Source organism: Oenanthe melanoleuca, chromosome 22, assembly GCF_029582105.1.
Source record: "Oenanthe melanoleuca isolate GR-GAL-2019-014 chromosome 22, OMel1.0, whole genome shotgun sequence".
In the NCBI taxonomy this organism is placed as follows: domain Eukaryota; kingdom Metazoa; phylum Chordata; class Aves; order Passeriformes; family Muscicapidae; genus Oenanthe; species Oenanthe melanoleuca.
The window spans coordinates 1,456,674-1,745,031 of record NC_079355.1 but is presented as its reverse complement, the minus strand read 5'-3'; the positions used below and the strand labels follow the sequence as shown (position 1 = coordinate 1,745,031).

Below are 288,358 nucleotides of genomic sequence, written 5' to 3'. Positions count from 1 at the left end.
ATGGATCAGTTTGGATTGGAATTGTTTTTGGTCAGATCAGTTTGGATTGGAATGGTTTGTGATCCTGGAGATGGATCAGTTTGCAATGGAGTGGTTTGTGAAAATGGGATGGATCAGTCTATGCTGGAATGGTTTTTGATCCTGGGGATGGATCAGTTTCTATTGGAACGGTTTGTGATCAGAATAGTCTGTGCTGGAATGGTTTGTGATCCTGGGAATGGATGAGCTTGGATTGGAATGGTTTGAGATCAGATCAGTCTGTGCTGGAATGGTTTGTGGTGCTGGGAATGGATGGATGAGTGTGTACTGGAATGGTTTGTGGTGCTGGGAATGGAACATTTTGTGATAAGTACATTTAAGCAAGAGCTCTCAGTCTCACCTGCAGGACAGAGGGTGCTCCACCTTTTCCTGACTGGGCCTGGTGTGTCCCTGGTCATTCCCAGCCCAGCCCTCCCTGCCCCAGCTCACCTGCACAGGGAGTTCAGGGTGCCCAGGACAGGGGCTGTGTGCCTGCACTGATGTCCTGCCCAGAGGAAGGAAAACCTCTCTTTATTCTTACCTGCCTGAGTGTGGAGATCTGGGTTGGGAAAGGCTTTGAGCAGGGATTTTCCAGCAGAGGAAAGTTGTGGTTTGGAAATACCTGGAAGAAGGGCTGGAGGTTTCCTGCAGGTTTCCTGCTTTGTCCCTCCTTTTGGTGTTTGCTAGCCTTAAAGAGCTCAGCCAGGGCCCAGCTGGGGCAAAATATGGTGAATATTCCATGGTGACATGGTGAGAGGTGGGGCTGGGCAGCTTCAGCCAGGGCTGGTTTGGAAATGTTAACACCAGCCCTGGGAAAGGTGGGAAAAGTGAAAAGGGGCTGTTTGAGAGAGGCTTCTGCAGTAAAAACAGCAGCTCTTCTCTTATTTATTCATTAATATATTCATTTTTATTTATTTCTATTCATTCATTTATTTATTTTTACTTATTTTTATTTATTTTTATTTATTTTTAGTTATTTATTATTTAATTTTTATTTATTTTTATTTATTTATTATGTCCTATTTATTTCTCACCTTGGGTTTCTCCTATCTTTCTGTTTGTGTAACTGTGAAAATCCTGGTCAGCATTGCTGATTTCTAACGACTCTGGCCCTGAACTTTTATCTGGAGGATTTTAGAGTTGTGTGATTGTGGGGAAGCCTTTTTTAAATTTAAAATATGTCCTCAGTCCTGGTGGCTGCCAAGGAAGGCTCAGATTCTCAGTATGAGTTGTTTCCTGGAACAGAAGGCAACAACATTAATTAAATACTAATAATACTAATACTAATACTAATACTAATACTAATACTAATACTAATACTAATACTAATACTAATAAATACTAATAATAGTAGTAGTAGTAATAGTCTATTAACAGAGTATTAACAGAACTCTGGTGTGAAGCTCCAACCTGTGCTGGAGAATCCTATTGGAAATTAAAACTGGTGTGGTGAAAATGGATTTTTTTTGGCGTTTCCAGCCCTTTAACCTGGCTGGGGCGAGTCATTTTTGGCCACTCAAGGCCCAATTACTGCCTAAGAAAACAGTTTGATAACGATGGGAAAACGGCAGTGATGGAACACCCAAAAGGAAATAATTAGTGTTTGCCTTGGTACTTAAGTCATTTATTCCCTAATTAACTGTCCCAGAACCGCCTTTTCCCTGTGATGTATAAATTTACCCAAGGAGCTCAGGTATCAGAATTAATGCTGTTGATTAAGTTTGACAAGACTCGTGCAGCAGAGACTGGAAACGTGGCCCAGAAAGGTGGGAAAAGGCTGGGAAAAAAAAAAAAATGGAATACAAGGCAATGTTCTGGCTCTTTGGATTGTAAAATATGCACACATCATCTTTTTGTTGCTTTGCATTCTGCTAATTAAAACTATGCAATGCTGCAATGATTATTTTAAAGCCTGGTTAATTCTAAAAGTGCCCATCAACCCAAGGTAAATTAAAACCACAGAATGGGGAGCCTGGAGTGAATTTTTGCCTCTTTTTGGTCTTTAGGAGTGGAGAAATCATGGTCAGGATTAGATAAAAATTCAGTTTGGGGATGGATTTTAATGAGTAGGGACAACTCAGGCTGACATAAGAGTAAGTTTACCCAGATTTTGGGTTTGGGCCTGTTGGTGTTAATTTTAACAGATGTAGAGGACAAACCCTTTCCTGAGGCACCTCTCTGAAATCTCAGGTTTGATGTTTGTGTTAATTTCTGTGTATTAACATCAGACTCTGGCAAGCACAAATATTTCTCCCATAAAAAATTCAGCATTCCCTGTTAAATATTTCACAGCAACCCTAAACTTTTATCAGTCACTTTAATTGACAGGCTCCTTTAGGTCTGTTTTGTTCTGAATAATTAAATCTTTCTGTCTTCATCAAAAAAAAAACCCAAACCTGTGAATATTCTGTGTCTGTCCCTTGGCAGCAGCAGGTTCTGAGTTTTTTTATTTGTCTCATGGCCTCAAGAAAAAGTGTCACTGAGCACTTTGCTGAAGTTTTTAGGGCTGCCAAGGATCCCCCTGTGGTCCTGTTCCTGCAGGTATTTCCTACTCCAAACAAGGGATTCAGGAGTTGCAGTTTCAGTGGAGTTCCCCTGGTCCCAAGAAAGTCCAGACTTCCCAAATTACATTTTAGTGCCAATTCTCCAATCCATGCTTGCTTTGGAATAATGATAATATTATTCCAAATAATTCTGTTAATAAGAATAATAGTGGAGGAAGGCTTCTGCTGTTATAACAAAAAGAGTAACCTTGGCTTTGGATAAATAAAAAACAGCAGCACAGACAGACGCTGTAATGACAGATTTCTAGGGCAACAATAATACAATTTCTTTGGTTATTCTTGTTTCACTACACAAATAATATTATCCAGCTTATTTTTAGATCAATTTTTTTACTCTCAATGTACAGTTATTTCCTGTAGAGTCAGATTCACTCAAGCAATATTTCTGTCAGGCTTGGATTTCTTTCTTCCCTTCCTTCCTGCTCCAGCTCTCGTGTTGATTCTGTTCCTGTGCCCTCCGAGTGGAGCTTGGAGTAAAACCCTCACTCGAGGAGAGTTTTGACATTGAGTGAAGGGAAAAAAACCTGCAGAATTTAACACACAAGGATCATTAGAGCAGCAGACTGCATTCCTGGAGAGAAAAGAGCTCCTTCTCTCTGCTGGCTCTGATGCCAGCCCTTCCTTCCCCTCCCCAAAACCCATCAGCACCAAAACCAAGGGCACAAATACAGCAACTGGGGGATTTGGGAAATGAGTTTATCCTCCAGTGGATCTCAGTGTTTGTCTTCCCTTATCAGCCCCATAATGACAGTGCAGGGATGGCAGATAATGACAGCAGCCCCAATGACACCACTCTGCCAAAGAGGTGAAGATTGCACTATTTATTTTGGAAAATAATTATGCAGCTAATTACGGCTCTTGACTCTCGTCCTTCCCCTGCCCCTGTTCTTGGGGAGGCTGCTCTGCTCAGCTTGCACAAGACAGTGTCAGTTATTCTAAAGGTCAAAAGACTCTCTTGTTATGATCTGTAATTGCTGGTGATGGGGAATAAAATAAATACAGCATCATTTGGGGTCATTTAACTCATTGTTACCTTTGTTACTGACTCTGTTCTGTTCTGTTCCCACTGTCACACACTGAGCCCGCTATTAGGATGAGCTTATCTGACAATTTGGATGTAATTTATGTGGCTGAAGGAGGAGAAATAACCCAAAAGTGGAGCTCTGGACTCTTGTCAGAAATTTCAGCCCTGAATTCCAATGTGACCTAACAATGCAGAACAACTTGGTTTGGGACATTTTAACAAAAGTGAGCAACGGTGCTGAGCTGAATTTCATCTTGATCTTTGAGATCAAGTCCAACCTCTGATTTCAGGACAAAAGCAGCTGCAGTGGCAGTTCAAAAGCTCTGTGGTTGAAGGATCTGACTCTGTTTAACCTTAAGGTCTCACCTGGCTCACTATGAATTCAGTCATTGAAGGAAATTTCCATAGGAGGCAACGAGGCTGGTGAGGGGTTTGGAACACAAACCCTGTGAGGAGCAGCTGAGGGAGCTGGGAGTGTTTATCCTGGAGAAAAGGAGACTCAGGGGTGACCTGATCACTCCCCCAGCTCCTGAAAGGTGTCTGTGCTCAGTGGGGTTGGTCTCCTTCTCCAGGCAGCACTGACAGAAACACAGGACACAGCCTCAAGCTGTGCCAAGGGAAATTACCTTGGATATGAGGAAGAAGTGTTTTTATGGAAAGAATGATAAAATACTGGAATGGTCTGCCCAGGGAGGTGGTGGAGTCACCATCTCTGGGTGTGTTTAAATAAAGCCTGGATGTGGCACTGGATGCTGTGGGTTAGTTGAGGTGTTGGGGCTGGGTTGGACTCGATGGTCTTGAAGGTCTCTTCCAACCCAGTGATTCTGTGATTGTGTGAATTCTAAATCAATCAGAATTCATGTTTTTTGCAGATTTTGTCTTCTTCCCCTGCCCCTCCTCCACAACCCTGCATGGCAGCTGTGGAGATGAACCCTCTCCTCTTTCCTTGCACTGTTGCTTTTAGAGAACTCTGGAGCCAAACACCATTCCCATCCTTTTTGGGCCAGCACTCCCATCCATTTTGGGCCAGCACTCCCATCCTTTTTGGGCCAGCTCTCCCTTCCTTTTTGGGCCAGCTCTCCCTTCCTTTTTGGGCCAGCACTCCCATCCATTTTGGGCCAGCACTCCCATCCTTTTTGGGCCAGCTCTCCCATCCTTTTTGGGCCAGCACTCCCATCCTTTTTGGGCCAGCACTCCCATCCTTTTTGGGCCAGCTCTCCCATCCTTTTTGGGCCAGCACTCCCATCCATTTTGGGCCAGCACTCCCATCCTTTTTGGGCCAGCTCTCCCTTCCTTTTTGGGCCAGCTCTCCCTTCCTTTTTGGGCCAGCACTCCCATCCATTTTGGGCCAGCACTCCCATCCTTTTTGGGCCAGCTCTCCCTTCCTTTTTGGGCCAGCACTCCCATCCATTTTGGGCCAGCACTCCCATCCTTTTTGGGCCAGCTCTCCCATCCTTTTTGGGCCAGCACTCCCATCCTTTTTGGGCCAGCTCTCCCTTCCTTTTTGGGCCAGCTCTCCCTTCCTTTTTGGGCCAGCTCTCCCATCCCAGACCATACAATCCCCAGATCTCAGGGTCAGCTCAGAGCCCTGACTCAGCCCAGTTTATTTCTATTTCCATAATCTCTGTATTTCATTCTGACACCCCTGACTGGGTTTAGTTCCAGCCTCATGTCATTGATCATTTCCTTTAATCCCTTTGGTTCCCTTTAAAAGCTGATTTCTCAGCTGCTCCCTGCTTTGTTCCTCAGGGATCTTCAAACTTTTGTGTTTTCTATCTGCATCTTCCATGTTCTGATATTTATTTTGTACCTGGACAAACCTAAACCTCCTTCAGCTGGGACTTCAAGAAATTTAATTAAATTTTTCAAGCAGTGTCCAGGTCAGGACATTTGTGTGTGCAGGGACATTTGTGTGCTGCTGCTGGTTTTTTTCCAGCTGTTTTTCTGGGTATTTGCCATGCTAATGGTTCCATGTCTTGTGAATTTAATGTTTGGAATCCAGGATTTGTGCCTGACCCCATCATTGCATGACCACAGGGAAGTCAGATCACTTTTATTTTTGTCTCACTTTGGGGTTTTAAGGCATTTTCTTTTTGCATGTAACACAGATGTGGTGTTACAATGTACAAATGTACAAATTCTAGTTGTACATGGAATTTACAACACAGAGCAAAGTTATTTCCATTTCTCTGACATCCCAAAATGCTGGAACAAGCGAAGCATTTTTGCACAAGATATTTTTCTCCGTGTGTATTTTCTGCATCTGATTTTCTTTATTGCTTTATTGTCAAATATGACAAACTATCTTATTAATAATTGTCCTTTTAATGACTGTGTGGTGCTGATTTGTAAAGTCTTGTCCTAATAATATGAACCTTTTGTCCTTAGCTAGGCAAGATTTTCATTGTACTTTTTCAGCTTCTTAAAAAAATATTCCAGAACAAGAAGCACAATATTGTGAAGAGAGTAGTCCAAGTTAATTTCTCTATGAGAAATGGATTTTTCTGTACAGTTTTTTGATCTGAAACAAATATTATTCAAATAATATGTATAATATTATGATCATATAGATATATAATTTATTAATAAACTGTCCTCTACCTTGTACCTACAGCTTGAAGGGCATGACTGATGAGCTCATAAATAATTGTCCCACTCCTGACAGTGTCAAATCCTTGAGGTTACAGAAAAAAACCCAAAATTTTCAGCAAATACAGAGCAATGAAAGATCCCTCTCCTGAAATTCTCTTTAAAGAGCATTTAGACCCTTCCAGAGGTGAGGGAGCCATGGAGACAATCGTGGTTTTATTGCTGATGTTGGGAGTGAATGTGTCCTCCAGGAATTTGCCCAATCTCTTTTTAAAACCTTCTATTTATTTTAAAATTGCTGTTTAGTGATTTCTCTGCAAGGCTCAAATCTTTCCAAGGTTGCATTAAGAGTCATGGAAATTATCTCTTTTATGCTCTTTGGAGGTTTGTGATTCAAATCCCTAATTTTTTTGGTTTTTTGCAGTTTTGAGGACTGAGTGTGGCCTCTTTTCCACCTCCTAGTCAAAGAACTCTGGAGCTTGGGCTTTAATAATAAATTAACTCACATGGAGATGGAACCACAGGAGATTCAGGAACACTCAAAAAGAAGAAAGGAGGGGAAAATTGTTATAAAAGCATTTTAATATAATCCTCCTGTAAATCACAGCACCAAAAATGCCTCCCATGTTCTTCAAACTCTCCTCCCTGTGACAGCTCCAGCTCCTGCCACCTCTTGTGTGTCCATGGCAAATATTTGGATTTTAATCCAGGATTTCATGGCAGGAGAAGAATCCTGGGTGGTTTGGTGTGGGGAATTGAGGGTGGCTTGTTTAAATATTTTTGAAAAGTGGAAGGTTTTGAAGGTAAGGGAGGGAACAACCTCTTTTCCTATTTTCCATCCCTCTAAAAACAGTTTTTCCTCTTCTCCATCCCTCTAAGATCAGAACTGTTGGGTCTGAACTCCTCAAGGACACACAGTGATTGATCACACGAGGATTTCTTGGGATTTTCCCTGGAAATCTCCCTTGAGCCATAAAGGGAAGGAGGGGAATAACCAGGAGCCACAATCTGAGCCTCTCTGGAACGTGGGATGCCAACCCAGTGAATTCTCATTTTCCACTTGTGTCGAATGAACACAAGATCCTCATTAATTCTCAGCTCCCATGATGGTAAAATGAAATCAAACAGGTTATTTCTGATACTCCTGAAAAGAAAATAAAAATTCCCAGTGTTGCTCAGTCGCCCTCTTTTAATGGGGTAAAGCTGCTCTGAACAGCTCCAGCCTCTTTTGCATCCCAATTTTGTCCAGTTAGGACTTTATATTTTTTATTAAATTTACAATCATCTGGTGCAAGTCTGCACAAATATCCCATGTAGACTCTGTTTAATATGCACCAGAATTATTGTATTTGATATATATCAGTTTTAAATCTGTTTCCATACAACCTTGACTGCCTTTCTGGCTGTATATCACTTCATCAGGCCAGCTTAACTAGAGCTTCTTTTTCATTTTTTATTGCCCCCATAAAATCTAGGAATGGAACATTTCGATTTTTCTAGCAGTAATTTTTATTACTTTTTTGCCTTTTTTTTTAAGTACTTGTCAGTGAGATGCAGTACTTCGCACAGAGTATATTTTCCAGCTCTGCATTATATTTTTATTTCAATTTATTTTAGCCAGGACGTCCAGCATACATCTAAATAATACCTGTGATGGTTGAAATGAGTGGATTAGGAATGTAATTAGGGGGGATATAAAGTGAGTTCATCCCAGGATTGGTGTATTTTAGTTCCCTTCTCCAGCCCCAGATACTTTCAAGTAGGTCCTGCAAGGATAACTCATGTTTCAGTTTTAATGTTGCCCATAAAACCCTATTGCAACACAGGAGGGGAAAATGAATTTATTGCCATTTTTATAGTTTTACTTTAATTTTTAGGTTTTCTAGATCTTTCCCCCGAGGGTGTTATTGCACTGCATTTTATTTTTTTCCCTCTAAGAACACAGAAATTGCCATATTAGCCCAGACCACTGATCTGCCCAGCCAGAGAATCTTCCCAAGCAGGAATGGGAAGGCCTGAGACAGAATATGGACTTATTTCTCTATAAAAGGGTTCTTGCCATTTACATAAAAATTCTCTGCAAGTTCTATTCCATATAAACCACGGCTGCATTCTCAGCACAATTCAGATATTTCCTGCATTTTTGTGTTTCTATGACGTTCCTTGACTTGCTCTGGTGATGTCAGGCCATGTTTCCTACAGGATTTTTGGTTTTCATTGGTGGAAATTCTGATTTTCCAGAAGTGTGGGAGGGAGGAGCACAAATAGAAAAAAAAAAAAAAATTTGCTCTTCAGTTGGTTGAAATTTTATATGCAATGTTTATATGTTTAATATGTAATATGTAATATGTTTATATGTAATAAGTAATGTTCGTTTTAGAATATATTTGTGCTGTTTCCATTATTAACACTGAACACCAACCTCTGTAACACTGAGTTTAATGTTTCTCCAAGAAAATAAAGTGGGACCAGGCATGTCTGAGCACAGTTCCTCATCTCTACCTTGTTATCCTCATTCTGCTTAATTAATATGAATAATACATTTTAAAATAATGCCTCTGCTGATGGAAGGTGGGGGGGAGCAGAGCAGCACATCTTTAATTAGGGCTTGTGCATGACATTGGGAAAGGTTCTGGGTTCAATCACCTCCCCTTGCTGAGGGGTGAATTAGCAGAGATTTAATGCCAGGGATAATTTCATGCCGTGGGGAGATCAGTTTAATGCATCTGGCAGCCAGACAGGGCTTTTCTCCCTTCTGCCAGCCCAGAATAAACCCCTGGAATCCTTTTCCTGCAACTCTCCCATCCAGCTCAAGGAAAGGCTGAGGGGAGCAGGAGGTGCTGAGCCCCTCTGGCTCACACTGAGGCACATTTTGTGCTTCAATTCATTCAAAAGATGAATAAAACTGCCCTGGAGGGCCAAGTTTGCATTTCCACCACTGGAGAGCTGCAGGAGGCTCCAACACAGCACAGGGTATTTCTCCATTTATTTATTTCTCAGATCTTTCCCAGGCTGGGGATTTTTTCTCAGAGACAAAACAAGAGAAGGAAGAAAGAATAACACAGATTAACACCTGGTGTTGATCACAGAGCCTGTGAGTGTCTGGTGATGTTTGGCACAAAGCATGTTTTCAAAAAGGTGTTGCCCTCTTGGACCAATGAGCCTTTTCTCTTTTGTTTTGCACGATTTATCTTATATAACTGCAATGGCTTTTCAATAAATCACTTCTTCCTGCTGCTTTGAAGAAGTTGTGTGTGTGCTGCTGCATTATTCACTGCTCCTAATCAGACAGCAACAGGCCAGCACCCAGTTCATGACATTGGAGGGGAATCTCTGCTCAAGAATAAATTTACCCGGTGTTGGACCAGATTTAAACCAAAAGATGAGCAAGGACTCTCAGTCCTGTGGTGTTCAGTGCTCTGGGCGTGGCTTTGTCATAAACCAGTGCTCTCAGTTCTGCCAGCATTCCCAAAAATCCAGCATTGCCTCCCTTTACAAAGCTGAGCACGGACACCTGGCCACTTTTCCCCTTGGATTTTCATGAATTGTTTGGTTGGACCCAACTGCTTCCTGTGGTCAGGGCTCATCAGGAGCCTTGTGTTGTCCTGTCTGTAAAAAAGCCACTGTTTTGTCTAAATATTCTCAGATGAAGCAATGTCACAGTTTTTGATTTCTGTGATTGAAAAGAACATGATAAGCAAAGAAATTGGTGTAATTCTTTTCATGGAAGTTTGCAATTTTCTTAAAACAGTCAAAGTCATTAATTTGTGAGTTATTCAGAGCTACAAACAGAACTCACCTGTTTGACAATACACACCAGAACTCTCAAAGGTAATCCTCCTGTAGGTCCTTTGTCTTGGAAAAACTTCTTTTTTTGGTTGTAATTTTTACTATGTATACACGTGTTTTTACAGGAAATGTTTTCTGTTTCTGTTTCTCTCAAGGAAAACTTCCAGCAGCACTGCCCAGCCAGGCAAGATCTCTGTTTGATGCGGATTTTAGACTCCCCTGAGGAAGATTTGCTCCACAGGTCCAGTCTCAGTTGAATTATTAAACTAACAAAAAACCACCCCTAAATGCCATTTTCACACAATTGTCCAATATTTCCCCCCAAGAATTGTCACTGCTAATTGGATCCATTTCTTTTCTGGCCTTAAATCCTCATCCTCTGAAGATTCTCCTGACATCAGGTTTCTGGTTTATGGGAATAGATTACTTTTTATCTGAAAAGTTTAATAGAGATTTAATCTCACCCCATCATCTCCCAGCCTGAAATGAGAGTTTTTCCTCCACATTTAGCACTCAGATAACACCAAAACTCCACATTTGTTATGAGCTTTGGGACAGCAGCTCCTTTAAGAGTCGTGTCGGGGGGTTTTAGTCTCTTAAGAACTGTGCTTGTGTTTCTATAGAATATTTTAGACCTTTAACATCTGAGATTTTATGTTGGGACTTTCCATCTTTTACTTAACCTTGTTCAAAGCCACTCTCTTGACCTCAAATGTTAATTAATGTGATTTCTCTGTGTTTCTTATAAGAACCTTATGATAATGACCAAGCAAGAAGAAGGAGTATAAGAATGGTTTGGGTTTATTGAAGTTAATTCTAGAACAGGTTCTTGTTAATAAATAGTGAATTTGCATCACTCACATACAAAGTGCAGCAGGATCAAGACTTTAAAACACAATTAGCACCTAAGTCCATGAGATCAGAGCACAAAAATCCCAATTTTTGGATAGTGGAGGTTCAGTTTGCTGGTGATAATCTGTGAAGTAACAGTTAAACCTCAGCAGATTTAACTGATTTCAGCTCTTTTAATTGGAGTAAAAAGCAGGTGGAGGAAGGGGAACTCTCCAGAACTCACAGGCAAGTTGTGAATGAATTCCTTCATAGAGAGGGGTGGATAGGGATGTCTGCAGGCACAATAAAGCCTGTTCCCCCCAGGTTTTAATAAAATACTGTCTTTTAATAAAACATTGAAGAATGAAAGCCTGTGGGGAGGTGCCTGGGAGCTCCCAGTGCAGGAGCCACGCTTTGATTAAAACATCAGACTTGAGATGTTCCTCAGAGCTTGCTCAGCCTCGTTCCTGAGTATCAAAAGAGCCTGTTCACACAAGGGTTTGTTTGTTTACAGGGATAATTCTTGTTAACTGACAGTTTAAAAAGAATTACCGAGGCCTCCAACATTGATAGGCTGGTATTAAGGAGAGTATTAAATGCTGGCCTTGGATTCAGTTAAGAGAGTTCTTTTTCCCCTCCCTCCTACCCAGCAGGCTGGAGGAGGGATGGGGATTTAATAATCCAGGGCTGATAATCATTATACAATCAGGTGGAAATCAAATTCCCACTGGAGAGGAGTGGTTGAGGGGATGGTAGAGATTTCCTGTGGATGTTCCCAGCTCAGCAGTGCTGGCACCAATCTCTGCACTTTGCATTCAGCACCCAAAATCATTTACAGAAGATTTTCCATTCACCTTAAAAAAAAAAAAAAAAACAAAAAGTGGAATAAGGGACAATTTCAGCTGGAAAAATCTTTAATGTCCCTGGCACACCCTGGCAGTGCCCAAGGCCAGGTTGGATAAGGTTTGGAAAAGCCCTGGAAGGGGTGGCACTGGATGGGATTTAAGGTTTCTATCAACCCAAACCATTCCAGAATTCCCTGATTCTGGTTTTTGGTTTTTTTGTGGGTTTTTTTTTTGTTTTGTTTTTTTTTGTTTTTTTTTGTTTTTTTTTTTTTTGTTGTTGTTGTTGTTAATGATTTTAAATAGTCTTGACATTAAAAAAACCAACCTCCTGTGAAAGGAGGAGAAAGAGCTTTATTAACATGACTGAAGTCAGAAGGGAACAGAAACCAGCACAGGAGATGGGAAAGGGTGAAAAAAAATTCCCTAAGAGAAAGGAAAACAAAAGGAAAAACCTAATCTCCAACAGTAATGTAAGAAACAGTTAAAAATGGGCTGGTTCCTCTGGATCTGGTGGGTATTTTGGATTTCTTTTTTCATTGAATTTTTTCAGGAGGGTTTTTTGCTGCTGGATTACTCAGATCATGTTAATGCCATTTTTTCAACCTGAAAGCTACAGAATTTCTCAATTCTACAGAATTCCATTCTATTCTAGCTACTGAATTTTTGAATTTCTGAAAGCTACAGAATTCAAACCCTCCCATTTCAACTCTGATCCATATTTTAATACAACAGCATTTATCAATATAAAGAACCTGAAACATTCCCAGAGGATTTTTTGATGTGAGTTCTGAAAAACTTTTTTTTTTTTTCCCCAGCATTATTTTCAACTTCCAGCACTTTGTCCTTTGAAGAGGACAAAAATCCCTTTTGACATGCCTGGAAATGGAAATCAAGTCTGACCATTCCTCCCAAGGATTTGGCTGTGGCACCTCCCTGCTGCCATCCAGCTGCTTGAAAAGGTCACTTTGGAGACTTCATCTGTGATGGAACAAAATCCGAAGGAGAATTCCTCAGGGGAGCCCCTGACATTCATGGGAGATGGGAAATGCTGCATCAATAGCCTGGAGTTGGGGGGGTTCTTAATTGGCTTTATTTTAGGTTTATACCTTAAAAAAATAAATTAAAATATAATTTGTGATATATTTTAAATATTTATATGACTATTAATTATTACAAAATATAATGTATTATAGTCTTTATAAATTATTATTTATAAAATATAAATAATTATAAACTATAATTATATTATTATAAATATATTCTATTTATATTTAAAATGTATTATATATTTTGATATCTATTTATATATAAATATAAATATAAATATAAATATAAATATAAATATAAATATAAATATAAATATAAATATAAATATAAATATAAATAATATTTATTTATATAAATATAAATATTTATTTATATAAATTAATAAAGGACAGCAAAGTGCCCCTTAAAGCAACTTCTTCAGTAACTCTGGGCTTAGCCTACAAAAAATCAGAGTGGGGAGAATGTCTGCTGAGGATTAATAGGAAATTTTCACAGTTTTAATTAAAAATGAGTAAGAGATGTTTGCAAATCAGGGAATTCATCTGGAAATACCAAATTTTGCTCTGTGTTGCCTTTGGCTACCCAGGGCTGTCACAAATTCTAATATTTTCAGCTCAGACAGGCTCTGCCTGTGCAATTTTTGCTATTTGAGGAACATCTTTAAGAAATTCCAGATTTAATTTCATTTCCATGCAGTGAAAGGTCTCCTCCCCCCATACAGCCAGTCCAAAATCTGGATTTTTCAAGACAAACCATTTACAATAGATTTATTTTTATTTCTCTAATTTTATTTCTAATTTTAACAATTCCTTTCCACATCTCTATTAATTTTTTCCTATTCCTGTAATTTCTTTTTTAATTGCTCTCCTTGCTCCCACTGCAGCTGGGATTAGCAGGCTCTGGAATAGCCCTGAGGTGAACTCTGATGTTGAATCCTGTCTTTTAAGAGCTATTAAAATGTTAAAAAATTAATAATGGCCTCTTTTCCCTCCGGCATCCCTTGAACTTTGCCTCCTGCCTGTCAATCTTGCCTTGTCTGTCAAAGGATGGAAGGTGTTAATTAATCAGCCAAGGCCATTTAATCTGGGATTTTCCTGGTTTTATATAGAAAAAAAAAACTCTGAATATTCTTATTCTTTTAAAAATGATGCCTGATATTCTCTGGCTGAGCAAAGCAGAGCAGAGCAAGTAATGGTTAAAAAGTTGTTTGTTAGATAAGAAAAAATTAGGATTTTTAGAGGGCAGAATCCAGGGAATGCTGGCTAAAAAAACCCATGGATGCAGTTTGACAGCAGAAATCAAACCAATCTGGTTCTTCCCTATTTTTGAAGAGTTTTTTAAAGAATTGTATTTAAATTTTCACTGGAACAGATTTTTCCAAATAAAAAAAAAATTTTCATCACTTATAAATTTGTAAATGAAAGGTTTCAGCAATTTTAAACACTTGTTTTTTTAGGCAATACTTGTCTAAATTTTTTATCTGACAAGAATGAGAGATTTCAAACTTGGTGAAATGCAGTTTGGGCTAATTTTTTTTTTTTTTTTTTTAAAATCCCTCTAAATGATAACTTTCAAATTGATATGAGAGTTAATGGTGTTCCATTAATTAAATGCTGATGGGTTCTTTTGTCAAAACCTTGACTATTGCGAGTGGGCTGGGAATGGATATTTGGGCTTTAATGGTCTTGGAGGACTGGGAAAAGTGGATTTTTAATAGGGATCCTATTTATTTATAACCACCACAAACTCAACAACAAACCCATCACAGCTTTACTTGAGGAAGACCCAAAACCCAGCACACCTGAACCCAAGGCCAAACCCAGCACACCTGAGCCTGTCCCTTCTGCCACTCTCAGGATTTCCCCAGTTTTGCCACATTTGGAGTTTCCCCTGCTCCCACTGCCCTGAGCTGTGTTTTGTCTGACCTCTGTGACCTCCTGGGGCAGCTCTACCTTGAGTAGGTTCAGGCTTTAATTGAGTTTTTTGTGAAATACTGCACTGTTAACGGTGAGGAATAATTGGAATTTCTTCCTGTTGAAGCCCTGGAGTTCCTCCTTGTCAGATCTCAGCCTGGCTGGGGGAATCCAGAATATTCCCCTGGTTTCCCTGGATGCCTCCAGACCCAGGCAGGGGGCTCAGAGACCTTGGCACAGTGCCCAAGACCCCTGTGGGTTTGATTTCAGTCCCTGGGGAAAATTACCATCATTACGGGAAAAATTACAAGTTACAAAAAATAAGTAGAGCGTAAATTAGATTGTTAGAAAAGTGAATTTGTAAAATTGTTTATAATAAGGGGCCCAGAGCCAAGATGGAGGAATTTGGGCGTGGTATGTCTTTCTTTCTTCTTTGTGACATCCATCTTTTGGGTTGGGATGGCACCTCTGGATTGGTTTGGGAGAAAGCAGGACAGTGCAATGTAAGTGTCATGGATTGGAAAGTAACTGTAATTGTAATTTATAGTATAAAAGATCAGAGCTGCCCAGAGGGCAGGCAGTGTGCCTCCCACTGACCTGCCAGACAGATGTCTGCAGGTCAGGGAAAGAATTCCTTAGATAGGAAAGAATAAACAACCTTGGAAACCTCAGAAAACGGATTCTGACTCTTCCTTTGGAGAGCTGGAAAACAAGGAACTCTAAAACCACCAAAATCTGTGCAGTGAGTGATCTCAGACTCAAAGGGACATCACTGATCACAACCTGGCAGCTGGTTTGGGCACAGTCACACAACAAATTCACCCTTTGGGCCTTTCCCAGCAGTTTTGTGTCAGTTTTTCCACAATTTCCCCATGCTCCTCAAAGGTGAGGCTGGAGGAGTAGATCCCTTCTGGGGCCTGTGTGCTCTAAATCATCCAGGAGTCATCTCTGTGTGTGTGCTCTGATTTGCAGCTTGGCTTAAATTATGTGGAGTCCTTCAAAAGGGGAAAAGAAACAAAACAATTTGACTTTGGCAGGTGTCTCCACAATGGCTGCCAATCACCAGAGGATCTTGGCTATTTTTAAGTCTCCTGAAATCAGTCTGCATTAAGGCAATAGCTGGGCTTGGATTTAAGCCCAGGACTCTATCAATATAAAATGATTTGTTGTAAGTTTAAAGATGCTTCATCCCCATTCTCTCTCTTTTCATTTGCATTTTGAGCTTTCATCAAAACGTGGATCAACGATCCTGATGGAGCCTTTTTTTCCCCTCCATTCTAACATTTCTCCAAAGAACTCCTGAGACTGTGTTCTTAACCTCAGCCTGACACGAGGGAGTTTTTCCTTCTGTTCAAACAACAAGCCCCAGCTTGTTCACTGGGGGAGCCCAACCTGAGCCTTCCCTTGTACCACTGGAATCTTTTCCAGTGAAGTTCTGAGATTCAGAGATGTGTGATTGAGGGAGGGAGTGGCTGGAAGCAAAGGGGAGATGATCCTTCATCCAGCAGTTGGTGGAAATTATCAATAAAGAAGAGATTTTATTTTCCCAGATTAAAGACTGATGTTTGCCAAGTGTGTGAGACCAACCCTTCCTGGTCCTAGGGGGGATGGCCCTAAGATGAAAGAGGAAAAATTTGGATGTGATATTGGGAAAGAGGGTATGAGGGGCTGGGATGGAATCCCTGGAAGTGTCCAAGGTCAGGATGGAGCACCTGGGACAGTGGGAGGTGTCTCTGTCCATCCAGGGGTGGCACTGGGTGGGATTTAAGGTCCTTCCAACCCAACCCATTCCATGATTCCATTGCCAGAGCAGCCCTGAATGGGTTCAGGATACTCCCCTGCAGCTGGGGTGACATTTATAAGACATTTATACAACATTTATATGACATTTACAATCCATTGGTCTCCACAGCTTGTTTGGAATCCTGCTCACACAGGGAAGAGTTGGGATTTTTTCCCAACAATCAAAGTCTCATCCCTAATCTTGCCACTCATTTCAGTCATTCCAAACTTGCATGGGATCATTGTGTCCATGGCTTTGCTCAGAGAGATTCCCCCAAAGGAAACCAGGGGAGAACTGCAGCCAGTTCTGGACTGAAATCACTTTGTGATTGAGTAGAACTCTGTTAGATCCAAACTTGTTTTAATAACGATTTCAAAAATCAAGATAATGTTCATTGCTTCAGCTTCTCATTAGTAGGAGCATAATTTCCCTGTGTGGTTTTCCCAAATTTATAAGGATTTCTATGGCAGCCCCCATTTCACAAATGAAAAAAGGCATTTTTATTCCAGGCCTCGATTTTGGCCTTTTTCTGAAAATTTTCAAGACATGGGATCCTAAAAACCTTGCAAGACATAAATTTAAATTCTAAAAGAAATTTCAACTTGTTGCTTGGTCTGAAAAGACTGAACTGTTTTTTACAGCTTGGCTGTAAATATTTGTTAAAAGTAGCATAAAAATAACATCACTTGTTGCATTTGAGCTGACTCTGGTTCCTTACTCGTATTAAAGCAGAACTGTTTGATGTTCACTATGGCTGAGGGAGTGGCTGATAAAGAAATATCAATTTTCTTGCCTGTCCTGTTTCCAAATATGCACCAGATATTCTACAAATAAAACTGGCTGTTCTTTTTCAGCTCTTTTGTGCCCTCGGGGCATTTTGCAGCATTTAACACCTCGGGATAAAAAAAAGGAAAGTTCATTCTCATTCCTTATTTAATTCCCTAAAGTTTCATAATTTGTCTAATTTCTGGGCTTTTGGCATGGAAAGCTCTCTGGCTCTGTCATTGTTTCCACTCGTGGCTCAGCATTTGGAGCTCTTTGGTTTATCAGCAATGTAAGGAAAATATTCCTGGAGGTTTTCCATCAAACCCATTTGGTGATGAAGGAGGGAACATCTTTTCCAATGCTTTAAAACAGGAGCCATAAATTCTGCACTGAACTCCCAATGCCCTTATTAATAGAGAAGGAAATTTTTTCAGTATCCCCCTGACCTGGGGAGGGAAAAGGGATTTACTGGGAAAGGGAATGTTCTGAGTGGGGAGTTGGACATGATTTAACAGAGGAATTTTTGCTCCTTGATACCAAAAACTTTAATCCAGGGGCATAATCTCTGCTTCTGTCACACTCTGGGGCTGAGGGAAGGAAGTTTAGAAACTTTGGCTTCCACCAAAATGATGGTTAGCTCTGGAATAAATTCCATTAAATCTATTTTAAGGGGAAAATGATGGCAGTTTTCAAAGCTCCCTATGAATGTCCACAGTGCAAATGCTGCTCTTTGTCCCATTCTTACATGACCTTAAAAAAGCAGCCTGGAATTAATAAGATGCAAATCAAAGGGGGAGGGAAAAAAAGGCCCCAACCAATCACTGTCATTAAAATAGCCCCAAAAATCAGTGTGCTCATAAAAGTGTCCAATCTTGGTGCTGTGCAGAACCAATAAAATCAGTATAAACAGAATATAACCTTGAGAGGAAAGAAATCCATTCCAGCATCATGAAGGAGAAATAATCCCTTGGGCTTTGTGCCAGGCAATGCAATGTTGGCTTCTAATTGCCTGGAGAGAAGAAAAGAGCCAAATGCCCAAATCCAGCTGTTCCTGCAAGCCCAGGATGTTCCTGCTGACAGCCAGGGGCTGCCATCCCATTCATCAGGGAGTTATTCACTAGCAGCTCAGGCTGTCACCTGTCTGGGCTTTATATCTGAGGAAATCAGGAAAAAAAAGACATTTTGGGATCAAGGAGTTTTCCCCTTTTCAGCTGATTTGCCCCCTGGGATTCCAAGGGACACTTTCTGCTACATCAGGTTGCTCAGATAAAGTTTTATCTGTAATCAAACACGTCTTGCAGGGGATTGTTGGATTCTCAGAGATGCTCCAGGTGTCTCTGAGTGACCCTGGGATCAGATATTTTCTGGTAAGGTCTCAAAGCCATTGTGTCACCTGCTTAGAAAAGAAACCTTTGACTGCAAGGAAATTTAACTTCTGAAGATTACCTCAGTACTTAGTTTTTCTATAAATACAAATCTCAGTAGCCCACTTTATTCATCCACACTGAGCAGTGTAATTCCCATGAATTTGAAATGTATTAATAAAGCATGAAATAGAAATTTTTCCTCACCTCAAGGTGCTTAGAATTTCCCCCAAATATGGGAAATTAACACCGAGGAAAGGATGAGGATTAAAGCAGAGAGTGTCTGAGTTTTATTTTCAGATATTATTAGAGCATAAATACATTTAGATGGGTTCATATATTTTGTAATTCAGCTGAATCTGATAGGGGAATTTCCTGGGAAAGACAAGTAAGGAAGTTGGATTGGGGCAATGCAACTGAAAATAGCTGGAAAGCAGCAGAGGAGTCCCTGTATTGATTTTGGGATCATTTGAATTTCATCTCTGTAATGGGATAGATGATGTGAATGGGAAGGACAGGAAAAAGGGATCCAGAGGATGAGAATATTTAAATGCAGAGCAAGAACATCTTAAGGAGCAATTGAATCTCAATATCTGGCATTGCTTTTTGTTTGAGAGCCGAGTCTGTGCCTCACCTAAGAGCAACTCCTCCTGAAATTGAAATCCTTGGAACCCATTTCTGCTCCTGTGCAGCTTGGCCAGCGCTGAGGAGGAAAATTAGGAATCCCTCAGGTCAGCAAGGAACTCAGATTAAATAAAATAAGCAGCAAGGAAGAAGCAATTAAACAAGTCTGCAGTTTTCCAAGGCAGTGATTTTTCTGTTCTGGCGAGAGGGACGAACTGCAAGATGCAGAAAACCTTTGAATCAACCCTGCCCTGAATGCAGGAATTGCTGGAATTGTGTCTGGATGTATTTTGCTGCCTATTCCATTATTTCCCTGACGCTCCCCCATTTCCTGGCTGAGGCTGTGCTTGTGCAGATAACATTGTCCCTTCTGCTGGTACCCAGGTGCTCCTCACACACAGCCACGGGCACCACAGGCCCTGCACGTCCCTGCTTCCCTCCCAGCCCAGCTGGCACTCCATCCTGTGTGCCATCCCAGCAGTCCCAGTCCTGAGAGCCTGATGGGACTCACAGAATTCACACAATCACAGAATCACTGGGTTGGAAGAGACCTTCAAGACCATCGAGTCCAACCCAGCCCCAACTCCCCAACTAACCCACAGCACCCAGTGCCACATCCAGGCTTTATTTAAACACATCCAGGGATGGTGACTCCACCACCTCCCTGGGCAGACAATTCCAGTATTTTATCATTCTTTCTGTGAAAAACTTTATCCTAATATCCAACCTGTATCTTTGAGGCTGTGTCCTCTGGTTCTCTGAGTGCTGCCTGGAGAAGGAGACCAACCCCACTGAGCACAGCCACCTTTCAGGAGCTGTGAGAGTGATCAGGTCACCCCTGAGTCTCCTTTTCTCCAGGATAAACACCCCCAGCTCCCTCAGCTGCTCCTCACAGGTTTGTGTTCCAAACCCCTCACCAGCCTCGTTGCCTCCTCTGGTCAAGCATCTCAACATCCTTCCTGAACTGAGGGGCCACACAGCACTGATGGGGAGATGCAGATTCGAAGGACTGCCAGCTAAACTTCAAAACTGTGCAAAATAGAAAAGGTAGAGAAGTCTCAGAAAGCTGTGTGAGAGCAAGTCTCAGGATGGAGAAATGCAGGAATGCTGAAGATGCAAGGACAAAAACAATAGGGCTGGGAGCTGTGTAGAGATGGGCTCAGGAAAATAATTTAAGCAAGACAGAAATATGTAAGTTTAATAATGAAGCTTTATTCATTGTTTTAAATCATTGCAAGCAAGCATTGTTCAAAGCAAGTTTTATTAATTGGTCTGAACAAATGCTTGTCAGATTTTAATATTCTGCTCTTGGCTAGAAAGTTGTTAAAAGACTTTGTAAAAAAGAGAACTTGGTCTGCTGAGCTGGCAGCTGAAGCTGCTCCATCTCCTCTGCTTGGTTCTGTAAAATCAGACTGATGGTTGTGGTGGGATAAAGCCTCGAGACAGCTGCTCCAGCATTCCTGTCCTGTTTGTGTGCACAAATACACTGTGTACATTTATATTTACAGAGAGATATGTAAATATCAATTAGGAGAAAAAATACCCCGGGAAAGCCTGACACAAAATCATCATCCTGGCCGTGTATTTTGTATTTTGGACTGGTGCAGCTCCCAGGGTGAGCAGGTGTGGGGTTTATTGTCAGGTGGACAGACTCAGGAGCTCTCTATTCTGGTCTTAAAGTTTGTATTTTATTATTAGGGCGTGGATGTAAGAGAGAATAAGAGAATAGAGAGAATAGAGCATAGAGAGAATGAGAGAATAGAGGAATAGAGAGCGATTTCCCGTTTGCAATACAATAAATATTCTTCTATGTTGAATATTCTAATTCCCATTAACCAATCTACTACAACATACTAATTTCCTAATATTTGCATGCAACCTATAGGAATCACTAAATTACCATGTTTTATGGTTTTCTTATCTATAAACCTTATCTCTAAACCTTTCCTGCCATACTTGGGACAGGATGTCTGCTGGCTCTTTGGTATTTGTGGCATTTGGCATTGCCTAAACAAAGGAAGAGACCCCAAACCTTCACATGGCTGTTCTCAGCCTCACAGTCGAAAATTCCTATCATTTCTATTTCACTTATGGTTTCAAAATTTTCCACTCATATTTATAAGGTTTTTTTATTTCCTCCCCAACACCCAGGGACGTGCCCTGGACTGGTGATCCCCTGCAGGTCTGGGTCCTCCCCAGAGCTTTGTCTTAATTAGTGCTGGCTTAACGAGCTTCTCCTCATTCCAGCAGCGCTTTTTGTCTTACCACATTACAACATGATCATTACCTGGCCAATTAAGGGCTGCTCCAGGTTTTTATGGGAGTTCCCAGCAGTTCCCACTGCAGAGCTTTGCTCTGATTTAAGCCCTGAGCTGCAGGTGACACAAACATTTAACAGCAGGGCTGAAAGGACAGAGCAGAGAAGAGCACGAGGGGAACAGTTGGAGTAGGAGGTCAGGGAGGAGACCAAAGGGTTGGAGCTCTCAATTTAAAACACTCTTTCTGACTTTAAAACCTAATGGAGCCTGCCAGGGTCACCAAAGGGTTTTTATTACTAATTAAACACCAAACTGTGCAGGGCAGCTCGGGTTTGGACGTGCCTAAAACTCAATTTTTTTCCTTTTCCAGCATTCCCAGCAAAATTCCCTCAGTGTGATCTGCTGGGCTTGAGTCTCTGTTTATGTTTCTCTGTTTATGTTTCTCTGTTTATGTTTCTCTGGTTTTTTTACAGTCTCTTTTTATGTTTCCAGTCTCTTTTTTATGTTTCCACTGGCAAGAGGTGATGTTTTTCCCTTTGATGGCAGCACCAGGTTGCAGCTCCAGCCCTTGTTTACAGATCCATGAAAACCAGAGGGGATCACCAGGACCCAGAGATGCTTTTCAGGAATCAAACATCCATGAACCAGGAATTACTCACTGCTGGAAAAAATATCTGGAATTTGAAAAGTTCGACTTTTCAAGCCTTTGAATATTTCCACCTGTGCCTTCACTGTCTTTTTGTTCAGCTGTACCTGGAGTTAATTTTAATCTTCTGTAAATTATTCCCAAAAATGCAATTTTAGGGGCAGGAAAATGTTCATCACCTGCAGGAATGATCACTAAAGAGTCTCAGACTAAACTGAGTGGAACTGTCTGGTCAGGGTTGGACTTGGTGACCTTGGATGTCTTTTCCAACCTTACCAATTCCAGGATTCTGTGCACTGGATTTTGGTGGTTGGAATATGTATTTTTAAAAACAGAAAATGAATGGAAAAGGAGTCTAGAATTCCAGAAAAAACAGTGATAAAACAAGAAAACCAATATTACTTTCCCCTCACATTTCCCATTCTGATTTTGTTTTCCAAACAAGAGATTTTGTTTGCAAAGAAAATTTTTCAGAATATTAAAAAAACTTTCCTTGTTTTTCAGAGTTTGGCTATTCCTTATTAGTTCTGTTTTTGCTGTGTGTGTTTCTCACTGACACTGGAAGCTCTTTGGGGTGATCTGACCTTGCCTGCTGCAGTTTGGCTTCCAGTCCCTCACCAAACCCTTTTAGACATTTTCAAAAGTAAGATTTAAAAGAAATTATTCAAGTAACAAGCCCAAGAGTATCAAAAATCAATTTTATATATATATATATATATATATATTTTTTTTTTTTTTTTTTTTTTTTTTTTTTTTTTTTTTTCCTATGAAAACCTGGAAAGTTTGGTGCCTTAAAATATCCACAGCTTTTCACGTTTAGAATTCATCCTTTGGGGACCATTAAACCTCATCTGGGAAAAATGAAATAAACCTTGATAAGTGCTTAAAAATAAGATAAATTTATAATATAAATCTGAAGAGTAATGCTGGAGTTTAGGATTTTATTGGAGGCCTTTTCTGAGGGATATTGGTGGTTAAACAACAGCAAAGATCCTTTTAAGAGCTCATTTCAGGCTCCCAGTTCCTTTCCAAGGCCACTGGGATGTTCCTGCTCCCATTCTGCCACTCTGGGGCTCTCAGCCTCATTAGGATTTAAATCCCAAGTATTTGGGCTTAAATAAGCTTTATTTTTGATTAATGTAATGCCATGATTTCAAGTCTTTAGCTTAAAGTAGGTGAGCTTATGATAAATTCTACAGATGTGGGGGAAGTTGATTAAATTAGTCCTGGAAATGGATGGTGGGGAACAGGAGGGAAAGTGCCCAGAAGAGCAAATTCAGGAGTTTTCTGCTCTCACTCTTTGTTCATGGGTTCAGGCTGCTCTTGAAAAAATAAATAATAGAAACATTCAAAGACTTTTTTTTTTTTTTAACTGAGTATTAGCAAGGAGAAAAAAATAGGTTTTCACTGCTTGGAAGAAGTGAGTGCTCTGTGAGCAATTCCCCATCTCTTCTAATATAATAAATTTTTTATGTTAATTAGAGGGGAAAAAAAGTAGAGGAGAAAAATTAAAATTTCTCCCCATGTCCCCCCAAAGAATAAAAAAATAAAATGAAAACCCCCAAACCCAAAAGCCTTTAAGACCCTTTCTTAATAAGATTATTTAAAACTCATTTCAGCAATGGGTGAGATGAAATGATGATCAATTACTTCACTTTAAATACTTCAACCTTGCCCAAAATGGGTTTTGGAGGTTCAAAATGAATTTAGTTGCCCATCTGCTTCCCAATCCCCAGGTTTCCTGAGAGTGCTGAGAGCAGGAAATCCAAATACCTGCTTAGAGCCAACCTCCTCTTCAAAATTCGAAAGTTTTTTTGCAAAATGTCTGATTTGTGGTCACATTTCAGGAGTGAAAGATGACCTTGAGGGAGGGCAGGATGCAGAACTCTCTGCCCTAAGAATTTGAACTTGGAAACGCCACTGAATGTGTCACCTGGAGGGAGAGGAAATGATCATCCAGGCAGATTTACAATAAACAAGTGCCCAGCAATTAAATATTATGGGTGTGCATTATTCCATTTATTGGCTTTAAATAACCAGGTGAGGGTTTTGGGGAAGAGGGCAGATGTTAGAGCATCATCTAATTATTTGTATCTGAGACACTCTGGGACAAATTCTGCTCTCCTCTAGCAAATAAATCCAGGCAAGCTCTCTAAATATAGCAGATCCAATCAATCTGGGAATTTGAACCAGCCCTGGCCTTCTCCTGTCCCTGGGCTGAATGCTTTACCTGGGAAAGCCTTTCCTGGGAGAAAAGGATTCTGTCTTTCAATTATCCCTCTGTGGAAATCCAGCCTTGTGCCCACACTCATCACCCTGAAATACCTGGGTTTGGTGTCAGATGCTCCCCTGGACTGAAATAAACTGAATTTAACTGAAATTAACTGAAATAAACTGATATAAACTGAAATAAATTGTTATAAGCTGAAATAAACTGACAGAAACTGAATTTAACTGAAATAAGCTGAAATCAACTAAATAAACTGAAATTAACTGAAATAAACTAATATAAAATGATATAAAATGAAATAAACTGATACAAAATGAATTTAACTGAAATAAACTGATATAAATTGAATTTAACTGAAATAAACTGATATAAACTGAAATAAATTGATATAAACTGAAACAAACTGAATTTAAATGAAACAAACTGAATAAACTGAATTTAACTGAAATAATCTGAATTTAACTGAAATAAACTAAGTAAACTGAATTTAACTGAAATAAACTGATATAAATTAATATAAACAGAAATAAACTCATACAAAATGAATTTAACTGAAATAAACTGATATAAACAGAAATAAACTGAAATAAGTTGATATAACCAAATATAAACTGGATTTAGCTGAAATAAACAGATATAAATGGAAATAAACTGAAATAAGTTGATATAACCGAATATAAACTGGATTTAACTGAAATAAGCTGATATGAGCTGAAATAAACAGAAATAAATTGAAATAAACTGATATAAATTGAAATAATTCCATCATCCTGTGAGCATCTATGGGACAGGGACTGAGGATCACAGAGACAGCACCAATATTGACAGAATTTCGGCTTTCCACAGGCTCTTAAGCCAGGCTTAAATCGAATTTTAATTGAGTGAGTCAGGTTTATAATGAGGGTCTGCTCTTGTACTGATTTGCAAGAGCTCTGGGAATGAATGAGACCAAGGGAATATAAATAAATGTTTATTAATAAATATTAATAATAAAGGGCTCGTTGAGGCTGTGGTGTAGAACCTCTCAAGAGACCATAAATTCCAGTTGGAAAAGAAAAAGGGAAAAAACAGAGAGAGGAAAAGAGAAAGTGAAAGGGAAAAGAAAAGGAAATTCTTCCACATGAAGCTCATGAGAGTGAATTCTGGAGTGAGATATTTATTTATATATCTGGAGTTAGATATATTTATTTATATTCCCAGAGTCAGATATTTATTTATATACCTAGAGTTAGATATTTATTAATATATCTGGAGTTAGATATTTATTTATATATCTGGAGTGAGATATTTATTTATATTCCCAGAGTCAGATATTTATTTATATATCTAGAGTTATATATTTATTAATATATCTGGAGTTAGATATGTATTTATATATCTGGAGTTAGATATTTATTTATTTATCTGGAGTGAGATATTTATTTATATTCCTGGGGTTAGATATATTTATTTATATGTATGGAGTTATTTGTTTATGTCCCTGCAGTCAGGTATTTATTTAGAAGACTCATAAGGTCAGAATCAGATCTGGAATAATTTACATACATCATATTTATCAATATTTACTGAATCATGTTTATCAATATCTGCTGAGTCATGTTCAATAACATTCAATAATATTCAATAATATCCAATAATATTCAATTATATCCAATAATATTCAATAATATTCAATTCTATGGAGAAAACATCTTTTCCCCTTGGAAAATTGCTTAGAAACAGTCCAAGACTGCAACAGGGAATTGGCAAGACTGTTTTTAATGCTGGAAAAACAACAGGAAAAACCAAGTTGGAGCTGTTTGCTCATCAGCTAATTGTGATTTTTAAACTTTTGTTTCAATGCCTGTTTACACTAAAATCGTAGGAGGAGAAAGAGCTCCTTAAACACAGGTTGCTATGGAATTTTTGTGCCAGGAACAAGCAAATTGAAGTGATTGAGGAGGCAGAAAATATGTGTGAGACACGGGAGCAAACAAGCAACAAACCGAGTTTGTTGTGTTCCTGCACGGGGCACAAATAACAGAGACAGGAATAAAAATAGTCTGAGCTGCTCTTTGTACCAACCCCATCCCAGCCTAAAGAAAAATCACAGATCTGGGAGGGGGAAGTGGCACTTCTCGTGTCTGGAACAACTTCATTGTGGCTGAATTAGAAAAACCAAGAGCTGGCAGGGATAAGGGGAGGGAAAAGAACATTTCCGAGGGGTCTTGTTCCCAAATCGAGTAATTTCATCTCTTGGGAAGAGGTTTGTGTTGGGAAAGATGAAACAGGAAATTCTTACAAATATGAATGCTCAGATTCTGGGAATATAGAAACCAGGAACGAAATTGAAATGAAAGCCACGTTTGAGATGCCAAGCCTTAGTTACTGAATTACCATGAAACAATAGGATGGCCCCTGAAGGTAATCCCCTCTTGATTAAACAATGCCCTCGGCCAGAGAGCAACTCCAAAGGTCCAAAGAGCAGTTTTTAGAGTTTAAAGTGTTACACACTATGGTAATATAAGGATTCCTATAGGCTGTATGTAAATGCTATAGAATTTGGATTTGTATTACATTGGTTAGTGGAAATTAGAATATTCATCATGGAAGAAGATTTATTGTGTTGTAAACGGGAAATCGCTCTCTTCTTTTTCTCTCTCCCTCTCTCTTACCTCTGTCTCTCTTATCTCTTTACTCTCCTTTTACTTCTCTTGCTTTTACCTTCAATACCTCTTCTTTCTCTTCTCTCCCTCTCTCCCTCACCCTTTTATCCCATTGCTCTTTCTCTTCCCCCTGTTATCTCTTTGTCCTACTCTGGGCTGCACTGGCAGCTCTTAGCAGGGCTCTTTACAATAAACTGCAACTGGAACTTTTAGCTTATACAGAGCCCATGAGTTTTGTCCCGTAAGACCCTCAATCCCAACACAAAGACTCCCGCAGGTTTGCACGTGGGCTGGATTATTAAATAATTTGGGGCTGGTTCTGGAGCGTTCTCATGGAATAGTTTCGGGGTTTTATCCACAGGAATTGCTCAGCTGCTCGATCTAAGACTCGTCAGACACAAGCAGTGCTTCAGAGATTGTTGTATTAATTATTATTAATTAGTTTATAAATCTGTCTGCAGGAGCTGGGGATGAACATTTATTATCCAGCCTTGCAAGGACAGGGTGGTTTCCCTCTGTTATGAGGCAATATTCCAGAATTAACCAGAGATGGGAGCAATTAAAATCCTTTCAAAACAGGACAGATGTTCCAGATGTTCCATAGCCTCAACCAGACTGTGGCTGGGACACCCAGGGGCTGAATAAAGGTCTTGATGAACTTTACAATTAAGTCGTATTGATAACTAAAATTTAATAATTATCTCCCTCAACCCCATCCCCTAACCAGGATAAAAAATGTGTCATAATTGCATTTACTATTGCATTTTTTCTCCATCCCTCCATAATATCCTCATGCTTTGCATGGAAGCAAAGAATTTTTTCTTATTTTGTTTTTGAGCTGGATTTGAAAACTTGAAGCTGGAATGATTTTTTTTCCTCCAGAAGTGCTTCAGTTGGGAGGACTACCCATGGGCAGGCTGGCTCCTCAGTGACTTTTATTTATTTTTTTGGTGCTTGTTTATTAAACTGAACATATAAACACAATAATTCTTGCTGCTCCTCCCAAGGAAAGCTCATCCTTTGTCTGGGAGGCCACGCCAGGCCTATAAATAGAATAAAATCCTGTTCCTGCAGCTGTGAGCAGCACAAGCAGCACATCCCACAGGTGATAACAGCTCCACACGGATCCAGGGAGAGCATTCCCTGGCAGCCAAGGTGCCTGGGGTTAATTAAGCTTTGGGGGCAGCCAGGATTGATCCTGAGCTGCTGTAAATTGGCTCAGTCAGCTTGAAAGGGCTCAGCTTTACTTACACCATGGGAGGATTAATCCTCTCCGTGCTCAGATCTGGATATCTTCAATTAACATAGACAAGTTCTTTATCAAAGGAGGGCTATTAATTATTCAGTGGCTAACAGGGTGTGTTTGTTTCCAAGTGGAGATGCTCAATAAAGTGGGAGCTGGAGCAACCACACAGGTTTAATTTTTTCCCTAATTTCCTCTTGGCCTGTCCCTATTTCCACACCCCATGGATACAGAGTGTGGCCCATGTCACAACAAAGGTGACACCTCTGATTATGATGGCAAATAATCTCTTGTTCTCTTCAGGAAAAATGTTTCTTCCCCATGATGAACAAAAATTAAATTATTCCACTCCAGTCCTGCTGTAAACAAAGAGAAATTTATTTCAGGAAAGCTGAGACCAGGGGGTTGCCAGGATTCCCAACCCATTCTTGAAACCTAAAGTTGGGCAAATAATGTGAAAAATTGACAGCAGCAGAGTTTAGAGCCTGATTTCTTTATGGTCTGGAAAGTATGAGAGAATTCTGGGTTGGTTTGGGTTGGAAAGGACCAGACACCTCCCACTGTCCCTGGGTGCTCCCAGCCCCATCCAACCCCGCCTTGGACACCTCCAGGGATGTGGAATCCACAACTCTCCAAACAAGGACTTGTTGTTATAAACATTCTCTCTCACATTTCCCCCAGAATTTGTCAGGTGCGAACAAATTTTTGTGACAAGTGTTCCTTGAAGTGGAGACATCCCTGTGAAAAGCTGCAGCTCCAAAAATCGATATATTTTGAACAGCAACAACAACAACAACAACAACAGAAAAAGACCAGAAAATTCACACTTAGTGCTGCTCCTGGGTCTTGTTCCTGCCTGAGACATTCCCCTGTGGGATCGTGGGTTTGCCTGGCAGCAAAATGAACATAAAGGATTTAAGGAATTTTTGGGGTTTTTTTTGTTGTTTTTAGGTACCAAGCAGTTTTTTGGTTTGCCTTGTGCCTCAGGCTCAGTGTATCCTTTTCTGCCCTGTTTTAACATCAGATTTCCATGAGTTCTGCCTAAAACCTGTTTGCCCCCAAACATCTTCCAGGGTGGTGAATTTGGGGGTTTTGTGCCTCTCAACACAGAGATTTTTGTTGCACACATACAAACAGGAATATCCATGAATACACCTACAACTAACGTTTCTCTGAGGTTTTTTCCCATTTATTTCTTAAATCCTCCCAGGATTTTTATTTTTCCCAAAGGTACTTTTGGTGAAACTTCCTTCTCACATCCAAATAATTCCTTTTATTTTCAAGCAAATGCTTTATTTTCCAAGCAGGATCTACTGAGGGATTCAGACTATTGATTCCTTTCAAACAGCCTCAGTCTGCAGCAGCTTTATCCTCTTTGTTCATTTTTTATGGGTAATGAAAAACACTTTAATATCATTATGCTCATCAGATAAGGCTGAAAAACTCACCGAGGTTCAAAAGGAAGTCCTAAATAGGTTGGGAGGCTCAGCTCTGGATGCTGTCTCAGGGGAGCTGTGGATTTTCCAGGCTCCTGCATCCTGACACATCCAGCCCTGCCCAGTGTTTATTTAATAATCCCAGGGAGTGCTTTTGTGGTGCCACGGGGAATTGGGTTGGAGGAGGAACATTCCAGGGTGAGTTGCCCTGTTCTGGTTCCCCCTCCTGCAGATTCTGACAGAATTAAGGGAATAAAAAGCAGTTCTGTTTATTGAAGGTCTTTCAGGTACATTTAGGGGCTACACCCAAAAATGGACAATGGGTCACAGGGTTTTCACACTTTTATTAATTTGGTCCATTTGCATATTGGGGGTTAATCTCCCAATTAAAATTAATGAAATAATGAAGTCATTTACCCCAAGTTTGCTGCCCCCAACTCACTTTTGTTTCCATCTCTGGGCCCTGAGGCAGTGAGGTGTCCTTGACTCCCAGCCTGGAGAGGAATTGTCGTGTCTGCTCAAAATGGGAGAGCAGCAGCTCCCACTGGGTGTGGAGTTTGGAGTCACACACTGAAGAATTGCAGAATTACAAATATGTGAAAAATAGAAAAGCTGAAATGCAAAAGGATCAAGGGAATGTGTGTGTGTGGAGGTACAACTGCAGGTGGTATTCCAGGAGAATTTCTGGTTGGAGAAGAGAGAATGGATCCTGGGGAAATGCTGTGTTCCTCTGAAGGGACATTCAATCCTCTGCTTTTTTCAGCCCCTGACTCATCCAGCTGGGTTAACAAACCTCAGGCATTGCTGGAGTTTCACCTGTCTGGTCTGGGGAAAAGTCCAGTCAATAATAATTGTATTTTTCCAGCTTTGCTTTGGATACCCTGGAACCTGGAGGAAGCCACTGGATTTTCTTGCACATAAATTCCCCCCTGAAGAAGCTCAGAAAGGCTTTTGCCTCTTTTTGTGCTTTCTGGTGCCACATTTATTGAGTTTGTGATGGGCAGGTGTGTTCTGCTAGAAAAGAAAATTCACAGTTGATCAATTGATCACATTGTCATGTTAATAATTTATTTTGGGGAATTCATTCAAGCATTTGGCAGCGTTTGTTAGTACAGATGGGAAGTTCCTCACAGTCAGTTGAAAGAAGTTAGGTGAAATATTGTGGAATAAATCCTGGATTATCTGTAGGCTCTAATATTTAAAATTAGCTGTATCTATACTGTGGGAAGGTGTTGAGCCTTTCCCAAAGCAAATGGAAATGTCAGCATTCCAGTGACCCACAGGGGTTCAACATTTAGAGAACAAAGAGTGCAGAGACCCCAAACCTTCCCCTAAAGCCACTCTGATGTCATTTTCTCAATGTACCACATGTCTGGCAGCTCAGTATCATTCCACAGTCATGGAATGTGTAGGGACAAATTCAGGATTGACTTCCTTAGCTCAGGTTATTAATGAAGCTTAGGAAAGACTCCAAGGGCAGCAGGAACCAAAATCTTCTCTCAACAAAATCCTTCCTTGAGCTGCTCCCTTCCCTGCTCATGGTGCCCATCCACCTCCCTCACCCCAAGGGCAATTTCCCATGGAAAGCAACCCCTGGATGGAAACTGTGCAGATCCTGTTGGAAAACCATGGAGAACAGAGGTGCTGGGATGTGGGAAATTACTCAGCCAGGCCCTGATCCTGCCATCAGTGGTGTCCATGTGCCATTCCTGAAATTTCTCATGGATCTGTGTGCTCATTGTCTCCCCTGCATTTCATCCAGGGGCTATTTCAGTGCCAGTGTCAGAGCAATTAAAAGTTTTTTTCCCAGTGACTCATTTACATCTCCATTAATTCAATATAAACTTGTGCTAGGGAATAAATTCTCTTTCTCCTTGCAGAAATCTTTTTCATATTTAAAGGTGATTATCATGTCTTGCTTCAGTCATTTTCCCTCTAAATTAATCAGCACCAATAATCTCAATGCTTCCTTGTGGTCAGGGTTCACGCTTCTCCTCTGCATTCCTTTCTCCTGCTGGAACGTGGTGCTGATAATGGAATTCTTTATTTCATATCACTTAATGAGATGGGCTTTTAGAGCTCTGATCTGGGTACATGCAAATTTGTGAGGATTTTCTGGGACACACCAGGCTTGGCACGCAAGGAAGGAAACAAAACTGCAAATTTGATTTTTTTAGGAAAATATCTGAAGTGGGTGCTGCCACTGGGGTTCCTCTCTGGGGAGAAGAAAGAGAATTTTGCTGGATTTACTCCATATCCCAGATTAGTGCAAAGCTAACAAGCTCCTGCTCTTGTTTTGATAATGGATTTCATCCTGGATTTTTTTAAATCTGCCCCAACCCTTTATCAAGTTGGAGTTGCTCCATCCTCAGTTCTGAATGAGGAATTTTACCTCGAAGCTGAGTGAATTGTCAGCAGTGAGTGATTGTTTTGGGGAGTGATTTCCATAGGGTTATCCATGGAATCCATGGGGAAAGGCAGGCTGGGAATCACCTGGGAGCTGCAGAAGTGCTGCTTCTTTTTCTTCCCCTTCAAGCACCAGTGGTGACCTGCTGGTGACAATTAACCTGGGCACCCCTAACCAAGGGGGAAGATATGGCAGGAATTAGATGATGACGATGATGATGATGATGATGATGATGATGATGATGATGATTATTATTATTATTATTATTATTATTGTTATTGGGAATGCAGGGGCTGATTTCCCAGGATGACCTGGGGATGCCTTCAGTGATTTGCTCGTTAATGGAGTCAGTGACAAACCCCCTGTCTCTGGTTCAGCTGGAGCAGTGCTCCTGTAGAAGGTGAAGTTTTCCTCTGAAGCTCCAGGGATGATGTGGAAAGGTCTGGCTTTCCTCTGGAATCCAGAGGAAAAGGCTGCTATGGTGTTCCAAATCTCAGTTTTTATCTGGGTAGGAAATGTTTGGCTCCTCCCCCTGGGTGGAGCATCTCCCAGTGGGATGATGGAATTTTATCAGTCATGCCCTGGGACTGGATGGCCATTAACAGGAGATATCTCCTGGAGGGAGGATGGGCTGTGGAAAGATAAAGATGATTGCCCAGCTGGTTTAAAGATGGCCCATTAGCAGGAGATATCTCCCACAGAGATAAGGGTCACTGCCCCAGCTGGTTTAACAGCTGGTGATAGAATCCAGACTTTTGGTCACATCCTGCATTGCAACCCAAAATATCCATGCCCTGTCCTGATTTTCTCCTTATTCCAGGGGTTTTCCTTGCTGGCAGGAGCAGGATGAGGGAAGGTGTGAGCTGCAGTGAGCTGTTCTCTTTCCAGCCTTACTAATTCTCATTTTCAGGAGGTGGCAGGAAGTTATTTCAGAGTAAGCTGGGCAAAAACTGATGGGGAGGTCAGTCCTTGGGATTTGTTATTTATTTAAAAACTAAAAAAAAAAAAAAAAGCAGCTGTAGAGCTTAGTAAGGAATGCATAAAACTTGCTGAATTATTGCCTTTCTACGTCCGAACCTGCAATATTTTATTCAGATTAACTGAATGAAATGGACTCAGATTGCTGAGTCAGATATTGCTTCTCATGGATATTATAATGTTTCTGTGGAAAGTCCAGCAATAAAACAACATTTGCAGTTTTGGGGGGAAAAGGAACTTTTGGGAAGCCGAGGAACCTCGGGCAGAGCAATTTGTTCTTCCCTGTTTTTTCTTCCCTGTTCCCTTCCCTCACAGGTTTTGGATTAAATTCCCTCATTCAGGGTCCAGAAATTGGAGTAAAAATTAACTTTATTTCAACTTTCAACTTTATTGCACTGGGGGTTATGGAATATGGAAATTTCCAACATTCTGACATTGCTGTAAGGACAAGGTTCCACCAGGGAAACAATCAGGGGGCAAATCTCCCATTGGAAGGGGGTTTGCAGATCAGGGTAGACAATAACAAATAAATGCAGGCAGGAAAATATTTTTTTCTGATTTAATGGCAAGTATTGAATGTTAACATCCATTTGCATTTATTTTAAAGTGTGGAGACTCCCAGGATGGATTTAAAACACCTTGCTGGCTCTTTCCCCCTGTTTTTAATTCAGAGAGGTGAAATTTCTGCTTCTGCAGGATGTTTTTTGGCCATCAGAGTTGCCCCCAGGAGGAACATTTGTGTGTGTGTCCATCTGTGAGTGCTTGGACGGGCTTTTGGAATTTTCAGCCAGTCCTGGGATGAAATTCAGGGGCTCCCAAGGGCCATTTGTCTTTAGCACCTGCAACCCCTGCAGTAAATATCCTGACCTGGGCATAGTCCTGTGGCATATGGACACCACTTATTTATTGTGCAGCATTTGGAGCTGCAGGACTATAGTTTTTTGTTTTTTGTTTTTTGTTTTTTTTCCATTCTAATTCTCTCAGTGCTGCATTTTCTGTCCATTTAACACGGTTTTCGTTTTAAAATTGAAATTCTCAGCGGTAAACTTCAAGGAAAATATGAACAAAGGGACTTTTCAAAAGCACATCTCTGGCGAGACGGGTTCTGCTGCCTCACCAATGTGTTCTGCAGGAGATGAGGGGGAGGAAATGATCCCAGTTCCAATATCATGAATAAACTCATGGAATTGTGGCACGGTTTGGGTGGGAAGGGACCTTAAAGATCATTTCTTTCCAACCCTGCCATGGCAGGGACACCTCCCACTGTCCCAGGGTACTCCTTGAACCCTTCCAAAAATCCAGGGGCAGCCACAGCTGCTCTGGGAATTCCATCCCAGCCCCTCCCACCCTCCCAGAGAGGAATTCCTTCCCAAAATCCCATCCAGCACTTCCCTCTGGCAGTGGAAAGCCATTCTCTGTGTCCTGGAACTATCACTGTATAAATTATTTATCTGGGCATTAATTTATTCTCTATTTGGGTTTCCTGTTGTGCTTTATCTCACCCTGGACCTTGTTTATGCTCAATTTTCAGCAAAATCTCAGATAACCGAGTTAAATTGAGATTTAATGGCAGCTGGGTGCCCAAATCCCCTGGGCACTATTAAAGCTGCCAGTTTGGATTTCTGATGATCTGTAATGACTCAACCCAAAGGAGAAGGGATGAGCTCCAGGACTCCACTGAACTTTGGGAAAGACCTTGAATTCACAGCTCCTGAAATTTTTAAAGCAATGTGCAAGCCCAGGTTTAACTGGGAGCAGCTTTTGATTTTTTATCACTATCAAATCCATCCAGCTAAATAGAAATATTCCATAGTCTGGCACACACAAGTGTAGGAGGCAGGGTGAGGGTTTTTCATGTTTTGGTGGGGCTTTTATTTCTTTTTCTATATTTTTGATGAGTTAAGTTGGTCTCAGGAGCAACTGTATGTGGGAGCTGAGATGCAGCACTTTCCATTCCAATGATAAATCTTAGGAGCCATCTGGGATTTTTTTTTTTTTATTTCTTTTTTTGATTAAACAGTACTTGAGCAGCAGAGGTTGATTGATGAAAATCAAGGAGGGTGTGAATCAAAAATGATTTTTTTTTTAATACCGTGAAGATTGAAATTCATTTTTAGAGAGTTCAATTGAGATTAATATGAGAGTTAAACAGGCAAAAAAAAAAAAAAAAAAAAAAAAAAAAAAAAAAAAAAAAAAAAAAAAAAAAAAAGTTTTTCCAGAAATGAGCATACATTAAGAGAGAACAATGAAAAGAGTGCCTGAAGCTCAAACTCCTCATGTGCTCTGCCATTCAGCACCACCCTGAGAGAGGCAGCTGGAAATGGGAAAAATAACAAAAATAACAAAAATAACAAAAATAACAGCTTCATCTTGCTGTTGGACAATGTTCTCCTCCAGTGGCACTTGGCAGAAAAAAGGCATCAAATTTCAAGAGCTCTCCCTCCCAGGCAGCTGAGTCAGAGGAATTTGAGAGCTGGATGCTGAGTCATAGCTTGGAGATGGGAATTTTGGATCAGAGGGGGCCAAAAGGCAAAGCTTCTCCCCCCACCAGACACTGAATTTCTCCCATTCCCTTTATTCCAGAGCTTACCAGTCCCCACTATTCCTTATTCTCACAGCAAACACTGCAGATCACTCAGCAGATTTCTTTTGTTTTCTTAGTTTTTTTAGGATTTAAGGCACTACAAGGACTTTTAAACCAGTAAAAGTGGAGAAAGCAAACAGCCAGTCTTGGAGTCTCACAGTTTGAAGGCAGCACATGAGGAATTCTGATGGATACAAATGGATTTGAATTTCCCAGGAGAAAGAAAAAAGTAGATTATAAGAGCTAGTCCCATGTGAGACAGGAGGCCTGTGAAAATGGAGTTGTGTCTCAGTCTCCTCCCCACCAATTCCATTCATCTCAGCCAGGAGTGTCAGTAACCTTGGCAACTCCATGTTTGTTTTTTTGTTTTCTTCTCTGCTCCTGTGACAACTAAAATTCCCTTTTTTTGTTATTCTATTTTGTGGTGATGTAAAACCAGAGCCCAAACCACATCATGTTAAAGGAGGCAGAGGTAGGAAAAGGCTTGGGATGCTTTTTTAATGTAAATTTTATGTATCTAGAAACTGAGGGGTAGCTGAGATGTGATTGCAATGTTTTCAACAGGTTTATTTTGTCAATAGATATCTGAAAGTGGGGATATTTAATTGTGCCTAAAATGCCAGAGAAATAAAGATAAAGGGACAGAGATCTGGGGGAGGTTCCTGCCATCAAAAGCCATCCTGGAGGAGAAGTGACCAGTGAAGTGGGTGAAGTTGAACCTCCTTTAATGTGGATAAACCACTCTATATATAAAAAAAACTACTTCTCTCCCACCTGGGCTACAAAGTCTTCCCAGGCCAGCCAGGCAAAGTTCAGGTGTCAACTTTATTCTTCAAAACACAGAGAAGGCTCCAGAGGTCAAAAGTTGCCTCAGAAATGGAAAATTTGCTGAGAATGTCTCAGAAATGAGTTCTGGGCAGTTTCTGTCTCAGGACAGAGCTTTTCCACACTTACCTGAGGGTCTGCAGTGGCAGCTCCTGCTGCTGCACATCACAGCCCTGACTCACTCCTTGGCTACTCCAGGGTGAGAGGAACGAGCTCTGAACCTCAGAACCCCCAGAAAATCACCCTCAGCATGTTCAGGCACAGCAAACAGCTGATTTCTGACGGCTTGGGATGAATGGCAGAGGAAAAATCTTATTTTTAGCTCTGCTATTTCTGGCCGCAGGTTATCGAGAAGTGTAAATGAAGCTCTTTGATTTGAGTGTGAGGGGGTTTGTAGGACCAGCTCAACCCCAGCCCTAAACCCAGCTCAAATTTCCACACCAAGCACTTATTCCACAGGCTGTTAATTAACTCCATTAAGGCCATGCTTTAACCTTGGCTTCAACCACCTGATAAATATTTTTCCTTCCTGAGAGCTGCAGATTCCGAGGAGGAATCACATCCATGAATTTTTAGCTGACTGGCAAAGATGGGAATTTCTTCTGGACACCCCAGAATTTTGAAGTCTCACACAAAGACTGAATAAACACAAGGAATTCTCTATATATCCATCAATTTTCCAGGATTTTGGTGCTCCACAGCATGTACCATGCTCAGCTTTTCCCCTGGTTACTCCAGCTGCATTTCAAGCACTTGATCTTTGTATTTTTTAACCAAGATGCTGCACTGGGAAGCTGCAGATCCTCTGCTGTGTTTGTCCTATCACTGATCTATGATTTAACTTCCAAAGTTCTGCACTGCCAAAGGACTTTGATAGAAGGTCAAGCTTGTTGATTATGAAAAAGTAATTGAAATTTGTTTTATTGGGGCAGGGCAGAGAAGGGAAGATGATTTGTATGTATCTGATAATAGAAAACATTATGGTCATTTATTTCAGTTTCTGTAATTGAATTTCAAACCTTTCAAGTTGAGGCGTGTGCACTGTGGATACATCCAGCCCAGAAACTTCCTGTCATTCCCTCATCCACTCTTGATCAATTTTAGTGATTGTATGGATTTGTCTTTCCAGAAGTTGATTCCCAGCCTGTAGTTAAAGAGCAGCAGCTGAAGGAGCTGCATTATTTGCATTATTGGCAAACAGCTAACATGGGTCAGGCTGCTAATTGCTGCTGCCAGAGCTGCCTGTGCCACAGGGAAGTCATTCCCTGCTCCTAAAATGGGCTGGGCAGGGAAACAGGGGGTCCTGGGACTGGTAATGCATCCTTTCCCTTGTAATTCGTGCATATTAATTAATTAATTGTGTGTATTAATGTGTACGTTAATATAATAATGTGTATATATTAATCACTGTGTGTTCACTGAAACTCAGCACGCTTCGATCAGCAGGGTTAACTTTGGAAAGTGGAGATTGCTCATTTTGGGGTTTGGGATCCAGAGGGGTCTGCAGGGTTTTATTTTACATTTCCCAGCCTTGAGGGAAGGCAGGGAAAGTAGGGCAGGAAGAGCTTTTGGTTATCCAAAAATTCACCTGAGCGTGCTCTAAAACTCTGTGTGTGTCCCACAGGAAGGGTGGGGAGAGGATGGCAGGAAATGGATGAGGGAATTCCTTGCTTTCCTGAAAATCCAGCTGGTCCCAGAAATTCAGGAATTCAGGGAAATTCAGGGCACCTCTCCCAAATGTCCCTTGCTTTGGCAGAGCTGCTGTTGCCCTGCTCATCTCCAGGCAGCTCGAAATGTTGAAGTTGGCAATGCCTGGTTTTCCCTCCCTTAAAACAAACCAATTATCCAGGCCTGACAAGAATAGAAACAGAAGGTGGTAATTTCTTGCACTCTTTAATTGCCTCCCAAAGTGGATAAAGCAGTTACTTAAAAAGACTCAGTCTTCATCTTCACTGTTGAAATAAAGCCTTTTGAGGATAACTTGAAAGGACAGATGAAGAGCCTTGGTTTGTTAAGGGGAGCCAGGCCTAAACGAGCTGCTGCCTTCAACAAACCTTGCCTTTCATTAGGAATTCTCTCTGTGCTAGGAAACTGTGCAAATAGCAGGGGAATTAATGTGGGGCCTCCAAAAAATGGAACAAGATTTGGGTAGATGGGGTTTCAGAAGTGTGTTGGGTTGATGTGGCCAGAAATGTGAATTCTGTCCCCATCTGCTGCAGTCGGGTGGGGCAGTGACCCTTATCTCCTGGCACATATTATCTGCTCATGGGCCATCCTTAAACCAGCTGGGCAATCATCTTTATCTTCCCACAGCCCATCCTCCCTCCAGGAGATATCTCCTGTTAATGGCCATTGAGTCCCAGGGCATGACTGATAAAATTCCATCATCCCACTGGGAGATGCTCCACCCAGGGGAGGAGCCAAACATTTCCTACCCAGATAAAAACTGAGATTTGGAACACCAGAGCAGCCTTTTCCACTGGATTCCAGAGGAAAACCAGACCCTTCCACATCATCCCTGGAGCTTCAGAGGAAACTGCACCTTCTCCAGGAGCACTGCTCCAGCTGAACCACATCTGCCACTGCAGGAGGATGCAGCCACCATTGAATGGGACTGTGCCAACACCCTGACTGACTGACGGGTGTCAGCTTGGATTCTGACTCTGGCAGGGTTTGGGATTGTTCTTTGTAATACTGCATTTCTATTTTAATTTTCCTAGTAAAGAATTGTTATTCCTATTTTCATATCTTTGCCTGAGAGCCCCTTAATTTCAAAATTAAAATAATAATTTGGAGGAGGGGGTTTACATTCTCCATTTCAAGAGAAGCTTCTGCATTTATTGGCAGACACCTGTCCTTCAAACCAGGACAAGAAGCCATCAGGAGTTCTTGCAGTAGAAAACAGTTCAGTGGGTAGGGAGCAGGTGTGAGGTGTGGATCATCCCACGGGAACCCTGCAATTTTCTGTGGGATCTCAGCTTGAGAGTTTTGGGTGTTAAAGAATTTAGTCCTCACATCTTTGCATGTGAAATTTTGCCATTGTGCAGGATTTACACTGGGGACTGATTTCTTTATGTGTTCTCCGTGGTCAGGAATATCCCTGTGCCTCTCTCCAGCCCCTTGTGCTTGGGCAGGTTCATCATTACAGGGCTCAGGGCATGCTCCAGTTTGGGGTTTTTGGAGATAAAACCTCCCTGATCTGCCTTGTGGGAAGCAAATGAGTGGCTGTGGCCAAAATCTGTTTCATGAATTCTCAGAACATTGCTTTGCCCACGGAAAACAGCACAGGGACAGCTGAGGTAAGAAAGTGATATCTCAGGTAATGGAAATCCTGGTGCTCAGAGCCAGGCTGCAACTGCTGCATTTTTATGCTTATGAAAAATCTGGATGTGAGTTTCCCACCTGTCCACCCCGCCCTGGGCCAGCCTGAATCCCCTGAAGCTCCTCGTGTTGTTCCCCACGGGAGCTCAGTGCCTGAAAACAGGTTAAAAAATGAGCTGTGCTTGTTTTCTGCCAGAGCTCGGGGTGAGGCAGGGAAATATCTGCACTTAACAAAGTCCCTACTTGGAAATTTCAGCCGTGCAGGTGGGATGTCTTCAAAATACACAGCAGCAAAATGCTCTTTATTTTGCCCCACCTGTGGCCCTCATTCCTGGCTGAAGGGATGGAGATCCTGGTTTTGTGTGAATAAATCTGATCCTCTGCCTCCTTCTGGCCATTTGACATGATTAAATTTGTTAATCCTGGTTTCTCTGTGTGTTTTTTGCTTTCTTTGTCCCATCTCTCCTTTGTCTTTCTCTTTGTGTCCATGAAAAACAGGGAGCTCTGGATGCTTCCAGGTTCTGTTTGATCCATTGAACAGGTGCTTTTTAACTGGAAAAAACACTCCCAACCAACATGAAAATAAAAGTTGGAGCCAGCTCTAATGAGAGCATGCAGAGAATATTCCCTTGGGGCTGTTCTTGAGGATGTTTGGTAATTCCTCCTTTTATAAAGTGTAACATGAGCTGGAAAAATAATGTTGGAAATGTTTCTGCTGCTGCCAGAACACACAGGAGCAAACGAGAGCAGGGATGGGGTGCAAAGAAAACCAGGGAAAACTTGTTTTGCTGAATAATTACATACCTGCAAGGAGTTTTTCCAGCATAAAAATGCCAAAAAAAAAGGAATGAGGGCGTTCTTGTGGAGCTGGCAGTCAGAGGGATTGGATTTCTCCAGGAGTGGGATGTGCCACACTCAGAATTGTGGAGCTCAGTCAGGGCTGGGAATTTGTCCTCCTCATTAAGAAGAACCCCACACAATTTCTTGTACATGACTTTTGGCTGCTGTAGGTTTTTGGTTTTAGGTCTGGTTTCCTCTGGGCAGCTGAAGGACAATTCTCCTCCAAGAATTTAGGGAAAGATTTCTTAAACTGAAGGAAGAAAAGAGAGGAAAAGTTCCTGCTAAGGAAGAAAGGAGCCACCACTATTTATGGGGAGTTCTGTGAGTGAGAGAAGCCTTTTAATAAATAAACAAATAACCAAATAAATAAACAAATAAACAAACAAATAAGTGAACAAATAAACAAGCAAATAAACACATAGATAAAAATAGATAAATAAATAAAATTAAATAAATAAAAACTAACAAAAAAATATGTATGTGTATATATATATGTATGTGTATATATATATATGTATGTATGTACGTATGTAGTAAATACTTGCACTGGAATGTGGGCAGGACAAAAGTCCCCAAGATTTTTCTTCTTTTTTCCTCTATGAGCCAACTTCTTAATTTATCTCTGTCTGAATTGAGGAGATCTGTTCCACTGGAAACTGGTATTTTGAAACAGTTCCTGTCCCAGATGATAGTGAATAATCAGAATTTCCTGTGAAGTAGCATGAAGAGGAGGAAAAGGAGCAGAACTGAACAGTTTCACATAAAAATCTTTCACAATCATTCATAGAACTGATGGAAAAATCCATCTATTGCAGCAAGAGGGTTTTGTTTTGTTCTTGGTTTAGCCTGGTGTGGCAGATTCCAGAGTAACTGGGATTTTTTTGCCGATGGAAATACCACAAAAATCATTAAACAGTGTTTCAGTATAAGGGCTGAGACGCCAGGCTCTGTCTCAGGGAGCAGAGGGAATATCTGCAGATATCCAAGGACTGTGCCCAGGAGCAGGACAGGAGGGGCAGATCCCTCAGTGCTTTGAGATGAGGAAGGAAAATCAGTTTCCAGCCCGTCCTTGAGATTGCCCAAAGCCACCCATGCCCTGGATTTGAACCAGTCCCCAAAGGGTGAAAGGCTCCATCTCTCCCTGCCAATCCCCAGAGGATTCAGCTGCTCCCAGCATTGATTTATAACAAATCCTGCCCCAGGGCAGCAGCCTCTGCTTTCCCTCCTCTGATCATCGATGGCAATTTAGAGATTTCCCTTTCTTTCCACTCCTCCCGTGCCCATTGCCCCCTTCTGCCTTCTGCCATCCAAATCCAACTCAATCTTCTGAAAGGAGATTAAGAGCTGGTAGATTTTAAACAGCATAAACCAAGGTGGGTGCTCACATTCCAAGGGCTTTTTCCCCCCACAGTTCCTTGACAGATAAAGAAGTCCTGAGCTTAATCTGCTTCTTCAAAGGAAGATTCAAAACACATCTGACCAAAAATGCAAAGACCCTTGAGCAGGGCATTTTCTTGTTGATTCTAACCGTGACCAACCTCTGCTGTTGGATCACCATCCCCTGCTCTGCTCTTCCTCCCATCCCTTTTCTTGTTGCAAAATCCTTATTGACTTCAGGAGGATTTGTATCAGAGCAGCATCTGCTGAGCTTTTCCACCTTTTCCTGAGTTCTGCTGCAGTTCACAGCCACCCTGCACTGCAGGAGTAAAGCTGTGTAATGTGTGTTTCTGGTGAATGCCATGTTCTGTTATTGCCCAAGTTAATGGTTTGGGCCAAATTGTGTCCTCCCACCCAGCTTGTCAATCTATTCTGAACTCCCTGTCAATCCTATTTTGTGCCCTGCTTGGAATTCCCCTTTGGAAATCCCCTAAAATTGAATGTCCCATTAATCCACCTGACCCAATTTCCCCCCTACCTTCCTCACTGGACAACACCTTTGTGAACCTTCCCTTTACCTCTCCCCAGAATTTCTCCAGTTTTATAATAATTTGTGCCCTCCCCTTGAACCTCCCTAGTATTTCAACTCTTGCTCCCCAAATTCCCCAGAACAAAAATCCTTTTTATCCTATGCAAGACTCCCCTCCTCCTTGCCTCCTTCCAACACAATCTGACACCCAAAAGGCCATGGAACAATAGTTTTAGCCACTTTATCCTCCTGTTCCTGGGCTGTGACCCACTCTAGGCACAGGACTGTAGTGGCAAAGTGAGCACAGCTCTGGCTGTTGCATCATAAAGCAGCTCCAAGATGCCCCTGTGGAATTTGGAATTCCTGGATGTGTGCAGCAGGGATGTGCTCTTTGCTCAGAGCTTCCATGGACACGAGGAGAACGTGAAGAACGTGCTGAGGTGTTTAAAAATTAGAGGCAAGGTGATCACCAGCTGATTTAATTAATGCAAATGCACGTGTCTGCCGTGGGTTCATCCTCCAAGATCCCTCCAGCTCCTTGTGTAACTCTCCTCTTGTTTGTTTTCCGAATTTTACCACCTCGTAAGAGCCAGTATTCTTTAAAACAGGATTTAAATCACAATGTTTCATTTTCTAAATGTTCTTGTGAAAGAGCCAGCAAAAATCACGGTGGTATTAGGCAGCTCCCAGGATTTCTTTTGGAGTGTTTGGACAATGTGTGCAAAGACTCTCTGTCATTGTCCTATTGATTTTAGGTTCCCTAAAATGCTCAGTGCAGCTGAGGAGTGGGGGGTGACACTTCCAGAAGGGGCTGCTGATCTCAGGGCTTTATTTTGGGTTTGGCAGCCCAGGCTGGAATAATTTACAGGAGTGAGGTTTGAACTTGGGGCTGTCCTCACTCTTCTGTCCACGGTGTTTATTTGTGGGTGGCTGAAACCAGGTAAGGACAAATCTCGATCTCTGCTCAAGATCCCTGCAGATAATTTAGATATTAATCAAGCTCTGAGCCCTCTCCTTCCCTTCCTGAGCATTCCTGAGCTGGGACCGGCCTGAGGAAGCGAGTAAGGACAAGTGGGAATTTTTCAAGACATCCTCACTATGCCAAGCTGATTTATCCCTCTCCTGCCCATCCCTCTGCTGAAAGCTCATTTTTGGAGACAACAGAAACTTGGGAGATTTTCCTTCAAAGCCTTGTCTGAGCAGGGCAGGAACACCTTCCCTTGCTCTCCCCTGTCTCAGATCAATATAATGACCTTCACCAGAGCTGTAATTGCATTGAGCAGGGATGCATCAAACCTCAGAATATTTGATTTGTCCTCAACCTGAGGTGAGGACTCTCAGTGTATTTTTTTTTCCTCCCCAGCCCTCTGCAAGTGTAATTCTGTTTAAATCTGCGGGGATCTCTCTGAGATTGCTCTCATAAAGGAGGTGGATTAATATCCCTCCTGTCCTTGGCTTTACTGCAGACAGTGGCAACGAGGGGCCTAATTAGTGTGATTGGGTTGGTGCTTCTGGAGGCAGCTCCAAGAGAAACTGGACTGACACCATGAAACTCATTAAACTCAGCTCTTCCAACAGCGTGGCTTTATGTGGAAGAGAAAAGAAATCCAGCAAGAGGGAAGTCAAAGTAGAATCCTCATTAGAGTAATTAGTGCAAGTCATTATTTCCTAGAAGCCTCAAAGGGGCAGATTTATTGTGAGGAGATGCCAGGGGCATGCTGGATGGAGCTGCCTTGGGAGGGGAGGAAGGAGAAGGGTTTGCCCCCATTCCCTGGGAGGGGCTGATCCCATTAACTCAGCACAGCTAATCCCCTTCCATGATGCTCATTCCCTGCCATCAGCTTCCCTTGGCTGCTCACTCCCCTCATGGAATTCTTCTGCTGTTCCACATTTAGTGAGTAGGAATTGAGAAAGGGGAAGATCCTGCCTGGACTGGGGCAGTGCTCCTGGAAGGAAAAGGAGCTGCTGAGAGTGTCTCCAATAAAACCTTCTGCTGCTGGTGGATCTCCTCAGAGTATCCATGTTCCCATTCCTGGATTCCATCATGTTCTTGCTGAAGCTGGAATGTGCTGCCTCAGTCAATATTAACAAACAGCTCTGCCAGCAAACTTCTGCACTTGGAATGACTGAAGGAGAAAAGGAGATCATGGAATAGAGCAGGGAAGTGATTTGCCAAAGTCCTGGAATGCATTCCTGGGCCCCCAAATGCAATTCCGGTGTTGGGGGCATGTGAGGTCACCCCTTGGGTCACTTCTGACCTTCCAAATTGTGAGCACACCCTTCAGAACCTGCTGCTCTGGCCTCTGGCCAGAATTCCTCATGGATGGGCCTTTTATGGGCCAAATTTTCAGCTGCCCAGCACAGCAGTGGATGCCCCTGGATCCCTGGACGTGTCCAGTGCCAGGCTGGATGGGTTTGCAGCCCCTGGGATTGTGGGTGATGTCCCTGCCCACAGCAGGGGTGGAATTACAGGAAATTTAAGGTCCCTCACCACCCAAACCATTCCATGAAATCTCATTTCCATGATATTTCCAGAAACGAGATGGGAGTTGGGATACTGGGGAGGGAGGGGTTGGTTTGGAGGTTTGGGTGTGATTCATCCCAGGGTTTTTTTAATAATAAAATATATTTATTGCATTGCTCTGTACTGCCCTGCTTTATCAATACAACAAAAAGGGCAAGGGTTTCACTGTGGAAAGATGATTATTTTTATTTTTGGATTTATTTCCCCTCCTTTTGGACCCTCCCCATCCCCAGCAGCACAGTGCAAGCAATTGATGCCAAAGTGAGAGAAACAAATAACTCAGTGATGCCAGGGGGATGATGCCTGGTTTAAAGCTCATTTGTCAGGCAGTGTCTGCCTCTTGAAACCTTCCTTTGTCATGGAGAGCAGAGATCCTGCAAATGCAACCTGATTGCAGCTGGAAAAGATGGAAGGGCTGAGTTCTGACCTGAGGACAAAATGTGTCAAACCAGACCTTTCAGCATGGGGAGGCTCTGAGCTTGTAATGGAATCTGTCAGGTGCAGATGAATGCTTAACCTGCCTTTCATTCTCCCAGCTTATTAGAATCATTAAAAGCCAGCAATAATTATCATCTTTTCTGGCTGCTGTGTTTATGTCAACCCCAAGGGTCTCGTGCCTGCAGAGGGTTCTGCTGGGATGGGAATCATTGCAGAAAGTCACTGGATGGGAAACTGGAGATTTTTATCTTTGCTGTCCTTCTCAAGGGCAGGATCTGACCTGTAGAACACAAACAGGTGATTTTTGATGAATTTTTTTTTTTTTTTCATTTATCAATTAGGAATTGAAAATTAAATCAGCTTGTATTCCAAACTGAGCAGGTCCTGATCTTCTGCCATGTGAGGCAACCCAGGGATCTGCCCAGGGCTGAGGGAAGGTGATGATCTGCAGCAACACCTGAGGGAAAACCTCATCTTTTAAACCACTGCACCCACATGGTGACATGATGTTATTTATTTTTTATTTTTTGGCCTCTGGGTATCTCCTCATGTCTTTTCTCCACTTTTTTTTTTTTTTTTTTTTTTTTTTTTTTAACAAATGGCATCTCTGAGAATTCCTGATGCTCCTCTCCCTTTTCACACAGGTTGGGTGTGTTCACACAGGTGTTTCTGGAATTGCTGTGGTTGTGGCTGTGAATTTTGAGGGCTTTGCTGAGTTTCATTGATTTTTACCAACAGTGGTTCCAGAGGTCTCAAGTTTAAGGTCTGAGCCAGGTTGGTAGTGAAGGAAATTTCTTCAGTGGCAAAAGGATTTTTTATACTCAGCACTTGAAACATTTTTTTTACTCATGTAGCTCATAGAACTGAGCATGATGGAGCTAATTTCTCAAAACTGAAAATACAGACTGACATGGAAATCCATAGCAAGAAATCCATAGAAGAAATCCATAGAAAGATTCCTGCTTGTTTTGTATTAAATCCAAAAATTGCTTTTATTCCTGAGTTGCTGCTTGAGCTCATCCTAGGCAGCCAGGGGGGTCTGGAATAAAAGAATTTAATATCAGATCTGGGATTTGACAGATTTTGGAGGGGAAAGGGGAAGGTGGTTCCCATGAAAGTCCCTGTCTGGTTCCATATCAGGCATTGACAAAGCAATCAGTGGAATTCTTCTTCAGCACAGATTATGCCGTAAAAGCAAAAAAAAAAAAAAACCAAAAAAAAACCAGCATTGATTTGGGTTTGTAATAAGATGACAAGTCTGTAATGATCAGCAGCTTCAGAGATTACAGAAATGTACTTTTCATTTCTCTGACACCATGTCAATACCTTTTCCAGCTGCTCTGAACACCCTGAGAGGTTTTATCTTAAAATCTGAGAAAGGCAAGCGAGAGAAAAGGTTGATCTGCCATTGAAACGGTGTCACTTCTGAATTCTTTTGTGCTGGATAAAATATTTTTTATAAAGTGTTACAAAGCACAAATGGGGTCAGGGAAGCACCTTTTGCTCCACTTCAGGCTGACCTAAGCCCTGTGTTTGGGTGATTTTCAGAACACAATATTCATGAGGTTTTGGGCTCTGAGGTGAGCTTTCCTCATATTGTGCCTTGCCAGAATTTTTGCCATATTTTTTTTTTAAAAATTCATTGTTTTTAATGATCTTTTCCAACCTGAAGAAATCATGGTGAGGCTGATGTGGCCAAATCCATCCCATGTGGGTAAACCAGGCTGAAGGAAAGGCAGTGGGGCCGTGGAATGCTTTATATTACTTTGATCCCATCAATTATTGATCAGGGTTTTAGCAATGATCATCTGTGAGTGGTGTTTTACACCCCAGCACGTGCCAGAGGGATCTGCAGTAACCCAGCTGGAATTTTTAAACAGATTAAGCACATAAATGCTGGCAACACTCACAGAATTTGATTATTTTTAGCCATTTTGGGGGCTAAAATAGGGATTTGCATGATTTGTTCCCATCTCTGTGAGTGTAATACAGACTGGCCAGTTTGTTCCTGTGGATCTGCTGCTGGTTGGACACTCCCAATTCCCCTGGCAGTGGATTTACTCTGGATTCACCTTGGTGGCACTGAGCTCTGGGCTGGATTCCCCAGCAGAATTGCTGCTCTGCCAGCTCCTCTCTCCTGCCCCTGGGGCACACAAACCCTTCCTGCCCCTCTCTCTGCTGAAGTCCCGTGGATTTGGGGGATCCAGCTGAAATCCAGGCATTTGTTTTGTGTTCCTGTCACACGTTGTTTCTGCCACAGTTGCTCTCCTTCCCCCCTCGGCCAGCAGCTCGCAGAATAAAAGGAGCCTGTGTGAGATTTGGCTCAGCAGCCTCAGCTCTGCCTCTGTGCCAAACCCCTGAAAGCTGCAGCAGCGCCCTGAGCTCAGAGATGCTTTTCTTCCTCTCTTTTAACCATTTCTGAGCCTCTGGCAGGGGAGGCTCCAGGCAGAGTCACCCAGTGCTCCCAGTAAGAGATCAGCACTGGGAGAGACCCAGCAGCAGCCAAGGGTGGTGGGATTTCTCAAAGTGAAAATGAAAGAGGGGAAATTTAGGTGGGATTTTGGGAAGGAATCCTTCCCTGTGAGGGTGGGAGGGGCTGGGATGGAATTCCCAGAGGAGCTGATTTTTGGAAGTGCCCAAGGCCAGGCTGGATCACCTGGGGCAGTGGGAGGTGTCCCTGCCACGGCAGGGGTGGCACTGATGGGATTTGAGTCCTTTCCCACCCAAACAAATCCAGGATTCCAGGATTCCACGAAGAGAAAACTCTGGGCTGATTAAACTGACCTGGGGGGATTTTTTCTGTGCTTGCACCTTGTGCCAATCCCTTTTTCTCTGTACCTTTACCAATCCCTTTTTCTCTACACTTTGTACCAATCCCCTTTTTTCTGTACATTGTACCAATCCCTTGTTCTCTGCACCTTGTACCAATCCCTTTTTTTCTCTACCTTGTACCAATCCCTTTTTTTCTCTACCTTGTGCCAATCCCTTTTTCTCTGCACCTTGTACCAATCCCTTTTTTCTCTACCTTGTACCAATCCCTTTTTTTCTACCAATCTTTACCAATCCCTGTCCCTGTGTCTCCTTCTCACAGAAACCTCCACCACAGGCAGGTTTATCTTTGCATGGCTCAAGTGCCTTGTTGGAACATGATAATAATGGTCAGCTGCTCATAAATTATCTCTGCTGGGGTTTAGGGCCTGAATTTAACTGAAACTCACTCCCAGAACTCCTGAGATTGCAGTTTCTCAGTCAGGTCCCCCCAAGGGAACGGGCACAGCCCTGGGGCTGCCAGGGCTCCAGGAGAGTTTGGACACCAGGGATGCCCAGGGTGGGATTTTGGGGTGTCTGTGCAGGGCAGGGGTGGCTCAGAGATCCCTGTGGGTGCCTCCCAGCTCAAGATATTCCATCATTTTATGATTCTGTGAGGTTATTGTACCCCTGCTTCCTTTCCTTTCCCTCCTGGATGTCAGAGGAGGCTTCACCCAGCACAGGCTCAGCTCCTGCCTGGTGGCTCCTGTCACTCCAAGGAGCACCTGAACCCCTGCCAGCATCTCCTGCTGGAAGGAATTCCCTTTTCTGTTCCCTAAGGTAAATAAAACTAAACTCATACCAGCATTTTCCAGGACACCAAAAGCTGCTCTCTCTTTATAGGACACCAGCATCCATGGAAAGTTTTTCCTGCACAAGAACTTTCAAATCTATCCTGCAGTTCCCCTGAAGTGAGGACTCTGGTCTTTTTTTTTCCTTAAGAACTGTGTTTGGCTTTGAAGGAGAGGCCTTGTGGCAATGGCAGAGCTGCAGAGGGCTGGCAGCAAGTCCTGGCTTTCCTACAGGATTTGTAGCCTTGGGCCACTCACTTGGTGCTTGTGCCTTTTTAATGTGTATATTTTAATATATAAACACAACCAGCCTTCCCAGGGGCTGCTCCTGGCTCTGCCTTTCCAGGGCACAGATTTCCTGGAACCCAGCAGAGGAGTTAGAACTTGGCAGAAGGAAGAGGCAAAAACTTGTGAGCGTTGGAACCAAACCTGGGACATTTCATGGAATGGTTTTGGGTGGGAAGGGACCTTAAATCCCATCAGTGCCACCCCTGCCATGGCAGGGACACCTCCCACTGTCCCAGGTGCTCCAGCCTGGCCTTGGGACACTGCCAGGGATCCAGGGGCAGCCACAGCTCCTCTGGGAGTTCCATCCCAGCCCTCACAACTCATTTCCAGCACTTTGCCTTGTCTGTGGCTTAGTGGAAGCAGTGGCTTTTGTTATCACCTGGGGTTGGAGATTAAATATTTTCATTGATTCTGGAGCATTTTCCACTCCTAAAAGCATTTCTGTAGCACTGTTTACTAAGCACAATCATTTGGCTGTTGATGTTTTTATAAAAAAAGAAAATATCTGCCTTTTCTAATGCTGTGAACACTCATTGCCTTTTCCTTCCTGCAATGACAACAGGAGAATTGCCCTTCATAAAATAATGCAAAGCAGCGAGAATTCTTGGGAAAAAAATATTAATGTTGGGGGAGGAGAAATGGTAAGGGATGAAACTGATTTTTTGCATGAGCTGTAATGAAATACTTGGGACCAGGCCTGTTGACAGCAGCCTTTCCTTTCCTTTCCTTTCCTTTCCTTTCCTTTCCTTTCCTTTCCTTTCCTTTCCTTTCCTTTCCTTTCCTTTCCTTTCCTTTCCTTTCCTTTCCTTTCCTTTCCTTTCCTTTCCTTTCCTTTCCTTTCTTTCCCTTTCCCTTTCCCTTTCCCTTTCCCTTTCCCTTTCCTTTCCCTTTTTTTTTTTTTTTTTTTTTTTTTTTTCTTCTTTTTTTTTTTGAGATATAGACAGAGAATGTAAAATCCCTGGGAAAATGCTCGCCTGGTTTCTTTTTTTCCCCTTAAAAAGTCCATAGCATTGAGCTCCCTTTAATTAATTTTACAAGATGATAAATTGACAGCATTAGGACATCAGAAAGCCCATCCAGCAGAACTTTTATGGGAATAATTTGTAAATCTGCTGCTCATAAAATATTAAAGAGAAGCTGTGGTTAAAAGTTGAGTTTGCTGCATATCGACAAGGACTGGCCTTAAAATGGGAAAACACGGAATGTGAGTCTGGTGGAACCTGGGTTTGGGGGTTTTGGAGGAGCTGAAGGGGTGCTCTGGGTGGGAAGAAAAGGAGTAGAAAGATTTTCATGGATTTCACGGAATTCTGGAATGGTTTGAGTTGTAAGAACCTTAAATCCCATCAGTGCCACCCCTGGATGGGCAGGGACACCTCCCACTGTCCCAGGTGCTGCAAACTGATTTTGGACACTTCCAGGGATCCAGGGGCAGCCACAGCTCCTCTGGGAATTCCATCCCAGCCCCTCTCACCTTCCCAGCCAGGAATTCCTTCCCAAAATCCCATCCAGCTCAGCCCTCTGGCCATGGGAAGCCATTCCCCCTCTTTGCTTTTGGGTTGTGCCTTCTTGGGATTCTTCTTACTCCAACAAATTTTATAATAAATTATATTTTTATTCATTTTTTCCTTACAGAGCATGCAAATGTTCTGAAACAATAAATATATATATATAAATATTTTTTTAATTATTATTTTTAAACAGCGCTGCGCATAAACTTTTCATTTGGTTCATTTGGGGAAAAATATGGCTGACCTAAATAGCAAAAACTACCTTTGATCTTGCAGAGATTGAACTGTTAGCAGAAATTAATGACTGAAAAATGAACACGTGTGGCATCCCTCCAGAGAATAAAATAGCTCTGAATCAAAGAATCCCAGTGCAGGAGAAGCCAACTCCCCACAAAGCTCGTGCTTTTAAACAAAATGATTGGAATTTTAAAGAGGGCTCCACAGGAGGGGAATGACCAGGCTGTGACAGTTTTACAGATTTTAACAGAATTTACAGAAAATTCTCCATCGTGTGTTGTTTGTTCCTCATTTTGGTGAATTTGGAGTGGGGCAGCCCTTGCTGGCTCCATCTGAGCAGCTCCAGAGTGTTGGAAAATCTGGAATAAAAGGCATCAAATCCAACTTTGGAGGCTGAGTCTGAGGCAAGAGAGGTGGGGGATCCCCAAACCTTCCCCACAGATTCAGAGCTGGTGTTGGGGTGAGGGAAATGGAAAAATAAAAACTTCCACAGGAAGACTGGAGTGCATGGCCTCATTTTCCAGGACTGACGAGACCTTGGTGTTGATGGAATTTGGTGTTTGCTCAGCACACTTGGAATTCTGAGTTGTTACAATCCTAAATGCTGAGTTAGAAACTCAAATTTCTGCTCTTTGCATGAAAATTTGTGGGTTTTTTACCAGAATCCTGACATCTTTTCCCCTCTAGGACCAGGAGAAATGGCCTCAGGTTATACCAAGGCAAGTTCAGGTTGGATTTTAGGGAAAATTTCTTCCCAGAAGCAGAGGTGGAGTCCCAGATCCTGGAGATGTTCCAAAATGAGTGGATGTGGCACTTGGTGATGATGATTTAGTTTAGGTGGGATCTGGTCAGAGGATGCTCTTGGAGGTCTTTTCCAACCCTGTTGATTCCATGATTTTTTAATATCAGTTCTCCATCTCTAGGAAATGGCAATATTGGGGAGGGAGGTTCTCTTTCTTTCTCTTTATTTACATTTAAATTCCAGGTTCTTCAAGGTCTGTCACTTATTGCCCTGTGCACAGCCCAGAGCACCCTTGGACTTCAGAGAGGTCCTCTAGAGGTTCTTTAATGTAATTAGCAATGGTCAATCTGATTGAAGTCATAAATGTGTGTAATACTCTGCCCATGGAAGGTTTAATTAATTAAAATTCATTGAATGTGTCACAGAGCTTGCTCACTGAGGAGCATGCTGGAAACACCAAATATTATTTATTACTTCTGTTGTGAAAACGGAGATAATAACTTGAATTTGTGATTCCAATTTACAGGATTTGTCTATAAAAACTCAAATTCCCTGTGAGATAACTTGACCTCAATTTCCACTCATTGACAGCGTGTCTGGCTGCCTCACCCTCCTCTCAGGCACTGTGGTGTGAAATGGGAAATTCAATTAAAGAACCAAAATTAATGTTTCTTTCTGCACCCTCTTCCTGGCTGATGGCAAAACTGGAAGGATATTTTCTATCAGAACGTGGATTATCCAAAGGAAGTTCCTCTTCCAGCTCCATTTTGCTTCCTTTTAGTGGTTTTAGTGGCACATGAAGTTCAGATTTAATTCTCCTAAATTTCTAACTGGAGTTTTCCAGCTGGAACTCCAGGATGCTGCTGCAGCAACACCAGGCTGGAACTGCTGGGCCACATCCTCCACGGGAAGGCAATTCCAGCAGCATCTGGACAGCTCAGAATATATTTGGGATAGACTGGTTTTGGAAATGAGAGTGGAGAGCTGGTGTAGCCTTACACTACCCCTGTGGACACTGCTGAAGACTCCTGGAAAAATCCAATTTGTTTGCTTTCTCAGCTCCAGCCTGGACCTTTCCCAGGCTGAGGACTTTTCTTAGAGACAAAACAAGAGAAGGAAGAAAGAATAACACAGTTTAACACCTGGTGTTGATCCCAGAGCCGTGTGAGTGTCTGGTGATATTTGGCACAAAGCATGTTTTCAAAGAGGTGTTGCCCTCTTGGACCAATGAGCCTTTTCTCTTTTGTTTTGCACAATCTATCCTATATAAGTGTGGTGGCTTTTCAATAAATTGCTTCTTCTTGCTGCTTGGAAGAGGTGGCATGTGTTGGTGTGTTATTCACCATTCCTAATCAGACAACAACATCCCCCATCACCATTGATGAGCTATTAATGAGCTGAAGCCATTCCAGACTCCTTGAACAGGGAATTTGCCCCGTGGGTTCTTGTTCTGGTGTTCTTGAGTTCTTGTTCTTGACGAGAAGAGATGGAGTCTGACCTTTGTGTGGGACACTTGTGGGGCTCAGGGTCACCTTCCTATGCCAGCAGTGCCAGGATTTCTGGTGCCAGAAAAATTGGGGCAAAGCTCTTGGTGCCTCTGGAGCTGCTCTGGAATCAGTTCCTGCCACATTTCCTGAAGAAAGCCCCATGTCAGCCCTTCAGTCAGACAGCACAGGCCAGTGTCAGGTAATTAAATGGTGATTAAATCAGTGGCAGAGGAGTGGGGGTTTGTGGGGGGAGAGCTGGGCAGGTCTCCACTCTGTGGCTGTGCAGGAGGTGAAAACGATCTCTGAAACTTGTGATTTCTGTCCTTTGTTGATGACTTAAGTTTTAAGTTTTTTCTGTTCTGCTTGGGTGTGCAGCTTTTAGTTTTATATTAAGGGTGCCTAGGATCTTTTCAGTGAGCGGTGAAGACAAAACAGCTCTATTGCAGCTGGGGACTCAAGGATTCTCTTCAAACTTCAGGCCCTAAGCATGAACAACGTGAAAAGAGGAGGGTGGATCAGCAAGCAAGGAGGATGGAACTTCATTATTTGAGGCTGTTAATTGGACAGTTGACTCCTGCATGCAAATGGACTAAAAGCTATAAAAATGTGAGCTCTCATGACCAAGCTCTCTTCTGCTTCCATCCTGGAGCCATCCTGGCAGGGTCACAACTGTGGCACTGGTACTGCCAGGGTGTGGCTTTGAAGTCCCCTCAATAAATTCCATTTTATTCCTCTTAACTCTGTCTGGCCCCTGTTCCAGCTCCTCCAGGCACCATTGTGACTGTAGTTTCCTGGGAGCTCTGCTGGTGGAACAGGTGGGTTTTGGGGAGCAGGCTGCAGCAGGTTGGTTAAACCTGCCCTAATGGAAATGTCTGCAGGTCTGAGCAGCCTGCAGGGCTATCATCATCCCCAGCGACAGGCCAAAAATAGTCTCACAATATGCTTCCTTTCCCAGAAAAAGCAGCATTTCTTAGGGAAGATTTCAGTCCTGTGCCATTGTCATGGGACAATGCCTGCAGCTGCTTTGTCCCACGTTTCTGAGATGTGCTGAGAGCAGGTTGGGCACTGGGAATGGAGAGATGCTTTGTGCTGCAGGTAACTGCAGGCATCATTCACCTGCTTGGGAGCAGCTCTGGGGCTGGGAGAGAGGCACCAGGAATTGCTTTGCATCTGTTCTTGCTGCTAATCCTATTACCAGCAACAGGATTAGTTCATAAACAAAGAGCTCTGCTCGTCTGCTCCCTGTGCCCTGCTCAGAAAATCAAACGGGGTTTGTTTTACACTCAGCACCTCATCCAGCTCTTCCAACTGCTGGGATTCCCTGCACTGATACACAGATTTGCGTGGTTTCTGGGGGAAAAATTAAATAAAAAAAATAAAAAATAAATAAATAAATAAATAAATAAATAAAAAGAGGAAGAATGTAGCAATCATCCCATCTTGGTCATGAGGGTTATGTATTATTATATAATATAAATATATATTATATACATATTATATAATATTATAATAATATAATTATAATAAATATATAATAATTACATGATATATTAATATTATATATATTTGCATATATATATTTCAAAATATAATTATTCCAATGGACTTGTGGGATGGGAAGAGGCAATAATAACTTGGGGTATCATTAATGAGGGGAGTGCCCCTGCCTTGCTCTGAGGACAAGGAACCAGATTTCCTCAATTTACTCACCTGGAAAGGGTCTTAATGATGCTCAGCTACTGCTGGAGACTGGGAGTGCCTGAGGTTCCCTGGGCATGGCTGCTAAATCCCATTTGCTCCCAGTAACTGGCTGGAAACACCAAACTTCCCTCAGCTGTTCCTCATCCCTTTGCCTCGCTGCAGGGCTGTGCTGGGGGAAGGAGCAGGGAGAACATATGTGAGCTCTCCCCAGCAGGAGCTGAAGGGTAGCAGAGCCTTGTCTTTGCTTTTATAATTATTTCTGCAAAGCCTTGCTGGCAGCTCCTCCCTGTAGAACCTCAGCATATGCCAGCAAAACTTTCTGTGCTGGCACTGCTCCCCGAGCTGCTCAGATGATGTGAGCTAAGTTGACAAAAGCAGTATTTTGTCAGTGCTGCTACATCTCCTGGATTCAATATTTCAGGTCCAGACAGTGCCATTCTTCCCTCCCTCACCTCCTTCCTTGCTGCTCTTCCCATCTTTCCTCATCAGAGGAAACAAACCCCAAACCCAAATCCTCCTGCAAGGCTGCCAGCATCACCCAGATCCCCACAGACCCTTCATTTCTACTGCACAGGAATATTTTATGGGTTTATGCAGCTTACCTGACCCACACCTGCCACAGGTGTTTCCCAGCTGGGATTTTTCTGTCCAGGGACAGCAGATGATGTCACTTGACCTTTGTGGCCAGCCCAGGCTGGGGAAGGGGACAGAGGAGCAGATGGGTTTGTGGCAGGAGCTGGGTGGCAGATGGTGCCTGCAGACAGCTCCTGCCTGCCCTCACTGTGGGTTTCCCCTTTTAGCAGCACTGATAAGGCTTTGAAAGTGTTTGGGCAGTGTAGGGATGTGCTGATAAGGGGCAGCAGCAGCAGCAGCAGGATGAGCTGATGTCCAGTCTGAGGGTTTAAGAGTTCATCTTTACTCCTGGTAAAGCAGAAACCTTTCCAGACCACAGGATCAAATCTGTAAATTCTTGAATTGCTTTTTTTCTGGCATCTTCCTCTTCCCTGATGAGATTTATTCCATCTGATATTAATTGTCACATTTGTTTGTCTGGTATTATTTGTCTTGCTTCAGAATAAACCCAGAGCCTTCTGGCCATGCCTATACAATTGGAAGAAAATTTCTGCATTTTTCTAAATGTTCATTAGTTCCATCATTTTTTGAAGAGATCTTTGGGCAGGCTTAACCAAAACCCAAAGCATTCTTAGCCTTGAGCAGGCTTAGAGGGCTCAGCTTGGAGCTGATTTAGAGCACTTCTCTTCCTCAGGAGAGCATCCTCAGGGGGGCTGGCAGAGACTGGCATGATCAGCTTGATTTGTTCCCTTCAGTGCATCCACCTCAGCAATTCCCAGCTTTTCCCTGCACCTGCAGCTCAAGCTGCCCCAGCCCCCTCCCAGGAGCTGCAAAATCTTATCTGAAATCTCTCTCCAGTGATTTATACTCACCCAGCTTAGCATTTGTAGACCTGGTGACATCCTCAATCCTGGACTAAACCCTGGCTTTGCCAAATTGTTCTTTACTGGGCTGATCTCAATCTCCCCTTTCTACATCTCCTGAATTTTTCATGGCCTGTAAAGAAGGATTGTCTTCTGGAGTCAAAGGAGAAAGATGAATTTAAAATGAGGAGTGAGTGGAGTTGGGTTATAATAGGTCTAGTTGTTGCTTTGGGGGGTTTTATTTGTGTAGAAATGTGAAATACAGCAAAGAAATTTGTCTGAGACAGCCTGGAGGAACCTGGATGTAAAGATCTCTAAACCCAAGTGTTGCACAGAGATGAGGAAACCCCTCCCTGTGTGAAACATCGAGGGTAAAATGTGGTTTTAACTGAAAATCAGGGCAGAATGTGGCTCAGGATGAAATTCTCGTTCCCAAACTAAACCAAAAAGAGGTTAAATATTTATATTTTACCTCTTGGCACATCTCAGTTACTGTCAATGTGTGGCACCATCCAGATTGTGACACCCTGTGCCACAGGGATGCTCCTCCTGTTGCAAGATTTTATTTTTTTCCTAATGTCAAAACATCCTTAGTTTGAGAAATCCCAATAGATGAAGTGATTGGGAGATCCATATTTTGGGGGAATGTGGTGTGGAATGCAGTGGAAAACTTTGTGTGCTTGGTATCCTCTCAAAGAAGATGGGGACGAGCAGAGAGTTAACTCTGAGGCAAAAAGTATTAAAAGCTGCAGTTCCAACGTTCCTGAAATGTGAATGGTGTTAAATCCAACTGCCTTTGATGTAACACACCAGTGGAATTGGGAATTGAGGCCACTGGAGTTGCATGAAAAATCAGTGGCCAAGGCAGAGCTGTGGAGGGAGGGAGGATGGGGATTTTTAAATCTGCACCACTTAATTAGTGCCTTGTCTTCGTTTTCTTCTGTCTTCACTCAGAGTCAGGAGTAAAAACACAAAGGAGATGAATTTTCTCGTGGTTTGGGCTTGGTTGTTTATTAAATCTCATCTAAAGAGAGTTTAGTAACACTTCCAGCTACCAGCTAAAAGTGAGTAAAATGGAGATGAATCCAGCTGAATCCAGGTCTTTCAAAGCTAAACAGTCCAATAAAGAACTAATACTTGTATTATTTATACTTTTGACCCAATAACCAAACTCCTGTGACCTGCAGTGCAGCACTGACTGTCCAACCAGAAACTACAGCCTGAAATCAGGAACAAGAAGGAAGAAGAAGACAGAAAGAGACAACACCCAAAATCTCCAGCTTGTCCCATACCCATTATTAGATTACAAAACCTCAAATTCAAAACCCTTCACCATGTGAAATCACACACTTTTATTTAACTACACACCAGTGATTTTAACTCTATCACTCAAATTTTGGAAGCTTTCTCCAAGTCCTCAGGTTAAAAGCAGTGTTCTCCTGGGGGTCAGTGTCAGAAAGCACAGAAAGATCAAAAATTCCAGGTTTCTGGGATCCAACAGGGACTCCCAGACCTGGATTTTGCTGGTTCTGCCAGGTGTCCAGGGAATTTTGGGGCACTCACATCCCTGAATCTCAGGGCAATCACCTGGACAGGGAAAGGTCCCTCTGTGATTCACAGCCTCTGGGAAAAAACTGAATTTTGGGTCACTCTCTGTGGATTTAAGCTCCTCATCTCTCCTCCTCTCCTATGACCCCCCCTTCACTGATGCTTCCATTTTTGTGTTGGATGATGGAGATAATGATGCTGGGCTTGTTGATGAAGAGAGATTCACAATTTGGAATGTTTCTATCTCTGAACGAGACATAATTAATTTCTTTCTGTCATTGCATGCAAAATTCTGCAACAGATGGACCAGTATCATTTGGCAAATAATTCACCTGACATTTCCCTCATCAATCATTAAACAATTGGTCCAGTTCTTCATTGTGGAGCCAGCTTTAAATCCATATTTTGTGCCATGTTTCACAGCGTGCTGGTGGGATTGGGATCCATGGGGATCAGGGAGGGACTTGGGGGATCTGGGAGCAAAGATCTCTGTCAACAGAGAATTCCAGACTGGGATGGGTTGGAAGGGACCACAAAACCCCTTTTCCATCTTTCCACCATTCCAGGGGAATCCAACCTGGCCTTGGGCATTTCCAGGGATGGGGCAGCCACAGCTCCTCTGGGAATTCCATCCCAGCCCCTCCCCACCCTCCCAGCCAGGAATTCCTTCCCAAAATCCCCTCCAAACCCTGCTCTCAGTCAGTTTGAAGCCATCCCCTGTGTCCTGGCACTCCAGACCCTTTTCCAAAATCTCTCTCCATTCTTCCTGTCTCCCTGGAAGGCACAGTTTGGTCACCTTGAAGCTTTTCTTCTCCAGGCTGAGCTGATGCCTTTTGGGATTACCTAAAAACAGAGCCAGACAGAATTGAGGGAATAAAAGCAGTTCTATTTATTGAAGGGCTTTCAGGTACATTTAGGGGCTGCACTCAAAAATGGACAATGGGTCACAGGGTTTTCACACTTTTATTAATTTGGTCCATTTGCATACTGGGGGTTAATCTCCCAATTCCAGCTCCAGGTAATGAAGTCATTTACCCCAAGTTTGCTGCCCCAACTCACTTTTGTTTCCATCTCTGGGCCCTGAGGCAGTGAGGTGCCCTTGACTCCCAGCCTGGAGAGGAATTGTTGTGTCTGCCCAAAATGGGAGAGCAGCAGCTCCCACTGGGTGTGGAGTTTGGAGTCACACACTGAAGAACTGCAGGGTTACAAATAGATGGAAAATAGAAAAGCTGAAATCCTAAGGGATCAATTTCCCAGCCACTTCTCCCAGCAGAGCTGCTCCATCCCTGGGACCATCCTGGAGCCTCCTCCTGGCTCTCTCCAGCTCTGCAGGTGAGGTCTCACCTGAGCAGGGCACAGGGGCACAATCCCCTCCCTGACTTTGTGGAGAAGTTTCCTGTTATTCCATCACTTTCTGGATACCCAAACTCCCTGCTGTCATTAAAGCCCTGCCCCAGGACAGTGATTTGGTTCCATGTGGCTGCAGGACCAGGGTTTGTCACAGCTGACCTGGCTGAATCCTGCCACCTCATTAAACAGCAGCAGCCAATAAATCCTTTTTTTTAATCGTCTCTTGAATTTTTAAATCTTGGAATTGCTAATGCCCAGGCTGGGGATGTATGGAAATGGATATTTCAAAACTGGGCCCTAACTTTAAGCAGGGTGATTTGGATAAATGATTTCCCTTTTCTTCCACCTTTTAATTAAAAGCACTATGGCGTGGGCTGTGTGCTCCAGCACCTTCCTTTAATAAATGGCATTGGGTGTCATTAACTTCCAGGGGATTACTCCAGATTAACTCTCTCCTTTCTGGGAGCTCCTCAGCTCTTTCCCATGTGAGAACAGCAGATTTTTTGCCTTTTTCCCCTCTCTGCCTTGCATCAGTATGCACTGCAAACCCGGGGGCTTCTCCATCCTAAGCACAGATAATGAGCCCAATATTAATTCCACTCCAGCTGCTCCAGGCATGTAAATGAAGCTTTCATGTGTCCAGCCAAGCAGCTCTGAGCCTCACCCAGCAGCAGGAGCAGGCAGGAGGTGAGGGGGAAAGGAGAGGAGAGGCTGCAGCCGGCTGGAATTCCAACATCTGGAATTACAATTCCCTACCAGGGTCAACGCTGCTGTTATCTGCGCTATTAATTGTTTTGGGGCCACTCCTCCTCTTCCCCCACCCGCTGGGATTTGCCATCATTGACCTTTTAACACCAAGCCAGACCCGTGAGTCCCTCCCAAATATTTCACCGTGTTGGCTTCAGTCTCCTGGAGCTGTGTCCACATCGTGGCTAATTAGTTCTGTCTCAGCAAACCTAATTAATCCAGACCCACTCCTGGGCTGGGGTGACCCTGTGAGTCCTGGCAGGAACCAGTTCATGGCTGATGTGACCCCAGTGTCTCCTGCTGGTGTTTTCACAGCCATGCCCTAAGAAATCCCGTGCTGTGTGGGATGGGAGGGAAATGTTGACTCTCTGTATGGCCTCTTGCAATCCATTTCTGTTTTACCAACTTGCAGAGGCTTCACAGAGCTCCAGGAAGGAAATAATTGTTTTTTAGATCAGGTTTGGTCCGTGTTACAGTGCAGTGAGGAATTGTCTGTGGTTGTAACAGCCGCATGGATAACTCTGCACTGCTTTGGGAAGCAAAAGCCATTCCCCACATCCCTGCCACTCCCACTGCTCCAACAGCCAGGAGCACCCTCCTGGGGCAGCACCCTGTGGGAATAATGGGGATGGGAATGGGGAATGGGAATGGGAATGGGAATGGGAATGGGAATGGGAATGGGAATGGGAATGGGGATGGGAATGGGGAATGGGGAATGGGAGTGGGAGTGGGGAGTGGGGAGTGGGAGTGGGAGTGGGAACGGGAATGGGGAATGGGAATGGGAATGGGAATGGGAATGGGAAAGGGAATAGGGATGGGGATGGGGATGGGAATGGGAATGGGAATGGGAATGGGAATGGGAATGGGAATGGGAAAGGGAATAGGGATGGGGATGGGGATGGGAATTGGAATGGGAAATGGCAATGGGAAATGGCAATGGCAATGGGGAATGGCAATGGCAATGGCAATGGGGAATGGCAATGGCAATGGAAATGCGAATGCGAATGGCAATGGCAATGGGAAATGGCAATGGGAAATGGCAAATGGCAATGGGGAATGGCAATGGGAAATGGCAATGGCAATGGGAAATGGCAATGGCAATGGCAATGGGGAATGGCAATGGGAAATGGCAATGGCAATGGGGAATGGCAATGGCAATGGGAAATGGCAATGGCAATGGGGAATGGCAATGGGAAATGGCAATGGCAATGGCAATGGCAATGGGAAATGGCAATGGGGAATGGCAATGGGAAATGGCAATGGCAATGGGTTGGCTTCAGTCTAACCAGAGGGGAAGGCAAGCAGAGTTTAATTTGCTGAGTGGGGCCCAAAGGAAAGCAGGACCTCTCTGTGAGCTCAAGACATCCCTGACTGCAGGTTTGGGATCTCCAGGGAGGCAGCTGGGGAGGAAATGGAGCTCAAGCTGCTGCTTTGGTTCTCTGGGAGTTTAGGTGCAGGACAGCACCTAAACCAAGGTTTATGTTGGTGCAGCCCCAAGGAGCTGAACATCAGCAGGTTCTTATCAGGCTCTTCTCCAATAAAAGCAGGTTTGAAATCCATAAATCCCTGTTCCATTGAGTTAAGGCAGAAATAAGCAAGGAATCCAGAGGAGCTGTGGCTGCCCCTGGATCCCAAAGTTGGAGCTGGGACAGTGGGAGGGGTCCCTGCCATGGTGGGGTGGCACTGGATGGGATTTAACATCCTTCCAACCCAAACCATTCCATGATTCCATGATTTTTCCTAATCTTTGACAATACTGGAAATCAGGTGTCCATTTTCTTCAGATCTCCCTTCCTCAGTTATTAGGGTGATGGAGCCCTTCAAATTTATTGGAAGGGTTGTGTGGAGGGATGCAAGGAATCACCTCAGAGTTCTGGGGGATTGATCTGGGACTGTATCTGAAAGCTCAAAAGAGATTCTTCAGCATTATTGTCAGAAAATAAAAGAGCTGAAGCAAATTTTGCCAAAGTAGTTGTGGGACAATTAGGAGATAACACAGAGAAAAAAGTGAGTCTCTGAAAAAATTTGTGTAGGAGAGACCAAAGCAGGTCCTGAGGAGCTGTTTCAGTGTGTGCAGAGATGATGGAGATAAAGAGAAGGTTCTACATTTGATTTTATGAAAAATCCATCAAACAAATTGCAGTTGTGATGGGCACATCCAACCTCCCATGTAAATAAATGTGGTAACAGGAAATATTTCCTTATTACAGGCTCTGGAACACCTGTAATTACACTTCAATAACAGACTAAAGCAGTCTTCTGAACAGAATAAATAGAAATTTTATAAATGTGAGAAAACATTATTTACTTACAGGATTTTGTTCACTGTCAAAGAGCTTTCTCCTAGATTTCTGTCTGCAGTGGTGCTGGATTTAGTTCCATGTGAGGAGAAGATATTTCTCACTATAATTCTTTGTATGCTTTGATTAAATTCAAGGATTTCACTGATAAACCAGAATTTCAAGGGCAAGAATGGTCATGGGGCCACTTCCTCCTGCTGGGAAACATCTCCCAAGGTTCCCACCCTGCCAGAACCCAAATCCAGGCGTGACAAGGGAAAATCTTGGTGCCAGCAGGAGGCAAGGAGGGAACAGACAGGGGAGGGGATTTGTCAGAACACAGCCAGAAATAGAATCCAAATTTCCAGGTTCATCCCACGCTGTCTGCTGAGGGATTTGATTTTTCACTCTGTGTTTTCCCATCCATTATTTCCTGATTATTTTTCTCCATATAAGTGTAGATCAGCATTTTTAGGGTGTTCATCATCACAGCTGAATATCAATATCCAGTATTTATGGATAATTTCCTATAGTGGATCCTTGTGCTTTTTTTTCACTTAAAGCCTTTCTTGCTGAGAATAATCTTGATCATTCTCATTCCATGGGAGAATTTAATCCCAAATGATGAGCTGAACAAAAATCTGCTAGAATCTATATCTGTCCTGGAATCTATAGAATGGAGGAGTTCTGCAGAAAAATTAAAAAATATTTTCATTTATCAAGTTAGAATTAATAATAGGTACTGCCTGGTAGACTTTCCAGTCTGATGAGTTTTTTACATGTTAAAATTCCCTTTACACATTTTATGCACACCACTGAAAGGGCCTCAGTCAAGATAACCCCTCACAACTTGCCCAGGTCTTACAAAGCAGAAACCAGGATTTTTAAAAAAATGACTGAAAATGAGTAATTGGCCTCTTGAGTATAAATACAGTCTGTTTCTAGAGGACATTTGCTTGTGTTAAAATCAACCTTTCTCCTCAGCTGAAAAATAGATATTTTTGCGGCCCTAAAGAAGTAATTGCCAGAGTTGTTTGTGTCACAATAATTTATTAATCTGGAAAGATGAAGACACTGCCCAGAGGTCATGGCTGACCCGGTAATGAGACCATCAAGCATCCCCATCAATAATTAACCCAAGACACATTAGTGGGGAACTTTTATCAGCTCCCCCTCCTCGGGCATCTCCAGCTCCTTAATTATCTGGATATTTGTATGATGGGAGATTCCCAAAATAAGAGCTGCCCCTGGAATTCCATGGGAATGTCTGGGGCTGATTCCCAACACTGCCCCTGGAATTCCATGGGAATGTCTGGGGCTGATTCCCAGCACTCTGTCCCTGGAATTCCATGGGAATGTCTGGGGCTGATTCCCAACACTCTGCCCCCAAAATTCCATGGGAATGTCTGGGGCTGATTCCAACATTCTGCCCCCAGAATTCCATGGGAATGTCTGGGGCTGATTCCCAACACTCTGCCCCTGAAATTCCATGGGAATGTCTGGGGCTGATTCCCAACACTCTGCACCTGAAATTCCATGGGATTTTCTGGATTTGGAGCTTCCACTGCCTGATCCAGGCAGGGGCAGGAGCCCAGGGCATTCCTGACTCCTGAATATTTAACAAATGAATTCTCCACAGCCTCTTTGGTTGAGCTTCCTCACAATAAAAACCTTTTATTTCAATTTTAAAGCCATTTTCAGGTTTTCAGTGTGTGCCCATCACCTCCTGACCTGGCTCTGGGCAGCTCAGGGGCTCTGACTTGGCCATCTCTGCTCCTTCTGAGCAGTTGCTTGGATCAAATTCCCCTGATCCTTCTCTTCCTGAGGCTAAATCATCCCACCTCTCCTTGCCTGATGTGCTCCTGATTCGATCTCATTCTCTATCCACACTTCTAGTTTCAAGCAGAGAGGAAAAATTGAAGTTTACCTGGTCTGTAGCTAAAACTTGAACAAGGATGGACTTGTTTTCCCTTGCCCACCCCTCCCTGGGAATGCAGAGCTCTTGGGAAAAATCTGTGAAACCCTCAGCACAGGACAGGAATTGGGAATTGTGTATCCTGGCAGTGGGGAAAAGGAAATTATTTGGGATTTCATCATCAGTGCCTCCTGTTAGCAAAGATGATGATCACCATGTTTACCTGAAAGGCATAATTAATCTGAAGTTAATTGAGTAATTCTGTATTTAATCTGTTATAACAGAGAAATTCGATTGACTTCCTGAACCAATCAATTTTTCTCTCTCTCTCAGGTTGTTTTGGGTCTTTGCTGGTGGTTTTTAAGTCTGACAGTCTGACATCACCTGCAGCAGATCCAGCAGCTCCCTGCATCCCCCCTGGGAGAGGAGAGATGTACATTTCCTAACGGATTTGTCATCTATCCTGTACCCATCACCAGGATTAAAAAAACCATGTTGGAAAAGTCCAGCAAATACCTTTTCACCCCCATTGAACACACCCTGTACCTAAACAATTGCAATTGATTTTGTTTGCTCTGGCAAACACGAATTATCCCATAATCATCCCAGCTCCCAGCATGCCCTGAGCTCCCTGCCTTGGGTTTCCAAGTGGGAAAACGCTGATATTGTCATGCAAACGAGAGAATTTGGAGGTGAAGGAAAGGTGGGGCTCTCCCTGCTTGTCAGGAAGTGCAGCCACTGCAATCAATTGTTGCCCTTCGAGCTTATTTAGCACCATGCAAGCTCAAAATTAAATAAATTACTTTTATTTTTTTGCTCTTGCTTGTGGTTTTTGCTAAATGGCTGTTTCAGAGGTCAGCAGTGCCAGGCCCTCAGACTGTGGCGTTGTTTGATTTTATCCAAAACAGGCACACGCAGCAGAATCTTGAATTTTCAGCTTAAATCCATTTCTGTATGAGCCAGGATGGGTGACTGAGTGCTGGAGATGCAATTGTACAGTCAATTATCCAATTTGGGATGCCAGGGATTTCCTCCATGGAGAGGACAGGGATGGGCATCACTAGGAGCCCCTTTTCTGGATAAGGTGATTTATTTTCTTTATCCTCCTTTTCCTGTTCTCTTATTTTTTTAATATGGCTTGGATTTCCTTTATTTAGTACTTTAACAGCTACTTTGGGTAATTTCCCTTTCTTTACACTTTTGCCCTACAATGTCTCTCTCTGCAGACCCTTTTTATATTTAATCCTAAAAGAATCATATGGAATACAACAGCCTGGAACTGCATTGTCCAATCCATTTATCCTGCCAGAAACACAAGGCTCGTTCCTGGAAGGGGGATGAACTTCATGGAGAGGGATAAGGAATAGGATCTGGAGTGAAAAATCTCAACCCCAGGGTGTTTCACCTGGGTCCTGAGCTGAAAAGAAGCTGCCCCAGCATCTCCCCCACACAATACCCATTCCATTGTTATTTTCAAGTGCAATCCTTCTCCTACAAAAGGCTCCTTGGGTAACTCCGAGGAAGCAAAGCCTGATTTGGAGGAGCTGAGTGCCCTTGATGTCGATGTGTGTGAAGGATGCTCAGCCTCTGGAAGGAGCTGGGATAATGAGAATTGGCAGGGCAGGATTTCCTGATGTGTCAGGTCTCCTGTGCAAACCTTCTCAGCTTTTTTCATGTGGAGTTTCTGGTCAGTCCAGGGGCTTGCAGGAGGTCTCTCCCCTCCTGGGTTCTGAATTGAGGGGAATTGGAAGATTCCTGTGAGCAGCAGCAGAAGGGGTGGGGTGACAAGGGGGGAAATTAAAGAAAGCCTTTCTGAGCTCCTGAACAAATGGAAACCACAGGAAAGATTCAGCATATGGGATTCCAGGCTGTGCAGAGAAAATCATTCCATCACACAGGGCTCTTCACTCGATTTTTCGCCGACTTACACAGTCAAAGCCCAGAGAAGTTCATTGGTTCAATCTCCATCAGTCCCAAGTTACACAGATTGGTTTCCTATTGGTGATTGATCCCTCCATCTTCAGTGGTCATCAGGTCCTCACTCTTCATTCTCTGATTGATCTTTTCCCAGACCAGGTGTCTCTGACCCATCAGGAAGGATTTTGGGACACTGATGCTCGTGAATGGTCGCTTATCCCTTGTGCATCCTTGGGCAGCTCCCAGTCCACTGGGAGCTGAATCTCCTCAGGCCTGCCCAGGGAACAGAACCTCATCAAAAGAAATTCCATTCCTTTCCCCCTGAGTGAAGACAGAAAAAACCCCTGATAAAGTTTGTTAAAAAAATGAGAAGTTGTCTCATTTCCAACAGCTGGGCTACAAGAGAGGTGAGCTGTGGGTGGAGAGTGAAAAGGCACAGGCTCAGCTCAGCAGATTTGTTGTGACACTCTGGGCACATCAATCCCTTGAGGTTCCAGTTCCTTGTCCATAACATGGGAAACTTCTGCTGCCTCTGCATCCCTTTAGCCCCCAAATTCTCTGTGGCTCTGGCAGGCAGAGGAACAGCCCTGCTGATGGCACGTCTTGGATCCAGAACAAAACATTGACAGGGCATGAACACAGCACATCCTGCATCCAGAACAAAACCCCGTGTCTTAGCTCAGTGTAACATATAACCAAAAGAATGTTTCTATCACCATCTGTTAAACCAGCTGGGCAATCATCTTTATCTTCCCACAGCCCATCCTCCCTCCAGGAGATATCTCCTGTTAATGGCCTGTGAGTCCCAGGGCATGACTGATAAAATTCCATCATCCCACTGGGAGATGCTCCACCCAGGGGGAGGAGCCAAACATTTCCTACCCAGATAAAAACTGAGATTTGGAACACCAGAGCAGCCTTTTCCACTGGATTCCAGAGGAAAACCAGAGCCTTCCACATCATCCCTGGAGCTTCAGAGGAAACTGCACCTTCTCCAGGAGCACTGCTCCAGCTGAACCACATCTGCCACTGCAGGAGGATGCAGCCACCATTGAATGGGACTGTGCCAACACCCTGACTGACTGACGGGTGTCAGCTTGGATTCTGACTCTGGCAGTGTTTCTGTATTATTGCATTTATTTAAATTTTCCTACTAAGTTGTATTTCTGATTTGGCATCTCCCACTGGTTTGCTTTCAAACCTGCACAGACCAACAGGGCACAAACACACCAGGAGCCCAGAGGGGTTTGCTGCACTCGGTTTCAATGCACCAGCCCAAGGCAGTGGTCATGAATTGTTGACAATTAAACACTTAGCACATGAAGAGCTGGAGATAAGAACTTGGATGTGAGCGCTTCCATCAATAATTCACAGGACATTAGAGCCTCAATGTCAGGAGTTGTACCAAGCACGGTCCTGACAGGGTATTAATGAAGCTGCTCCAGCCATTACACGCAAATTGCTAATTTATTCATCATTTACCAGCGGTGAGGAGAGGGGGGAAAGGAAATCCCAAGGTGTGAGTTCTGCAGCCCTTGGAACAAAGCTGCACAGGGGCTGCACTTGCAGCAGCTGGTTCCTGGGCTGTGGATCTGTTTCATCCTTGGAGAATGAGCACAAATTAAAAGGGAACAAGTGAACACAGCCCAGATAAATTGACTCCAAGCAAGCCTTATCACCAAATCATCCACTGGAGCTGAATGCTAACAGAGTGAGGCACTCCTGTGCTTAGGAGGATGGGGAAAAACACATTCTCACTGTTCCAAAAATCCACACCAAGCTGCTGGTGTTAAATCCTGGTTCATGTGTCTCATACTAAAGGCAGTAGTGAGAGGGAAGATGGGCTGGTGTCTTTACAGACAATTTCATGGGTGTGAATGTCTTTGACATGGGTCTTAATGTCCCCGTTAACTTTGGGCAGCAGGTACTGGCTCCTGAGAGAGTCAAGAGTCTGCACCAGCCTGAGTTTGTGAACTTTGGGGTACAGCAGGAGGCTCAGGGGGGATATGGGGCAGGTTTGGGAAGGCTGCACCCTCCCAGTACCTCAGTGGGGAAAGGAAGAGGGCAACATGAGGCCAAGAGTTTGGGATAAAAGGGAGGCTGGGCCCTCCAAAACCCTGAGAGAGAGAGAAAACTCTGCCCTGGCCAACTCTCTGCCGTTATTCTCATAAAGTTGAAGGACTCCTCTGTCTCCTTTTTGGACATAAATCACTGGATTTTCCTGACACCTATAAAAACGTTCATGAGGAGTTAAAAAGCACTGATGAGGCACAGATATTCCCAAACCCTCTGTGAGCAGGGAAGCAGGGTGGGAGCATTTTTTCAAGACAGGTTCTGCTGGAAAAATATTCTCATTTATGGAGAGAAAATAGTTGGATGACCTGAGAGTGGGCAGGAAGAGGAACTTGGCCAAAGAGCAGCAGCTCTGATCCTGCGAGGAGAAGTTACTCAGGGTTGTAAATCCCCAGTAAATCCTCTTCCCCACACAGGAAACACAAATATGTTCTTCTCTCCCTTGCTTGGGAGGGGTGTTGGTACCTGTGGCAAAGCTGGTGGAGCATGAAAATATCAGTTACTGTTATTTTTAAAGTATTTTTGCATGGGAAAAAATGGGTAGGATGAGAATTCCAAGCATATTTTATACTCTGTGTGTATCTGTGTGTATATATTTATATGTATATATGCATATGTAAAATATTACAAAGATAAAATATGTGCTTTTTAAAATATATAAATAAATATACAAGTCTAGATCTAGTAAATATATAACTAAAATTTATAGATATGACAGATTTATAAATATTTATTTAATTTATAAATATATGACAGATAAACATATAATATAATATATGGAACATAATATATAAAATACAAATGTATAAAAATGCATATAATATTTGTGCACATATATAAGATTTGTGGGGAAAATATATAAATAAATGAATAAATAATGCAAATAAATAAATAAATAAATAAATTTACACACACATTCATGTATAAAATAATCACAACTCAAAATTAAATGCTTGGCTGTGCCCAGACCTGTTTTCCTGGAAGAGAATCCTGCTCCAAGGAAATGGAACCAAACCACAAAAAGCTTTTGCAACCTCCTCCTTCCTGTGTGTTTTTTAGCTCAGAGTCCCTTATTTAGGCTGATTAAAACTTCCCCATTTCTTCTCCTTTGGCAAATGTTCAAGTGGGTTTGTTTTCTATTTCATCAGAAAATTAAAAAAAATAAAAAAAATAAGGAGGGGGTGGCATTTGTTCTGCAGAGTGAAATCTCCCTTGGTTCAGCTCAGCTCCTCAAGTTTTCTGCCTTGGAATTTATGAAATTTTCCATTAGAGCATCACAGGATTTTTAAGGCAGCAAAACCACGTCCATGTTTTGGTAGGAATGGGGGGATTTTGGGGCAGAAGGAGAACTCGCGGCTGGGCTGCTTCAGCTCCTGTGGGATCCAAGGATGTGGGAAAAGCCATCCCTGGAAATGGGTGCAGTCCCTGTGGACATTGCTCTGCTCACTCCCAGACCTGGCAGAGTTTCAAATGGAGCCATCCTGGAGAATTATCAATGCAAGATGGAATAAATAACTGCACACTTCAGCTTTTACATTTATTGGGAATAATAAATATGAATTCCTGCTCCAGTGCTCCTGGCTGTGATGCAGATGGGGTTAACTGAGATATGGGAAAGGTATTTTCAACATCACTTATGATAATTAAGTTCTGAATCTTGTTTGAGGGAGTTGTGTGTGCTGCTGTCCAATCCAGAATAAAAATAGTGATTAATGATGATATTTTTCATATGCAAATGAATATCTGATCTATAGGTAGCGACAAATTGTCATAACAGAACAAACCAAGCAAGGGTTTTTATTCAGAAGTGAATATTTATGCAGTGTGGGTGCAGACACAGTCTGGATGCAGATATAGGGGAGGACAGGTTGGTTTCTGTGGATTGTTTTGTGGATTATTATTTATTTTTCAGAATGGAGTTCAACTCCTGACCCATCCTGTGTCCCAATCTTTTTCCTGCTCCTTCAGAGGGCTGGATCCTGGGGCTGGCCAGGGTGACTCCATCTGGGATGGATTGCAGGGGCAAGCACTGAGCCAGGAACAAGGAATTAGGATGGAAGAGCTGGATCCTGACCTTGAAATCTGTGCAATTTTCATTTTTGGTAGAGAGTGGAGTCATCAGTGGCACACAGAGACCCCCGGAGATCCAGGCTGAGCAGGGAGCTCCTGGGCCACAGTGGGAAATATTATAAATATTTAAAAATTAAATAACACACGATGGATGGCTCATGACTGACTTTATAAAGCACTGCCACCATTTTGGCAGCTGAAGTGGGATTTGGGCAGGGAGTTGTTCCCCAAATAACTGATGGGGGTGTTTAGCACAGGGAGGGATGGAAATGGAACAAATATCCAAATTTTAGGAGCTGTTCAAGTTGTTCAGAACACTCCAGGGCTGCACTCTGAGCAACCTGGCATGCCTGAGCCAGAAATGGTCCCTGTGGGATCCTGGACCTGCCCTGAGCGTTCAATTCCTGGCAGCTCCTGGGTAAAGAGGCTCCCGGAACCAGCTCAGGGAGCTCCTGCTGCCCCTGTCCCTGTTCCACATCCCTCTGACACCTTCCTGGTGAGCTGGGAATTAACCCAAGCCTGGTAAACTGGGAATTAACCCAGCCTTGGTGAGCTGGGAACTAAGCCAAACCTGGTGATCTGGGAATTAACCCAGCCTTGGTGAACTGGGAATTATCCCAGCCCTGGTGAGCTGGGAATTAACCCAGTCCTGATAAACTGGGAATTAACCCAGCACTGGTGAACTGGGAATTAACCCAAACCTGGGGAACTGGGAATTAAGCTAAATCTGGTGAACTGGGAATTAACCCAGCCTTGGTGAACTGGGAATTAACCCAGTCCTGGTGAGCTGGGAATTAACCCAGTCCTGATAAACTGGGAATTAACCCAACCGTGGTGAGCTGGGATTTAACCCAGTCCAGGTGAACTGGGAATTAACCCAACCTTGGTAAACTGGGAATTAACCCAGTCCTGGTAATCTGGGCATTAACCCAGGCACAGCCGGGTGGGTCCCTGCCGAGGTGTCCCACCCTGGTCCCACCCTGGTTCCTGCAGGATCCCGGCTCCGGCACTGGAGAGCCACGGGAGAGGAGCTCCGGAGGAAAAAGAGGTGTCACTGATTCTGCAGCTTCAGTTCTGCCTTGTTTATCAAAATCAGTGTTTTTCTGACTAAAAGGCACTTAGATTTAAAAAGAAAAAAAAATTACAGGCTACGAGGCAAGGGAATTAACCCTGTCCCAGCCAGAGCAGGACACGAAGTGTTTACATTTGGAGTTGCTGCCTACAGTCAAAACAAATGCCTTTTGTGGGGATGATCGGTGTGATCACAGCCCCTGTGCCGAGACTCTCACTTTTAACCTGCAAACATTCCCCTCCTCCCCCGGGAATACAGGAGGGGGAAAAAAAAAAAAAAAAAAAAAAAAAAAAGAACAGTTTAGAATTTGCCCAAGCCAAATGCACAGGTCAGGTGGATTAGAGCGAGCTCAGGCTGGCAAATCCCACGGGGGGCAGGTGTTTTGTTTGGCGTCTCTGCCCGAAAATCCCCCACCACAAACATTCCATAATCCAGGGCAGCCGCAGGGGTCTGGGCACGGCAATGCTGTGTCTTTAATTTTCTTTTGCGAGGGAAGCGGAGTCTGCAGAGCCATGACAGCCTCGCTTGTTCAGCCCTCGATGCGCGTTGGGTTTTCTCCAGTGGAGGGCACTCGGTGTTGCACAAACTCCAGCCTCGGCACCCACCAGCTCCGGAGCATCATCGCTCTCTGGAAAGCCTCGGAATTAGACGAGAGCTGCCTCTCAGCACAGCTACAAAACACTTTAAACCCGACCAGCTAAATGGATAAACCGAGCCTGCGGGGCTGCTAAGCCGGGCTCTGGCACAGCAGGGGAGGCGCCGAGAGCTGCGGGAGCCGCAGGAGGATGGATCGCTGTGCCCGGCGATGGCAAAGGGCGGCAGAATGAGGGATGCCAGGCGCCGGCAGAGCTTTGGTCCTTCCTCCCGGAGAAGTTGGTTCGCCTCCATCGCCCGCTCCGGCTTTTCTCGCCGATTGCCACTTCACGCCGCCGGCTCTCTGATGACTTCCACAATGGCTCTCAGAGCTTAGAGTCCCTCCCTACCCCCCCACACTCCCCCCATCCTCCGTCCTGCCTTCCCCACCCCCAACCCCTTCCCTATCCTTTCCCTTCCTCATCCCCAAAATTCTCGCTGGTCCTCTCCGGGGAACTTTGTGGGGTTCCTGGATGGCGGCGGGGCGAGTGCCAGCCGGGCTGTGACATGAAGATGCTGCTGGTTTAAAGCGAAGGAACCGGTTTGGGAAAAGAGACAGAGGGAGAGGAGAAGGGAAATCAAAAATAAAAGGGGAGAGAGAGGAGAGAACAGCTGGAGGAAGGCGAAGGAGGACGTTATTGATGACAAAAGGATGGGTGAGTGAACTTTTGTGGTTTGTTCGCTGGCACAGCTGCAGCTGTGGGGTGGATTTTGCAGCTGGATTATTCGGCGGCGGCGGGGGGGCAGCGGGAGGCAGCAGCAGCAGCAGCGCGTTCCGCTGCCAGGTGACTCAGACTCTCTGTACTTGCCTTTGTATTTTTAGCCCTTGTCCCCCTCTCCAGGCGCGCACACACACACACACACACCTTTCCCAGGGGTTAATTCATTCCTGCCCCGAGTGAGGCGAAGGGATTCCTGTCCCCGGAGCAAAGCACCTGCACGGGCACCAGGAGCTGCGGCTGTGCCCGGCTCCCCAAATCCCTGCGGATGTGCCCGGCTCCCTAAAATCCCTGGTGCCCGGCTCCCTAAAATCCCTGGTGCCCGGCTCCCCAAATCCCTGCGGCTGTGCCCGGCTCCCCAGATCCCTGGTGCCCATCTCCCCAAATCCCTGGTGCCTGGCTCCCCAAATCCCTGCTGCCCGGCTCCCCAGATCCCTGCGGCTGTGCCCGGCTCCCCAAATCCCTGGTGCCCATCTCCCCAAATCCCTGGTGCCCATCTCCCCAAATCCCTGGTACCCGGCTCCCCACATCCCTGGTGCCCGGCTCCCCACATCCCTGGTGCCCGGCCCCCCAAATCCCTGCGGCTGTGCCCGGCTCCCCACATCCCTGGTGCCCATCTCCCCAAATCCCTGGTGCCCGGCTCCCCACATCCCTGGTGCTCAGCTCCCCACATCCCTGGTGCCCGGCCCCCCAAATCCCTGCGGCTGTGCCCGGCTCCCCAGATCCCTGGTGCCCATCTCCCCAAATCCCTGGTGCCCGGCTCCCCACATCCCTGGTGCTCAGCTCCCCACATCCCTGGTGCCCGGCCCCCCAAATCCCTGTGGCTCTGTCCAGCTCCCCACATCCCTGGTGCCCGGCTCCCCACATCCCTGCCGCCGTCACCTCCCGATCCCCCGGCACAATTCGGGCTGGCGTTAACACTTTGCAGGATGTGGGAAGCCAAGGGGAGCGAGGGGGGAGTTGTTTCTTGCTTAGGTGGTTTTGAAGAGGCTGAAAAGATGCCCCTGGTACCTCTGCTACATTTCCAGCAGTCATTTGCCAGTCGGGTTTTTTGGTTTGTATTTTTTTTTTTTCTGAGTGTGACAGGTTTATTCCCCTCCTTCCTTCCCCAGCCCCCGAGTCTGTAACAGCCAGAACATATATCTAGAGCTGGCTGCTGCTGGCAAAGAGAACGGAGCAAAAAAAAAAAGAGGATTTAAATTACAAAATCTGCCCATGAAAGTGGAAGGCAGGGGCATTCTAGATCAGGAATTATTTTTTGCAGATTGCCCCTTGGTTAAAAATTGGATTAAAGACCTGCAGCACTGGGTTGGTTTTGTGTGTGCGTGGCAAATAATAAGGTGATTATTTATCAAGGAGATATGAGCCCTTGAAATATTTCCTGTTGGAGGAATGCATTTTCATTCTCAGCAAGGCTGCAACTCTGGACAGAGGCAGCAGCCCTAAAATTATTCCAGGCATGCAGATGGGTGTTGGGGGTTCTGACACCCCCTCCACGCCCTCTCATAATTATTCAGGATTCTATATATTCAATTATTACATATGTCCTCACATCCAGCACTGCTGCTGCATGACAAACATGACATCTTAAAGGCAAACCCTTAAAATCAATCAGGAGAGAGGAACTGAAAGAGAAGAATCCCCCTTTAAACTTTCTGGGTTTGCTGATATCTGGTTGGGGTGGGTATTTTCATCATCTACTGGATTAATTCTAATTAATAATGGTTTAGGTATTCACAGCCATATGTGGATAAGTTTAAATGAAATGGGTTAGGGCAGTGGTTCATTTGAAAGGAAGACATCTCCTATTTTTACCTGGCATTGGGGTCCCATGCCAGCATTCCTGATACACTTCTCTATAAGGATAAACTTTGTTTCTCTGCATCTATTTCTGTATTTTAGGTACATAAAACCCATGAGTTTTACTTAAAGCTACTCTTAAACCCGAATCACTCAGAGCAAGAAGTAAAACCTTTACTTAGTGCCCCATTTTACAATAAATACACACTACAAAGATGAATCAAACTTCAGGAGAAGTAGATTTCACTCTTCCTGGGGTAATCTTGGGGGGGACTGCACTTGCAGTTGCTCTCCTTGAGGAACACGTTGAGCAGCACGTAGGAGCAGAAGCTCTGGCTCATTTCCTCCCCAGCACTATGGAGCATCCAGCACAGTGACTTGACAAATATGTTTATTGTTCAAACCTCGGCACGGAGCGCTGAGGACACCCCAGCTCCTCGGGGGCAGGAGCACAGCCGGGAGGGAACAGGCTCCCTGTGCTCCTGGGGGAGCCTGGTGGTGATGGGGGCAGCAGAGATGGCCAGGCAGGCACTCCAAGGATTTGCACCACAAAGGGTCGAGGCAGGAGGAGAACAGGTTGTCTCCCAAATCCCCCCCGGAACCCCCAGCAAGGCACAATCTGCTAATTGATCTGCAAGGCTTTCCAACGGCCCTTTTTCCCTCTGGATGTTGCAGGTTTCCACGTAAGCAAGCAGCGGGGAGGCTGCAGGGCGCTGCTGGGGCTGCTGCCCCTGGCGCTGCTGCTGGGGCTGGCGGCTGCCCAGCGTGCCTGCCCCAGGAGCTGCCGCTGCGACGGCAAGATCGTGTACTGCGAGTCGCACGCCTTCCGCGACATCCCCCACAACATCTCCGGCGGCTCCCAGGGCTTGTCCCTGCGCTACAACAGCATCCAGAGGCTCAAATCCCACCAGTTCGCCGGCCTCAACCAGCTCATATGGCTCTACCTGGACCACAACTACATCAGCTCCGTGGATGAGGACGCCTTCCAGGGGATCCGCCGGCTGAAGGAGCTGATCCTGAGCTCCAACAAAATCACCCACCTGCACAACAAGACCTTCCACCCCGTGCCCAACCTCCGCAACCTGGACCTGTCCTACAACAAGCTGCAGGTGCTGCAGGCGGAGCAGTTCAAGGGCCTGCGCAAGCTCCTGATCCTGCACCTGAGGTCCAACTCGCTGAAAACCGTCCCCATCCGCGTCTTCCAGGACTGCCGCAACCTCGACTTCCTGGATCTGGGCTACAACCGCCTGCGCAGCCTGTCCCGCAACGCCTTCGCCGGCCTGTTGAAGCTGACAGAGCTCCACTTGGAGCACAACCAGTTTTCTAAGATCAATTTTGCCCACTTCCCGCGGCTCTTCAACCTCCGCTCCATTTACTTGCAGTGGAATAGGATCCGCTCCATCAGCCAGGGCTTGACGTGGACCTGGAGTTCCTTGCACAACTTGGATTTATCGGGCAACGACATCGCAGGGGTAGAGCCCGGTACCTTCCAGTGCCTGCCCAACCTGCAGAAGCTGAACCTGGATTCCAACAAACTCACCAACATCTCCCAGGAGACCATCAACACGTGGATCTCGCTCATCTCCATCACCCTGTCGGGGAACATGTGGGAATGTACTCGAAGCATTTGCCCCCTGTTTAACTGGCTTAAGAACTTCAAGGGGAATAAGGAGAGCACCATGATCTGCGCGGGCCCCAAACACATCCAGGGCGAGAAGGTGAGCGACGCCGTGGAAACCTATAACATCTGCGCCGAAATCCAGGTGGTGGCTACCGAAAGGTCCTACCAGGCTCCCCAAACCCCCCAGAGACCCGTGTTCATCCCCAAACCCACCGTTTCCAAACTGGAGAGCCACCAGCCCACGCCCGCCGTGCCAAGCCCTTCCGCCGACATCCCCACGCCCGCGGTGGAGCCGGAATACGAGCACGTGTCCTTCCACAAGATCATTGCGGGGAGTGTGGCCCTCTTCCTCTCCGTGGCCATGATCCTGCTGGTCATCTACGTGTCCTGGAAGCGTTATCCCGCCAGCATGAAGCAGCTCCAGCAGCACACGCTCATGAAGAGGCGCAGGAAAAAGGCCCGGGAGTCGGAGAGGCAAATGAACTCCCCTTTGCAGGAATATTACGTGGACTACAAGCCAACAAACTCTGAGACCATGGATGTATCTGTTAATGGATCTGGGCCCTGCACCTACACCATCTCTGGCTCCAGGGAATGCGAGGTATGAACCATGATCCTCCTAAAACCATTTCAGCTGCTGGGAAGGAGAGGTAAATGTTCGAAGCTCTTGAGGTATCTCTAAATATTAGAAAGATTAATGAGATTTTTGTTCTTTTTTTTTTTTATGTTTCCTGCTTTGGGGTTTGCTCTGTGGAAGGTTCTCTCGCGTTGAATGACAACAGGCAGGGAAGGGATGGTGATTATTTTGAATAATTAAGACTTATTAAAAAAGCGATTAAGTTGGAGTCAACAACTGTGATAAAGGCATCTGGAGTGTTGTTCTCCTCCTGTTTGCACCCATTTGATGAGCTGTGGCTACAAGAGAATCCTATTTCTAATGGATTGGTAGATACAGAGGAGCTTAAGAGCCTTTTCTGGTTTAAAACTAAATATGGAAACCTCTTTTCTCCAGACCCCACATCAAATCTTGAGGGGGTTGTGGCCCATTTAATGATAATGCCAAAGATTTCCTGCATTTCTGATCTGGTTCAGGAGCAAACCAGGGGACAACAGGACTGCAGCAGGATCTTGGAGTTGTTTTCCTGGAGCAGCAGCAGCACAGAGGCTCTTCTGGACGTGAGCCCTTGTCAAACTGCACATTTGCAAATGTCTGGGCTGGGAGAAGAGGATTCTTGGAGGGTTTAATCTAATTTCAGTGATCAGTGGAGGCTTAGACAGCCCTGCTGGAGTTGATTTCCACAATCTTCAGGCTGTGTCAGGATCTGATCCAGCAACACAGCCAGGAAAAGCTCTCTGTGCTTCTCTTCTGCTGTCCAGCTGTGCAAGGAAATTCCAAATTGTTTTGCTGCTCTCCTGCCCATGACTCCACTGCTGTGGGTGCAGGGGATGGGTTTGCCTGGAGTGCTGCTGCTTGTTTAGAGCTGGCAAAGGAGGATTTGCACAATTCCACTGCAGTCCTGGTCACTTAATCCTGCTTGTGATGTGGCACCAGGCGGACTTTGCTTCCTTGGTTGTGGATGTTCTGCCTGAGAGTGTTTCCTGTGCCTGTTGGAGTTTATTCCCACCCTTTTGTGCAGTTTGTGGGAATTCTGAGCCCTGGCTTTGGCACCAGGTGCTGTGGGAGGTGTGAGAGTGGGATCTGCACTTCTGGCATCTGGATTTTTCCAAACCAAATGTTTTCACCCTCTGACAATGGGGAGCCTTTGAGAGGTTTCATATCTGGCATCTGACATCCCCAGATGGTTTTGGACTGTGGAGTTAAGGGCAAGGAAGAAAGATGCAGTGGTTTGGGGCTGCTTTCTCTGGAGCAGAGTTGTGTTCAGAACAGAAATCCACCTGCCCTGTCCCTGCCATCACTCCAGGAAAATGCAGGATGAAGGTTTGGTTTATTCACTGCTACCAGCACAGGTAGAAAATGAGTGATGTTCAAGCTCTTCTGAATCCCCCTGGCTCTCACAATGAGCATTAATCTGACCCAGAAGGCTCTGTCCCATTCATACTCAGGTTTAACAGCACTGAGATTTCATTTCCTTAAAATGAACATTAAAATGAACATTTCATTAAAATGTCGCTTAATTTACTCCATGGTGGTAAACAGCTGAATGTGCTCATCATAACTGAGCATCCAGGTAATGACACCATCATCCCTGATGCATCTTGGATCACAGAAGGTAGGGATGATGTTTGGGAGACTGGAATTTGGGTAATTTGGATTACAGCAGGTAATTACAAGGTCCAGTGTGGTGTAATTCCCCCAGGTGGCCGTGGTTGTTACACACAGCACTAAACACCAGGGGACTCCAGCTCACCTGGGCTCCAGGTGCTGTGGCAGCACCAGGATGGTTTAATTTGGGTTAAATTAAACTGATGACAGCTCTGTAGGACTGAAGGGGGGGTTTGTTGTCCCTCTGGGTGTAAACCAGCCTGTGCAGGATGCCCCAGAGCTGTGTCTGACAGGTCACTCTGTGCTCCTGTTATTGAACATCCAGTGACTCTTTGCATGCTGTTAGACACTAATAAATAACAGAGAATAATAAAGACTTCAGGAGATGGAAAGCAGATCATTGAAGGCACATGTAGCAACCCAAAGCCCCCACTGAAATCCTGTCTTCAGCTTGGATTTGACATTCTGCGTCTCCATAGCTACAAGGTTCCACTTGTAAAAGGAGAGATATTCACTGTACAGCACTTAAAAATGGTAAAAAAACCCATGTAGAGTCTTCAGCAGTGGAAAGGGTTTGTGTTTGGTCAAAAAAAAAAAATAGGAAATGGAGCCTTCTTTATTTCCCAATTTACCTGTACTTGTGGAAAACTATTTTTTTATGCAGGTGTGATGCAGCTCAGGCCCATCCTCCACCAGGGCTGCCTGGCTCATTCCCTGTGCTCACCCTGAGGTTCCTCCCAAAAAAGAAGCTCTCAGAGGGGAGAGGGGTGTCTGGATGTCTGTGTGAGGGCAGGCAGGCTCCAGGACTCATTGCTCAGCTGTTGATGGATTTTACTTCTCTCAGCAATATTTCCCAAAGCATTGTGCTCACCCCCCACCTGGGGGCAGCTGAAGGGCCACAAATGGTGTGGTTTTGGGGAAGGCTGATGGATCAGCTCCATTTGGAATGGGAGATGCCTGATCAGACACTGCTGTGGGTGGTGGGGTGGTTTTGGAGGTCAGGGGAGCAGAGCTGGGACCTTCCCAAGCATCATTAGGGGCTCATCTCATCCCTAAACCACTCATTCTCCATGGCAGAACTGGGAACAACATGCTGAGCTATTTCCACGGGTTCTTTCCTCCACAGCAGCTCCAGGGATGGTGCTGTTTTAAATCCCATGAGCATCCAGCAGAGCCCCACAGGTGAGAGCTGCCCTGGAGCAGGGCAGTGCAGCTGTGCTTTGTGGGGCTGCTTCTCCCAGTCCTGCTTCAGGAATTATTCCTTGTGCAGGGCAGGGAGAGCCAAAGGCAGGCTGGCTGCAAACAGGAGCGACTTTGGCAGCAGTGGGATTATAATCACTGACACCTGGCCTGTGCTCCTCTCTTTAGTCTCTTGGCAAGGCTTGCTAAAATAACTGGATGCTCCTGATTTTGGCTCTGGCCATCCAGTTAGCAGAGTGCTGCTCCCTCAGCCTGGGATTTGCTTTGTGCATCTCCCTCCCCCTCAGTTTCCCATTTATTTGCACATTTGCTGGAGATCTGGAAGCTGTAAAAAGGGATTTCATTGAGCCAGCTCTGGTGTTGCGTGTTTCATGCATATCACACTCACAGAATATCTGGGAATGGCTGGCTGGGAAGGTGGTGTGGGCAGAAGGAAAATGTTTCTGTCTCCTGGAAGGTCATTGCTGTCCCCTTTCCCAGGCTGGCAGGGACAAAACAAACACCAGGCAGACAGGTGAACAGCTTTTTTGTGTGAACTGAGCACTGTGAGGTCGCTTTTTACACCTCTCCTCCATGTCTGGCTGTACCCCGTGGATAAACAGCCACCTGTTCACACACAGGGGCACAGGAGTGAAAACAGGGCTGGTTGTCACTTGTGTTCACACCTTTTAAACCAGGCACACAATCACCTTCAGCTGGAGTTCTGCTCCTTCCCCTCTTTCCATGGATAAAGGGATGAAACATATGCAGGCTTGGTGGGCTGCTGCAGACCTTCTTCTGGGCCTAACTTAAAGGGAAATGTTGGCTGGTTTTATTTATTTATTTATTTATTTATTTATTTATTTATTTAGGGCCTAACTTAAAGAGAAATGTTGGCTAGTTTTATTTATTTATTTATTTATTCTGGGCCTAACTTAAAGGGAAACGTTGGCTGGTTTTATTTATTTATTTATTTATTTATTTATTCTGGGCCTAACTTAATGGGAAACTTTGGCTGTTTTCATTTATTAATTAATAATTTTATTTATTTATTTATTTGTTTATTTATTTATTTATTCTGGGCCTAACTTAAAGGGAAACGTTGGCTGTATTTATTTATTTATTTATTTATTTATTTATTTATTTATTTATTTATTTATTTATTAAACGCCATGGTGCTGCTTGGAACAAGAAGCAAAGAGGATAAACCAGAACAGTTTCCATCTCCAGAGAGAGCTTAGGGTGAGGTTCCAGTTCTGTAACTCAGCATTGAAAGGGGTGCCCTGGGGGCTCAGGGGGTGTTGTGACCTCATGGGAGAAGTCACTGCCTGAATTTTACATTTTTTAAATTCTTTTAGGAGCAGTGGTTGCATTTTCTTTGGTCATCAGCCTGAGGGGTTTGTGAGAAATGCTGAGCAGGGACCCCATGGCTGTGAGTCCATCAGAGCTCGGGGGAATGGGAAGGGAGATCCCACAGGTGGGACATTGCAAAGAGCAGGACCTGGGGGTGAGGAGGGAGGAGAATGGGAGCAGAAACTCCTGATTAACCCTTTGTGCTCCCTGCAGGGCCAGAGCACTGGGGGTTCCTTCCCAGTGACCCCTCTGGGACACTGTTAACTGAACTTTTCTGTTCCTTCTGTGCTGGGGCTGCTTCTCTCCTCTCTTCTTCCAGCCCTCTGTGACTCTGGAACCCAAATTCGTGTTGGGCTGTGACCTGAGGGTGAATCAGCCCCAGGCAAGTGTCCCAAGCCTGGGTTTGTGTGGAGAGGGTCAGGAAAGGGGAAGGCGAGAGTGCAGCTCCTCAGAGCTCTGCCCGTGGGAGGAGCAGCTCAGAGGGGGCACCTTTTAGAAATCATTGAATCACAGAATGGTTTGGATGAAGGAACCTTTCAGCTCACCCTGTGCCATGGGCAGGGACCTTCCACAGCCCTGTGCTGCTGCAAGACCCAACCTGGCCTTGGACATTGCAGGGATGGGGCAGATTTTACCTCTCTGAGCCTTTAATTGCCCTTGGCATTGCAAATACAACCCCAGTCTAAGGGGAGCTGTGCTGGAGAGGCACCAAGAAATGCACAGGGGCAACATTTCCCTGGGCTCAGCACTTGGAAAGTGTGAGAGTTCCCAAAGATGTTCCCAAAATTGACTGGCCGTGTTTCCGGCGGAGCTGAGCCAGCTGTGCCTTCTGCAGCAATTGAGGGCTGCAGATTTGGAAAGGAAATGCAGGAGGATGTGGAACACTTGTGAAACTCTTACTCGGTGCTTCCTCTGGCGCCTGGCTGAGAGAGGAGCTCGTCAGGAATTTGGGATTGGGGTACAGGTGCTGCTGAGACCTTGGACGTGATGCAGAGCTCAGAGGCAAAGGGAGGAGCTGAACCCACCTCTCCCAAATTCCCCTGGGAGAATTCCCTGAGCAGATTCCAGGCACTGCATTTGCTCCATTAGGTCGTGTCCTGAGGCTGACAGCTCATTAACAGAGCTCTGTAATCACGCTGTGGATTCCCAGCCTCAGGGACAATGTCCAGCTGGGATCATCCTCCCTCTGCTTCCTCTTCACCTTTTTTACTTCTTCCCAAAACCTTTGTGGTTTAAGCTGTGCCCCATGAGGATGCTCAGATGGAGAGGCTGCTGTACTGCAGAGTTTTGTACAAGAGAGGAGGAATAACACTTGTTATTCTTGTTACATTCCTGGAATTGTGACAGATGCCCTTTTCCCTCTCCACCTCCCTTTTCCTCACTCTTCCCCCTTCCCCTGGCTTTGCTTGCACTCTGTGATGTGCTGCCAGTGTTTTAAGGAGAAAGGAATAGATTTTGGTGGAGCTCATGCCAGCAGGGACAACACTCATGGAATTGGGGAAGGAATCTGTTCAGTTGTGGGTTTGAATTTTGGACACACACAAAATACAAGGCACAGGCTGGGAGGGGCAAACAATTTTATTAGGAAATGTCCTGCTGCTGGAAATGGAGAGACTCTCCTCCTGGATAACAGAGCTGACCTGAGTCTGGATTTTGGGAATTTTCCCTGAAATCCAGTGGCTGCAGAGCAGGCTGGCAATAACCAGGGCTGTGCTCATGGTTTGCTCTGCTCCTGGACATTCCTTTGGACATCTGCCCCTGGCAGAAAACATCTCCAGGTTCCAGATCCCTTGGGATTGTGGTTCAGGCCCTGGAGGAGCTCCTGGTACCACTGGAATTGTGTCTGTCCCAGCAGGAGCTGCCAGCACTGGAGGTGTGCATCCCTCTACCCTGTTACAAACGCTGAGACATGAGGAATGTGTGTGAGGAATCCGTGTTTACATCACTCCCAGCACCCTGGGACTGCCCTTCCCAGGCAGGAATTCCAGTCTGACGCTGCTCAGCTTTTATCACCTTTGCCCCCTGTGCAGCCAGATGAGCTCAGATCACCTCTGGATTTTCCCACCTCCACTAAAATCTGAGTGGATCAGTGCTGAGGGTTCCCAGGCAGTTGTCAGCTCTGTCCCAAGCTGCAGAATTCTGCTTTGCTGGAGCTGCAGGACACAGGGAAGGGATGACATGAGAGGCTCTTTTGCCTTTGCCTTTTTAATTTACAAGGAAATACAAGGAATTTAATTTACAATGGATCAGATGGATCAGTCCTGGTATTCTCATGGGCAATGGATTGGGAATTCCAAGAAGGAGAAGGAAGGGAAGGCCAGAAATTGCTGATTATCTCTGATTTCTCACCTTCTGTGCATGTCCAGCTACAGCAAAACTCCCCCTTGTTTCTTAGCTCAAATACAGATTTCTTTTGGGGTTCTTTAGATATATTTGGATAAAATTGGCTGGAACAAGGACAGTTCTGGGGTGTTGGCAAGGCAGAGTCTCCATCCATGGGCAACTTCCTTCAACAAGGTTTTGTGGGGATGCTGGATCTTCTCTGCTCTGTTTTCTATCCTTTGTGGGACTTTCTTCCCATTTGTACTTTCAGTTCTCAAAACTCATGAGATAAGGAACATTCTCCTGATTTCTCCCCCATCACATACTTGGTGATCTTAAGCAAAATCTCTTTGCTCTGAAAGTTCATTTTTTCCCCTGTTCTTTCACCAACACAATTTTATTCCGTTTCCTCTGAAATGCACAATAACAAAAAGAAAAAAAAATATTATTTGTGTGTTTAGGCTGTGGTGAAAACCAACATGATCAATTTAGCTGTGACCCAAGGGGCCCTTTGATGCTGTGTCCTTGTGTAGGTGTGTGTTTTGTTCATGGGGAAGACTGATCTTATCCTTGATTTTATCCTGAGATTTGCAAGTCCTTTAGCCAAATAAAACCACTGAACATTTCCTTCCTGAGCATTTCAGCTGCAGGAGAGAAATGAGCTGGCTGTGGGGTGTGAAAGGTGGAGGGGATGTGGCACATCCTTGGTGGCAGAGCTCAGGAATTGCAGTGGGGCACAAAGCTTGGCCAGGGCTTCAACTGCTCCTGGAGTGGGAAAAGCAACCACCAGCTCCCAGATTTGACAGGCAGGGAATGAAAGAGAGACTCACAGAGCAGGAGGTTCTTTGTAATTTTTATTTCCCTCCATCTAAACCCTGGTCAAGATTTTTGTTCTCCTGTGGAAGGAGTGGGATTTCCTTTATGTTATTTGGGTGTTGATCCAATCAAGAGGCAATTGATGGTGAAAAATGGAAAAAGCAGGATTTTCCTTTATGTTATTTGGAAGTTAATCCAACGAAAGAACAATAGCTGGTGAAAGAAGGTAAGAATTATTTGTGTTTGGGCACAGCTGGCAACTTCCAGGTTTTTTCACTGCATGGAGACACCAAAGGAGTCACTTTTGTGACACAGCAAATAATGTGAGCCAGAAAGAGGGAATGAGCCCTGAAGTGTGACTTCCTGGGAGGAGCTGGCCAGGGAGTGGGGCAGCCCAGGGTTTGGGGATCCTGTGGCGATATCCTGGTTTTGGGAGCTCCAGCTCTCAGCCCAGGGGTGGAAGAGTCCAGCCCAAGCTTAGACCTGAGGTTAGACCTCCCTGCAGGGCTCCAGTGCAAGCTCCAGGTGTCCATGGGCTCCCTCTCCATCTCTTGCACTCCCATCCACCCAAACCCCATTTTTCCAGCCTTTTCCAACGAGCTTTGATGAATAGAACTTGAGTTGTGTGGTTTTGCTCGTTTTCAGTCCGTGCTCATTAAAAACCAGCTTCTCCCTCTGTGTGATGGAACACTGCTGGTTCCTCCCTGCTCCCATCCCTCACTGCCACAGCCTTTTGGATTATCCTTGGGCTGTGATGGATGCTTTAAAAGGAACCAACAAGGCCATCAAATTCTTGCCCCGGTTCAACCAGCATTTGTTAATGTTCTAAATCATCTTGGGCCAGAAATGTGCTGCTTCTTAAATTTAGAACGATGTGATTGCCTAAAGCCTCTCCATGTGTTAATTAAATCATCATAATTGTGGTTTCTGGAGACTGACAGGTTATAAATAGTTTTCCTTCTCCCCCTCCTGCAATAATTGGTGGGAATGACAGGAGAACCAGCCATTGTTTAAGTGTGCCTCTGACATTGCTCTTCCCATTCCAACCCCATTTCTCTGCCGTGACTAGATTGTCCTGAAATAATCAGCAGTGTCATCCTCAAAGGCTGCTTAATTGCCAGGCACTTCTCACATTACTGGACAAGGGGAGAAGTGCTTTTCATCATTATCCCTTTAATTTAGCGGGATGGGAGGTCAGGAGCTCCCGAGGTCAGGGCAGAGGTTCTGTGCTCACACTCATGACAGGACACTGAATAAACACTGACATATTTTAGTAATCATTTTACCTCCATCTATGCGAGATTTTGTGGAAATAGAAGCCTTGATGTTCTGAACATGTGTTTTTTGTTGTTTGTTTTGGTTTTTTTTTTTCCTCTGTTGCTGCCATGCAATGGTTTGGGTTGGAAAGGACCTCAAATCCCACCCAGTGCCACCCCTGCCATGGCAGGGACACCTCCCACTGTCTCAGGGGATCCAACCTGGCCTTGGACATTCCAGGGATCCAGGGGCAGCCACAGCTCCTTTGGGAATCCCATCCCACCCCTGCCCACCCTCCCAGGAAGGAATTTCTTTCTAACATACCATCCAACCCTTCAGTTCAAAGCCATTAAAGGCACTTTAAACACCTGGGCAGGTTCAGCTTTGCTATGCAGTCACTGGAAAAAAAGGCAGAACAACCTGGTGGGATCACACCTGGTCTGGCAACAAATCCCAGTTAGAGTTGGATGGAAAAGAAAACGCTACAAACACTGAGGCTGATCAAGACTTTGCTCCCATCTCTCTGCTCCACTCCTGATCTTTGCCAGCTTCAGAGCAGCTCAGCCTGGAGAGTGTGGAATGAGGCAGGGATGGGAATGGGAACACCTTCCTCCTGGCATTATGCACCACCCCACTGGGCAATTAGGCTCTGCTCCCCTTTCATGTGGGTCTGCAGCTGCTTGCAGCTCTAATTTGCAGAAGAAGCTCAGGCTAGAGCTCGGTCTGCTGCTCTGGATCCTCCTTCCTCTTCCAATTATCCAAGGAAGCCACGCCAGTTCCTTGAGCTCTGGAGGGCTGGGATGTGTCCTGCTGATTGGCACGACCCAGGGCTCTGCAAGACTCGAGGATGTGCACATTGCAGAGTCCAAAATTGGAAATTGAAATGGAATTGCTTAGATTGGAAAATCTCTGAAATCATCGAGTCCACTGCCAAGGCCACCACTGATCACGTCAAGTGCCACATCCACACGGATTTTAAATCCCACTGGGGATGCAGACTCCAGCTCTGCCCTAGTTCAATGCCGGAAAACCCTTTTGGGGTGGGAATTCCCCCCAATATCCAACCTCACCTTCCCTTGGTGCAGCCCCGTGATAGAGGAAGTTCCTCCACTCAAACTCAGCCCTTCTCTCCAAGACTGGAGGATGTCCCTCCTTGCTGTGGATCTGGCGAGCAGGAGGATCCAGGGTGAGGCTGCAGGATCTGGGAGCTGTGGTAAACTCTGCTGTAATTTATTGTGAGCAGGCAAAGATCTCTTCATCACAAACTCTTGCGCTTCAAAGGAAGAAAGCGAAGCAAGGTCGCGTTGACTTTCATTAGAACCTGAGCGCTGAAACCAGTCCCTGAACCTTTGAAAATCCCTCCTGTCTTGCTGTCCCTGCCCTCCCCTCCACTTACTGGGGTGCCCTGCCTTTCACTGCTGCCTCTGTGGGGGCTCTGGAGCAGGGTTGGGGCTTGGCTGCTGCTGCAGCATGAAAGGGAAGAGCTTTGTCTGAGCCTCCAGCCGCGCCTGTTTTGTTCCTGCCTTAAAAGCCAGTCTGGAGAGCTCTGCTTTGTCTTGGCCAGGCATCAGCACAAGGCTGTTTAGTGATTTTAAAACTCTATCCTATATTCAGATGCAACAGAGACTGACTTACAGCCACCCAGGTGCTGCCTCGTCCCCGGAGTGAGATCGAACTATTTCAATGGAAATTTCTTCCCCCAGAGTTATAATTTTCTTTCTCAGAGCCTCTAAATCACACGTTAGGCTGCTGGCTTTAAAAGCCACATCAATGTCACTTGTGAAGGCAAATGAAGGCAGAGTGTGGTTCCTCTGCAATGGGAACACAAATTGTACAAATCAGGAGAGGAAGGAGCCCACTGGCGATTTTGAATTACGAGAAATTTTTATTTGAAAACAAAATCTATGAGCATTTCCTTCGGTGCTGTTGCTTAGTTGAATATATTAAAGGTCCCAGTGTGTATAAATTCCTCAGCAATCTGAGGAATTGATTAACCTCTCTCTATTTATGATTAGCTCCCAAATTTATTCTATTAATTTTCGAGAGCGAGGTCTGGGCGCTGTTGTTTTGCTGTAAAAGGTGAGGGACTGAAATTAACATTGCCTCAATGAGTTTTCCATGGGGGTTATGAGGAAGAAGTAGGGAAAAGTTTTGTATTTTTCTGGTATTTTGCCCTGAGTCTCAAAAATTTATCAGTGTAGTGGCAGGGCAATTTCACTGGATGGGCTTTAAATCCTTCCCAAACCCAACCATTCCAGGATTTTCTGATTCTACAGAAAAATGAAGTGGGGCAGAGGCACTTCTCCACCTGCTTTGCCACCTTGCCTGTCAAGGGCCACCCAATTCGACAAATTTTGCTGTTTCCACCACCAGCAATTTCTCTGCACACAGAGGTGCCTCCAGAGAGTCACCTGAGGACTCACAGAGCAAACTCCACTTCCCTGATAATTCATTCCAAAGGTTAATAACCTCCACAGCACGAAATAACTTGTCCAGCTGCTAAAATCATTCCTTTTTCCAGCGTGGCATTAAGCTCGTCTGGGAGGAGGATGAATCTGGGGTTGAATTTATGGCTCAGGAGAGCTGTGTGTGTTCCCCACGGCCACAAACCCATGTGGAGATTTGCACGTGGGATCAGCCCCATTCCTGCCCTCAAAAAATCCCATTTCAGTGGAATCACTCCAGGAAAAATGATATTTATCCCTGCTGCTGATAAGGAATTCCCAGCTTGGATCTACTTCTCCTGCTCCTTTCATTCTGTTTTGACTCGGTCTGTGACTGGATCTTGCCTCCTCCTTGTGGGAGCAAAAAAAGAAATTTCAAATTAGCAAACAAAATCCACTACAGAGCTGTTCCCAGGTTTTACCATCATGGCCTTGCTCTTCCAGCTCTCTTAGACCAAAATAAGGAATTTTTTGGTGAGCTCATGACATCTCCAGACTTCTCTCCACGGAACACTGACCGTAATCTTGAGGGGGTAGCATTAAAAATATGGAATTTTTCCATGCTATGAAATACCATTGAAGGTCAAATACCATTTAAATGCCATTTAAAGTGTGCAATCCACGTTCCCATTGAGTTGGAAGTCACCAAGAGCCCTGTGCTTGCATAAATCCCTGTAAACCAAGCTCAGGATCCTGTTATTACATTCTCAGACTGGTGGAAATTCTGGAAGTTGTTTCCTTCCTTATTCAGAGCAATTTAACCAAATATTAAGTAAATGTTAGCTAAATATTTAATAATTTAATTATAAGGTTAAATATAAGATGTCCAAAAACAGCCTGAAGAAAAGACTTTGTCACTACCCAGACCCCAAATTCTGGGGAGGTTTCGGTCTTGCCCACATGGAATTTTTCAGTTTTGCTTTTAGTTTCCTGCTCCGGTGGGGATGTAATGATGATTATTTAACATCATATCTGTAAAAAACCAGGCTCTGGAAGGATCAGGTTTATTCTGGAATAAGTAAATTCAAGAGCTTCTGTAAATTTAGGATTTTGGCATTTGAGTGAGGGGAGAATGAAGGTGTTTGACAAAGACCCCAAGCCTGTCCTGTTCCACATAATTAACAAATTCCTGGTTATGGGAGTTCACTAAAGATCCTTGAGAAATCCAGGGATTGCTCCAGTTTTATTTCTCTCTTTAATTTGGGATGAGAAACAGCTGAAATTGAAGACTGAGGGGATTTATTGTCACTGCAGGCCAACAGGTTTTGTGAGCATCTTGTTTTTAGAATATCTCTTTTTCCAGAAACATCCTGGGCTTTTGACACCCCCATTAAAACTCAAACCTGCAAATTAGGAGGAGTTTGCTCCCAGGAAAACCCAACCAGCCACATCCCTGGAGTGTTCCCATGGCTGATGTTTCCTGTGGATCATTTCTGACTAGGAAATGCTTTTTTCACTTTAAACAAATCCACACCAGTTTTAGCCAGGGCTGCTAAAGAGGGAGCTGAATATTCTGAGTTCTCTCTGCCTCCCTCCTTGCAGCAGTGGATGAAATTCCTTCTCCTGCTGCCACTTGGGGATGGATCCTTCAGAGACAGAACATTCCTATAAAATAAATCCTGACCTGAAATCTACCTTTTAATTTGAGCTAGAACAGCAGGTTAAATCACCACTAAGGAGAAAAACCAAGATCCAAAAGGGGAAAAAAAATATTACTCCCTTTGAAAAAATGTCAGGTTAAAAAATTGGAACAGATTTGTCTTCATTCCCAGCAAGTGTTAAATCCCTCCTTCACTGGGGGTGGGATGGTGGGGTGGGTTTAATCTTTAATATTCAAATAAATATTCAAATAAATTAATATTCAAAAAGAGGAAAAGCCTTTGAGTGATTTAACTATTCCATGTTTTAAGTAATTATCAGTATTAACTGAAATTAGCAGCATCCAGCTGAATTCGAGTCAAAGGAAATAAAATTAATGATAAACAAAACCCATACAAATCCCATCACCTTTCCCCTAGCCCTTTTTTTGTAATTTTATAGTTTTTACAGTCCACCTCTGGCTGTTATTTTTCATCCTGACCTGGTGGCCAGGTGAGACAAAGTAGGGGCTGGCCTCAATTCAAACTTACAGCAGCAATTAATTAGTGGCTGTGTGTACATTTTGTAAGTGGTTTAAGAAGCACTGGTTAAACATTGATGAATTTTAAAGCAGGATAAGCACATAAATAAGAGGTCACATGTGATTTCTGATCATTTCTTACAGCGTGTATTAATTTTTTATTAATTCTGGAGAGCTGTTTATGAACTGCCTGGCACCAGCTGCAGTCAGAAAGTAAATAAAGCCCTTGGAATAGGAGGGAGAATTCCACAGAAACACTTCCCTCCTCCAGGGGCACCAGGATGAGCCATTCAGGGGACAAAGCACTGGTGGAGCTGTTCCCAGGGGATGCTGAGGTTGAAAGTGAGGATTGTCAGATCTCTGGGCCAACAACACCTGGGAGCTGCTGTTCAAAAATCTCTCATTTGGGATGTTTTATGTTATTCCAGATTTTTTTTAAGCACAGGAGTGGTTTTAGCTACCTCGAGGTCAGAACAGCCACAAGGGGATCCCTGTAGATGAACACTGGCTTGTCTTACTAGGAGTTGTAAAGTTACTCTTTGGAGCATGTTAGGATACTGCTGGGAGCCAAGGAAGCAGCGTTTTCTCATGCTCAAGGACAAGAAATTATAACAATGATTAAACACCTGCAGGGTGCTGATTTACCAAAATAAGAGTATTGGTCTAGTACTGATAATCAACTGTGATGGACAAATGACTCTGTAACAATTTAAAGTTAGAAAGTGTGTGTTTATTGTGAGGTAATCCTCTAATGCACACTGCAAAATCACAGGTGATCACAAAATCTCTTTATTGACAAAGTATTCAAACAAATACATACTTAAAATAGCAGCTCCTCCCATCCTTCCTATGGTAATTAGCTTGAATAACTATTAAGCATTGATTGACTTCTTAAATTAAGTCTGGGGTTGTTTTCGTGGGGAGGGGTCTTAAAAGGAGGAAGTAAGGTGAGTTTTCCTCACCCTAAACTCTTGACCTTTTCTATCAATGACAAGACAAATGATTTCTGGGGATAGTCCAATTTCCCAAAGAATGGGTTTCTGGTTGCATTTTCCATGTTCCTTTGGGTCTGGTCACTAGTTTTGTCTTTTCCCATTGTAAGCGCAGCTGAGCAAACATAAAATGACAGGCAATCAATTATTTAAGTTTCAGATAACTACTCCCTTCTAACTTCTATCTTCTAATTATTTTTCAGCAAGAAAATAATTATTTTCTAAGATTAGTGTTTCAGTGCGTGAGCTACGTGACCGGGGCCATCACCTCTCTTGTAGGGCTGTCACCTCTCTTGTTGGGTTGTCACCTCTTTGGCACCAACTGGATCATGTCTTTGCTTGCTGCCACGATCTACTCTACACAAGTGTGGTGTTTCTTTCAATAAATGCTCTCTCTTTTTGCTTCTCTGTTGCACGGAAGGAACTTTGTTGCGCTATCTTTTTCGCCACTCTCGTAGCACAGGAGCACTTTGGAGATTTCCTTGATCCCGGAGAAGGGAGGTGGGAGTGACAACTTGGGCTGTGAGATCCTCGTGCTGGTGCAAACCACACTGAAATCCGTGGGTACCTCGTTGTTTTTTGCACAAAACTGTGCAGACTTCGTGAGGAGGCGAGAGTAGGAACCTGGATTTCCGTGGGGGAAGAGCTGGGAATTCTAAAACCTGGAGCCACTGCACGTTGGGTCCCAAAAACTTGGTTTTTTTCTCTGCTTTCTGACCCTCAGGAGAACATTGCTTTTGACCTGAGGCCTTGGAGAAAGCTTCCAAATTTGAGTTGATGGAGTTAAAATCACGGGTGTGTGGATAAATAAAAGTGTGTGATTTCACATGGTGGAAAAAGTTTGAGGTTTTTCTAATATAGAAAATATAATATATATATAAATATAATATATTTTTATAATAGGAACGGGACAAGATGGAGGATTTGAAGTGAAAAATGCTCATCTTCCTTCTTCTTAGTGGTTTCAGGCAGTAATTTCTGGTTGGACAGTCAGTGCTGCACTGTGGGTCACAGGAGTTTGATTATTGGGTCAAGAGTATAAATAATAGAGGTGTTAATTCTCTATTGGATTGTTTAACTTTAAGAGACCCTGTGACTAGCTGGGTTCACCTCCATTTGTTCACTTTTAGCTGGTGGCTGGAAGTGTTGCTGAACTTTCTGCACTTTAGATAAGATTTAATAAACAATCAAGCCCGAATACGAGAAAATCCATTTCATTCATGTTTTTTTTAATCCTGGCTCTGAGTGAAGACAGAAGGGACTCCAAACAAACCATTCATTAAGTAATAAAAAACACCCCCAGTGTTAGAACTGCAAACCCACCACTGCTGTCCCAGGTGGAACAAACCCTCTGGGGTGTTTCCCTCAGCAGCACAAACGATGCAGGGGAAGGAGTTATCCCAAAATTCCCAGCTGTGAGTGGCTGAGTTCCAAGGGAGCCCTGGGGGCTGTGTCAGGATGTGCTGGTCCCAGATAACGTGCACCACTTGTCCTGTGAATTCCAGAGTCTTTACAAACCTTCCAAAAATAGGAATAGCAAAAAAAAATCCTATTTTCTCTGTGTTTTCCTTGCCTGGATGACTGTTAATGCACTGGGATCCCAGGGGAGCCCTGCTCATGGCCAGGTGTCCCTGGGCATCAGCTCTGCCTTTGTTCCAGAGCTCTGCAATATTCCCTTCTTTCAGGTGGGCATTTTCTCTCTCCTCTCCTTGTGCAGATTGCTGATTTTGGGGATGTAAGGATTGCTTTGTTTCCTTTGGAAAGCCTCAGCTTGGGAGCAGACAGCAGCAGGAACATCAAACAGAGCTCTCCGTGCCACCTGTCCCCCTGCCAACAGGCAACTCTCATCTTTTCATTAATGTATTTCCATCCCTTCATCCATTTGATGCTTTATCTGAAGCTTTTCTATCCTCTCTCCCCCGTGTTCCATTGGCAGGAGTTTTTTCCCCACCTCTGAGCCTCAGCTGGTTTCTTCAGGGAAGGTCCTTGAGCTTGCCAGGTTTCTCTGCAGGAAGGATCCTTACAAAGGCTGCTCTGTAAGGATCTCTGGTGCTGTCCAATTTTATCTTTTCCAAAGGCACTTTGAAGTCCCTTCCCTTCCCTTCCCTTCCCTTCCCTTCCCTTCCCTTCCCTTCCCTTCCCTTCCCTTCCCTTCCCTTCCCTTCCCTTCCCTTCCCTTCCCTTCCCTTCCCTTCCCTTCCCTTCCCTTCCCTTCCCTTCCCTTCCCTTCCCTTCCCTTCCCTTCCCTTCCCTTCCCTTCCCTTCCCTTCCCTTCCCTTCCCTTCCCGTCCCTTCCCTTCCCTGAAACTTCCCTGAAACTTCCCTGAAACTTCCCTTCCCTGAAACTTCCCTGAAACTTCCCTGAAACTTCCCTGAAACTTCCCTGAAACTTCCCTTCCCTGAAACTTCCCTGAAACTTCCCTGAAACTTCCCTGAAACTTCCCTGAAACTTCCCTGAAACTTCCCTTCCCTGAAACTTCCCTTCCATTACCTTCCCGAAACTTCCCTTACCTTCCCTTCCCTGAAACTTCCCTTCCCTGAAACTTCCCTTCCCTGAAACTTCCCTGAAACTTCTCTTCCCTGAAACTTCCCTGAAACTTCCCTTCCCTGAAACTTCCCTGAAACTTCCCTGAAACTTCCCTGAAACTTCCCTGAAACTTCCCTGAAACTTCCCTGAAACTTCCCTTCCCTGAAACTTCCCTGAAACTTCCCTTCCCTTCCCTTCCCTTCCCTGAACCTTCCCTGAAACTTCCCTGAAACTTCCCTGAAACTTCCCTGAAACTTCCCTTCCCTGAAACTTCCCTGAAACTTCCCTTCCCTTCCCTGAAACTTCCCTGAAACTTCCCTTCCCTGAAACTTCCCTGAAACTTCCCTGAAACTTCCCTGAAACTTCCCTGAAACTTCCCTTCCCTGAAACTTCCCTTTCCTTCCCTGAAAATTCCCTGAAACTTCCCTGAAACTTCCCTGAAACTTCCCTTCCCTGAAACTTCCTTGAAACTTCCCTGAAACTTCCCTTTCCTGAAACTTCCCTTCCCTGAAAGTTCCCTTCCCTGAAACTTCCCTGAAACTTCCCTTCCCTTCCCATTTTAATTAACCAAATCTCATTTTCCTTAGTGCTTCATTAAACGATTTCAAGACAATCTCAAAATAAACCCAGTGTTTATACAGATTATTAAAAAAATAAAAATTAACATGACTGTTCCCATGAGTGTTTTAGGAGTTTCAGCAGGAAGTTGAATTTGGTTTTTAGGATGCTTTGAGATTTGCTTGAAAACTGGGAACAGGGCTTTTGGGGTTTTGGTAAGGTTGGATTATGGAATCATGGATGATTTGGCTTGGAAGGGCTTTAGGATCACCCCACCCTCCCTGCTGAGGAAAACCAGCAAAAACTCAGGGTGCCACTTGTACTTTGGGTTCCTGTGGGTTGTTTTTTCCCTTTGAACACAGAAATAAACACATTTCCCCTCTGGCTGGGTCAGTGGTTGAGCCAGAATTTGAAATGAGCTGCATTTCCTGCAAGGGGAACGCAAACATGGAATTCTGAGCATGGAATTCATCTCCAAACTCCCCCCTGCCTCTTCCTGGTGCTACTGGTGGGTCTCTTGTTGCACAAGAGGAATTAAGCAAAGAGAATATTTTGGTCAATAGAAAAAAAAAAAAAAACTCCTTCTGTTTATTCTGCCTGTTATTATTTTGTTGTTGTTGTTGTAAAATGCTGAAGCAGATTGCAGCTGGAATAAAGCATCTGCTGCCTGTCACAGCTCCTGGATATCCCACACATGGGGGAAATTGCTTATTGATCCAGCCAAGTGTGAACAAGCAGGGAAATCATGGAAATATTTGTGTGTCCAATGGACACTCTCAGGGCTGATGTGCTGCATTTGAATCCTGCCTGGAGGGCATCAGCTTCTGGGGAAAAAAAAAAAATCAGTTTAAAATAAAAAAAAAAATCACTTATTTGTATAGGAAACAAAAATGAAATTAAAAATTAAATTTTAAAATTAATTAATGAAAAAATTTAATGAAAAAGTTATTGGGAAAGGGGGGCAGTGTGGTTAAAAACAGGAATATGGGCATTGTAGGGACTTTCTGCACAAAGTGGAAATTATTTCCATCAGCTGAATCACCCAGAGAGCCTCACTGTTCTGTGCTCTGTACATTTATTTAACCAGTCATTTGCACACCCTGCATGTTAATTTTAGCCAGTTTGACACCTGAAACCACTGCTCAGACAGGGTCCAGGACAGCCTGAAAATTGGTGTTTTCCTGCAGGGATTCCTGTGGCAGTGAGAGCTGGGGAGTTCCAGAAATTGGGGGAGGAAGGAGTGGATTGGAGGAGATGGGTTGGGAGAGCATTTCCATAAAATAAATTTAAAGAAAATAAAAAAGTTGAAGAGTTGTAAAAGTCACAGGTAGCAGAGAAGTTGTGGGGAATTCCTGAGGAATTCCCAGCTTGGGCTGGGACTTCCTTTGGGAATGTTTGGGCTGGACACTTGGAGCTGGTTCTACATTTAGACCAGGATTGTCACTGATATTTATGCTGCATTCTCCAATATTTGTTATTTTACAAACTCTCTCCTCTCCTTGAGGAGAGGGACAAGGAAGGAATTCTCCCTTTCCACACACACAGCAATGGAATTTTGTTCTGGATTTCAAATGCTGTGAATCACTGCTGCTGGAATTGCTCATATATCAATATATTTCTACATTTAAACCAAGTTTGCAAATAAAAAAAAAGCCAAATGAGGATCAGGATCATCATTTCTTTGGCTGAGGCAGACTCAGAGATTCTCCCACCTCTGCTAAATCCTAATTTTTTTTAAATTTTCCCTTATTTATGAGCTTATTTTGCATTATTCCTTCATTATCCCCCTTTTCCTACAGATTTCCCCTGTCACTGTCACTGCCTGGGGAATATTTTCCTGATTTAATTTTGGGCTGGGTGATGTTCCAGTGGGAGAAACCTCCTTGGAGGTGCTCTGGATTTATTCCTGGTTAATTCTGGAAGCAGCTGTGGCTCGGGGGTGTGGCTGAGCCAGCTCTGAAATCTGAGTGTTTGTGTGGGACTCTGCAGCGATTTCACTCCTAAAATGATAAGTAATTAAACAGCTAATTAATTTTGTGTTATAGTCTCTGGTAAGGATTACTGAGCCTTGCTGGATGTGTGTGGAGAAGGAGGGGAAGGAGGTTTTTAGTGAAATAATTCAGGATTTTGGGGGTGTGCTCAGTTCAGCTCTGCCCTCACCATCCCCATTCCCAGCTGGGGTGGGAGCTCTGATTTTCCTCCAAATTTTGGGGTATTTTTTTAATAAATAACAGAGTGCAAGGCTGTGTGCTTCCCCTGCCAAATGGGGCACCTTGATGAGAGGGATTACAGCAATGAGTGGATTTATAAATTTATTTATAAATTGATTTCTGTGCCATGCTCTCCAGATCCCTGATTTTTACAACCTGGGATCTGCTCACAAATGGAACTGGCCAAGGGAAAGGAGCAGGTTTGACTCTGAAGTTCATCCTGCTGCTTAAAATGAATGGGATATAAATTAATTGTTAAATTAATTATTTAATTAATGAATTTATCCCTACATGGAGTGGCCTGGATTGCAAAGGACTTCAGAGCTCCCACCAGACAAGGATGCACAGCCTGCCCCTCCCTTCTCTCACTTTCACTTAAAAAATCCCACCCTGGGAGAAGTTTGTGGAGTCCCAGGAGACTCCAGATTACCAGCAATGACTCAATGCAGTGTAAAATATTTGATTTTCATTTCCACTCTGCACTGGATGTTCGTTCTGGCATCTGCCAGGAGCCAGGGATGGACACAAACAAACTGCCAGGGCTGCTTCAGAAACAGGGTGAAACCCTGCAAAATCCACTCTGGCTGCTTTTACCAAACCATTGTGCGTGAAATAAATAAAATGTGCCTTTATTAAACATTTCCTTGATGCACAGAGAGCCCCCAGGTTTGCCCTTTGTAGAGGAGCCTCACCAGGATTTTATGTGGATTTTGTACAAAAAAAGAACGTGCTCCACATCCTCTTTCATGGATCATTTACCTGCAGCCCAGAACTATTAAAAAATGCAAATGTTGGAAGTTTTAAAAGCAATTCAGACAGGCTGTGATGAATCTCCTCATGTAAAATAATCCTCCTTTCTTTGAGAATAAAAGTGCAGATGGGTTTGGGGGGCATTGATGTCCTTTGGGCTGGTGGCAGCTCCAAGTCCCAACACTCTGCCTTCCACAGAATCACAAAATCAGAGAATCACAAAATCACAGAATCACTAGGTTGGAAGAGGATAGGAAGGAGTATGTTGGGAGAGACCTTTAAGATCATCCAGTCCAACCCAAAATAAATAAAATACACTCAGTCAGGAGATAAATGTCAACTAAACCACTCAGTTCCACCAGTGCTAAAGCTGGCTCACAGTATAACTCTAGTTAGAAAACATTGGAAAATGCACTTTAAAATTAAAACTCTGCTCTTCTTTAAAACAACCTTCACTGCAGATAGGGCTTGCTGAGGTTTAATTATTTTATTTTTGCTCCAAATGAGGGTGAGCTGCTCTGACAGGGGAAATTCCCACCATTTTTCCAGCTTTTTTCCATTCCCACTGAATTCTCAGCATCATCCCCTCCTGCCTTCCCAGCTGAGACAGAGCAGGGTGAGCAGAGCTGCTTCACCTCTGCTGTGGACAAGGTACCTTTAATTAAAAGCCCTTCATGGTTCTCAGAATCATTTCTTTCTGAGCCTCACAAGCAGATACTGAAGCTTTGAATATCAATTTTTGGAGGGTTTGGAGTTTTTTTCCTTTCTGCAGTAGTGAAGAACTAAGTTGATCAGGTTTGGGCAAGCACAGATGTACCCAGTGGCTTTTGGCTCTTCTGGGCTAATTAATATTAATAAGGCACCTTCAGGACTTTATTATCTGGTGTTCAGAGGTGCTGAGCAAAGCTCTGAAGCCCAGAGAAGCTTCTGATTTTCTGTCAAATCAAGAACCTGACTGATCTTACCTGGCAAACTTCAGCTGCTGCCACCTGAGTGTGTCAGCCCTGCCTCCCTTTCAAAGCTGGATCTTCCAAACTGGAATAAATCCTCTCCTTTTAATCTGCTCAGCAGCCAGGAGCTCTCAGTGCCCCCTCCCAGGCCCTAATTTGTGAATTTTGCTCCCTGAGGAGATCAGTGGGTACCACATTTAACTGATCTGAAAGGGTGTGGGTGATCCTGCTCTGAGTTATGGTAAAAAGGAATTTAAACCTGAATGCTGTGCCTGGTTAATGATAATGCTTGAGCACATTACATCTTCCAGGAGCTGTACAAACATTAACTAATTAGTACCCCCAACTAATGCATAATAGGCCAGCATGGGCTGTAATTATGCATTGCTATCAGAGCTGGAGGAATTATTCATTGAGAAGAATTTATACAACACATTTTGCTTTTTTTCCCCCCTCCCTTTCCTGACATGAATCTGTTTGCAAAATATTCCCAGGTGTGGCTGTAGCTGCCCCCACCTCACCCCAGTGGGAGTCAAAGGTGTCCTTGGGATTCTGGGCCATCAGTTCCTCCTTTTTCTGATCCCAGAATCCCAGAATGGAATGGGAGGGACCTTGCAGATCATCCAGATCCAGCCCCAGTGCTGCTTTGGGGCTGCTGTTTGTTTTGGGACTATTATTTATTTTGGGATTATTATTTATTTTGGGACTTATCTCATTATCTCCTGGCTCAGGTGAGTAAGGCCCCCAAAGCATCCCCTCTACACCCCCTCTGCCCTGAGTGTGAGTTCATGGTTGAATTCTCTTTTCCAGCTTTAATAATTATATGAAATTTTTATCAAGGGAAGGGGTAAAGTGGTGGGAAGGGAAATGGATGCAGGAGAAAGGAATAAAAAAAGCCAAATCCCATGAAGAAGTGAATCCATTCTGGGTGGTTGTATTGGAATTTAATTTAATGAAAACCTGTCTTTATCTCTCTGTATAACATAGATATCTATCTATATATAGAGATATCTATCTATAAATATATTTATATCAGGAGGATGCACTCTGTCACTGCTTCTTTGGCAAATGTCTCTGTATTCAGATTTGCTGTTTAATTGTTGCTGCTTTCCCAGCACTTTTGGGAGCATGAGGGAGACTGGAAGTGTTTAATCTTGGAGAGGAGATGACTGAGATGATGCATGATTAAAGAATTCTCAATAATGGCTGATTTCAACAAGAGTTATTTGGAGCTTCTCCTCTGTCTCGCTGCTCAGAAATTAGTGAAACAGAAAGGTGGGAAGCAGAAAAAAAAAATAATGAAAAATGTTTTTCTTCATTGGGAGAAATAAATCTGGGGGAGTCACGAGATGTCCACAGGCTGAGATTTCCTGGCTTCAAAGAGAACTGGGCAGGAACAACTAAAAATGGATTGGGTGATGCTTTCAAGATATGTGAAGATATTTCAGAAAACATGTACAGATATTTTCTGGAACATGTGCAGATATTTTATGAAATGTCTGTACGTATTTTAAGAACTATTTCCAGGTTGCGGTGGCAGGGGTTGGAACAAGAGGGTCTTTAAAGTCCTTTCCAACAAAAAACAACTCCATGAAATGATGATTTGTGATTGAGTTTAAGCCAGCCTCAGATCATAGATTTTCTCATCTGATAAATTATTTTTACTCTTCTTGCTGTCTGTTTTGGCTGCTCTGCCCACACTGGTCTGAGGCAGCTGAAAGTCCCCGGATCTGAAATGTTCCTTTGGGTGAAACGAGGCTCTCCCTTCTCAGAAAACACCCCTACAAGTACCTTCCTTATGGAACTCCTCTCCTGTCTGCCATATTCACACTTGGTGCTAACAGTTGCTCGGATTTTGCTCTGCTGCTCAAAGCCACACTCTAAAAATTCCCCCCCTCGTCATCTCCTGGGGCAGATGGAGCAGGAGGCAGAGGGGAAGAGCTGCAGGGGAGTCTCTCCTTCCCTCTCTGGCATTTCTCTTTTAAAGAAGAGGAGGTGGAAATACAAATATGGGCTAAATGCAGCCTGTTAGTCTGGGAAAGCTCTGGGATCACTGTGGTGGGCACAGCATCCTCCAGGTAACCACAGCAACAAGGGGGGGTCGTGTTCTTGGCAGGGAGGATTCAGAAAATGCCACTTTTTGTCAAAAGTGGGGGGTTTATAAATACCTGCCTGGAATGTGCTTCCCAGAACTGGTCCTTGTAGTGGTTTTAGTGGTGTTCCAGTAAAAAAAAAAAGAGCTGGTAGAGGTTTTACTGAGGGAATAAAAGGAAGAGCACTCATGTCTCAGATGAGAATTTGTCTGATCCGACTGCAGGATCTGTGCTCAGCCCATCCAGGTGTGCTGGGCTGCCTGATCCTCCAAGAATTTCCAAGAAAAAAGGCATCAAAAGGATCAAATAAAACCCTGAAATAAAATCCTTTTGTGCATGAAGGAAGCAGGTCTGGTGAGTGATGCTGGGGCAGTGCCTGGGTAGTTTCCTTCCCCCAGCCCAAGGAATGACATCTGGAATCTCCCTGCCCATGGCAAGGGCTGGAACTGGATCAGCTTTAAGGTCCCTTCCAACCCCAAAAATTTTTTAATTTTATGATTCTTTGATTTTATGATTCTTTGATTTATGATTCTTTGATTCAGAGCCAGGGCATCTTTTGGCCAGTTTCTCCGAGGGTTGGGGGTGGAAAATTTGCTGTTTGGTGGCCCACAGAATGAGATTTGGCAACAAAAACCAAACATTGAGACAGAGAAATCAGCCCATGGGGCTTTGGGGACACGAGGTGATGTCAGGGGAGCCGTGGGTGGGAATGGGGTGTCCTGGTGTGGGGGGACTGGGGGTCACTGAGGGAGATTTCCTGGGGGCTCTGGGTGGCCTGGGGTTGGTCCTGCCCTGGTTGATCCCTTGGGATTTCACTTTTAATATTTTATATTTATTTGCAACCCTGCAATTCTTCAGTGTGTGACTCCAAACTCCACACCCAGTGTGAGCTGCTGCTCTCCCATTTTGGGCAGACACAACAATTCCTCTCCAGGCTGGGAGTCAAGGACACCTCACTGCCTCAGGGCCCAGAGATGGAAACAAAAGTGAGTTGGGGCAGCAAATTTGGGGTAAATGACTTCATTACCTGGAGCTGTAATTGGGAGATTAACCCCCAATATGCAAATGGACCAAACTTATAAAAATGTGAAAACCCTGTGACCCATTGTCCATTTTTGGGGGCAGCCCCTAAATGCACCTGAAATCCCTTCAATAAATAGAACTGCTTTTATTCCCTCAATTCTGTCTGGCTCTGTTTTTAGGTATCCCAAAAAGGCATCACTCTCCTGCATCCCAGTCCCAGCTGCTCTGGCTCCGTGTCCCTGGAGATGATGTTCCTAAATGCCTGTTTCCCTGACAACCAGAGCCTAACAAATGATTGGTCAATTGATAAATATTTTTAGGATTGAGCACAGTTTATAACCTGCTGCCAAATTTCCTGGGGAATGGGATACTGGAGATCTGAGCCCCGGCTTTGGCACAGACTCCCCAGCCCTGTCTAAACCCAAATTTGCTTTGTGGTGGTTTTGTGCTCCTTGGAGCCATCAAACCCAAGTGGCTGCTAATTAATCACAAATAAAAACCAGCCTGGATTCCACGTACACAGGGATGCACAGGCACACCTGGCTGCTCTCTCCCACTTTCCAAAATCCATCCCAGGGATGTCACACAAGGCTGCTCCTGACAAAGCTAAATTAAAGGAATGGATGCAGCTTCATTTCCCTGGCAGGGAGATGAGAGGGATGGTGCTCGTTCCTCTTTGTAGATATGGAAATTCCCCATTATACACATCTGGCATGGGCACTAATGAGAGCTCCTGAAAAAAGCTGGGCTTTTGAAGAAAATTCGTGGCAGAGCCCTGAATAATGGAGAAAAAAGGAGAACATCATATCCAGGCTTTTTTTTTTTTTTTTTTTTTTCCTATCCTGTCTTACTGAAATATTAAGTTAATGTCTCTAAATAGCTGGAATTTGGGATGTCTAAATCCTGGGTTTGGGGATTCATTTCAGTCTGGTTCTCTTTGAATTGTTGAACCCTTGCATTAAAAACATCAAGTCAGCAGTAGCAAAACTCATTTTTCTCTCCTTATTTCCTTCCCCTGCCCAGTTTTGATTATTGAGCATGTAAATTACTTGGGAGCAGTAATTTCCCAAGAAATTACTCCACAGATAAATTTTCACTGTGGGAGTGGCACAAAGGGGGTGATCTTGCTCAGTGATTCACGACTGCTTGCATAAACTTGTTTTGAATAATCTTTAATTTTTTTTGTGTGTATTTTTTTATTTGTTGGTTTGTTTGTGAGACTCTGATGAACTGAAGTACAGGAAAAAACAAGGGATGAAGCAGAGTGGTGGCTCAGGATCCAAGTCCTGGTTGCTTTTGATGGGATGAGAGCCAGAAAAATGAGATTTGTTGGCCCAAAATTACAGCAGTTTTAGGACAGATCAGGGGATTAAGGTCATGCTTTTTATAAACTACATGGATGTCAGGTTAGGGTTTTATTAGTTAATGGTGTGTGATGATGGTTTGTGTTTTTCTTTGGTTTTTAATTGGGTACTTCTTGTTCCATCAAGTATTTGCTTCCTTCGGTTTGGATCAATTGCAAATGCAACAAAATTTTTTTAATTCTCTGCACAGACAAAATTCTGCTTTTCAGTCGGCCATAATTACAATAGATTTTAATTTTAGACCATGCTTCAGGGGTGGAGCTTGGAGTTTTACTGGAATAAGTGGAATTTGTTGTGAGAGAGACAGAAAGCAAAGCAGGAGTTTCATTCTGTTCAGAACTGAGGAGGATGAACATTGCTCTACCTGGGGAGAGAGATCCCTCTTGAATTTCAGGACCTGAAACCTGATTTATTCATTTTTTTAATGTGTTTATATAAATCCCTCTCTTCTGTAAATATTGTGAAAGGAAATTGAGATAAGTTTAAAGTAAGTATCCTCTTTACTAAACCACACAAATATTTACATGGATATGAGAATATCCTGGAGCTTGATGCACCTTCTTAGAGCTGTGGCTTTTCCCAGTACTTGTGAGCTTGACCTGGAAATTTTCTGAGCTTCTGCCTGTCCTTGGCTCATCCCTGTGTCCACTCTGTCCTTTTCTTTTGGCTCATTCCCAAGTATTTATTAAAGAAACAACTCACACTTATATAGAGTAGATCGTGCAACGAACTCCTATAGAGTAGATCGTGGAATTGAGGGTAGAAGTGATTCCATTGGTGCAAGAAAAGTGACACCCCTGGTAAACTTGCTTTTACCAAAATATCATGTAGCTCACATGTCCAGCAGGTGCTTAATCATTGTTATAATTCTTTCTCTTATGTTTTCCCTGAGCAGCCTGAGAAAAACCGAGCTGCTTTCACCAGTATCCCACATGCCCTGGCTGCTCCCTTGTTTTGGGAGTCTGGTGCTGCAAAAGGTGCTTTTTGTGTTTCCTCAGCACTTTGGGGTCAATCTGCTTTTGTGTTTGGCTGATCCACCCTTGGATTTGGTGACCTGGGAGGTTTTTGCCAACATTAATGATTTTGTGGATAGTTTTGCCAGTACATTTGAGGCAGGGATTTATGTGGATTGATGTCTCCAGTAATCCCAACAACAGGTTAAGCTGACACCAAGGCTGTACCTGGATCCCTGCTGTGTCTCCTCAGGCTGCAGCTCAGATTTCACTTTTCCAGCGCTCCTGTTGCTCCTGGATGAGGTTGTTTACCTCTCTCACCCACCTCTCTCCCTCCTTTCATGTCACATTCTGAGCAGGAGCTCCTTTCCCTTTGAAAGCTTTACCTGGGTGTGTTTCCTGGGGATGGGGGAGCCAGGGGTGAATCAAAATCAGACACCCAAGAAGTTTTGCTGTTGGCTTGAAGGGAACCAGGATTCCATTTGAAGTGAGCAGAGGAACAGTAATAGTCCAGCAGGGAATTCCGTGAAGGGAATTTATGTGGAAGGGAATCGATTTCCTGCCTGTCCTCGACTCAGAGAGAATTCTTGCAGGTTTTGAAGCAGCAGCCAATACCTGTGGGGGGAGTTCAGCTGTATTTACCTCTTTTAGATTAAGAGACACAAAAGTTTCTTTTATTTCCCTGAAATCTGCTCTGAAAGTGGCACTGGAGCCATGGCTGGGGATATAAATCATCATTTGCATGGAGAGTCCTGCAGTGCCAACACCAAAACTCTGGAGCTGCTCCGATGATAAACGAGGAACATTTGGGGAGCTGGAGGAGCAAGGTAACATGTTTACCTCCCAAAATGTGTCCTGGATACAATTCCTCATTGCTGACTGGACCTATTGGCCAGAGCATCATTCCTGCATGCTCCCGTGCCTGCTGGAGCTCACATCCCATTGATTTCATTGCAGATTCTGTTTTATTCCATCGTTCTGTTATCAGGCAAACATCACTAAAAAGATGAACATTTACAAACTCAGAGCACAAACCAGCACAAAAGCATCTGTCTTAAGTGGGAGAGAGTCGAATAATGTGCGTGACAACAACAAAAGAGATTTGTCTTGCTGGGAGCTGGGCTGACTCTCATTTGCTGTGTGGGAAATTATGGCAGATATTGTATTAACATCGCAGGGCTCTGCCTCAGATCAAATCACAGAAAGCAAAAATAACCCTGGAGTTGTTACCAGCAGCAGAACTCAGGAGACTTGGGCACACAGAGCAGGACAGGGGGAATGGCTTTGGTCTGGAAGAGAGAGATGGAATATTGGAGAGGAATTCTCCCCTGGGGGGTGGTAGGGTGGGATTCCCAGAGAAGCTGTGGCTGCTCCATCCCTGGAAGTGTCCAAGGATAAGGGGCAGGTCTTGGAGCAACCTGGGACTGTGGAAAGTGTCCAGGGCTTGGAACTGCTCCTTTCCAACCCAAACCATTCCCTGATTCTCGGGTTTGCACGTGACACCAAGCTGGAGCAAGTGTGGATCTGCTGGAGCGTTGGAGGGTCTGCAGAAGGATCTGGGCAGGTGAATCTGTGGGCAGAGTCCAGCAGTGGGAGGGTCTGAAAGTCCAAGTGCCCAATCCTGCATGTTGGCCACAGTGACCCCTGCAATGCTCCAGGCTGGGGATGGTGTGACTGGACACTGCCCAGGCAGGGAGGGACCTGATGGACAGCAGCTGGACATGAGCCAGCAGTGTGCCCTGGTGGCCAAAGGCCACTGGAACCTGGCCTGGATCAGGGATGGTGTGGCCAGCAGGAGCAGGGAGGTCATTCTTGCCCTGTACCGGGCACAGGTGAAGCCACACCTCGAGTGCTGTGTCCAGTTCTGGGATTAAAAGAGAAAATCACCCCACACTGGCCCCCACAAAAATATAACCTATTATAATTTTATTATTTATTATAGATGCAATTGATTATAATTTATTGTAGACACAATTGATATGGTTATTATTTTATGTTCTGGTTTATCAGCATTGCAAGACTCCCAGCTGGTGGACAGCACAGAAGTCCAGGGTCTTTGCCAGCAGGAAGGTGGAATGGAATTCCACGAGGGAAGAGGCAGAAGGTGTTGGGAAGATGGTTTTGTGCCAGTGCAGGCTCTGGATTTAGTTCCTTCTCCCAGCCTGGGGGAGGAGAGCTGTTAGAAGAACATGAATTGTAAATTCCTGCACTTAGAATTCCTTTTCTCTTTAAGAAACAGGAGCAGGGAGAACCCAGAAAGGCCCCTCTGTAAATCTGAGCTAATGGGGAAGCTGCATTCCAGGAGCTGCAGATGTGCAGCTCCAGCCTGGGGATGGCACTGGGAACCATCATCATCATTCCTGCCAGAGCTGCTCTGGTGGTGATGGGGAAAAGAAACCCTCAGCCAGGTTTGGGAGAAATCTGTCAGCACCATCCTCCAGCTCCATGGGCTGAGCTTCCCATATGTTCTGACTCAGGCAGGCTCTGGAGATGGGAGAGGCTTTTGAGAGAGGATTTATCACAGTTAATTGGGAATATCCAAACTTGCAAAACACTGAAAATTTTGGGGTTTTACTCCTGAATCTTCTTTAAGCCAGATATAATTTGGTTTTTTACACCAAACTTCCTCTTTTGTGTCACTGAGTATTCAGGAGGAGGCATTGCTGCCCTAGAAGTGATTTCTTTAATGCCATTTAACAGGTTGCAAAGGAATTATTTTTTTTCCATGGGGTCTTGAGGTCCTTTTGAAGACTGAAGTGAATTAAATCACTCAGAATTACCTTTCCCTCTTCACCCCCAGAGAAACCCATCTGAGCAGGTTTCTATTCTGGCTTCTGCCTCCCAGGAAGAAAAAGATCTGATGTTGGGGAAGATCTGCAGAACGGGTGTCCCACAGTGCCAGCATCAAAGGAATCTTCCACATGGATCAAAGCACGAGGAAGTCTTGGCCACACAGTGCAGATTTTAGGCTTTCAGCCCTCCTTAATTAATGATGGAGATAAAAGATGGGGTGGGAGATGCAGTTAAGCAAGAGGAAGTTAATTAGTCAGAGAAATCAGGGGGTGTCCTGAGTGGGAAGGGACCCACAGGGATCACCAAGGTCAAGTCCTGGCTCCAATTAAACCAAAGGCTCTGATGAAAAGGTGGAATTCTGGTTTAGGGAGGAGCCTTCTCTTTCTGGAGCAGTTGAGAAAGAAGTTGGGGAAATTTGGAATTCTGCTGGCATTCAGAATGAAATGTGGTGATTCAGGGAATGGTCTTCCACCACCTGGAGATACCCAGTGGGAGAGGAGAAATCTGTGTATTTTGGGACTGACAATGCCCTGTGGCTGTCTGACCTTCTTCGAAAGGGCTAAAAATGTTGAAATTCGTTGAAAAATTTGCTGAGCTCCCTGAGCTGGCAGCTTGCAGTGCTGATGTTCTCCCCAAGGTGTTGGGAAGCAGTGGTGGGGAATTCTGGGCTCATCCCCAGCCCTGCAAGTCCCTGTGAGCTGGGAAAGCAGGGATTTTCCAGAAAACACAAGTGCAAACTCTGAGGGGCAGTGACTGTAGATGGAATTTTAAGCTGCTGCCAAGTGAGGACAAAAGTGCAGTAGGAGGCTCCTGGAAATGCAGGAGGTCACCAGGAGCCCTTCCAAAATTCACCTTTACCAGGACACAAGTTCTGCTCTGTTCTACTCCTCCCACAACTTTTTTTTTTTTTTTTCCTGCTTTCTCACTCTCTGGTGACTCCCAGCCAAACTGGACCAGTCCCCTCTCAGTTTTTGCTGACTTTTCTCCTGGAGGAATAATCCCTCTCCACCCTCAACAGCATTGAACTTTCTAGAACAAACTGAGCCAAAGTTTTGGTGGGCAAGCCAGAGACTGGACAAAAACTGCATTTGGCTTGGACTGGGCACAATCTTCCTCTTCTCTGCCAGAAAATCAAAGAGCTTTTGTCAATAATTGTGCAGCATTGTGGAATAAAATAAGTGCCTTTTTGCAGTTTTAGTTGTTTATGACAATGCTGGGGTAAAGAAAAGGCTTAATTTGGGTCCCAGATACAGAATGGGAGAAGTGAACACGTTGTTTTCACTGTGGGCTGCAGGATTGGAAGTGTCCAGCTGGGAATGTGGCTTCCCTCTGGTCTTTGTCCCCCTGCCTTGCTCTGCAGAGCTGCCTGCAGCCCACTTGGACAAGGGACAGCTTGGGAGGAAACACCCTCAGTTGTGCCAGAAGTGTAGAGAAGATTTTAGGGAAAGGTTTGTCACAGAAAGGATTGTAAAGCTTTGGAAGTGTGGAGTCCCCATGCCAGGAATTGTTAAAAAACCGCCTGGATGTGGGATTTGGGAACATGGGTTAGTGGTGACCGTGTGTCCTGGTTGGAAAGACAGGTGTCTGCTAAGAAAGGAGGAGCCTCTCTTGAAATGGAAAATGTAAACTCCTCCCTCCAAATTATTATTATAATTTTGAAATTAAGGGGCTCTCAGGCAAAGATATGGGAATTAGGAATAACAGTTCTTCACCAGGAAAATTAAAATAGAAATGCAGTATTACACAGAACAATCCCAAACCCTGCCAGAGTCAGAATCCAAGCTGACACCCGTCAGTCAGTCAGAGTGTTGGCAGCAGTCCCATTCAATGGTGGCTGCATCCTCCTGCAGGGGCAGATGTGGTTCAGCTGGAGCAGTGCTCCTGGAGAAGGTGCAGTTTCCTCTGAAGCTCCAGGGATGATGTGGAAGGGTCTGGTTTTCCTCTGGAATCCAGTGGAAAAGGCTGCTCTGCTGTTCCAAATCTCAGTTTTTATCTGGGTAGGAAATGTTTGGCTCCTCCCCTGGGTGGAGCATCTGCCAGTGGGATGATGGAATTTTATCAGTCATGCACTGGGACTCACTGGCCATTAACAGGAGATATCTCCTGGAGGGAGGATGGGCTGTGGGAAGATAAAGATGATTGCCCAGCTGGTTTTAACAAATGGCCCATTAACAGGAGATATCTCCCATGGAGATAAGGGTCACTGCCCAAGCTGGTTTAACAGCTGGTGATAGAATCCAGACTTTTGGTCACATCCTGCATTGCAACCCAAGACACCATGGTGATGCTGATGTGATGATCTCAGAGGGATTTTACAGCTTCAGTTCCATCATCATGTGCTGGGATTGCTGCTCCTCAGGGAACCCTGGGGCAGCTGGAGCTGGGATTTCATCGGGTCCCAACCTGGCACCTCAATTTTTTATATTATTTTGTTCCCAGTCCTGCTGTGAACCCATGAACACCCCAGCACTGCAGTCCCCAGCACCACGGGGCTGCCAAAGCTGTCACACAGCTCACACTGCTGCATCTGCAGATTCCAAACATTTAATGGAAATAATTATTGCTGCTGGTGAGGCCTGGAGCACTTTGTAGGGAAGGGCTTGATAATTTTCTTTCTGAAGAAGAGTCCAAGACACAGACAGGAAATGGCCCAAATTCAATTGCTGTCCACTTACAACCAGAAACACCTCCCAGAATTTTTAAAGAGTTGGCTTGAGCTCCTTGCACTTAAGGAAATGACTGGATCTGTCTGGGACAAACCCTGACCAGTTTCCTGAATGGCCAATTTCATTATCCAGCAAAGTGCTTAATTTTATATTGTGGGGTTTGGCTGATCAGGTCAGTTCTGTCCTTGGGATAAGATGTGAAGAGAAATCATGGAAACAACAACAACAACAACAACAACAACAACAACAACAATAATAATAATAATAATAATAATAATAATAATAACAACAACAACAACAACAACAACACCAGGAATCTGGGTTTGCTGTGTTTATATCGTGGCTGGGTTTGTCCTCTTGCACCTTTGTACACCTGTAGCATCACAAATTCTTCATGAGCGTCAGCAGCAATGTGCCTGGTGTGGAAGGAGAAGGAGAATTGCCAAGTTCATCCCAAAGAACTGGGGAAAATTGTTGTAATTTGAAAATTTTTGTATTTTATATTGGAAAATTTATTGTGGATTCTCAGAAGGTCAGGGAGGAGATACAAGTGGTCCAACACTGGTTGGGAATGTTGACTCCCTTATTAATGATACCTGTGCTTTAGGATTCACACCTGCACTGCTCCAGAGTTCCTGTGCTCCTCTCTGGTGTTCAGAGCTCGTTTTCTCAGCTCTGATCCCAGACCTTGAAGTCACACTCCAAGGGCTCAAAGCCAGTCCTCTCCTGGATTTTTTTTTGGGCAAGAGTTCATTGCAGGGAATGCCAGGAAGTTTATGTCACACTAAATATCACTGCCAGAAGAGGAACCCACACATGCCCTGGAAATTACAGATTTTTATCAATCACTCAGCTGGGGATGGAAAGCCTGGAGTTCCTCCTGATGGCTGTGCCTGGAGTTCTTCAAAATGTGCAACTGGGATGCACAGAATGGAGTGGTATAGGATGGAAACACAGAATTCGAGAGGGGTTTGGGTTGGAGGGATCTTAAATCCCATCCAGTCCCACCACCTCTCACTGGAGAAACCTTCCAGTGCACCCAGACTCCAGAGATGTTGATTTTATTCATTAAATAAATGTTTGCAGGGCTCTGAGTCAGGACTCCTCGATGGATATGGGATAACACAACAATAACTTGCACTCACTGTGAAATAATAAAATAAAATAAACTAAAACACCTGAACAAAGCCAAGTTTGGAGCTCCAAAGGAATAACTGGTTTTGGGTTCTCAAAAATAACATTCCAACATACTCTGAGGGCAGGCACTGAGCTGCTCACTTATTATAGAGCATTAGTCACTCCAGCATACCTCCAACCTTGCTTTTTGTTCTTTTCATTTCTTCTGCACAGGCTTATTTTTAGAGGGCTGCACTCGGATTCATCTGCAGCAACACAGCCTAAAATATCAGCTTTTAAATTAATTCTATTTCCCCCCAGCCCCTCTTCCCCAGCAAAACAACTAAAATTACACTGCCTGGCAGATCCCAGGCTCTGCCTGTGCCCACCCTCTGCTTTTCACAGAGGAAAAATCTCTGCAGTCCGAGTCAATTCCACCTAAAGGTGTTGGAAGAGTCTCTGTGGCTCTTATTTCTACTGAGCTCCCAAGTTTAGAAATAATTCCTCTGGATGAAAGGCTGGAAACGTGAGAAGGATCTGAAGGAGTTTAAGGCTGGCTGGGATCTCTTCTGGTGGCCCCAACTGGGAATTTTGGGCATCTTTTCCAATATTCTCCAGGTTCTTGGAGATCTCTGGGTGTTCTCTGCTGGTGCAGCTCTTTGGAAACTCTCCTGAGTTCCCTGCAGTTGAAATCTGTGATTAAATGTGGTGTTAATCAGTCGCCAATCAGGCTAATTTTGGATAAATTCTAACCTGGGAAATGGCAGGATAAGGCAGCACACTTCACTAGAACTCACACTGCTACTCTGGCATTTGAAACCTTTCACTTACTAAAAGCATTAGAACTCAGTCTGAAATTACTGACTTACTTCTACTTAAATGTTCACTTTATGTGTGAGAGGCTTAATGGACTTCAATCCATCCAAAGGCTTTAATTCAATCCAATCCCTGCACTCTGATTTCTCTCTGGAGAATTCAGAGACCCCTGACTCACTAACTGCAACATGTGGGAGTGCTGGGATGAGATCCCTGGGGCATTCCAAGCTCTGATCCCATGGACAGCTCTGACCAGACCCTCAGGTTGGGAAGAAGTCACCTGGTGCTCATTTCAAGAAGGAACCAGCACCTGGCTCATTCCCCTTGGGTTCAGGGGACAGCCCTGATGAACTTCCCTCTGCCATTCCTTGCTCCATGTTCCATCCCCTCCATAAATCCAGCATTGATGGCTTGCTGTGAACCCATTCTCAAGGAATTAATCCCTTTAAAAAAATCCCTTTAAAAATCAGCACAGTTAATTCCTTCCCTTTCCCAGCTTGGTTCACTGGGGGTCAAGGCAGAATTCCCCACTTTAAGTTTTTCCCATTGTGGAGCTAAGAGTGGATGCTACACAAATTATTTCTGTGTCTGATACATCTCCAGTGAATCAGGATGTTTTTAGGTTTTCCTACAGAATAACTCTGGTATTACATGGTGTCACTGCATGAGCTTACTTGAAATAAATTGATTTTTATTTTTATTTATCAATTTATCCTCATTTAGCATCATTTACCCAGGTGCTGAGAGTGCAATCCAGCACAGGAGATGCTCTGGATGGGGCTGGAGCTGCTTGAATTCCTTCCTGAGGTGTCTGGGGCTGGTGTGAACGTGGGAGGCTGTGCCAGACTCTGTGCCCTGTTTGCAATAATTAAGTAGGTCACACTCAGAGAAGGCAAAGAGGATTTGGAAAGTTTTTTTTGGGTGCTGAGAGGATGTAAAGTGGAGGAGGAAGCAGCTATTTGTGCTCCTCTCTGGCACAAGCGAGGCAGGATCCAGGCAGCTCCATCCCATCTCATGTCAGGGAAAAAAAATTGGGAAATTTTGGGTGGTTTTGGGGAAAAATTGGGGAATTTTGAGGAAAAAAGCGGAAAAAATTAGGGAATTCTGGGGAAAAAAATAGGGAATTCTGGGAAAAAATGGGGAATTCTGGGGGAAATGGGGAATTCTGGGGAAAATGGGGAATTCTGGGAAAAAATGGGGAATTCTGGGGGAAATGGGGAATTCTGGGAAAAATGGGGAATTCTGGGGAAGAAATGGGGAATTCTGGGAAAATGGGGAATTCTGGGGAAGAAATGGGGAATTCTGGGAAAAATGGGGAATTGTGGGGAAAAAATGGGGAATTCTGGGAAAATGGGGAGTTCTGGGGAAAATTTAGGGAATTCTGGGAAAATTTAAAAATTCTGGGAAAGTTTTGGAAAAAGCTGGACGGCGAATTGGGAAGTTCTGGGAAAAATTGGGGAAATTTTGGGAAAAATAAAAAATTTGGGAGAAAATTTTGGAAGAAGCTGGGAGGGGAATTGGGGAATTCTGGGAAAATGAGGAAAAATTTGTGGAAACATTTGGGGGGAATGGGGGAAATTTGGGGAAATTTGGGGAATTTGGGAAAAATGGGGAATTCTGGAAAAATTGGGAAAAATTGGAATTCTACAAAAAAAATGGGAATTTGGGTAAAATTGGGAAAAATTGGGGAATTCTGGGAAAAACTGGGAAATTTCAGGGATGAGGAAAAATCAGAGAATTCTGGTGGAAATTCGGGAAAAACAGGAAAAATTTGGAAAAAAAATTGGAGAATTCTAGGAAAAAATTGGGGAATTTTGTGACAAAATGGGGGAAAGGGGGAATTCTGGGTAAAAGAGGAAAAATTGGGGAATTTGAGGGGAAAATGGGGAGTTCTGGGGGTAAGTTGGGGAATGCTGGGAAAAAGAGGGGGAAAATGGGGAATTTGGGGAAAAAATGGGGAATTCTGGGAAAAACAGGAAGATTTTTGGAAACATTTGGGGGGAAATCGGGATTCTCCATTAAAACATGGGATGTCAAACCCTGCTGGTGCTCCCCAGGAATATCAGATGCTGTTGGGTTCCAGCATGTGTTCTTTCTTTTTTTATTTTATTTTATTTTTTCTTTTCTTTGCTTTTTTTCCCCTCTCCCAAAGCCTGCTGCCTGGTAACTGCAGTATTTTTGGGACTGATTCTTTTGCTAATTGCTCACCAGAAATAGCACCTAAGTTTGGCAGAGCTTTCAGGAGAAGAATGAAAGCTTTTCAGGGTGGGGGAGAAAACTCAGATATGCACAAAACTCACACAAAAACCTGGTTTGTTCATCTTGCTGAAAATTCCCTGCTCAGACAGGGAATGTGCAGGGAGAATGTGATGCTGACAAGTGGGAAAGGGCCCAGAAAAGCTTTAAGGAGGGTCAAGTTCCTCTTTTCAGCCTTAAAAAGGAATTGGAGCTGCAGGTGGATGTGTCTCACCTGGAAAATCCCAGGGATGTTTGTGCTCCTGCTGGGATGTTGAGGGATGGAGAGTGAGAGAAGAAAGGGATGGGAGGTTTGGAATCTCTCCCTTTTTACAAAGTGCCCTGGGCTGGGCAGTGGGTCTGGTTCCTTCCAGAGAATGCAACAGGGGACTCAGGAGAGGAGAAATTTGGGATTTCTGGATTTTCTGTGTTTTCTGAACATGCTGAGTGCCAGCAGCTCCTGCTGGAATTGGGGAATCCTCACTTCTGACAGCCTGTCCTGGCTTGGGAGGAGATGCTGGGAGCTCCTGTAAGGGAAGGGTAGAAGAATTCCTGGCTGGGATGGAATTCCCAGAGGAGCTGTGGCTGCCCCTGGATCCCTGGCAGTGCCCAAGGCTAGGTTGGGATAATCTGGGACAGTGGGAGGTGTCACCCATGGCAGGGGTGACACTGGATGGGATTTAAGATCCCTCCCCACCCAAACAGCTCCAGGATCCCAGAATTCTACAAATTATAAACCTGCACCTATTGTTTTTTTTTTTTTTTTGTTTTTTATTTTTTTTTAATCTGAGTTTCTGTGAAAAAACAATCATTATTCAGGGACCAAATTCCAGATGTTTTCCTGGTGCTGGGGACCATTTTTCCTGCTTTTCCTCCCTGACTCCTGTAGTTAAATGAGCTGCATCATCACAATTTTGATGCTTTCACCTCTCCCTGATCACCCCTAGCTCTTCCAGGCCCTGGGAAGTGACACCAGTGCAGGAACTCCTGGAATTCTGGAGCTGGACACAGCAGCACCTGGAAATAGATGGGATTAAACCTCCAGGCTTTTGTGTGAGCCCATCACTCAGCAGGGGATGCTATAATTATTTTGTACTGGAGGCTGATATAAAATATCGCCATTTTTATTTTTTCTGACTCACATATTTTTTATGGCAACCACAAAAAAAAAAGGAAGCAGATCATGCCCGGAGAGGGGAAGCTGGAAATGAACCAGCTCAAAGCTGGAGCAGCTGAAAATGAACATTTAAAGTAAAAATCAGGAAGAAAAGGAATAACTGGAGTTCTTTTTTGTGCCTGAGAACAAATTAAAAGACCACAGAACTTGTCCAAGGGTCCCCTAATTAACGTGGCATCGAGTGGAACAATTCAGTCCTGAAGCCTTTTCTCATGTTAATTTTATTATTTTTTTTTTTCCTTAAAGTATTTTTTTCATCTCTGGATGGTTTTTTCCAAGGAAACTGGGATTATCCTGAGTGCCTCTCTCAGCAGCCACGTTCCTGTTGGCAGCTGTTTGGATGGTGTTAATCCACCTCAGAAGCTGCTTTGTTATTCCAGGCTGCTTTGAGGGTTAAATTCCCTCATTCATCTGCTTTTGTTGTTATTTGTTGGACAATTAAAACCTCCAGAGAACAAGAACTCCTGAAATTGTATCCTGGACATGACTGGAGAGGATTTGGAATTGCAGCCAGCCAGGAAACTCAAACTATGAGAACAGCAGGAGAGGTTTGTACCGAGCAGGTGCAACCCCAGGGAAGGTGAAGTGCAGGATTTTGGGGAGATAAACAGAACAAAGCCACTTCCCCCAGCGAGGATTTAATCTCCCTTGATTGATTGGATGGACACCCTAAAAACACCTGCACAGCCCCTCCCTTTAATTCACACTCTCCCAAATTTCCAACACCTTCTCAAGGTGACTCCGTGGAATTATGATTTTATTTTTTCCCTTTCCCTCTTCACACATGAGAAGCAGAGGAGTGATGGGAGCAAGTGCTAAACAGATTGGGATTTCTTTTTTTTTTTTTTTTTTTTTTTTTTTTAAGCCAGAATGGGGAAATGATATTAGTGAGAAAATGAAAGTCTTGACGTTGGCACTTTCTGGCAGAGAAGCTTTGGGAGGGGGGAAGATTCTCTGCGAGGTATTAATGTCACTAATCAGCTCCTGCAAGGAGACAGGGATGGCAGAAATCCTCCCAGCACCTTCAGCTGGGGAGCTCAAAGTTCTTTTCACACAGAAAACTTTGGGGAAGTCTTTTGAAAAGTGAGTTTTTAGGGAGCAGCTGAGGGAAGTTGTTCCTCTTCAGGATTTAGGGTTGTGTTGGATTTTAGGGATGTTCTGAGGTCCTGAGCGAGCCCAGTGGGTTTGGGGTGATGGGATTTTCAGGAAAAGGAATAAAGGAATCCTGTCCTGGGGGTTATTTTAAGAAATTGGGGGGAAATGGATGTTCCAGACCTGCTGAGTGATGGGATGTGTCTGCCTGGGTCACACTGGGAATTCAGGAAAAACTCCCATCCTTACCCCTGGCACACAGAAATGGCACAAGAGCCTTCAGGATGGAGCTGCAGGAAGGATTTGGGCAGGAAAGTCAGAATTTGGGCAGGATTTGGGTCTGACAGCTCAGCTGGAAGAGTTGCCCTGATCGACACGCAGAGATAATAGAGAAACAACATCCATAAAAAATGGTAAAAATACTCATTTCAGACTGATAGTTGATTATAATTAATACTATTTGAATGCTAAAAATAGGAATCTGGGGAGAAAAATGAAGCAAATTAAGAAAAATGAGCAAAATTAATTTGGGGAGCTGTGCTTGAGTGAGGATGGTGAATGAAATAAATAAACAGACCTTGAACACGGTTTTAGTGCAAGCCAAGGCCCTTTTAGGGCTTTAGCAGCACAAACCACAACAGAAAAATCCAATTTTCTGAGGCCACCCTGTGATCCTGTCACAGACCTGGGACAAGGGAGGTGTCCTGTCAGGGACTGGAAAAGAGGGAGGTTTTTGAATTTGTAGGACTTTCCCATCCTCAGGCAACTCCTTTTTGCTCCTGCCTGGAATTATTGGAGCCTGGGGAGTCATTTCCATGATCTCCTGAGCAATGTTTCCATGGGAGACAGATCCTGCACAGGTGAGGCAGGGGGGAAATCACAGCCAGATGGGATTGGAATGGAATGCAAATATCTCCATAACATCAAAAACTGGAGTGTTTGAGCACCTGGGAGATGATGGAAAAATAATAACCCATTTTCCTGGGGAAAACAACTTGATTTGCTTGGAGGATGTGTCCGACTGGCGCAGGAATTGGAAAACCTAGCCTTGGGAAACTCAGTTCTATCTCCAGCCCATCAGTTCTGCTCAGCTCATTGCAATTCCCCTTTTCCTGTTCAGAAATGGTGCTGCAGCCCCCACGTTCCTTCATGTGGCACCTGAAGTGTAAAATTGTCATAATTTCTGTTTATTTTCCGAGTCACAGGTCACTGCCTGCCCCCCTTTCCCTGAAAACCCTCATGGAAAGATGTTAAAGTTCTGACTCCAATAAAATTCCTGCTGTAAATATCACCAGGTCTGAAAGATTTGCCTCTCCTTCCTAGAGGAGCAGGATAAATGCAGATTTTACATAGAATAGGGAACATTTTCTTCGCTGTCTCAGGAGGATTGATGTGTTATGCTGCAGAGAGATGATTTCCCATGGGATGCTGGCCCAGAGCATTCCTGGGAAGCTCTGGATCACCAGGTGCTTCTGGTGCCAGAAGGATTCCTTCCTTTTCCTTTTCCCTTTTCCCTTTTCCCTTTTCCTTTTCCTTTTCCTTTTCCTTTTCCTTTTCCTTTTCCTTTTCCTTTTCCTTTTCCTTTTCCTTTTCCTTTTCCTTTTCCTTTTCCTTCCCATTTTTCCCATTTTTTCTCTCCCCTGGTTCTCTTCTCTGAGCACTCTGAACCTTTGCAGCCAGACAGAGCCACAGGGTCTGCCATGAACAGGAAAATAATTTGGGAGCGTTTTAGATTTTTACCTTCCTGCATGTCCTGAGAATCTGTTCCTGAATTGTCCCACCAGAGCCTCTTTCAGTTTTAAAAACTCCCCATTTTTCCTCTTTTTGTGTTTGTTTCATGAGTTGCAGAGCAGGAGCAGGTGCTGGGCATGAACTGGTGCTGCTGAAATGGGTTTGGGCTGTGGGGCTGCAGTTAGGCTGGAAATGGGGCCAGGAGAGAGCAAAGGGACACAGGGTCACTGGAGCCAGATGTGCTGCGTCATCCTAAGGCCAGATGTGCTGTGTCAGCCCTTAGCCAGATGTGTTCTGTCAGCCTGAGCCAGAGGTGCTGTGTCATTCTTGAATCCAAATGTGCTGGGTTGCCCCCAGCCAGATGTGCCACGTCATCCCTAAGCCAGATGAGCTGTCTCAGCCCTGCTCCAGATGTGCTGAGTCAGCCCTGATCCAGCTGTGCTGCATCACTCTTGACTGAAGATGTGCTGAGTCAGCCCTGGGGCAGACATGCTGTGTCACTCTTGAATCCAGATGTGCTGAGTCAGCCCTACCCCAGATGTGCTGAGTCATCCCTAGTCCAGCTGAGCTGTGCAATTCTTGAATTCAGATGTGCCAGGTCAGCCTTGATCCAGATGTGCCACATCTACCCTGATCCAGCTGTGCTGTGTCACTCTTGAACCCAGAATCTAAAACAAAGATTAATTCCAAATTCTGAGGAATTCTAATGGATGGTGGAACAAATGGGAATTTCCCACCCAGCTCTGCTGATCTCTCACACGAACCCAAAAAGCTCCTCCCAAATGGGCTCCTCTGATTCTTTTTTGATTAAAACTCCCTGGGGGAAAAAAAAATAAAAAATCTCCTTTATTAAAAAAGTGCCCAGCAGTTCTCACTTTTGCTTTTTAGAGATCCGTGTTATTTATAAAAAATACATGGAAATTTCATTTCCTACCGCTTCCTTTTTGAATTTTCCTTTTCCTCCTTGGATTCCAGGAGCAATAAATGGGAATCTCAGATTTATTTGTGCACTGGCACGTCCTCAGTTGTTGGAGAGCCTGAATATCCCAATATTCCAATGGATAATTCCAGGCTTTATTTATTATTCCTTAAAAACAGGGCTGATTTCCAAAATTAACTTTTAGGATCAGATCCCTTTGCTGATTTTTCCATGGAAGTTTTCACGGTGTGGAGATCTCTGGCAGCCTCGTGAAACTCAGTGGGAAGCAGGGAAATGGAATCCTGAGTGTGGTGCAGGAAATTGTGGGAATAACAGGAAATGTGTGGAACAGGAATCTTGAGAATCCTCCACAGCTCTGAGACCAGAACACTCCAATTTTTATCTCAAATCCCCATAAAGTCACTGCCAAAACCCAAATATTTTGATCAGAGAATAAAACAGGGATTTAATGTGGTTTTAGTTCTGAGAGGTTGCTCTGAGTAGCAGGAATTTAATAAATTTAATTATTTCAGTGAAAAAATCCCATATTTAAGTGGTCTCACCTCACACAAAACATTTTCTTTCCTGGAGCTGTTCCCTTTTCCCTCCTGATTCTCATCCCAGGAAGATGCACAAGAATTGAGTGGCTCAGGAACAGATGGAAAATGCAAAGCAAGCCAAAAATTCCCATTATTTAGAGGCTGTGCAATCCCTGAGTGGTGAAAGACAGAGAATTCAAGGCTGATTTTGAATGGTTTGATCCAAAATTCTAAATTATTTGAAGTGTAAGATTGGTTTGGGATGTGATTTGGAGGCTGTGCAAACCCTGAGTGGTGAAAAACAAAAGATTCAAGGCTGAATTTGAGCAGTTTGATCCAAAATTCTGAATTATTTGAAATTGAGGTTTGGGATTTAATTTGAAATGAAGATTGGTTTGGGGTGTGGAATTAATGGAATATTCCAGTGGTGCTGGAGTTTGGAATTAGGGCAGGTCTGGAGCTTTTATAATTCCCTCTTTTTCATTTCCTTTTGATTTCCTTTTTCTGAAGTTCCTCCTTTTATTGGAAGGCATGGGGAAAAAAATGGGAAATAGGGGAAAAATGGGAGGGAAAATGGGAAAAAAATGGGAAATAGGGAAAAAGTAGGAAATAGGAAATTTCCAGCTCACTGAAGCTTTTCTTTGAGAATTTACAAATTCCATCCACGGGGTTTTGCCACTGGGAGAATCCTGGAGACACTCTGAGGAAATGGGGAGTGAGGAAGAGGAATTAATTCAGGCTGAGATTTCATTTCTGAGCTGGTACTGGAGGAAAACCAGCAGGTGGAGCTTGGAATAGCAGAGCTGGGAGGAACTCCTCGACTCTGAGACTTCCTGAAGCACAGTTTAGGTAGAAAAAAATAATACAATAAGTATAAATATTATTAATTACAATATTATAAATTTAGAGGATATAATTTGTCTGAGCAGCATCTTTATTGGTTTAACTGAACCCAGCACAGTTTAGATAGAAATAAATAATAGAATAAGTATAAATATTATTAATTGTAATATTATAAATTTTGCTGATATCAGGTTGATAAACCCAAGCTGTTGTTCCCATGGAATAAATACAATAGAGAATAAATACAATTTTATACAAAGACATGGGAGCTTGGATTATTCCAGCTTTATCTCCTGTCCAGCATTTCCAGCAGTGACCAGTGCTCTGCTTTGCTTTGATTTTATGATTTTAACACTCCAACTTTGCTTTGATTTTATGATTTTAACTCTCCAAATGTTGCTTCCTGATATTACCCTGATTGTCCTTCCCTTCTCCCTGAGGAATTCCCACAGACCCCAGCCCAAGGACTTTGAAGATTGTGCAGATCCTCTTCTCTTTGCTTCTTAATTCCATTTAATATTTTCTCCAAGCTAAATCCAACGAATCCAGGTATTTTCTGGCTTCTGATGAGAGCTGTGGATCCTGCAGAATTTCTGTTTAAAACAAAACCGAAGCAGCTCCAAGCTCCAGGACCTCCAAACCCAAATCCTTCCCTCCTTTTCCCGTGGTTTGATCCTTTTTTCATCCTCTGGGAGCCACAAAGGTGCTCCCCCATTTCCCTCCTTATTTAATCACTTTTTGCTTGAGTGGCCAGTGAATTCTGCTGGGTTCAACACTTTACAGAGAGGAATTGTGTGATCCAAAGTCATTTCCTGGATGAAATTCGCTCTGTGAGTTTTTTGGGATGGGATTTGACCCCTGTGGCTGCTTGAAGGACCTCACCCCTTTCCTGGGTGTCCCTCCCAAGGGAGTTCATTTAATTATTCATTACAAGTTAATGAGAGACTTTTTTTTTTTTTTTTTTTTTTTTCAGGCTGTAATCCAAATTTTTCAGCTTAAGCCATGTCAAAAACTCCCAGTGGGAATTTGTCTTGTTTCTGTTTATTTTGGACCCAGTTCAGGAGGTTCATGCTCAGCTCCCCATGGTTGGATCTGGACTGGGTAGATTAATCCAAAGGATAAAAAAATGAGCTGTTCCTTTTAGGAATAATGAGAAAATATGGGAAATACCAGCTCCTTTTTATGGACACAAAATTCCATCTATGTTCTGATGTAGGAACTGAAAGATTCAGGGGAGAATAATCCAAAATAGATGGAATTTTTCAGGGAGCAGGCAGAGAGATTGAAAGAGCTGAGCATTAAAGAGCCAAACATCAGCAAGGGGAGATAATTTTGAGTCATTATGCACCAGATTTTCCAAAAAGAAAAGTATCTACTGGATAACAACCACTGAAAGCAAAGGGGACTTGCGTATTTTAAATCTTATAATTCCACCCTGGATTTTCAAAAGAGTTCAGCATGTGGAATGCTGATGATTTAGTGGAATGCTGATGAGAGCCTAGCAGAAAACAAAATGAGGTGGGGGAAAAAGGAAATTATTTTTCCTCTGCTGAAAGTTTTGATGGGTGTGAAAAGAATTTTGCGTACAGATTTCGATTTGCTTAAATTCAGGGAAGCACGGGAAGGAGAAGGAGTTTCTAGGAAGAGGAATAATTCTGTCTGAAAAGGTTCAGAAGAGCAGGTAAAATCAATCAGATCCAGGAGCCAACTTTTCCCTTGGGAGCTCAGGATGAGTTTGTTTGGCTCTGGAGCATGAGGACATTTCCAAATGGGGCTCTTCAGTTAGAAAAATCCCTGGAACAGGTCACAGCTGGTATTTCTAGGTCTGGGATCAAGTTTCACACATGGTGTGATATCTGTGGTTTGGTTTTTCTTCAGGAGTCAGGATAAAAAAGTGAAAGCCAGGCTTTAAAACTTGGGTTATGTCACATTTTAGCGCCTTGGGTTGCTGTGGTGTCTCCCAGCCTGTGGCCAATGGCAGCGCAGGGCTGTGGGACAGAACTTCCATGGGCTGCACAATTCCCAGATCCAGGGTGAGGGACTGGGACATGGGATGGAGGGACAGGACACAGTTAATAGTTGTTAAACCAGCTGGGCAATCATCTTTATCTTTCCACAGCCCATCCTCCCTCCAGGAGATATCTCCTGTTAATGGGCCAGTGCATGACTGATAAAATTACATCATCCCACTGGGAGATGGGTTCCCCTGGTCCCCTGGCTGTGGTGTATTTTGTGGCTCTTTGCTCTTTGTGTTTTGGTGGCTCTTTGCTCTCTGCTCCCATTCCCATCACAGCCCTCAGAGGAGGGAGAGGAAATCCAGCTCGTCCTCTTTGCCCTCTGCTCAGCCTGCAGCTCCAGAGCAGAACATTCAGCCAGTAAATACCAGTGCAAAGGATCCTTTTCATTTGCAGTTCTATTAGTGGAAGGCACGGTTAACAATTCCAATCCAGGGAGAAGGATAATTGCAGGAGCTGATTGCCAGCCATCCTCCGATGTTGACTCACAGGGCAAAACGAGGGAGAGTGAGAAAGAGAAGCTAAAATTACAGCCCAAGTCTCTGAGGAATATTAATGTAATAGTTTTAACATGATCCTGCCCACATTTTAGCAAGGAATGATAATAACAAGGAGGGCAAAGCTCTGATAATTTTTGCAGTATTCCTCTTTCTTTGGAATAATTGGGACACAATGCTTGCTTTGCAAACTTGTACAGGTGGGGATGTCCTTATAATTTTTTTGTTATTCAGGTGCAGATTGTGCTTCTGAGGATGTGCATTGTGGAATGTTAATCCTGTTTGCAGAAATATTGAGCCCTGCAGACGCTGCACAGCGAGGGATCCTGCCCTGAGGGAACACATTGTTATAAATCCCTGGGAGCAGCTCCTCAGCAACGCTGAGTGGGGTCGTTTGGGGTTAATTCAAAGATAAAATTTTCATGGTGGCCCCAGTCAAGGCTCTGGCACCAAGCACAAACCCCTGATGTCTTGCAGTGGCTCCCCAGAACAGAGGCTAGACAAGATTAAGAGAATAAAGTGGGGATTTATTAAAGAACAAAGTGGGGATTTATTAAAGAACAAAGTGGGGATTTATTAAAGGCCTTCAATAGATACACTTTGGGCAGTCAAAGCTCTGAGAGGCTACACCCAAAAATGGACAACGGTCAGCAGATTTTCCACATTTTTATAAGTTTGTTCCATTTGCATATTGGGGTTCATCTCCCAATTACAGCTCCAGAAACCTCTGTATAAATAACTGAATTCATGCTGACTCCTCCTTTTTGCCACTCTGGGATTTCATGCCTGGCTGCTGTTCCTTCAGATATTTTAAACTTTTTTTAAATTTGGATTTTTAAAACTCTCTTTGGTACTATTTGCTTCCTCAGGAGTTATGTACACAGGATAAGCTGCTCACTCTTTTGGCATAAATAGACTGAGGATTTAAAATCTCCTGCTGGAGGAGGGTTTTTCATTTTTGGCTGTCTTGCTGTATTCATCCCAATTTTCCAAACCCCTCTGCAGACTGCAGCACAAAGCTGGACATCCCAGCTGTGTAATTCTGAGTGTCCAAACAGGTGTAAGGGTTGAGGAGGAGCTCAGGGTTTATATTTCACACACCCTTCTCCTCAGATAAACCCATTCCCCATTTCTGTCTGTGCCACTGCAATTTCTCCTTGCTTTTTCTGGAAGCTGCTGTGTGAAATCCTGACAACCCAATATTGGCTTTTCTTGTCCAGTGCTTTGACCATTCTGAAGGGAAATCCCTCTGCAGGACCTGCAGGGTCTCAGGGATTTGTTTTATTTATGGAGCAATTTGTCTCTAATGAAGGTTCTGCCTTCCAGTTCAGGAAGGAGCCAGACGAGCCCAAGGACCTGGATATCTGCAGTGAGTCAAGAATTGATTTCAAATATTCTTTCAACATCCAAGAATGTTTATTTTTGCTGGAGGATGAGTCAATAGCATCAGCTGATGTGCAGGGAAGGGGAAAAAAAAGAAAAAAAAAAGAAGAGTAGGCCCAAATGGCTGAATGGATAATGGACTTTTTGCCTGAGTGATAATGACTTTAAACCTGCTCTGATCCCAGTGGCCAGAATTTACTCCCAGCAGCAGCACAAGGACTGGATTTTAGGGAAGTTAAACAACATTCATCCCAAACTCCAGCTCTGTCAGCACCACACAAGTCCTTGGTTGGGTTTTTATTCTCATTATCCAATCTCCATTATCACTGAGGGAAACAAAAAAAAGAAAAAAAAAGAAAAGTTTTGGGCTCTAATCTCACCTTTTCACACCTGCAGACACAACAAACCCTCCAAACCTGCCCTGCCCTCCTCTCCTCTGTTCCTTGGTGAAATTCAGCCTCCCCACTAAAATCACAGATTTAATCTGTTTGGAAAGGAGAGTTCTGGTGTGGGCAGAGCCCTGGTCACTGAGCCAGCTCCTCACCATGCACAAACATCCCCCAGGGCTCAGTTTGAAGTGATGCTTGAACACCTGGCAGACTGAGGCAGCCAGGTCAAGCAGATGCTGCAGTCAGGACTTTTGGGACTCCTGGTGCTCACCCAGGTGAAAGGAAACGTTTTGCAGGGCAAGTGCTGAAAGCCCCAGGGTCCTGTCAGGGCTCAGCAGGTTCATCTGGGCTGTTTTAGCAAAGGGCACTGCTTCCACTGCTCATTGCTCTAATCCACAGTTTTCCAGCCAAAAAAATGGAGGTGGGGGCAGGGTGGATCTGGGGAGATCTGCTGTCCTTAGGGATTCAGGGGAAAAGTCAGCCAAGTGTTGCTTGGTGGTGTTGAATTCAGCATTTCCCAATCCTCCCAAACACAGGAGCTGCTGCTGCCTGCTCTTTGTGGGTTCCCCTCCCTCTGTCCTGCCATGGGAACAGAAACCAGGGACACTCAGCACCGTGTCAGGGTGTCACTTTTACCTTGGGAAGGTGGGGTGCTTCTAAAACACACCCTCCTGACTGCAGAAAAATTGAATTTTTGTGCAGAAACCAAAAGAGATAAAATCCTTCCCAGGTGATCCCAGAGTTTTGGAGGCTGGATTTCAGCTCTGCCTGCTTTTGTCCTGACATCCAGGTGGAGCTATCAGTGATGAGCTGGCACTTTGGGCACTTTGCATTTAACCCACTGAATTCATTTCAGACACCTCCTAATTTCAAAGGGATCGTTTTGCAGAGAATTTCAATGATTGTGGCAATTTGGTGAAAGGAATGAGGAATCCTGCCCAAAATTCAACAACCTGAGCACCTCCTTGTTCAGTTGGGTTTCCAGCACTGAGTGAGGACTTTGCAAGCAGGAAAAGAAAGGAAGAATAATCTCTAAATATGAGAAAAAAAGGGGGAAAAGGGATTTATGGGAGGGAAATCACAGAAGATACTTTGGAAATAAGCAGCTCAGCTGAAATTAAAATTAAAAGTGAGGGGCAGGGCTGGAATCCCCTGCACAGTGAAGCAGAGGCAGAGCCTTCGTGCTCAAGAGCTTCATCAAAGTCAATGGCCAATTCTAAGGCTGGAACAAATGAGGATAAAATAGTGGATCTTGAAATGGCTCCAAAGGCAGACAGAGGAGCCTGGTGTTTTCCATAATTGATTTCAAGGCTCGGATGGGGAATTCTGTGAATTAGAGGAACATCAATTGCGTTCTCTCCATCGTTTAGAGGAGCTGCTCCTTTGATAACGACTGTGGCAACAACTCTGAGGGCAAGCACAGGCTGGGGGAGAGGCAGGAGGGAAAAGCTGCACTTTTTGCAAGGCTGTTGGTGTGGGAGCCCAGAGTATTCCTCTGGTTCCCTGGGAGGTTTGAGACCACCCTGGCGGGGTCCCCAAAGACCCTCGAATGAGACCCAGGTGTCTCAGGGGCTGGATTTAGCTCCTTGGAACAATTTACCAACATTGAGAAAAGAAATGCAAGCTGCAAAAATAGACAGAGTGTAAATTAGACTGTTAGAATGTAGAATAAGTAGATTTTTAGAATGTTTGTGATAAGGGACACGTGGCCAAGATGGAGAATTTGGGGTGTGGATATTTCTTCCTCCTTCTTCTCCGTGTTGTCCATGTTGGGTGACATGCTGGCACTCTCAGATTGGATGGGGCAAAGCTGGACAGTTTAACAAAGTTGTATTGTATTGGAAAATAATTGTAAATACCTAGTAGGTAATTTAGAGTATAAAAGATAAGTCCTGCCTTTCTCAGGCAGATTCTGCCCTGGAGGTCTGGCGAGCAGAGCGCTGTTCACTGGACAAAGCATTCCTGAGATAAGGAAGAATAAACAACCATGAAAACCTCTAAGAACAGCTCCTGCAGTCTCTCATGAGCGGGTATCAGAAAGAGCTGGGCTCCAAACCACGTGCATGTCCTCCAGAGGTGATCCCAGGTCTAAGGAGACACCTCAGGTTGTGACATTTGGGAGTAAATCAAAGAAAATCCAAGGATCTGGACCCATTGTTTGGTCATCTGTATGCAGATGGGTCCCTCAATTATCTTATGGCTTCCAGGAGCTGCAGGAGGCACACACAGGGATTCAGGATGCAGCTGGATGTTGTCAATAATATTCAGCTTTTCCTGGTGGAGCACTAAAGTGTTTCACAGCAAAAGCTGTGCTGTATTCCTTGTTTAAAAAAAAATAAATCTAATCTAATCTAATCTAATCTAATCTAATCTAATCTAATCTAACCTAATCTAACCTAATCCAATCCAATCCAATAAATAAATAAATAAATAAATAAATATTGAGGCATGGATTGATTTGATTTTAGCCACGAACATCAAATGTCCCTCTTTGGCCATGTAACACTTACTCCTAATTTGTGGAGTTGTTTTAATTTGTCTCTCAAAGTAGCACAAAAATGACTGTTTTCCCCACAAAGTGATAAATTCAGATGGGAACACCCTAAGAATACCTGAGCAGGGATACCAAGGAGGTGGTTAATTGAAACATTGGTGCCAGTGGGTGAATATTTCAAATATTTAGCCCCAAAATCGGCTTTTTCAGAGCTGCATTTACTAAAGGCACAGCTTTAAGGTCTAAACCTTTATCCCCCTCTTTGCTGTGACTCAGGAGCAGCTGACACACAAGGTGACAAAAATGATCTCAAAAGAATAAACAGAGACATCCCCAAATTCCAAATGTTATGGAATCAGGTGTCTCATTTCTGGAAGAGCTGGAAACTTCATGGCCAATTGTGAAATCACAGATTTTCAGAAATCTCGCTGAAGAAAAGTCCAGGATTTGAAGTTTGGAGGGAGTCAGTTGGCGTTCTTATTTTCATTTTTTTTTTCTTTGTTTCTCTGAGAAAAAAAGCTAAAAAAAATGAGTTTTTACCAGACAACATTGCAGAATATGAAACCCATCCATACTGAATAAATACAATTATAATTGTCCCAGATTTTCCAATAAATTATTTCATGAGTTAACAAAAAATAAAACCCCAAAATCCTTTGGATATCACCCCCTGCAACCCAGCTCAATATCAAGCTGCTCGTTGCCATAGCTGCAGCTCAGGAAAATGTATTTTTTTCTCCTAGATTTACAAAGAGAGATTGCAGTGGTGGAGCTCTGGGGAGCACCACACAAAATCCAGTGGCCCCAGGCTGGTGACAAATGGCCCTGGGGATGTTCTGGCCACCTCAGAGCCCTCTGCTTGTCCCTGGAGGCACCTTGGGGAGCAATTTCATCCCCTGGAAGCTCAGGAATGCCATTGCTTTGCTGGAGGAGCAGCCAGCACACATAAACCTGAATTTCTAGTGGGGTTTTTTGGTGGTTTCTGGTGGGTTTTAAACTTTTTCTCCTCACTTTTTGTGCTGGCCTCAATTTTAGTCATCCCAGAAACACTGGAGGAGGTCATGGACAGTGACTTGGATCAGCAAGGCCATTGCCAGGCTCAGAGGACACAGTTTTAGAGCACATTATTTCAATTTTTTGTTTAAACAGGGCTCCTCCCTTCCCTGTGAACAAAAGATTGGGTTGGACAATAACACAAAAAGCAGCAACAACTCACCAGGATCAGCTCCAGGCTGTCCCAGGGGGATGAATCCTGGAAAATCTGATCTGCCAGGAGTGCAGAGCAGCTCCAGTGCCCCCACTCATTGCAGAAGCTTTGGGAATTCTGGATGTTCAGGATGGAATTTCCAGAAACCCTCTGCTGCTCCAGCAGGTTTGTTCCTATGGAAGCAAATGGGTAAATAGCAGAAAAACCCCAAATGGTAAAATTTAGTTGATGAAAGAGAATTAAATGGATGAGACCTGTTTAAAACCTTTCCAAAGTGGGTTTTGTTTTTTTTTTTTTTCTCTCTGGAGTTTTCTCAGGAGAACTGAGACAGGGATTTTAAAGGTGCAAGTGTTCACAAATTGGAGGTAGAATTTTCTCACTAATTCACCTGCAGATTCCCTTCCTCACACCATTTTTAATGTCCTTGGTCCTTTGCTTCACCACAGAACTCCCAGAGAAGTTTGTTTTTCACAGGAATCCAGCTCAGCCATAGGATCAGAATTTATTTCTGGTGTTTTCCTTTCCCCAAGCTGAGGTTGGAGAAGGAAGGACAAGCAGGAGGCACAGGCAGAAGGAACCATCACTCCCTTTAATCCTCATCAGGCCCCACTGATCCCTCTTGTTTTCTCTAATTCTTCCCCCACCCCCCTTTTAAAAAAAATTAATGAGCCATAAGGACAAGGCTGATAATGAGCTGTTTATTGGCAGGATCATGGGTTGAGGGTGGAATCTGTTGGTGTTGTTAGAGAAAAACATTTCTATTCTGGGGCATCATAAAATGTTGGGCTTCAACACCTTTTGTGTGGTCAGGGATGGATTTATTAACAGGCTGTGCTCCTGGACCTTGTCTGAATCTTCTTAAGGTTAATTTATTTAGGCTCAGGCTTGGTTCAATTTCAGCCCTGCCTTGTGCTTTATTTTTGGGGAAGCTCAGAAAAAAACAGAGTGTGTTGTTCCCAGGAGCTGGTGATTTTTGATTTAACTCTTTACCAACTCCTGGCTTTTGCTGGGGATTAATTTCTGTTTATAATTAACACATCATCACTTAAGTCAATGAAAGAGTTAGTGCTGGCACTAAGCTCCAGTGGTTGAGGGTGAGGGGGAGAATAACCTCAACTGAGCTCAGAAATTAAGAGCCAGTATTAGCAAAGAGAACTCTTAACGTGTTTGGCAGCTCTTACTGAAATTGTGATGCAAATCTGGAGGTAGAACTCAGCATAATGTTATTTATGTAAAGAAACAGAGCTCACTTTCATCTGCACAGGAGGGGTGGGATTGTTTTCCCTGATTGTTCCTCCGTGCCCAGCTCGTGGTGATGCTGCAGTTTGCAGGGGGACCACTCGAGTTTGCTCACCTGTCACACCCCTGAGGTGAGATTTACACCCCTGCTGCCTGTCAGCCCTCACTGGCAGAACAAACAACTGAAAAAAAAAAAAAACAACCCAGGGAAGTTACAGAATAAAGAAATTTCCTTCCAGCAGGGTGAAATGCTGATTTAAAGGATGGAACATTTCAGACTCGGTGACAGATGTCCAGGGGAGCTGCTCCTCTAGCCCAGGCAATGCTGGTTTGTGCCACATCCTCAGAGTTCCAGGAGGATGTTTCAGAAGCATATTTGAACAAAATAATAGTGAGCCTTGCAGTGTGTTAATTCAATGTCAGCCTTGTCATTTCTGCTGAGAGTGGAAGCTGTTGGTGTTATCTGCTGGGTACTTGCCTGGCTCTGGAGGAAGGAGAGCAGAATCTTCAAATATCTCTCAGCTCCACTCTCCCGAACTCCAAACGTGCTGGAACTGCTGCAGTGACACAGAAAGGAGCTGCTTTCATTAGCCTCTCATATTTTCATAACCAAGTGCTGCTGATTCACGAGCATAATTGCATTGTTCTTTCAGCCTTTTGTGTGGGAGGGAGAGAACAGAGAGCAGAGCTGCTCCTGGAATAACCTCCCTGCCGGCTCGGGGCTCCAGGGCTGCTCTGAGTTGTCTGCCTGTCTCCTGGGGACAAGGTGGCACCTCCCAGAGCACACAGCACTGCTGATCCCATCTCCCCCTGAATAAAAACTTCCTCCCTGTTTGGGAACAATTTTATACTAAAGACTAAAAAAAGCCTTAAGCCTGAGATCAGTCCTCTCTACCTTGTGGCTTCTTTATTTCCTAAATGATCAGGTGACAAGTGTTATCCTCCATCACTCAGGATTCAGGCTTGAGCTACTTGCAAAGGATGTAAAAGCAACTGTTACAGGCACCTGTCAGCAGAGTGCAACAGCAAAATCAATTTAATCAATTTAATTCAAAATCAATCAATCAAACAGTGCCTCAGTTTAGGGTGCTGCTGCCACTCCCATTTAAATTCCACAGAAACTGTGGCAGACTCACACTGTTGAAATTGGGCATTTCCATCATTGTCCAAAGAGGAATTTGAGACTAAAGACTGAAAACAGAACAGGGAAGAAGCACCAACCTCAGCTCTCCCATTCCAGAGGGAGCAGAGCATGGGCTGGTCCATGCTGGGAGCAGCTTGGTGCCTTTTCCAAGCCAGAGCTGACAAGGTCACTCAACACCAGCAGATTTAGGGGACAACAAGTGCAAATCTTGCATTTGTTTAAACTCTGCAAGTCTGCAAGTTACCTCCAGCTGCATTCACACCCTGGGAGTGACAGAGAGGGGAGGGAGGTGACTCAAAGACAGCTGATCAGAATAATTCTGGAGCTGTTTGCTCTCCTCTGTGGATGTCCCAGGAAAGGGGATGCAAGGAATCCATGAGAACTGCTGGAGGTGAACACAGAAAAGAGATAAAGAAAAAAAAGTGTAATTTTTTAAAGGATTTACCTGATGGAGGGAATGCCAAGACCCCACACTCTTGACTCTCTGATACAGAGCTCTCCATATTTACCTTCGAATGAGCAGCTTTTCTTCTTCCAGTTCCATGTGGGATGGATTGGTCCAGCACCTACAGCTGGATCTGCTGTGGGGTCCCTGGAGATCAGAGCTGTTAGAAGAAGAGATAAATGTTTGTGTGCTTGGCTCCCCAAACAACGAGGACATCAGTGGTAGTTCCAGGTGATCATGGAATCAGAAAATCCTGGAATGGTTTGGGTTGGAAGAGACCTCAAATCCCATCCAGAGCCATCAGCAGGGACACCTCCCACTGTCCCAGGTGCTCCAGCCTGGCCTTGGGCATTCCAGGGATCCAGGGGCAGCCACAGTTCCTCTGGGAATTCCATTCCAGCCAGGAATTCCTTCCCAAAATCCCACCTAACCCTGCTCTCAGTCAGTTTGAAGCCATCCCCTGTGTGTGTGACACTGGTGCCTGGTGGTCAAGCACCAACCCCTGGCTTTGCCCTGGCTGTGTCACCTCCTCCTCCCCAATCTCACTGAAATCCTTGGATTTCTGGGTGTGCAGTGACAGCTGAGAGCCACAGCCAGGCCTCTTGCTAACTAAAAATGTTTGCAGGGTGTTTAACTCACTGTGGAGGCATTCTGGGAAGAAAATATTAAATAAGTGGGATCTTTGGGAAGTGGTCGAGTGTTTTCCATCTGGTATTTGCATTCTGGTGACAAGCACTGGTCAGATGGTTTGGAGTGTAAATAAATTCCCATTATGGCTTTTATGAGATGCATGCACTGGGATATTTGCATTTGGAAAGGGAAGCCAAAATCTCTGATGGAGCAGCAGAAATGAGTTTGCCAACAGAGCTCACTGAGGGAAGAAAATCTCACTGAGTCTCTTCATACAAGACAAGAATCAGGTGGTTTAGGAAGTACCAACCTCAAGTTGGAGAAGAAGGCAGGGAATGAAACCCCAAATGGTGTAAACTTGAATTCCGTTAAAATCTAAGACGTCTAAAGAATGTTTGAAAAAATAGTTAGAAATAAAGTAACAACATCCCAATATCTGATCATGGGTAAAATAAGAGAAAGTGTTTTTATGAGTGTGGCAGGGGATAAATTCAGGTTTCCAGTGCACTGCTCCATCGATGCTCTGGTTGTTTGTTCATCACTTCTGACAGCTCAGCCTCCATAGAAACCCAGAAGGCAAACCCAAAATATTCCATCCCCAAAAACCCATTCTGAAACTCCTGAGCTGAAAAGGTCCTGTTGAAACTGTCAAAATACAAGGTTATCTTTTAAAAAAAAAAGTTGCATCCAGTCTTGCTGCTGAAACTTTTATTTGAGTTATAGGTGGCTTCAAAGGAGCCTCAAGGTTTTAAAATCCACCTGCCCAGGTATTTAATGTGTTTACATACCCAGAAATCCCGCTCAGGGGTACATGTTCTCATCTATAAGATCTGGATTTAATTCCATGGATAAGACAAGCCCTGTTGGGTTTTTAAAATTTTTTTCTGGCTGTTCATCCTGTCTGCAATTCTTCTCCTGCAGGTGGGTTGACTTCCATCCTATGATAGCAGTTATTTTCCCTTTTATCCTTAACTACTGGTTTTTAGTGGGATATCTGCATTTTCTCCCCCTTTTTTCCCATTAAGCCACTAAAATGTTTCACTTTAACCTGTCTGAAATTAATGTTGCATTGAGAATAAATTGTCCTGTGCTGGGGTTGATTAAGGTGACAGATCCTGCAGGATAATTGCCACAGCTGTGGAGCTGTTCCCAGCAGGGACAACCAAAATTTCCCAGCAGCAAGAGGGAAGTTTGGGAATCAGAAAATCATGGGAATAGTTTGGAAGGGACCTTCAAGAGCAACCAGTCCCACCCCTCTGGAGCACCCTGGGATGGTGGGAGGTGGAACTGGATGGGTTGGAGGCTCCTGCCCAGGCAAACCATGCCATGATTCTGTGATTTTAGAGTGACTCTGCAGCCATCTGTCCTGGTTGGAAAGACAGGTGTCTGCTAAGAAAGGTAGATGGAAAATATTATTACAATTTTGAAATTAAGGGGCTCTCAGGCAAAGATATGGGAATTAGGAATAACAGTTCTTTACTAGGAAAATTAAAATAGAAATGCAGTATTACAAAGAACAATCCCAAAACCCTGCCAGAGTCAGAATCCAAGCTGACACCCGTCAGTCAGTCAGGGTGTTGGCACAGTCCCATTCAATGGTGGCTGCATCCTCCTGCAGTGGCAGATGTGGTTCAGCTGGAGCAGTGCTCCTGGAGAAGGTGCAGTTTCCTCTGAAGCTCCAGGGATGATGTGGAAGGGTCTGGTTTTCCTCTGGAATCCAGTGGCAAAGGCTGCTCTGGTGTTCCAAATCTCAGTTTTTATCTGGGTAGGAAATGTTTGGCTCCTCCCCTGGGTGGAGCATCTCCCAGTGGGATGATGGAATTTTATCAGTCATGCACTGGGACTCAATGGCCATTAACAGGAGATATCTCCTGGAGGGAGGATGGGCTGTGGAAAGATAAAGATGATTGCCCAGCTGGTTTAAAGATGGCCCATTAACAGAAGATATCTCCCAGGGAGATCAGGGTCACTGCCCCAGCTGGTTTAACAGCTGATGATCGAATAAAAACTTTTGGTCACAACCCAAGACACCATCCCACACCCAGACGGCTCCTGTTCCTCATCCCCTGTTCCCCCACACTCCTCTCCTGCCATCTCCTCTCTCCAGATGGCAAGAGCACATTCCATTATTGCAGAAGCAGATTTTCCCTGAATTTTCCAGGAGCTGTGGATGGAAGGAACTGCCCATGATTTGAACCCTGTTCTCCAGCAGCTCAGAGACTTTCCTTGCTCTACACCCCTTTTAGGATGAGCAGCAGTGGAAAGGAGAGTCACAGCAATATCCAAGATGATTTAAATCCAAATGTCAATGTATTTTAATGATATGCTGAGGAATAGTCATGAAATTTTGTGGTTTATATAACACAGATAATCACTTTTCTGTCAAAACTATTAACACATGTTCATTCTGACTGATAAGCATTGTGTCAAAACTCCTGATGGGGTTTTTGAATCCCAAGCTTTGAACCTCCTGGAAAACAGCAAATCACTCAGCACCAAACCTGAGATTTTGGGCTCATTTGGCAGCATTTCCCTGCCATGCCCAGCGGGTTTTTGATGTGCAGACACGCAGAATTTGGTCGAGCACTGGAATAGCTCAAAGGAAATCTCCAGGGTCAGTGTTGTGTTTTCTGTTTGGTTTTGCATCCGGTGAGCAGAGGGATGGCAGTTTCTGGGCAAACAGAGCTGTTTGCCATCCCTCCCTGCTCAGTAACTCTCAGTGTCTGCTGCTCTCAGAAACCTTTCAAGTCCAGGCTGCACTGAGGGGAATGAGAGGTTTGAGTTGATCCCTACAAGTGCTCAAACAAAGGCTGATTTTGGAGTGAAATTACGATCCCTCAAAAGTGCAGCTGGGAGTTCAGCAGCTCTTTGCCTCTGAACAGCCCCCTTGAATTTTTAAATTTATTGGATTTTTTTTCCTGGTGCACAAAGAGAGGAAGCCAAGTTCATATGAAAGTCGAGGTTAATGCTAGGCCTTTCCTAAGCAGTCACAACTGATCAGGGGTAGAGGATGCCTAAACTGGGGCAGCAGGGATTGTGCAGCTTTAAGGACAACCTGAAGTGCAAAAAAAAATAGTATTTTCATGTTGCTTGGTGCCTTTTCAGAAAGTTTAACCTTCTCCCAGTCACAAGGGGTGAACAGAGCCAGGCCTGCTGGGGCCTCCCTGTTAGGCCTTGCTGAGAATAAGAATAAAATCTTTAAACTTAAAAATAGTGGATTTTCCTCTTCTCTGCCTCTTCTGTTACCACAGAAAGATGCTTTGATGGCTCTTCATTGCCTTCCTGACAGAGCAGTGATGTTCAGGTGGGTCTAATATAATATTTTCCCCTCTTCCATCATCAAGTGAGGGGATGATTTGCATCTTTTGATTGTTTGTGTGCTGGACCCTGGAGGAAAACTCAGACCTGGTGCTGCTCAGTGAATTGAAGGGTGAGATTTTTTTTTTTCCCACTCGTACTCGTTCGGATTCCATCAGGAAATTTCAGAAAATAATTGCATTTTTGTTGCTAGGTTTTCAGAAGAGAACAAAATATCCTCATCCAAAGATTCAGAAAATGAGCTTCCAGAAGAAACTGAGCCTATCTGGACTGGCAGCATTTCTAATGCTGGTCAAACACTTTTCTCCCTTACAGTGATATAAATGACTCTTTATATCGACTATTTGATATTTTTGTGTCTTCTTTTAGTTTCAGAAAGTGACTTAACTTTCAGATATGTTCAGTAGCAATGGGGACCACTGGGATCACACTGGGAGTCACTGGGATCACACTGGAGGTCACTGGTATCACACACCCTCATTAACAGCAGCTGCTGGTGCCAAAGGCCAGGGCACGAGGCCTCTCTTGGAAATGCTGGGTCCTGATATTGGCAATCACATCAATAATTCAACTGTTGGCACAGCTGGACCTCAGCTAAATGTTAACAGCAGAGTTCAGCCCTGGAACTGAGACACACAGCACTGGAACTGAGACACACAGCACTGGAACTGAGACACACAGCACTGGAATTGAGTATTTCAGCCCTGGAACTGAATATTTCAACCCCAGCATTGGGCCCCTCAGCCCTGGAATTATTTCAACCCCAGCACTGAGCCCCTCTTTAACCCACAGGCCACCCCAGTTCTGTGTTCTGCAGAGATATCATCCAAATTCAGACTCCTGGCCTTTTTACACACACGTTGCACAGGCCATATTTGCCCCTAAAGCCTTGAAAAGCTGCAGAAATCCCATATGCAAATCAGATTTTTTCTTCCTGCTTTGCCACTCCTGGTGGCACCAGGGGCCTGGTGGGGGAAGGATATTGGATATTTATCACCCAGCACACAGGGCTGTGCCTGTGATAAGCAAAGATTCATGTTATCATCTTCAAGATTCCAAATAATTTCCCAGGTTGCAGCAAATTTCTCACAGCTCAGGGATGAGGTTGAGCTGAACATGCAAATATTTTGCAGCTCTGCCTGTGCTGGGGTTACCTTTTGGGATTTGTCTGTCCAAACAGTGGTTCTGCATTTTAAAGGTGCTTTTGCTCCATGGTGTTTAAGTCTCTGAGGTAAAAGGGATAAAAATCCAACTGCTTATCCCTGCAGAGCCTTGTCAAAGCAGAAGTTGTGCATCAGGCTGATTACAAGCTTTTTTTCACTTGCTCTAAAAAAAAAACAAACCTGCAGTGCTCTCCCTCAAGTTTTCATGCAGCAGTGGTTGATATTCTTCAGCATCTTTCAGCTTCAACTCCTGTTTGTTCAGTGGAGGCCAAAATCTGTGCCTGCAGCTGCTGGGAAATGTCCTTTCCTGTAGTGTCCATCCCTAATTCTGATTTCTGTGTGTGTCAGGGTGAGAAATGCAGCTTCCCTGTGGAGTCAGGGGTTTGCAGCTTCCCCCCTCCTGCTTGTTTTTCCCTCCAGGGTGGCAGTGATGCTTCTAAAACCACCTGAGTGAAAATCTGTGGTGATTCAGCAACTGCTGCACGTGGAGTTGAGGTGAACTCCAGGTTGGGAATTACTTCATCCCTCCTACTCCTGAACCTGAGCTGCAGGTAGTTTAGAGAATAACCATTAGTGCTCATATCCATCTATAGATGCATTTATCTCCAATAAAACCCTTTCATGAGGGGCCAAGTGCTTTTTTCCCCAAGACTTTGTTCTCCAGAACCTGCTTGTGCAAATCAACATAATGCCCCAAACATGCTGCAAACACAAATGAGATTGATATGAAAGAGTTCAGTGAGCAGCACTTTGAATGGGGTCCATAATGGGCTTTTTAATTAAATGAATATAGTCATTTCATCGAGGCAGTTCTCATTAGTGGGCCAATATTGAGCTGACCATTTCCTTCTAATTGCATTGTGTTGTTCTATAAGAGTCTCTGGTTTGGGGTTGATTTGAATAGATTGATATGTGATTGTGCCTTGACATCTGGTGCCCACAGAAAAGGTGAAGCAGCTCTGCTTTCTAAATGAAGCTGTTAAATATTCCGTGGAACATGGCAGAGCTGTTTGCTGGAGCCTGGCTTGGCCAGGCATGTCCACACTGCCCTGCTGCAGTGTTTATGTAACTCCAGACATTTGCATTTCTCTGCCCAGCAGAGTGAATTTATCAAATCCATTGTGTTCCCACTCAAGAGAGGAGACCTGTTCTCTGGTGCATGTGGGAGACTTCAAGGGGCTGTGGATTTCCTACCAGAACTCAGAAAAAATTTTCCTTCTGTCCCCACCTTTTCACATATTTTATATACATGTTGTATCTTTTATTTTACTGATTTTACAGAATCATAATTCTGTCCTCATAAAATTGTATTTCCTTCTTTTCCAGAGTCTTTCTGTCCTATTTTTTAATACTCAAAGAGAAATACTGATTGCCCTTGGATCAAACCTGTGAAACAGCCAAGGAGTGACCTGGAAAAGAGGGAAAACTCTTGGGACATTGGGAATGTTCCAGGAACTCTGAATCCAGCACCCCAAAGTCAAATAAAATTCTGAGTTTCCCTCTGCAGGCCCTGCCCTTTCAGTAAAGTAAATAATTCTGTCCCATTCCATCTTCTTTGCTGCTCCTGTTTCAATGGGGAAGCTGACTCTGGAAATTCAGTGGGAGCAGTGAACAAAGTGTTCTTGCAGAAGCTTGAATTTCTTATTTTTTTCACCCAAAGATATGCGTGTTATCAACTCACCAGGGTCAAGCTTAGTGTAATCCTCTGCTCCAAGATCCCATTTGAGCAAAACTCTTTTACCAAAGTTAATGGAACACTTTGTGAGGGATTAAATCCTGTTTGAGGGGGAGGGCTCTGATCCCAGGCACAGAATCACTCCAGGAGCTCAGAGCAGTTCTTTGAGTGCTGGCTACATCTGGATTTTGGCATTTTTTGCTGTCAGAAGTCAAACACAATCAGCCTCCAGTGGATGAGTGGTTCAAACAGTTAAAGCTCTGTTGTAACCACACAGCTGCACAAGTGCTTTTACAGGCAGAGCTAAAAATGTCAAAGCACAATTTAAAAATGTTAATTAAGTTTCAATCTTTGTGGACAACATTGTTAATCACAGTAAGCGAGTAAAGCAGCAACCCTTGGGTGTTCTCACTGTCACTTCCCATTGAACAACAGCTCACTCCCACTCCTGTCACTCCAGCTCAGCCCAAGCTGTCCATTAAAAATCACTTCATGTTGGTTGGCTGGTCAGAAACTTCTGTTAAACCTTCAGCACCAGTTGGGAAGTTTAATCCTCATCATTTTTTCCCTTTCCTTTTCCAAGTTTTAATTATTCCTGTGGCTCTGGGGATGTCCCAAAGGCTCTGTGCTCTGCAAGAGTGAAGGGCCAGAGTTTTAAACAAGGAGCTGGTCTGGAGGAGGGGTCACTGGAGAGATCTGGGGGTGTCTGAGCTGCTGGGGCGTGGGAATGGCTGGGGAGCTGCTTCAATTTTGGGGGGCAGGGGGGAATTGATTTTACTCAGGTTGGGTGGGTGGGAATTGATTTCACTCAGGTTTAGCAGGTGGGAATTGATTTCACTCAAGTTGGGTGGGTGGGTTTCACTCAGACTGTGCTGTGGGCATTGATTTCACTCAGGCTGTGTTTTGGGCACTGATTTCACTCTGTGCAATGAACACTGATTTCACTTTGTGCATTGGGAACTGATTTCACTCAGATTGTGCAATGGGCACTGAATTTTTGACCCAGACTGATCCATCCACTCAATTTACTCACAGTAATTTTCCCTTCTGCCTCTCCCCCTTTAATTATTCCCATTTCTCCAAGGCTGCATTCTTCCTCTCAGCTGTCAAGCCCTTGCAGAGGGTTTTATCCCACTAACTGTAATAACATTTCTTTTTCTGCCTTTAGTGAAGTTGCTGCTTGAATCATGCTTGCTTTGTTCTCCCCAAATAAAGGAGGATGCTAACAAGGCTTTCCAGGGTGCAGACATGTCCTAAATGCATGTTGGAGATGTGCTTTTAAGCTGTCTGAAGGAGAAGAAGAAATTCTAGAGGGGAACACTGTATTTTAAAAATAAAACCGAAACAAACCAACAGCCCCCCCCCAAAAAATCATAAAAAACAAAAAAACAAAAAAACAAAACAAGCCCCCCCCAAAAAAAAACCAAAAAACAAACCAAAACCAAACAAAAAAAACAACAACCAAAAAAAAAAATCAGAAAAACCCACACAAAAACCCCACAAAAACCTCGTGACCTTGGATTGTCCTTTAGTACATCGGGTTTTGGTTTCTTCGTGTATTAAAAGGGGAGTTGGAAGAATTCCTGTCAGGAATTTCCAGCCCCCAGGGGAACCAGAATTGCCTTTGCACAGTTCTGCCTCCCCAGAGCAGGGTTTGCTCCTCTCTGAAACTGAGAGAGGGTTTGGATCCAGATTTAGATCCAGATTTAGATTCAGATTTAGATTCAGATTTAGATTCAGATTTGGATCCAGATTTAGATCCAGATTTAGATCCAGTGTGACCAAAGCTGCAGTGAACCTGCTGCTCCCCTGGTATGCCCAGAGAATTAATCATAAAAATGCTTTATTGTGACTTTTTTGTTTGTTTTCCTCTTCTGAGGCCAAATTGATGAAAGCTGTCTGGACAGGGGGCCTTTAATAATTAACAATTTTCACCTTGATCTCCTGCCTTCCACATCTGGGAGCTCTGAGGTGAATCAGCTTTAATTAAATATTCTCCACACCTCCAGAAGGTTCCAAAGCACCCTGGTGCAGATATTGAATATGGGATTTCCAAAATCCCACTTGGCTGATCTCCTCTGCCTGGAGTTGACAATTCTCAGTGGTCTGAATGTTGTTTGTCAGTCTTGCTCTAAATTAAATTGTTGCTCAGGCAATGGGCAGGGAGGGAGCTCAAAAATCCCAATTCTGATCTTTCTCAACCACTTTTTTCTTCTCTTTATACAACCATTATTCAGTGAATTGAAAGAAAAGAAAACACAGACTCTGGAAGAACAAACAGGGAATTCCTCTCAGCTTCTGAAAGTGCAGAATTAAGAAAAAAATTGCAAAATGCAGAGCCAGGAAATTCTGAGCCAGAAGTCAAAGGCTTCATGCAGATGCTACAACAAAGTTAAAGGATCTTTTATAGGAATCAAATGGAACAATTCCTTTGTGATGTTCCTGTTCACCAGGGAGGGTGGGAAGAGGGTTCCCTTCAGGCCATGGCCTTTCCTATCTCTCTGTAAAGGTCCCTGGGTGGGAAATAAATGAGATTTTGGTCCTAAGTAGAATTTTTAATCACAGTAGGTGCTTAAGAAAGTGGTTTCATTCATTTGGAGCTTCCAGTGCTTGGAATTACCCTGTAGCAGGCAGTGGGTGTCACAGGAAAATAAAACAGTTTGCTTGGTACTTGTGATGGGGTGGAAATATAAATAATGTGGTGCTGAGAACACTTCAAATTGCATTGAAACCAAGTTATTGGGAATGAAATACCGAAATTAGGGAGAATGAAACCTTAAATGTTTTGTTATGTACTTAAAAGGCATGAAGGAAATGGGGTGAGGAATTAAAATCAGGAGGTGATGTGGGACTGGGGCTGCGGGGATGTTCTGAAACAGAGAAAACACAACAAAAACAGCACTGGGGGCAAGCTGAGCTCCTTTAGGGAGTGAAACCCACGGGGATGCAGTGGAGGAGCCAAAGCTGTGTCTGGGAGCTCAAAGCAGCCCCTGGGATGGAGGGATGCTCATCCCTGTCCTGCTCTGTGTCCTGCCCTCCAGCATCCAGGGGAGGAGATGTGAAAACCAGGTTCACTGTCCTGGGAAATTGTAAAATAAAATAAAAAATTGTAAAATAAAATAAAATAATAAAAGACAATAAGAGACAAACAATAAAGCAGAAAGTTACACAGCTGGGTGCTTTAGCCAAAAGCATACACTAACTCAGAAAACACTTCTTTAAGTGCATCAACCTGTTGAATATTCATAGACCTTCATGTATTATTCAAAATCATCCCCCCAACCTGTAAATCAACACAGAAGATCAATAAATTCTTTCCCTGTGGTGCTGTGTGTCACCAATAATCCAAGAATGTGAAGAATTTCCTGATTATCTTTTTTTTTTACCATTGTCTGAGTTATTTACATGAACAGAAACTTTTTACACCACCATGTTATAGTCCAAGAATAAAAATATGTTTGTCACACTACTATTTCTAAGTTTTGTTAATAGCAGAACTAAAGAAACTCTATTTACACAGCAAAGTTTTCCAACACTATACACACAGCATTCATTTTAATATTTGTGAAAAGCCAATAATATCATGTGTAATTATAACAGCAGAGCAGGAGAGGAGAGCTGAGTGAAATGAGGACCGAGTTTCCCCCAACCTAATTTTTTTTTTGTTAGTTTGTTTGTTTTTGGTTTTTTTTGAGGTATAGTCACAGAATCCTGAATGGTTTTGGTTGGAAGGACTTTTAGGGTCACCAAATTCCACCCCTTCCACTATCCCAGAAAAAGCTCCAAAGCCTGTCCAGCCTGGCCTTGGACACTTTCACAGCTGCTCTGGGCAAAATGATGAGAAAGAATTAGTGGGAATGTTAAAAATAAAAATAATAAAAATAATAAAAATAATAAAAATAATTAATAAAAATAATTAATAAAAATAATTAATAAAAATAATTAATAAAAATAATTAATAAAAATAATTAATAAAAATAATTAGTGGGACTGATGCTTTGTTGCAGCTCCTGGCAGCCTGGTTTTATTTAGGATGGGATAATCTGCAGGATTATCAGGATCTAGATCTAAGACAAACATCACCCTTTTTTTGTCCCCTACAGCACAGAGCTCCCTAAATTGTGGTCACGAGTGGCTCATGGAGAATCCTGTGGCTGTTCCCACAAGATCAGCTCCTGCTCCTCCTCATTTTCCCAACACCACCACATCCACGGGGTTGTGTTTATCTCAGATGTTTTCTGTGTGTGGCTCTGTCACCTGATCCTACAGGAGAAAAGGAACAGAATTGTTCCTAATGAAACAACAGCCAGGTCCAGGAGGGGAAAATTCCCACTAAAAGCATCCACTGTGCTTAGCCAAATTACTAAAAATCTTCTTCTAATCCTCTTCAAAGATCAATCTATTAATCTTTCTGACAGTGGAACTGACTAATCACCTGAATAGGATTTAAAGCCACTGAGACACTGACAAGATTTTAAGCTGGGAATAATTTCCAGGGTTTTTGTTTGGTTTGGCTGTTCTTAATTGTCCAGCAAAGCTTCCCTTTCTCCAGTTCTTGATTTATCATTTATTCCCCTGGAAGTAGAAATGAGAAAGGCAAAAAGCTGTTCTGGTGTTAATTACAAATGCAACAGCTGGAAAACTGTTTAGGAGATAAAAAACACTCCAGACTTTGTAATCATGTGGATTTTTGTGGACTGTTTTTAGTTAGTTTTAGTTAGTTTTGCATAACAAATACAAGTCTGGAACCTCAGGCACTGCGCTTGAGTCTCCATCCCCACTTGGGAAAAGAGTTTCCTGCTCATAACACATTAAATCTCTTCCTTAGGAGATGATGAATTTTGAATTGTCATTATGTTGGGTTTTTTTCTGGGTTTGGTTTTTCCCTTTTCTCAGCACCAGAGCTGCTCGACCTGGGTGCCCTCAATAGAAAACCTGCTGGAGTTCTGCACACCTGGACTTGTCTGAGACCCTCAGCCAGTAAAGGAATCACTGATTCCATCCTTGGGAACGTTTCTGAAATACCCCTGGATCCAAGGAATTTGTGCAGAGTTTGTTTCCTACCCACACTTCAGGTGTCCTGAGCACAGCCCTGCTTGCAGGGAGGCAGCTTTGAAAGGTCATTAAAGCAACTGGTTAACGGCAGAAAGGATAATGCAACAAAGTCCTTTGTGTAATGGAGGAGAAAAAGGGATTTTAATTAAAGAAACACCAAACTTATATAGGGCAGATCGTGCAAAACAGAACAGAAAAGGCTCATTGGCCCAAGGAGGCAACACCTCTTTGAAATCATGCTTTGTGCCAAACAACACATCTCCAGGTTGTTATAATTTCTTGCCCTTGAGCAGCCTGAGAAAGAGCTGCTCTCTTTTCTCCCAGTAGTATCCCAATGACAGAGCTCCACAAAAATGTGTTTGCAAAGGGGGATCTCTGGCTCTAGGGCAAAGAAGAAATTGCAGAACTGATGTGGTGAGTCCCCTTTACAACAGGAAAGAGTGGAAACAGGTTCCAAAAAATGCACACAGGCACCTAATGAAGCTTTTAAAAGACTTTTTAAATGATCCCAGGTAATTTCAGATCTACTGAAAAGCATGTGGGAGCTGGACAATCCCACCCTTGGAAATGGCATCAAAATATGAAATTACAGACACAGAACACCTCTGTGAACTTGGCTGGGTGTCTCCCACATTACTCCTGAGGTGGTTTATTTAATTTTGTATCACTCCTTCCTTGCCTGAGTAAATAACTCCCCAGGATTTTGGAAGGAGGCTGAAAATACCTCGAGTTGAGTCTCTCTTGTGTGCTTGGTGAATTTTCTCCACCTTCCCTTCAATACCTGGCCCTTTTTCCTTCCCTGCAGCGCCCAGGCTCTTTCTGCAGCTCCTGTCAGCATTCCCAGCTGAACAGAATAATTTCCCCTCCTTGGCTGACAGCAGCTGTCATTAGGAAAATTGCAGGGCCAGCTCTGACAGGATTCACACAATGGGGGAACTTCAGCTCCTCGCAGGCTCTGAGAGAGCCCAGGCTCTTCAGCACATCTTGTCAGTCGGAACATGAGCTCATCTCCTCCCCGGGAGAAGTTGGCAGATGAGAAGATTATTTCTGACAGATCTGAAACAGCCCCGATGACATCCTCCAACAATAAAATCTCTGCCAGGGGCTGGGGGGGAGAGGGGGAAATGGTCTAGTGGAAAAATTGTAAAAAAAACCCACAGGTGAGCGTTTCAATTGAAGGATCCTCAGAGTTTGTGGCTCCTTGTTTAGAATTCATTCCTCTTCCCTGGGTTAAATATTCCCAGCTGTTCATGATCCAGGGGTTTACAGCCCTCTTCCTGCAGGATGCTCCTCAGGTTTAAGGATCCTTGGAGCTGTAGTTGGGTCCTTCCGTGCCCAGCAGCAGCAGGTGTTTGGATATTCGGGTTTCATGGCAGCAGCAGGGATGTGTGGCATTGTCCTGGGATTGCCTGGCACTCTGGAATTCTCTGGAATTGTCCTGGGATTGCCTGGCACTCTGGAATTCTCTGGGATTGTCCTGGGATTGCCTGGCATTGTCCTGGGATTGCCTGGCACTCTGGAATTCTCTGGAATTGTCCTGGGATTGCCTGGCATTGTCCTGGGATTGCTTGGCATTGTCCTGGGATTGCCTGGCACTCTGGAATTCTCTGGCATTGTCCTGGGATTGCCTGGCACTCTGGAATTCTCTGGCACTATCCTGGGATTCTCTGGCATTATCCTGGGATTGCCTGGCATTCCAGAATTCTCTGGCATTATCCTGGGATTTTCTGGCACTCTGGAATTCTCTGGAATTGTCCTGGGATTGCCTGACATTATCCTGGGATTGCCTGGCATTGTCCTGTGATTCTCGGGCACTCTGGAATTCTCTGGTATTGTCCTGGGATTGCCTGGAATCCTGGAATTCTCTGGCATTATCCTGGAATTCTCTGGTGTTATCTTGGAATTTTCTGGTATAACCCTGGGATTGCCTGGGGCTGTGACCATCCCTGGGGAAGGGGAGCCTTTCCTCTGGCAGAGCTGAGTGTGGCTGCAGGGCTTGGCTACAGCTCAGGAGTTTCGCCCCTTTGGGGGAGCTGAGTGTCACAAATCTTTCCTTCCCGTGTTCATTAATTGGGGTACCCACGATTAGGGGGTTTGTTTACCTCTGGCAGGAGGGGGAGCGAGAAGAACCAAACCCCACAGATTTCTGCCCTCCCAAATCTCAGATTTCCCAGCCTCAGGTGCAAACAGGGCCTGAATCAGTGACAGCAAGAGGAACAAAAGGATGTAATGTCCTTGTCAGTATTTAAAGTTTATCCTTTCTGTGGCACCAGATCTCCTTCAGCCCATCCTGAGCCCTGCTTCCCTTTCAGAGCTGGTTTTTCTCACTGTTCACTCTTTAAGAGCACACTGGGGATAAAATCCCATTTTTCCTGACTGTGCTCCTGCTGGGGAAGGAGGAACCTTCTGGAAACGTGGCAGGGATTTGTGCTTTGTCTGGAGTGTGGCAATTCCCTTTGCAGGAATCCAGAACTCCCTTTCCTTGTTTTACTGCCTTGCCTGGATCACCCTCCTCAAAGTCAACCACGACACAAGAAATCATTAAAGGATGTGAAAACTGAGTGTGCTGCATCTTGGATTCTGCTTTTGTTATTTCAGAGCTTCCAGGAAAAAAAAACAGACTTTAAAGGTTCCAATTTGTGTAAATCCAGAGTGTCCATTCAGTGTCCTTTGGGCTCCAGAGCTCATTTTGAGATCCCCAAATACTGAATGGGAAAAGTGAAATGCAAAATAGTTGGGACAAGGGATGGAGGGACAGGACACAGGGAATGGCTTCCAGGTTATGGAGACTGGGATTTGATGGGATTTTGGGAAGGAATTCCTGGCTGGGAATGAATTCCCAGAGGAGCTGTGGCTGTCCCTGGATCCCCTGGGACATTGGGAGGTGTCCCTGCCCACGGTGGCACTGATGGGATTTCAGGTCCTTCCCACCCAAACCATTCCAGGATTCCATATTTAGATGGGATTTGGGGAAGAAATATTGGGAAAGGGGCTGGGATGGAATTCCCAGAGGAGCTGTGGCTGTCCCTGGATCCCCTGGGACATTGGGAGGTGTCCCTGCCCACGGTGGCACTGGATGGGATTTCAGGTCCTTCCCATCCAAACCATTCCACATTTCTACAATTCTGTTTCTCATCCTCCAAAAATGTTCTTAATGTATCCATTCTTTTTCTCCACCTTATTCAGGTTTGGTTTGTTTTATTTTTTAAAGAATAATTCATATTCAGTGCAGAATGGTTATAAAGTGCAAAATTCATCAATTATTCAGGTTATTTATGCAGATTTTAAAGTCAGAGACATTATGTAGTTTTCTCTCTTTTTAAGAGAAATTGAAAAGAGATTTAAGAGGAGAGGAACATTTTCCTGAGCTGAGGTTGGAGTTCACTCTTTGGAATTGTTCTCTATGTGTGAGTTGTTTGGGTTTGCTGTGTGTTTTCCAACCCCCTTTGGAGAAGTCAATAATGAGGTGACTCAAACAATCAGACAGAGCTGGAAAAGCACCAAAACCCAGAGGATTTGGATAATTCCTGGTGTCTGACCCAGTGGGCTGAGCACAAAACAGGGACACAGCAGCCACCAGTTGAATTCCCAGCTTGGATTTTTTCTGAAATTATTTTATCACCTCTTATTTATTTCCTTGCAAACTGCTACAATAATAATAATAATAATAATAATAATAATAATAATAATAATAATAATAATAATAATAATAATAATAATAATATTACTATTATCATTATATAATCATTATATATTATTTATTACAATATAACAATATATCAATATAATCTAATATAATAATATAGTAATATAATATGATAATATAATAATATAAAATACAGTATTGTTATTGTTATTATTACTAATAATAATAATTATAATTTCCCATTGTAAAGGTGTTAATTGAGTTAATTTTGCCAGCATTCACCAGTTGCTGCTGATATTTGGAGCCAATATTTCCCTTGTCCTGTGTCCAAACCCCTGGGCAGAGATCAGCCCTGTCTGGGGCCCTGCTGGATAAATTTTGTATTTCAGGTGAGAAACCCCAGGTAAGAGAGGCACAGGTCCCTGTTTTGGTGGTTTTTAGGTGCCCATCATGGGACAGAGGCTGGCTGGGGGCAGGTGAAGCAGAGAATAAATCCATGAGCACGGTGACACAGACAGGAAACCCTTCCCTCCTCCCAGAGTGATAAATTGGCAGCTGAAGGAACAATTCCTGTGGCTGTGAGGGCTGAGGGGGACTGTTCATTATCCAGCTGCTCTGGCCTTGGAGTGATTAAGATCCCATTCTGCATCGAGCAACTGGAATTGCTCTGCCTGGGATAATTGTGTTTGTTTCTCCCTGTTAAATTTACAGCCTCTTTTATGCCTTCTCCCCATGTGCTTGTGGATTTTCCAGGGCAATTTGCAAAATAACCCTGATTGCTCTTTCAAGCCTCTTTTACACATGCTGTCTGCAAAAAAAAAAAAACAAAAAAAAAAACAAAAAAAAACCAAAAAAACCCAGATAAAAACCAACTCCAAAATGGCATTTGGAGCTGGCAGCTCATGGTCCCACATCCATGTGGTTCCTGTCCTCTGCAGTCAGATCATTAGCTTGGAAAAATCTCCTTATCCTGAACATTTGTGTTTGTGCATGACCAAAAGGTGCTTGGATCACTTTATAGAGTGGGAATTTGCTAAATAATGCAAAACCACTCACATTTATTTGTAAATAATACACATTACCTGCCTAATCTGTCTGTGCCTGCACATTCCAGCATCCCTGCCCATCCCAAGGGAGAATTCCCAGAGGGAAAAGCTGCTCAGGATTCCTGCAGTGCTGCTGTGCACTCTGGCCCTGGGGATGATGGACAGAGCTACTGAGGCTGGGTTGGGTTTAATTTCTGTGCACAGCTGTAATTTATTCTGGGCTCTGCAGCACCCAAGGGATCCCAAGTTTCATTCTGGGAATTCCTGTCTGGATGGTCCAAGGAGGTCTGAGGACAGAAAGAAGGCAGGGGATGAAATCAGGAAATGCAAATGTGGCAGGAGAATCAAACAGAGACAGAGTTTTGTATAATTGTATAATTATTGTATGTATAATAATTTGTATAATTTAGAGCTTTGGTGAGGGCAGAAAGGAGCCTCAAGGAGCTGCACCACCCTTCACAGCCAGGGCTGAGCACTGGGTTCTCTAAAATCAGCCTCCAGTGCTTCCCTGGAGGGGCTTTGCCATCCCTGGAAGTGTCCAAGGCCAGGCTGGAGAACTGGATGATTTTCAGATCCCATCCAACCCAACCCATTCCATTATTCTATGCCTTAATTATAATATTATAATATATTATAATATAGATTTCTTTGGGTGTTTGGGGTTTTTTGTTTTGTTTATTTTTTGTTATTTTTTGGCTTTGGTTTGGTTATTTTTGTTGTTTGTTTGTTTTTGGGGTTTTTTTTGTGTGTGTATATTGTAGATATTTTGTTGATTTTAAACCAGATCACATTTGGTGACCCACAGATGTCACTTTCCCCCTTCTGCCATCTTCCTTCTATCCTTCCCCTTTCCAGCCCAAACCTCCCTTTTGGTTTATTTTTTCCCCTTTTTTTAGCAGACTGACTCTGGATATTCCCATTTTTGCTTCTGCTGGGCTGGCAGGACAAGCCCAGCTCTGCAGCAACGTGAACACAGTGACAAAAAATCAATCTTGCTAATAAAATTAGCTGAGTTTCACTTACTCTTTCACACAACTGGAGATCAACTCATCCCATGAAAGCAGTTTTATAGCCTGGATTTTTAATGGAGTGCAAACCAGCATTAATTGTGTGGGGAGAGGCAGAGATTGGGAACATAAATCCCCTAAACCTTCTCCAGGTCCCTGTGCATCAACCACGTGGGGATTTGGGAAGAAAAAGGAATTTTATCCTGCACTTGTCAGCTCAGAGAGCACTTGGTGTAGTTGATTTAAGATTTCAGCCTTTTATTTTTCAAATCCTGTGCTGCATTAGTCTATAACTCTAAACTCCATATGAAGTGTTAGCTACTCTAGTCTTTAGTCAGTAGGTTAATTTATCTTACTTTAATTAGCTGCTTAGTTAGTCTACACTGGGATTTTGGTCACACAAAACAATCCCTGAATCTCAAGGACACCCTATAGCCTCAGGCCCCAAAAATTATAAATAAAAGTGAGTTATAGGGGAGCAAACTGGGGATGTGTGACTTCATTACCCAGAGCTGTAATTGGAGAATTAACCCCTGATACATAAATTAAACTTAAAATTGTCTGAAAAACTCGTGATCATCGTCCATTTTGGGGTGTAGCCCCTTGGAGAGGCTTTGTCTGTCCTGAAGGCCCTTCAATAAATAAATATCAGTTTTATTCTTTTAACTTTGTCTGGCCCCTCTTTCTAGGTACAAACAGAGGCACTACAGTCAGTAAAAATATTCTGAATATCAAATCTGAAACTCTGCTGCCTCAGCAATGTTGGTGTGATTGCACTTGATGTCCAGAGATGTTTTTTCCAGCCCTGATGATCCCGTGGCATTTTGGGGCCCTTGTGTTAATTGTACCTCCTGGAATCCTTGATCTGCTGGGAGATTTTGTTCATTATTTATTTATTGGGTTTTAGCACACTGGCCTGGTTTGAATATCCAAATAAAGTTATTTATTCATGATTTTCATGGAGTTGAGGGTTGGAGAGGTTTCAGAGGTTGGCAGAGGAGCTGTGGCTGGAAATGCCCAAGGCCAGGCTGGGCCTGGAGGGAGTGAAGGGGCAGAACAAGGAGGAATGGCTTCAAACTGACTGAGAGCAGGGTTAGGTGGGATTTTGGGAAGAAATTCCCAGCTGGGATGGAATTCCCAGAGCAGCTCTGGCTGCCCCTGGATCCCTGGAATGACCCAGGCCAGGCTGGAGCACCTGGAACAGTAGGAGGTGTGGGACCCATGGTGGGACCAAATGAACTTTGGGATCCCCTCCAACCCAAACCATTCCAGGATTCCATGTGCTGGTTTAAATGGGATATTGGGAAGAATTATGGGATGTCTCTGGATCCCTGTTCCAGGCTCAGATGGAACAACCTGGGGTGGTGGGAGGTGTCCCTGTCCATGGTGGGATTGGATGGACTTTGGGATCCATTCCAACCCAAATGAATCCAAGATTCCCTGTGCAGGTTTGGATGGGATATTGGGAATGAATTCCTGGTTGGGATGGTGTGAGGGGCTGGGATGGAATTCCCAGAGGAGCTGTGGCTGCCCCTGGATCCCTGGGAGTGCCCAAAGCCAGGTTGGAACTACCTGGGACAGTGGGAGGTGTCCCTGCCATGGCAGGGCTGGCCCTGGATCATCTTTAAGATCTTTTCCACCCCAAACCCTTCAGGAATTCCAGGACTGCAATGCCAGCAGGGAATGGGATTTTGGGTGAGAACTCCCTGTGCTGGGAGTCAGGCTCGTGCAGGTGAGGAAGGAGAGGTGATTTCTGCCTGGTTGTTGAAAAGATCTGCATTTAAAATCTGTCTAAAAGAGATCTGTAAAATCTGATTGAAAAGATCTGTTTTAAAAGAACAGGAGCATCACTGGGCTCCTTTTCACCCTTTACCTGGAGGGGTGTAAAGCTGGAGGATTTATTGCTCCTGGTGTGATTTATGGGATACAGGAGCAGGGTGACGGCCCCACTTTACTGCTGACATTGAAAAATCCTCCTGGGCACTCAAACCAGCACTGACAACTCTTCCCCCCTCCAGAGTCATCCTGAGACAGCACTGCTGGGTTTATATGGCCAAGAAGGCAGAAAAAAGAGATATTTTTGTGAGTTTTCCATCATTTCTGATCTCAGAACTGGCCTGTTTCTGTGGCTGGTGTGTGTTTGTCCAATCCTGCTCCTCACACCTTCTCCTCTCTGCACTTCCCAGTTTTCCCAGTTGCTGTCACGTCTCAGTGTGGGGGCTGATGGTTGAACAATTCTTTTCATTCTCCCTCTCCCATCCTTGGAGATTTTGTTTGAGTTTGATGTGCTTTTTGTTTGTTTTCTCTCTCCCAGAGCACGTGGCTCTAGCTTTGTTTAGGCCTTGTTTCCCTTCTGGGGAGGGGGTAAAAAATACTGAGTTCCAAAATAAATCCAAGATTTTTGACCCATTAAAACCCATTTTTCTCATTAAAAAAAAAGTTTTATTTCAGGAGTTTTGCCTCATCTCCTGTCTGCACACTCTGCTTTTGACTGGTCAGTGCTTTGCATTAAACTGGGCTCCCTTTTCCTTACTGGACTCAAGGGAATAACGTGGGAGGAAGCAAATCCTGATTTTCTTCTTTTTTATATTTTAGCTGCCAGGGCTGACAGCATCCCTCCAAGCCAGGCATGGAGTGGGTGTGTTTTAGGGCCAGCCAGGCATTTTCCACATAATCTTTTTGTTATTTTGGATATTTTTGTTAAATTTTGATGCTTTTTGAGGCGTCTTGATGTCCCAGAAAGCTCAGGTTGCAAATCGCTGCTCTGAGGCAATAAAATGATGACTTAAACAAGTCCTGGGCAAATATTTGAAGGGTTTAGGGTGAGGAAAATTTGGCTAAAACCCCAATTAAATGACAGGAGGATAAAGCAGCTGTTTAGAATATGCAGTTTTGCCTCTGGCTGTGTGAGGAGTTGCTGTCACTTGCTGGCCAATGTGAGATTGGGATGGTTAAATGGTTAAATGCTGCTTTTGTCCGTGGGGACAGGAACGAGCTCCTTAAATCAAGAGGGTAATTAATTCTCCTGACAAGCCCTGCGAGCTCTCAATTGAGATTTTAACCCTGGCAGAGATGGGATTTGACACTTTGCATTTGCCTTTTCCCCACCACCCCCTGTAAAGCCAGGACTTGCTGAGTGGGACTGAACAAATTTGAACTTTGAACAAATCCCCAAAATGAGATTGGGCTTTAATGTGCAATAAAATCTTTGTTGATTCCTTCAAACACTTTCCAGAGGTTGGAAATGCATCTATAAATACCCACTTAATGCATAAAGTTCCCAAATATTATTGGGAAAGGTCATTTATTCCTGAGCCAAGGAATTTGCAGGATGGTTTAATGTGGGAAAGTTTGCAGCTGGAAGCAGAGAGAGAGATGGAAGCTGCATTTTGGGAACTCTGCTCCCTGCAAGCCTTTGGAATTCCATGTTTATCCTTTTTTCCCTGTAAAAAATCCTAAAACAGTGTTGGTGGTGGGTCCTTTGCAGATTTATCCCTCTGGGAATCCACCCACCCAATAAACCCACAGCCCTCAGGTGTGTCCAGGGGCTGAATATTCCTGATTTCTCTGATTTTTTTATGTATAGTTCCCCTTGAGCCAAATTAATTCACTGATGACTAAATTTGTGTGAAAATTGAGATGGAGAGATCTGAAAGTTTTGCTTCTAGTTCTGTTCCAACTTCTAGGAATATGAATTGTAACATGAGGAATTCCTGATATTCTGTGTGCCCAGGGAAAGATGAGATTTAAATGGGATTTGGGGTGGAATTCCCAGAGGAGCTGTGGCTGCCCCTGGATCCCTGGAATTTCCAGGTCAGGCTGCACCACCCAGGGACAGTGGCTTTTGGAATCTGCCGGGTGAGTTTTAACTTTCAGCACAGAAAATGTCAGTACCAGAGAGCAAACCATGGTTTGGTGAAGTAAATATGGACAAGAAATGTGACTTCTCCCCTCCAGTGCCTCTGACAGCTCAGATTTGTTGGTGCCTTTATTGTCACTTTTCACTGCCTTGCTGCCTCCCCCACACCCTGCTCAGTCACTCTGCACTCATCACAGCAAAGTGACTCAGGTTCAGTTAATATTAATTTTAATATTAATATTGCCATTTTACTGCCTGGCACACTTTCCATAAGGAGACAACAATCCTTTATTCCTCTTCTGTCCCTTTTTATCCTACACTTGTGGCTCTTTAATTTTTATTTTAAAGGAAATAAATTGCATGTGGCAATCCATGTGTGGTGAATTGGGAAGGAAGGAGCTCTGTCTTCAGTGGGGGACTCTGAAATTTATAATCCCAGAATCCCAGAGCAGTTTGAGTTGGAAGAAACCTTAAAACCCATCTCATTCCCCTCATGCCATGGGCAGGGACACCTTCCACCAGAGCCCCACCCAAAAAGTTTAATTTTGATGAAATGGGATTATTTTGAAAGAGGCTGGAGGTTCAGTTTCAGTCAGATCCTGTTGTGGTTCCTCTCTCAGGTCATCCAGGATGATTCCTGGAAAAGCAGGGACTGAGATGAGGTGCAGGGTGTGATTTTTCTTGTCCTGCAGATGAATTCTTACCAAGTGAACCAAATGGTGAATAAATCTTTATATGAATTCCAGACCCCAGCCCATGTCACAGCGACACTTTGCCACTTATTCAGGGGGTAAAATATAATTTATAATTAACCAACCTGCTGGAATTCCATGTCCTTTAGGAGAAAAGTTCTGTCTGTATTTTGCTCTTGTTCAGGCTGCAGATAAATCAGGATAAATTGCCCAGATTTACATGGGATTTGTGGATATCAGGGTGTTATGTACATAAAATTGGAATCTGTGCTGGTGTTCTCAGTTTCTGTGCCCTGTGTTCCTGGAAACATTAAAATTATTTTGTCTACAAGGTCTGAAACAAGTTTTTTGCTGGAAGGAGCAGGTGTTGTCTTGGTCTCCTGTTAGAAGCAAATTAAATTTGAAACAGCAAAGTTTTCCTGGGAGAGAAATTCCATTTTCTGGGGGCAGCTCTCCCACTGGGATGCTGGGATGTATTTCCATGCATTCCCTGCTCTGGTTTCTGCCTCTTGGCTCACATTTGTGTTGGGAATGTCTGCTCTGGGTCCAGGAATCAGCTCTGGGCTGTGTCCATGTCCATCCACAGATCCTGGGGGCAAAGGGAGGGTGAGAAACACAGAAAGGAGCAGGGCAGGGGCTGTGCTGGAAGTGCTGAGCTGGATTCCTGGCCATGACTGATGGAAATACATTTCACCTGCAGGAAGGCTTCACTGCCACACTGCTGACTCAAAGTGCTGGCTTACAAAGTGAGGCCAACAACAATCAGCTTATTCATAAGTTAAATATTCCCTGGAGCCATAAATCTCTGCAGGTTAAAGCACCTGAGCTCCTCACACCAGACAGGTCTGAAATTCCCCCTGGCACCAGAGGATGGAGTTTGATGGAAAGGTCACTTGTCAGGACTGGGATTGTTCTGAAGTGAGCAGGTGTTTTATCACAGAGATTTGCTGTGTGCTCCTGATTTACAAGTGGGAATGGCAGGCAGGGAAGGGAGGCAGCTGGGGAGGAGCAGGGAAAACAGAGTGTTGGGGGAATTGGGCAGGAAAGGATGGTGCAGAGTTAAGGAAGCTGTGCCAGCTGTGTTAAATTCCCAGATAAACCAGGGCTGTTCCCTCTGCCAGCTCAGGGAGCCAGAGGAAAATCCAGCAGTGACACTGAGGTCCTGCCCTGTCCTGTCCCCAGCCTCCAGCACCTCTGTCCATCAGGGCTGGCTCTGGATCTCCACCATCCTCTGGAGCTGCAGAAAATTCTTTGTTTTCTCAGCTAACAGCAGAACCAGGATTTGTGGGGTGTTATTGACACACTGCAGGTCCCATTGATCCCTTGGGATTTCAGCTTTTCTATTTTATATTGTAGTTGTAACCCTGCAATTCTTCAGTGTGTGACTCCAAACTCCACACCCAGTGGAGCTGCTGCTCTCCCATTTTGGGCAGACACAACAATTCCTCTCCAGGCTGGGAGTCAAGGACACCTCACTGCCTCAGGGCCCAGAGATGGAAACAAAAGTGAGTTGGGGCAGCAAATTTGGGGTAAATGACTTCATTACCTGGAGCTGTAAATGGGAGATTCACCCCAATATACAAATGGACCAAACTTATAAAAGTGTGAAACCCATTGTCCATTTTTGGGTGCAGCCCCTGGGAGGATTTTTCTGCCCTAAATGTACCTGAAAGCCCCTCAATAAATAGAACTGCTTGAAAATCAAGTTCCCTTGTTTTTGCCTGGCTCTGTTTTTAGGTAATCCCAAAAGGCATCAGGACAAGCCCTGCTGTTCCCACAGCTCCCATTCCCCTCCTGAGCTTTTCCCCAGAGCTCAGCAGCAGCAGAACTTTTTTCCCCACTGATATTTCCAGTTCCTCTCCATAAGAATCGTCCAAAACTATTCCCACCTCTGTGGATTGTTTCTGTTCCCCAGTGGCAGGTTCCCTCCACAGAGTTTTTAATGTAAAGAATCAGATGATTAAATATTTGACAAGTGCATTCAGCACTGAAATACTAATAAATTGCATTATCTCTGGGGGCAGAGGGTTATTTTTTTGTCATTTTAACAGCAGAATAATGATGCTTTTGGAAGGTTACAGTTTCACTGCTGTGAGAGCAAGTGAATTTTCCTTTCTTTTCAATAAGGTTTTAATATAATTTGCAACCATTGTTAACTTGTCATATCCCTCCCTTCCCCCCCTAAAAAAACTCAATCCTTTAAAAACTCAGTGTCTGCACATGAGCTTTTAAAACTTGATTTTCTGTCATTGAGCAGAGGTGAATTCCAGATTCATCATGGCAAGAAAAAGAAATCTTTCAATGGGTGCTGAAGGAATCTCTGGTCCCAGTCTTTAACTTCTGGTAGAAATCAGTTTATTTTGAATTCAAAACATGAATTTCCTTTCTGTGACAGGTGCAGGTTGGTGTAGGGGTTTCCTGGTCAGAGTTTTGGTGCTCAAAAATTCCCCCTGCTGATTATTCCAGTTCCCCAGACTGAGGGATATTCCCAGGAGCAGGAAACCTTTGGATGATTTAGGAACTTTATCCCTCCTGCAAGTGTCTCCACCCTGTATTTTTTCCCTTGGCTAATCAGTTTGGGATGGGGAGGCAATATTTAAACGAGCAGAAAATCATTAAATGATTTACAAAACACTGGAACCCCAGGACAGGACCGTGAGGCTTCTTTTGGAGTAGAAAATGATTTAATTATTGCTCGCCCTTCCAAACATTCGTCTTGGTAAAAATGAAAATGATTTTGCCAGGCAGAAAATTGGGCCCCGTGTTAATATTTGCTGTAAATGAACAAATGGCAGAGCATCAGTGGGTTCCTCTGCTGGGCTGAAAAAAAATGAAATATATTCTGGGGTCTCTCTAATGCACAGCAGTTTTCCAAGGCTAATCAGGACATTCTCTAAGCCTGCTTGGGCTTTATATTTTAATTTGCATTAAACTGTGTCTGTGTCTGGTAGAATTATTCTCCCTTTCCTTCCACTTTTGGCAGTGAATTTGTTGTATTATTTGCATCAGAGCAGGGAGGTGTTGCCATGGTGGGTGGTGTCACCAGAGGGGTGACACTTTGTGCTGTCCCCTGCTTTCCACAGGACCTGGGGTGGCTTTTCCTGGGTGTTTTCCTGGGATTTGGTGCTACTTGGGTGTGAAATTTCTGCTCCTTTACCAGAATTTTGTATTCAGGAACAACAAAGAGCAAAACCAAACCCCCCAGCTCCCTAAAAACCAAACACCAGGTGGTTGAGCATGAAGGATTGATGGGGTTTGGTGGATTTCTTAACCATAAATTGCCTAAAATTCAGTGATCAGAATCTGATGGGTGATTTTTCCTCTGAACCTGGGTGACTTCACTTTGCTGCCAGCCATGGATAGGCAGCGAGCAGGAATGTGCAGCACTCCCTAAGGACAGAATTTATCTGCCAGGGGCAGATAAACAATAAATAAATAAATAAATAAATAAATAAATAAATAAATAAATAAATAAATAAATAAATAAAAATAAACAAATAAGAAAAAAAATAAATAAATAAGAAATAAATAAGAAATAATTAAGAAATAGATAATTAAGAAATAAATAATTAGAAACCTTCTGCACCACGTTTGATTTCTGTTTTTCCCTTGCCCAAGCTGGGGGTGTGGGATTGTCCCCTGGGTGGCCCCGAGTTCAGGCTGAGGACACTGGATAATCAGCTGGCTCAGATTCCTTTTTGTGTGTTTTAAAAGCCAGAAGGAACCTCCAGATAATCCACTTTAGGCTCCTCTCTCCCTCCAATCTTTCCCTTGTTAACCCTGGAGGGAGCACTGAGCTCTTTCCCAAGCCAGTTTTGACTTCTCACACCCCAGGATCCAATCAGTTATCCCTTGTTTTTTCCAAAAAAGAGAAAAAAACACAGGCTAGAGGTTGAATTAGGGACACTTCATAAAAATAACATGGTCATGGGGTATTTCCATTGTATTTTTCCCCTCCCAGCCAGGAGGGGGATGGGGTTTCCAGCTGCCTGCACTGCTATAATCCCCCCATTCTGGGTAATCCCAGGGAATGTGCAGTGAGGGAACAGCTCTGGAACGTGACAGACCCAGGGCACCCAGAGGGAAAGCAAAAAAAAAAAAAAAAGATTAAAGTGTGTGGTGGTCCCATATGGCCTTGGGCTGGAATCCCCTTAAGGAGATCCCACGGCTTCCAGGGAGGAACATTAAAATGGTTTCTGCTCCTTCTGACCCTGCTACTACTGAAAATTTTATCATATAAATAAATATATTTGTGCTGTAGTGCTGTGCTCAAAGGGCAAGATGGACACAGACCCCATGGGAAAGTGTCCTGGTGTGAAGGACAGGTGTCTGCCAATAAAGGCAGGAGCTTCTCTTTCAAATGGAGAATGTAAACCCCCTTCCCCCAGATTATTATTATAATTTTAAAATTAAGGGACTCTCAGGCAAAGATAGGAGAATTAGGAATAACAGTTCTGTACTAGGAAAATTAAAATAGAAATGCAGTATTACACAGAACAATCCCAAACCCTGCCAGAGTCAGAATCCAAGCTGACACCCGTCAGTCAGTCAGGGTGTTGGCACAGTCCCATTCAATGGTGGCTGCATCCTCCTGCAGGGGCAGATGTGGTTCAGCTGGAGCAGTGCTCCTGGAGAAGGTGCAGTTTCCTCTGAAGCTCCAGGGATGATGTGGAAGGGTCTGGTTTTCCTCTGGGATCCAGTGGAAAAGGCTGCTCTGGTGTTCCAAATCTCAGTTTTTATCTGGGTAGGAAATGTTTGGCTCCTCCCCCTGGCTGGAGCATCTCCCAGTGGGATGATGGAATTTTATCAGTCATGCCCTGGGACTCACTGGCCATTAACAGGAGATATCTCCTGGAGGGAGGATGGGCTGTGGGAAGATAAAGATGATTGCCCAGCTGGTTTAAAGATGGCCCATGAGCAGATAATGTGTGCCAGGAGATCAGGGTCACTGCCCCACCCGGCTGCAGCAGATGGGGACAGAATTCACATTTCTGGCCACATCCTGTATTGCAACCCAAGGCAGAAAGGGAGGGAAATTTTAATCTTTGCAAGGCATCCAGTTTCAAACCAGGAATTTAAACTGCAACACTAACCCAGCTGCAATTTAGATTTCTGATTGAATCCCATCCCTGGAAGGAACCTGGGGTGGTGGGAGGTGTCCCTGCCTGTTAGAAACTTAAATTCTGGGAGTTTTGAACTTTCTGTGCTTTCTGACACAGATCCCCAAAAGACTTGAGGCCTTGGAGAAGGCTTCCAAATTTGAGTGATGGTGTGTAATTTGAATAAAAATATGTAATATCACATGGTGAAGAGTTTGGAATTTTGGGTTTCAAAATATAGTGATAGATATGGGACTCTTCTTCCTTCTTGTTCCTTCTTCTGGATTTTAAGTAATGGTTTTTGGTTGGATAGGAAATCCTGCAATGAGGGTCACAGGTGTTTTGTCATTGGGTCAAAAGTATAAATAATATAAATGTTAGCTTTTAATTGGATAGTTAAAAGACCTTGTAACAAGATAAATACAGCTCCATTTTGTTGCTTTTACCTTGTTAGCTAAAAGTACTACAAAACTCATAGTACTTTAGATAAGAATTAAAAAACAACCCAGTCCAAACATGAAAATCCTGTCTCTGGTGCTTTAAAAAGCCAAAAAAAAACCAACAAAACAAAACAAAACAAAACAAAACAAAAAAAAAAAAAAAAAAAAAAAAAAAAAAAAAAAAAAACAAAAAACAAAAAACAAACAAACAAAAAAAACAAACAAACAAACAAAAAAAAAACAGTAATATGTGGTACCACTAATACTTGCCCATGGCAGGGGTGGCACTGAGTGGGATTTAAGGTCCCTTTCCACCCAAAACATTCCAGGATTTTGGGATTCCAAATCTTCACCTGGGGGAAGAACCACCTGCACACTGCTGTCAGCTCCAGTGCTCCTTGTTCCCAGCCTTTAATTGCCATCACTTCGGTTTTTAATCAGGAATTAAAAATCAGGGATTTAATTAGGCATTTGCCTAATTACTGCTCTGATGTATAACAATGGCATTAATTAAACTTACCCACCACAGGGATTTAATGAGAATGCCACACCTGTCCTTCTCCATTCATCTCACTGGACAATGCACAGGTTTGCCTCCTTTTCCCAAATCTTCATTTTCCCAAATCCTCATTTTCCCAAACCCCTCCTTTTCCCAAATCCTTCCTTTTCATAAATCCCACACCTGTGGTTTTTGGTGGCTCACACCTGTGGATTTGAGTGGGTAATAACTGTGAGCTTGTGGCCCACACCTCTGAGATTTGGGTGGCTCACACCTGTGGATCCTTCAAGTGTCCAGAAGGGAAGTGGCACAGCCCCTGCTCTGAGCTCTGTGTGGAATTTGTGGATCCCCAGGAGCAGAGAGCCTGTGCTCTGAGCTGTGTGTGGAATTTGGGGATCCCAGGGACTCCCCCAGCAGCACAGAATCCCTGCTCTGAGCTCTGTGTGGAATCTGGGGATCCCCAGGAGCACAGAGCCCCTGCTCTGAGCTGTGTGTGGAATTTGGGGATCCCCAGGAGCACAGAGCCCCTGCTCTGAGCTGTGTGTGGAATTTGGGGATCCCAGGGACTCCCCCAGCAGCACAGAATCCCTGCTCTGAGCTCTGTGTGGAATTTGGGGATCCCCAGAGATTGCCCAGCAGCGGAGAGCCCCTGCTCTGAGCTGTGTGTGGAATTTGGGGATCCCCAGGAGCACAGAGCCCCTGCTCTGAGCTGTGTGTGGAATTTGGGGAGAGCAGCTCACGGCCGGCAGGAGCAGCTCTGTCTCCCTCTGTTTTTTCTCTTTCCACACAGAACAATATTATTTGTTGTCCCGAAGACCTGGGGTGTGTGAATTGCTGCTTTCGTGATGCAGACAGGTCCAGGGTGACACTTGGAGCTGACACCCTCGTCCACGAGCCTGGAAATCAGGGAGCTGAGCTAAATCAGATTTGGCAGATTCGAGATTGAGGACGGGAAGTGTCCTGACCCTGCAGGATTAAGCTCAGTGTGTTGGGCTCAGAGGTGGAGCCGTTTCTGAGCTGCTTCTCTTATTTGAGAGTTTTATTTGGTGCTTTTGTGGTTTCTGTGGTGATCAGAGATCACCAGGCCTGGCTGCTCGGAGTATTTACCTGTGCTCTCCACTCCTATTATTTCCCGGCACCTTGCCCCGAGCCTGACTGTTCTGACCTCCAGCAGGTGATTATGTGCCAGCAGCCAAGGACCTGGGGAAGCAGAAAACACAAATCTGAACCAGAAATGACTCCAAGGCCAGGCTGGACAGGGCTTGGAGCAACCTGGTGCAAAGTGTCCCTTCCCATGGCAGGGGGTGGGATTTAAATTTGGGTCGCTTCCAACCCAGAGCATTCCATGATTCAGCGGCAGAGCAGCTGAGCGTTGGTGATTTTCCCTTTTTCTCCACCTCTCCGGCTCTGAGCTCTGGAGTAGCCATCCCGTGGGGATGAATTCCACGTGTGCATGTCCTTCCCGAAGTTCCTGGGCTGTTGATTTTGTTGCCTTGTCAGAACGATCACAGCAGCGCCTGTGCCGGGGCTCTGACAGCGACCGCAGCTCTGATAACAGACTATTTTCAGCTGCTCCTAACAAGAGCCTGTGAAACTGCAAGGTTGTGTGAAAGAGAGCGAGGGAGCCTCATGGAGCTGTGCAGTGAATTATTAACTGCTGCTTCTGGCCCGACGTGACAAATAAAATTCTGTTGCACAAAGATGCTCCGTTGTGTCAGGCATTGATTCGCAGAGATGTCGAACAAATGGCTCCTGGATAAACTCACAATCTTTCTTAATTTGTCTGCCTGATCAGTGAACTTGAATGGAGGAAGAGCCACCAAACAAAATTAGCATTTGCCTTCTGTCATTAGCTGTGCTTTCTTAATAAAAGATCCAGACGCCCTGCTGATATAAATGGATGGAATAGACACATACAAATTTCAGATATATTTATTTCAGTTCCCTGAGAATATCACCAAAGCACCGTGAATGAGCTCCAGGCGTGCAGAGCAGATCCTCATCTCTGTGCTGCTGGGGTTTGGCTGCTCGGGGCTTTGTTTGGGTTGAAATTGAGATCTCTCTCCCTGGCACTGCTGGGATTCCCTCGTTGTTTGCCTGGCAAACGCTCCCTGTTTTTGTCCACTCACAGCAATTAGCCAGGATGATCTGGGACAGCAGAGGGAGAGCAATTGGAAGCTGCAGGAGCTGGGTTTTAATTCTGCAAGGTTTGAGCGCTGGCTGGGGATCAGAACCCAGACAGAGGGAAGAGAAGGGACCAGCTCAGCCAAAAATCATCCTGGGGCAGACAGTGATTCCCAAGGATCTGCAGGAATCTGTTCTGGCCGTGGGCAGGATGAGCAGTGAATGCTCATTCCTGCTGTAGCTCGGCTCCTGGAGTCCTGGGATTCTTGGCAGCAGCAAAGTGGCAGCACCTTTAATACGGCTGCAATATTTATAGTTCCAGTGTTTATCCTGAGTTTGTTTATTTATTTACAATCCCCGAAGGGTTGGGGTTGGAAGGGACCTTAAATCCCATCAGTGCCACCTCTGCCATGGGCAGGGACACCTCCCACTGTCCCAGGCTGCTCCAAACCATGTCCAGCCTGGTCTGGGGAAATTTGGCTGCCCTTGGCAGATTTTAACCCTTTACTGTGACAAAACACCTTTATGAATGGGGTGTAATCCCACTTTTCCTTGGACACAGCTCTGTCACCTTGTGCTGCTCATGGTGCCACAGACTGTCTGGAGCAGCCACACCAAGAAAATCTTCATTTTATCCCCCAGAGTTTCTTGCTGCAGACACGGGGATTTTTCATGTTTGTTCGGTAGATGAGAGGCTGGCAGGGGAAGAAGATGAATCACCTCGGGGCAGCAGCGCAGTGCTGGGCTCGCAGTGAGGATCAGCTGAGAGGGCTGGCGCTCCATCACCGCCACATCCCATTGTTCCCCCGCTCCCGGGGACACAACGCAATTCCCACCTCGGGAGCACCGGCATTGTTTGTGAGGAGAGGAATGGATTAAAAGCAGAGCGTGCCTTTGGCTTTTCATCTTCAGACTGTCGCAGATTTCTTAATTATGGGGATTTGAGGTCTGTTTTAAACTTTATTCTCCTCCGTGTTAGAGTTTCAAAGTAAAACTAAAGGGTTTTAGGTACTGGCTTGGCACTGACATTTTTTATATTCACTATATGGATATTTTTTATATTCGTAATCCTGAATTTCTGCTGTGATCTAACAGGCAGTCAGGCATTTGAGAGGGGGAAGGATAAAAGGTAATATTTTCAGTTGTGATTTATGGCCAAATCTGATCTGAAGGATGTTGTGCTGAACACTAAAAGTGATCAATCAATAATAAAAATAAAATTGATTTCTAATGCAGACCCACTGCTCAGAGACCTGAGGGTGGAAACTCAGCCTGGATGCAGTGCCAAGGGACAGGACCTGGCTGCAGAAATTCCAGTGGCAGCTCCCTGGGGGCGATGGAATCCCCACGGTGTCGCCAGGAGCTCCTGGGCCTTGGGGACATTTGGGACCAGGGGAGATTTGGGGGACACGAAGTGATGGGAAATGAGCCTGGAGGGAGGTTCCAGGCAGAGCTGAAACAGGGGAGGCCCTCCAGCAGCTCTGAGCCACCACTCAGGGGAGTGCTGTGCACATCCTGCACGAGCCGGCTCAGCTTTAGACCTGACTCAGCTTTAGATAGGCCCCAGCTTTAGACCTGGCTCAGCTTTAGACCTGACTCAGCTTTAGATAGGCCCCAGCTTTAGACCTGACTCAGCTTTAGATGAGTTCCAGCTTTATTCAGGTCCCAGCCTTAGACCTGACTCAGCTTTAGACAGGCCTCAGATTTATTCAGGCCTCAGTTTTAGACAGGTCCCAGCCTTAGTCAGGTCCCAGCCTTAGACAGGTCCCAGCCTTAGACCTGACTCATTTTTATTCAAGTCTCAGCCTTAGACCTGACTCAGTTTTAGATAGGTGTCAGCTTTAGACATTACTCAGCTTTAGACAGACATCAGCTTTAGACAGGTCCCAGCTTTAGACCTGACTCAGCTTTAGAGAGATCCCAGCTTTAGACCAGATTCAGCTTTAGACAGGTCCCAGCTTCGCTCCAATGCTAAAAATGTGAAATTGTTGTGGTTAAACTGAGGCCTGACTGCCCAAAAGCTGCTCCAGCTCCCAAAATCCCAGCTTTAGCCCAGCCTAAAGGAGCTGCTGCAGCCCTGCCCAAAGGGGGAATTCCTGCTGCAGGGGTTGGTGCCTCCCAAAATCCCTCCAGTCTGGCTGCTCCCCGTCCATCCACCCTGTATTTATATCCACTGCTATTCCTGGCTGATTTTACATAATCTCAGAGTTTTTGATTTCCCTGTGAAAGGAGATTACTCTGGGTAGCAACAACTGACGCCAGCACAGATCAAATGCCTGAAAATAGTTCCCAGAAATGGGAATGGTGCTTGGAGGGAGCACGGGGCAAGTTCTGCATTTACCACCCACCCTTAGCTCTGGCTGGGCTCCCCCAAAGGAGTTTTGGGTTCAGACTCTGGGATTTGGGGTTATTTTTCCACATTTCCCCATTGTTTTCAAGCACTCACCTTGTGGAAGGGCTCTGAGAAATAATTTGGGTGTCACACGCCTGTGTAAGAGAATTTCACTGAGATGGGAACAAGAAAGGATGGCTGGAAAGTGGAATTTTTACATGAAACCAGAAATTTGGGGGATTTCTCTCCTTTCTGAAGCTCAGAGTTCCACTGCTAAGCCCAGACATGAAAATTGTCTGCTCATTATTGAACAGCCCAACCAGCAAGCTGGCCTTCAGAACTTAAATGTAATTATAAAGAAAATAAAAATAAAAATAAAAATAAATGTATATTAGTAGATATAGGTATATTAGTAAATAAATATAAATATAAATATAAATATAAATATAAATATAAATATAAATATAAATATAAATATAAATATAAATATAAATATAAATATATAAATAACAGGAATTTTCAGGGCTTGTTTCCCTTGGAATAGGAATTTTTAAGAATAGGAATTTTCAGGAATAGGAATTTTCAGGACTTATTTCCTTTGGATCAGGAATTTTCAGGAATTGTTTGCAGACAACTTCTGGGCTGTAGAAGAATGGGAGTGAAGAGCCTTTAGGGCTGCATTTCATGGTGCTCATCCCAATTTTTATCTGGAAGCTGCTGGAACCTTTCCCTCCTGTTGAGGGGCAGAGCAAAAGAGACTTTGTGGTGTCCACAATGGAACTTTTTTCATTGCAGAGGGGCTGGGTTAATAAATTAGAGCCATGCCAGGAGGTGACAGGGGATTGTGGTTTTGAGGGAATTATTTATGGGGGGAAATGTAAAACATTTCTCATTTTTTGGGTTTTTTTGGGGAATGAAATGAAGGTGTGGCCCCAGTGAGGTTCTTTATGGAGCAATAATGGTCACTGGCACTCCAGAGCTGAGTTGGAGTTGTTATTCTGCCCACATGTCACCCCAAAATTGAAATCCTGAATTATATAACCACCTCCAAATTAACGTGGGGGAATATTTGTCTTGTAAAGAAGCAGCTCGTCCGTGGATGGCAGAAGCAAATGTGTTTCCTCAATTTTCCTTGTTCAAAAGGGAAAATAAAAAAAAAACCCACACACCTCCCTCTGCCCAAGAGCTGAGATCAGATTTAATTTCCAGCAAATACTTGAACTTTAATTATGGGCATTCATCCAGGACATTGCAGAGTGGGTCCTAATAATTAAGAGAAAATAATTAAAAATTAATAAAGGAAATATGGAAGACATTGTAGGCGCCTTTCTTTCCTATACAATTAATAAATCTGCTTTGAATGACATGAAAGAGGGGAATAATTATCTCAGCCAGGTAATTGCTGAGTGAGGGAAAGGCTGTGGATGTTCTACCTGGATTTTTGGGATGGAATGATTTCCATCCTTTTCCTGGATGTCTGGTTTGCAGGACAGGTGTCTGCCAATAAAGACAGAAGCTTTTCTTTAAAATGGAGAATGTAAACCCCCTTCCCCCAGATTATTATCATTTTGAAATTAAGGGGCTCTCAGGCAAAGATATGGGAATTAGGAATAACAGTTCTTTACTAGGAAAATTAAAATAGAGATGCAGTATTACACAGAACAATCCCAAACCCTGCCAGAGTCAGAATCCAAGCTGACACCCGTCAGTCAGTCAGGGTGTTGGCACAGTCCCATTCAATGGTGGCTGCATCCTCCTGCAGTGGCAGATGTGGTTCAGCTGGAGCAGTGCTCCTGGAGAAGGTGCAGTTTCCTCTGAAGCTCCAGGGATGATGTGGAAGGGTCTGGTTTTCCTCTGGAATCCAGTGGAAAAGGCTGCTCTGGTGTTCCAAATCTCAGTTTTTATCTGGGTAGGAAAGGCTTGGCTCCTCCCCCTGGGTGGAGCATCTCCCAGTGGGATGATGGAATTTTATCAGTCATGCCCTGGGACTCACTGGCCATTAACAGGAGATATCTCCTGGAGGGAGGATGGGCTGTGGGAAGATAAAGATGATTGCCCAGCTGGTTTAAAGATGGCCCATTAGCAGATAATATGTGCCAGGAGATCAGGGTCACTGCCCCACCCGGCTGCAACAGAGGGTGACAGAATTCACATTTCTGTCACATCCTGTATTGCAGCCCAAGACACTGGAGCATGTCCAGGGAAGGGAACAGAGCTGGGGAAAGATTTGGGGCACTGGGAAAGGAGGTGAGCCTGGAGAAAAGGAGGCTCAGGTGTTTATTGAGGTGTTTATTGAGGTATTTATTCAGGTATTATTTGGGTTTCCCAGAGCAGCTGTGGCTGCCCCATCCCTGGAAGTGTCCAAGGCCAGGCTGGAGCTCCCTGGGATGGAGGGACCTGTCCCTGCCCATGGCAGGGGTGGCACTGGATGGGATTTCCACCCATCCAGGGATGGATTTAAGGGATTTTGTGATTTTATGATTAACCAGCTTCTTGCTGCCACCCAGCCCCCATGCTTTCTGTGATTCTGTGATTGTGTGAATTCTGTGATTCTATGAATTCTATGAATTCTGTGGATTCTGTGAATTCCATGATTCTGTGAATTCTGTGAATTCTCTGATTCTCTGATTCTGTGAATTCTGAGAACGTGCCACTAACCAGAAACACACTGCAGAGAATTGCTCTGTGCTACCTGCCTGATTCAGGCTGGCAACATGACAGAAAAATGCTGAACCCTTAATTTCCTTCTTATCTGGTGACTCCCCTTTATTTGCTGAAAATCCTGCAAAGGACCTGGAATTCAGAGCAGCAGTGATCCCAGTGCACCATGACAAACTCCCAGATTGCAGGGATAATTTTACAGAATTATATTGTTTCAAGAGAGGGACGTCAAAGAGTTCTCAAAATGATCAATGATGACTTTTAAGATTAAACTCTGGCTCTTGCCATCATTTCTGTGAGACATTTTAAGGATATTATCTTTTTGTCTGATTTTACACCCCTGCAGCCTGGGGGTGGCCAAACCTTCCTGTGACCTCTTACAGGTGTTGAGGGTTGCTCAAAGTTACTCAAATCCCTCAGAGTTGATCAAATCACTGAAAGTTACCCAAATTACTGAAATTTTCCTTAATCAGAGCTACCCAAATGTTCTTTTTTTAGCAGAAATGTGTCACCGTCCCACCTGGTTCTTTGGGAGCTGATGCAAATATTGGTGTTTTCCTTGGCTGGAGCCAAGCTGGAGCTCTCAGAACTTCATTTTGACCCAGTGCAAGTCTATGATTTCTAAAATATCAATGAAAAATGGGATTTCTCAATGCAGTCCCTGCAGCTGTTACCACACTGAGCCAATTCAGCCGTGGCTGTTCTATCCCTGAATTTCCAACACACGAGTTCAGAACCCAAAACAATGTGACAGCAGAGAAATCATCTTTACTTTGCCTATAAAACATAAAACCAAATGCAAAATTGTTCCCTGCCCATGGCAGGGGGTTGGATACAGATGAGTTTTAAGGTCCTTTCCAACCCAAACCTTCTGGGCAATCCAAACATTTCCAATCCAAACATTCTGGACAACCCAAACCTTTCCACTCCCAAAAATTCTGGATTTCAATTCCAAAGCCAGTCCCAGGTGTTGTGTGTCCAGTGTGAAAAGTGAAACCAATTTTTTTGTGCCTCCCATCTGCTGTAGGGAACTTTTCCTCCTACCAGCTGTCGGGATATTGAATTAATTTAATTAATTAATTAATTAAATTAATTCAATCATTTGTGTCGACATCCTGGTGAGTGGGGCCCTGTGGTGAATCCCATCTGTGTGAGAGGATCCAGTGCCGAGTTCCCCACTCCACAGGAGTGGTCACAGAAATGTCCTGATGCTTCAGCTCCCCCTCCCTTTCCTTTGACATCTCCAAAAATTCTGGAAAGCAAATTCAGCAAGAATTTGGAGCGTTGACAACTTCAAAGGCTATTTTTCTAAATATATACAATATATTCTTCCAAATGGGATAGTTAGGCATGGAAAAACCTGCTCCAAAATCCCCTGAGCCTTTTGCCTTTTATTTAGTGGAGCATGACCCTAAATCTGTAGTTTTTCGTGGCAAATGGATTTGGATCCTCAGCAGTGCCCCTGGGTGAGCACAAAGTTTGTTGTTCTTGCTCGTGGCGTTCTGGAGCTGCTGTTTGTTTTTGATGTGGAAAATTCTGGCAAATTGTTTGCATCACCAAGTGGGGGTGGGTGTTTTAAACATAATAAAAAGGAAATCTTTGCCACCTTCAGCTGTGGAGCTGCCTGGGAGATGAATGTTGTTATTCCTAATTAATGTATTGAGAAACAACATGAAGAGGCTTGTCTGTGGTTGTCATTAAGTCACTGGCAAAAGCCTGGAATAAAATCAGGAGATATTGAATTTGCATCCAGTGCCCTTCCAACAGCTCATTCTGTTTATTTCTTTATTTCCTTTTAACGGGGTCTTTTGAGTATCTGTAAAATTCAGTTCATTTGGGGCTCAGTGGCACTGACATTGTGGCACCTGGGATAAAAATACACCTGTAAGTGAATATTTGCAGATTTAGGGAGGCAAATCTGCCTAAGCCACCAGTGGGGATCCAAGAGCTGCTGTTCCTTCAGCTCTTCAAACTGGAGGGAATCTGGGCTTTGCTCCACCTCAGTCCCAGCTCAGGGAAGGGCTTTGGTTAAAAGGGAAAATCTCTTTATTTTTCCCCAAACCAGTTGGGGAGGGACTGCATGAATCTGTTTCCTAGAGGGACCCCATTCAATGGTTTCCTCCCAAATTTGCCCTAAACCAGGTCAGCAACTCAGTATTTTTATGTGCTAAAAATGATTTATTTAAAATATCCTGCTTAATGTCTGTTGGATGTTTTGGAGAAACAGCTGGAATGGGATGGGCTGGGATAGAAAACTCTCCTGGCCTGGAGCTCCTAGGGAGCCACTGTGTGTTGGGGAAGATGAAACAGGAAAGCCTTAGTCACTGAATAACTATAAAACAATGGGATAGCCAGCTAGGGGTAATCCCTTGATAGAACAATGCCCTCTGCCAGAGAGCAAGTCCAAAGGTCAGAGAAGACTTGCCAGGGTCCAAAGAGCAGTTTTTAGAGTTTAAAGTGTAACACACTATGTTAATATAAGGATTCCTATAGGCTGTATGTAAATGCTATAGAATTTGTATCTTGTGTTAGATTGGTTAGTGGAAATTAGAATATTCATCATGGAAGAAAATTTATTGTATTGTAAATGAGAAATGGCTCTCTTCTTTCTCTCTTCTTACCCCTCTCTTACCTCCCTCTTGCTCTCTCTCGCTCTCTCTTTTTCTCTGTCTTTCTCTCTTTACTCTCCCCTTCTTCTCTTACCCCATCACCCTTTTATCCCATTGCTCTTTCTCTTCCCCCTGTTATCTCTTTGTCCTACTCTGGGCTGCACTGGCAGCTCTTAGCAGGGCTCTTTACAATAAACTGCAACTGGAACTTGTAGCTTATACAGAGCCCATGAGTTTTGTCCCTTACGACCGTCAATCCCAACACAAAGACTCCCGCAACTGTGCAGGGAAGGGATTCTGTAAAAGAATTAAGAAATAATTTAATAAGTGAGGAATCCCACAGATTCCTTGGGATATGATCTATATTTGTACTTCACAGCTCTAAGGGTGGCACAGGGCCTGTCTTTGAGTGGCTGGAGTGTGGTGGGGTCTCCCCTGAGGGACTGGAGCTTGGAATTACTGCTGGGTCGTTGTTTTACACAACTGGAGGTTTCACGGGTTGGATTTTTCCCCATTTCTCCAGGTTCTGGCAGTGCTGTCAATCCCAAAGGAGCTGTTTGTTCACTGAGTCCCTGGGATGCATCCCAAGGTTTAGAAAGTACTTGGAAACCCTCAGACAAAAGCAGCACGTGGCCATTGTTAATTAGGGGATGTCTGGCAATTGGTAATGATGGGATGTCGAGTTCTGAACAGGGTTTATTATCTGGGGAGGAATTCCTCCCTGGGAGGGTGTGAGGGGCTGGGATGGAATTCCCAGAGGAGCTGTGGCTGCCCCTGGATCCCTGGAATGCCCAAGGAGCACCCTGGGACAGTGGGAGGTGTCCTTGCCATAGCAGGGGTGGCCCTGGATGGCATTTAAGATTTTTTCCAAATCAAATGAATTCAAGATTCCATGTGCAGGTTTAGATGGAATGTTGGGAATGAATTCCTGTCTGGGATGGTGTGAGGGGCTGGGATTCCCAGAGGAGCTGTGGCTGTCCCTGGATCCCTGGAAGTGCCCAAGGCCAGGCTGGATCACCTGGGACAGTGGGAGGTGTCCCTGCCATGGCAGGGCTGGCACTGGGTGGGATTTGAGTCCCTTCCCACCCAAACCATTCCAGGATTTTTTATTGCTGCAGGATCAAGAGGAAGCAGCATCCCTGCTTTTCACAGCCAGCCTCAAACCAGAAGCACCAAATTTTGACATTTGAGCAACAAATTCAGAATTTTTTTGTGTTCTCCCTATGCAGGTGCCCAAACCCTGATCCCAAGGTTGGGCAGACATTCCATTCAGGAATGTCCCGTGCCTGGGATGGTGTGGGAGTTCCTCATTAGTCTTGTTCTGTAATTTTGCTAATTCACCTTTGGCTTAATGCTGAGCAGCAGCCCTAACTCAGAGCCAGGGCATGAATTCCTCCAAGCCACACCAACAATTACTCAGTGGAGCAGCTCCCAGCACTGTGGATTTTCAAAGGAGGCAGGAAGGAAGAAAAAAGAAAGAGAAAGTGGGAAAAAATAGAACAGGATTTTGCCTGTGTCCTTTTCCAGCTGACTGGAAGGGGCTGCAGCAGTCCCAAGGCGTGACACAGCATCCATTAATTCTGGGAGCAGCACTCCACACATGGCTGATGATCCACATTTCCTCTGGCTCCAGCAGCTCCGTCCTGGCCGCTGCAGTGATGGATTTGTCTTGATCCCAAAGCTTCCATTTCAAAGTCAAGGCTGGTGGTGGAAGAACCCTTTAACTCCAGGAAAATTCCTGGCACCCAAAGGGTGGAAATCTTTACCTGGGTGCAGGAAAAACCACCAAATTTTGTTCAGTAGGAGTCCTGGAAAGGAGACAGGAGATTTAAAAAAGTTAAAATTTCCATGGGTTCCGTGGTGTTTGTGCTCAAGTTTCCACTTGGCCTGTTCACAACTGACCTGGAGTAATATTAATGGGAGGAAATTCAAATAAAAGTCAGATTCTGTGGGATAAAATAACTTTGGGAGCGCTCATGTAGCAGCCCAAGCTTTAAATTAAATATTCCGTTAAGCTCGAGCTGCCTTTGTGAATGCCAAGTGCTCTATTTGTTGGGAATAAATCTATCCTGGAGCTCCTTAGTTTTTATTTCTTCCCTTTCAGTGGTGCCTGTGCCCAGAGCTGACACTTGGAATGGTTAAATGGGAAATATCTGCACCTTCCTTGGGATCTCCAGGAGATCCCAGATCATTGTCCTCATTATCCATTGATGAGTTCATTAATTTGCAATGCAACAAATCCCAAAGCGCAAAAAAAAAAAAAAAAGTTAATACAAAAGTTCTGGGAGTGTTGATTGCAGGGATTTGCCAAGGGTTTGTGCCCAGATCAGGGTGGACAGGCTGAAAATCTGGGACTGCCCCTGGATCCCAAGGCTGGACAGGGCTTGGAGCAGCCTGGGATAGGGGAAGGTGTCCTTAGGATCATATTTAATTTATTTCCCATGTCCCATACCATCATATTTAATAGGATCATATTTATTAGGATCATATTTAATAGGATAATATTTATTAGGATAATATTTATTAGGATAATATTTATTAGGATCGTATTTAATAGGATCATATTTAATAGGATCATATTTATTAGGATCACACTGAAGGTTTTTTGCTCCTGTCCCAAGCCCTGTGGGACTCCCCTGCCCAAGGAATGTCCCATGGGAAGCTCAGTCCCAGAGGAAAAATGCACACTCCTGCTCACCCCGTGATGAAAAATCAGTTTAAACCTTCCATTTGCAGCCAGGATTCCTGAATTCCATTTGCTTCCTTAAAAATTGCCTTTCAGAGTGGTTTTAGGGAACTCAGGTAGGCTCTGCCTGGGAGGTTGGAGGGGATGAGTTGTGTTTATTGCCCCATTTTTCTTTAATTCCACACATTTAATGGCCCTTTTTATGAAGGCAAAAACATTAAAGAACATCCTCACCCTCTAAACCACGCCTGGGCTGCAAACTGCTGTCCTGATTTAATACTGAAAATACTTAAAATAATCAATTTATTTAGGCTCAGTCTCGATCTGTATTTCTCTTTGGAGATAAACAGTCAGGATGTGACAGAAAATAGGGAAAATCTGACCCATCCTCATTCCAGGGAATGTCTGAACCAGAGCAGGATTAATGTTAAACCCCAACCACAGGAGAGAGAAACAAAACCAGCAAATTCTGAGGAGCTGAAGCTCTGGCTGCAATTTTCTCATTGCCTGGTTACAGAAATAATTAGCTTTTTAATTCTTTTTTTTTTTTTTTTTTTTAATTCTTTTTTTTAATGGAAAAATCAGGCTGTGAGGAGATGACTCATTTTGCCAATGTTAAATGGAATATATTTCATGGACAGACACTGGGCCAAGAGGGAGAACATTCCAAACCTGTAGAGCTCATCCAGCCCCCTCTGGAGAGCCCTGGGCTGGAAGATGAAGAATGAAAAATTGTAGAGGGGAGAGAAAAAAATCTTATCTGAGATCTTATCCAAGGAATCAGGATCAGTTTCTTCCACACAAGCATTTCCTTCCTTCCTTCCTTCCTTCCTTCCTTCCTTCCTTCCTTCCTTCCTTCCTTCCTTCCTTCCTTCCTTCCTTCCTTCCTCCCTTCCTCCCTTCCTCCCTTCCTCCCTTCCTCCCTCCCTTCCTCCCTTCCTCCCTTCCTTCCTTCCTTCCTTCCTTCCTTCCTTCCTTCCTTCCTTCCTTCCTTCCTTCCTTCCTTCCTTCTTCCCTCTCTTTTTCTGGCATTTTTAGGGCATTTTAAAGGCATTTTTAGGGCATTTTAAAGGCATTTTTAAGGCATTTTTAGGGCATTTTAAAGGTATTTTTAGGGCATTTTAAAGGCATTTTTAAAGCATTTTAAAGGCATTTTAAGGGCATTTTTAGGGCATTTTTAGGGCATTTTAAAGGTATTTTTAGGGCATTTTTAGGGCATTCTTAGGGAAAGGGCAGTGCTGGAAGCTGCTTGGCCCGTGGGAAGGTTTCTCCCCCATCCAATGTGGAATTTTTGATGTTTTTGGTTTTTTCCCAACCCTTGGAAAAGCCAAGCAGCAGCTTTGGCTGGGGGAGCTGCAGAACTCAGCTGAGCTCTTCAAAACCTGGGGGTTTGCTGAGACAGAAAAGAGCAAATTCTGATTATTCCCGACCCCACGGGATCCAGATCCTGTTTTTCTTCTGACAAAACCTGATTATTGTGGTTTTAATGCTGGTCTTAAATTTCTATTCCATATTTCTTAAAAAAAAAAAAAAAAACAAACAACCAAAAACATGTAATTTCTTTGTCACAAAACAGAAATACTTCCAGTTTGACTTATCTGACCAAAATTTTAAATTCTGTGACAAGTCCCTGAAATATTTTTCATTATCTGAAGTGCTGAGTTCCACTCTGGGTCACTCCCTGTGTAAATAGTTCCATGAAAACTCTTTCTGAATATCTGCAACCTCCAAATTTTAAGGTTTTCCATCTCCACCAAAAAAAAAGTTCTGTGAATAATTAAAAAAAAAAAAAAAAAAAAAAAAGAATGAGAGGGGGTGTAGATGGGGATAGAGGATTTTAAATCACTGCAACATTAAAAAAATATTATTTTCCAAGGGAATTATTGGGTCTAAAATGGAAAAGCAAACCCAGTGCTTTATTTCCCTCTCCTATTAGTGCATCAACCCCTTTACAGCTGTTTATTTCCCAAGAATAAAAATGAATTATATCTGTGAATACCAAATGGGGACATAAAGCATCCTATTAATTAGCAAAGTCACCATTAATTGAATAATATAAATGATTAATAATTGTCCAGCTTTCCAAATTAGAATTCCTCTTCCAGCTCATTGATTTTGTTTTGTGGTGGTTTTTTTTTTTTTTTTTTTTTTAATTTTTAAGTGCCCACCTCCAACCATTAAAATTAAAATTAACATTGTCATTATTAACTTGTGGCTATTAGAGCTGCTGCTAATTCTTGTTTTTTATATTCCCTGAAAATACTTCAGGCAGCATTGTTGTCTAGACATTATCATTTTCTATTCCATCCCAAATTGTTCCCACTGTGATTTCTGGTTGGAACATCACGCTGGAAGAAATACCATGAAATGAAACAGAAATTTATCCACAGAATCTTGTCAGAGCAGAATTCACTCAGCTGGCACAGACAGGGTGGGTTTGCCTATAAATTACATTTTTTTTTTCTTATTTTGTGTGATCATAAATCTCTGAGGTGTCCAGCACTGGTCAAATTGAAGGAATTTGAGTTGTTTTTATGAGAGAAAAATGCAAAAAAATAAATAAATTATCACAATCAGAGGGTTGAGATGAAATTCTGAGTGTTTTCCACGCTGATTTGGATTATTTTATTCCTTTTAATGCCCTTTCTGATGTCTCTGGTTGTTGCACACGAGTTCAACAAGGAGATTCCTTGTTCCAGGAGAATCCTGAGTTTCTCCAGCTGGTGGAAAAACATCCCAGAAAAAAAATCATCCATGGATTCTGCAAATGGTGGTTTTGGGTTTTGCCAAAGGCAAAGGGGCAAAGGGGAAATTTTGGGATTTTGTTTGGTGGGTTTTGGTTTGGTTTGTCCGTCCCTGAACCTGATCCTGGGGCTTTGGCAGTAACAGAAGAATTTTTTTTTCCTCCTTTCTCTTCTTTTGGTCACCCTTAGGGATGCTCTAAGCATGTGCAGGTCATGGGGTTTGGTAGCAAACGCCTGAAAATTGCAAAAAATTGCAAAGAATTGCAAACAAATTGGAAAAAAAATGGCAAAAATGCAAAAAATTGCAAAAGAATTGCAAAGAATTGCAAAAGAATTGCAAATTCGAAAAAGAAATTGCAAAAAATTGCAAAGGAATTGCTAAAGAATTGCAAACAAATTTTTCCTCCCTAAATCCAGCAGTGGGGAGGAATTTGCACTTCCAGAGGCTGATTTGAGCTTTCACTGGATTTCCTGATTCTCTGCAGAGCTTTGTGTCTTTTTAGCTTAATCCTCATCCTGGCTGGATGGAGAAATTTGGGGTGACCAAGCAGAATTTGCAGAATTTGGATTTAAATGCATCAAGCTCCTCATCCAGAGTGTCCTGCAAACATCCAGGCAGCCTTGGGAATTTGGGAAGGACAGGCAGCATCCAGAATCTGCAGCTCCTGAAATAGAATCTGGCCTTAAAACCCTGTGAAAACACAGAAATAAATTCCCCTGATTTATTTAAAGTGTGGAGAGGTCAGAATTTAAGTGTCTCTTTAACCAGAAAAACAAACAAGCAAACAAGCAGGGCCCAATTTCAGGTGGATTTAACATGCTGGTGGACAAGGGAATTTTTAGTAGCTAATCTTCCTCTGCCAGCTCATGGGAAATATCAATCTATTAGGCAGGATTGGAGTGCTGAATTTTTAATGCACTTTTAGTGATTAAAGTGTTCTTTTCCTCCACTGCTTGAAAGAGATCACAGTGGCTTTAAAGAGCAGTTTAAAGTCAGAACAACAATGGGGAATTAAGAACTGGAGTTGTCCATATTTCTCTCCAGGAGGGAAGGGCTGGGCCTATTTGCATCCAAGCCTTGCATTCAGAGCACTGGGAAAATCTCTGAATTTTTCTGCAGGAGGAAAATTCTGATTTCTCTGAAAGAGAAAATCCCTCATTTTGGGAGCAGCAAATGAGCCTGAGCTGCTGGAGAAGGATCCTGTGATTTTGTTGGCTCGGAGTGAATGGTTGGGAGCTGGGAGGGGAGGCCTGGGGAACGAGGATTAATTCAACATTAATGAGGATTAATTGTGCTGATGGACATGGAGGGATGGAGTCCTGGTGTCTCTGAGGGGAAAATGGGGATGGGCACAAATTAATGAGGATTATTTGTACTAATAGACATGGAGGGATGGGGCCTTGGTGACACTGAGGGGAAAATGGGAATGGGCACAAATTAATGGGGATTATTTGTGTCACTGGACATGGAGGGATGGAGTCCCTGTGACACTGAGGAGGAAAATAGGGATAAGCACAACATTAATGAGAATTATTTGTACCTATGGACATGGAGGGATGGAGTCTTGGTGTCATTGAGAGGAAAATGGGGATGGGCACAAGATTAATGTTGATTATTCACGCCAATGGACATGGAGGGATGGGATCTTGGTGTCACTGAGGGGAAATTGGGGATGGGCACAACATTAATGAGAATTATTTGTACCTATGGACATGGAGGGATGGGGTCTTGGTGTCACTGAGGGGAAATTGGGGATTATTTGTGTCACTGGACATTGAGGGATGGGGTCCCAGTGACAGTGAGGAGAAAATGGGGATGGGCACAACAATAATGAGGATTATTTGTACCAATGGACATGGAGGGATGGGGTCTTGGCATCACTGAGGGGATGTTCTGGCCCACTGATGGCAGGAAAATGGAATTTTTAGGGAGAGAGACCCAAACCCTCCCAGGAGCTGATTCCTGGCTGCAGCTGAAGCAGGAAGGTCCAACAGGGGAAGCTGTGCTGGATCTTTCCCTTCCTGTTGGGGGAAAATCCCCACTTGGCCCAAACCCCTTTGTGAACCAGAGCCTGGCTCTCCACCCCACATTTCTTACAAAAATGAAGAAAATCTCCCCAAGTCCTGCCTGTTCCACTTGACTGGCACAAGCACAGACTCATTTCTGTGCCCCAGCCCTGCCCAGAGCATTTTCCAGGCTGCATTTTGCACATCTGCCCTCAGCCCCACTCCAAACCTCTGCACCATTCAGCCAAATTCAAAAGTTCTTTCAGAGCCCCTGCTCAGAATGGCCCCATCTGCCCTAAATTTGTGTTTTAAAGAAGCTTCAAAGTCGGTGCTGGAACTTCCCTCCTCTCACTTCATTCTGGTTTTGGGGCTGCTAATGGATTTGTCATTGTAGTGCTGGCTGGCCCAGGGCAGTAATGAATTACTGGGTTTAATTGTGGCTTTTTGGGGCTGTTCTGGATGTAATAAACAAACAGCAGCTTGAGAGTTCTGCATGTTGGATCCCAGAAAAGTGGAATTTTGGAGCTTTCTGTGCTTTCTGGCACTGACCCCCAGGAGAACACTGCTTTTAACCTGAGGCCTTGGAGAAAGCTTCCAAAATTTGAGTGATGGAGTTAAAAGCAGGGGTGTGTAGTTAAATAAAAGTGTGTGATTTCACATGGTGAAGGGTTTTGAATTTGAGGGTTTTATAATACAGTAATGGGTATGGGACAGGATGGAGGATTTTGGGTGGTGTCTCTTTTGATGTTCTTCCTCCTTCTTGCTCATGGTTTCAGGTTGTAGCTTCTAGTTGAACAATTAGTGCTGCACTGACCACGAGAATTTGGTTATTAAGCTATAAATATAAATATAAATATAAATATAAATATAACTAATATAAATATAAGTATAAATATAATTTAAATATAAATAATATAAATAAATATAAATATATATAGATATATAAATATAGATATAGATGATATAGATATAGATACAGATATAAATACAAATATAAAAAATATAAATATAAATATAAATATAAATATAAATATACATAATTTTGGATGTTAATTCTCTATTGAACTGTTTAGCTTTAGTAGCAGCTGAATTCAGCTCCATTTTGCTCACTTTTAGCTGGTGGCTGGAAGTGTTGCTGAACTTTCTGCACTTTAGATAAGATTTAATAAACAACCAAGCCCCAAACATGAGAAAATCCATTTTTCCTTCATGTGTTTTTTAATCCTGGCTCTGAGTGAAGACAGAAGAAATCTCTAACAAGCCTCTAATTAAGTGATCACCCCGTTACCCTGGGATTACACAGCTCAGGGAGCTGTTCCAAACCCCCCCTGCTGCAGTGAGCAAGCAGGAAAAGCCCAGGAAGGGAACTGGGAAAGGGGAATTTGGTGAATGAAACCCTTCAGGAGCCTCTGCACCTGGGGATCCTGCAGGGACCATCTGCTTCTCAGTGTTCTCCTGGTGAGAAGATTCTCAACCACATTTTCCTCCACCTGCTTCAGTTCAAGTTAAGGTAAAACTTGGGGTGCCTGTAAGAATTGTCAGGTTTGAACTAGAAGTTAAAATCTGAGTTATTTCCCAGCCCAAGTGAATCCTTTACCTCTCCCAGTGACACTTCCACTTTACCTGCCTGAATAATCAGACCTGACCTGATCCAGCTGGAGGGCACAGGTGAAGGGAATGTTGGTGTCTAGGAAATTTAACACCTGAATTAGGGCCTGCCTGCCCCCACTGAGGATCTTCCTGAACCCTCTGGAACTGGGGAGGAAATTCTCTGTTTGCTTTATGGCTTAATGGATTAGGCAAAGGGAGGAAAAATAGATTTATCAGACAGAGTGAAGGAAATAATGCTGTCAAATAAAATAAAACCTTGGAATAGTTTGGGTTGGGAGAGATCTTAGGGATCATCCAGTCCCACTCTGTGTCATGGACACCTCTCACTATCCCAGGACAACTCCAGGGATGGGGAATCCAAAACCTCTCTGGGCAGCCTGTGGTGCTTTGGTTTATTCTGTTCAGCAGAGGGCACAAGAAGGGATCTTCCATCCCCAGAACTTCTTATTTCCAACTGGAATTGGGAGGGTTTTCTTCTGGCAAGAGCTGCTGCAAGGAGGGAATTCTGGAGTTGGAATTCCTGTGGTTCCCTGCTCCTTCCCTGGACGTGGCTCCTGCCAGAACTGGGAATGAGGAACCAATTTACTCGCCTGGAGTAAATCTGAGTTCACTCAGCACCAACAGCAGTGACACAGCTGCAGTTTATAAATTGCTTTTGTCATCCTGTGCTTTAAATAAGCAAAGAGCAAGCAAGGAGTGCTTCAACTCAAAACTTTTTTTCTGAGTCCATTGGTATCATAACAAAAAATTCCAGCTCCCTGGTAATTAAAATGTCACTCTGGGGCCTTGTCCTGCCAGTCAGGAGGAACTGGGAGAGGCAGGGAAAGGTGATCTCCTGAGCCTAAAGGGATTATTACCCCAGGGGGATCCCCTGAGTCCTGCAGAGGCTGCAAGGTGACACCTGGGAATGTTTCTCATGAGCTTTTTGATGATTCCTCATTCCTTACAGATCATTTACAAGGTAATATCAGATCCCAGTTTTACTGAGGTAAAATCAGATCTCAAATCTCCTTTGCTGGATCCAAATTCCTGTTAAAACTCAGATTATTCCTGCTCTCTGAACTGGGAGCACATTGCCCATCCACACATTTTGGGGTGGAGATGATCCATAGCAAGCAAGGCAGGACTCCAAATTCCAGCTCCTGGCATTTCTCTTCAAGGAGCTGAGAAATTGTTCAGAAAAAACAAACCCAGGGCCCAAAATAAAACCCAAATACAGGGGGTGCCACTCCAGTGGATAGTGATTTATGGGATTTGTTTGTGGCAGAGCAAAAAACCAAATGGTTTTCCCAAATCTGTGTGATTTGCAGCACTGCTCCTAAATATTGAAATAATTGGAGTAAATCCATCCCTGAAATAATTGGAGTAAATCAGAAGTTCCTGATTACAGGAATTCTGACCAACTGGAATTCAGCACCTTTCTGTTAATGCACTGAAATTATTCTTGCCCAGGGTGGGCAGGAACGTTGAATCCTTGGTTTGGAGTTTTAGCTGAGCAGGAAAACCTCTGGAATTAAACTCTGGTGGATTCCCACAGTTTGTTTTACTCCATGTCTGCATGACTTTCATCCTTTTTCCCCAAACCACTTCTCAGAGCTTTTCCTGACAGCACAGAGGCAAGAAATGATGTTTTGCAAGATATTAACCATTAACATCCTTTGATTTATTTTTTTTTTCCCTGAACCACTTAAATCCTCGTGTCTATAAGATTTGCTCTGAGATATTTGGAGAGGGATATTTGATTTTTCTCTGGCTCTCAGCTGCCTGGGGAGGATGGGAATGCAATGCTCAGCCCCACACTCACTGCAAGCTCTCATTGGGTTGGTTTAGAGCAGGACTGAGGAATATTTGGGGAGCAGATGTGATGCACAAAGCCTGGATTTAGAGTATTACCAGGTATTTATCCCCAAAAAAATCCCATTTTAAGCACAGCTCCCTGCCCAGTTCAGCCCAGTCACTGTGCCCAGGAGAGGTGGGAGGAGCTGTGGCTTGAGAGGGAAAGGTGAAAATCCTGTGCTGCAAATGGAATTCTGGGATGAACAGCTGCCTCAAGGATGGGCTGCAGGACACAGAGAAAAACTGAATTTCTGCAGTGCCCAGATCTATTTAGGACAGCTGAAGCTCCCAAAAACTGGAATTTTAACATCAAAGTCAAGGTTTAACAGGTATTTCAAGGCCTGCAGCAGCAGTGATTTGATTGGAACTCCTCACCCCAGAGTTTTCCAGGTGGATTGTGGTGCACTGCTCTGGCCCATGGGGGTTGATTTTTTTTTCCATGGAATTCTGGCCATTAAATCCATTAAAAGAATTCTGAATATGGATAAGGAGATGGAAATAAGGGTGATCCAGTGAAGGACATCCCTGCCCATGGCAGGGGTAGCACTGGATGGGATTCCAGGTCCCTCCCAACTAAAACCATTCCAGGATTCCATATTTAGATGGGATTTTGAGAAGAAATATTGGGAAAGGGGCTGGGATGGAATTCCCAGAGGAGCTGTGGCTGCTCCTGGATCCCTGAAGTGCCCAAGGCCAGGCTGGAACACCTGGGGCAGTGGGAGGTGTCCCTGGGTGGCACTGGATGGGATTTCAGGTCCCTCCCAACCCAAACCATTCCAGGATTCTGTGAAAACTGATTTTTGAAAGTAACTCTGGCACACAACACATTCTTTTATTGAGATTTGTCTTTTGGATTGGCAGCTGGCAGGTCCTTAAAAATGAAATTTTCAGCTCTCTACTTACACCAGTATTCCTTGAAAATGTCACTGCTGCCTGGGACTGGTGGCTGTTCCATTCATTTTCTTCATTACAGAGGGATTTTCATTCCCAAAATTGACCAAATCACTCTTGTCTCTTTGACAAGACTTCATTTTTCTCCTACTTTGTACCTACTGGCTCATATTTCCCCAGCTGGCAGATTTTGAACCTTTATTTATCCCCTCTCTTCTCCAGCCTCTCACCATCTTATTCCATATGTTTATTATCTTTTCCATCCCCAAGCTGTGAATAATTTTGAGGGAGATCAGGCAGCTGCCTGGGAATCAGCTGGTTGGCAGCAGCCTGGTGCTGGAGAAGTCCCTGGGTTAAATCACATTTGCTGCTGAAGGATTTTGGAAAGCACAGAAAAACATCCTTTCCTAGCAGTGCCAATCCCAAACTTGTCAGAATTACCAGCTGCTATTGGATTGACTGAAAAATAGTGAATTAAAAGAAAAAAAAAAAATCACAATTCTGTGTATTTATTTGGTTTTTTAGTTGTTTTTAATGCCGTGAATTTGACATGGTGAATGAAACTCTGGATTCTTATTTAATGAAAATCTTGAAATTAGGAATATTGTCAGTTTAATCCTGGGAATTTATCAGTGAATGGATGAGATTTGCTTTAGGAAATTAAGGTCCTCAATTAGGAATGGGGGGTCAGTGGGACAAATCCCAACCCCACCCTGTTATATTCCTGCTCTTTCTCCCTCAGCTCTGACTCCTTTAATTCTGTGGTCCCCACACTGTGCCTGAACCACTGAGGCAAAATCAGATCTCAAATCTCCTTTGCTGGATCCAAATTCCTGTTAAAACTCAGATTATTCCTGCTCTCTGAGGCAATTGGAAGCACATTGCCCATCCACACATTTTGGGGTGGAGATGATCCCTAGCAAGCAAGGCAGGACTCCAAATTCCAGCTCCTGGCATTTGTCTTTAAGGAGCTGAGAAATTGTTCCAAAAAAACCCAAAGTAAAGCATGAATTCCATCCAGTTATTCCTTCAGCTTTTCCAAGGGAAGCTGCACAGGCATGGAAATAATTTGTGTTTGATTTTTGCCTGCTCACCCAGCGGTTCAAACAGGCAGCAGCCAAAGCAAAGCTCTGTCTGTAAATAATCCCCAAAATATTTTGATGGAAGAAGAGCACGAAGAGTTATCATTAGCTGGGTTTAATATTAGAGAATTATAAAAATCACAGGTGAATCTGCAGCAAAATAACCATGGATGGTGCTGGATCAGAGGGCCTGGGCTCCTGCAGGCTGCTGGGATGCTCCTGGCATGGACTGACAGTTGTTTTTCCCAAGGCACTCACAGGCTGCAGGCACCCATTGTATAAAATCCTGTTAATTTTTAGCTTGGTGCTGTGTTAACTCATTTGTGTTGCCACAGGACATGACATTTTCTGGGCATTTTTTCATGGCAACATTAGGATTTAACAGGATGAAAGACCTTGGAGTCATAGGAATGAAGAGATATTTCTTTTGGAAGCAATCTCTGGAGGGAATTTTTGGAGCTCAAAAATTCCACAGGGCCTTGTCCAGTGCAAGTCTGAAGGATGAAGATTCCCCCAAACTTTCTGGGCCGTGTTTTGATCTTTAACAACTCACTTGGTTGATTTTTTTATATTTTTAAAATAAGAGCAATCAGAATTTCTCTCCTTGCAACTTGTTGCCTCTGTGTCTTATTGTGCATTCCTGAGGTGAGTCTGGAATATTCCCAGAGTTTTGCAGAGAACAGAAAAAGGTTAAACTCCCATGATTTCCTCCTCTTCTTCCTAAACAAATCTGAGACCCTTTTCCCTTTCCTCAGCCTTTCCTGCCTGCCATGAACTTTGGATATCAGGAATTTCTTCACTGGAAGAGTGTCTAAATGTTGGGACAGGATCTCCAGGGAAATCGTGGAGCCACTGGAAATGTTCAAACCAGGAGCAGACAGAGCACTGCCAGTTTTTGTAGGCATGGTGGGGTTCAGTCAATGATCTTGGAGCTCTTTTCCAACATTAATGATTCTATAATTCCATATCCAGTGGGAAGTCCAGCTCTGATGGTTCCCTGGGCCAGGGCTGAGAGCCTTGGATGGGGATTAATTTCTCTCTTGGGAACCTTGGATGGGGATTAATTCTTCTCCTCTCTCCATCCCATCTCAGTAACAAGGATTCTTCTTGGCAGAGCTGCTCCAGGATGGGAATCTGGACTTCCACATCATACAGAGATGAGAGAATCTTTCTCAGGGTGTTTAGAATCACAGAATTAAGGTTGGAAAAGACCTCCAAGACCATCAAGTCCAGTTTTTGACCCATCACCAACTCATTAGTGGTTTAATGGTGTCACAAGCCCAGCAGAAAATGTTCTGCCAGGGATGCACAAAGTCTATAAATCCCTTCCAACCCAAACCATCCTGGGATCCTGTGGAAGTTGTCCAGGCATTCCCCAACCCAGGACAATCCAGTGCTCTGCAGAGCACCATGGAGACTCCTGTGTTGGGTTGATGTGGCCAGAAATGTGAATTCTGTCCCAATCTGTTCAACCATCTGGGGCAGTGACCCTTATCTCCATGGGAGATATCTCCTGCTAATGGGCCATCTTTAAACCAGCTGGGCAATCATCTTTATCTTTCCACAGCCCATCCTCCCTCCAGGAGATATCTCCTGTTAATGGCCAGTGAGTCCCAGGGCATGACTGATAAAATTCCATCATCCCACTGGGAGATGCTCCACCCAGGGGGAGGAGCCAAACATTTCCTACCCAGATAAAAACTGAGATTTGGAACACCAGAGCAGCCTTTTCCACTGGATTCCAGAGGAAAACCAGACCCTTCCACATCATCCCTGGAGCTTCAGAGGAAACTGCACCTTCTCCAGGAGCACTGCTCCAGCTGAACCACATCTGCCCCTGCAGGAGGATGCAGCCACCATTGAATGGGACTGTGCCAACACCCTGACTGACTGACGGGTGTCAGCTTGGATTCTGACTCTGGCAGGGTTTGGGATTGTTCTGTGTAATACTGCATTTCTATTTTAATTTTCCTAGTACAGAACTGTTATTCCTAATTCCCATATCGTTTCCTGAGAGCCCCTTAATTTCAAAATTATAGTAATTAGGAGGAAGGAAGTTTGCATTCTCCATTTCAAGAGAAGCTCCTGCCTTTATTGGCAGACACCTGTCCTCCAAACCAGGACAACTCCAAAACCCAAGGATCCAGACTCCATTCCCTGTGGGCTGTGGGAACAGCATCACCTCTCCCTGAGCTGATCTAGGTGAAGATCCAGCCCCACAGGAGCCCATTTTCACATGGAATATCTGTGGGCAGCTCCCAGATGCAGAAACTGCTCGGGATTTGCTGTGCACTCGCACCCCTGGCGGTTTGGAGCTGCTGGAGAAACATCAAAGATAAACACAGAAACCTAAAGCTTGATTAAGTGCATGAAAAGCTGCTGTTAAATTGGGCCTCTGGCTTTCCTTGTGAATCCTTTTTATTTTCCTTCTTGCTTTTTTCTTTCATTTATTTTTCTTTTTTTGCTTCAGCAGGAAGCTCATTTGTGCAGGGAATGTGACCTGGGGATGATTATAAGGAATGCTAAGGGCTCCTTCACTCCCTCAGACCTCTCTGTGGGCTCCTTACAAGTCTGTTGAGGATAAATATCACTCCAGACACTTTCATCAAGCAAATTTAACTCAGATCCTTAACCCAGGATCATCTCATCAAGTGTGTTGAGGTCTCAGGAGGCTGGATCTCTTACACACTTTGGATATGGTGAATATTATCTTTATTTACAAGGGTGAAAAATGAAAAAGCCCTCGGTGAAATGAAGGGTTTCCTGTGGATGGATCTGAGGCAAAAATTGCAATTAAATAGGTGGAAAATTACCTGAGCCAACTTGTGCTGGGATATAATTCAGAAAGAAGTGTTAGGAGCGTGAGTCAACGGGAAAGGATCAGGAGACTCCGAAGGGAGTCCGTGTACAAAGGATCAAATTCACCTCTGGAGCAGCTCCAAGGAATCTCAGCTCTCTCAGAGCAGCAGACGCACTGCCAGGTTGTGGAAAAGGTGTTTATCTAATCTCTGCACTCACAAATTGTTATTTATATGGGAGGAGTGCTGAGGTGTCCTGGGACCGGGGCCCTGCTGTGTGCAGTGATGTACAGGCCCTGCTCTGAGCAGAGCAGAGATAAGCAATGGTATCAGCCAGGGAAGTGATGGATCCCACCAGAAACAAGTGGATAAAGCCTGGTTTAGCATTTCAATTCGATGTGGGCATGGCTTCGGCACGCTGGAGCCTTTTCCTGTGTCCTGGGGCCTGTGCCTGGCTACTGGGGCCTGTCCCTGTGTCCTGGGGCCTTTTCCTGCATCCTGGGGCCTGTCCCTGGCTATTGAGGCCTGTCCCTGTGTCCTGGGGCTTTTTCCTGTGTCCTGGAGCCTGTTCCTGTGTCCTGGGGCGTTTTCCTCTGTCCTGGAGCCTGTCCCTGTGTCCTGGGGCCTGTCACTGTGTCCTGGGGCCTGTCCCTGGCTACTGGGGCCTGTCCCTGTGTCCTGGGGCCTTTTCCTGCATCCTGGGGCCTGTCCCTGGCTACCGGGGCCTGTCCCTGTTTCCTGGGTGCTGTCCCCATATCCTGGAGACTTTTTCTCTGTCCTGGAGCATTTTCCTGTGTCCTGGATATGTTCCTGTATCTTGGAGCCTGTCCCTGTGTCCTGGAGCCTTTTCCTGTGTCCTGTCCCTGTGTCCTGTCCCTGTCCCTGTGTCCTGGACTGGGCTGGCAGAGCAGAGCCAACTCCTGGTTATCCCAGGCAGAGGAGACTCTTGCCCTCAGGACACCTCAGGTAAAGGTGCTCCCTCCCTTCCAGGGACCTGTTTGTGTCCTTTGGTTCCTGTCCCTACCCCAGAGGTGTCCAAGGAAGGCCTGGACATGGCACTCAGTGCTCTGGGCTCAGTGACAAGGTGGGGACCAATCACTCCATGGTCTGGAAGGGCTTTTCCAGCCTCAGGGACTCTGGGATTCTGTGAATGGATCTCCTTCCCTCTGCTGTCACCTCATCTCCTTGCCCAGCACTTGGGGTTCCTCCAGTGCAAGGGTTCGAACTGGAGGGTCTCAACACAAATTCCTTGATTCCATGGTTGCCTTGATCCATGGCAGCCTCTCCCAGCAGCCAAGGGCAGCAAGATTCAGGGAAAGGAGAGTTCTGGATCCACAGTTCCCCACAGCTCTGGCTGCGGGCAGGTTGTTTTTAATCAAAACCCCAAGCAGCAAACCCCAAAAACTTCTGTGGGAGCTCTGGAGTTCAGAGAAGTTGGCAAAACTGAGGTGCCTAAAGGAGGCAGTGATGGGGAGAGGAGCCAAATTTGGTATTTAATGAGTGTGATTGATGCACACCCCTGGTTCCAGAAACCCCTGATCCCTTCATTAAACAGGAAAATATTCCTGCTGCTGGATCCCTCCAGAGCAGTGTGAGTTGTTATTTCCAGAGCTGAGTGGGAGGTTTTGGGATGGCAGAGAGGGAGGGCAGTGCTCCAAGCAAAAGCTTTTCCCTTTGCTAATGGCAGTGTGATGGGCAGAGAGTGGGCCTGGAATGGGATTCTGCTGTGGATCGTGATTGGGAAAATTGTTAGTCAGGTGTTGAGAGCTGCAGGGAATTCTGTGATACTGAGCAAGAGAGAGCAAAACACAGCTGGGATCATCCCATGGATGGGTGGTGAAGGGGAGAGGCAAAGGAGGGACTTCAGCTCTTCCCAAATTCCAGCACAAAGAGGTTTCCAGGAAGAAATCTATGGAAGCAGCAAATGATGCCCTGGGGTGTGCCCATTTTGTGCAGAGCAGTGGGATTTGCTGGGGGGAAAGGCACAAACATGGAATAATTTTCATTCTTTTCTCTCGTTGCCCAAAGAATCTGTGGCTGCCCCATACTTGGAAGTGTCAAAGGCCTGAATTAGGAATGGGGGGGTCAGTGGGACAAATCCCAACCCCACCCTGTTATATTCCTGCTCTTTCTCTCTCAGCTCTGACTCCTTTAATTCTGTGGTCCCCACACTGTGACTGAACCACTGAGGCAAAATCAGATCTCAAATCTCCTTTGCTGGATCCAAATTCCTATTGAAACTCAGATTATTCCTGCTCTCTGAGGGAACTGGGAGCACATTGCCCATCCACACAATTTGGGGTGGAGATGATCCATAGCAAGCAAGGCAGGACTCCAAATTATTAAAGGTCAGATTATTCAGGCTTGGAGCAACCTGGGGCAGTGGGATGTGCTCGTGGCAGAGTCTGGATGGGCTTTAAGGTCCTTTCCCACCCAAACCATTCTGGGCTTCTGTCCTGATTCCCTGACCCATCAAAACCCAGATTCAGAACTGTGACATTCCTCTTCCTGCATCTCCTTCTCCAGCCTGCTTGTCTTTGGAAAAAAAAAGGGAAGTGCCCTGCAAAACCAGAGCTGCTGGGGCTGGAGGGACCTCTGGAGATGTTCTGCTCCAGATCTCCAGCTCAGGGTCACCTGAGAGTGAGGACAGAGACTGAACAGCCCCAGGCTGAGCACCCTCACTGGGCTCAGCTTTCTGAAATGTTCCCTGTTTCAGCTCATGCCTTGTGTCCCTGGCCCGAGGAGGAGCTGGGGCAGAGCCACAGGGTCACGTTGGATCCCTCACACTCTGTCATGAATCACATCCCCATAAAACTTCCCAGACAGCACATCCTGGAAGGTCACCCCGAGTAAATCACAGCCCTGATGCACGGCAGAGCTGAGCAGTTACAGCTCAAGGTCGCTCAGATAAATCCCAGTCTGCCTCTGATGGGCTTTGGAGGAATTTGGGGATGTTTAAAAGCCACCCCGTGCATAAACCCTTCTCTGTTTGTTTGTGCATCTTGAATAATTAATAAACCCCCAGAGGAAGGCTGGAGATTCATAAACTGCAGGCCCAGCCAGAATTGCAGGGGACTTCTTCCCAAAACCTGGAGCAAGGTGAGATCATTTCTTATATCCCAGAGCTAAAGTTTATTTTTCACACCTCTTTAGCACAGCTTTAATTACCCTGAGTCCCGAGGAGTTTCACACACTCCCATTTCTCCTCTGTTGGGAGAGGAGAAGATGGAATAATAGATGGAAAAGATAAAAGATGGAAAAGATGGAATAATAATAAAAAGGATTAAACCTGTTGAAGGTAGAGCCTTATTGAGCTAATGGTGGTGCTGTTTGGTGGCTGCTGATTGAGTTTTAATTCAAGATAAATTAGTAATCAATTTAATTAGAGGAGCACAGCAGGGTGTGGGGGTTGAGCTCAGGGGCTGTGTGGAAACAATCCATGATTTAAAGCCTCTGGCCCACACTAAAAACACCTGGCTGGGAGGAGGGAAGGGTTTTTTGGAACCCAGGCCCAGGACTTTGCAGCTTTCTGTGCCCAAAAAAAAACCACTACATTTGACTTGAAGCCTTGGAAAAAGCTTCCAAATTTGAGTAATAAAGTTAAAGTCACAAGTGTGTAATTGGAATAAAAGTGTGTGATTTCACATGGTAAAAAGTTTTGAATTTAAAATTTTAGAAATACAGTAATAAGTATAAAACAAGATGGAAGGTTTTGAGTTTTCTGTCTTCTTCCTCCTCCTTCTTCATGATTTCAAATAATAATTTCTAATTAAATAGTGCTGAAGTGTGGGTCACAGGAGATTAGTTATTGAGTCAAAAGTATAAATAATATCATTATTAAACTGTTTAAAAAAACCTTGTTACTAATTAAATTCAATCCTCCATTTTACTCACTTTTAGCTAGTACCTGAAAGTATTACAAAACTCTCTGTATTGTAGATAAAATTTAATAAACAGCCAAGCCCAAGCACGAGGAAATTCATCTTCTTCGTGTTTTTAATCCCAGCTCTAAATAAAAACAAAACAAAATAAAAACAAGCCACTAATTAAATAGTACAGTTACCACATTTGCAAGTTTCATCCCTGAATTCCTGCTGCAGACTGAGGCAGGAGGGACAAAACCCAAAATCTTCTTTGCCCTAAAACATTTCTGGTTTCTAAGCTGCCTGATTTTTGTCTGTCCCTTCAAAAGCTTCTTAAATAAAGTGTTAAACTCAGCCATTTAAATGGATTGAGCTGAAAGTTTTATCCCAGAAGCTGAGCTAAGTTTAAGCCACATTTTCTAAATTTTAGGCCAACAGAGCCCTCACATGCTACAGTTATTTCTGCAGCAGAAATGCAGAGAAATTTCATTATGGACCAGATTTGTTGCTCACCTCGAGACTGTTGACTTCCTCAAACTGTTTCCAAGGTTGATGTAGGTCCAGTGTTTGAATTATGCAGCAGAATTAAAGAATAAACTGCTCTGACAGTGGATTTTACAGAGAACACAAAGATTAGGATGGGTAAAATATTATTTCTGAGAGATATATCTATAATATATTTGTGAGAATAATGTGAGAGGTTTTAGGTGGCCAGGGCAAACCTGAGGGCTGCATTTTCTTCAGGCATCCTAAACTGTGACATTCCATGGGGATCACTGGAGAGTTTGGGTCTGACAAACAAGGAAAATGGACAAAAAATTCCATTTTTGGCACTGTGCAGATATTCCTGCCTCAGTAGAAGACTGCAAGGGTCTCATTCCTGTCTGCTTGGCACTAGACTGAGTTAAATGAACTTCAAAAATTAAAAACACGTGGAGAAATTTCAAAGTAATATTTCCAAAATCACCTTGAAATTAGACAAGTCTTGACTTGTTTCTGGCTGTATCAAACTGGAGAGAAGGTAAAAATTCACTGTCTCACATGTTGCATATCCAAACACCCCTTCAGAGAAAAAAGGATTATCTTCATTTTCTTATTATTTTCCACATCTTTTCAGTTAAAATTTGTAGAAGTGATGGTTGACTCTTAATTCTTCATGAGGTGTCCAGCATGAAGATGCCCAGCTGCCTCTAACTGGGAATATTGGTGATAAATTGGGTGAAACTCCAAGGAAATCAATGCCTGGCTTTTCCTTTCCATCCTCATCCATGAGGAAAAGGGAAGGGAATTGTGGGGACATGAGTGGGAGGTGTTGAGGTTGGTGAATTGTCTTTGGGGCATTTTTTGGGGCTGAACAAGGGGAAGGTGAGAGGGATCTGCCCCAGCAGGAGTTCAGGCAGGGCAGTTTTACAGGACATTTTGTCAGGATTTTTGCCTGGCTTGACCTTCTCCTGGGAATACAGCCCCGTGCTGTCAGCAGCTGTGGGATGTTTCCTTGGGCTCCATCACATCCATGTGAAATACATTTTCAAAATCTGCTCCCTGGACTGAAATTGTTCATAGATTAAATGTTTGGTTTGTTTGTTTGGTTTTGTTCTCGTGGGTTTTTTGAAGGATTTGGTCCCCCTGGATCTGTAGCCTGAGCTGTGCTGTGAGCAGATGGACTCACTGCCTCTTTTCACTTCAGGAACTCTTTCCTCATACAATGAACCCTGGATCAGCTCTTCATGGCTTAAATATATTATTTTTTTAATAAGAAAATCCATTTTCTGATCCTGCTGAAATAAGGAAAGGGGTTTTTGCCTGTCCAGGTGGAAGGTCTTGGCACCACATGAGACTGGTGGAGTGGGAGCATTTCTTGAACAAGCAGATCATGAGGCTGAATTCCTGCTCTGCTTTGGAGAGTAATTCCTCAATTTAGCTGAGATTTTTAGGCCTGAATTAGAGAAGGGGAAGAAATTTAAGAAGTAAGAATCCATGAATTAAGGGCTTAAAAATTGATACTGCTTTGAATCAAAGATATTTCCATCCTGTCTGTTAATGGCAGAGGCACAGGATCAATTAATAGAACATAAGGCCTTTGTTTATAATGCTCCAATTTCTTCCCATCCAGAATTGTTCATAATACAGAGTTTATTTTTAAACTCTGAATTTCAAAGGAGCCTGACAGTTGTCAGTCTCAGCTAAATTAAAATTATCCTGACACCTCATGATTTGCACCCTGCTCATCCCTCATTATCTCCATGAATTGAGGGCTCACTTACAGGAGTTTTAAAGATAACCAAAGTGAGGTGCAGAGGGAGAGAAACTTCCAAGTTTCCAGGTTTTTGGGGGGTTGTAGTTACATAAATCCCAACACTTCCCAAAGGGAATAACTTGGAAATACCTGTGAACATAAGGGCCTGGCTGAGGGATCCAAATCAAAGCTTTGGGCACAAAAACCCAACTTTGGTCCCTCAGCTCAGGTGGGTGATGGAGAGACTGAGCTGCTCCTCTCATGGAAATGCCACTTTAACACCCTTTAAGTGCGTCTGGGTTTGCCAGCATAAATTCATGCCTCTGAAATGGCAAAGGAAAACTGTGCGAGCGTGGATGAGGAGAAACTTCTGTTAACATTAGGAACTGGGAAGGAAAGTTATTAATAGATCCAGCCAGCAATGCTAAACAGAGGGATAAATGTGAATTCAAGCTATGAATTCAGTATGGAAAATAAATCCTGAATTTCCGCCGGGACACTGCTCAGATGAGCCCGAATCTTCCCTCCAGCACCACCCCAAAACCCCATCCCAGGAATGAGCAGGGGAAAAACCCATGGAATGGGAGGGGGGATGCTGAGCCAAGGGAAGGGGGTCTGGGGTGGCAGGAGTGCAGTGGGTGCTCCCCTGGGTGAGCAGAGCAGAGCAGCTCCACGTTGATTAACGGCCCTGCATAATTTATGCTCCTCCTTATTTAATCACTCTGGAGTTGTGGTGCTCGCTGGCAGTTGCTAGATTGCTTTATTAAATTTAGGCTGTGTTGAAGGAAATTTATTTTTGTGTATTCCTCCTTCATAATTTTTTTTTCCCCTTAAATGCTGTCACATAAATTAGGGTGTTATCGATGAATCTGCATGAGGAGCTTTGCTGTTTAGTTCTGGGGCCAGAATCCCCTAAATCATGTGTGACACCTGTATTATAACTTACTGCTCACTATTCTTCTCCATGATAGATTTACTTCCCCACCTTGCTTCTCATTCCTATCAGACAAAGGCATTCAAACTGGGAAGCAAGGGAGGGAAAAAAATGAAAATCTGGATTTTGTCTCTTTACTCAGGAAGGTGAAATAGCAAGAAATGAAAGAGATCTGTTCTATCACATCATGGCATCAAGTGCTGACATACTTTTATTTCTCATTCCCAGAGAGTTGGTAAGGCCAGGAGAGGAGAAAAGTGGTTTTTGTGAGAGTTGTTTAGAGGGGGAGAAGAGCAGAAGAGGATTAAATATTAGAATGGGTTGGGTTGGGTTGGGTTGGGTTGGGTTGGGTTGGGTTGGGTTGGGTTGGGTTGGGTTGGGTTGGGTTGGAAAGGAAAGGAAAGGAAAGGAAAGGAAAGGAAAGGAAAGGAAAGGAAAGGAAAGGAAAGGAAAGGAAAGGAAAGGAAAGGAAAGGAAAGGAAAGGAAAGGAAAGGAAAGGAAAGGAAAGGAAAGGAAAGGAAAGGAAAGGAAAGGAAAGGAAAGGAAAGGAAAGGAAAGGAAAGGAAAGGAAAGGAAAGGAAAGGAAAGGAAAGGAAAGGAAAGGAAAGGAAAGGGTCACCTCATTCCACCCTGTGCCATGGGCAGGGACACCTCCCACTGTCCCTTGTGGCTCCAACCTGGTCTTGGACACTTCCAGGGATCCAGGAATTCCATCCCAGCCCCTCCCCACCCTCCCAGGGAGGAATTCCTTCCCAAAATCTCATCCAACCCTTCCTTCTGGCAGTGGGAAGCCATTCCCTCTTGTCCAGGCCCTTATCCAAAGGGGGTTCCTGTAACGAGGAGGAAACTCTGATAAATACATGAAGAACTCAGAAAATATAAATTATTTCCTCTCTTTTTACTTACTCCCTTTATGTCATTTAGTCCCAAAGCCTCATGAATGCAGTGATGTCAAGAAATGAATTTTGGAGAAATGGGTCTTTGATAAAAATTCCTTGGGATGAAGGGCTGGACCTTGCTCCTGCTCAAGGTTGGAACCTGCTCTGTAAATCCACAGAGTTCCTCTTTTGCAAAGTTCCAGCTGACACCATTTCTTGTAACACAGACTTTGTGTGGCATATTAAGTAGGTTAAACAGTAAGAAATTACCAGATGTGCATTTGTGACTAGAAATCAAAGCTAAAACACCCCAACACCACCACTCCCAGGTCCAGACACATTTTAACATCTGAAAAGTCAACCTGTGTTTGATTTTTGAGGACAAACAACTCTTTCAAAGCCAGCATTCACTAGAAAGTAGCATTTTTCTTCATAAAATACACATCAATCCTGATTTAGATGCAAGCAGAAAATATTTCCCTCAGAAGTCCTCACCAGAAGCAAAATATTTCCAGAATTGGTGCCTATTCATCAATAAGTGCTGATGTGGACATAATACAGGGTTGGATTGAATTTCCTCCTTGTTATTTGTCTGCAGGTCCTTGATTTATGAATTTATCCACACATGTGTGGAGCCATCCTTCAGCTGCTTGAAAACTACCCCATGGAAGTGTTTTTAATGGAAAATTGTTTTCCCCGTTATTCATCTCATTGCTGGGATCTGCTTCCAGTGGTAAAATTAGATTTCCTCCAATAATTCTTTTCAGGCAGCTGTCAACATCCTCCTGATTCTGCTTTTCTCTGCCGAATTTACATTCTTCCTTAGCAAAATAAATCTCCCACGGGTTACAGGATTTTTTTATTTTTTTTTATCTCCAAAGCTATCCCTTGGATATACATGAGTGCATGGCTGTATCACTGTAAATCCCCCAAAAGGGGGAAAAAAGCAGAAAAAATTAGAGCTTTTTAATGAGAAAATTAACTCTACACTGGTTACTTAAAGGGTTTGTTTTTTTTATGGTGGGTTTTTTTTTCCATCTGTTTCATTAAGCATCCAAAGTGGAGCAGGCCTAATCTTCCCAGATTAAAGCCCCACAAATTTGAGGACTGGAGTACATGCAAATTTTCTTTTGTAGTCTTGGTAAAGTACTGTAATCCTCAGGAAAAAAAAGGAGGAATTAGACTTGTAATAAGGAGATTCTGTGTCCTGCTGTAGTTTAGAGGAGCTGTGGCTGCTCCTGAATCCCTGGGAGTGTCCAGGGCCAGGTTGGACAGGGCTTGGAGCACCTGGGATAGTGGAAAGGGATGGAATTTGAGGTCACTTCCAATCCAAACCACTCTGGAATTCTGTGATTTATAACAAAACTCTTCCTGTGAACTCCCCAAAAAATGAGGATTGGAGTCAGGACTTCCCAGACCTGGTGGGGAATCTGTGATGGGGTGTTTGACCTCAGGTGGGTGACTTTGTGCTTCCTTGGAAAATCAGTGTACAAACCTGATGGATGGGATGGTTATTTCAGAGAATCAGAATCCCAGAATGGCTTTGGGTGGGAAAGGACCTTAAAATTCATCCAGAACCATCCCCTGCCATGGGCAGGGACACTTCCCACCATCCCTGGGTGCTCCAAGCCCCATCCTTGGCCTTGGAGCCAACCTGGGATGGGATGGGATGAGATGGGATGGGATGGGATGGGATGGGATGGGATGGGATGGGATGGGATGGGATGGGATGGGATGGGATGATGGGATGGATAATGGGATGGGATCCAGGCTCTGATTCTTCACTGAAATTCCACACTGATGTTTTCCCCTGTTCCTTACTAGACTGGATTTCAGAAGTCCAGTTCTTGCACAGTGGTTTTGAGGGAAGCAATCCAAGTGTTCCCTTCTCTGTTCCCTGTGTCCTGGTGCTTCAGCAGAGCCTGCTCACTGCCCTTTCCCCACCCAGGGGTACAGAATGTCAGGATTGGGGTTTTTTCTGGGAAGAAGCCACTGGGAAGCTCTGTAATTTGCTTTTTGCCTCTCTGACTATCAGAACACGCTGGGCTAGCTGTTTTTTTCCTGGCATTACTGCAACCAGCTCCTGTTCCTCATCCCTCCCTCCCCTCCGTGCCCACTCCTTACATAAACCCCGCTCCAAACACGCTCCCGACAAAATTGCCTCCCAAATTACAGCAGCAGCGTCACGGAAAGTTTCATTTCTGACTTGTGCTGATTCTGAGAGGAACAAAGAGTGTCAGATCCCGTTGCACTCCCCTCGCAGCAGAGCGTTCTGAGCCCGGCCCTGGCGCAGCTCCGGGAGCAGCAGCGGTGACAGGAACACTGTGACACTTTAATAGCGCCTGATAAATCACTGCCACCCGCTCCCAGGGGCACGGGGAGTCAGAGGGAACAGATTTCTCTGCTGTCCTGCTCTCTCTCCTCCTTTCCTGCCCTCCTTGTTCAGGGTGATGCCCACCCAGCTCAGGTGTGGGGCTGTGCTGCTTCCCCGACGCTCCAGGCAGGGGTTGGCCACTAATAATTCATTTTTGAGCAAAAGAAGAGCAGGAATTTGGAAAGTGCCATGGCTTTCACACTTTCCTTGTGATCTCCAAATCCCTGAGGTTGGGAAGGCCCTCCAAGATCACTGAATCCAAGCTGTGCCCCATCCCCACCTTGTCAACCCAGAGCCCTGCCACGTCCAGTTGTTCCTTGGGCAGGGATGGGGATTTTACAGGGCCTGGATCTTCCAGGGGCCCTGACTGGCACTGAAATGTCCCTCTGGAGGAGCATTTCCTCTTCTTCTGCAAGCAGGGAGCATTTCCTCTTCTGCAAGAAGGAAGAATTTCCTCTTCTTCTGCACGAAGCATTTCCTCTTCTGCAAGAAGGAAACATTTCCTCTTCTCCAAGCAGGAAAAATTTCCTCTTCTTCTGCAAGCAGGAAACATTTCCTCTTCTCCAAGCAGGAAGTATTTCCTCTTTTTCTGCAAGCAGGAAGCATTTCCACTGAAATCCATGGGAAAATGGAGCCAGTGAAATCCATTGGACTTGCAGATTTGGGAGTTTTGCTTCCCTCTTTAATACCTTTTTCCTTGAACTAAAAATGAAGCAGAACCACCTCAAACCCTCCCAGGTTCTGAATTGAAAGCCTCTGTTCTCCTGAGATTGTCTCAAGGTGCTTTCTAAATATTTGGAATTAGGATACAAGAGAAACTGAATTCTCCTGAAGACTTTGCAAATCTGAACGGTCCCGATAAGCAGAGGATTAAAGGAAAGTTGTTTGAACAAACCAAGATGGAATGATGAAGGTCTTTTTGGCACAGCAACTGTGCTGCCAGGAGAACAGAATCCAGATCTCTGGAATTAATTAATATTAATTCATTATTTGTGTAATATAAATCATGTAATTACCATGTGCAATTTCCGTTTCAAACTTGGTTAATTTATCATTTTATGTCCTTGTAAACCATGGCTGAATCCAGCAGCTCATTTTTATCTTTGTGTTAATTAATTCTTCTCTAACGTAACTCTGGGCTTGTTTTCCACCTGGCTTGGACAGTCAGGCATTCAGGTACAGTCTGTGCCACCAGAATGGGCTGTGAGGGGCTCAAGCCATGGATTCCTGGCTGTGCAGATGGTTCCTCCATGGAACTGGGAGCATCCACAGAGCCACAGCACATCCCTGATGAATCCCCATGGATTCATCCATGTCCTCAATCTCCCATTTCCCAGTTTTGCTCCAGCACCTACTACACAAAATGGGGTCTGGTGGGAGCAGGGATCCCTCCCCTGCTCACTCCTCCCTCCCAGGATGGCTGGTTGTTCTGAAAGGAGGCTGGAGTGAGGTTTGATCACAGTTTTCCTCAGGACACAGGCTCTGTCCTGGTGTCACAGGGATGTGGAACCAGAGGGAGTCCCCAGTTTGGATGTTTTCTGTGCTTGCCTAAACTCACTGGACAAATTAATGGGGGAAAAAAAGTTATTTTGTGATAAACTGTGGAGTACATACTCATTGTTACTTAGGAAGAAATTCCTCCCTCTGAGGGTGATGAGGGGCTGGGGTGGAATTTCCAGAGCATCTCTGGCTGCCCCTGGATCCCTGGAATTGTCCAAGGCCAGGCTGGACAGAGCTTGGAAAACCCTGGCATAGAGGGAGGTGCCCCTGCCCATGACAGGTCCCTCCAACTCAAACCATTGGCTGATTTTTGGTTTTTTTTTTTTAGAAACTGGTGTTTTTTCATCATTTTCCTTCCTCCAGCTTTCTCTCCTGGTGGGATTCTTGGGATGTCCTGTGCAGGGACACAAGCTGGACTTTGATAATCCCTGTGGGTCCCTTCCAGTTCAGGACATTCCACAATTCCTTCCTTTCCTCCATGAAGTACAACCCCCTGACCTTAGGGAGCTCTGAGCACAGCTTGGGTTTGATCTCTACGAACATAAGAGCAGCTGATAATTTATTTCATTCCAAACTCACATTTTTAATTAGCTGTCTACTACCAGCAATATTTCATCACCCCATCCATTGACAGGGAGACAGTCAAAGCTGTATTTTTAGTCCTTGTGCTCTGCTCTTCCCTCCAGATGCTCATCCTCTCTTTTTTTCCTAATGTAAAACTATTAATTAATGAGAGACAATCATTCACATGGTGCCACTGGCTGTCAGGAACTAACAAATGCCAGTTAAAAAAAAGCGAAATATCAGAGCTGGGAGCACAGAGAGGTGGTAGCAGGAGAAGGGAGATGAGAGGAGTTAATTGCTGGACTCCCAAACATCCAGGGAAGGTGTTGGAAAAGTTTACAGGTGGGAATTAATGATGTACAACAAATTAACTCCAAATGCTAAAGCTGGAAGGGAAACCCTAATTATGAAGGAAGGCAGGATGAGGATTGGGAAAAGGGATGGTGGGGACAGGACAGAGCTGCTGGGGGACCTTGTTCGGAGCATTAGGATTTCAGCTTTTCTGTTTTTGTCACATATTTGTAACCCTGTAATTCTCCAGTGTGTGACTCCAAACTCCACACCCAGTGGAGCTGCTGCTCTCCCATTTTGGTCAGACACAACAATTCCTCTCCAGGCTGGGAGTCAAGGACACCTCACTGCCTCAGGGCCCAGAGATGGAAACAAAAGTGAGTTGGGGCAGCAAATTTAGAGTAAATGACTTCATTACCTGGAGCTGTAATTGGGAGATTCACCCCAATATGCAAATGGACCAAACTTATAAAAGTGTCAAACCCATTGTGCATTTTGGGGTGCAGCCCCTAAATGTACCTGCAGGCCCTTCAATAAACACAACTTTAATTCTTCATTTAATTCTTTTATTTTCTTTTCTCCAACCCTCCTGCTACTAAAGAGAATTTAAAAACGCCCCTTGATTTCCTCGGTGAGCTCTGGACCAAACCTCTGCTTTTTACAACATTTTGAGGGGAAAATGAGCTGAATTTTAACAGACAACTCTGAGCCAGAGCTGCACCGGGGCCCCCGAGGAATTTGTTATCTGGGTTTTGGGATCACATGCTCTGAGAGGTCAGCTATTAATAGGTTCTGAGAGCTGAGCTGGTGATCATTAGGTGCTTTGAATAAATTACCAGGCGTTTGTTGGAGGTGGGTGTGTGTTCAAGGGGTCGGTAATTAAAGCTGTTTCTGGGCTAATGTTTTATCTGTTCATCCAGCCGTGCAATCAATTCATAGTAAAGATCCCTTTTTAACACACTTGCACCACACACCCCTGAGGTTTCAGTAAGCACCTTCCAAGGATGTTTGGATTTTTTATGGATTCCTTCTGTGATGACTATTTTGATGCATTTTAGAAATCCTTTAATCAGATCCTTTCCCCACCACGATTTGCTGTTCCATCCCATGTCAGCTCATCCCTTCACCTTCCTCCTTCACCATCCCCCATGAAAAGTCTTTTGGAAGTTTGACATTCCAAACGTTATTTATTGCATTGTCCAGCAGGTTGTCTCTCCCTCCATATGACCTTTCAAGATGATTTCAGAGCTGAGCCTCCAGCCCTCAGAATATCTGGGGTGCAGCTCCCAGAACTTTTTCCTTAGACCACAACAGTATTTTCTATTAAAAAAAAAAAAAAAAAAAATCAGTGCAAGGACTCATCAACCTCTCATTTACAGCCTCCTCCTCGTTGCACTGCAGTGCAAATCCACAGAGGGAGGATTGAGGATGAAATCACTTCTGCTGCAGCAGAATAAACCCCATGGACACTGAGATTCATTTTCCTGTGTCACTTTCCAACCCCAAGCAAACCCAGAGAGTTTTCCCGAGTCAAATTGTATAAATAATTACGAAATTGTTTATGGCCCTGTGCAAAGGCAATGGGATCTTTGTGGTGGACACTGGATTGACCCAGAACATTGGGATTTTGTGGTGGAAACTGAACTGACCCAAAACTTTGGGATTTTGTGGTGGACACTGGATTGACCCAGAACATTGGGATTTTGTGGTGGAAACTGAACTGACCCAAAACTTTGGGATTTTGTGGTGGACACTGATCTAAACCAAAACATTGGGATTTTGTAGTGGAAACCGAACTGACCCAAAACATTGGGATTTTGTGGTGGACACTGGATTGACCCAGAACATTGGGATTTTGTGGTGGAAACTGAACTGACCCAAAACATTGGGATTTTGTGGTCGACACTGGACTAAACCAAACACTGAGATCTCTGTGGTGGACGCTGGACTAAAACAAACATTGGGATTTTGTGGTGGACACTGGATGACCCAAACATTGGGATTTTGTGGTGGACACTGGACTAATCCAAAACTCAGGATCTCTGTGGTGGACACTGGACTGACCAGATCAAACACTGACACCTCTGCAGACCATTAATGATACCCAGGGTGGGAAGCAGAATGATTGCAGGATCCTTGTGACATTCTCCATGAAAATCCCCTTTTCCCCTTCCTTTGCTGAGCTAGAAATGCTCTTTCCTTCTCTTTTCAGGCAGGAATGCTCTTTTCTTGCTTGTTGGTGCAGCTGGGAGGATCAATAAGTTTGTCTCTTTTCTCATGTCTCTGCTTGTCCTCAATTATATTTGATTGGAGTTTGAGCAGGGAGTGTTTAGTTGCAGCACTTGGTAGCTCTCTGGCAGAAACCTGCATAATTTGGGGCAATTTACTGAACCTTTTTGTGCATCAGGTACCTATTTTTAAGGAAAGATAATGAGAGTTTTGTTCTACCTGTCTGTGATGTCTCCTAATCCCTGTTCCTGACCTTGCCTGGGGCCCAGATTTCTGTAATGTTCATGTAAACAATTCTGTTCCTATTGTATTTCTGTTTACCCCTGTGGCTTAGGGGGATTTTTTTTTTTTATTGGAAACCCTTTACCTGTGTTTGTTCAGACAGAAATTATCTATGCCATGGCATGCAGGGCAGCATTTTGTTCTCTTTCTTTCCTGGCCTAAATGACAGGTGAGACAGGCAGAAGCACCAAAGCATTGCTCACCTTGAAATCACTGGGGAAACCCATAAATTCCAAATATTGGAGTTAAGGTTTTGAAGATTCTTGATGGAAATACTACCAAAGGAGAGGCACCCTTGGGATTTACACCAAGCTTGGATTTAATTATTCTTAGGGAAGCATTATGTCCTGCCAAGGTGTTTGTCCTTTGCTGTCAGGGCTGCAAGCACCAATTTCACTTTTCCAGAGAGGACCCATAATGGTCTGAAAATAAGCAAGTGAAACCAGTTGTGGCTGGGATTATTGTAATTTTTGGTATCATGAAAAGCTCATCCTGTTCAGGATGCTCCAAGTGCTCATCCAGAATTGCACATGGGATTTCCTGGGCAGTGTTTCCTTTGGGTTTGTGTTGGTATCAGCAGGAAAAATGGGATTGTGTTTGTGAGGACACAGAGAGCTCTGCAGGAAGGTCAGGAGGTGACAAGGGGAAAGGAGGAGGTGACACAGGGGGACAGAGGAGGTGACAGAGGGAAAAAGGAGGTGACACAGCAGAAAGGAGGAGATGACACAGGGAGAAGAGAGGAAGTGATAGGGAGGGGAGAGGAGGTGACACAGGTGGGAAAAGAAGGTGATAGAGATGGAGAGAGGAGGTGACACAGAGGGGAAAAAGGAGGTGACACAGCAGAAAGGAGGAGGTGACACCTGTGGAGAGAGGAGGTGACACAGGGAGGAGAGAGGAGGTGACATAGGTGGATAGAGGAGGTGGCACAGGGGGGAAAATGAAGTGACACAGGTGGAGAGAGAAGGTGACACAAGTGGAAAAAGGAGGTGACACAGTGGGGAGAGGAGGTGACACAGGGGTGAGAGAGGAGGTGACACAGGGAAGGAGGAGGTGACACAATGAAGGAGGAGGTGACATGGGGACAGAGGAGGTGACACAGGTGGCTGTATCTCGCTCTTCTTCAAAGGAAACCTCATTTGCTGTCCTGGAACACCTCGTGGCTTTGCACTTGGACTTTCACTTGGAGAATCATGGGATGGTTTGGGTGGGAAGGGACCTTCAAGTTTGTGTCATTCCCACCCCCTGCCATGGGCAGGGACACCTCCTGCTATCCCTGGATGCTCCAAGCCCCATCCAACCTGGCCTTGGACATTCCAGGGATCCAGGAGCAGCCACAGCTCCTCTGGGAATTCCATCCCAGCCCCTCACACCCTCCCAGGGAGGAATTCTTTCCCAGGTAATAAACCCTGTTCAGAACTCAACATCCCCTCATTACCAATTGCCAGACATCCCCTAATTAACAATGCCCACGTGCTGCTTTTATCTGAGGGTTTCCAAGTACTTTCTAAGGATCCCAGCCCAGGGTCACATCCCAAGTGGGAATATCCTGATGCTCCATCCCAGGGAAACATGGTCTGGATAGAACCAGGAATGCTCCAAATGCACCAGGAGCTGTCAGAGTGAGCAGGGCTTGTGTGTGCCTGGTCTGAGCCTCTCAGAGGCTCTGGGGGAATTGGGAGGCTCAGCTCCCCTTAATTTTTATGAAAATTTAGCACCCAAATGCCCCTGGGTAGTTTTGAAAAATCTTCTCTTTTAGTGGGAGGCATAAAAGCGAGCGTTTGGAATTGCTTGAATTGTGTGAGCAGTTCGTTAGTGTTGGAGATGATAAAAAATGCTCTTGCAGACAATTAATTATCTCCTGAGTTACTCCAGAGGTGACATCTCCTTCCTGCCTCAGAGCACTTTGTTGTTGGCCTGGAGCTGGGGAGTTTATGCTCCTTTTTAACTCCTTAGCCCACTTCATATATCTCAGGAAGTTCTCAGGAGCCATAAAAACGTCTCACGGTCATTTAAGTTCCACCACTTTATCAATATTGGTATTTAGGAAGAAGGGAACAACTCTTAATTGTTTCCCTGTGCTCTGCCCTGGCTCTCATCAGCTCTGCAGGAATTTCCTCTGGGGTGTTTATTCCTGTGAACACTGCCTGATGTTTTTTAGGGGTTCTCAGTCAGCAGGAATTCAGACCTCACTGGTGGGAGACGTGCTCCTGGTGCTCAGATTTAGGTTTATAGGAACTTGGTTTTTCTCTCTGCACAAATAACATCAGGATGGACTTTTGGAACTGTGCTAGGATGGGATACACTCAGAGTCAGGAAATCATCAGAGCTGGAAAAGGCCTCCAAGACCATCAAATCCAGCCTGTGGCTGAATCCCACCACGGGGGAAAGTTCCACACTGTGAAATTCCTGCTCTGCTCCTTTTTTAACACTTCCAGGGATGGTGGCTCCAACCATCCCTGGGGAGCTGTTCCTGGTGTCATGACAGTTTTCTCTGGATCATTCCCCACTCCCAGGCTGATAACTGAGTTTGAAAAATACCTTGGATAGGATAATTCTCTATTTTTTTTTTTGACAGATCCTCCTCAAGCTCGCTTGACTTCCATTTAAGACTTCCATTAATGACTTCCATTAATGACTTCCATAGTCCTGCTCTCCACTGGGAGTGTGTTAGATTAATTCCCAACCATCCCAACTGCTCCCAGCCTGTTCTTGTTCTCCATCACACCCACTATAAATAAACCTTCCCAGGCTGTGTTTTGGGGGTATCAGTTCCCTTCTGTCTCCAGGATCACTTACCTGGGGTGGGATGATGGGAGCCAGCAGCAGTGCAGAGCCCTGGAGGATGTGTGGAGTGCACCTGCCTTGCTAATTACCACATGCCAGCTTTAATTGCATGACTGCAGCAATGGGATCACACCACTTCCCCTGACATGTTGTGACTGGAACAGCCCACGTTGATTCCTTAGCTACCTGTTGCCCCAAAATGAAATATTTGTCTTATCTGACACAAATTATAATTATCCCAAGGAAACTGGAGGTTCTTCCTCCTCCCTTCCCCCCGCTTTTTTTTGTCTTACTAATTATCACTGTGGCTCCCAATGGAAGTAGCTGCTCATTAGCCAAACTTTTTTTAGCAAGTACCAGAAATTTAGGGAGCCAATTTGGAAAAAACACAGCAGAGTTTTGCCTTTGGAAAATTCTCAGGTGCAGCTCCAGCTCTGTTGGTGCAATGAAAGAAGCTGCACTGATGCAGCTGCATTCCCTTGAAGCAGAGACAAATTTAGCTCTCATTTAAAACCTGGACACCAGATTTTATTGATTGATATTGAAGCTATAAATTGAGCCTGACTTTAGCAGGCCTGAGCCTACCCAGCACCAGGAGCTTCCATGGAGAGACAAGATTTACACTGGCCAGGATCCTGATTGAAATCCTGTGACCTTTCATTATTTCATGGGGAAGTAATTTCAGCTCAGCCCTGACAAGCCCAGACGGTCCAACCCAGCCTCCAGCCCCCATCAGAACACCAGGGAACAGATTTCTTGTGAGCCCAGAATTTCTGTGGAGCTCTTGAGGCTCTGCTTCGCGCTCACATATCAGGTGAAAGGTCTCAAAGCCTTTAACTCAGTGAAAATCGAGGCAGCTTTGCCATTTCACAGTGTCAGACACTGAAATATTAAGAGCAGAACTGAATATTCTGAGATGGAAACTGCAGCTGTGGATGTGGCTCAGGCTGGGAGTTTGTTTCCCACAGGAATGAAGGACTGCAGGTGGATTTGGGGAGTTTTCATCCAGTTTTTCACAGAGCCAGAGGACCACAGCTGGCACAGGCACCTGAGGAGGGTAAAAATCCCACAGAAAGCTGGAGTTTGGTTCCATTCAGGAGTGGAACTTTGCTGTGTCCAGTGTCTCCATGTGCTGGTCATTCCCAGCAGGATTTCCAGTCCCACACCAGACCACAAGAGGGTCCAGTCAGTGCAGTTCCAGCCCTGGGGGAGCAGAGGGAATGCAGACTTTGAAAACAAAGTGTTGCAGGAGTTGAAGTGAGGGCGTGAGGCGCTGGCTGAGCTCCCAGCTCTGTCACCGTTTTCTGGGTGACCTTGGCCGAGTCACACAATCTTTCTTTACCTGAGAGCTGTGTGTGGGAGTAATGATGTCTCCTCAGGCCAAAAGACACCTTTCCTGCTGCATTCTGATGCTCTGGTGTCTGGATCACAGGTGTTTCTAGAAACTGGGGACATTACAGTATAGATTGTCCCATCCTACGTGTGTCTGGAGCTGGAGGGGAACAGAGCTCTATAAATATCTATAAATACAGATATAATCACCCCACAGCCTGCTGGATCCCTTCCTCCACTCTGCAACCCTGACAGATGTGCTCTCAGCAAGATTCCCCCATATTCCAGAGCCCAGCAGAAACAAAAGAAGAAGATTAATTAGGCTGTCATTGTGTGAAATTGGGTTTGGGGATGGCAGGCACGCTCTGCAGCCTGCACAGGGCTGGGCCATTTTTTTAATTAGAGGAACTGAGAGGGGGAAGGAAGCCAGGTCGTGATGGGCTTTGCATGGGGTTTGTTTGGTGACATGGGGACACAGGGAAGGGTCGGGATGATGCCCTGCTGCCTGAGCACTGCTCCCTGCAGAGCCTGGGGCTGGACAAACAGAACTCATCCCCCTGAGCTGAACTCACTCCCTCCTGGAACCTAAAATTTCGTGTGTGACAAGCCAGCCCAGCATCACCCCTGGGTGATGGGGAAGGTCTGGCTGCTCCCCCCAGGCTCTGGGAGCCTCTTTGCCATTCCCTGTGTGCTGCAAACACCAGCTGCCATTCCCTGGGGCACATCCAGCCCTGCTGCACCTGCCTGGCTGCATCCTCCTGCAGTGGCAGATGTGGTTCAGCTGGAGCAGTGCTCCTGGAGAAGGTGCAGTTTCCTCTGAAGCTCCAGGGATGATGTGGAAGGGTCTGGTTTTCCTCTGGAATCCAGTGGAAAAGGCTGCTCTGGTGTTCCAAATCTCAGTTTTTATCTGGGTAGGAAATGTTTGGCTCCTCCCCCTGGGTGGAGCATCTCCCAGTGGGATGATGGAATTTTATCAGTCATGCCCTGGGACTCACTGGCCATTAACAGGAGATATCTCCTGGAGGGAGGATGGGCTGTGGGAAGATAAAGATGATTGCCCAGCTGGTTTAAAGATGGCCCATTAGCAGGAGATATCTCCCAGGGAGATCAGGGTCACTGCCCCAGCTGGTTTAACAGATGGGGACAGAATTCACATTTCTGGCCACATCTTGTATTGCAGCCCAAGACATTCACTCCCAGCAGCTGCCCCAGGTTCCCCTCCCCTGGCAAGCCCAGGATTGAGGGAAGCACTGGGAGCCTGGAGGAGTGGAAGGGACATTTCTGTGTCTGTCCATCGGGGTTTCAGCATGGGGGGTTGGGGTTGGCTTTCTCTGCACTTCCCACTCCCCAAATGTCATGGGGCCAGAGGTGAGTGTCACACAGGTGGCACAGGGTGGGCGTGGGGAGCAGGGCTGAGTGAGGACTGGCTGTGCTGCAGTCCTGGCAGGGTCACAGGAGTGCCCAGCCCTCCTCCTCAGGCTGCAGACCCCAGTGAACACCAGGGCTGCTTGGGCTGCAGACCCACCTGGAGAACATCAGGGAACCCCAGCTGCAGCTTTTTGAGCATCCTCCATCCTTCCTTGGAGTGTTCTCCTGCTCAGCTGAGAATAATCAGACTTTTGCCAAAAATAAAAAACCCCTAGAGCATTTAGAAATTCTGTCCTATCCTAAGTTTTCCAAGTGTTCAGGAATTTGATTGTTCCCTCCCAGCTGTGGGGTTGCCTCCCTCATAAAAACCAACCCCAAAAACTCCAAACCCCCAAACAACAACAAGCTGCTCTTGTGCTCATGGGCAGTCAAAAAATTCAAAATTTAAACTGGCCTTGGAGAGCTTAAGGCAGATCTGACAGCCAGATCCAAGTTTTGAAGCCACAGAGGCACTTTTTGATTCATTATCCCAATTTTGTCCCCCCAGTAAATAAATTGTTTAAAAGCAGAAATCTTAAAATCACTCAGGCTTTCAGTGACTGTCTCAGAATTTTTTTTCTTCCCAGCCATAAAGCCAAATTATACAGGGTATATCCCATGTAATTCCTTTTCTGGCTCTATCTTATCTCCAGCTCTTAGCTGATGTGATTGAAAAACTCTGCCATTCCGTGACATAAATCCCAATAAAGCCCCAAGGGCCAGCCAGGAGCAGGTCCAGTCACTTTAAAGTGATGCTCTCTCTTTATATCTAAATTTTTTTGTCTTGATTTGTTTTTTTTTAATCAATTATTTTTAATTAAAGGAAAGAAAAAACTGAAATTGCACCTCCTGATTCTGTGCTGGAACAACAGTGTGGGAAGTGGGGAGGAGAGAAAAGCACTTGAATGTGTTTAGATCTGGAGTTGTATATTGCAGTGACCTAAAATACCCAAATTTTTCTGTTTGTTTGTCACTTTCTTATTCTATTTGTCAGTTTTTTTATTTTACCTGTATGGTCGAGCTGTGAGTCTCGTGTGCCTGACAGCAAACCACACTCCAGGACCAGCCTGAAAAAGAACATTGTCTTACACTTTGAATTCTTCTTGGCTCCAGTGACTGAATCCCCAAACTTTTCTCCCTGTTTTCAGCACAGCAGCAAAAGGGAAAAAAGGTTCCTTGGTTTTTGGGCAGAGCTCTGAAAATGAGAAATTTTTGGTTCATCTGCTTTCTGAGCTGTGTTCCTGGAATAGTGAGAGGTGGAAAGGACCAGTGGGATGAAATTCTAGAGGGACACAGCAGGGATGAGCGTGATCATGATTTGTTTATTCAGGGTTTTAACACTCCCAAAACCACATTTCACTAAATTCCCCCCACAGCGACCTGGGGGTGCTCAGGTGGGACATTGAGCATTCTTCTCTTTCTCTTCTCTTCTCTTCTCTTCTCTTCTCTTCTCTTCTCTTCTCTTCTCTTCTCTTCTCTTCTCTTCTCTTCTCTTCTCTTCTCTTCTCTTCTCTTCTCTTCTCTTCTCTTCTCCTCTCCTCTCCTCTCCTCTCCTCTCCTCTCCTCTCCTCTCCTCTCCTCTCCTCTCCTCTCCTCTCCTCTCCTCTCCTCTCCTCTCCTCTCCTCTCCTCTCCTCTCCTCTCCTCTCCTCTCCTCTCCTCTCCTCTCCTCTCCTCTCCTCTTCTCTTCTCTTCTCTTCTCTTCTCTTCTCTTCTCTTCTCTTCTCTTCTCCTCTCCTCTCCTCTCCTCTCCTCTCCTCTCCTCTCCTCTCCTCTCCTCTCCTCTCCTCTCCTCTCCTCTCCTCTCCTCTCCTCTCCTCTCCTCTCCTCTCCTCTCCTCTCCTCTCCTCTCCTCTCCTCTTCTCTTCTCTTCTCTTCTCTTCTCTTCTCTTCTCTTCTCTTCTCTTCTCTTCTCTTCTCTTCTCTTCTCTTCTCTTCTCTCCTCTCCTCTCCTCTCCTCTCCTCTCCTCTCCTCTCCTCTCCTCTCCTCTCCTCTCCTCTCCTCTCCTCTCCTCTCCTCTCCCAGATTTCACTAATAACCAAATCATCCCCAACATGTTTATTAAGGATGTTTTGGAGGCAGAATTGATTTGGCCTGAGCTGGATATAATTTTTGCTGGCATGACAAGTTAAGATCAGAGCTGGCACGCCGTGGGCAGGATTTAGTGCTTCATCTCTTTGTATTCACCTCAGTCAATAAGGCAGGAAATTTATTTACTGTCCAGAGTCAGTTGAGTGCCTGTCTGGAGCATTGTTTCAGCAGCTGGAAATGGCAATACATCCATGGATCTGGTTTAAAAAAATGACTTTTGATGCCCTGGGAGAAGGATGAGCAAACCTGTTTGTGCTGCATTGACAGGGAGATGAATTTCCCCTCCAAGCTGAATCCCATGGATTTGATGATTTGCCTTGAGAAAGATTTCTGTTTGATTGTTGTTTCCACTGGTTTGCCTGGGAAATGGAATTTTAAAGAATTTGATTTTTTTTTTTTTTTAGCATGAGATGAGAAGGTGTGATTCCAAACCCGGTGTGAGAGGAGTGCACTGCAGGGCAGAGAGAGGTGAACTGTTCTGGCTGGGAGGAAACAGCTCCATCCCCACTCCTGTGCTCCCCAGAAACCCTGTCCTCACTCACTAGGGAAAAAACATCCCAAGCACAGCTTGAGTCCTCCCAACACAGCCAGCAGGGAAATTCTGGCTCCACACCAACATAACTGAGATTATTCTCTTCCATCAGGCATAATTTCCCCTCTCATAATGATGTTTTACATCTTATTTTGTGTATTTTGCAGTTCCTTGTCCTGTAATCACAAAGTGGCGTTTTTCTGCTGCATTTATCCATGGAATTATTTGAGATTACAGTTCTGGACTGTGTATTTATGTGTGGCACACTGTGGTTCCTCCTTTGTGCAACCCAGGGCACTCCAGTTGTGGCTGTGCTGGACTAGATTCTCACAAGGAACTGAGTAATCACCCCTCTCCTTCCTTGCATTGTGTGAGAAAAAAATATCCTGATCCAACTGGAAAAGGAGAAGGAAAACTGGTTCATTTTCCTGGTATTACCTTCATACATTCCTTTTTTTTTTCTCTATGGGGACAAAGCAGACTGTGTTGTTTGACCAAATAAACTCCATCTCATTAAGTGCCTCATGACACTAAAATAAGATAAAAAAATTAATTGGAACAATGATTCCCCACATTTGTATGGGTGTTCTCCCAAGCAGTTCCTCCCCAAAGGCAGTAAGGATCTGCAAGGAGTTTTTCTCCTCCTTTGTTGGATATTCACTTGTTTTCTGTGCTTGCCTAAACTCACAGGACAAATTATTGGGGAAAAAAAAAATGTTATTTTGTGATTAAACCGTGGAGTACATACTTATTGTTCTTTAGGGAGGAATTCCTCCCTGGGAGGGGCTGGGATGGAATTCCCAGAGCAGCTGTGGCTGCCCCTGGATCCCTGGAAGTGCCCAAAACCAGTTTGGGATAATCTGGGACAGTGGGAGGAGTCCCTGCCCATGGCAGGGGTGGGATTGGATCTTTAATGTCCCTCCCATCCCAAATCTGGGTTTCTGTGATTTTTTAGCAACCCAGACTGCAATGTGGCTTGGATTCCAGTGCTCCCAAAGCAGGGTAATCCCAGGGATTTTGACAGAGCTCTGGGAGTTTTGGGCATTTGAGAAAGTCTTGGTATTTTTTATTTTTATTAGTAAGCCAAAAGTGGAAAGAAAAAAAAAAAAATCAGCAATTTCTCTTTCTGCTCCAGTGAAGCTCCTGATTCCCTGGGAAGTTTGAGAGACTTTTTGCTTTGCTTAAAAAAAAAAAAAAAATTAATTGGAAATGACAGGAGGAAAATGATCCAGCTGAATGCTTTGATAAGCAATCAAGGCTTAATAGATTAGAAAATATAATTAATTACTTAATTATACTCAAAGTGGTTGTTGTTGGGAGATTGTTCAGTGCAAAGCCATTGTTGGGTGGGAGGATGTGCCCGTGGAATGAATGTCAGGCTGCAGGAAGCCTCTGCTGTTCCAGGCTCACATTACACAAATTCCAGAGATTTACAAGCCCTCAGGGCAGGGAGGGAGGGCTGGGGGTCTGTGCTTGGATTCTGATCCCTGTGGGTCCCTCCCAGGCCAGGATATTCCAGGATTCTGCGGTTCTGTTCTGCTCTGAGTTGTTAAACAGGCAGCAAAATCTGGTGACTCCGTGGAAGGGATGTGGGACTTTGATGCAGCTCCTGAAAATAAACAAACAAACAAACAAACAAACAAACAAACAAACAAACAAATAAATAAATATATATATACAGAACTAGTGGAAAAAAAACCAAAACAAGCAAACAAACAAAAACCCCACCCAAAAAAAAAAAAAAAAAAAAAAAAAAATATATATATATATATATAAGATTCAGAAAAACAAAGCTACAGATTCAAAAACCACTCATTGTTATTTACCAATTTTGTACACTGGGAAAGGAAATAATTTCTAGGATAACAACACGACAGTGTAAGTGTGTTATTGGCTCCTAAGTCCAAGGAAAAGCACTTCCCCCAGGAGCTGGGCCAGACAGGAGCTGCAGGTTTTGTGTTTGGAGTCTCTGGAGCATCCCTGCTCTGACAGGTGTTAAACAGGCACCAAAATCTGGGGACTCCATGGAAGGGATGTGGGACTTTGATGCAGCTCCTGAAATTAAAAAAGATACAGAATTATTGGGGAAAAAAAAAAAAAAAAAAAAAAAAAGATACAGAACTGTTGAAAAAAAAAAGAAAAAAAAAAAAGATACAGAACTGTTGGGGAAAAAAAAATATACAGAACTATTGAAAATAAAAATACAGAACAGTTGAAGAGACATTCTGTTTTTATCCAAGTGTTTATCCACTCCAGAATCTCCCTGGTGAGGTTCAAAGGAAATGCTTCACATTCCTCTGGTTTTGGAATAAAATCACAAATCAGCAAATCCCACCTGGAGGTTTTTAGAGGGGTTTGGGGTGTAGGAATCCCCGTGGGTGAGCCCACCCTGAGCTAGGGACAGGAGATCCATCAGTGTTGTTATTCCCCAGATAAAAGGAAATTGTGGCTCCTTATCTTGGATTTTGGGCTGACATCTGGAACATGTTCTGGCCATTTCTGCCGTGCCTGATCCTCAGAACAGCTCCTTGTGCTGCCCCCAGGCAGCTCCAGATTTAAGCAGCAATTGCTAAAACCTTTAATGGTTTGGAGCACAGATTCAGAATGGCCTTGAACTTTCAAGTAATCCCCCCACAAATTTCACCCTGCTCGTTTTAATTTCACAGGAGTTCTGAAAATAGAATTATTCTGATATAACAAAAATGCACTGCACATTTTTCTCTCCTGGTCATATTTCTCTGGAAGAGCCTGTGAGCTCCTAATTTTCCATAAGGTGAAACAGGTGACTGGTTTGGGTTTATTTCCTGAAAAACACATTTCTCACCTATACAGGAAAAGAACTGAAGGCAGCTATGAGGAACTGTTTACTCACCAGCTTTAGCTACAGAGGAGGAGAAATTCCTTGGAATTGCACAATAAAGCTTCAGGAGTTCCAAATTAGTCGTGTTTTGCCTCATTGACACAGAGTATTTTCCAGCCAAAGTTTTCCTTGGGGAGCTTTCCTTGCCTGGCTCAGGAATCCAGGTTAAATCTCCATCCAAGGGGTGCAGGAAGGTCCAACCTGTGCAATTCCTTCCCTTTCCTCTTCTGGGGAGGGAATTGAGGACTGGATTTTCCCTGGAGTGGTTCAGGCTGTTGCCACGTGGAGGAGGCAGCAGAAATGTCAGTGAAATCTCAGGGAAATCTCAGGGAAATCTCAGGGAAATCTCAGGGGAAATCTCAGGGAAATCTCAGGGAAATCTCAGTGAAATCTCAGGAAAATCTCAGGGAAATCTCAGGGAAATCTCAGTGAAATCTCAGGGAAATCTCAGTGAAATCTCAGGAAAATCTCAGGGAAATCTCAGGGAAATCTCAGTGAAATCTCAGGGAAATCTCAGGGAAATCTCAGGAAAATCTCAGGGAAATCTCAGGGAAATCTCAGGAAAATCTCAGGGAAATCTCAGGGAAATCTCAGTGAAATCTCAGGGAAATCTCAGGGAAATCTCAGGGAAATCTCAGTGAAATCTCAGGGAAATCTCAGGGAAATCTCAAGGAAATCTTGGGTTCCATGGGCTGAGATCCATCCCTGGAAGAAGGATTGATGGATCCATCCCTGGATGGATCCAGCAGGGAAAAGGTTGCTCAGAAATGTTGTTCTCACTCCCAGCCACTGCCAGACACACATTTGCTGCTCCCTGTGCTGGGGCTGTTGCTGGATGTGGCACTTGGGAAAGCATCCATGGATCTCAGCCTTTGGAAAAGCTTCACATTAATTCTGTTCCACTTGCATTAAACTGCCAATCTCCATTAGTGTCTCCAACCTAAAAGCTCTTTCCAGGCTTGTTTAGGGGGCATGGGCTGCAGTTTCTTTGCTCATTTATTTTTTTCTTCCTTGAGTTTGGATCAAGCCCTGGCTGGAAGAATTAAAAAACAAACAAAAAAAAAAAGAGTAGAAACCTCGTTCCCAAATTCTGGATTTATTTGTAAAAGATGCTTGTGGGATAAAAGATGGGAGAGTGTTAATCTGGGGTCCAGATGTGGGAAGGGGTCTGAGAAGGACAGGGGGACACCAGGTGAAGGGGCTGGGGGACAGCTGGGAGGTTTGGGATCTGATAACATCAAAGGAACCCAAATTAATGGGAAGCAGTTTTTGGTGGGAGCAAACAGCTGGTGGGGGTAAGCTGAGCTCAGAGGGGTCAGATCTGCCTTTGAAGATGAGAGCTCAGCTACTGCAGCTGTGCCCCAAATCCTCCCAGACCCTCCCTGCTGCTGGATTCTGACACCTAAATGAGTTCTAGGTGCAAAATCACCAATTCTGCACTCAACTGCATCATCCTGCTCACAGCAGTTCGGGTTTGGGGCAATGGTGGCAGGACACACCAACCCCTCCTCCCTCACCAGCCTGGTGTAACTCTGGGTCACAGGGAAGTGCCCGTGGCATTCCCAGAGAAACAGCCAGGCTTGGGGTGAACCTTTTTTTAATAAACAATATTAAAAAATCAGATCTGGGAGGGCAAGATCAGTTTCCATGGCAAAGAAGGGGGGAATGCAGTAAGGCTGCTTGGAGTTGGGAAAAAAGGATGAGGGAGAGGAGAGGAGAGGAGAGGAGAGGAGAGGAGAGGAGAGGAGAGGAGAGGAGAGGAGAGGAGAGGAGAGGAGAGGAGAGGAGAGGAGAGGAGAGGAGAGGAGAGGAGAGGAGAGGAGAGGAGAGGAGAGGAGAGGAGAGGAGAGGAGAGGAGAGGAGAGGAGAGGAGAGGAGAGGAGAGGAGAGGAGAGGAGAGGAGAGGAGAGGAGAGGAGAGGAGAGGAGAGGAGAGGAGAGGAGAGGAGAGGAGAGGAGAGGAGAGGAGAGGAGAGGAGATTTGGAGCTCTGGGATTTGGAGGCATCACATCCACAGGATGGAAATTCAATGCATCAGAAAATGCACCATGATCAGAGAATCATAGAATTATTTGGGATGGAAGGACCTTAAAGTTCATCCAGCTCCATCCCCACCTCCCACTGTCCCAGGGAGCTCCAACAAGACCTGGGGCACTTCCAGAGATCCAGGAGCAGCCACAGCTCCTCTGGGAATCCCATCCCAGCCCCTCACAGGGGAGAATTCCTGTGTAAATCAGAAGGAAATCTACTGCCACCAACTGAATTTACAGAGCCAAAAGCAGTGTAAGCCCCAAATCTTCACTTCTGCTTGTGCATCTAGAGAATATATCCATCTATTTCCCATATTTACATGGAAACAGGCTCAGCTATTTGTCTGTATAAAATAAATAAAATTTAAGGATTTCAGGCAGTTGTTACTGATTCTAACACAATTTAGCATTGATGAGATCCAAGCTAAACCAAAAAACCTCGATGAGAATTTAAAAATAGAGAGAAGTTTTTTTTTCTGGAGTTCTCACCCAAGTTTATGGTGCTAAGTTCCCTCCTTGAAACATGAGCTGTTTCCATGGAATCATTAAAGATTTTAATCCTGGGGGGATTCAGCCCTTCCATCTGCAGTGGACACAGATCTGCACAACTGCAGGGATAAATTTCACTTTAATAAGTTTAAAAACCCCAATCTGAACAACCTCCTTTAACCACAGACTCCCAAAAACTTTCAGGTAACTTAAAAATATTATAATAGGAATGTCTGGGATTTGCAGAAGTGTTCCAGGAGGCTGGGATCCAACTCCCTTAATTTTCCCCAATTTTCACCTCTGTTTCACAGTTTTGAAAGTCAGCAGATGATTCAGTTTCCATCTTTAGCCAGCTGAATGTCCCAGTCCCCCACGTTTTCCTCGTGACTTTTGAAAAGTTGAGGAAAGAGGAAAAACACCCAACCTCTGGAAGGAGCCTGAAATAGAGGCAGCCCCAGAGTTGTTTCTAGGCAGGTTTTTGGCCAATATAATCAGCAGCGGGTCTGGAAAGTATTTTCCAGGTGTTTTATCCCCAAAAAAATCAGCTTGAAAAAACTGGAACTTTTAGGATTTTATACAATGGAGCCAAATTTTTCTGAAACCAACATATCTTGAAAGTTCTGTGATAAAAGCACTCGGTTTTTATTCTGATAAGGGAGTTTAAAAATTAACAAATCAACAGATAACTGGCCAAGAAGAAAACTTCCTGAAGTTTATTGCTGCTTAAAAGCTTCCTGCAAAGTTGCCTTTTAGAGGAACAAAGGTAATAATTCCAAAATTAGGTTTAAGCTTCCCAAGGCTTCTTCAGGATTTGAAAATATGGACGTGGGACAGGGGAAATAAGAAGAAATTCACCTTTACCCAAAATGAAACAGGAAAGGCAGTATTGCTTTTGGGGACAAATTTAGGGAAATGGATTTTCCTTGAGGAGACCAAACAAAAAGCAGTTTGGAACTAAATGACACCAAGGTTTTTTGGGAACAGGAAATTCTTTCAGCTTTTTCCAACAGCTCTGAGAGGGGTTTACCAATAGCCAGGGTTTTCTGGTGGCAGGAGTGAAGAGAATTCCTATTAATGCAAAAAGCCTCTGTAAAAATTCCTTTTTTTCCCTGTTCAGGATGTAAGAGCCTTCCCTTGCAGCAAGCCAAGAAATTCCTGCTGTTCCCTGGGCTGGATGATGTGCTTGGCCACAAATCTCATTATGTAAATTAGGAAACACCTCTGATTTACCTGGGGAGGTGGTGGGGGTGCCTCAAGAAGTGATTCTCAGTTTCCTTCAGCGGTGCTGCATCCTTTCCTTGAATCTTCCAGCACAAGAAGTCTGCACAGACAGATTCCAGCAGCTGGTCATGTCACAGAGCCACAGCAGAGCTACAGAGTCACCCAGAGCTCTGGAGAGGAACATCTGGGAGGATAAACACACATAGACACGCACTCCATTATTCTCCTTCTGCATTGATACCCGAGCAAAAGGGGGAGAGCATCCCTCAAAGCTCACACCCTCATTTCTCAGCCCCAAACCATCTGGTGGAGGCTCTGCTGGAGCCATGGTTGATCACTCTCCCCTCCAACCTGCAGCTGTTTCCTTTCTGATAGATAAATATGTGCTTAAACAACATGTCCTACCTAAGCCTGTCTTGTTTTTTTTTTTAATGTTCCCTTTGACAACTGAAAGTTTGCATCATGCCCAATAAAACCCTTGGAGCCTTTCCCTGCCCATTAAGGCTGCATTTCCTCAGCCTCACCTTCCACAGCACTGCAGCTGCTCATTATTCCCAGCACTTACTGCAACAGACTCATTTCCAGCAGATCATTTTTTTCCCCTTTACAAGTCCATAAAGCTGTTCCCGTTGCTGCCCACAAAGCCCCCGGTGGATCAGGGCTGTCAGGGAGTGCTGGAGCTTTGTTCTGCTTTCAAAGGGCAATGGCACCCTCCCTTTTTTTTTTTTTTTCCTCCATGGAATGAGAATGGAATGCATCCCGTTGTGTAGGAAGGGTTTGAAGCTGAACTCACTCCAGACCTGCAGCACAAAGAGGGAAAGGGGAGTCATGGCAAGTGCTGTCCAGCTGGGCACCAGCACCTTGCAGGGTTCTGTCACTCCCTGTCCCTCGTGGTGACACAGAGGTGAAGGTTCCAAGGCTCTTCCTCAGGCTGGTCACAGTCCCTGCAGCTCTTGGGTGGCTTCTGTGTTTTGGTGCAAGCCCGTGTGTTTTATTCCAGGGTGAAGAATAAGGAGGGAAATCCATAATTACAGAGAAATCAATGGATACTTAAATAGAGTCATGGAATTGTTGAAGTTGGAAAAGGCCTTTAAGATCAAATCCAAAATTTGGTCCCCACTGAGCCACAGCCCCAAGTGCCACAGCCACAGTGATTGAGCACTGCCAGGGATGGGCACTTCACCACACCCTGGACAAACTGTTCCAACTCTTTACAACCCTTTCCATGGAGAAATTTTCCCAATATCCAACCCAGGCCTCCCCTAAGGCCGTTCCCTCTCCTCCTGTCCCTGCTCCTGGCAGAAATCCCAAATCTTCCCGGCTGTCCCCTCCTGTCAGGGAGTTGTGCTGAGCCAGAAATTCCCCCTGAGCCTCCTTTTCTCCAGGCTGAGCCCCTTCCCAGCTCCCTCAGCCCCTCCTGGTGCCCCAAACCCTTCCCCAGCTCCATTCCCTGCCCAGTTTTTGTTTATATGAAAGGGGGAACCCTCATGGAATGGCCTGGGTAGAAGGGACATTAAAGAATATCCAGTACCCCCACTATCCCAGGGTGGCCAACCTGGCCTTGGACACTTTGAAGTCCTGTTGATTTCATTAAGGATAAAACCAGTTGAATTTGATGGAGATAAAATAAAAATTTCTGCGTTGGGCTGCAGAAACAATTTAATGATTTCACTTTCCTGAACTGGAGGAGTTTCTCTAATGGATTTGATGGCCCTTGATTTGCAACATTGGGGCAAGAATTTGAGATTCTGAGAGTTCTATGACCCAGAAGGTCTTTTTGTCACTGTGGTCCTTGAGTGACTGCACTGGGGCCACCCCACACAACAGAGCCCAGCATCCAAGGGTTCCATTAACATCAGCCAAAAAATCCAGTAGGAAACTCATGGGTTAGGGAAACACACAAATATTAAATACAGGAAAGATTTATTCCAATTGTAACACATTTCTCACTCTGGGGGAGCAGCAAAGCCTGGTCTGGTGCTGCTGGAAGCTTTTGGGAGCCTGTGTGGTGTCAACCCTCACAGATTGGATGTTGTGGATTCTGGAGGAGCAGCAAGGTTCTGCTGCTGTGAGTTTTTGGGAGCCTGTTTGGTGTCAGCCCTGGCAGGGCGGATGTTGTGGATGTTAGGGGAGAAGTAAATCCTGTTCTGCTGCTGCTGGGAGTTTTTGGGAGCCCGTTTGGTGCCAGCCCTTGCAGAATGGATGTTGTGGATGCTGCTGGGAGTTTTTGTGTTACCACCTGAGGAGTCAAAATTTTTTTTCACAGTCTTCAACAATGGCATGCTTTTTCTTGGCTAGAGGTTCACACCCACGTTTGTGGACTGAGGCCCACCCAGGGACGCCAAATGTCACTGCTCGAGGAGTCTCCTTTCCTGAGATCACCTCAGGAGGACGTGCTGTGGTGGAAATCCTGATTTTTCCCAAAGCTACCAATGAGAGATTGCAGGAGATGGTTTCAGAGGCTCCAAGGATTGTTTATTGTTTCTTGTCTCAGGAACTCTTTGCCCGGCTGACAGTGCTCTCTCCAGCCAGGCATCCAGGATGGAATCTGCCTGCTGAAGGCAGGGCTGATCTTCTATACTCTAAATTCCTGCTAAATGTTTATAACAACTTTCCAATACAATACAACTTTGTTAAACTGTCCAGCTCTGACCCCATCCAATCTGAGAGTGCCAGCATGTCACCCAGCATGGATGACACGGAGAAGAAGGAGGAAGAGATATCCACACCCCCAAATTCTCCATCTTGGCCACATATCCCTTATTACAAACATCTCCAAAAGTCTATTTATCTACGTTCTAACAACCTAATTTACACTTTACTAATCTTGGTGGCTTGTTTCCATTCCCTCTGTGTTGGCAATTTTCCCCAGGGGTGCGAATTCAGCACCTGAGACACCAGGGTCTCACCCAGGGCTCCTTGAGACCCTCACCAGGGGGGGTTTGAGACCCCCAAGGAGGCCAGGGGTATACCCCAGGCTCCCACATTTTTGGGAACTTGTGTGGTGTCAGTCCTCACAGGATGGATATTGTAGATGCTGAAGGAGCAGCAAGGCCCATTCTGCTGCTGCTGGGAGTTTTTGGGATGCTGTGTGGTGCCAGTCCTTGCAGACTGGATGTTGTGGATGCTGCTGGGAGTTTTTGGGAGCCTGTTTGGTGCCAGCCCTCACAGGAGGGATATTGTGGGTGCTGGAGGAGCAGAAAGGTTCTGTTGCTGCTGGGGGTTTTTGGGAGCCTGTATGGTGCCAATCCTTGCAGACTGGATGTTGTGGATGCTGCTGAGAGTTTTTGGGAGCCCATTTGGTGTCACCCCGTGCAGATTGGATGTTGTGGATGCTGCTGGGAGTTTTTGGGAGCCCATTTGGTGCCAGCCCTGGCAGGGTGGATGTCTGGACACCGTGTGCTCACCACCAGCTCCCCTGCTCCCCAGAGCTGCTCCTGGGCTGCCTCCCCTCCCAAAGGCACCCAGAGCTGCCGTGGCTGCCTGACGAGGGGAGTCATCTGGGGATAAGAGCTCTGCATTCGTGTATTCAGCTCCTGGGAAAATCTGTCCCTCAATCTGTGCGAGATCTTCTTCTTGTTTGCTATTTTCCTTTCTCCCACCCTTCATCTGTCACTGCTGTCTGGAGTACAAGCTCTGCAGGGCAAGGGCTCGCTGAGTGCAGTGCTGGGTACCAAGAGCAGCTCCAGCTCTTCTCCAGGCCCCCAGGCACAGCAAATGGCAGATTTTGGATGGTGAGAAGTTTGTTTATCTCTGGATTTCTTCTCCCTCGTGCAGGCAGGGAGCAGGTCAGGATAGCACCTGGATTTTAGCAGTGAAGCAATGGGTGTTTGCTCCAGGTGGCTGCAGCCAGGAAAGGGAAGAAATTCCTCCCTGTGAAGGAGGAGAAGGGCTGGGATGGAATTCCCAGCCCCTGGATCCCTGGAATTGTCCAGGCTGGACAACTTGGAGCAGCCTCCTCAAGGAAAGTTGTCCTCATGTCAGAGATGAGCTTTAAGGTCCCTTCCAGCCCAAACCCTCCAGGATTCTGGGATTATCCCACACAGAGATAACAGTTAACAGCTGCAGCCCCATGTTCCACCAGGGAAAAGCTGCACTCTGAAAAAGTGGAATTCCCTGCTGGCTGATCCCTATGGACACACTGCCATTGCCTTGCCCAGACAGAACCAGCTTAGAAAACACCAGAGTGGCTGGAATTCCTCTGGACAGTGCCTGGCTGGGCCAGAGGTTGCTCAGAGCTGTCTCTCACTGACACGAGCAGCAGGTATTCCCATCCTGCCTCCCAGGGCAGATTTTACTTTCCTGGAGGATTTTTGAACCTTTTCCTCACTACACCCTGAGCCCAGGACCCGCCCAAGAGGGCAGAGGCTGCTTTTGCTCATTAATGTTCCTCGTGTGGGGTTGGGGATGAGACAGATTTTGTTTGGATTTTCTGAAACCCCGGAGCCTGCACAGCGTGAGCAGAGAGCTGTTGCACAGCCCAGGTGCTCTGCAGCCCTCTCCTGGCTGCATCCCAGAGTGAACAGGGAGAGCACTTGGTGTCTGGATGTGCCTGAGCTCTGTTTTACAGAGATATCCCAGGTTTCAGCTCGGATTCACCATCGTGCTGTGCTGAGGGCAGCTTTGTCTCCTGACAGATGTTCCACAGGGATTCTGACACCCAGGGAAGTTCTGTCCTGGATCAGTGTCCAGAGTGGCTCTCTGGGGGGACTGAGAAATGGGACAAAATTCAGATTTTCTGCTCTTCCTCTCCGCAACTCAGTCTTGAGCAATCTCTCTCATTTTTCCTCCTCATTCCTTCCTCTGACACCCATTTTCTATAAAGAACAACCCCTTGAGATGGCTGAAAAAACCCAAATTATCTTTTTGAGAAAAAAAAAAAAAAAACAAAAAAAAAACAATGTTCTTAGGCCAGCATTAAGCATTGAATTTCAAATTATGGCAGAGGAGGATTTTGTCCTCTTAGAGTTTGGAGGGAGTGCAGGGGCTGGATATTATTTGTATTTTTAATATGTGGTTCTAAGCATTTTTTTAATCAAAATGGGTTAAGACTCACCTGACTACAGCCAAAACCTTTAGGGTCTGGGATAAATGGATAACAGTGAAGGAAAATTTCCCATTTCTTTTATCCCTTTCTTCTCACACTGCTGTGGGTTTAATCACCAGTCATGACGTGCCTTGTTTGTACCTTCTCATGTCTTCAGGCCCAAATATTGTACAATTTGAGTCATGTTCCCCCTGCTTTAGAAACACAGTTTTATTCTCTTGATGCACAGGATCAATGCACAACTTGAAACAGTATTTAAAAACCTTTGGAGAAGCCATCAATTCCTGGAGAGCTCTTTTGCAGCCCATCAATTCTGGGCAGATCTAATGAAAAGCAGAGTTTGAATATGAGACAGAGACTTATTCCACTCGTTCTGCAGCGCCTTCATCCGTCACCGTGGCAGCAACATTATCAGATGTTCCTATTAAATCCTGGATTTATTTGTTGGGACTAGTGGAGGGAGCAGGTTGCCATCTTTTGGATCACCACATGGAAGAGCAGCTGCACCTTTTCCTTTATTGCCAGAATTCTTTTTTTGAAGATTGTGCCCCGTTCCCTACATGATGCTCTGGCCCCAGAAGTTCCAGGCTTGTGGAAGGTCCAGCTCCGTGGAATTTTGGGGTAAATCGGCAGGAATTCAGCAAGCTGGGAGTGTTGGAGGTCAGGAGAACAACCTGGGGGAATCATTATGGGATTCCTGACACCTTGGGGTGGAGGCAGCTTTGGCTTGGCCTGAGAGGTTGAGCTCAAACTCACTTGGGTCTGCAGCTCTGCCAGGAGTGGGAAGCACGAACTTCTGGGGAGGAAAAAATATCTTTAAGTGTCTAAATAAAAGCTGAGTTGGCTTCAATTTTGGAAGGTCTGTGCATCTGGGAACCCATAGATATGGAAAGGCTCCCAATGGGTTTATTTTACCTATGGATAAGGAATTCCAAGGGACTGCACCGTGTTTGAGGGACTCATTGCTGTCCCCAAGCTTTGTTTGACCCCCAGGCTTCCATCCTTATCCAATTCCATAGGAAACGATCCCAAGAGCACTCAAAGCAATTATTAATGGCTTTCTAATTAGAACATCTAGTTTGTTTATTTGATTGGCCCTCCATGGCAGAAAATCAAAGGTTCCTGTGCATCTCATGCCGAGTTTTTCATCAGTGGGGCTTTTTGTCAGGAGCCAGACACGCCATAAAAAACAGATCAAGCCATTTAAAAGAAATATTTTGCCCAAGGAACAATAAGAAGGCTTAGAAGGCTTTTTCTTCTTTCTAGGAGTTTCCTTTAGGGAAACCTTTTCATTTCCTGATTGAAAGATCAAATCTGCCCATGGAGGGAGCAGTGGGGTGTGGATGATTTTTTCTCCTGATCTCTAGAAAAACACACTCAGTTAAAGAGTCCGTGGAGAGGTTCTGCCTTAAAGCAGAAGGCATTTGTGTGATTGGAGAGGAGGATTAGGAATTTATCTGTAGGGAAGGCAAGGAAAGCTTCAAATCCAGTTCACAGTGTCAGTGGAACTGTCAGGGTGACGTTACAGGGCTTTAAAACCTGGAATTTAAAAACTCAGCAAGGGTGACCCAATAAATCACAAAGTTCTCTCTTTGCTGCACCCAGTCTGGCCTGCAGGTGATTTAAAAGTTGGTGAATGTTTTCATCTCAAATTAGAAATTAATAGCTGTGTTTTAATTCAGCTTGTATCAAATTGACCAATTTTACAAAGCATTTTATAATCCCATAGATTCCTAAATTGCTTATTATCAAGATGTGCAATTTCTTAGGTTAATATGCCTCTAATCACATCTAACACTATGATGTTTGTTTAATTCCTGGAGTTATTAATTATCAGTTGGCTTTTTATGAACTACAAATAGACCTTTTATAGGGCCTGGAGAAGGAGCTGGGGGCTGCAGCATCTTTGTCCCGTGTCTCCTGTCATTTCTCTGCATTTTCCATACCAAGACCTCTCTTCTGTCAGTCCATGCCAATTTTGGGATCTCATTCCCACAGAAATACAAGAATTGAATAAGATTAATGATAATTTTGTATAATTTAGAATTTCCACCAGCACCAATTTTTTTCGCTAGGTCTGAGACATGCCAAAAACAAAAATACACATTTATCTCCAGATTAGATTTTTATAAGGAGAAGGTTTCCATCACATGCAGTGAAGAAACCATCTTATCCCCAACCCCATCATCCTACAAAATATTTCAGTCTGATTCCAAACACCTTGATTTAATACTTGGGCTGGATCCAAGTCTAAGTGAGGGGAGCTCAGGGTGGGATATGGAATCACAGAATCAGGGAATGGTTTGGGTGGGAAGGGACCTCAAAATTATCACATTCCACCCCCCATCCATGGGCAGGGACACCTTTATCCCAGGCTGCTCCAAACCCTGTCCAGCCTGGCCTTGGACACTTCCAGAGCTCCAGGGGCAGCCACAGCTCCTCTGGGCACCAATGGATTCAGGATGCTCGTAGGATCTGTTTGTAGAATTATTACAGTGGAAATAAGAGTAAGAAAAGGGGAAACAGCCAGCAGAGAAGGGAATCCAAGAGAAAAATGAGCTTTATTTAAGACAAGTTTAACTCTGTACAACACTTGGATTTATATTCCAGTTTGTTTGTGTGTGCACAAGATCTCAAGAGATCAGGAACTGCCCCATTTCCATGGAACAGATCAGGAACTGCCCCATTTCCAAAGAACAGATCAGGAACTGCCCCATTTCCAAAGAACAGATCAGGAACTGCCCCATCCCCATGGAACAGATCAGGAACTGCCCCATTTCCAAAGAACAGATCAGGAACTGACCCACTCCCATAGAACAGATCAGGAACTGCCCCATTTCCAAAGAACAGATCAGGAACTGACCCACTCCCATAGAACAGATCAGGAACTGCCCCATTTCCAAAGAACAGATCAGGAACTGCCCCATTCCCATAGAACAGATCAGGAACTGCCCCATTTCCAAAGAACAGATCAGGAACTGACCCACTCCCATAGAACAGATCAGGAACTGCCCCATTCCCACAGAACAGATCAGGAACTGCCTAACAGAGGCACCGATCCCAGTGGAGCTCCCAGTTGGACTCACAGCTCTCAGATATCCTGGGCTCATTAAGGAGCTTGAAGACCTCCACCTAAAACTGCAAAACTGCAGCTGGCAGATTTCCTGAGCTGCTCAGACGTCACAGGGACCAGCTCAGTGACAGCAGAGCTCCAAAACCCTCCTCAGAGCCGAGCATGCCCACGCCCAGGCGCCTAAATGTTGTAATAAACGAGGTTTTGATTTTTTGTATGTAATCAATATGAGAATTACCTGAGGAAACACGCGTTTTAGAACAAAAGGCCTGTTCCAAAAAGCAGCCAGGCTTTTTGTGTTTGTTCCAAATGGAAGCAGAACACACAGACCTGCTCATATTTCAGCGCTCAGCTCAGCGCCCGCGTTTGTCCCTCAGAATGGCTTTGATGGGAATGTTTGATGGGGCATTTTCCTGAATAGGGATATTTTTCTGTGCTGCCTCTAAAGGGATGTTCCAGGGCTGTTGCCTGTGATTTTTCAGCGGCGTGAAATGCGCTGGAATTGTTTATCCCAGCTCTGTCTGCCTAATGTGCCCAATCAATCTGTCTCTGAGGTGAAGCCGCATGCTCCGCTAATCGCCACGCCACCACAGAACATCTTGCTTATTTTTACTCTAAATTATGATGGGCTTGGAAATGAACTCTGAATTTGATTTATCAACAGCTCTGATGCTAATTCACCAATGAAGTCATGGTGCTCTGAGACTAAATATTAGCGCTAATGAGAAAACATCGCTTCCACGTTTTGTAACTCCGAGTTTCCACGGCGTATGGACAGCTCCTAAAGTTGTGTGTAATTAATTCATGTAATCATTAACTGGGCAAGCACTTCCACGGGAATCAGCTTACCTGGATTAGAGATTACCAGCAAATGTGAAACCAGACCATGTTCAACTACCAGAGAATATTCATGCTGCGTTTTTATTGTTTAAAAATGGAAATGTGTCTTCTGGAGGGGAGGGCTGGTTGTGTCCCGCCAGCCTCCAGCAGGAGGGACAGAGCAGGCATTGGGTTTTCAAACTGGGATGTTCCTCCTCTTTGAAAACGGAGGCAGCAGAATTGAAGGGTTTGAACTGCAATGTCTAAACCTGGATGAAGCCAAGGTGTCCAGACTGAGGCAGCTGAGAGAGTCTGGGACTCAAAAATGCAGATTTTCCCTGCCAGGATCTGGGTTTTGGGCTCTTTCTGGAGCAGTCATTTGTCTGAGGCTCCTGTGACGGTGTGAGCCTTTGCACCGTCTCCTTTCAGGGATAAAACAAACTCCACTCCATCCAAACTTCTCCCTGGAGACTGCTGGGCTTGCCAGCCCTTCCATAGATTACATCCCTGTCTCCTGCTGGGAATTCTGGCAGTGAGTCACCCAGACATCCACAGCCATTCCTGAGGCTCCACAAAGACTTTCCTGCTCTGCAGGATGAGTGATGGTGAGGGATCCGTCCTCCAAAATGAGCACAAAGAACAAACTCATCGTATTTCCAACACACAACAGACCTGTTCCCAAAACTTGGGCGGCCAAACTTTGATTTAGCAAACACCAGGGAATTGTTTCAGGCTGATTTCATCTGGCTGAAGTGATTCTGGGTGAGGCAGAGAGTTCATCTCTGCCTGATCCCCGAGGAGTTTGCACTGCAGCGAGGCTGCTGTGAGCACAGAGGGAAATGCCAGAGCTGGAATTGGGCACAGAACTTGGTATTCCCTCCTGGAATTACTTGGTAGGGAGGTGTCACATCCTAGAGATCATGTTGGGCTGGATTCCAGCTTGTCTGAGGTGTACTGTTGGGAGGCAGAGCAAGGAATTAAGAAAGTGTGAGAGTGTTGAACACAGAAGAAGTGAGAGAGAAAAGCACTCTGGAAATGAGGTTGCTCAGACCCCAGTCCAAATCCTTGAAAGCTCCCTGATCCCAGTGGGAATTCCAGTTACATCCCTACTGCTGTGCTTTCCAAGTCCCAGGATAAGGATTTTTATTGATGTTTGGCTGAAAATTTGGGTTTTGATGGCTGCACCTACAAAAACAGAAGTCCAGGCTGAGCTCTAAACTCAGACTATTTTTAATAGAACTTTCTTGTATGATATTCTCAACCCAAGTAAAACTGATAGAATTCAGTGCAGTGTCAAAGAAATGTAAAAGACAAATAATCCAGATTGCAATGTGGGTACCTGCATTTGCATGTTTGGATGCCTGAGGGTTGAGCTGAACATCAGTGGTGGCTGCCAGAGGAAAAGTGGGCAGGACATGTTGGAAAACACCTTTTTCATGCAGGACAGAGTCTGCATGAATTTTGGGTACTACTGTTCTCATGCAGGCCAAAATCTCCCTGAATTTTGGGCAACACCTTTTTCATGCACGCCAGAATTAACCTGAATTTTGGGTAATACCTTTTCAATGCAGGCCAGAATTAACCTGAATTACAGATAACACCTTTTTCATGCAGGCCAGAATTAACTTGAATTTTGGGTAACACCTTTTCAATGCAGGCCAGAATTAACCTGAATTTCAGATAACACCTTTTCATGCAGGCCAGAATTAACCTGAATTTCAGATAACACCTTTTCATGCGAGCCAGAATCAACCCAAATTTTGAGTAAAACCTTTTTCATGCAGATCATCCATTCTCATGCAGAATTAACCTGAATTTCAGGTAACACCTTTCAAATGCAGGCCAGAATTAACCTGAATTTTGGGTAACACCTTTTCATGCAGGTCAGAATTAACCTGAATTTCAGATAACACCTTTTCATGCGAGCCAGAATCAACCTGAATTTTGGGTAACACCTTTTCATGCAGGCCAGAATCAACCTGAGTTTTAGATAACACCTTTTCATGCAAGCCAGAATTAACCTGAATTTTGGGTAACACCTTTTCATCAGGCCTGAATTAACCTGAATTTTGGTAAAACCTTTTTCATGCAGGCCATCTGTTCTCATGCAGAATTAACCTGAATTTCAGGTAACACCTTTTCATGCAAGCCAGAATCAACCTGAATTTTGGGTAACACTGTTCTCATGCAGGCCAGAATTAACCTGAATTTCGGGTAACACTTTCTTTCATGCAGGCCATCTGTTCTCATGCAGAATCTCCCTGAATTTTGGGCAGCTCCAGCTGCTCCAGCTGTTTTTGAGGGCAGCACTTGTGCTCCAGCAAAGCTGCTGAGCTGGGAACCTCTCCAGTGTCACTTGGACTTCCACAGGGAGGATTTGCATTCCTTAAACTCCCACCGCTAAATCCTTTGTCTTCCTCCCCTGGCTGGGGATTTATGTAAATTGTGCCCATATCAGGAGCTGTGTTTGAAGTGTGTGGCTGCTTGGATGCAACATTTAATAAGTTTAGAGTGGAGATCTGTGGGGTGTGGGCTTGAGAAATCAATAGTGGGAAACTAATCCAGGCCTAGAGCCCAAAACCCGCTGAACCCTCCCAGCTCTCACAGGGGAACAACTCCAGGCTTGGCTTAATTAACTGTTTACAATTTTGGATGGAATAATAAAATCATAATGGAATGGTTTGGGTGGGAAGGGGCTCAAATCCCACCAAGTGCCACCCCTGCCATGGCAGGGACACCTCCCACTGTCCCAGATTATCCCAGCCTGGCCTTGGGCACTGCCAGGGATCCAGGGGCAGCCACAGCTCCTCTGGGAATTCCATCCCAGTCCCTCTCACCCTCCCAGGTGCCACAAATGGGATAAACCCAAAATGTTCATTGAGTGTCACTGTCTTTGGAGCTCGTTCTCCTGATGGTTTGTGTTGTCCTGCTGCAAACATTTCCAGTATTCAGGTTAGAACTGGACAGTGCTGGTTCTAGAAATTAAAATGGAAATGGAAAGACAAAAATTAAATAGAAAATTTTTAGAAAATGCTACAAAGAGACTCAGGAGCTCAGAGAAGCTGTTCCTGCATCCCTGGAAGTGCCCAAGGCCAGGTTGGAGCTCCCTGGGACAGTGGGAAGGGTCCTGCCATAGCAGGGTGGGATTCAAGGTCCCTTTCAACCCAAACCATTCCCTGATTCCATGTTAAATCCCTCCAGGGATGGGGACTCCACCACCAGCCCATTCCAGTGCTTGAGGACACAACTCCAGGGCTGTATTTATTTTTCTGTTTTTTTTGTTTTTGTTTTTGTTTTTTTTTTTAATTTATTTGACTGGAATTGGATCTGCTTTTTTTTTTTTTTTTTTTTTTTTGTCTCTTGGAGGCCAAAGCAGCTGAAAAGGCCCAGCTTAGGTCACAGCTGGGTTGTTTCAGTCCCTGCACAAACAGCCCTCACCTCAAAGAGCTCCAAGGACGAGCAGGGGCAGGACTGAAGCTTCTCATTTTCCAGCTCATAAAATGACTTGTGCAAGGTCACATCTGAGTGTCTCAGGTATTAGTTCCATAGCAGGAGTGAAAAAAAAAAAAAAAGAAATTACCTCAGAACCTAGAAGAAAAACACTTCTAAAATTAATTCTCTGCAACTTAGGTGATTTGGAATGTGTTTTGTTGATCTCTGAATCTGTAAAAATAGAATAGTGACAGCTTTGTGTAGAGTGAACAGCATCATCAGTGTTTTCCATCATTTTACTGGATGAGTGCTGGCACAATTGTCCCCACATTTTCCAAGGCTGTGTCCTGGAAAAGCTTTTGGGGGGCTCAGGTGTCACCTGCAGTCACCTCAGAGTAAATAAAAACTGAGCCCTTGTGTCTTCCTGCAAATGCAAAGTTATTTTCCAGGGAAGGGCAGGACTCTGTGGGACAGTCCTCTGTCCCCCCTTTGACCAGGAAGGTTTGAATTGCTCCTGTGGCTGTTTTCTGCCTTCCAGAGGCATCCCAAGGGCTGTCAGGGGTGGTGGCATCTCTGTCTTCAGCCTTTACTGGAGGACAAAGCTTCTCACATTCATTTCACACAATTATTTCTTTAATTTCCCTTAGTGAAATCCAGGCCTCAAAAGAGGGAGAGGAAGAGCAGCACAAGGGCCTGAGAACTTCTCATTATCCTAAAAAACCTTTACAAATTAACCTGCAACATCCTGATTTTATTTAACCTGCAAATTAACCTGATTTTGTTTAGAGATTAACATCTCTTTTTATTTGATTTTTTACAGTGATAAAGGATATCCACCCTCCTTCCACCCAGTGACCCTTACTGCTGTGATTTATATGTGCACAGAGCTCAGAGCTGAAAATTAGTGAGAGATTCTGTAAAGCCACTGGAAAAGGGCTGGAAAACTCAGTGTTTATCACTTTTCAGAGATGTTGAGGACATCCTGGTGCCTCTGACTCCTGCTGGGAGCTGCAGCCAGGCCTCAGGTGCTTCATGGGCTGTGTGTTATTGCTGCCCAGCCAGGACCTCCATCCCTCAGCTCTCCAGAACACAAACAGTCCTTGGCTTTTATGGAACCATAAAGAGCTGCCTTAAAGCTGAGGCCAAACTCAGCCCTGACAGGAGCTGGCACAGATATTGCTCAATCCAGGGGAGATCTGGGTTCTTGTGAATCCACAAGTGAGCACAGCTGTCCTGTCAGATTTCCCCCAGCAGCTTGTCCTCCACATCCCTGCCACCCAGCTGGTGTGTCACATCGTATTTTCAGCTGAATTCCAGCTCTTGGAAGGATTTTGGGATCTCTCCAGCATTCTGCAGGGGATCCACATCAAGAGGAACTCTGACCCTGCACAACTTCTCAATTAGCCTTAATGCCTTTGCTTTTTCCATGCTTTTTTTTTTTTTTTTTTTGGGATGAAGTGCATTGAGCAATGAAAATTTGGGAGAAATTAGCTCTGTGGTCTTCACTTCAAGTTTGGCCTGGAAAATCAGAAGGCATTTGTTCCAATATTGGATTATGTGTAGGATATCTCCAGCTATAATGAGCTCAGGTTTGCTGGCAGCGTTAGAATCAACTCTCGCCTCTCTCTCTCCTGCTGCATGTGTTTTTCTCCCTCAGAGCATATTTCTTTCGACTTGATCAGCTCATCTCTTGCAGATGATAAAATTATCTGCAAAGATTTGTATCTGATGTTGTGCCATAAATCATATTTAGTCGTAGGATTAACATTTGCAAGCGTAGAATATTTATGGAAGGGGGAAAGGGAAAAAAAAAAAAAAAAAAAAAAAAAAAGGAAAGGAAAAAGCAGATGGGGGGCTGGCAGTTTCTGAGGATTTACATAACGAAGAGCTGGGATTCAGATGGATCTGGCAGGGTTTGGAAATACAAGGTGTGGATGTGCTCAGCTCTGGTGAGCAGCAGTGGAGCTGCTTTGACAGTGTTTGTCCTGGGGAGGTTGGATGATAAAGAACGTGGGGAATCATGACCTTGGGTGAGCAGCTTTGTCCTGGAAGCAATAAACAGATGTTCCAGCTGTGCTGGCACCACAGAGTAAAACTCTGTTCCAGCTGTGCTGGCACCACCCCTGCTGCCAGCTGGCTCTGCCTTTGACATTCCCAGGCTGGTCTGGAAACGCTCAGCACCTTTCCAGGCACTGGAAAAGCGATGGATTTTGGAAGCTGCTGGGTTTACAAACCCCTTGGTTTGTTTTTCAGAGCTGGGTCATCCTAAAGAGTCAGAATTGAGCAGTTTGAGCATCTGCCCACAAACTGGGGAGAGGGAGGGAGGGAGAGCAGCTCCCTCTGCTCTGGGGCCAGCATTGCCAGGTGGGGGATCCATCCCGGAGTGGGGACACAGGTCATGGAATCCTGGAATGGTTTGGGTTGGGAGGGACCTTAAAATAATCCCATTCCACCCCCTGCCATGAGCAGACACCTCCCACTGTCCCAGGTGCTCCAATCTGGCCTTGGGCACCTCCAGGGTCTCAGCTTCTCTGGGAATCCCATCCCAGCCCCTCACACCCTCACAGGGGGAATTCTTCCCCAATATCCCACCTAACCGTGCCCACTGGCAGTGTAAAACCACTGTCCATTTAAAGAGTCCCTCTCCCTCCTTTCCATCAGCCCTTTGAGGGGGCTCTGAGATCCCCCTGGAGCATCTCCTCCTCCAGGCTGGACACCTGCAGCTCTCCCAGCCTGGCAGTGCCACTCCAGAGGGATCTGAACAGGGAGCTGGGAACCCTCAGGGTTTATCCCGTGGGCTGATCCCGGGGGATTGAGGCTGTGTTGGGATTTCTGGTGCTGCTGCACAAACACGAGCTCAGCCCTTGTGATCTGTGACGTCTCTTTGAGTCTGAGATCACTCACTGCACAGATTTTGGTGGTTTTAGAGTTCTTGTTTTCCAGCTCTCCAAAGGAAGAGTCAGAATCCGTTTTCTGAGGTTTCCAAGGTTGTTTATTCTCTTCTCTAAGGAATTCTTTCCCTGACCTACAGAGGTCTGTCTGGCAGGTCAGTGGGAGGCACACTGCCTGCCCTCTGGGCAGCTCTGATCTTTTATACTATAAATTACAATTACAGTTACTTTCCAATCCATGACACTTACATTGCACTGTCCAGCTTTCTCCCAAACCAATCCAGAGGTGCCATCCCAACCCAAAAGATGGATGTCACAAAGAAGAAGAAAGAAAGGCATACCACGCCCAAATTCCTCCATCTTGGCTCTGGGCCCCTTATTATAAACAATTTTACAAATTCACTTTTCTAACAATCTAATTTACGCTCTACTTATTTTTTGTGACTTGTAACGATGGGACTGAAATCAAACCCACAGGGGTCTGGGGCATTGTGCCAAGGCCTCTGAGCCCTCTGCCTGGGTTTGGAGGCATCCAGGGAAGCCAGGAGAATATCCTGAATTCCCACAACCCTGCTGCTGACATTTGCTGTCCTTCTGTCCCGTCTTTTTGTCTGCAGGTCCCTCACCACATGAAGACTTTACCCTACTACAGCTACGACCAGCCCGTGATCGGCTACTGCCAGGCCCACAAGCCCCTCCACGTCAACAAGGGCTACGAGGCGGCGCCGCGGGAGCCGGCGGAAAGCTCCCCGCTGGACCTGGGCCGGGAGCACAGCTTCATCGCCACCATCGCGCGCTCGGCCGCGCCCGCCATCTACATCGAGAGAATACCCAACTAGCCACGGCCACCGCGGGGGACAGCTGGGCCACGGACCTTTAGGCCCGGGCGTGAGGGCCGGGCAGGGAAGGCGCTCAAACGCCGCCGCACGCGGAGAACTTCGGGATTTTCTTGGCTTTAAACTTTCAGACGAGCTCCTCGGTGTAAATATTAAACGAGAGAGAGAGAGAGGTTGTCGAGTTCTTATTAAAGAGAACGGCAGCGACGACGGCAGCGACAAATAGATTTCACTCTAGCTACATAAAGGGATGGATTAAGAGTTTTGTTTGTATATTTGATTTTTCTACATTGCACGGTTCCAGGGAAGGAGAACCACAGGTAAAAATAAACGGGGGTGGGGAGGGCGAGGCTCTGGGGAGGGTCAGCCATGTTCCCTTATTAAGTGTTTATTACAAAGATCCGTTGACTATTTTTGTTCTTTTTAAAACCAACAAAAGATAGCTCTATATTTTCTTTTTTCCTTTCGGGGGTTGGTTTTTTTGGTGGGTTTTTTTTTCTTTTTTTTGGTCGTTTTTTAAGTGGTCAAGCATTAATATTTCAACTTTCAAACATGGGCATTAAAGCTTATGTTGAACCAAAAGGACCTTGGCAATTGATGCAGCAGAAACAAAGAAACTCGGGTGCATGTACATTTAAGACACAGGCTGTACACTATGGAGGGGGCTTTTGATTTTTTATCTTCATTGTGCTTCATTGTTGACACTCTAATTCCTTTATGGGCTCTAAAAAAAAAAGGGGAAATACTGCAACGGAGTCACGACTCAGATTTCCAGGCCAGTGGTGCTTGTTAAGCAAAATTCATGGACGTTTGGGAACCAAAATGGAAGTGAAGTGCTTGAAACGGATCAGAAGGAAAATCTTTTAAAGAGCATTTAGTGCAACTCACTGGCTGACACAATTTCTAAAACACAGCAGAATGTGTAACGTTGTTTTTTGGTTTGGGTTTTGGTTTTGTTTGGTTTTTTTTTTTAATTAATTATTATGATCAGTTAGGTTTTGTGTAGTTTTTATCAATAAAATGACAACAACAAACAACAACAAAAAAAAAAGTGGTGGAAAAAAAAATAAACATATTATTTTGTGGTTGGGACACCACAGCCAAGCTACTGTTTGATTTCTCTGGGTGTGTGATACGGGGATCCCGTGGAGAGAGGGGACAATGCTGGGTCCTGTTTCTCCCCTCTTGGAAGTAAATCAGGGAATTGTTCTCAATTTAAAAAAACTGAGTCTGGAGAAGCTCAATTTATTTGGTTTGTCTGAAAAAAAGAGGTGGTTTGGGGGCTGGGGGAGGGGAAGAGAGGGAAAACAATTTTTTTTAACTAGAAGTTGGGGGTTTTAATAGAAGGGAGATTTTTCATCTGCAAACCTGAGCTGCAGCTAAACCAACTCAGATTAGAACACAAGGGATGAGGTTTTATCTGGAGGGGGAAGAACACATTGACAAAGTTGAGGACAGAATGAATTTGGTGATTATTTCAGGTATTTATTTGAGTGTGTTGAGCGAAATCTTGGCCACAAGGCTTAATGAATTCCTGCAAGTACTGAGTGCTGTCTCACAGATACAATATTCTATTGCCTCCTGTGTTTCTCACCTGGAAAACTGATTTATTTTTCCCTGGAAGGCAAGGAAGGATGGGGATGGATGTGCTGGGCTAGGCAGGACACACGGAGTGAACCTGATGCGTGGAAGGTAATGCATTTAAAATTAAGCGTTGGGCAGGAAATGAAAAGAAAATCGAGTGAAAATCCGGGTGAGGAGTTTCCAGATGAGATCTCCTGAGATCTGTCAGCCTTGGCAGTGCCATGGATGGAGGGAAAAAGCTGCTCCAAACATGAGTTCTCTCCAAATGGAGTTTAAAACGCTGACCCATGCAGTGAAAAGAGAAGAGCTCCCACCCATTCCTGGCGGCTCCAGATCAGCAGGAGGATGCATTCCAATAAATATCCAAAGGGGAACAGCATTCCTGTGCTCCTGAAAGATGAGAGTGGAAATATTTTTATTGTGAGGATCATTAAAGGCAATTTTATAATCCTGGTGTGATTTTTGAGAGGATCGTTCTGCCAGGATCAGGGAAGGAAATGTCACCTAGAATTATTTCTTGTCTTGGTGTGTTTTTTCCTTAACCCACCCCCCCTACCTGCTAGGCATGTGGATGTTGGAGAATATATTGTTTATTTTTTAATTCTGTTTATAATTGTCTTGGCTGCAACTTCCCCCTGTGCTCTGGAAAAAGCTACTGAAAGAGAAGGTAAAATTAAACAAACTTCCCCTTTTTTATTTCCTTATTTCAAAATAACCTAATTTTAGCATTGATTTGGAGGATGTGTGGAACTGACATTAGATTACAGATTTTCTTGGCAATTAGTGAGAATTGTGGGAACAAAATAAACTCCTGTGGGCACAATCTCTGGGTAAATTCATGGTTTTCTGCCTGAAATGTTGCTGGGTTTCCTCTATTTATACCCTGATGCCAGGTTGGGTAAGAAGCCCATAACTTCTGTTTGTATCCTTGAAAATTAAGGAGAAAATGCTCCAAGAATGAGTTGAAGGCATGAAGTTAAATCTTCCTCAAGTGCTAAAGGTCTGGAAGAGCCAAAATTTTGTGTCCTGGATTGCTTTGGATCAAAGCAGAAGCCGTTGGGCTGAGCTCAAGTGATCAGATCAAAAGGACTCTTTACAAGCTGATGTGGGGCTCCACATTTTACAAAAATCAAAATTTCAACTCTCCTGCCTGCAATTAAAACCAAAGAAATTTATATAACATTTACTCTTCAGCCATAGTGCCAAAAGCCAAGATATGTTGATCCCCAGCCTTTTGTTATGAATTTTATATTTATTGTGCTCTTTTCAAAGTCCCAGTTCCTGGATTCACGTGATTCTGTTGCACCTTCAGCTTCAGAGTGTGCCCAAACTCTCCTTAGGCAAGGTCTTCCTATTCCTCTTCACACAGTTCTGGTGAGGGAAGTGGCTGCTCTGCAGGATGGAAAAACTCAACAGGTAAGACCCAAAAATTAAAAATAAAACTTTGATGGCATCCCCAGGGATTCCTCTCCCAGCAAACAGCAAAAGGAGAATTAATGAAGCGACCTCGTTACTGAAGGGTGGCTTTGGTGGCACCTGGGAGGTTCAAACCAAAGCTGTGAACTTCATGCTCTGCAAAAAAAAAAAAAAAACCAACAACTGATGGGTGTAAACAACAGATTCTCAAAGATTTTGGGGAAAATCAGATGCTGCTTTTTTCCCTCACTCATTGTCACCTTGCAAGTGTCCATGGGGCCAAAATTCCCCTGTCCTGGGAATGCTGGGGTGGATTTTTATCCCAGAGCCTGTCCCAGCATTTCTCCTGCTCCAGGTCATTTCCAAGGCTGGCAATATTTTCCTGAGAGATTTTAAAAAATCCTTTGGAATAAGCTGCCCTTTTCAGTAATGAATTGCAAGTGTTCCGAAGATTGATAAACACAATTTCATCCTGACTCCCCACTGGAAAAAGTCCCTGAAGGAATTTGGCACGTTGGCCATGGCAAATCTAGTGCTTTTATAGATATTTTCAAGCTGCATGAAGATTTAAGGCTCTAATGTAGTGTGTGTTGAAAGTTATTAATTTTTAGGTGGTTTTGGCTCCTTTAAATGTCACTTGTCACTTTTTTAAAGCTGTAGAAAGGAAGAGGGGGGTTGGTGGGGTTGTGAGTCCATCAAGCTGGAACCCTGCCTTAAATTAAGAAAAATAAATTACCTGTCTGATATTAATGCCTTCCTCATAAGAGTGAGAGCAATAAAGAAGGCTCAGACTGGCTTGGAGTTTGAGCTTGTTGGAGGGCAGGAATTAAAATCTTTCCTTGATGGCCAGAAAATGGAGGAAAGCAGATTTGGGAATGGGATTTTGGGAAGGAATTCGTGGCTGGGATGGAATTCCCAGAGGAGCTGTGGCTGCCCCTGGATCCCTGGGAGTGTCCAAGACAGGGTTTGGAGCCCCCTGGGACAGTGGGAGGTGTCCCTGCCATGGCAGGGCTGGCACTGGGTGGGATTTAAGGTCCGTCCCAGCCCAAACCATTCCATGATTTTGTGATTGCATAAATTATTCAGATGACTTTAGCAATTAACCAAGAAATATCTCTACATAATTTAGAGTTTATCAAAGTTGTAGGACTGAACTACAGGTAAGACAAGCTTTCTAAACAACTACAATTAAACTGACAAATTTGTTCGTGCTTCTTTTAGTAATTTCTGTATTTTTTTTTTTTTTTCCTCCAGGATTTATGCAGAGCTGGGCAGGAAAGGAAGGGAGTAATTCCAAACTGCAAGGCAGCCTTGAGTAAGTGAGGAGTGACCTCCTGTCACCCAGGTGAGATGCAGGCGCACCTGGCAGGGAGCAGATCCTGTTCCTGTGCCATTCCTGTGAGGAAAAAAGGGAACAGAGATATTGCAGGAGTTCAGGGGTCACCTGCTTTACTGGCAGCATTCTGAAGCACATTTCACTTCTTCATTCCTTCCTGGCTCTAAGTGGGAGCTGTTCAAGGCCCAACCTACACCAGGCAACAATTTACAGAACGAGAAGACACAGATTTAAATGCACCAAGGGAATTTAGGTGGGATGTTAGGAAAAGTTTTTTTACAGAATGAGTGATAAAACACTGGAATTACCTGCCCAGGGAGGTGGTGGAGTCACCATCCCTGGATGTTTAAATAAAGCCTGGGTGTGGCACTGGGTGCTGTGGGCTAGTTGAGGTGTTGGGGCTGGGATTGGACTAGATGATCTTAAAGATCTCAGCCTGGTGATTCTGTGACTCTGAGCTCAAACCCAGCTCTCTGCAAGCCTGCTCTGAGCGACAACAGAAATCAGTGACAAAGCCAAGGCAGGCTCAGTGACTGCCCCCTCCCCTGCTGCCCCCCAGTGATATTTGGTGTATTAAAAAGGCAGAGGAAAATCAAGTTGATAAGGCACAAACTCGTGACTTTCAATCAGTGCCTGGGGCTCCCCAGGGCTCTGGAGGGCTCTCCTTGCTAAAAGGTTGTGCTCAGAACAGCAGGATCCAGGGCATCTTGAGAGGCTGATGAAGGAGGGGAGAGAAAGCATTTTCCTCCCAAATCCTCCAGGGATTCAGGGTTGAAAGAGAGGGCAGGTTGGCAAATACTGTCAGTGTTCTGCTGGGATGGAAAATGTGGCCACAATAATTTAGAGCAAAACACATCATAAAATCTTGTCATAAAATCAGAGAATGGCCTGGGCTAAAAAATCTCTTTCAAATTCCTGGTGCTGGACAAAGGGAGCAACACTCCAATAAACTGTTGGTGATGTTCAAGTTGCAATTTATAAACAGTCTCCTCAAACATTGTGGTATTTGCAATGTATTTATATCATATTATGTAAGATAAATGGCTGGCAAACATTCATAAAGTATTTATTGGACATGCCACTGTTTGTTCAATGATTTATAAATCAATGCTGGGAAATGGGAAGTAGTGGCAGAGTTTCAGATAAATTCGTTGCAAAATATTTGCTGTGCATCAATAATTCTGATATTAATTAGTTTGGGCTTTATCTGCAAGTGCCTTGGGAATAATTTACAGTTCATTTTCTCTCCTGGGCTCAAGGGCTGGAATTCCTGCTCAGGTTGGGGCCAGGCCTGGATGTTCTCAGCCCAGAGCTGGATCTGTCCCTGGTTTGTGCATCTTCCTTGAGGACTCGTTGGGGAAGGATTGGGATGGGCAGGATATCCCTGAGTGTGCCCAGGAAATGGCTGTTCCCTCCCTCTGCTCTCCCTGCAGGGTTAAATCATGGAATCCTGAATGGTTTGGGTTGGAAGGACTGGATTTGACTTCCAGCAGAAATCGTGGAAATTTGGAACGAGAAACAGGATCCCAAAGGTTTGGGTGGAGAGGGGAAGAAGCCCTGCAGTGCCAGCACCACTCCAGAAGATTTTATGGGATTATGGAATGGGTTGGGTTGGAAGGACCTTAAATCCCACCCAGTGCCACCCCTGCCATGGCAGGGACACCTCCCACTGTCCCAAATTATAGAACAAAACTAATGAGGAACTCCCACATCATCCCAGGCACGGGACATTCCTGAATGGAATGTCTGCCCAACCTTGGGATCAGGGTTTGGGCACCTGCATAGGGAGAACACACAAAAATTCTGATTTTGTTGCTCAGATGTTAAACTTTGGTGCTTCTGGTTTGAGACTGGCTGTGAAAAGCAGGGCAGCTGCTTCCTCTTTATCCTTTTAAGAAAACACCCCAAATTTGCAGCAGCTTTTTTAAGACCCAGATGAGAGGTTCTAGGCTTGGTTTAGTGGTTGAATCCCTTCCTCTGGAGCTCATCACAAGCTCCTTCCTCTTCTTGGTCACCTCCTTCTCCTAAAATCAACTAAAATGAGGAGCTGTGAACCTTTAAAGAACTGACACTGCCCCTGGTGAGATGCAAATGCCTCCTGGTTTATATTTCTCTATGCAAATAAGTTTTGAAGTACTGCTTGAATTTCATTCTGGTCCAGTGGATCAGCATGAGGGCTCTTGGTGCTTAAACTCATTAAAGTTCAAACTGGAGCTGGGTTTAGAACTGTGGAAATGAAAATAACTTGAACTAATTGGGTGTCATAAAGTCTTATTGTTTTTATGCAGGTTTCCTAAGGTGCAAGAAGTTATTAAAGTTATTTAAAGTGGGTTTAGATTTTATTTGATGGGTGATAGAAACGTTCAGGGATGTGGCAATGCCCTGGTGAAGGTGGATAAATTAATTAAAATCCATCAGCTGCTATCAAGAAAAGGATACCAGAGTAGAAAGCAACACACCTGGACACTCACTGCAGGATCTTTGGGTGGGAATTGATGTTTTATTCCCATTTAATAAAGGTTTTAGTTAATAACTGCATCAAAATGAAGTGGCTCTGAAAAAGGGAATTTTGTGTAGCCATGTTTTGCTTTAGGGGATTTTCAGGTGGGATTTACGTGGCACTGTTTTACTTTTTGGAATTTTCAGATGGAATTTGTGAAGCCCTGTTTTAATATTGGGCATTTTCAGGTGGGATTTGTGTAGCCCTGCTTTGTTTGTGGGAATTTTGGGGTGGGATTAGTGTAGCCCTGGTTTGTTTATGGGAATTTTCAAGGAGGATTTTTGTCACCCTGGTTTACTCTTGAAAATTTTCAGGTGGGATTTGTGTATCCCTGGTTTACTCCTGGGAATTTTCAGGTGGGATTTTTGCAGCCCTGCTTTGTTTGTGGGAATTTCTGGGTGGGATTTTAGTAGCCCTGCTTTGTCTGTGGGAATTTACAGGTGGGATTTTTGTAGCGCTTGATTACTCTTAGGAATTTTCAGGAGGGATTTGTGTAGCCCTTGATTACTCTTGGGAATTTTCAGGAGGGAATTGTGTAGCCCTGCTTTGTGAGAATTTCTAGGTGGGATTTTTGTAGCCCTGCTTTGTCTGTGGGAATTTTCAGGTGGGATTTGGTTAGCCCTGCTCTGTCTGTGGGAATTTTGGGGTGGGATTTCAGGCCTCGGTGGAAACCCCACCCTGGGGGCTGCTGTGATTTCTGTGACTTTTCATTCTCCTGCTGCAACAACCACAGAGAGCAAACCTTCCCTGACAGGTGTTCCAGGCAAGGAAATGAGTTTAAAATCTGGGAAAGCTTCAGGAATCCCTGCAGGGAGCCATCCCTTCCTCCTCCTCAGCATCCCTGACCTCAGCTCTGAGATGATCAGTGTATTACACTGAAAAACAGGGAATTTTCATGTCCAGCACCACACCTGCCCTTCCCCTCATGTCACACCTTGTATCTTTATAAAAACAGCTTTTCTGGGCAGGGCCTGGCTGTTTTAGCAGGATTTTGGTGGAGCTCTGCAGCTCTGCCAGGCTTTGATAAATAATGTAAATGACAGACAGGTCGATGGAGATGTAGATGAAGTAAAACAAGTCTGTGCTGCAGCATCTGAAAGGCTCAGAGTTAAATTAGCTGATGGAGGTGATAAAGGGCTGCTGGTTAGAGCTGCACAGGACCTCAGGATGGAAACACCTCCTCAAGGTGGGAGCTGCTCAGATCTCCACATTCAGGGAATTTCTGTCTGTGCCCCACCGGGCAGAAAATCAGTTTATAGCTTCAGGAATACAGAGAAATACAAGCACAGGTCTGAATTTAGCAACCAGTGTGGGAAATAAAGGGTGGGAATTAGGAAACCTCTCACTGGCATCATGTCCAGAGGGTCTTTACATCAGTTGTATTTTGGGATGAGGTTAAAAGAGGGATGTGAGTTTTCACCCCAGCAGGAACCTTATCCTTGCATCATTAAGGCTGCAAAAGGCCTCCAAGCCCAGCATTGGAGCAAATCCCACCCTGCCCATCAGTCCTGTCATGAAGTGCCAGCTCTGCTTGTTTTTTCAACCCTTCAGGGTGGGTTTTAAAAGCTGACCCTCCACTTTTATGTGGTGCTTCTGCTGATTTCGGTGCACAGAGTGGATTTTGGGCAGCAGCCAGGGCAGGGCTGGGGTGAGGCTGTGTGAATGCAAAGCTCTTTTTTTAGCAGATTTTTGGCTTCCCAGGTGAGGAAAATCCTGCTCCAGCTTCTTTGGAATATGTTGTTCCACAGGTGTGGTGATTCCACAGGCTGGGACCAGGTGAAACATTTTTTGGTAAAAACAGAGATGGCAAGCCCCAGAGCAGCTGGGATTTGTGCTGTAAACTCCAGTTTTCCTCCCCTTTTTTCTTCCAGAGGATGAATCCATCAAATTTAAATGCTTTTCCCTCCAAGTTCTGCCTCTTCAGCACTCACTTTCCCTGAATTAAATCACGTGGGGAGCATCCATGGAAAACATCACAAGTTTTTCCTTTTTCTTTGCATGGCCAGCACACAGAATTCTGGCAGATTCTCAGCCCTGCTTTGTTTGGGGGAATTTTGGGGGAGGATTCGTTTAGCCCTGATTTGTTGGTGGGAATTTTCAGGTGGGATTTTTTTATAAGCCTGGTTTGACTCTGGGAATTTTTAGGGTGGGATTTGTGTAGCCCTTGTTTATTCTTTGGAATTTTCAGGAGGGAATTGTGTAGCCCTGGTTTGTTTGTGGGAATATTCAGGTGGAGTTTGTGTAGCCTTGTTTGACTCTTTAGAACTTTTAGGCCAGATTTTTACAGCCCTGTTTTGCTCTTGGGAATTTTTGGGTGGGATTTTTGTAGCCCTGTTTTGTTTGTGGGAATTTTCAGGTGGGATTTGGTTAATCCTGCTTTGTTTGTGAGAATTTCTGGGAATTTTTGGGTGGCATTTGTGTAGCCCTGGCCTCACTCTTCAAACTGCAGAAAATCCTTTAAGAAAAGCTCCAAGGAGTGGAGATTGTTTTTAGACCTCAATATTTTTATTTTTTTTTTTTCATGAGCTCCTTGTTCAGGGGCTCCCCAGTGTCCCAAGAGTAATTTGAGGGGTGGGGGTGTCACCTCAATATTTATAATTTCTCCTGTGAATCCCAGCTCTGTAAACATCCCAGGAAAAGGAAAGGAGGCTGGAACCCTGGCTAGGAAAAATTATATTTGAATATTTAGTGTAAAAAGCACCGAAGAATCCATCCCTGCAAAAATATCTCTATTCCTGTGAAAATATGGAAATATTATAAAAGCCTTTTAGGGGCATTGAGTAAGCTGACAACTCCATGGCAGGATTATGGGAGAGTTGTTTAGACCAAATTTTCTTGGTGTATTCTCTGAAGTTATTGATTTTTTTGGGCCAGAGCAGAAGTGATGGTCCTCAATTAAAAAGGCCTAACATGAAGATTTTTGAACCAGCAAGAAGTAAAATTTTGGAAAAGACAATCCATTTAAACAAGGAGAAACAAAAACATGTTGGATTTTGGGGGATTTTTTTTTCTTTTTTTTTTTAGGAAGAGTTTGAGGAATGTCAGCTTTTAAAACCTATAAAAAGCAACAGTTAAGAAAAATGTGGTTTGGGGTTGTTTGGGTTTTTTTTTTTTTTTCTTTTTTTTTTTTTTTTTCTTTGGTATAGATTTAGCTGCATCATTTTAGACCTCATATGTGGAACTGAGTTTTTTTTTCAGTCAAGTTTCCAACCTTCTAAAAACCATCAATATTTCAGAAGCACAAGAAAGTTGGTTTACAAACTGTTGGGTTGTATTAAATAATATATCTATACTTGTGAAGAAAACAAAAAAATCAATGGCTACTGCAAGTTTAGCTCTGAAAGAATCCAAAAGAAATGTCAGCAGCTCTTTTCTGGGCTCTTTCTATTGTGCCCATCAAATGTTTGAAGTGATTTTCAATATTGGCTTTTACTTTGTGGTAAAAACTTTATGTTGAACGTTCTTGGGGGAGCCTAAACTCATTTATTTTCTCCTCAAGGGTGAGTTTGCAGAGATCTTTAAATGCTTTTCTGAGAAGTGGCATTGATGGGCAATGAAATATTCTGTCCTGTCCGTGTGACAATCCCAACTTTTCCCTCTCACTGCCCCCATTGGAGCCAGGGGTTCTATGGAGGTTGTGGTGCTCAAAATTCCTGCCTCAAGTGGCCAAAAAGTTAAGAAATAACCCCAAACAAATTAAAATTCATTTGTGTCCAAACCACCAGCAGTTTGATGAGACAACCGGGAAGATTTTGGAGGCATGTGCTGATTATTTCCTTTTTTGATTATGATTTTGATTATGCTGCAATTACCATTTCCTTTCCTGATGACCTGTTTTAGGTGCTTTAAAACCCTAAAAAAATAGAGATTATGGCAGAAAGAATGACCAACACTGAGCATATCACTGAATAATCTATTCAGTTCAGGAATATTGTTAAACATCCTCTGACCTTTGGGGTTTTGAGAGCACCTGTAACAATTCCCACTGATGATCCCTGTGGATCCCTTCCAGCTCAGGATATTCTAGGATTTTGTGATAATAGATGCACTTTTAAAAATAAAACCAGTTTATAAATGAGCAAGGATCACCCCCTGTGTCTACCTATTGTCAGCATTACAGAACATCCTGGTTTTATGTGGAATTTTATGTGGAATCCAATCCTGGATTGCAGTCAAATATTTGGAGTATGTGAAAATTCAAGCACTGCTGGTGGGGAGCAAGGACACCTCAACCTTGTTCCAGGAGGGGTCAGATCCAGTGGGGGGATCCCTAAAAGTAACAGAATTTAACACACCAACATCTCCTGGTGGCACATTAAATTAATTCCTTCTGCAATTATTTTTAACCTGCCCAGCCCTGGCTGTCCATGGCAGATTCTCCATCCCTGGGAGTGCCCAAAAAACCTCTGGATGTGGCACTTGGGGACACAGTGGTGACATTGTGGTGCTGGACTCGATGATCCTCAAGTTTTTTTTCCAACATCAACCATTCTGTTCCCTTTAGCAGAACAGTTTATTTCCCAGTTTAACGCCCCAAATTATTTTCTTGTTTCCCAGTTTATTGCCCCAAATTTTCCCAGTTTTGTTGAATCCAGCTGCAGATGGGTTGGGGAAAGGTCAGGAATGGGAAGGAGCAGCTTTTGGGGGAAGGTAGAAAACAGCAGCTCAATAATCTGCCAGAATTGGTTAAAACTCCATTTTCAGCCTGAGCACCCACAACCACCTTCCTGCCCTGGGAACTTGGAGCAGAAATGCTGAAGCTTCCCTTCCATGCCTGATCCCAGCCTGGAAAATGGAGTTGGCATAAACTGGGAGTATCCAAATGATTTGTAAGTATCTGGGCTAATGAATGAGTTCGAGCTCTGTCAATATTTGCAGGCAGGGCTGTGGAATTAGCGTGGGTAATGCATGCAGGAGATGTAATTTTCAATTTACTTATCAATGTAAACATTCATTTAAAGCTGAAGGTAAGCCTGGTTTACAGAACTTTGCTTGCTAGGAAAGCAGGGAAATTTATAATTTACATTTTCCAAGGGAGGGCTGCTGACAGGTACCCAAACCTGGGATATTTTGGTGTTGTTTTGCTGTGCAAAATTCAATTTATTTCCTAATCACCAAACCAAATTCTTGCATCCCATGGAAGGTGACTTGATGTGCTATTCCAAGTATATTTTTCCATATATATTGTGTGGGGTTTTTTTTCCTTGAGAACACAAGGAAACATTTCCCAAAACAAATCTTTTTGTCTCTCTGTTTTTTCCCCATTATTGTTGAACAGATCATAATCTCATCCATAATGGATGTGGGACTGAAAAATTCCAGGGAGTTCACATTTACCAGCATTGCCTAGGGAAGGAATTCTCTCCTGAAGATCCAGCTTTAATATAAAAGAGGAATAGCTGATATTACCATGTTCAGACCAAAAAAACTGAAATTGGAGCCCTGCTGATGTCTAATATCAGCTGGATTCCGTGGGCCTTGTGTTAGGATGATTTTTGGAGGTTGGATTTGTAGTTCTGTGATGAAGAGCTGGAATAATTACATCCCTAAAAAATCCACTGCCCGAGGAAGATACCTCTCTGACAGATTTCTTTTCAATTGTAATCAAATTGGAGGAATTTGATATTTTTGGGGATATGATTAAAATATCAGAGGAGATCAGTTTATCCCAGAGTTATTGATGCAGCAGAGCACAAGGGTTTGTGCACAGCTGCTTAAATCAACAATTTTGCTTTATATCTCAGTTAACATCCTCCCAGGGAAAGGAAACAATTGATTCCATCAAAACTCCTTCTGGTTTGACTCTTTTTGCACTTTTTGAAGTGTTTCAGGTGGGGCCAGGCAGGGGGAGGTGAGTTATCTGCACAGTGCAGGCACCACCCACCACTTCTTGTTCCTTGCTGAGGTCCCCACGGCTGTTGTTTTATGGAAAAAATTATTTATGTTGTTTATGGAAAAAACTGGAATGCTGGTGTTCTGCTGAATTTCAGCCCTGGTGGAATTTTACTCCAAAACCTGCTGGAAGTTTCTCCCCAAACTTCTCCAGGTGGGTGGAACCAATGGAGTTGGAGCAACAGCAGGAAGGGATGAAGGTTCTGGCATCCATGGGGGAAATGTGGGCAAAAAAAAGCCCCACAGAGACAAGAAAGGGAGGGAAATAATAATTAATATTAATTTTGAGAGTTTGGCATTAACTGGAAGTGAGGAGGAGATCAGACCCCTTGTGCTGGTGACAGCAGGAGAACCACAGGACTGTGAAAAACAAGGTTCACTTTCCTGGTAGATTTTAAAAAGTTTCATAAAAGACAATAAGAGACAAACAATAAAGCAGAAGGTTATAACAGGTGCTTGACATCCAGCCAAGAGCACACCCTAATTCCTAAAACATTTCTTTATACGCATCAACATGTTGAATATTCATAGGCCTTTATATGTTATTCAAATTAATCCCCCACCAACCTGTAAATCAAGCTTTTTGTGGTGCCATTTCATCACCTGCTCCCTGATCAATAAATTCTTTCCCTGGAGTTCTGGTTATCTTCATCCAGATGGGATAATGCAAGAATGTGAAGAATTTCCTGATTATCTTTTTGCCATTCTCTGAGTAAGTTACATGAACAAAAGCTTTTTACATCACCATGTTGTAGTCCAAGAAAAAATTATATATATATATATATTTATCACATTACTATTCCTAAGTTTTGTTAATAACAGAACTAAAAAAAATTATATTCAATCATCAAAGTCTTCCAACATTATACATATAGAATTCATTTTAATATTTGTGAAAAGCCAATAATATAATATGTACTTAAAACAGGACAAAGCCCATGCAGGGATCAGCTGTTCACTGAGGAGGCAAAGAGGCATCCCTGGAACATCTGTGCAGCACAGAAACCTCGGTGGGAAGGAGCTGCCAGAAAATCCAGGCTCAGGCAGTGCCTGGGGAGAAACAACTGCTCCTGCCTGAGCCCTTTTCCTGTGCATTTCTCAGCACCAGGGAGTGAGGCAGCAGGGAAGGAGCTGAGCACCAGGTGGGAGAACTTCTGGCACCAGGAATGTCTGTGAGAGCAGCAGGGCTACAGCACAGATCCCTCACAGCCCATGTGGCACTGGGTGATGGTTTTGAGAGCAAAACCAGCAAGAGACTGCAAGTCAGAAATATAATTTAATAGGAAAAAAGGAGAAAAATAAAATACGTGCAAGAGCACAAAAGAAAAACCACTGACAGGGTCAGGATAGAACCTGACACCTGCTAGTGAGGGTGGTGGTAGCAGTGCAGGTGAAGTGGGTTTGTTGAAGCAGAGATCCTGTAGAAAGCTCTGGTAGTTCTTGTCCTCTGGAATCCAGTGGAAAAGGCTGCTCTGGTGTTCCAAATCTCAGTTTTTATCTGGGTAGGAAATGTTTGGCTCCTCCCCCTGGGTGGAGCATCTCCCAGTGGGATGATGGAATTTTATCAGTCATGCACTGGGGCTCACTGGCCATTAACAGGAGATATCTCCTGGAGGGAGGATGGGCTGTGGAAAGATAAAGATGATTGCCCAGCTGGTTTAAAGATGGCCCATTAACAGGAGATATCTCCCATAGAGATCAGGGTCACTCCTGGTTTAACAGATGGTGACAGAATCCAGACTTTTGGGCACATCTTCACATTGTAACCTGGGACACACTGAGATGACTTCTCTTGCCACAGCTTTGCAGCAGATTTTGGGAAACATTCTGGAAATGTGCTCTGCAGTGTGCCTGCTGCTCGCCCAACCTGAGAAATCCTTTCCAAACAGCCGGGGATGGCTCCCCTTTGCTCCTTCATCAAAGCTGGGAGAGGTCACTGCTTCCCACCATCAGATGTGAGTCAGTTCCTTGATCTTCCAATCCTTTCCCTCGGATTGATGCCTGTACAGGTGGCAGAGAGGTTCCCAGCTTGATTTCAGGGGCCTGCTCCCTGTCACTGTTTGATCAGCAAGTCCCCAGCTATTTTCCTGAGCTTTGGGGCCACGAGTGGCTGAGTCTTTGTAGGTTTAACAGCACCTTTGGTGCAGGGACACTGAACCTCCTCAGAGCTTTGAAATCCCCAGAGGCACAGCCCAGCTCCGTAATTCTTCATATTTCACATTTCATATTTCATGAGGTGACATCAGGAAGAGCCCAACACCCTCTAAAACAGAGTTTTTCAGGGGTCAAGTGCCCAGTTCTGGGTACACTGCGAGTCTGAGCTGCTCAGATCCTTTCCATGCAGGATAAATTAAACACACCACATTTTGGGTGCTGGTGGCTCAGGTGCTGGGCTGTTGGAAAGGCTGCTTGTGCCAATTTCCCCTTTGCTCCCTGCTGGCACACAGCAATCCTGTCACAAGGCCATTAACACCTCCCAGTGTTTATTTATTCTGGCATTTCCACAGGTCCCTGCAGGTTCAGCATGGCCAGCCTGAGTTTGTTGTTTTCTTTCCTGGTTCTGTATTTACACGGACAGCGTGGGTTTCATCCTTTGATTTTATCCCCTGGGTTTGACAGAGAGGCAGGAGTGGAAAACCCTTTTTGTCACCCCCCAGTTCTCACCTGTGCAGCTGCCACATGTGAGAGGAATGTCAGATTTGTCTTTACAAACAAGCTGTGGGTCTGCTGGTAAGTAAAACCAGCACTGAGGGATAAAAGAAACAATGGGATGGATTCCACTGATTGATGAATGGGAAAAGATATTTGCCTTTACAAACACACTGTAGGTTTGCTGATAATGAAACTGGATATTGGAAGATGAAAGAAGCAATGGGGGGAAACCATGAATTCCATAAGAATTAAAAATTAAAAGGGAGGGTTGTACATCAGAGGGGAATCTCAGGTATCAGGTGTTTGGGCAGTCTGTGCCTCTCAAGTACCTCAGCCCATGGTAAGGAGAGAGGGAAATTGGGATAAAAAGGAGGCTGAGTCCTCCAAAAATCTGAGAGATCCCAGGGCAATGCCCCATGGCCTCTACCTTTATTGGAATAAAGTAAAAAGACTCCTCTGTCTCCTTTTTGGACATAATCTCTGGAGTTTGTAGAATCATTTTCCTGACATGTTCATAGCACCAGAGCAGGGACAGATTCCATGGAAAAGCCCTGAGGGGTGGAGCTGGGTGCTGCTTCTGGAGGAGGGATCACAGCCATGGCTTGTGATTCCTCCTGGGTTTTCACAGTGATTTCCTCCCTTTGCTGCTGCTGCATGAGTCAGGAATGCAGAGCCCTGAGCTGCTGCAGTGTCCCTGCTCTGTCCTCCTGCCTTCCCTCCCCACCAATCCTGAGTTCACATTCTATAAATTCACGGGCTCAGAGACAGGGCACAGAAAAAAAAAAAAAAAATTAAAAATAAAATAAAAAAAAAAATTAAAAAATAAAGTTTCTTGTGCTATTATCCCAATGAAAAAGCACCCAATTCATGCCTCACCTTTCCACCTTCCCCTGAGAGCTCCAGGTGCCCATTCTGAGGATTGGAAGTGGTTTCTGAGGCACCCAGGTAGGCTTGGGAAGGGCTGTTCTTGTCCCTTTTTGGGACAAAACCCCACTCAGGTCTCAGAAACCCTTCCAGCACTCAGGAACTTTCCCTGAGAGCTCCAGATATCCTGGATAAACTGGGATCAGGGACACAGCCCTGTGCTCCTCCCAGCTGGGAGGAATTATGGGGTTCATCCATCTGTGATCGAGCATGGGCTGAACCTTTTCCTCACCCTAACCCAAATTTTCCAGCTGGGAAAAGCAGCCACCATGTCTGGGTTTGCTTTGCTGCCGTGGGGTCCCTGAAACTGGGGTCAGGTCTTTTATCAGGGAGGGGATTCTGCTCTTTTCTGGCTCCTGGGGATGTTTGGAAGATTCCTCAGCACTTCAGAGAGAAAACCTTGCTGTTTTCTCCTGTTCTAATTGCAGGGGCAGGAGGGGAATAGGAAACCAGATTTGTCAATTTTCAGAAGCAGTTAAGCCATTCTGGTTTAATTTTGGTTAAGAGCTGTTCCATTAGGGTGCAGGAGGGAAACCATCCCTGATGAGCCTCGGGAATGCCAAAGTGCTTTAGGATCAGTTTGGGCAGTCAGAGACGTGTGAGTAATGAAACGTCTGCTCTGGGAAGGGCCCTTGCCCACCTTGGCAGGGGAACCTGGCAAAGAGCTCCTTCCCATCCCTCTGCCTCCTTCAGGAGCCCTCTCCATCTTCTCCTCTCCATCTTTTCTTTTCCATCTTCTCCTTTCCATCTTTTCCTCTCCATCTTTTCTTTTCCATCTTCTCCTTTCCATCTTTTTTCCTTTCCATATTTTCCTTTCCATCTTTTTTCATCTTTTTTCCTTTCCATCTTTTCCTTTCCATCTTTTCCTTTCCATCTTTTTTCCTTTCCATCTTTTTTCCTTTCCATCTGTTTTCCTTTTCATCTTTTTTTTCCTTTCCATCTTTTCCTTTCCATCTTTTCCATTCCATCTTTTTTCCTTTCCATCTTTTCCTTTCCATCTCTCCCCTGATTTTTTTCCTTTTTTTTTTTTTTTTCCCAGCAAACCTCCAAAGTTAAGGCACCACAAGATGCAACATGACATAATCAATAGAGAAACTTTCTGAGCTTGCCAAGGCTTGGGATTTTTTTTTCTTTTTTTCCTTTTTTTTTTTTTTTTTTTTTTTTTTGAAGTGTCTTGCTATCTGTCAGCATGTGCTAATTGAGCCTACACACCCATATGGCACCTGCTCCCTGCAGGGAAGCGTTTCCATAGCCCTGGAGAGCACAAAGAGTGCTTGGGAGGGAAGCATTTGCCTGGGAATATTGCATTCCTGGAAAACAAACTGGGCATGGTACCCACAGGGCTCAGCTGGAGCCTTTGGTGTCATTGCTGTGCTGCTTAGGATGCTGAGACTGGGTCAGCTGTGCTAGGCTTGGCTTAAACAAGAACTGAGGAAGGTTTTGTTTCTGAGGAAAGTGAGAGAAATGGTGTGTGGGGGGTTTCTGATGAGCCCAAAGGGGCAGCAGCTCTGTTAAACCTGAGGAATGGTGGCTGGGATGCCCAGACATGGCTGGGAGTGGCTCGGGGACAGATGCATCCTCCCCAGCTGAGTTCAGCAGCTGGAATTTCACATTCCAAACCTCCCCGGGGCCATCTCACCTAAACCTCAGCCAGGATGGGAGAGCTCAGAGCCCTGTGCTTGGAATATTGGAATTTGGGAGGCATCTGCCACTGTGGGGAAGGGAGGTGCTCCCTCCCATCCACAGATGGGCAGACAGAAGGAGAAGGGGCTGCCTGAGCCGTGCATGGAGACAGAGCATAAAAAAATATCAAACAGTCCTGAGTTTTGTTCTGTGAAGGATGCAGAGCACACCCAGTGATGCTCTGAGGGGCTCTGTCAGCCCAGTCACCACCTGGGGCAGGTGTGGCCAGAGGCCTGGCAGGTGTGAAATACCCACAGGTGTGTGAATGTGGGTGATGCAGAGCTGGGGCCGAGGTTCGGGATCACTCTGCACTTCTGCAGCTCCTGACACCCCTGAGCAGCCCCAGGAATGCAAGAGCAGCCCCCAGAGGAGTGGAACTGGGCTGTCTCTGGGAGATAAACCACTGCAGCTCAGGGCTGGGCTGCTGTGCCATGGCCTGTGGTGCTGTACAAACCAGAATTCCAGGGCTCTGGGATTTTTGGGGTGTGCTCAGCTGTGTACCCACAGAGTCTTCCTGGCTTTTTTAGAACATCAGTGACACAACCACACAGATTTAAGTCTGAAATCAGTGTTGCTCTCAAAAGGAGGGATGAGCCTGGGCCTTTCCTCATTCCTTTTGCTGTGCTGAGCATTTCTTGGTGTATAATTCCAGGAATTATAAACAGGAATTGCTGTGCTTTGGGTGGGTCAAACCATCCCCTCCCATCCCCTCCCATCCCTCAGGGCTGTTTTGCTGCAGAAATGGCACTGATTGAATAAAGTCTGTGGGACTCTGTGCTTGTGTTTGGTGCTGGGAAGAGGAGGGATCATCCCCAGAGAGCTCCGGGCTTTTGTTGGTTAAACACGATGGAATTGTGTCTGCTGAGACCCCACACCTGCCTGAGCTTTGATGTTGACAAAAACACCTGCAAGAAGCAGGTGAGATGAAATCCTCCCTCCCACACAGCAGAGCTCTGTGACCACTCTGAGAGCAGCTACAGCCCCACAGGCTGAGGCTTGATAAAGTGATTTTATCATCACTCAAAATCCATTTCGTTTTCCCATGTCCCTTTCTGGTTTTTTCTGTCAGGGCGAGCTCTGCACTTGTAGCTCTTGTTCAAAACTAATTTAAGGTGGTTTTCAGTGCCTCACAACTGTTACTGAGTGGTTGGGATTTTTTTTTTAGGCAAGGTTTCCTACATAAACTGGAATTTGCTGGAATCCATTCCTTTCTGGAGTATTTGTACCACTCGCTGCAAAAACAGAGCCCAAAAAGCACAGCTGATAAGAAGCCCCAGCACATTTGAGTGTGAAAGAGAAGCTGGTAACATTCACCCACCTCTCTGCAGTAGATTGTCACAAGAATTGTCATCTGAGAGTCTGTTGATGCTCGTGTTGCAGCACTGAGGGGCTTTGTCACTCCTGTGACACCAACGTGATCCCCCTCGGGCACTCAGAGGGGAGGGAACATCCACCAGCAGATTTGTGGGGTGGGGACCAAACTTTTGTTTCCCTCCAGGGCCTGATGCTGCCAAAGGCTTTAGGGCACCCAGGAATATTGGGGCCGGTGATCCCTTGGGATTTCAGCTTTTCTGTTTTATATTTATTTGTAACCCTGCAGTTCTTCAGTGTGTGACTCCAAACTCCACACCCAGTGGAGCTGCTGCTCTCCCATTTTGGGCAGACACAACAATTCCTCTCCAGGCTGGGAGTCAAGGACACCTCACTGCCTCAGGGCCCAGAGATGGAAACAAAAGTGAGTTGGGGGAGCAAATTTGGGGTAAATGACTTCATTACCTGGAGCTGGAATTGGGAGATTAACCCCAATATGCAAATGGACCAAACTTATAAAAGTGTGAAAACCCTGTGAGCCATTGTCCATTTTTGAGTGCAGCCCCTAAATGTACCTGCAGGCCCTTCAATAAATAGAACTTCTTTTTATTCCCTTAATTCTGTCTGGCCTCTGTTTTTAGGTAATCCCAAAAGGCATCACCAGGAGTGGGAGGTCCTGGCTTTAGCTCCAGGGACCTTCTCCTGCCCCATTCCCTGATGGATAAAAAGCTGCTGTTGGATTTTCCCTTCACCTGGGAGAGTTGCAGCTCTTAGAGAACCAGCTCTGTGGATCATCTGATTTTAAAAAAATACTTTAAAAAGTAGGTTTATGTATAAAAAAGCAAATATCTTCCTGAAACCAATGGGGATTTAATTATTCCCACAAGCTCTGGGAGCAATCCTTGCTTCTTCCTGCAAAGATGAGGATTCTCCTCATCCTGACATAAGCTCAAGCTTTGCTCTGCCCCCTCACCTGGCTGAAGGAGTTCCCCAAAACCCTGTCCCTGCCTTCTTCCCCACCTTGTTTCCTTCTGAAGAAGCTCAGGCTGTTCTAAGTGTGCCCTGGATGCCTTTGGGCTGCTTTAATCCCTATAAATTCCCCCCAAATCAGCCTGATTTGATGGGGAACTCCCTGTGTTTTGGAGTGGGATCCAGTCAGGACACAAGGATTTTCATTTAAAGTTGTTGATGAGTTTTTGTTGTGTGGGACCAGCTGGACAGACCTGGGGCAGAGGCAGAGCTGACCATCCTCCCTTGGAGAGGGAAGAAGATGGTGCTGATGGGATGTTTCCAGGAGGGAAACCCCCAGGACAAAGCAGGCCCTGCTCCACACTGCTGACCTTAAAACCAAATTCCATCTGTGAAATGTGATGGCTTTGAGCATTCCAGCTTTTTTCCCATTTTATGCAGCGTTATTGCACCTCTCAGCTGCTGCAGAGCCAGTTTTAATCAGGATAAATCCCCAGGGAGGTTCTGATCCGAGGAGAGATGTGGATTGTGGGGTGAGATCTGGGCTGAGCACGTAACTCCTTAAATTTCCTTTGTGTGTCTGCATCCTGCAAGGGCTGCCCACCCTGGAATTTCCTTTGGGGCTGGAGTGGGGATTCACTGGGGCTGCCATGAGCTCTGGGTGGGAATCTGCTGAGCCTTCAGGAGCATTTCCTACCCCTGACAGAGCACATCCCACTGTGGAAAAGTCACAATAAACGGGATGTGAGGCAGCTGGAGCTCAGGAAGATCAACAAATAAACCCCAAGCTGGCTCTGCTGGCTGGAGCTTGTTTGGGAAGTGCTGGTGACCAGATGTGAGTGGGAGCAGGGAGGAGGTGCTGTGGCAAACACAGAGTGGGGATAAGTTGGATCAGAGCAGCCGTGGGTGTCCAGCCTGGCATGGCTGCTCTGGGAATGTCCCAGGGTTTGGGATGGAGGCTCTGGGACTGCAGGGAGCTCAGCAGTGTCTGAGCTTCAGCTGGGGCCTGTCTGCTCACACAGCAGGCTGAGGGGCTGGGGGATGTTTTCCTGTTTTCAGCGTGGGTGGGACTTGGTAGACAGGAATCCTCAGGTGGGGAAGGGGAGGCAGTGCCTGGGGCAGAGGGAATGTGCTAAACTCGGCACTAACACGGAGCCCAGGCCTCAGCCTGGCTATAAATTGCCACCTTGCAAAGCAATTTTGGCTTTTGCTGTGTTCTCACTTGTGATAAATTCGCTGGGAGCTGGAGGTGTTTCACCTCGGATGCCTTGAGCTGTTCCCTGAGTCTTTCCCAGGGCTTGGAATGTGTCTGTCTCCTGTGCACACTCTGCACATCCTCAGAGACCCAGGGAGGTGTTTTCCTTGGGAAAGCCTGCTGGTGCAGAGGGTTTTCTCTCAGAAACAAAACCTTCAGGGAAGTGCAATGTTTATGGCTTGGAAACTGCTCTTGGGAAGAGGTGGAGTGTTGGGGAAGGTAAAAATGGAAAGTTTAGTAACTGAATAATGATGAAACAATGGGATGGCCCCTGAAGGTAATCCCCTCTTGGTTAAACAATGCCCTTGGCCAGAGAGCAACTCCAAAGGTCACAAAAGACTTGCCAGGGCCCAAAGATCAGATCTTAGAGTTTAAAATGTAACACACTATGCTAATATAAGGATTCCTATAGGCTGCATGTAAATGCTATAGAATTTGTATTTGTATTGTATATAGGCTGCTTAATTTTATGTTTTCTGGGGAAAGGTAGGAATCTGTTTGGGATCTACAGAGGAAACCTCAAAGTAAATGAGGCAGGTTTAGAAAACTATTTCATTTCTAGGCCTTATTTGAGGTGAGAAGTTCATAAATCTGGGAATTGGTGCCCAGTTCTCTGTGGAGCTTCCCCACACTTTGTCCTGAACCTCTTCAGGAGTGGCAGAGATTTTTTCAACACATTTTGAGAGCAAATAAGGAAGGTATTATCTTTTCTGTTTTTTTTTTTTCTCATCTATAGTTTTAAAATATTTACTTCTCTACACATTCAGCATTAGAAATTGCTCTGAGTAACCCAAGCAATGGAGATGAAAACCTCTGCAAGAGGCTGTTCATAAACTGATTAAATTGGGCTCCAAAACCTGCTCTGAAGTCAGGGTGATGTTAATCAGCAGCAGAACTGAATGAAGGAAGAGATAAACACACACTTGGTTTTCCAGCAATTTCAGAACAGCCCCCACAGCTGCTTTGGTTCAAAGAATTGATTTTATTTTCACGTAGATATTTTTAAATGTCTTTAGCACTTTTTTTTTTTTTAATGTGACAATAAAGATATTTGAATGATTCAAATTGAAATGTATCATTTCAAAACAGAATCATGGACTCATTTAGGCTGGAAAAGGCTTTTAAGGCTGAGTCCAACCATATTTCTGTAGCTGTGTCATGTTTAACTTCATCTAATGTGGTTCAAAAGAACCTAAAGGAGAAACTCTGGGTTATCTCAATTGCACGTGTCCAAATAAAATATTTTACAGTTATTTCCTCCAACCTCTTCACCCCCAAAAATTGAATTAGTGCAGTCAATGTCACTTTAACCACAACTGTATTACAGTCCCCATTTGGTCCTTCGTTCCCCAAACCTCAAAAGGCCTGGAGGGAAATTTTGCTGGAGTATTTTGAGGTGGGTAAGACATCCTGTTCTTTTAAATAATTTAAAATCAAGGGGGAAACTCCTTCTCTTGCTGTAGGACCCCTCCCACCATTCCCATCTGTCTTGGGTTGCAATACAGGATGTGGCCAGAAATGTGAATTCTGTCCCCATCTGTTAACCCGGGTGGGGCAGTGACCCTGATCTCCTGGCACATATTATCTGCTAATGGGCCATCCTTAAACCAGCTGGGGCAATCATCTTTATCTTCCCACAGCCCATCCTCCCTCCAGGAGATATCTCCTGTTAATGGCCATTGAGTCCCAGGGCATGACTGATAAAATTCCATCATCCCACTGGGAGATGCTCCACCCAGGGGAGGAGCCAAACATTTCCTACCCAGATAAAAACTGAGATTTGGAACACCAGAGCAGCCTTTTCCACTGGATTCCAGAGGAAAACCAGACCCTTCCACATCATCCCTGGAGCTTCAGAGGAAACTGCACCTTCTCCAGGAGCACTGCTCCAGCTGAACCACATCTGCCACTGCAGGAGGATGCAGCCACCATTGAATGGGACTGCTGCCAACACCCTGACTGACTGACGGGTGTCAGCTTGGATTCTGACTCTGGCAGGGTTTGGGATTGTTCTGTGTAATACTGCATTGCTATTTTAATTTTCCTAGTACTGAACTGTTATTCCTAATTCCCCTATCTTTTCCTGAGAGCTTCTTAATTTCAAAATTATAATAATAATTTGGAAGAAGGGAGTTTGCACTCTCCATTTCAAAGAGAAGCTCCTGCCTTTATTGGCAGACACCTGTCCTCCAAACCAGGACACCATCCCCTTGCAGTTGTCTCCAGCTCACCTGTGGGACAGGTGCCTGTGGGATGGACACTTTGGGAGAAGCTCCTGCATCATCCCCATCCTCTGCCAGGGATGCAGGGAGCTGATTCCTTCCTGCTCCGTGGCTCCAGCCAAACCCACTGATGGAAAAAGGCAGCCCCAGGAAAGCTCTGGAATGGCACCAGTTAACTGCCAGTTGTGGTTTTCCAGTGGAATTAACAAAGAGGGCCCTTTGCTTCCCAAAAATGCACAGGGAGAGCTGGGAACCTTCTCTGCTTTTCATTCCTCCCGATTTAAAGCACTGGGAAGTGTTTCTTGTTTGTTCTGCTGGGGTGGTTCAGCCTGGAGGGTTGGGGTGACCGAGCTGTGACCTCCCAGTGCCTGAAGGAACCTGCAGGGCACATGGAGAGAGAGGGATGGAGGGTCAGGAGACAGGGAATGGCTTCAAACTGACTGAGAGCAGGGTTGGGATGGGATTTTGGGAAGGAATTCCTCCCTGGGAGGGTGGGGAGGGGCTGGGATGGAATTCCCAGAGGAGCTGTGGCTGCTCCTGGATCCCTGGGAGTGCCCAAGGCCAGGCTGGAGCGCCTGGGACAGTGGGAGGTGTCCCTGCTATGGCAGGGGTGGCACTGGATGGGATTTCAGGTCCTTTTAACCCAACCCATTCCATAATCCCATAAAATCTTCTGGAGTGGTGATGGCACTGCAGGGCTTCTTCCCCTCTCCACCCAAACCTTTGGGATCCTGTTTCTAGTTGGAAATTTCCAGGATTTCTGCTGGAAGTCAAATCCAGCCCTCCCATCCTGCTCCTCAGAGGTCCCACCTGCAGCTCCAACACTCCTGGGCGCATTGGCAGCTCCACTCCTGTCACCTCCAGCTCTGGGAATGCTGCAGCCAGGAGGAAGAATAAATCTATTCATGCATAGGCAGGCAAATTGGTGCCTGTTAACAGCAGCTAAATTTAACTGAGGGAGCCAAATCCTCTTTGGGGGTGAGCTGGGTGACGTCAGTGTCTGCTTTAAATTAGGGATTGATTCTGCTGCATTCAGGGTTGTACAAATTGTGAGTTTTAGTGTCCCTGTGTGCAAGGGATTAAATGAAATAATGGGTAAAGTGCTTGGGTTTTGCCTCATGTCTGCTCCTGGAAATAGAGGCAAGCTGGAAATGGAGAGGGGGGATCCTTGTCTGTTGTGTTCGGAGAACTTTAAATTGGACAAACTTTGAGTTTGGAAACTGCAGTTACTGACTGCCTGCAAGCATCTTGGATTCGAGATGAATTCCTGCTCCATTTTTCCATTTGGAGCTGAAGTGCTGGTGCAGAGCTGCTCAGACACGTTCTGCAGTGACCTTTTCCAGCAGCGCTCGTGTCCTCTCCGTGTCCATGGCGATGCACAGACCCCGGAGCTGCACCACGAGAGGCTCATCAAATTCCACTCCCCATATGGTCACCAATTCTTACTTTTCCCACAGGAATTAAACATGCAGAGCACAAACAAATCCTGTTGCTCCTCTCTGTGTATTTCCAGTCGCTGCCATCACTGGGATGTGTGTTCTGAGCTGGGCTCAGCTCGGTTTTAAATCCCCTTTTTCCTCCCAGTTCTGGGGGCTCGTTTTGCCAAATTGCTCTGTGTGTTTTGTCCCTGCTTGACTCTGTCAGAAGCATTTGGTGCCACCCTGCTGAGCTCTGCTGAGAACCTGGGCTTTGTCTGCTCTCACTCACTCGTGCTCACACAGCTCTGGAAGCAGCTGATCCTTTGGGATTTCAGCTTTTCTATTTTATATTTATTTGTAACCCTGCAATTCTTTAGTGTGTGACTCCAAACTCCACACCCAGTGGGAGCTGCTGCTCTCCCATTTTGGGCAGACACAACAATTCCTCTCCAGGCTGGGAGTCAAGGGCACCTCACTGCCTCAGGGCCCAGAGATGGAAACAAAAGTGAGTTGGGGCAGCTAATTTGGGGTAAATTACTTCATTACCTGTAATTGGGAGATTAGCCCCAATATGCAAATGGACCAAACTTATAAAAATGTGAAACCCATTGTGCATTTTTGTGTGCCCTAAATGTATCTGAAGGCCTTTCAATAAATAAAACTGCTTTTATTCCCTTAATGCTGTCTGGCTCTGTTTTTAGGTAGTCCCAAAAGTCATCACAGCTATTAGACAAAATATGTTCTCCATATCCCAGTAGCCTTAAAACCCCCAATAGCTCCAAGGATGAACACACCTCTCACTTTCCAGGAGCTCAGGGAAGCTGTTGTGGGGTTGGTTCTGACACTTTCCTCTCTTGGCAGGATCATTTTTGGTCTTTGCTTTCCCTCACTTCCACGTTATCAACAGCATTCTGCTGATATGTAATTTTATTTTATTTTATTTTTTTCTTCAAATTATACTTTAAAGGTGGTAGGAGCCTTGGAACTTAATTCCTTGGGAATTAATTTGGAAGTTCCTGAGCAACTTCAGGTAAAATTAACAAACATTGCAATTAATTTGTCCCAGTTACTCTGGCTAAGGATCCATTTCAGTGCTGGTTTATGATCACGCAGAGCTAAGGAGGACACAAATATGCAAGAATGCAAATTTCCTGGCACATTTTGGGGGTTTCTGCGTAGCTCATGGTGCTGAAATTGCTGTTTGAGGCTCTTGGAGCCGTGGGGTTCCGAGGATTTGAGCTGAGCCAGGGAAGGACTGACGTGAGCGTGACGGAGGTGCCCAGTGGGAGCCTCTCTTTTAATGCTGGGCAGGCAGAGAGGAGCAGGAGAGGGGAAAAGGGAGAGCAGGAACACGACCTGGAGCTGCCCAGTGACTGCAGATATCCTTCTCCTGCCCCACTGACCCACCAGCCTCTCCACAGGCTCCAAAATCCTTTTGCCCTCATCTCCTCCTGGGGATGGAGAGGGTGAAGAGGGTGAGTGACCTTTATGGTAAACAGAATCCAGGTTTTTAAAGCACTTTCATAATCTACAAGTTTTCTACAAGTGTGTCTAAAAACAAAGCCCCAAACTTCAACCCTTCAAAGAAATAACTTGGGAATTGCTGAGTTCACAAAAATTCACATCTTGTGTGAATTCACGCCTAAAAAAACGTGAAAATGTGATCAGAATGAATTTTTAGATGCCTTTAAAATCTTCCCAAAACTCATCTCTATCCATTGTGAGGTGTGGGTTTTGTAGATTGGGGATCACTCTTAGTTTAGTTTGATTAAAGGCTGAGGTTTTCAGGAAAATCCTTTGGAATTTTACATACCTGCACTTTATAAATGCGCAGGGTAAACATTGTGGGCGCAGAGTAACACTTTTCAAAACCATCTCTGAGTTTATTAAACACTCACGTTTTGTCAAATCCAAAGGGGAATTCAGACAGTTTTGATTATCTGAGCCTTGAACTCTCCTGTGCAACATTCTCTTGTGTAAATATGGGCGAACATCACATCCGTGGCCGTGGTTAGACACAAATAAATTGAGTTCTGTGACTCTTTGACCTCCTGTAAGTTGAATTCTGACAGCCCCACGTCACCTCCTCAGCTGCCTCCGTGGCTCCCCTGTGTTTTTCAGCAATTTTGGGGCTGGGCACAGCCCATCCTGCAGTTGGAAATGTTGCACCTGGCTGATTCCCATCAGCAGCCAGGTTAATCCTCAATCCCTGCTCCTCCTGCACTCCTCACGGCTTCACTGCACCTAATAAAGTGCAGAAAATGAATCTGGATCATGATGTTAATATGGACATCATGGCCCCTCTCATGCTCTCCACCCTTCCCCAAACCCTTGGGGTGCTCCAGGCTCGTGCTGGTGCAGCAGTGACACTCGAACCGAGCCCTTGGCACACGAGAAGTTAAACCCAAGCTGTGGCTGCTGCTGCTGCTGCAGATGGTTTCACTCTTGGACAGGGCTGGGAGGGAGCAGGATTCCATCCCCTCCTGTGCTCAGCTCCTGCCAGAGCCTGGGCAGCAGAGGCAGCAGCAGATGGGGTGACTGGGGCTCTGTTTATCAATGAACCCTCCTCCTGCCTCCTCGTTTTCAGCGTGGCTGACACGGACAGGAAATAAATGCCTCACTCTGGCCAAGACAGAAGTGAAGCCTCTAAATAGGATCCTCTTGGAAAAATCTGTATTCATGCAGCGGTACAGAATTTCTACCTCCCCTGTTGCCTCTTTCTTCCCCTCCTGTTCTGCTATCTCACATTTTCCCACCCATCTCTGCCGTGCATCTGATCTGGGAGCTGTGCTGCAGACAGGAGCAGATTTCCACACCAGGGATCAGTGCCTGGGGGTGTAATCCCTGCGTGTCAGCCCGGGCTCCTCGTCACTCTCAGAGCAGCATCTCTTGATCCTCCTCAGCCAGAGCCTCACTCCAGTTCCCAGGAACCGAGTGTCTGCCAGCATTAACATTCCACAGAGCTGCTGCCACATGGAAAGGGGAAAACGACCTCTTGCCTTCCCCAGAACCCTGGAAAGAAGGGATTGCTCCCAGGGCAGCAACACCAGTCCCAACACAGCAAAGCTGTGCCTTGCTGGAGGAAATTAATTCATCCTGACGTGCGAGCCCTTCGGCAGAGCTGAACCTGCTCGCAACTCTCAGGCTCTACAAGTTTGGTGCTCCCCTGACCTGATTTCCAGAACTGCTGCCCATTTGTGATGCAGCTGGAGCTTCACAGAGGTTTGGGGGAGGCTGTGTTCAGGCTCTGCAAATCCTGCCTGACCTTTTCCCAGTGACAAAGCCTCGGGCTCTGGCAGAGCCTGGAAGGAAGCACGAGGCAGAGAGCAGGGGCTGGAGGGGAACGAGGCCTGCTCTTGGCTTTTAGTGGCTTTTAGGTGCCTGGATGAATCATTTGCAGGTATAAGGACAGGGAGAGTGAATGAATAAGTTTATTTTAGAGATGGGGATAATGTTCAGCCAGATTGAAGTCCACAGACATAGTTGATGAGTCACTGTGGGCACTTGAGATGCTTTTTGCTACATCCCAACCCAGCATCTTTGGCTTCCTTCGCCAGATCTACTTATTTCTGTTTTGTTGGAGGTCATACTTATGGGCTGTGCTGACTTTTAGTCCCCACTTTCACTATTTTTATAAAAGGCAAAGTTTTGCCTTTTCTTCAGGATGTGGAATCCTAATTCACTTGCAGTGGGTCTTGTACTAAAAGAAGTCACTGCAGCCCTTGGAATAGGAGTAGCCACTTTTATCCTCCAACATTCCTTTCCCCCACTCCTCTTTGCAAGCACTAATTTCTATCTCAGGGAGGTTAAGTTTTTTTCTTGGACCTTTTCCTTAACCTCCTGACCTGCCTGACAAAACTGGGTGCCGTGCTGCTGCTGCAGGCACAATAAATGAAACAGAGCCGTGGGCCAGAAGAAGGGAGCAGAGTGTTCAAAGCCACCCACGGGAGGAGATGTGACAGTCTGACTTGGATGAAAAGGGCTGGAAAGGGGCCTTGAAGAGGCCACAGCAGAGAGAACCTGCAAGCCGAGGTTCTGAGCGTTGAAGTCGCGGCTTCAGAGGCGAGGGCGAGGTTTTGTGTGGCTCCGTGCTCCTCCTCAGCCTTATCCCAACAAACTGTGGGGAGCCCTCCTGACCTGGAGATCACTCAGAAGATGAGGCTGGCTCTGCTGTCAGGTCCTGCTCATGGACCACGGGTGGGATGAGCCCGTGGGGACAGTGAATAAGGACCGGGCAGCGCCGGAGCAAAGGTTGGGGAGGCTGTTGTAGAACTTGTTTTTTTTCTTCATCTAAAGTTCACAGGGAGCTCAAAGCTCTTGGATAGCACAGAGGATGAGTGTTGGATCCGAGGCATTGGCAGCCACTTGTTGAAACACTTGGACAAATCAACTCAACACAATGCAGGAGTCACTTAAAGCTCAAAAAGATCAAAAAATCAGATCAAAAATCAGATCAGCAGCATCCTCAAGATGAATTAAAGTGGAATTAGTCAGGTACAGGACAGTGGTGTTAGTCTAAGGCTTAATTATCTTGTAATTGCCTCCAACAGCACCCAAAGAGGCCCCTTAACAAGGAGAAAAGGAGGGAGGTGGGAAGTATTTATCTTCTGAATGGGTCACCTTGGCCTGGCTCATCTTTGTGGAGACACAGCTGTTCAGCGTTAATTTTATATTTAATGTTTGTGCAGCCAGTTGTGATTTAGCTCAGCTTGTACTTCTGGGTTCCTTGAAGCTCAGGCCTGACCTTTAGAATTTTTTATGAGGTTGTCATGTCCCAGCCACAACCCGAGGAGGAGCAGGCCTTTGGGGGGAACGCTGAGATCAGCCCCAGCACTTGACCAAGCACGGTGTCAGCAGAAAGGAATATTTTATGAAAACACTTCTCCTGACCTCTGCTAACAGGAGTTGTATTTTTGTGGCACTAAAACGGCTTTTGCAGCCAACAGCCCTCCCCAGTGATGACTTTGGGATATAAATACACCCAGTGGGCTCAGAGATGAGTAAGGCTGATGGTCCCCATGGGTGCTTTGTGTTTTTAAGGTGCTCAGGGTGCAGCTTCACACCTGGAATCTCTTGATTTACAAGAGAGGGGGTCTCAGTTCTAGATTCATCTTTATCCCATCGATGCCATGGCCTTTGGGAGATGGCAGAGGAATGACCACACACCATTGGGAGCACCTGAATCTGAAAATCCTGCCCAGGAATTTAAGATGGTCAAAATCTCATGGGAAAAAAGTGGGAACAAGAATGTTTTCTCCTTTTTCCTTCAGGAAATAAAGGGTTAGGAGCTAGGAAGGTAAAAGGGAATGAAAAATGGTGACTTTATTGAATTTGTTTAAAATTCCTCTATTTTTGGTGGTGGTTTTGCCTGGAAGGGGGTGTTTAAAAGGCAACTCTCAGTTTATTTAGCCTTTTGCTCCAATTTCCTTTACACTGTAACTTCCAGAGATGTCCAGAATTCTGTAGTGGAATCCATCATGTGCAGCTGCAGATAAAAAATCTGGTTATAAAACAGGAGATGCCCTTGGTACAATGTTGTGGAAGACATGGAGAAGGTTTGGAAGGAAAAGCCCAGTGAGTTGCAAAACGCTGCTTTTAGTGCAACTAATGCCTGGTTAAATTTATGGTTTAACAAAGTGATGGAATTGCTGTGGATTTACATTGAGACAAGAGCACAAATTGGTCCATTATCAGCTCTTCCTTATGGAAGTGGCACTTAAGGAAAAAGACACTGGTGCAGTTTTATGGAAATTAAGTCTGAACTGACTCAAATTCAGCCCACAGGTAGGAATGATGATTTGGCACTTATTCCTCTTCCAGACTTCAAATACTGCAGGGCCTCGTGCAGTGGTCTTTTAAAACTCATCAGCAGGTTATAAAAACAAAATAAAAAGGAAGTTTGGGGGTTATTTTTCTCTGTGTTTTCCGTGGTGGAGCTGGTTGCCACAGGGTATTTGGGAGGGCAAAAATTGAAGTTATTTCGGAGAGGAAATAAGATGCACTTCCAAAAGAACAGCCTCGAGGGACAATAAACACAGCTGATAATGTAAGATCTTCTGGTTTGGAAAAGCTACACGTTGCTGTTTCTATGGAAATTGGAAAGAAGGGATCCATAGTTGTGTTTCCCACATGTTTTTCCTAAACATCCACCCAGACAGAGGAGTGACCTTGGGGTCTCTGGACCTTCAGCCTGGCCCAGCTCAGCCACCCTCCCACTTTGGTGCAAGAGGCAGAGAAAGGTTGAGTGAAAAATGGGAGAAAAATAGGAGGGAAAAAAAAAGGAGAAAAACAGGGGAAAAAAAAAAAAAAAAAAAAAAAAAAAAAAGGAGAAAAATAGCAATTTTGCTCTGCCTGAGCCAGATCCACATTTAGATAATGCTCCGTGTTTTTCAGGCACAGAGAAGGGGAAAGGAAATAATTTAATGATTTTTTTTTTTTTTTTCACATTATCTGAAAGAAACTCGGTGTGTTTGTTAACTCAGAGTTTAGGTTTGCCTGGGTGATAGGCTGAAGTGTCTTGGTGCTGAAATGTTCCCATTTGGGGACTGGAGTGACTGATGGCTCCTCTTCTCCAAAACTTTCCCTCAAACCCTATTTTTGATATCTCCTTCCAATGAGTTGGGAGGGGGAGAAGAGGCTGTGTGGGTTTGGGGTGTTTTTTTTGTTATTTGCCTTTTTTTCCTGATTTTTTTTGGAGAAGGCACAGTGACAGAAACATTTCCTAATGACATTCCTCCCTCAACCTTCATCCTGGAGCTCCCTCAGCCTTGACAGGGTAGGAGGATCAGAGGATGAGCTTTCAGAAAAGCATGGGCTGAGATGGAGATTTATTCTCAGGAAGACAGATCTCCCAAAATCCACAGTTCCTGGTGTCACTCCCCCATCAGCTTCTTGCTGTTGATGAACCAAATTCCTTATTTTTTTATTTATTGATATCCATGATAACAGAGGATCACATTCTTGGAGGACAAGGAGAAAGGTGAGAGTGTCCCTGCCCATGGAATGGGGTGGAATGAGATGAGCTTCAAGATTCCTCCAAATCCAAACCCTTTTGGAATCCCAGGAAACAGCAATATTGTGGGTTTTTGATTTTTCCCTGTGTGTCCTTCAGTGTTGCCCTCGTTGAATGGAAAAGGCTTTGAAGCTGCCAAGAAGGATCTGGAAATACAGAATGGTTGGAATGGTTCATTCTATGATCATTCAAATGGCTCCTAATCAGAAATGGAAGTGCTGCCCTGGTTGCAAGTGACTCCTCTGCACCAGGTTTATATTAAAAATTAAGGAATTTAATTTAATTTAAGGTCCCTTCCCACCCAAACATTCCATGAGACCAAGCCTAACCTTAGACACAGACGTGACTCTGATTTCTCCACTCTGAGCAATCCCAAAAACCCACATGGGACTAAAACTGGGGGTGGTGGCACCTCCCAAATCTTTGTCTCCCTTACTCTCCCCCACTGCTGTCCCACAGGATGAAACAAAATTCATCAATCCTTGGGAATTTCCGTGGTTTAGGACAGTCCTGCTCTCATTATATCTTTTCCCCATCAGTTTTTCTCCTCCTGAATTTCACAGACTCCTGGAGTCCCTTGGAAGCAACAGGGGGAGGCGCTGCTTCAATTAAAGAACCAAAAGGAGGAAAATCTACAAAAACATTCCATTGCCATTTTGACAACTTTGTGATCTTGAAAATGTGAGAGGGAAGAACCTCAAACGCGAGGTTTGTGCATTTTCTGAAAAGAACAACTGTTTCCCCAAGATTTTGCCAGGGCTGACAAGTTTCCAGGAACAATTCCATGAAATGCCAGTTTTTCAGAGAAGAGATCCTTGCAGGAATGTTTTGATGAGTTCCAAGGAGGAGCAACCTCCACGTGCTCTCAATTTTTTTGAACCAAATCCCATTTGTACCCTCAGACGCTGTCACCCAGGGCAAGGTGACACCTGCAGATGAGGAAAAGCTCCTGTTTGCAGAGAATTCAGCTCCCAAAATCCCTGCAGCAAAATCAAGAAATGACAATGCCAAAAATGTGGGAGGGGTGAGCTCAAACAGCAAAATATCAGTGAAAAGAGATTATTCCATATGTGAGGTGTGGGGATGGAAGGAGGAACTGGTTGCGAGTTTCTTTAAATATTCTTTTTCTTCTCTTTTTTTTTTTCTTCTGTCTTATTTTTTTAATTTTTCATTTCTTCTTTCCATATTTGAATTTTTCTTTTTTTTGTGGTTCTCACTAAAAAATCCTATCCCTGGCTGATAAATCCTCTCCCTCTTGTGAATTCCTTGATTTCAGCTGAGCAGCTCCACATCCTACCTGAGCTGGGGCCACCTTTCTCCCACTCCTAAGCCCATAATAACAAACAATTTAACAGATAATTTAACAAATAACAACAAATTATTCCTTGAACTGAACGAGAATTCTGCTGAATTTAGGAATTTCTGTCTGTTGAAGAGCAAGTGAATTTTCCAACAGGTGGGCTCAGATGGGAAGCAGATCCCTGCCAGTGGAGTCAGGTGGATGAAACATTCCTTGCCTGGGATAAAAGCAGCTTGGGAGGTTTGAACATCCTTGGGAGCGCTCTGTTTCCCAGCTCAGAGCTGCAATCTGTTCAAAACAAGTTAATTTTAGGCCTTGGCTGGTGGAAAGGAGCCATTTCCTTCATCTTAATCCCACATTTCACATGTGCAGCGGGTGGAAGTTTGGGATTGACCTGTCGGAGATTTCACGGGATGGAGAATAAATGGATTGAGGAGATGATTTTGGGTTTGATGGGGACTGGGTGGGCTTTGTGTTTGGGTTAAAAGCAAAAAAAAAAGAAGGATTGGGATGGGATTGTGAATTCCAGAAAGATTGGGATGGGATTGTGAATTCCAGAAGGATTGGGATGGGATTGTGAATTCCAGAAGAGTTGAGATGGGATTGTGAATTACAGAAAGATTGGGTTGGGATTGTGAATTCCAGAAAAATTGAGATGGGACTGTGAATTCCAGAAGGATTGGGATTGTGAATTCCAGAAGAGTTGGGATGGGATTGTGAATTCCAGAAAGATTGAGATGGGACTGTGAATTCCAGAAGGATTGGGATTGTGAATTCCAGAAGAGTTGGGATGGGATTGTGAATTCCAGAAAGATTGAGATGGGACTGTGAATTCCAGAAGGATTGGGATTGTGAATTCCAGAAGAGTTGGGATGGGATTGTGAATTCCAGAAAGATTGAGATGGGACTGTGAATTCCAGAAGGATTGGGATTGTGAATTCCAGAAGAGTTGGGATGGGATTGTGAATTCCAGAATGGCACTGGATGTGGGAATAACTGGGTGGCTTGATGGGAATGGGCTTGTCATTCCTGGAAGGATCATTTTCCTCTCAGCAGCTGGAGCTGGAGCAGATTGAGCTCCCTGAGCTGGGTGTTCTCCTGTCCCAGGGTGTGTTGGGAACCTCCAGAAGTTCATGATGGGAACATTCCTGGAGCACTGTGTGCTCTGGGCAGGGATTTCTGCTGGAAATGTGGGGGATGGAGGGTTTATTCCAGGTGTGGCCACTGCAGGAGGGGATGAGTGCCAGGGAATGAGCCTTGGGACTGATCCTGGAGCTGCCCTGGAGAGGCTGAAAGCAGGGCTGGGATCCCAGGTCCAGCCTGTCACCGAACAGGAACCATTTAAAGAGGAAACAAAAGCCCCCCAAAATACACAAATGTTATTTTCTGCCTCCCCTGCATCTCCACCACGGCCAAAACCGACTCCCATCCCAGTTGCCATGGAAGGGGCATCCAGTCAAAGCACATTTGGCAGCTGTTCCCACTCCATTAAATAACATGGGGCTGGAAATACAAATATAAAAGAAGGGAAAACAGCTCGATTTGCATCCAATTGCAAATTCCACTGGTACAGAATGGAAACCTTTTGTGCTGAGAGTCAGAAATCTCCTCTGACAAGTTGATGGAAGAAGCAATTTTAGAATTTGTTGCGACTTGGAGCTGTGTTTTTCCTGAGCAGATGCCTTTGCTGCCTATTTCTGTGTTGCCTTTTTTCCCCTCTAACTGCTCTACCAGTGAATTTTGCAGATCTGGGAATTGCAGCATGACCTGAGCTGGATTGTTTGGAAGCTCTTGGGTACTTCCAATTTTTTTCCATAATCACTGGGATATGAAGATGTTTAGCACTTGTGAAAACCTGGTTTAAGAGCTCTTCCCCAGCGTGGTGACTCCTGAGGTTCCCTGAAAATTTCCAGGAGCAGGTGAGCCAGCAAAGGTCAAATCAATTGAGCAGAGAACAAACAGGCTGATAAATTCTTTGGAGGTGCCACTGCCCTTCACAAAATCAAACTTGTTACCCTGCAGGCAACAGAAAAAATATCAGAAATAATTGAAAATGGAGAAATTGACAATGGCAAAATAAAGCTTTTGCTTTAATCCATGGAGCCAATTCTGTGGGAATGTTGCTTATCCTCAATCAGGGGAAGTCCATAAAATATTGAAGGTTTATGAAATATTGGATTCCAGACTGGTACAAACTGGAGGGAGGGATGGCTGAACGCTCTCACTTGTGTTATGTGGTTATTCCATAATTATTTCTGGACTAAGGAGAACGATTTGTCAATGGTTGAGGATCAAATCCCCTTCAAAATAGCAAAAGGTTGTGAATTTCATGAATTATGAAACATTTTTATACCTTACTTATACCCCAGTTTAAAATAAGTTGGGAACTAATTCAACTTGAGGCGGTCCAATCCCGAGGGGTTTTGGGAAGCTCAGCTCAGCTTTCCAAAAGGATATTACTTGGAAAAGGATCCCTGTTTTGAGGATTGAAATGGCTATTTTTTAAAAAAATTAGTTTAATTAAAGCATTGCAGGTGCTCGAGCATGGCAACCACTGAAGTGGCTCCTGGGATCTCCGGGGGAGTTCACTGGGAAGTGAAATGAACTTTTTGGGCACATTGAATTAAGGGGCTATTTCTGGTTGATGGCCCATTTTGATGCATGGAGCATCGACCTATCCAGAGTCTGGATCCACGTTACTTCCAAAGTCCTGGAGCGTTGGATCCCCTTCAGAAAGCCTTTTTTTGGGTGTGTGGGCTGGGACTCAGCCTCTTCTCCAGTCCTTAGGCAAAGATGAGTCTTCCTTTGCATATTTCATGCCGTGTTCATCCGTTGCCTGTCAGGATTCTCAGGGAACTTGGCTCCTTCACCGGGGAGCCTGAATCATGACTTTTTGCCTTCATTGTGCTGCAGGGGAAGAGCAGATTGGAGGCAGAGAAATTGGATTTATTTGGCTCTTTCCAGAGGTGCTGCTGGCTGTGCTGGTCAGTGCCTGGCTCTGGTGGTGGGTCAGGTGTTGATTTTCCAAAGTGATTTTATTACTGAGCACAATTTCTGCTCTAAATTGAGTGAGCAATTCTCTTTTCTGAGCCGTGACCCTGCTGTCCCCAGCGATAGAAACTGAACCCAAATGACCCAGCAGAGACAACAGCAAATTTTAACGAGGGGATTTCATGTCCTGCAGGTCACCCAGAGGTGCCAGGGGTTGTCAGGACTTTGTTTTTCCCCTGTTCCCAGGTGGAGGGGTGGGATTTGGGGCACCTCGGTGGAGTCCTCAACATCGATCCGAATCCAGGGTCAAAAATTCCACTGATCTGGATTAAACATTAGGGATGAAAAAGTCTTTCTTTGGATTAACCTGCAGCTCTGTGGGCCCTCAGCAGCAACGAGGGACAAATGGATTCCTGGAGGCTGCAAAAGCTGCAAAAGGTTTTTGTGAAGATCCAGACAATTCCCAGGAACACCTGGAACTGTCCATGGTGCCGAGGTCTCCTCAGGGTCCGGTGCTTGTTATGGCGATGAATGGAGCTGCTCCAGCCCTCTGACATTTCCAGCCATGTTTCCTTTCTCTCCCTTTCTCTTTCTCTTTCTCTTTCTCTTTCTCTTTCTCTTTCTCTTTCTCTTTCTCTTTCTCTTTCTCTTTCTCTTTCTCTTTCTCTTCCTCTTCCTCTTCCTCTTTCTCTTTCTTTTTCTCTTTCTCTTTCTCTTTCTCTTTCTCTTCCTCTTCCTCTTCCTCTTCCTCTTCCTCTTCCTCTTCCTCTTCCTCTTTCTCTTCCTCTTCCTCTTCCTCTTCCTCTTCCTCTTTCTCTTTCTCTTTCTCTTTCTCTTTCTCTTTCTCTTTCTCTTTCTCTTTCTCTTTCTCTTTCTCTTTCTCTTTCTCTTTCTCTTTCTCTTTCTCTCCTCTTTCTCTCTTCCTTTCTCTCAATTTCTCTCCGTTTCTTTCTCTTTCTCTCCCTTTCGCCATTTCTCTCCCCTTCTCTCCCCTTCTCTCCCCTTGTCTCCATTTCTTTCCCTTTTCTATCCCTTTCTCTCCTTTTTTTCTCCACTTCTCTCCCTTTATTTCCCTGCCCCATTTTCGCCCAGGTTTGAGGTTCCTCCTTTCACAGCTGGGGCTGAGCCAGGAGCAGGATTTGGATCATCCCCAAACTTAAAGACAAAGCTGAGCCTCTCCTGGTGATTTGCATGAAACTCTTCTTCCCCATCACATCAGAGAAAAACTCATTTCTTCTGTAAAAATAACAGTGAGGACGTCCTGCTGCTTCCCCCCAAACCTTTGTTATTCTTTTGTGGGATTGTGAGCTGGTGCTGTTCCTAATAGTGGCTGAACCCACAAGGATATAAAACATTTCATCTTAGTTAAAAGCAGCAAAATTCTCTGAGAGTTTTCCCCCCTCTGTGTACACATTAAACTGCATCAGATCAAAACTTCCTTTAAATGTTTGGTGTCGTGGAGATGTTTTTCCCTTTCATCCCAGCTGAGGCTTTTGTTATTCCAGGCACTGAATAAATCTGTTCCTGCCCTTAGGAACTTAATTGAATTTTTGCTTTTTGCTGTAAATATGCAAACAGGATTTTGCCCGTGTTAAAAGTGGAAAATGAAGTAGGGACAGATGAAATTTGTCACATTTTAAGGAAAAGTTGGGGCACCTGCTCCAGCACAATGCCAGCCCGGTGTCCTGGAGAGAGGAGAACTGTGGAGGAGAGGAGGTCATGGCAAGGTTTTCTCTTCTGGGGATTTATCAAAGGAGATTTGAAACGTGGAGTTTTATTTCAGCCCGTGCTGTTTTCTGTACAGACATCTTTTAAATGGGTCATTGTATTTTATCAGCAAAACACATTGTTGGCATTGTCCAAACACTTCTCAACAATCAATATTATCTTTTCTGAGGGGAAATAATAACATTTTGTGCATGTCTGGAGTCCAAGTGATTTTCGGTGCTTATCTCCACTTTGTTTTCTCTCCTCCTGCAGTAAATTCATTCACTCTTTACTGGGGTACAAATTGATCCATAAACATTTCATTACCAGCAAACGCTGCTCCTTCCATCGAGTATTTTATTTCTCTCATTTTAATTGCATCCAAAGCTGAGCACGGGGCTGGCAGATAATGAAACCAAAGCTGCCATTAACAGAAATGTGAAACTGTATTTCCTCCCTATTTTTGAAGTAGTTTTTCTGCTTATCATGGCAATCTGCTGCTCCACTTCTCAACCCGACAAATCTTGTATAATTTTTTTCCTGCTGAACAGCCTGGCCACAGCAGGGGGAGGAATTCCAGCCAGAGGGGCTGAATTTTATGGATTTCCCTCTGGCAAGGGAGTTTGATCTCCCACTCTTGGACACCCTCCCTCACTACAAAGGTTTGTATGAAGAGGAATGATTGCTGCCACTCCTGCCAGAGCTTCCAAAATAACCTGTCCACTGGGGCTTGGGAAGGAGAGGACATTTCTTCACCCTAGGGTGGGTTTTCTGCAGGAATTCCAAGGCACTGAATTTTTTCTTATTAAAATGAACTTAAGGAGTGTTTGGACAATGCTCTCAGGCACAGGGTGGGATTTTTGGGGCGTCCTGTGCAAGGCCAGGAGTTGGATCCATGATCCTGATGGGTCCCTCCCAGCTCAGCAGATTCCATTGTTCTATGAAAATTTAATGTGAGCATCCATCCAGCTCCAATGGGATGGAAATCCATCCCAATAACTCTGGCTGCTCCACGGAGGAGATGAGCAGGAGGTGCAGATTTTGGGACCCACCTTGGCTCTGAATGTGCTGGGGGAACACAACAGAGGCTCCACATTAGTGTAGAAAGGGAGGAATAGTGGAAAAATGGAATGGCTTGGGTGGGAAAGAACCCCAAAGATAATTTAATTTCACCCCTTGCCATGGGCAGGGACAGCTTCCACCACCCCAGGTGCTCCAGCCTGGCCTTGGACACTTCCAGGGATCCAGGGGCAGCCACAGGTTCCCTGGGCAGCCAGGGGAGGTTGGGTGATGCTCAGCCTGCCCTGGAGTTCCTCTGCTTTAGGTGGAACACTGAAAATCAACCCACAGGGCCCTGAGGAGCTGGGCAGGGCCTGGAGGAGGAGGAACGAGGCGGGAAAGTTGCTCTGGACAGTCCCAGGAGGAGCAGCTCTGGTGCAGGAGTCTGCAGTGATCCACGGGAACTGGGTTTGTTAAAGGCTCTGGGGATCAGAACTGGGCTCTGAGTGAAGGAGAACAGCCCAGGAGCTGCAGAAGTGCTGCAGCCTTGAGTCAGAAATGAGAAACTGCCTTTGGGAAGCTTTTCCCCAGGCTGGAGAGGAGGTGAGTGCTGCATTCAGCCTGAGCAAATGGTGATAAATGGCCCTGGAAGTAACTCCTGTGTTAGGCACCACGTTATTGTTAAGCACATGTTTGCATCAGCAAATTCCCCCTGTGTTCAGGAGCTAAAGGACAACGTGAATCCTTCTCAGCTGCACTTTCCAATGCTGGCTATTAAACCCTGCTGCTGCTCTTGTAGGAGCTTCCATTGTCCACAGAAGAAATCAGAATTTGCATTATGGAACAGCGGTGTCTATTTTGATTAAGAACAACACTCTCCCCTGCTATCCTGTTTCATGAATATTTAAGTTAATTAAGCCCAGCAAAGATTTCATTTCAGCTTAATGACTTCTAAATGTGACTTCTTATGTCTGTGGAAATGAGTGAGATACGACAGGCACAGCTCTTAATACACCTAATTATGGGATTGATGCATTCCAAGGATGTGGGGTTTTGTCCTTAGGAAATGTGACATCCCTGGGCCTGTGGTGTGAGCTGGGTTGGCCTGGCTGAAGGCCAAAGGGGCTTCCACAACTGGAAAAGGGAGAAAAAATACAAGAAAAGCCTCACGGATCAAGACATGGCTGTGGCAAAAGCGTGGGACAATCTTTGAGTGATGTCACTGCAGTGCTGAGTGTTTTGGGGCATTAAACATCACCTTGGGGTGTCAGCTCATCCATAGGAAACCTGGACAGGGAAAAGATCAGAGAGGCTCTTGAGTTTTCTCACATTTCAGCAATTTGGAGCAGAGGGGTTGCTGGGGCTGATTCTGGTTTTAACAAATAGGTGGAATTGGATTTGCTTGTTTTGTCAGGTAATTAAACATCCAGCCCAACTTCCCCAACTGGCAGTTTTGGGATGAGTGGGTTGGAAGTTGAAATTCTGCATCAGAATTGGAGAAATGGTTGGATATGCTTGGAAAATGAGTCTCTTTAAGCTTGGGTGTTAGAGGGCCTTATTTTAAAAAAGCACCTAGGCAGAATTATTGTCTGCTTTGGAAAATCTGACTCCCATTTTCTCAGGCATCGCTGAACCTCGGTCCCAGGTAATTCAGAGCAGCTGATATTACTGGTAATGGTGGTTAAATACAGAGCTTATCCTAATGCTCACGCTGGCATCAAAAGAACCATCTCTAAAATCACCCCTCTCAGGAGTAATTCCACAATCCCATTAGTGACTGGGCAACCTTTGTGCTCAGTCCTGGAAATGAGAGGATTGTCTGCCCCAAAATGTCACACGCAGGCAAAAATGGGGTTTGTGGCTGGTGGCAGAGAGCCTTGGGAAAGGGTGGGGGAAAGGAATTCAGAGCAGTTCCATGTGTCCCCTGGAGGCTTTTCAGCCACTCCTGACAAATTCCTGCCCTGTTCTTCCCAGGAAAAATCTGAGTAACACCTGGGGAAAAGCTCCTTCATTTCCTTCATTCCTTGGCTGCTGTTTGAGTGAAATTCTCGGATATTTTGTATTCAGAAAGATGGGTTTGAAAATAATGGCCTGGAGTGACAAAAATCTTTGTTGTTCTGTGAGAAACTGGTGCTTCTGTGGGACGGGCAGGGAAATCCTGGGGATCCCTGGAGCCTGCCCTTTCCTGGGAGAGCACATTCAGAAGGATGCCCCAGCAGCTGGGACTCCCAGCAAACTCATTCCATGCTTGGGCACCACCCAAATCCAATGAATGAGGCAGGAAATGAATTGTTGAGCATTCCCAGGTCGTAGCACTATTTGATTTTTTTTTTCCCCATCCAAATCCTTACAAGTGTGGGGGGAACAGATTGAGATTCTGCCTTAAACTGATGGGTCTTGACTCAATTTAAATCCAGCTAAGAGTGTTAAATTGACATCTGAGTAGGGGAGTCAAGTGCTAAGTCTCTTTCAGAACAAGCTGTAGGTGTGTTGTGATTCCAATTTATTTCTTTATAACTCCCCTAATGGGATAAAACGTACGAGAGGGATGGAAATGCTGGGATGACGAACGCAGAGGGGATGGGATGTGGTTTGAAGTGGAGGCTGGGTGGAAATGAAAAGTGAAATCAAGCAGATTAAAAGGATGCTCTCACCTGATGGAAGGTGCTCTCCAGGGGGGATCAAGAGGGGGGGCTCAGCCTCTGAGTTAGTCTTGATTTTGATTCTCTGAGTTAGTCTTGATTTTGATTCTCTCTCCATTCCTGTTAGCAGTTCTCCCATCTGCTGTTGGGAATAGGAATTATTTCCTTTTCTTTCACCCCTTTTGCCTCCAGTGAAGCGAATTCTGTTCCTGTGGACACCAAGAATTGCCTCCCCACCAAAAGTCTTGGGAGAGATTCTCTTTCTGGGGATGGAGCTTTGCTTATAGCAGAGAAATACCAATCTTGATATAAACCAGCAAATTACCAAGGTTTGGTATTAAATGTGACAAAGGTTTAGCAGGGTTTGATGGGAGGTACACTTGAGAGGGAAATGTCTGAAGAACTCGGGGGGACCCAACAAGGACCCCCTGAACCCTTCCCAAGGCGATTCCTGGTGCAGCTGGGTCCAGGTTTAGTCCTGGGTTTGAGGTTTGTGTCCAAAGAATTAGATGGACACAATCAATCTTTTCAGCCAAGATGCTGAAGTTAATCTTTGAATTAACTGTTCATCCCAGCTGTCAATCCCTTTCCAAGAATCTTTTACAGTAAGGAATCACTCAGCCTTTGAGTAACTCTGAATGTTACTCTTGACCTTCAAGGAATAACTTGGAATGTTGCTCTTAACCTCTGAGGAGTTACTGATTGTTACTCTCAAACTTTGAGGAGTAACTCGGAATGTTGCTCTTGACCTTCAAGGAGTAACTTGGAATGTTATTCTTAACCTCTGAGGAGTAACTGATTGTTATTCTTAACCTTTGAGGAGTTACTGAATGTTACTCTCAACCTTTGAGGAGTAACTCGGAATGTTGCTCTTGACCTTCAAGGAGTAACTTGGAATGTTATTCTTAACCTCTGAGGAGTAACTGATTGTTATTCTTAACCTTTGAGGAGTTACTGAATGTTACTCTCAACCTTTGAGGAGTAACTTTGAAACTTACTGTCAACCTCTGAGGAGTAATTCTGAGTGATACTCTCAACCTTTTAGGAATAACTTTGAGTTACTGTTCAAGGAGTAACTTTGAAAATTACTCCAGACCACTGAGAAGTAACTCTGATAGTTACTCTCAGCCTTTCAGGAGTAACTTTGAGAGCTGCTCTCAGCCTTCAAGGAGTAACTTTCATGGTTACTCTCAACCCTTGGGGAATAACTTTGAGAGTTACTCTCAGACCTTGGGGAGTAACTTTGGGATCTACTCTCAACCTTCAAGGAGTAACTCTGGGAGCTCCACAAACCCTGGACTCTGCACTATTTATGGTGCAGGATTGTTGACTCCCAGTCCTATTTGCACCCCAGCTGCATTTCGGGTTGGCCCCTGCCCAACATCCCCTCAGCTGCTGAACATCACTCTGCCCTCAGATGTTCAGAGACATTCCTGACTTTAACTCTTTTCTTGTGGTCTCTGGGCCAGATGGAGCAGTCACGACCCCCCTTCCCAGCAGGAAAAGGGGGAGCACAGATGGTTTCCAGGCAGAACCTGTTCCCCTTCTCAGGCATCCAGAGAATGGGGCAAAAATATAAACCTTGTGTTGTCTGCTCCCCCAAAAGAACCACTCACTAATGAAATTAGGGATTTGAAGCCTAAATATTTGCCTTGGCACCAAGCAGGACCACCTGGGGTTGTCTTTTGCCATGACAAAGGGTCTGAAGGACCTTTGGGATTTATTGATGTGTATAAAATAATCGGAGGCCCAAATATCATTTTTAGAGCTGGTGGCAAAACATAGGTAACCCCCCCAAAACTGTTCTTTGGATTAAACATATTTGTGTTTCTTTGGGGGTGGATGGATTAGGAGCTGAGTCTTGCAAAGCGTTTTCAGTATCAAAATTAGAACTTGATATTTTGCCCCTAAAAAAAATGAATCTTTTCAAGAGACTGACTTTTAACCAACTGCTGCTTCTTCAAAATTCTTTATGGTCTCGAAGTCGGATGTGCAGAATCCTGTCAGGTGTCCCAGTGAATAGATGAAAAACTTCCTTTATTTTTATAGTAAGGCATCTCTTTTTGGCTTAAAAGTATGAGGCAGATGAAAAATGGAAATATTAGAAGCCTTTGTATGGAGAAGTGTCTAATGAGGCAGCTTTATCTGCAGCAATGAGGAGATTTGTCTGTGAATGGAGGTTGAAAAAGCCTTAAATATGTCGTTAGTGCTAATCTGGGGTGTTTGATCTGGCCAAGGATCTTAATCTTCAGATATTTCACAAGCACTGAGACAGATTGATGCCTCAGTTTGTCTCGCCTTAACTTTGGCTGTTCTGCTGCTGCGGTGCTGATCCCCAAGTTCAATGAACTCATTGAAGAATGTGTTCCAGAAATTCAACAGAAAATGGCTTTAAGCTCCTTCAGACTCTGAGTTAATCTTAGAGGAATGCCTCGGATTGTAACAAAACAAATGAGGGCTCTAAGAATCTTTTTCATTTTTGAAATTCAGTTTATCACAGTGGGGAACATCACGTCTGAGAGTTTGTAGATTTCATAGTTTATAGATTTTATAGTTTATAAATCTATAGCTTCTAGATTTCTTGAGGTTATTTTGTCACGTTCTTAATTGCATTTTGTGAAATGTTTTATGTGATGGTGGGTGGGGAAAAGGTGAGGGAATGAGGTGGAGAAAGGTGAGGGAAGGAGATGGGGAAGGGTGAGGGAAGGAGATGGGGAAGGGTGAGGGAAGGAGATGGGAAAGGTGAGGGAATGAGGTGAGGGAAAGATGAGTATGTGAGGTGGGGAACAGGTGAGTGAAGGAGATTTTTTAGCACTTTTTAGTGAGATTTAGGCAGAGGGGGTGACTTGGTTGCTGGTTTGACAAAAGCAGGGACTGTCAGAGTTGTATTTAATGGCTTTTAAAGTCATTGTATCACACTTGCTCCCCAAGTCTGAGATATTTGCTCCATCCCAGAGAAAATGCACGTCCCCTGCAGCAAGGCACTGTGCAAACTCATCAGCTTTGCTATTTGGATTATTGCTTCTGCCGTGAATCCCTTACAAGGAGCCGTGTACTATCAGCAGCCCTTGTTCTCTTCGTTAGCACTGTCAAAGCAGAGTGGATGGGCATAATTACCGAGGAGTTCTGGGCTGCTGAAGTGGATAATGAAAAGTGCCACTGACACAGTCTTTGCATGCCATTAAAAAAAATTAAGGTAATGATTCAACAGGCAGAGAGTGCAGATTCACCTGTACTCTTGGTAGAGCTCTTTGTTCCTCCCAAAAATGTGTTGTGCTGCCTGACACTGTCCCAACATCCCCTTCTCACCAGCAGAAATACCCTGTGCTCTTTATTTACAGCTTATTTATTCAGCTTTATCCCAGCAGCTGAATAATGAAGATTCCTCTTGGCATCAGTTCTTGGAGGTGTTTGAAGCAAGAAGGTTGGTGTTGAAAGTTTTGTTGGGTTGTTTGGGTGCAGTTCTGGGTGGGTATTTGGATGCCCACTCCTTGTGTGACTTTGGCTCTGGTTGTGTCATAAATCACAAAATTGTTGAGGTTTGACCTTTAAGACCATCAGGGCAAACCAGCACCACCACACTCACCACTAAACCCTGTCCTCAAGTGCCACTTCCAGGGATGGGGACTCCACCACACCCTGGGCAGCCCATTCCAATTCTTTACAGCCCTTCCCATGAGGAAATTCCTGCTGATTCCACCCTGCCCTCCCCTGCCCAGCCTGAGGCTGTTCCCTCCCCTCCTGTCCCCATTCCCTGGGAGAAATCCCAAATCCTCCCGGCTGTCCCCTCCTGTCAGGGAGTTGTGCTGACCCAGAAATTCCCCCTGAGCCTCATTTTCTCCAGGCTGAGCCCCTTCCCAGCTCCCTCAGCTTTTGCTGGTGCCCCAAACTCTTCCCCATCTCTGTTTCCATCTCTGGACACATTCCATCCCCTCCACATCTTTCACAATCCTTAAACAATATCCTGGAGTTTACTGACTGTCACCTGCTGGTGCCCAGGGTGTTTTAAAGCCAATCCCATTCATCTCAGGCTAAAGGCCATTTCTCAGCCACTCCATAAAGTTCTTAACTGCCTGGCCCTGCTGCACTCCCCGGGAAGATATGACACACTGGATACCTGCTTTCAATTTCTCCTGTTAAGCCCCTTCATTTTCCCCAGGTTATTTCAGCATCCAGCTACTCCCTGCTTTATGCAGGAAAACCTTTTATTTTTTAATGGAGCTCAACATTTCCAGCTCAGGCAGCAGCCAGTGGATAACTTCCACTCGTGGAACATTAAAAATCAGAAGGAGGAGACTTTGGAAGTGATTTGGTGCAGAGTTAATGACACCTCTGCTGTTGACTTCTGCGGGGATGGATGCAATAAAAAAATCACAAAGACCAGCATGAAGGCATCAAGGATTGCCTCAGGATTGCCTTTAGATAGTGAAAAATCTTCCCTTATATTCATCAGCTTAATTTACATCAAGAACTCAATTTATATACTAGGTGAGATTTTTTTTTTCCCCTATGCCTTTAAAAGCTCCCCAGAATTCTTCATTAAATCCTACAAGGAGGTTCAAAACACTTAAAAATGCATGATTAATTTCTCTGCTGTTCTGTAGGGCTTTTACTGAATTGTTCAGCCTTGACTTGGATGTCCTGGGAGAATTGTGACAGAATTACTCAGAAAATTTCATATTCAGGGAGATTTTATGCTGCAGATCTTCTTGCTCTGAAACACAGCTCCGAGAATGATGATAAGGAGGGGAAATTGTACAGGGAGGGTTGCTCTGCAAACATCTCTTCCCTGCTAATGTGATTTAATGCAGTTGGTAATAGTTGACAAAGATCCACTGCAATCTAGGAAAGGCTGAAAATTAGGAAGGGTGTGGATTAATAGGACCAAAACTTGACAGTCCAGGATCCTTGTAAAAGATCCATTGATTCAGCTACTCCAGCTCTGCTGTTGAAATCAGTCCACTCCATAAACTGACACAGTGGTGGTGTGAAAGAACACACTGGGGATGTCAGAGCAAGGTGATATTTCACAAAATCCCTCCTTTTTGGCACTCTGTGAAGCTTCCCTGCACTGCTGCTCGCTGGTGTTTGCCTGGGGACTCCTGGCTGGCAGGAAGGGCTGGGGCTGAGCAGGTCTCAGCAGAGGAGAAGGGATGAGCGGCTCCAGCGGGCGCTGCCAGCGGGACGTGCCAAGTTCTGGCAGCCAGTTTGCTTTGGGAGCAGGACTTTTCTCTAATGAGAAAGCCATACATAATATCATGCACGATGACAGGGGCCAAATCCACCCCTGCAGACAGGGCTGATAAGATGAAAGGCTGCAGCAGGGAAGAGCTGTTGTACATGGAGTTCACGTCTGGAGCCAAGCACAGCGTCTGTAAAAGATGATGCCTCGTTCATGCAAAGCAGTTTGAGGCTCTGCTGTTGAATTTTCATATGGAAAACACCCTGGTTGGGCTTGAATTCCCCAAGGAGACCTGGAGCTTGGGGTTGGGATGGGGAGGCTGTTGCAGGGGAGGAAAAAAACTGCAGAGGGAAAAGAATTCTGCTCGCACCTCGTGTGTCACTCATATCACAGAAATTGGGGGTTGGATAAACACCCCCAGGCCTTCAGCAGCACTGAGGGATTTATTGGCCTCCTGTGCCACGCTGGCTGCAAATCCTGTGTCAGAACATCTGGAGCTGACACGCCAGGCTCTGCTCAGAGCAGCTGCTTTGGTCCTTATCAGGGAATTCTGCGTGAGTTGCACTCGAACTCTTGTTGTAGCAAAAGTAACTTTTATCTGCGAGTGCAGATCGGGATGTGAGGGTATTATCAGGACTAGAAAACATCTCTAACTGCCTCTCTCAGCAAAGTTTCACATAAGCCTCTTTCTCTCAGCATGTGCAGAGAGTAAAATCCACAAGGAAGCTGGAGGCATTTTTCCTGCAGCTTCAAGTCTCGGGCCGTGCTTGGAGCAAGAGCTGAATTTCAGAGTGAATTTCTTGGCCACTTGAAAGGCCCAGCCTGCTCCCACTGCTCCCTTTGTGCTGGGGAGAGGAACAGGAGCAGAAATAGGTTAGGGAGTAAATGAGAGTGGTGGTGGAGACGTGGAGCTGCCTTGATGTATTCGCTGCAGACGTTGAAAAGATGTTCCCTGTGTAAAACATGGTGCAGGACGAGCTGGGAGCACGGCGAGCGTGAGCTGCTCTGACATCTGCTTCAAACCAGGATGTCAAAGCAGCTCCACCGAGCCTGAAAGCTCCTGAAGTGGAAAGTTCCTGTTAGGTTTGGTGATTTGGAACAACACTCGCAGGGAGACAGGGATGGTACAAGCCCTCAGGCTTTACCTGAACACGCCTGTGCTTTTCTTCTGCTTATTGAATTTTGGGGTTGTTTCTTGACAGCCTCAGCATCTGCAGTAATTGGCTTCCTCGGCTCAGATCAAACAGTTTAGAAAAAGGGCTCTTAAACAGAAGATATCTGCATAAAGCAGCGTGGAAAGAGCTGGCTTTAAAGAGCCTTTCTGTTCTTTTTGCTAAAAGTTTGTAGCAGATTGTGCACCCTGGTAAAGGAGCAGCTCGAATGCTCAGTGTGAGCTCTGCTCTGCAAACCTCATTTTTGGGGGTTTTGTTGTAGGGTTTCGCTGCACGAGGCTTTAGAAAAGGTTATCTTGGTTTTGTACAGGAAATTCTGGCTTGGATTGGAAGGCTGGGCCCAGAGAGATGATGACAGGTCTGTGAGCAGACCCAAGTCTCCTGGATCTTTCCAAAGGGCTGGAGATCATCCTGTGCCACAGGGGGGCTGCAGCTGCTTGGTATCTCTGCAAACCAGGCTGCTGCCACTGGGATTTCCACCTGCAAGCTCAGGTGCCAAATCTGCAGGGGATTTTTTCTTTTTTTTTCTTTTTTTGTGAATAACCTGTCCTTTTCATGGCTTCTTGGCTCCATCCCCTGATCCTGGACCACTCCTGATTGTTGGAAAGGATGAACCAGGAAGACCTTACAAATATGAATTCTTAGATTCTGAGAATATGGAAACCATGAGCAAGATTGAAATGAGAGCCACTTTTGAGATACCAAACCTCAGTTACTGAATAACTTAAAGACAATAGAATGGCCAGCTGAAAGTAATCCCCTCTTGATAGAATAATGTCTTCTGCTGGAGAGCAAGTCCAAAGGTCAGAGAAGCCTTGCTAGGGTCCAAAGAGTAGTTTTTAAAGTGCAACACACTATGGTAATGTAAGGATCTTTACAGGCTGTATGTAAATGCTATAGAATTTGTATCTTGTGTTAGACTGGTCAGTGGAAATTAGAATATTCATCATGGAAGAAGATTTATTGTATTGTAAACGGGAAATCGCTCTCTTACTCTTGCTCCTCTCTATCTCTTTTACCCCTTTTACTCTCTTACCCCTCTCTCCCTCTTGCTCTTACTCTCTCTTACTTCTTTTGCTCTTCTCTTACTTACCCTCTTGCTTGCTCTCTCTCTCCCTTCTTCTCTTGCCCCTCACCTTCTTATCCCATTGCTCTTTCTCTCCTTGTCCTGCTCTGTGCTGCAGCTAGCAACACTCAGTAGGACTCCATGTACTTTCACTCTTACAATAAATGCAACAGTAAGTTTTAGGTTGTACAGAGTGAATGAGTTTTGTCCCTAAGGACCGTCCATTCCGGTACAAAGATTCTGCACAATACCACACCTGGTAACTCCTGTTTCTCCCTTGCTCCAGTGGAACAAACAGCTCAGTGGATGCTCCAGGAGCGTCTTCTCCAAGTGCTGTAGCTCAGAGCCATGTCACTTGAATGGCTCTTAAAATTAGGTCTGTCTGGGAGAGAATCATTTAAATTCCACCGTTAAAACTCCTGGTGATTGAGAGCAAACGAAACTGCTGGGAAGGCTTCAGGAGCTCGCTAATGGCTGGAAAGAAGAGGGTCAGGGTCTGGTTGGGAATCATTTAAAATCCTTCCCTCCCCATTACTCACTCTTTAAGTGACACCTTGATAGTTGCACGAGGGTAGTTAAACATGAATTGTTAATACCACCAGCTTTTGTAGGGAGGGCTCTTTTTGCTCCAAAATGAAGCTGATTTATTTCTGTGCTGGTTCCCACCAGTTGTCGAGGCCGTTAAATATCCTTAATTGCCTGGAAATGGATTCACATAATAGAGTCCTGGTAATTCAGAGATCTGGGAGCTGATGTTTCAGTCAGCTCTCCCTCGGGAATGACGAGCCTGAAATCACCCAGTGCCTCTCGTTCCCTGGCTTTTGATGGATCAGCAGCAGAGGTTCTGCAGTCTGGCTGCCATCAGCCTCAGAGGAGCAGCTGGAGAGCTCGCCAGCTGTATTTCTGTGTGTGCTGAAAAAAAAAAAATAACACTTTGGGACCTGCAGGATCCCAGGCAGAGCAGTCCCTCAGCTGCTGGAAACCTGGAACTGTGGTGTTTTGAAGATTTGGGCTGAGACGCCTCAGCTGGGTGCCTGTGAGGGGGGCAGTGCCTGAAAATGTCAGCAGTGGGTAAAATTGTGATATTCAGGTTGTGTTTTACATCTTCTTATGAGTTGTTCATTTTCTGACTCCATTGAAGGACGATTCTAAGGCTCAGATGGATCCAGGTTCATTTTCCCAGGTGCTGCCATCTTTTGTTACTTAGCTCTGATCCAGTACCTGGAGACACCCTTTGTGTCTCAGGATAATCCCCAGAAAATCTGGGATAGAATGAACGGGTTGGAATTCCACCCAACCATCCCTACTCTGCTTTTTCCCTTGGAATTTGGGGCCAATCCAATAAAAGCAGGATTTTGGGGGCCAATCCGGGAAAAGGAAGAGTGAAAGTGGGAATGGGGCAATTTGGGAACATTTATAATGGCAGAGGCAGCTCCTAACTCACCCTGAGCAAGGGGCAACTCAGGCTGGTGTTCACATCTGGGAATCCAGGAGATTTTATTTCCAGTGGGAAAGGGACTGGGATGGACTGGGATAGACTGGGATGGACTAGGATAGACTGGGATGGACTAGGATGGACTGGGATGGACTGGGATAGGCTGGGATGGGCTGGGATGGACTGGGATGGACTGGGATGGACTGGACATCCTTAAACATCATCCCCTCCTTTTTAAACAGAGAACATTGGGAATGTTTTCTTTTATCAGATTTAACACAGCAGCCATCCAGAGCCTTCCAAGATGAAGCTGCCACAAGATTTTTCTCCTTCCCCTTTTGAACTTGGACTTTGTGTGAACTCGTGGAAGTGCTGTCTGAGGCGTTTGAGGTGACATCCCCTGCTGGGACAGCTCAGACGGATCTCTGTGCACTACGTGGTTCTGGTAAGTTATTCAACAAGAATTTGGTACCCAAAACAAGTATTTTACATCCAAAATGAGATTTAAAACTCCATGTGAATTATTGAAAATGAAAACATTCATCTTTTGGGATTTTTGTAAGACTTTTCTACTTTTTTTTCGACTTGTTTGTTCTCAAATTCATCCTAAGCCTCGTTCTCTTAAATAAAATTACAATTTTGGCCACACCACCCCTTCCCCTGGGTCTGAACATGGGGCTGGTGGCCTCCAGCAATGTTGGTTTGTGCTGCTGAGCTGAGTCAGGAATATTTTGGAATTGGATGGGAGACCAGGGCACTTCTCAAGGTGTGCTGGGTTCAGGAAATGCTGCTGTAAATCCAATTTATTGCAGCCAGCAAGAACAGGCCTCTGTTAGAAAATCAAGGAATATTTTGGGTTGGGAAAGACCTCCAGGATCCTCTATTCCAAGCATTCTCCCAGCACGTTATGTTGGCTCCAGTACAAGCGAAAATGTGCTCAGGAATTCACAGAGCCCTGGGAAGGGGAAAGCGTGGCCAGGCCAGAACAGCAAACTCATTAACTGTGCACCTCATATTCCAATTAAATACAGATTTTTGGGATTCCTGGGAGTGCAGCAGTGTCCTGGAGAGATGTGCACTGACCATCACTCAGGAATACCCCCACAAGCAGGAGGAGATGGGATTCTCCCAGTTCAGCACCAGGAGAGTGAGGAGCTCATGGAGGCCAAACTGGGAATCCACAGTGTCCCCAATTATTGATGCTGTGGGACTCTTTGTCCCCTTCTGGGAATCCCCTGGGAAGGGCACAGGCTCAGCTGAGCAAAAATCCTGACTTAGGCCTGTCTGTCTCCCACTCAGAATCAGTTTTAGACAGTTTTTAATCAAAATTGGGGGTTGTCACTTGTTTGGTCTCATGCCTTGTATCTCCTGGTGGCAGATGTGTGGGATCATGGATGCTCCCTGCTCCAAACCCTGCCCAGCCTAGCCTTGGACACTCCCAGGGACACAGGGGAAGGCACAGCTTCTCTGGGAATTCCATCCCAACCCCTCACAGGGAAGAATTCACTCCCAAATCCCATCTGTCTTGGGCTGCAATACAGGATGTGACCAAAAGTATTAATTCTATCACCAGCTGTTAAACCAGTTGGGGCAGTGATCCTTATCTCCATGGGAGATATCTCCTGTTAATGGGCCATCTTTAAACCAGCTGGGCAATCATCTTTATCTTTCCCACAGCTCATCCTCCCTCCAGGAGATATCTCCTGTTCATGGCCATTGAGTCCCAGGGCATGACTGATAAAATTCCATCATCCCACTGGGAGATGCTCCACCCACGGGGAAGAGCCAAACATTTCCTACCCAGATAAAAACTGAGATTTGGAACACCAGAGCAGCCTTTTCCACTGGATTCCAGAGGAAAACCAGACCCTTCCACATCATCCCTGGAGCTTCAGAGGAAACTGCACCTTCTCCAGGAGCACTGCTCCAGCTGAACCACATCTGCCCCTGCAGGAGGATGCAGCCACCATTGAATAGGACTGTGCCAACACCCTGACTGACTGACGGGTGTCAGCTTGGATTCTGACTCTGGCAGGGTTGGGATTGTTCTGTGTAATACTGTATTTCTATTTTAATTTTCCTAGTAAAGAACTGTTATTCCTATTCCCATATCTTTGCCTGAGAGCCCCTTAATTTCAAAATTATAATAATTTGGAAGGAGGGAGTTTATATTTTCCATTTCATGAGAGGCTCCTGCCTTTCTTAGCAGACACTTGTCTTTCCAACCAAGACAGAATCCCACCCTGCCCTCCCTCATTTTTAAACCATTCTTCCTCTTCTGTGTGAAATTTCCTCTGTTGGGTTGTGCCAGACTGGTTCCAAAGTGTCAGAGAAAAAGAAAAACCTTGGTTCTGCTGTTTGACTTCTGCTCCTGATGGCTGGTGTTGGCTCTTGGCAGAGAGGATTGATTTTATTTCCATTTAAATCTGGACATGCAGGAGAGGCTCAGCCATGAGGAAAAGCCTCTGAGCTGGTTGAATTTTGGGATTTGATCAAAACCAAGATTAAAATTGAGGGGTGTGGATGGTCCTGTTAAAATTCTGACAGCTCTTTTTGGGAAAAATCTCCTTAAAGTGATAAAACTGCTCCATAGAGCTGCTGATTTTAGATCTTCACATTATCTGCATGGAATGTGGGAATTTTAGATTGGTTTCTTGTTTCCAGGGCAATGTGGGAACACAGTCCTGGGTTATTTGTCCAGTTTCAGTGATTCAGGAATGGGGTTTAGAGCTGCCAGTGGGATTTGACAAATTCACTCCTGCATTGTGGTAACTATAAATATATTTATTGTATATTTTCATCTGATATGTGTGGTGGAGCTTGGCATCTGAAGGAGTATTTTTATCTTGATTTATCCATTCTATGTTAGATACATTGAGATACATGAAATAGATATCAATATATATAAATATATTTTAATATATTAGATATTGATATATATAAAATACAGATTAATATGTGTATTGATATATAAAATATATATTGATATATACAACATATATTGATATGTGTATTGATATATATATATCAATATCTACTGAAATAGATGTGTGGTATTTGTTGGACAAATTATCATGAAAAGTTACATTTATTTATAGACAGGTTTATAAACTCAGTCTGGAATTAGAGTTTGAATCCTCAGCTGATTTCTCCTTTAGCCCCCAAATTCCCTGAGCTATTCCTTTATTTACAAGGTTAATAAATGCCCTACTTTTTCCCCTTTATCTTCTGTCAACTCTGTCATTTTACTCTCTGCTTTTTCTTTTTTTTTTTTAATTAACACTTTACCCAAAAATCTGCGAGCGGTGATCTGTTCTTGAAAATCAAAATACAATTAAAATAACAACTGCTCATCATCACCCTCCTCTCCCTGCCATGATTTCAGCCCTTTTCCCACCTGGAGCTTCCCCAAAAGTGAGGCCAGAGAGGAGAAGCAGCATCCCTGCCGAGTTTCCAGCAGGAACTAACCCAGGGATGCTGCTGGGATAAAGTGTGGAAAATCCTGTGCTGCTCCAGCCCTGTGTGGGTAAAACCTGCTGGGAGCATTGGCATTTCTCCAAACTGCGGCCAAACATTCCCTGGTTTCTGCTGAATTCCAGGTTTGATTCCAGGACCTGTTTTGAAACAGCAGCAACCCAGCATGGATTTTTGTTGGGCCAACACTCCACCCAAAATATCCCTCAGAATGCTCAGAATAGAACAATTAGACAGCAGGGATAGACCTGATTATTTATTTTTTTCAGCCCTTGCAGTGGAGAGGAGCTGCTTGGGGTTATTTTAAGCTTTTCTTTGTGCATGGAGCAGCCCTGCTGAGCGTCTCTGATGCTGGAAACACACAGAGCAGATTCCAGAGCTCAGGACACTTTGTCACCTTGGAAAGAAATGCCTTTCCCTTGGGGGGCTTGTGCAATGTGCATCTACAGAAAAATATTCTAATTTGAAAATAATTGGAAGGAGATACTCTTGACATTGGAAGTCGGGGAGAATAAAAAGGAGTTTGGGTTAATGTGACAGAGCACTTTTAATGCCTGCGAGCGGGTGGAAACAATAAAGAACTTCAGGGACTTTAATCTTGTTTGTCAAGTAATTTATCACAGTTGTTTTCATAAATCTCAGAGATAATCAGCATCCGTGGCAAATGGAACTGGATTAAACATGAGCTGCTGGGTTGTTCTGTTCAGCTGGGTCTTGTAGCACAACGTGTCAGGATTTTCCTGGGACACGACTGCACAGGAGAGGGGGCTGGGGAGATTGAATTCCACCTGAGAATTATAGGGACAACAGGTCTGCATTGCCTCTGCTCCTCCTGGAATGAGCCTGGCTGGGGAATGAGGCCAACCAGAGCTTCTCAAGGCTTGTGGATGGATGTGATCCCAATTCAGGGGGTCCTTGCAGAGCAATTCCTGCCTTTCCACAGGGATTCCATGATTTTAGAGACCATTCCATCCTATCATCCTGGCTCTGCACAGCTCTCAGGGCAGCTGGTGGGGTCGGGCTCTGCTCCAGGGAACAGGGACAGGAGGAGAGGGAATGGCCTCAGGCTGGGCAGGGGAGGGCAGGGTGGGCACCAGCAGGAATTTCTCCATGGAAAGGATGGTCCTTCCCCATCTTCCCCATCCCTGGAAGTGCCCCAGAAAGGCCTGGAGGTGGCACTCAGTGCTCTGAGCTGGGGACAAAGTGGGGATTTGGCACAGCTGGGACTGGATGATCCCAGACATCCTTTCCAACCTCAAAGATTCTGGGATTGAACACTGCTCAGGAAATTTCTAATTTTGCTTGAATTTTTGGAAATTTTTTTTTTGCCTGGAACTTTTTCTTTTTTTTTTTTTTTTGCCTGAAAATCGTTTCCCTTTTTCACTAATTCCAGAAGGATTTAGGTCACCGCACTTTGGATTTGAAGGTTCTGGAGAAAAACCTTCCATGGTTTGTCGATACCTTCCACAGGAATCCCCATCCCTGGGGGATTTAACAGCCATGGGAATGTGGGGACACAGCTTGGGGTGGCCTTGGCAGTGCTGGGGTGCGGGAGGTCCTCAGGGACAAAACTCCTGAGCTCTGTATAAGCTGTGTTACTTTATTGTTAGTTTATTGTAAGGGTGTGGGGAAACAGAGTCCTGCTAAGAACTGCCAGCAGCAGCCCAGAGTAGAACAAAGAGAAAATAGGGGAAAGAGAAAGAAAATAAGAGGGTGAGGGGTTGAGGGAATAAGGTAAGAGAGGGGTGGTAGCAGTAAGAGTAAGAGAGCGATTTCCTATTTACAATACAATAAATCTTTTTCCATGATGAATATTCTAATTTCCACTGACCAATCTAACACAAGATACAAATTCTGTAGCATTTACATACAGCCTGTAAGGATCCTTACATTACCATAGTGTGTTACACTTTAAAAACTACTCTTTGGACCCTAGGAAGTCTTCTCTGACCTTTGGACTTGCTCTCCAGCAGAAGACACTGTTCTATCAAGAGGGGATTACTTTCAGCTGGCCATTCTATTGTCTTTAAGTTATTCAGTAACTGAGGTTTGGTATCTCAAAAGTGGCTCTCATTTCAATCTCACTCATGATTTCCATATTCTCAGAATCTAAGCATTCATATTTGTAAGGTCTTTCTTTTTTATCCTTTCCAACACTGGGGAATGGCTGGGCTCGATGATCTCAGGGGGCTTTTCCAACCTCAACAGCTCCATGACCCAGCAGGTATTTGGGATATGGACAGCAAAGTGCCACCTCCTGCTGCTTGTGGAGCTCCCAGGTGGGATTTGTGGCACCACAACCCCTTCCAACAGCGTGTGGAGCTCGGACTGAGAACCTGGATTAGGCACAAACACCCCTGAGTGAGTTAAAAGTGGCAGGGATGGCTTTAAAGCAGCTCTGGAGGGAGGGACTTCTCTGCCTGGAACCAGGCTCACTATTGGATTTGGGGGAAGCAGCCGTGCTTGGCCAGAGCTGGAGATCTGTCTCTATTAGAGCTCAGCTCAGGGTGCCTTTGGCTCCTGCAGCAGCTGTATTTTATCACTTTAAAACGCTGGGTAATGCTGCATCAATAAATCCTGAATTAAGGAAATCTGCAAAGGAGCAACAGCCTTATCTTAATTAAGCAAAATCTATGGCTCCTGCCACAGCCTGGACCAGGAGCCAGTCAACCTTGGAACAGGCACTTTTTTCTGCTCTTTGATACTCCTTTTGGGGTTTTTTTAGTGTAGGATTTGGATTTGGGGACAGAAAAGTACATGGCCTAGAAGTACAAGTGGTTGTGACAGAAGGGGAGAGAGATAAAGGTACTTGATAAAGAGTTTTTCATGTGCTGTCTCCACTTTTAGTCCCTTTGAAGTAGAAATTGTCCCTCAAGATCCAACCCTGTGCCTTCCATCCTCCTCCCAAAGCAGAGCTGGCAGCCTGAAGCTAAAACAGATCAGCTCCTGGACTGGGCTGTCAAGTTTCCCAAAGAGTCAAGTTTCCCAAAGAACTTTAAGTGACTTGGGAGAAATGGATCTGTTTTCCTACAGATTCTTTTTTATTTGAGGTTTGGTTTTGTTTTACTGACAAAAAAAATGCCACAGCTGCGTGAAGCTGCAACACAAAGGAGGGATAAAAACTTCCCTGGAAAGGAGGGATAAAAACTTCCCTGGAAAAGAGGGATTAAAGCTTCACCTCCTCTGGATTTTGCTGTGTCCCTTGGGATACCTGGGCACTGTCCCATCCCCAGGTGAGATCAGACCTTTCCAGGGAGCCCAGGAGCTCCGTGTTCCATCGCTCCATCCCTGGGTTTGCAGCAGCTGCTTTGCCTGGCCCTGTTCCTCCTTAAATTCTCCATTTATTTGGGAAGGTTCAGCGAGCCTGGGTTGAGGTGGGGAAGTGGATTTCAGGATTTCAGCCCTGACCACTTAAAGGCCACTCACATCCCATGGACTGCTTCCCTGCTGGGAGGAAATGGGAATGTGGCAGCTGCTTCTTGTTCCACTGGGTGGATTTAAATTATCTGAGGTGAATTCCCAGTTCAGCTGCTCCTGTGTGCCTGGACACACTCCAGGCTCTTTGGATGTGGAGGTTTGAAGTGGATTCAGTGGGACAGAAGGGAGAAGCCCTCCCTGCTCCCAGGTGTGCCTGACCTGCAGGAATGTTGGAAACATCCTTTGGTTCTGTTTCCAGCTCGTCCTGCATCCCATAAGAACAGGATGTGTCACCACAGAGCTCTGCTGCTCCTCTGTCCAGGCTCTGCCCCAGCTCCTCCCATGGAATTGCTGCCCAGTGACACAGGAGAGGCACCAGGGAGCGGGAATGAGGATTTAGGGAAAATTCTGGGCTCAGTGGTCACTGGAGAGAAGGTCCTTGAGCAAAGCTGGTGTGAAAGGAAGGGGAGTCAGGGAATGCAGAACACGAGGCCTGAGGAGTTTGAAGCCCCAAGCTGGTGGAAGGAAATGGAAGAGAGATGAAAAATGTTTTACTCCCATGTTTTAGTTGAATTTAAAATATATATATATTATTAGGAAGAGTGTTTTTGTGATGTGTGCAATAATGAATTTCAGAGGCTCTGCCTGGCCCAGAGCAGGGAGAAGGGTCTGTTCCCAGGGAAAAGTGAGATCTCCTCCCCAGCCCTCACACCAGTTCCCAGCAGAGCTCATACTGGGAATCAGCTGGTGCTGGTGCAGGATCAGGATTCACACAAAAAGAATGGAAGGGGAATTACCTGAGTGCAGAACATGAGGCCTGAGGAGTTGGGAATCCTGCAGATGGAGGAAAGGAACAGAGAAAGCATAAAAAAAAATTTTATTTCCAGGGTTTAGTTGATATATTTTTATATTTTCAAATATTGCCAGCAAAAGCAGTTTTTTAATGCTTGCAATAATGAATTTTAGACCTGATTTGGGATGCCTGACCCAGAGCAGGGAGAAGGGTCTGTTCCCAGGGAAAAGTGGGATCTCCCCAGCCCTCACACCAGTTCCCAGCAGAGCTCATACTGGGAATCAGCTGGTGCTGGTGCAGGATCAGAATTCACAAAAAAAGAATGGAAGGGGAATTACCTGAATGCAGAACACAAGGCCTGAGGAACTGGGAATCCTGCAGCTGGTGGAAGGGAACGGAGAAGGGACAATAAATATTTTATTTCCAGGGTTTAGTTGATATATTTTTA

General features: G+C 44.6%; 1 protein-coding gene across 1 annotated transcript; it reads left to right on the top strand.

The window, feature by feature from the left end:
- Positions 1 to 71,969: 71,969 nt before the first annotated feature.
- LRRTM4 (leucine rich repeat transmembrane neuronal 4) lies at positions 71,970 to 230,664 on the top strand. The gene is made up of 3 exons (XM_056508825.1): positions 71,970 to 72,695; positions 75,234 to 76,780; positions 229,340 to 230,664. Exons 1-3 carry the CDS (start codon positions 72,692 to 72,694, stop codon positions 229,559 to 229,561), a joined length of 1,773 nt encoding a protein of 590 aa, XP_056364800.1. The 5' UTR covers positions 71,970 to 72,691; the 3' UTR covers positions 229,562 to 230,664.
- The last annotated feature ends 57,694 nt before the right edge of the window (positions 230,665 to 288,358 follow it).

Excerpts from the sequence above, each read along its gene's own strand:
- LRRTM4 (XM_056508825.1), top strand. Across the intron at positions 76,781-229,339 it reads CTGGCTCCAGGGAATGCGAG|GTCCCTCACCACATGAAGAC; the intron begins GTATGAACCATG and ends TTTTGTCTGCAG.